The sequence below is a fragment of the Odocoileus virginianus genome, chromosome 29, assembly GCF_023699985.2.
Source record: "Odocoileus virginianus isolate 20LAN1187 ecotype Illinois chromosome 29, Ovbor_1.2, whole genome shotgun sequence".
NCBI classification, from domain to species: domain Eukaryota; kingdom Metazoa; phylum Chordata; class Mammalia; order Artiodactyla; family Cervidae; genus Odocoileus; species Odocoileus virginianus.
The window spans coordinates 41,857,072-42,133,319 of record NC_069702.1 but is presented as its reverse complement, the minus strand read 5'-3'; the positions used below and the strand labels follow the sequence as shown (position 1 = coordinate 42,133,319).

General features: G+C 41.5%; 4 protein-coding genes, 2 long non-coding RNA genes and 2 pseudogenes across 11 annotated transcripts; 4 read left to right on the top strand and 4 right to left on the bottom strand.

Moving 5' to 3' along the window:
- Window positions 1-16,498: 16,498 nt before the first annotated feature.
- Window positions 16,499-34,894, bottom strand: LOC110125042 (uncharacterized). Of its 5 annotated transcripts, none has more exons than XR_002309946.2 (4): window positions 34,573-34,894; window positions 34,078-34,121; window positions 17,791-17,893; window positions 16,499-16,799 (listed from the first exon to the last, which is right to left on the bottom strand). It is a non-coding gene; the product is annotated as an uncharacterized lncRNA (long non-coding RNA). The 5 variants fall into 5 exon arrangements; XR_002309950.2 differs by having other exon boundaries at window positions 34,781-34,861; XR_002309952.2 differs by lacking the exon at window positions 34,078-34,121 and having other exon boundaries at window positions 34,781-34,885.
- A 34,392-nt stretch (window positions 34,895-69,286) lies between these two features.
- Window positions 69,287-89,436, top strand: LOC110125035 (RE1-silencing transcription factor-like). 2 transcript variants are annotated; one of them, XM_070458384.1, is made up of 4 exons: window positions 69,287-69,382; window positions 77,909-78,812; window positions 82,925-83,008; window positions 86,708-89,436. In XM_070458384.1, exons 2-4 carry the CDS (start codon window positions 77,918-77,920, stop codon window positions 88,846-88,848), a joined length of 3,120 nt encoding a protein of 1,039 aa, XP_070314485.1. In that variant the 5' UTR covers window positions 69,287-69,382; window positions 77,909-77,917; the 3' UTR covers window positions 88,849-89,436. The 2 variants fall into 2 exon arrangements, with proteins under 2 accessions (XP_070314485.1, XP_070314484.1); XM_070458383.1 differs by lacking the exon at window positions 69,287-69,382 and adding an exon at window positions 70,165-70,396.
- Window positions 89,437-106,428: 16,992 nt separating this feature from the next.
- On the bottom strand, window positions 106,429-116,687 carry LOC110125036 (nitric oxide-associated protein 1). Its single transcript, XM_020873873.2, has 7 exons — window positions 115,462-116,687; window positions 114,276-114,440; window positions 113,457-113,662; window positions 110,954-111,085; window positions 109,842-109,958; window positions 107,019-107,139; window positions 106,429-106,745 (listed from the first exon to the last, which is right to left on the bottom strand). The coding sequence occupies exons 1-7, from the start codon at window positions 116,606-116,608 to the stop codon at window positions 106,549-106,551; spliced, it is 2,085 nt and encodes a 694-aa protein (XP_020729532.2). The 5' UTR covers window positions 116,609-116,687; the 3' UTR covers window positions 106,429-106,548.
- LOC139032060 (uncharacterized) lies at window positions 107,137-114,512 on the top strand. Its single transcript, XR_011484608.1, has 2 exons — window positions 107,137-107,731; window positions 108,768-114,512. It is a non-coding gene; the product is annotated as an uncharacterized lncRNA (long non-coding RNA).
- An 809-nt stretch (window positions 116,688-117,496) lies between the features above and the next one.
- POLR2B (RNA polymerase II subunit B) lies at window positions 117,497-161,296 on the top strand. Its single transcript, XM_020873869.2, has 25 exons — window positions 117,497-117,587; window positions 121,323-121,395; window positions 124,988-125,138; window positions 129,388-129,500; window positions 129,627-129,846; window positions 130,183-130,341; window positions 133,702-133,866; window positions 135,603-135,799; window positions 135,950-136,069; window positions 136,835-137,021; window positions 139,730-139,873; window positions 140,121-140,260; window positions 140,358-140,469; window positions 143,778-143,932; window positions 145,475-145,673; window positions 145,972-146,140; window positions 152,676-152,772; window positions 153,892-153,986; window positions 154,976-155,226; window positions 155,307-155,396; window positions 155,863-155,970; window positions 156,857-156,970; window positions 157,374-157,534; window positions 160,332-160,527; window positions 161,045-161,296. Exons 1-25 carry the CDS (start codon window positions 117,569-117,571, stop codon window positions 161,132-161,134), a joined length of 3,525 nt encoding a protein of 1,174 aa, XP_020729528.1. The 5' UTR covers window positions 117,497-117,568; the 3' UTR covers window positions 161,135-161,296.
- Window positions 117,500-120,115, top strand: LOC139032059 (vesicle transport protein SFT2A pseudogene; annotated as a pseudogene).
- On the bottom strand, window positions 128,417-128,912 carry LOC110125049 (coatomer subunit zeta-1 pseudogene; annotated as a pseudogene).
- Window positions 161,212-237,115, bottom strand: IGFBP7 (insulin like growth factor binding protein 7). Its single transcript, XM_070458385.1, has 5 exons — window positions 236,546-237,115; window positions 172,902-173,011; window positions 163,552-163,668; window positions 162,794-162,920; window positions 161,212-161,477 (listed from the first exon to the last, which is right to left on the bottom strand). Exons 1-5 carry the CDS (start codon window positions 237,018-237,020, stop codon window positions 161,458-161,460), a joined length of 849 nt encoding a protein of 282 aa, XP_070314486.1. The 5' UTR covers window positions 237,021-237,115; the 3' UTR covers window positions 161,212-161,457.
- Window positions 237,116-276,248: the final 39,133 nt, after the last annotated feature.

Sequence of the window (276,248 nt, the reverse complement as noted above, 5' to 3'; positions counted from 1 at the left end):
CCTCTCTTGCCTCCCCTCCCACACCTGGGACAGCAAAGCCAATCCCTCCTCCTCCTCCTCTCAGCCTAGTCAATATGAATCAAAGACACCTAGGATAAAGACCTTTGTGATGATCCTCTTCCACTTGATGAATAGTAGATAATCATCATGTCCTACAGTTAGTCAACCTATCTGTTATGTATGTGTGTGAGTTCTTGTATTAAAGTCTAGTAACTACTATAAGAACTGTGTGAGATATGTCATCATCATCACCACCTAAGGATTCACCATGTAGAATGTCATGTGCAAGACTTGTGTTGAAGTGGAAAGCCTACCTTATATAGAAATAAGATAAGTGGCATTTAATATTAATAATGTGTTAGTTTTCCTACTGCTTTATAAATTTGCTTTCAAAGAATTACATTATCATACAGTATGCATTTCTCTCCCTTCCAATTGGAGAACCTGTGTATCAGCCTGTTGTCATAGGTAGGTGGATTTTTTTAAATGTAACAGTGTTTCCAACACCGTATTATGAATATGACTGTAATACTGTATACCATAAAAGTTTCATAAGGATTCATTCACTGTGTCTAAGCTAGGCCACTGTGAAACAATTATATCAATTACACTAAGCTTACCATAAAGTAATCATATTGCTGCTGCTTCATTATCAGTGCATGAGTCTTTAGATCTGTGAATATATAATATATAAATGTGAATTTGTTTTCATGTTATCTTTTCATTTGTTATGTCTAGAATTAGTAATTCATATTGCATCTACAATGTTTTATCTCATATGTATAGTATGGATATAGGTGCTGATAGATAATTAATCTTGTAAACATGATATTAACTTGTGGTATCAGTATCGATAGTCTCTAGTTTATTAAAAGAGTACAATCAGTCAGTTCAGTCGCTCAGTCATGTCCGACCCTGCGACCCCATGGACTGCAGCATGCCAGGCTTCCCTGTCCATCACCAACTTCCAGAGTTTGCTCAAACTCATGTCCATTGAGTCGGTGATGCCATCCAACCATCTCATCTTCTGTTGTCCCCTTCTCCTCCTGCCTTAAATCTTTCCCAGCATCAGTGTCTTTTCCAATGAGTCATTTCTTTGCATCACATGGCCAAAGTATTGGAGCTTCAGCTTCAGCATTAGTCCTTCCAATGAATATTCAGTACTGATTTCTTTTAGGATTGACTAGTTAGATCTTCTTGCAGTCCACAGGACTCTCAAGAGTCTTCTCCAGCACCACAGTTCAAAAGCATCAGTTCTGTTGGTGGGAATGCAAATTAGTACAGCCACTATGGAAAACAGTGTGGAGATTCCTTAAAAAGCTGGAAATAGATCTGCCATATGACCCAGCAATACCACTTCTAGGCATACACACTGAGGAAACCAGATCCGAAAGAGACACGTGCACCCCAATGTTCATCGCAGCACTGTTTATAATAGCCAGGACATGGAAGCAACCTAGATGCCCATCAGCAGATGAATGGATGAGGAAGCTGTGGTACATATACACCATGGAATATTACTCAGCCATTAAAAAGAATTCATTTGAATCAGTTCTAATGAGATGGGTGAAACTGGAGCCCATTATACAGAGCGAAGTAAGCCAGAAAGATAAAGACCATTACAGTATACTAACACATATATATGGAATTTAGAAAGATGGTAACGATAACCCTATATGCAAAAAAAGAAAAAGAGACTCAGATGTATAGAACAGACTTGTGGACTCTGTGGGAGAAGGCGAGGGTGGGATGTTTCAAGAGAACAGCATCGAAACATGTATATCTAGGGTGAAACAGATCACCAACCCAGGTTGGATGCATGAGACAAGTGCTCAGGCCTGGTGCACTGGGAAGACCCAAAGGGATGGGGTGGAGAGGGAGGTGGGAGGGGGGACCGGGATGGGGAATACATGTAAATCCATGGCTAATTCATTTCAATGTATGACAAAAACCACTGCAATGTTGTAAAGTAGTTAGCCTCCAACTAATAAAAATAAATGGAAAAAAAAAAAAGCATCAGTTCTTCAGCACTCAGTTTTCTTTATGGTCCAACTCTCACATTCATACATGACCACTGGAGAAACCATAGCTTTGACTATATGGACCTTTCTGTAAAATAATGTCTCTGCTTTTTAATATGCTGTCTAGGTTGGTCATAGCTTTTCTTCCAAGGAGCAAGCATCTTTTAATTTCATGGCTGCAGTCACCATCTGCAGTGATTTTGAGTCCAAGAAAATAAAGTCTGTCAGTGTTTTCCATTGTTTCCCCATCTATTTGCCATGAAGTAATGGGATTGTATACCATGATCTCAATTTTTTGCATGTTGAGTTTTAAGCCAGCTTTTTCACTCTCCTCTTTCAATTTCATCTCGAGGCTCTTTAGTTCCTCTTCCTTTTCTGCCATAAGGGTGGTGTCATCTGCATATCTGAGGTTATTGATATTTCTCCCGCAATCTTGATTCCAGCTATTCTTCATCTAGTCCAGTATTTTGCATGATGTACTTTGCATGTAAGTTAAATAAGCAGGGTGACAATATACAGCCTTGATGTACTCCTTTCCCAATTTGGAACCACTCAATTGTTCCATGTCTGGTTCTTGACCTGCATACAGATTTCTCAGGAGGTAGAAAAGATGGTCTGGTATTCTTATCTCTTGAAGAATTTTCTAGTTTGTTGTGAGCCACACAGTCAAAGGCTTTAGAGTAGTCAATGAAACAGAAGTAGATGTTTTTCTGGAATTCTCTTGCTTTTTCTAGGATCCAATGCATAATGGCAATTATATTGCTGATCCCTCTGCCTTTTCTAAATCCAGTTTGAACATCTGAAAGTTCTTGGTTCACGTACTGTTGAAGCCTAGCTTAGAGAATTTTGAGCGTTACTTTGCTAGAGTGTGAGATGAGTGCAATTGTGTGGTAATTTGAACATTCTTTGGCATTGCCTTTCTTTGGGATTGGAATGAAAACTGACCTTTTCCAATCCTTTAGCCACTGCTGAGTTTTCCAAATTTGCTGGCATGTTGAGTGCAGCAGTTTCACAGCATCATCTTTTGAGATTTGAAATAGCTCAACTGGACTTCCATAACCTCCACTAGCTTCGTTTGTAATGATTCTTCCTAAGGCCCACCTGACTTCGCACTCTTAAGATGCCTGGCTCTAGGTGAGTGATCACACCACTGTGTTTATCTGGATCATTAAGATCTTTTTGTATAGTTTTTCTGTGTATTCTTGCCACCTCCTAATATCTTCTGCTTCTGTTAGGTTCATACCATTTCTGTCCTTTATTGTGCCCATCTTTGCATGAAATGTTCCCTTGGTATCTCTGATTTTCTTGAAGAGATCTCTAGTCTTTCCCATTCTATTGTTTTTCTCTATTTCTTTGCATCGATCACTTAGGAAATCTTTCTTGTCTCTCCTTGCTTTTCTTTGGAACTCTGTATTCAGATGGATATATCTTTCCTTTTTTCCTTTGCCTTTCACTTCTCTTGTTTTCTCAAATATTTGTAAGACCTCCTCAGACAAACATTTTGCCTTTTTGCATTTCTTCTTCTTGGGGATGGTTTTGATCATTGCCTCCTATACAATGTTACAAACCTCCGTCCATAGTTCTTTAGGTACTCTACCAGATCTAATCCCTTGAATCTATTTGTCTCTTCCACTGTATAATCATAAGGGATTTGATTTAGATCATACCTGAATGGTCTAGTGGTTTTCCCTACCTTCTTCAATTTAAGTCTAAATTTTGCAATAAGGAATTCATGGTCTGACCAGAAACTATACAATTTCTAGAGAAAAATATAGGCCAAACACTCTGACATAAATCACAGCGGGATCCTCAATCGCCCACCTCCCAGAGTAATGGAAATAAAAGCAAAAATAAACAAATGGGACCTAATTAAACTTAAAAGCTTTTGCACAACAAAGGAAACTATAAGCAAGGTGAAAAGACAGCCTTCAGAATGGGAGAAAATAATAGCAAATGAAGCAACTGACAAAGAATCTCAAAAATATACAAGCAGCTCCTGCAGCTCAATTCAAGAAAAATATACAACCCAATCAAAAAATGAGTCTAAGAACTAAACAGACATTTCTCCAAAGAAGACATACAGATGGCTAACAAACACATGAAAAAATGCTCAACATCACTCATTATCAGAGAAATGCAAATCAAAACTACAATGAGGTACCATCTCAGGCCAGTCAGAATGACTGCTATCAAAAAGTCTACAAACAATAAATGCTGGAGAGGGTGTGGAGAAAAGGGAACTCTCTCACACTGTTGGTGGGAATGCAAACTTGTACAGCCACTATGGAGAACAGTATGGAGATTCCTTAAAAAACTGGAAATAGAACTGCCATATGACCCAACAATCCCACTGCTGGGCATACACACTGAGGAAACCAGATCTGAAAGAGACACGTGCACCCCAATGTTCATCGCAGCACTGTTTACAATAGCCAGGACATGGAAGCAACCTAGATGCCCATCAGCAGACGAATGGATAAGAAAGCTGTGGTACATATACACTATGGAATATTACTCAGCCATTAAAAAGAATGCATTTGAATCAGTTCTAATGAGGTGGATGAAACTGGAGCCTATTATACAGAGTGAAGTAAGTTAGAAAGAAAAACACTAGTACAATGTACTAACGCATATATATGGAATTTAGAAAGATGGTAACGATAACCCTGTATGCGAGACAGCAAGAGAGACACAGATGTAAACAACAGTCTTTTGGACTCTGTGGGAGAAGGCGAGGGTGGGATGATTTAAGAGGGTAGCATTAAAATGTGTATATTATCATATGTGAAGCGGATTGCCGGTCCAGTTTCAATGCATGAGACAGGGTGCTCAGGGCTGGTGACTGGGATGACCCTGGGGGATGGGATGGGGAGGGAGGCGGGAGGGGGGTTCAGGTTGGGGACACATGTGCACCTGTGACTCATTCATGTTGATGTTTGGCAAAAACCACTTCAATACTGTAAAGTAACTAGCCTCCAATTAAAATAAATAAATACGTTTAAAAAAAAAAAAGAATTCATGGTCTGAGCCACAGTCAGCTCCTGGTCTTGTTTTTACTGATGGTATAGAGCTTCTCCATCTTTGGCTGCAAAGAATATATCAATCTAATTTCAAGAGTACAATAATATAGTGTATATATAGTTTACATGTATTTTGTGTAATAGTACTATTATTATCATATAATAGTATTATACTATTGTATAATATTAATAGTATATATGTAGCATATAACACACATAAAATTATCTCTTAGTTGACTGTATATATTATCTTTATGGCTTCTGGTCTGCAGTAACCTGTTGGTTGTTAAGTATTGGAGGAGTCAAAAATTACATGTGAATTTTTGACTCCATTGGTGTTGGCGCCCCTAAACCCCGTGTTTTCAAGGGCTCCCTATACAAGCATCTTTGAATAGATAGTCTGGATCAAAGCCAGTCACTGCGTTTGTTTACAATATATGCAAAACCATGAGATTCATGGGGAATTGTCTCCCAACATTCAATTGTTATTTGTAACAAGTGATATGCATACATTGAAAGGTAAGTATTTTTACTTTAACAATGGCAATCACTTGGTGATAGAATATGTATACCTACAGGGCACTCCACAACTCCTCTAACCTTCAAATCAGATTGGACAGCACTACCTCATTCCCTGTTGCATACTGATTTTCTCAGAGTTCCAGCTTTTTATCATGGCAGCCACTGAAAACCTAGATTCAGAGATATCTCATGTTATCAAGAGGAGGCAGTGCTCTCTGATGTTGAGACTGTGAATCTCAAGCCAGTGGTCTGTGTGGTGTACGTTATATGGGGAAGGTCACCATGTTTTCCTCAAAATGTTGACGCATCCTCTGAGCTCACTGAGGCTCTTTGGGACAACTTGGGAACCACAGTCCTAAGCAGTGGTGGAAGAAGGATTGATTCTGAATGATCTCTCAGACTAGTGCTGTCTTGGTAGTGTAGACTAAATGGTTGTTTTACCAGAGAGAAATAAACTTCTATCCTCTTTCAGCCAGGTTTGTGGAAGTCCTGTTGCAGTGGCAGAGTCTTTATCCTAACTAGTACAGTCTCCTAATAAATGTGACTGTGTCTCAGTGTGGTATTTGATGACATCTTCTTACGTGGTGAGAGACAGTATTCACTGTGTGTTTCTTTTGTCTTTCCAGCCTCAGTCATCACCTCAATCCACAAGTATTGAGCCCCTACTATGCCCTGGCACTGGGCCAAGCATCCTCTCAAGTCCAAGTCCACTCCTATGTTCCTCAGTCCCCTCAGCTGCAGACCAGCTGCTCTTGACCATTTAGCCACATCTAAGTGAGTCCCTCCCCATTTAGCAAGTAGGGTCTGCAAGGTTCACTGACGCTTTACTCCCAGGAGTGGTTGGTATGCCTCCATTGCTGGCTGAGCTTGGGCCGGGAACTCAGTGAGAGCGGGAGTGATCTGAACTGGAACCTGGATCAGCCCTTTTTGGCCTGTCTGGGTAGGACTAAGAAACATCAGACCAAAAGCCAATCTGACACATTCAACAAGACAGAATGTGTCCAGGAAGAAGCCCGCAGGGAGCAAGATAGAAGGTACTTGTTTTCACTGCCTAGTGCTGAGCTGGATTGCTGCTGGGGTAGTGGACACTGTGTGTATCTATAAAAAGGAAGCAGGAAGGAGGACAGACTCTGGCCCAACAGTGATTGAAAGGAGAGAAGAGATAAGGGATGACTCTGATAGCCCTGAGTGTTGGGAGAAGCAGACCCTTTGCCTACTCACTTAGGCTTAGACTTGTTGTTGTTTATCAAAAGACATAGTTTAGGAGACAAATTTTCCTAATAAATCAACCCTATGGCAAACAAAGGATTTCTTCACTCCTGCAAAGACTAACACACCACATTCCAAGTTAGGGTCATCTGTCTCACAAATATTCATTGACAGTTTCATATGCATGGGTGCCCCTGACAGTCTTTGAGTGGCAAATGCTTCTGCAGAGCTGCCCTACCCTTCCCTTTCTCTTCATAAAGAAATTTGTCCCTGAATGCCATAATCCAGATTCTGACACTTCCATTCTGCCCACGTCACACCCTTTATCCTGCAGCTTGGTCTGTGTTGCCAAACCAATGCAATGTCCTTGGCATTGGGTCCCCAACCTCTCATTGGTTCTTCTTATTATTATTAATTTATTTATTTGACTGTGATGGATCTTAGTTGCAGCCAAGGAATCTTAAATCTTGGTTGCAGCATATGGATTTCAGTTCCCCGACCAGCCTGGGCCCCCTGCATTGAGAACAGTCTTAGCCACTGGGCTACCAGGAAAGTCCTTCACTGATTTTTTATATTAGCTTTGATCAGTATGATGGAATCTATTTCCAGTAAAAAAAAAAAGAGTCAAAAGTGAAAGTGTTTCAAATGGCAAGTGAAAACATACGTGAAAGTGCTATACAGAGATTTCCCTGGTGGTCTAGTAGTTAAGACTTTGCCTTCCAGTGAAGGGGACACAGGTTGAATCCCCTGTGAATCCTCAGTCGGAAAACTGAGATCCTATCTGCCTTGCAACCAAAAGATAAAAATAAATATTTTAAGAAAGCATAAAGTATGAAAGAGTTTGGAACTGTAAATGGCCAGGTTAATATTTGATAATATGGATTTTCTGAATTAATAAATATGTTCACCCGGGCAGAATTTTAGTTATGATGAAAATCATTGAACCAGAGGGGGACAGGGAGGTAGAAAACCTAGAAAGGAAAAGTTGGTGGCTTTTTTATAACCCTGCCCACCACAGAAAAGCAGATGCCTCTTAGGCCTGTCAGGTCAGAGCTTTCTGCTCAACTCAGACAAGCTTGTGTGTAGCCTTCTCCTCTGGCAGTTTTGCAAATTCCAGCTTTTCCAGCCGCGATCTGGAAGCCTGTGCTTAACTCCTTCTCCAGATGGTAAAATTGTTTTTATTTGTCATTGTTTTTAATTCACCTAGATCCTTGACCCCAATTAGCTCCAACTGGACCATTCATTCAGTGTTAGTCACAGAAATAGTATCTTCAAAGAATCAAAGCATTATTGTAAAGCAATTATCCTCCAATTAAAAATAAATAAATGAAATCTTGAGTCTTTAAGAGCAGTTTGCAAGTCAAGTGTGACTCTCCCAGGCCAGTGGCAATGCTCTAGAGAGACATCACTCGGCTGGCTTCAGGCTGAGCGGCAGGATTTGCTGGAATTGGCGGTTCCCAGGGAGCCACTGCCCCCTTGTGTCTCAGCGCTGGCCAGGAATTGTTCCATGACAGGGAGAACATTTGGCAAAAGTCTGTAAAAGATTATTGGTGGGCTATTTCTGGCTCTTAATTCATTGCTTCAATTAAGATTTCCTGTCATTTTACGGCTTTTTAAATTGTAATCGTCCTTCTTTTAAAACAGCAAAAATTTAAAAGGCATGTTTATTATAATCAAGGACTGCCCAGGTGGTGGTAGTGGTAAAGAACCTGCCTGCCAAATGCAGGAAACGCAAGAGATGCAGGTTCAATCCTTGGGTCAGAAAGATCCCTTGGAGAAGGAAATAGCAACCTACTCTAGTATTCTTGCCTGGAAAATCCCATGGACAGAGGAGTTTGGTGTGCTAGTCCATGGGGTCACAAAGAGTTGGACACAACTGAAGTGACTTAGCATAGCACATTATAATTATAAATATTCTCAAAAATTTGTGTAAAAATTTTTTTGCTAAATTTTGATGTATTTCCTCTTTATTTTTTTTCCTTCATGTAAAAAAGCCTAATTTTACTTGGAGGCAGAAAAAAAAAAAAAGCCACAGAATCACTGAATCTAATTTTATCCTAAGTGTTATATAAATATGATCTCTTATCCACAATAAGAAAATCAACTTTTGAATATGCCAAAGTATTAAGAGTTGCCTTTTTTTTTCTTACAAAATTTAAAACGTAAAGGATAGCATTTTTTTTTCAAGTTTTTTTTTTTGGTCACACTCGGCATGCGAGATCTTAGTTCCCTGACCAGGAATCAAACCTGTGCCTCTGGCAGTGGAAGCACAGAGTCTTAACCACTGGGACCACCAGGAAGTCCCAGGGATATGTATTTTATATTTGGGCTTCACAGACAAAGTGTTTGGTCTAGTCAAGAAGAAGAAGAAGAAGAAAAGCGTATCAAAATAACTGTATACCTTAAAAAAAATGATGAATAAAACAAAGTACTTCCTTAGTATTGTTGGGATTTCCATGGTGGTCCAGTGGTTAAGAATCTGCCTTGCAATGCAGGGTACGCGAGTTGGTCCCTGGTCTGGGAACTAAGATCCCACATGCTGTGGAGCTACTAAGCATGCTTGCTGCAATTACTGAAGCCTCTGCTCCAGAGCCCTCACCCCATAGCTAGAGAACCTGCATGCCCCAACTAGAGAGAATCTGTGCATTGTATGCCACATCTAAGATCACTAGAAGCCAATTAATCAAAAGTAAATACTGTTGACCAACTATCTGGTAAATTAGGATGCCTACATCAAGGCTCATGGCCAGGTGAGTTACCTCCAGCACCTGGTGAGGAAGTGGCCATCCCTGAAGGCTGAATGGGAGTGATTTGTATCTGACCTGCTTTACTGCCTGAATTTCAGATTCTCCTGCTGTTCAAGATACTCTTACCTTCCTAAATCTGGCCATAGAATAGAGAAGGCAACAGAATGGAACTGAGGTAAAGTAGCCAGCCCACAAGTATGTACCCAACACTTACTGTGTGCCAAGTTAGGAATACAGTAAAGAACATGACAAGTAAGGGTACTAGCCTCAAGGAATTTACAGTCTATAGCAGATACCAGGTTTTCAGTTTCCAAAAGTGAGAGTTGTTTACTTTTCAGAGAAACTTAAGAGTATGATCCTGTAGGCTCTGCATCAACAGGGCAGTGCTTCATTCATCACTGTATCCTCAGTGCTCAACACATGTAATAGATATCTGCAAATATGAACGGCATAATTGAGAGAATGATCAAATGTAAACTGGATACTTAACAAAAAGCCTAAATCAGGTTTGAGGTATGCTCTAAGAATTGTTCAAGATCATCTGGACATTCAGTCTCATTCCCCTTTTCAGAGTAATGAAGGAAAAAATGGAAATTCATTGTTGGCCAAGAGTCAAAACTTTGTTTCCTTTGTAGTGTGTGGGTTGTGTATTTTGCCTGTTTGGGTAGAAGGAAGGAATTCAGGGAGGTTAGTGATTCTGTTGTCATTATTTTTTGAGGCCTTCTGGGCTGTTCTTTTTTCTTCCTTTAATCAATAAATATGCACTGTGGGCTTGCCTTGTAGCTCAGCTGGTAAAGAATCTGCCTGCCAATGCAGGAGACGCAGATTCAATCCCTTGTCTAGGAAGATCCCACACAAAATGAAGCAGCTGGGACCATGAGCCACACCTATTGAGCCTGTGCTCAAGAGCCCGGGAGCTGCAGCTACTGAGTCCACGTGCCACAACTGCTGAAGCCGCACACGCTGGAGCCTGTGTCCACAACGAGAGAAGCCACTGCAGTGAGAAGCCCGAGCCCCGCAACTAGATACTAGCCCCCGCTCGCCACAGCCAGAGAAAGGCCTGCACAGCAGGGAAGACCCCGCACAGCCAAAACTATGGACATAAATAAATACACACCGTGCCAGGCACTGCCCAAGCGCAGAAGATAACACGATTAGTAAGACTGGCAAGATCGCTGTACCCCAGCAGCTTCTATTCCAGAACTTTCCATGGATTGGTGGGTTGTTTTTTCCTACACTTACTTTGGGTGATTATAATCACTACATATCACTTTTATAATGAGAACATTTTTAAGAAGGTATAAAAAGAGTCTTCTTTAACAGGATGGATACAAATCTGAGTTTTCAGTACAACTGAGCGTATTTTGGCAGCACTGCTTCCATTGCACAAAATGAAAAGAAGACCAGGCACTAATTTACCACAGAGAATATGTAAGTAAGCACACCTTTTCAGTCCCTTTCAACATTTTGAATCTGTTTATTTTCTAACCAAGTGATTCCAGTTTTTTAAATTTATCCTACAGAGTGCTTGCATAAATAAAAAAGGACATATATGCGTGCACCATTATCTGTGATGGTAGAAAATGAAAAGTAATTGAAATGTTCATCACTTGAGAATTGCATAAATAGGTCATTGTATGTCCATGTAATAGAATATAATACTGTTCTTTTTAATAAAATGAAGTAGATCTAAATGTACTGACTTGGGAAAACATCCATGATATATTGTTACAGGATCAGGTATAGGGCCAAAAATCAAGTTACTGGTTTTACTCTTTCCCGACTCTGTGTGATCCCATAGACGGCAGCCCACCAGGCTCCCCCATCCCTGGGATTCTCCAGGCAAGAACACTGGAGTGGGTTGCCATTTCCTTCTCCAATGTGTGAAAGTGAAGTCGCTCAGTTGTGTCTGATTCTTAGTGACCCCATGGACTGCAGCCTACCAGGCTCCTCCATCCATGGGATTTTCCAGGCAAGAGTACTGGAGTGGGGTGCCATTGCCTTCTCCCCTTAAAGGTATAGTTTTGTATAATAGCCAACGTTTTCAAGTGTTCTGAGCACCTTATGTGTGTGATCTTATTTACTCTTCACAGCAGCCCTGTGAAGTAAGTACCATTACTATTCTCACTCTACAGATGAGGAAACTGACTTAAATTTGTAACTTGCCTAATGAACACAGATACCTGACTTTGCACTCATGTGCTAAGTCCCTCTGCTATATTCAGGAACCAATTACATAATTCTGTCTTTAGCTTAGACTAGTTTCAGTTGGAATTTTCAACTTTGAATCAAGAGAATTCTCAGAAACAATCCAAATGGAGATCAACATAGATTGGATAAATTATGAGACAACAATATAATGGAATACTATGCAGCTCTTAAAAAGAAGGAACTGCATATATTGACATGAAAACAAACATAAAGGAGAAAAGCAACTTCATAGAATACGTCTGTTTTATAGCAATAGAAGTTTGTACAGAAAAGCACGGAAGTAGTGATAGTTCAGTGTCATAAAAACCATACTTTCACAAAAACCCTTATAGTACCTGTTTATACATTTGAGTTTCTTTTTGAAATACCATTATTATCAGTTTTTTTCCTGAATATAAAAGTCTTCCATGATCGTTGTTGTGGGAAATAATTGTTTAGTTTACTCAGGAGAGGAGAATGGGACTAAAACAGGGAAACTCTTCCACTTCACACACTTCTGAATTGTTTGAATTTATTAGCCGAGTTTATATGATGACAACCCAACTCAAACTGCTATAAGCAAAAAAAAAAAAAGTCTTGGAGGCAATATTGAATGGACAGCAGGCCAGCTCACAGAATCAAAGGAAAAGCTGACCAACTAATATAAGCCATGGCAAAGTAGACAACCGAGGTGCCCCAGGGACCCTAAGGCCTCAAACCAGAATGCTGAGCCCCACTGAGACTGTGGGCCTTTGGTCTCTGCTCCCCATGGCATGTTGGCCTCATGCTCTCCTACCACAGTCTTTCTTTGTAGTGAGGGACCACTGCTTCCAGCAGCTTCCAGTGACACAGACTGTTGAACCCACCACCTAAAAGGAAAAAGCTGTTTTCTGAGGAAGGACTCTGAATGGTCAAAAACAGGCTGCAGACCAACCTCTGTGACCAGGGTAGTGGGAATTACAACTGGTCATGATTGGTTTGATTTGAACTATGTGCTCACACTTCAACCTATCACCAGGAGCAGGATATGGGATCGACTAAGAAGGCAGTGGTTCCATTCAACCAGAAGTTGGGAGTGGATTGAAGAAGGGCAGTTGAAGCTAGAAAAAAATGACTTTTTGGAGCAGAAGAAGGGAGAAATGCTGGGCAAGCCAAATGATTACTGTATGCTACATGAGCATAAATGGCCACTAACCATTTTTTAAAGCTATTTTCATTGTGTGTATGTGTATTTAAGTGCCAAGAATGTGTTAAGAAGGATATTTTCTGAAACATTATCATTAAAAATTGTAATAGTACAGATAAGCAATTATAGTTAACATCTACTGATTTGTTTCTTCTTGAATTTTCCCCTATTTTTCCTCTGGGAACATTGCACCCAATCTCTCATCTCAGCTGAACCAATCATATATCACCTTATTTCCTGTGACCACAATTGGGCCTAAATGGTGGGTGTGTGATCAACATGAACCAATCAAGGTCTTGGCCCAGAAAAGCCTTTTTTTTTTTTTTAAGTAATAAGGCTGTGGGGCTGTGACTCCAGCAGCCTTTGTCACCTGGAGTTGTTACAAAAGACTCATTTCCTGTCAGGTTAGGAAGTTGCTGGGATAGGATCTAGAGCTGCCAATTTTGCCTCCAACTCAGGGGGCTAAAGCTAGTCCATGAATGAAGTTGTTTATGCTGAAATAAGCAAACATGAACATGAAGAGACAAGCAGTCTTAATGCATTAGAGTCCCTGGTACTAGGCACCCTCTGAGGCTGATGCCACCTCTACCCTCCAGCTCTTCTGCAAATATGACTAAATGGGACAATTTCTTCTTTACCTAAGGCTAGCTTGAGTTGGGATTCCTCCAGTTTCAGCCACAAGACTCCTAATAATATAAATACAAATCAATAGAGAAGGCTAACTTATGGCACAATAATAAAATTCTATGCAGCTTTTAAAAGAACTACATATATTGATGTTAAAAACCCAAATATAAGGAGAAAAGTAAGTTTACAGACAGGGTGAATTTCTGTATGTGTGTGATTTTATATGTACCAACATATGTAGGGAGACTATGTTCCAAAAGGTTATTGGTCACCTCTGGAGGCTGCTATGGGCAAGACTTTCATCTTTATATATACTTCTGTGTATTTTTAGTTTTCCTAAAATTTTATACTTTTTTTTTCTATTATACTTTTATAAAACTTTTAAGCCAAAAATAACTACAGACATAATGTAGTTGTGGCACATTTATGTTATACAACTTCCTACTTTATTGCCTCTATTCTGTTAAAAACAGAGGTCTGGGTATTTGGAGACCAGGCTTCTAGGCCACAAAAAATACGTGTTTGGCATGTATTCTATAACCTTTGGCAAGTTGGCTTGCCTCTGTGGGCCTCAGTTTCGTCCTTCCTAAGAGGGGTACGTGAAGTAACAGTAGCTACTATTTCAGTAGTGTCCATGGACCAAGTGCTGTGCTAAGCAGTTTCCTCACAGCTGCTCCATGAGTTGAGCATGATCCTTCTTTTCCAGATAAGAAACAGAAGCCCAAGTAAATATTGGAATCAGAATTCAATTCATGTTAAGCCCACTCCCCAAAGCCATGTTCTTTTTACTGTATACTCTCCCAGCCACCTCCTGCCTCATGTCTCAATTTTCTGGCCCCAGAATTCAGTTAAACCCAAGACTCAACTCAAAATCCTCTACCTGGACAACACTATCTTTCTCAATTAACTTTTGGTCACTTTTATTATTGCTACATCTGTATGTATGTTGCATCGTACTTGAAGACAGGATGTCTCAGCACTATTGTACAGGAGCTAGTGACCAGAACCGTCCCAAACAAAAAGAAATGCAAGAGGGCAAAGTGACTGTCTGAGGAGGCCTTACTAATAGCCGAAAAAAGAAGAGGAGGGAAAGACAAAGAAGAAAGGGAAAGATATACCCAACTCAATGCAGAGTTCCAGAGAGCAGCAAGGGAGAGAAGAAAGCCTTCTTAAGTGAAAAACGCAAAGAAACAGAGGAAAACAATAGGATGGGAAAGACTAGAGATTTCTTCAAGAAAATTGGAGATACCAAGGGGACATGTTATGCAAAGATGGGCTCAATAAAGGACAGAAATGGCAAGGACCTAACAGAAGCAGAAGAGATTAAGAAGAGGTAGCAAGAATATACAGAAGAACTGTACAAAAAAAGGTGTTAATGACATGGATAACCATGATAGTGTGATCACTCACCTACAGCCAGACATCCTGGAGTGTTGAAATCAAGTGGGCCTTAGGAAGCATCATTACGAACAAAGCTAGTGGAGGTGATGGAATTCCAGTTGAGCTATTTCAAATCCTAAAAGATGATGCTGTGAAACTGCTGCACTCAATATGCCAGCAAATTTGGAAAATTCAGCAGTCACCACAGGACTGGAAAAGGTCAATCCAAAAAAAGGGCAATGCCAAAGAAAGTTCAAACTACCTCACAATTGGGCTCATTTCACAGGCTAGCAAGTTCATGCTCAAAATCCTTCAAGCTAGGTTTCAACAGTATATGGGCAGAAAGCAGAGAGGAACTAAGAGCATCTTGATGAAGGTGAAAGAGGAGAGCAAAAAAACTGGCTTAAATCTCAGAATTCAAAAAACTAAGATGATGGCATCTGGTCCCATCACTTCATGGCAAATAGATGGGGAAACAATGGAAACAGACAGACTTTATCTTCTTGGGCTCCAAAATCACTGCAGATGGTGACTGCAGCCATGAAATTAAAAGACAGTTGCTCCTTGGAAGAAAAGCTATGACAAACCTAGACAACATATTGAAAAGCAGAGATGATATTTTACTGATAAAGGTCCCTCTAGTCAAAGCTATGGTTTTTCCAGTAGTCATGTATGGATGTGATTATTGGACCATAAAGAAAGCTGAGTGCCAAAGAATTGATGCTTTCGAATTGTGGTACTGGAGAAGACTCTTGAGAGTCCTTTGGACAACAAGGAGATCAAACCAGTCAATCCTAAAAGAAATCAACCATGAATACTCATTGGAAGGACTAATGCTGAAGCTGAAGCTCCAATACTAGGGTCACCTGACACGAAGAGGTGACTCATTGGAAAGGCCCTGATGCTGGGAAAGATCAAAGGCCAGAGAAGGTGACGACAAAGGATGAGATGATTGGATGGCCTCACCGACTCAATGGGCATGAGTTTGAGCAAACTCTGGGAGCTAAGGACAGGGAAGCCTGGTATGCTGCAGTCCATGGGGTTGCAAAGAGTCGGCCATAAGTTAGCAACTGAACAACTGATATTTTGGACTGAAAATTTCTTTGTTGTGGGAGCTGGATGTGTGTGGCAGCATCCCTGGCTTCTGCCCACTAGATGTCAGGATCATCTACCATTCAAGTTGTGACACCCAAAATGCCTGTATAGTTCCAAAGGTCCTCTGGGGAAAATTCACCCAGGGTTCAGAATCACTGCTCTCAAAGAAGGGAAAAAGCAATTTCCTGCATTAACCCTGAAGGAAAATTGTACTGAAAGGAGATTGTGTATTTTGTATCTTGAATTTTTACCTTTGTGATTCTTTTTGACTTTACCAACTCTGGCTAAAGTCAGCTCCAGTATACATATTATTTGCTCTGTGCAGAATGCTGTACCAGCTACACCTACATTGTACTTTCAAGATTTAGAAGAATATGGAAGAATAAACCTTGCCTTCTCAAAAATGACCACTTCTCCCTTAGTGAAATTCACCCTTGCTTGAGAGGAAAAGGTCCACATGAGGCTGCTGAGTGAGAATGGACAGTCGATAGTGAACAGTGGTGATTAAATACAGTGCTGATTTTATTCCAACTAAATTAAGCAATGCATAGGTCACCTGGGCAATAAGCTTAACTAAAAGGATAAAAGCCAAAAATGAGGATTTTGTAGTTGTTTTATCAATCACTGTCCTCTTACACAACTCATCTCAGAAAATCTCATGCAAAGAAATACAGGAAAAAAGAAAAGCGGGAAATGAAGTTCATTAGTGTGCAGTGGAAGGTGCTTTCTCCAATTCCTCTTCTGTGAACTTCTCCATCAGCATGGTCCACTTCGGATTATTTTAATATCATGACCATCATCCCTGCAAATTGAACAACCATAAAAACACATTTATTATTAAGTCGCCCCCCCCCCCCCGCCCCCCGCAACTGTCCCGAGTTCTTGTGGCTGGACTAAAAATAAAATGAACCTAAGACAGATTCCCAGGAAGAAAAACAATTTTAATTCTTGTGCATGGAGGTCTCATAGAAATGAGACTTAATAAGTGACCAAAGCAGAGAGCTTTTATACTTTTTAGACAAATAATACATTTGTGAGGAATTAAAGAGGACAAAGAAACTTAGGCTTTGGCTGCTTAAAACTAGTAAAGAATCTATAAACAGTTTCTGCTTACGGTAGTAAATAACAAAAACCTCAAAGACCATGAACAGGGCTAAAATCTGTTTTATAGAGTATATTATAGTTTCCTGCTGAAAGATAATTTTCTTTCTACAATTATTACCAAAGATGGCCAAAGCAGACTAATTTTTTCATAAAATAAGTCTAGATTCAATAAACTTGGCCTGGTTGTTTACGTAAGTACAGCAAGAATAGTGATTGACCACATAGACTCTCTTAAATCTGCTTTGCAGGAACTTTTTATGAGGAACTTCAGATTGAATCTTTAATAGCCTCTCAAGGATAAGAAGCCAAGCCAAGCGTTCACCAACCGATTTTGTCTGCAATAGATATAGATTTGGGTGAATTCCTCTCTTCACACAAGTCTCCAAAGTACACTGTTTCCTAAAGGTCCCAGGAAATGACCTTCCTTACTTACCTGGTAAAGCTGCTGGGAAACCTGAAAGTAAGATTCTAGGCTGTTTTTCCAAAGAGCTTTATTGGCTCCATAAAGTCAACCTTGGTTCCTCAAAGCTCTCTGGTCATATCTGAGTCTATGCATGTCTCTCTCCAATATAACATTCCAGTCAAAGCTTTGATACTACAATCAATGTTTCCAATTGTGTTCTGAGAAAAGCAGATTCTTACTGAAGTTATGCAAATAACTACATTTCCAAGAAAATAAGAATACTCACTGAGAGTTTCTGACTGCTGAAGGGATCCAGTAGAGAGAAAAAGAAATGTTTCAGTGCTGCTTACAAATGTATAGTGGACCAAATTGCTCTAAGTCCTAGTTAGCTTAAGAGAAAAGACAAAAAACTTTCCTTAAATCTGGAGAAAACATTTTTAAAACTCAGCAATGTTTCAGATTTTAATAAATAATAAAAAATTATAATTATCTTCCTCAGTTTATTTAATCTTGTAGTGAATTCTTGTTCCACTTGATCTTCTGTTAAAAAATTTTTGAAGCCATCAATTTCTCCATTAGGGTTCTGTAAATTCTTATCCAGGTATGATTTTAAAGTCATCAGACACCTATATTCTAGAATATTTGTTAGATTTCTTTCCATGAATTTCCCTGAAAATAAAACACATTTGCCGAAAGCCTTTGTAGAAGCATCTGAGTAAAACAGTTCAGTTCAGTTCAGTCGCTCAGTCGTGTCCAACTCTTAGCAGCCCCATGAATTGCAGCACGCCAGGCCTCCCTGTCCAACTCCCAGAGTTTATTCAAACTCATGTCCGTCGAGTCAGTGATGCCATCTAGCCATCTCATCCTCTGTCGTCCCCTTCTTTTCCTGCCCCCAAGTAAAACAGTAACTGTATGTAAATGATAAATGAGTTTAAAATGTCCACTATTGAAGATATGATTCATTATAATGGAATTGATAAGAAAATTTGGTTATCTCTAAGACATATCATTTTAAGATAGTAACTAGAATTATGGCTAACATATAATGACATATCCAAAGTTTAGGGATTTCATTTATTTTCTAGAACATTTATGTTAATAACATTTATCCATATGATACAACCTAAGAAGGTTTATCATTTACTTGATAACTGTTTCCTATGTAATTTAACATAAAAAAGAAGCCTAGTTAGTTTAATAGCTCTTTTATAAGGACAGAAAATAAATTTTTGAGGTATCCAGGGGCCCTGTGGAAAACCCCAAAGTCATTTTCAGTTCAATAAGAGTTGATTTGGAATTTGCAGAATTTGTCAAAAATATCAAACATTTTCGAAACACTTGGTCAAATAGGACCGTTGGTCACTGTGAAACAATATTTAGCTATCCATATAATCAGTGACAAACAGGTCCCTGGCAAATACAGAAAGCTAAATAGTTGTAAAAAAACTTTAGTTCTTTTAATATTGAAAGACTTAGGAGTTTTTTTGTGGGTGTCTTCTAAGTGATCGGAAACCTGATAAAGACAAAATATAGAATCTGGATTTCTAGACAGATATATTAAAGGTAAAGAAAACTTTTTTCTTTTACAATTTCTTATTAAGACTAGACCAACAATCTAAGAGAACTTTGTACTTTTGAACAAGAAAACTTTTTAACAGAGATAAACACCAAATTTTAATTTTGTACCAGTTTACTTTTGATATTCCTTTACTTAATTAAACTCATTCCAGGCTTAGTCCTGATCACACATAAAATTCCTTAAGATTATTTTTTCATAAACCTTTTGCAATTTTCTGTGTTCATTTTATTTGTCCCTTCTTTTCTTTCCCATTTAGAAATAGCCAGCTTTAGGACAAAATCTCTTTCCTTTTCCTTAACAAAGGCACCTGTTTACCTTTTCTTAGCCCAAAACACAATACTTTTTTTTCATTTCTGGGACCTTTAACTGCGTATATTAACTAGAATTATTAATCCTTTGAAATCTAAATTTTTGGAGAGAATAAAGAAGTAAACAACTGTGAACCGTATTTTGTGACTTAGCAAACTTATAAATACATTTCATAATTTCTAGAAATAAATGAAATTGTCAATAAAGCACAAGAGGGACCTCCCTGGTGGTCCAGTGATTAAGAATCCTCCTTGCAATGCAGGGAACACGGGTTCAATCCCTGGTTGGGGAACTAAGATCCCACAGGCCACAGAGTAACTAAGCCCACAGCTGCTGAGCCTGCATGCTCTGGAGTCCAAACACCACAACTAGGGAGCCCGTGTGCCGCAACTGGAGAGTCTGTGCACTGCAACGAAAGATCGCATGGTGCAACGAAGATCCCACACGCTGCAACATTTCTTTTTTGGAAATGATACAGATATCCAGTGATCTCCCATCATTTAACTTAACAAACTCTAAGGGTGTAAATTAAATCACCGAAGAATTTAGAAAATTAAGTTCACTCACTGAGATGGCTAACATCTTTTATTATTTGTGGGAAAGACTTAAGCTCTGTATTTGCCTTTGACAAGCAGCTGTAGAGGGGTGTGATTAACTCGAATTTGGGCACGAGATCCTTTCAGCAGTTTGTGTTTTAAAAGGCATCTTTCCTTCTTTTTCGGTTTCGGGTTCTGCCAATTTAGCCAATCGAAGCTTAGTCTGAGGCAAGGTGGGCTGTGTTTACATATCAAAGACATGACCATATTTATAACCTTTAAGGGCAAAGAAAGGCCTTTTAAGGTCAGTTTTCTCGTAGGAGTTTTGGATTACATTTATCTATTATTATAAGTCTTAGGGTAATTATTATTTTAAAATAATTTTTAAAGTACAGGACAGTTTTGCTCCAATATTGTGATCTTCTTTAATATCTAGAATGCATTTTAAGAGGAACAGGTAAGCTTTTGGGAATGGTAAAAACAAGTGGGTCTTGATTTGTTTCTACAGTTGCATTTCTGATTTTGTAGTTTTGCAAGACAAAAAAAATTTGTTCCTATTAGCCCTTGATACTTGTTTGTATTAAGTTTCCAGCTAATCTACTTCCTGGTTATTCCTAGGAGGGCCTGAGGAATTGTAGAGGAGGTGGGCAATTTTTTTTTAAAGGGGAATTTATGTTGGATCTTACTTTTAAGTCTAATTTCTGTTTTTTCATCTTAATAAGGGACTCTCTAAGGCTCACCATTATAGTCTATTTGTCCTTGCAATTTGTTCCCCCCATAAGTACCAATGTAACAGTTATTTACGATGAGAGCTTTCAAATTTTTTTCCTTTTAAATACAACCTGCTTAAAGGATCTTTTGACCTATGGCTGATTAATGTATGGCAGAGACCAACACAATACTGTAAAGCAATTATCCTCCAATTTAAAGTTTTTTTTTTTTTTAAAAAGGATCCTTTGTCCATTGATGAGTAGGACTTTATATTAATTTCAAATACAGACTCAAACCAGTAAGCCTTTTTTATGGCTTAACAAAAGATAAAAAGGTGTTTCCAAGGATAGAGCTCTCACATGATTAAAAAGTTCACTCCCATGGATAGTCTAAGAAAATAAGGCAATGAAAGCTGAGACAACAGCCCATTATGGATAGGGACCCCATGACCAACTCCCCTAAGAGCTGGTATGGCCGGACAAAGAGAGTGCTGCTTTTGTGTCTCAGAACTCAAGTCTAGTCAGCTGGCCACCAGACACACCTTTCAAATGGCAGAGCTCTCAGAACATAAAACAAGACGGAATAACACACCTCATGTGGTTTTATGTGGAAGACCCACAGGAAGGTCTGTTTAAGTAGATGCAGGTCTGGTCTGTTTAAGTAGATGTAGGTCTGGTGAGAACCAGTCTGTGAGACCGACTCAAACAACAGGCTCACAGGGCCTGTGCCTGCCGGCTGCCCTGTGATTCTTCTTTCTTATGGCAGACAACACAACAGACAGAGACAAAAAGCAGTGACCATCTCTGAGAAGAAAGGAATTACCAAGAGTTACTAAATACAAGGAGCTAACTCGACAAATATTTTCTCCTGCTAATCTAAATTTAGAGAGGAAATAAGGAACTCTGGCCAACTTCCCCTTCCACCAGGCTTTGCAGGGAGAGATCCAGGAAGCTGAGGCGGTAAGAAATCTTACCTTCTGCTGGTCTTTATCAGAGGGCCCAGGATCTCTCAGCTGTAGGAGCCTCAGGGCGGGAAGCGGCTTCCAGCCAGGCTCCTCCTGGCTCACCAACTGTCAGGGTGAAAGAAATTTCCCCCTCTACCCTCTTGAGTTCTTGTGGCTGGACTAATAATAAAATAGACACAAGACAGATTAACAGGAGAAAAAGAAAAATTTTTATTCAGGGTGCACAGAGGTCTGATGGAAATGGGACCTAACAAGTGACCGAAACAGGCAACTTCTATTCTTTTTAGACAAAAAAAGCAATACATTTGTGAGGAATTGATAAGACAAAGAAACTTAGGCTTTGGGTACTTAATAAGTGAAGAATCTGTACAGAGTTTTGGCTTGGGGTAGTAAATTTAAAAAGTAACAAAGTTTGTTTATACAGGCTTTTTAGCTTTAAATTCCCAATCTCTGATATAAGAGTGTACCTTCAGAGGCAGGAAGTGCATCTTTCACATGACATTAATTTCCTGCTTTCAGGGAGAGAGGCAGAAGGGTCAAAGCATCCCTCATGCATTGGCTTTTTCTTAAGCAACTTTAATACACAATATTTAATATGCTACTGTGGCACATTTTGGGGTAGCCTGCCCTGGGCCACCATATTGAAACATCATCTGTCATATTGAAACTGCCCCACTATTTGTATTAAAAAGACCCATGTCATTATACATTATATTCTCTCCAGGGTGACAATCATTTTTAAAGCTAAATCTAGGAAACAGTAAGGGCGAAAGCCCAACTCTGCTATTTTTCTCCTAACCCTAGGGCACAGGGAACTGTTAACGTTTCCAAGGAATCACTCTTGAGATGACCTAGGTAACTCACTTAAGACTGAGGTCAGAGAATGGACCCCTGAAATACAAACCAGCATACCTTGAGGAGAAGGCATGGTCACATGAGCTGGTCGGGTGTTTTACAATAAGGGAATCGATGTAATATATTTATTACTAAGCATTCTACCAGATAGAGTTATTAAGACCTATTTTCCAGCTAATAGTGCAGGGTGTGTAGGTTGCCTGTACATACCTTCTGACTTTAAAAACACACAATATTCTGCCACGGAGTTTAACTATTAAATATATTCTTGTTTCATTTAATTTTTATTTTATATTGGAGTATAACTGATTTACAGTGTTGCTTTAGTCTCAAGTATACAGCAAAGTGATTCTTTTTCCTTTTAGGTTATTACAAAATAATACATATACATATATCCATTTTTTTCAAGATTATTTCTCCCATTTAGGTTATTACAGAATATTGAGTGAAGTTCCCTGTGCTGTGCAGTAGGTCTTGTTAATTATCTATTTTATATATAGTGGTGTGCATGTTAATCCCCAACTCCTTATTTATCCCTCCCCCAACCTTTCCCTTTTGGTAACCATAAGTTTGTTTTTGAAGCCTGTGAGTCAGTTTCTGTTTTGTAGCTAAGTTCATTTGTATCATTTTTAAGATTATACACATAAGTGATATCATGGTATTTGTTTTTCTGTGTCTCTCCGTCCATCCACTTGCTGCAAATGGCATTATTTCATTCTTTTTTATGGCTGAGTAGTATTGAATATATACCACATCTTCTTTATCCATTCCTCTGTCAATGGGCTATTTAGGCTGCTTCCATGTCTTGACTATTGCTGCTGTGAACATAGGGCTAAATGTATCTTTTCAAATTATGGTTTTCTCCAAGTATATGCCCAGGAATGGGATTACTGGATCATATGGTAGTTCTATTTCTAGTTTTTTGAGGACACTCCATAGTGGCTGTACCAATTTACATTTCCACCAACAATGTAGGTGGAACTTTTCTCCAACTCCCTTTTCTCCTTTTCTGGCTGTAAGCATTTGCTGTATATATTGAGGTGCTCCTATGTTGGAGACATATATATTTACAGTTGTAATTTCTTCTTGGATTGATCCCTTGATCATTATGTAGTGTCCTTTTTTGTCTCTTTTAACAGTCTTTATTTTACAGTCTATTTTGTCTTACCTAAGTGCTGCTACTCTAGCTTTCCTTTGCTTTCCATTTGTATGAAATACCTTTTTCCAGATCCTCCCTTACAGTCTGCACGTGTTCTTCTATCTCAAGTGAGTCTCTAGTAGACAGCATGTAGATGACACTTTTTTTTTAATCCATTCAACTAGTCTATGTCTTATGGTTGGAGCATTTAATCCATTTACATTTAAGCTAATTATCTATCAGTTCAGTTCAGTCACTCAGTCATGTCCGACTCTTTGCAACCCCATGGACTGCAGCACGCTAGGCCTCCCTGTCCATCATCAACTCCCAGAGCTTACTCAAACTCATGTCCATCAAGTCGGTGATGCCATCCAACCATCTCATCCTCTGTTGTTCCCTTCTCCTCCCATTTTCAATCTTTCCGAGCATCAGTGTCTTTTCCAATGAGTCAGTTCTTTGCATCAGGTGGCCAGTTATCTATATGTATGGTTTTACTGCCATTTTGTTAATTGTTTTTGGGTTTTGTTTTGGTTTTTTTTTTTTTTTTTTTGGTTTTTTTTCTTCCCTCCCTCTTTTGTTCTCTTAGGAGTTGTATTTGGATTTTTTTTTTTCTGTGTGTGTATCCATTGTAGATTTTTGGTTTGTGCTTATATGAGGTTTTATATATCAGTCTATATACATAGATAAATAGAGATATATACAAGATTGTTTTAAGGTGCTGGTCTCTTAATTTCAAATGCATTTCCAGTATCCTGCCTTTGTACTCTCCTCCTCTTACAGATGCTGTTTGACTTCACGTTCGTGTGTAGATGATTTCCTGTCTTTACTGTGTCTTTGCCTTTACCGGTGAGCATTGCATTGGTAATTTTCTTATTTCTAGTCATGGCCTTTTCTTTCTCATCTAGAGAAGTTCCTTTAGTATTTGTTGTAAAACTGGTTTGGTGGCACTGAATTATCTTAGCTTTTGCTTATCTATAAAGCTTTTGGTGTCTCTGCTGGGTAGAACATTCTTGGTCCTAGGTTTTCCCCTTTCATCACTTTAAATACACACTCCCTTCTGGCCTGCATAGTTTTTGCTGAAAAAAAATCAACTGATAATCTTATGGGGATACCCTTGTATGTCACTTGTTGCTTTTCTCCTTTCGTTTATTCTCTTTATTCCTTTATTTCCTCTGTCTTTAATTTTTATTAGTTTGATTTATATGTGTCTTGGCATATTCCCCCTTGTGTTTATCACTGGGGCTCTCTGCACTTCCTGGACTTAAATGAGTGTTTCCTTACCCATGTTAGGGAAATTTCTGGTTATTATCTCTTCAAGTATTTTCTTAGGCCCTTTCTCTCTCTCTTCTCCTTCTAGGACCCCTATAATGCAAAATATTGGTGCATTTAATATTGTCACAGAGGTCTCTTAGACGGTCTCATTTCTTTTCATTCTTCTTTATTCTGTTCTGCAGCAGTGTTTTCTACCAGTATGTCTTCCAGCTCATTTATTTGTTCTTCTGCCTCATTTATTCTGCTATTGATTCCTTCTAGTGTATTTTTCATTTCACATATTGTATCGTTCATCTCTGTTTGTTTGTTCTTTAAATCTTCCAGCTCTCCATTAAGCATTTCTTATGTCTTCTGAGCTGTGCTTCCATTCTTTTTCTGAGACCTTGGGTCACCTTTACTGTCGTTATTCTGACCCTTTTTCAGGCAGATCACCTCTTTCCACCTCTCACTTAGCTGTTTGTGGGGTTTCATCTGGTTTCTGCATCTGAAACCTACTCCTCTCCTATTTTACTTTGTCTAACTACCCATGTTGTGGTCTCTGTTGCAGAACTGGAGTTCTTGCTTCTGATGTCTGTCCCCTGGTAGATGAAGTTGATCCGGGGGCTTGTGCAGGATTTCTAGTGGGAGGAACTGGTACCTGCCCACTGGTGGGTGGAGTTGGGTCTTGTCCCTCTGGTAGACAGGCTGTGTCAAGGGGTGTATTTAGAGGCAGATGTTGGTGCAGGACAACTTTAAGCACCTTGTCTGCTGATGGGTGGGGCTGCCAGCTGTTGGGTAGGGCTGCCAGCTGTTGGGTGGGGCTGCCAGCTGTTGGGTTGGGCCAGGAATCTTTGCCAAAATGGAGACTTCTAGGAGAGCTCATGCCAATGAATGTTTCACAAAGTCTCTGCCACCAATGTCCTTGTCCCCCAGTGAGCCACAGCTGATCCCTGCCTCCCCAGGAGACCATCCCAGACCCACAAGTATGTCGGGTTCAGGCTCCTATGGAGTCACTGCTTTGCCCTAAGACTCAATATATGTGAAATCTTGTGTGTTCCCTCCAAGAGCGGAGTTTCTGTTCCTCCAGGCCTGTGGAGCTCCTCCACACAAGCCTTGCTGACCTGCAAAGCCAAATGCTCTTGAATCTCCTCGTCTCGATGCTGGACTCCCCAGGCTGCAGAGCCTGACATGAGGCTCATACTCTTACTCCTGCGGGAGAACCTCTGCAATATAACTATTTTCCAGTTTGTGGGTCACCCATTTGGAGGGTATGAGATTTGATTATATCATGAAAGCACGCCTACTACTATCCTGTTGTGGCTTCTTCTTTATCTTTGAAGGTAGAATATCTTTTTTGGTAGGCTCCAGCTTTTTTTCTGTCAGTGGTTGTTCAGCAGTTAGTTGTGATTTTGGTGTTTTCATGAGAGGACATGTGCTTAAGTCCCACCACTTTGCCCTCCTGTCTCCTAAGGGACAAAGCATTCTTGATGGCCTGGGACATCCCTGCTCCCCTTCCTGCTATGCCACGATGGGTGGGGTTGATAATGGGCTAGGGTTTTTTACATAGCAGCGCCTCAGTTCCATGATCTGCCTCAAAACCCAGAAATAGCTATCATGCTTTCCCTTGCCTTCTTTCATTCCTCTGAAAACACACTGAATCATAACCCTGGAACTGTCCATAGACACTGCATGACAGACCCAGGTCTTCTTTCTTGGTGCTCAGCACAGACTTGAGTGATGGGGCTGCAAACAGCACCACTGCTACAAGCCTAAATAAATTTTGGGAAACTACCCATCCCTGGATAGTACATTACTTAGTTATCTCATCTATAATTGATTAATCACACACTTCTTTTTCTAACCATGACCTAGAAAATACACTGAAAGATTCTGGGTCTTTTTAAATGTCAGTCTTAAAACAGAGCTACTTATGTCACATTTGATTCTTATGTCCAAGAAGAGTCACAACCTGCTAAGTAATCAAAATGCAAGAGAAGAACTAAAGAAAATGGGCCTAGTTTATATTATAAAATTGTTACCTGATTTTCATGCACAGAACACACTCAGTGGGATAAGTGGACATGTCACTTCCACACACAGGGCTAAAGTCCCTGGGACATCCTGGTAATTTATACTGATCACAGTTTGGCTAGAAAAGAGAAAGGAAGACAGAAATTGGAGAATAACTTGAGATATTCTCATCATACAGCAGTTTAGAGGAGGACAAAGCCCTAAGTTTTTCTAGATTTCCTGGAACTATCCTACAAAAAGATTTCTTTTTCCATACAAAAATATGTTTTTTCTAATACAAAAATCAGATGCAGTGTTGAAGCAGTGGATCAATATCTGCTATGTAAGAAAAAGGACCTCAAAGGAAAGTTCAATATGGCTGATTTTTAAAATGAAAGTCCAAGGCATGCCACCAAACGTACTTAACTATCTATCCTCCAGCTTCATAATTTGCTCTTCACTACCACCTACATGAGAATGGCCTGTTCCATTCCCCTAATCCCTTGGCATAACACCAAGACATGCTCAGGAATCTAATCTTTTTCTCTGGACTTTTAACATACTGGCATTTGAACAACATCATTAAAGAAAGTAAGTAGTAGGTTCAGGATTAGACCTTCAGGGTTGTTATGGGTTTAACTCTGTCCACCCAGAGAGATGTGTTAAAGTCCTAACACCCAGCACCTCAGAATGTGACCTTATGTGGAATTAGGGTCTTTATATAGGAAATTATGTTAAAATAAGTTTAGGAGAGTGGGTGCTAATCTAATCTGACTGGTGTTCTTATAAAAGGGAAAGTTTGGAAACAGTCACACACACAGGGAAAACCATGTGAAGACACCAAGAGAATGCCATTTACAAGCCAAGGAATGCCTGAGACTACCAGATACTGGGAGAGAGGAGTGGAACAGATTCTCCTTCACAGCCCTTAGAAGGAACCAACCCTGCCGACACCTTGAGTTTGGACATCCAGCCTTGAGAACTGTGAGACCACCCATCTCTGGTGTTCAAGCACTCAGTTTGTGGCTCTATTACAGCAGCCCTAACAAACTGACGTTGGATCGTGGATCTCAACCCTCAGATTCAATGGAACTGAGGCCAGAGAGGTAACAGGTCTCGCTCACAACCTCTAGCCTCCAGCAGGACTGGGACTAGAACCGGTCACAGCGGTCACACCACAGCGTGCAGAGCCTCACTCTAATAACAGGTTGAATATATGACCTGCTGTATTTGTTTTGTTTTAGTAATAGTGATCGTCTTTCCTCACTTCAGAATAAGTGTTTAGTACTCTGAATAAATGAAATATACCTTTTCCTTCATATTATGTGGATTCATAGAGACCTAAGTAGGACAGGGCATTGGCCAAACTCTGAACTAAAGAGAAACTTTTGACCCTTTCCACCCTCTGTTCAGCCTTCTATCTCCTTCTAGGAGCCTGATGTGTTCTTCCTGCTCTAGGCTCACTAAGATGACGGCTTCCAGGACAGCTTCCACAGGAGACTAGATAGTCTCTTTCCAATGAGATTGGGACAACTGGTAATTGGTCATTTTATTGAAAAAGTCAATTAAAGCAGGGAAACAATAACAAAAAATACATACCCTAAGCATTTTCTCTTAAAACATAAAAGAAAATAGGATCGCCAATCTTTTTGATGTAAGACAATGACAAGGCTCATGGCTAGGGGTAATGCTGCTTACACTAAAAGAACTTCCCCTGCAGCTAGGTATGCCCACATGATCAAGATTAGGCTGACCGGATACAAATGGGAGCATTGTGTAATAGCTACTGAGGGCCTCCTTTAAAGGAAAATTGAGCCTGTCCTCTGGTTCCCCTAATTTTTAGTCTCCTTTGTCCATTCCTCTCTCCTGTTCCTGGGTGCATGAAACCCTCCCCTTTACAGACCGCGACGACAAAGGCCACATCCTGATGGCAGCTCCGTGAGCTATTGTTTTGAATTCATGTTACTTGCAGCTGAATCTAATCCTACCTGACACCAGACATAAGACTTTTCCTATTAATGTTTCAACAAATTGAGTTCTATGTGCTATCACTGCAAAAATCATACCCATAATAAATCACCTACGATTTCTTGTTTTGTTTTTTTTAGATGGGATTTCTCAACTGCACTCATATTTGGGGCCAGATAATTCTCTGCTGAGTGAGGTTGTCATGTGCGTTGTGGGATGTTTAGTATTGTCTTTGTTCTTTATCTACTGGATGCCAGCAACAACTCCCTGGTGAGGACAATCAAAGTGACAGTCTACATGTCTCCCAGGGATAAGACTACCCACTTTTAAATATGGCAAGAATGTAGAGACATGGTTACAACAAGGCAGTGTACAATTAAAAAACAATTCCCCGATTACTTACTATTGTTTTACCTACACCTAATTCAAGAGCAATTATTTTGTCTTACAATTTGTCTTTTAGCAAGTCTCAAAAGTATTTGACACAGTTCTCATATAAATGGCTTTATTTCTTTATAATCATGTTTATACTGTCTTTACACTTTAATTAAAATAAGACTGGAAACTCTCATAATAGGCTTGAGAACACAGCCACTTGAGTCTTGGTGAAAATATAACTACACTGATGGGAAATAGTCCGCTTTGTTAAGAGAGGAGTCATACGAGATAGTAATCTACAACCAGTCAGTGATTGGTCTCCTGTGGAAATTATTCAGAGAGAAAGGAGAGGGGCATTTGTAAGTGGCTTAAATGGAGGATGGGAGAGTGAATTTTCATTGTTACTATCCCCATTTTCTGAAAGAAATTCAAACCCAAGAAAAACTGAGTCACCTGAGCAAAAATATTATTGGGTATCCATTAAGTGCTGAAAATTAGGCACCAAACAATAAGACATCACAAAATATACAGTTTACTGGGGGGAGACAGACAATTACAATTCATTGCTATGATGGGGTAATTAAAAGCACTGGATCTGGAGTCAGATGCCGAGGTTGGAACTACAGTTGCACCATTTCCATGTGACCTTGGCCAGAGAGATAATAATGGTACCCACTGCTAGTGCTGTAAAAGATTAAGTGAGTGATTCTATATAAAGAATTTAGGACACTGATTGGTATCCTTTACTGTTAAAGCAACCCGGGCTATGTCACCCCAAAATATGGCTCCTTGACATAAACATCACTTGGAGCTAAAGGCAGTCAACATGCAGTTTTGACTTCCCCTTTCCTGCCTAAAGGCAGAATATAAATTCTCATTTACTGGAAATGATTCTGGTTTCTTATCAGCCCAGAAATGGCACCTAAGGAACCTGCAAACAAATTTTATTCCATTAGTTTCCTCCCATTATTTATCTTCCTACTGTTTGCCACCCTTGAAAGCCTAAAACTATTTTCCTTTGTCCTGTCATTTATCTACAAACATTGTTGTTATTCAGTCCCTAAGTTATGTCCAACTCTTTGCAACCTCATGGACTATATAGTATGCCAGTCTCCTCTGTCCTTCACTGTCTCCCAGAGCTTGCTTAAATTCATGTCCACTGAGTCGAAGATGCTATCTAACCATCTCATCCTCTGCTGCTTCCTTCTCCTTTTGCCTTCAATCTTTCCCAACATCAAGGTCTTTTGCAATAAGTCAGCTGTTTGTATCAGGTGGCCAAAATATTGGAACTTCAGGTTTAGCAACAGTCCTTCCAATGAATATTCAGAGTTGATTTCCTTTAGGATTTACTGGTTTGATCTCCTTGCTGTCTAAGGGTCTCTCAAGAGTCTTCTCCAGCACCACAATTTGAAAGCATCAATTCTTTGGCACTCAGCTTTCTTTATGATCTGACTCTCACATCTGTCCATGACTACTGGAAAAACCATAGGTTTGACTATATGGACCTTTGTCGGCAAAGTGATGCCTCCGCTTTTAACACGCTAGCTAGGTTTGTCATAGCCTTCCTTCCGAGGAACAAGCATCTTTTGATTTCATGGCTGCAGTCCCCGGCCACAGTGATTTTGGAGCCCAAGAAAATAAAATCTGTCACTGCTTCTACTTTCCCCCCCTTCTATTTGTCATGAAGAGCTGGGGCCAGATGCCATGATCTTAGTTTTTTGAATGTTGAGTTTTAAGCTAGCTTTTTTACTTTCCTCTTTCACCCTCATCAAAAGGCTCTTTAGTTCCTCTTCACATTGGAGTGGTATCATCTCATATCTGAGGTTGCTGATATTTTCCCAGCAATCTTGATTACAGTTTGTGAGTCATCCAGCCCACCATTCCACATGATATACACTGCATATAAGTTAAAATAGCAGGGTAACAATATATAGCCTTTACGTACTCCTTTCCCAATTTGGAACCAGTCAGTTGTTCCATTTCCAGTTCTAACTGTTGCTTCTTGACCCATATACAGGTTTCTCAGGAGACAGGTAAGGTGGTCTGGAACTCCCATCTCTTTAAGAATTTTCCTTGGTTTGTTGTGATCCACACAGTCAAAGGCTTTAGTGTAGTCAGTGAGGCAGAAGTTTTCTGGAACCCCCTTGCTTCCTCCATGAGCCAACGAATGTTGGCAATTTGAACTCCAGTTCCTCTACCTTTTCTAAGCCCAACTTGTACATCTGGAAGTTCTTGGTTCATGTATTGCTGAAGCCAATCTTGAAGGATTTTGAGCATTACCTTGTTAGTTAGTATCTGAAATGAGGACAATTGTACAGTAGTTGGAATATTCTTTGGTATTGCCCTTCTTTGGGATTGGAATTAAAACTGACCTTTACCAGTCCTGTGGAAACACTGTGGCCAAGACTGGGTATTCCAAATTTGCTGACCTATTGAGTGCAGCACTTTAACAGCATCATAGTTTAGGACAGCTGGAATTCCATCACCTCCACTAGCTTTGTTCATAGTAGTGCTTCCAAAGGCCCACTTGACCTCACTCACACTCCAGTCTGGCTCTAGGTGGGTGACCACACCATTGTGGTTATCTGGGTCATTAAGATTTTTTTTGGTATAGTTCTTCTGTGTATTCTTGCTACCTTTTCTTAATCTCCTATGCTTGTTAGGTCCTTACCATTTCTGTCCTTTATCATCCCCATCCTTGCATGAAATATTTCCTTGATAGCTCCAGTTTTCTTGAAGAAATCTCTAGTCTTACCTATTCTTTTTTTTCCCTTTATTTCTTTGGATTGCTCATTTTAAGAAGGCCTTCTTATCTCTTCTGGCTATTCTCTAGAACTCTGCATTCAGTTGGGTGTATCTTTCACAAATTTATTGCTTTCTGTTAAGTATGCAAGATAAGGCAGATTTCTAAGCCACCTCTTTGAGTTACTCATTTCTGAGTACTCCCATGTGTATGCACAATACACTTGTTAATAAACATTTGTTTATTTTTCTCTGGTTAATCTCTCCTTTGTTGTATAGACCCCAGCTGAGAACTTAGAAGGGTAGAGGGAAGATTTTTTTCCTCCCCTACACTAGTATGGTAATGATGATGATGCAGTATAGTGTGAATGGGAACAAAGAGAAAGTGCATTTATGTCTACTTTGGAGGAAGAAAACAGGGTGGGAAGTTTCCTGGAAAAGGTCTGCACTGACATGAATACTCAAAGTTACCTTACCCACTGAGGTCAATATCCACGTATGTAGAATAATCATCTCTTTATTTTACAAGGTCATTGTGAGAACAGAAATTGCATGGAAAAATGGACAGTGTCAGACCAGATATTAAAACAGAACTATGGCTCCAAACCTCAGCAAGCTAGCCAGGAAACCAGCCCATTATTGAGAATAACCAGTCTAGGAAGCTGACCTGCTGTGAAACAGACTTGTAAGAAATCAGACAGCTATCTCTGGTGACACCCAGGTAGTCAAACAGTGCACTATGTAACAGTTGGCCCCAAACGGCCAAGACTTGATTAACAGCTGATATTTTCCCCAAATTTTACCCCTGCTTCCAACTTAGGCCCAATTAGAGAAAGCCAAATATGCCCTCTGAACCATTCACATACTATGACTGCCTTTAGTTTCCCACTTCCAGCCTCCCCATGCCAACAGCCTCATTCGGGGCACACCTAATACCTTCCCTCTTTCCCATTATAAAGCTTTCCCACTCCTCTGCCTTTGAGACTCAGCTAAAACACAAGTGACATGACTGACTCACTTGCTACATCAAGCTCTGAATAACTAGCTCTTTTTTTGATTAACTTCTTAAGATAACTGACGTATAGTTATTTACAATATTATGTTTCAGTGTACAGCAAAGTGATTCTCTTCTAGATTCTTTTCCATTATAGGTCACTAGTAGACACTGAATACAGCTCCCCATGCTATACAGCAGGTCCTTCTGTTTATCTGTTACATATATAGTAGTGTGTATATGTTAACCCCAAGCTCCTAATTTATCCTTCCTTCCCCCACCCACTTAGCAACCACAAATCTCTTCTCCGTATCTGAGTCTGTTTCTGTTTCACAGATAGGTTAATTTGTGTCATAGTTTGGATTCACATTTAAATGATATCACATGATATTTGTCTTTCTCTGACTTACTTCACTTAATATGATAATCTCTATGTCTATCCATATTGCTGCAAATGGCATTATTTTATTCTTTTTTATGGCTGAGCAATATGCCTCTGTGTGTGTGTGTGATCTTATTTTTTCATTCATCTGTCAATGGACATTTAGATTGCTTCCATGTCTTAGCTATTGTAAATAGTGCTGCAATGAACACTGGGGTGCATGTTGAATAACTCCTTTTTCTTGGTTCTTATTCGGTTGGTCTTCCTTTACTTTCACACAATCTAATTTGTTAATATACATAAAATGTCTAATACAACGTATAATTATTAGGCCCAGAACCTTCTGAATCATCAAAGGAAACAAAGCCCTGAGGCTCCCAAGGTCTGAGCTGTTTCCTTTCTTTTTAAAAATTATTTATTTATTTGGTTGTGCCAGGTTGCAGCTTGTGGGATCTTTAGTTTGTGGCATGCAACCTCTTAGTTACGGCATGCGTTTCCCTGATGAGGAATCAAACCCTGGCCCCCTGCATTGGGAGCTCTAAGTCTTAGATACTGGACCACCAGGGAGGTCCCAAGGACTGAGCCTTTTTCAACCAAAATTTACAGTTATCAAAAAGCCTGCCTGATAATCTGGTTTCTAAAGATTCAGCCAACTGTTTCCAAAGTGGCAGGTCAGACCTGAAAACCAGTCTCCAACCCCAACCTTTGTGGGCTTCATTGTATTAGTCGAAACAGTAGAAGTGGTTTCTTACTTACTGTTCTATGTTCTGAATATTGACTAAATTGAGCATTCAAAGAGGCTGCAAGAAGAAAACGGACATTTAAAAGGATATGATTAAGGTCAACTCTTCATCATAAGGGGTTTTTTATTTTTTATTTTTTTATAAGGGGTTTTTTAAATCCAGCTTGTAATTTATACAAGCTGCACCTTCTCCCTTTCTCTCCCATGTCCAGCTTTTGAAGAACTTCTAGAAGGTATATTCAGCTGTATTCTGGCACCTCTCTTAGCAGGCTCACAGAAAACGTTTGGTACAGTTCTATAACTGACCACTCTAACAGGTCTGCTTGAGAGACGGCTTTGGAGCTACATAACAAAAGTCAGAGAAGAGGCCCTCACGCCTTCCTCAGATACATACATGCACAGGGTTGGTGATCCTCTCCCCTCACCCTCACCAGCTGCTTCCTGAGGAGCCAGTGGAAGCTTAGAGATCAGAGAGAACCTCCCTTGAGCCTCAGTGAGAGAATGCTTACCCAACCCTTGGAGCAACAGCAGAAGAGGCCATGTCTCGCGGCCCACCTACTGTTCCTTGAGGGGGGGCTTCCGAGAGGAACAGGATGGAGCTTCAGCTGCGACAGAACTCAGTGCAGCTTCAGTCCCCGCAGAATGGGTCCCTGTATCCGGCAGGACATTCAGAGCCAGCGGAAGATGAACCCACAGCCCGTACTGACTGACACCTACCTCAGAGGTATTGCCAGCCCAGAGATGTGAGCACCGGCTAATCCACAAAAGTGACTGCAGGAAGGACCCTGACTACTGCCCCCCGCCCCGGGCTTACCCCCCGCGTGCCATCCATCCCCCCGCGCGCCGTCCCCCCGCCTGGCTGGCGGTCGGGTCCGGTGCGCCCAGCGCCTGCGCGCCGCAAGGCTGCGGCCTCAGGCTGGACACGTGACAGAGGGCTGTGAAGGAAGGGCAGGCAGGAGGAGGAAGGAGGGAGGAGGGCGGAGGGCCGGGGAAGGACGGACGCGGGGAGCGGGGATGGAGGAAGTGGGAAAGTAAGGTAGAGGAGGGCGGTTAGTAGCTTCCCACTTCCCTACCGCCCACCCGCTTCTGCAGAAGAAAGCGACCAAGGCGGCCTGTCCCTGCAGCAAACAAGAATGGTGTCAGAGCCCTGGATAACCTTGTGAGTGACAGTCACCCCCAGGTTCTTCAGCATCTCTGTGTCCCAGAAACTGTTTGGGGACTGAACTTTACAAAGGAGGTCAGGGCTCTCTAGAAGCTTTCTAGAGTAGGTGTTGGGGACGGGGTCACACAGGGAACCCCGCAAGTGCATACAGTAACTTCTGAAATGAAGCTGGAGACTGGAACCAGCTGCCACTGCCAGTGAAGGGCCGAAGCTGGGCCACCACCGGAAGAAACAGTGAATCCCTCCTCTGTCACCCTGACTTGCGGTGTCCCCGTACACATCCTATTGGCACAAGCAGCCAGCTAGCAAAGCAGATGCGAGGTCTGCAGAATTCTGTCATCACGGAGTCTGAAAGGCTGGGTGCAGAGCTTGTGGTTGCTTCTCAGTTTCTCAGTCGTGTCTGACTCTGCGACCCCATGGACTGCAGCACGCCAGGCTTTTCTGTCCTTCACCATCTCCTGGAGCTTGCTCAAACTCATCCACTGAGTCAGTGATGCCATCCTCTGTCGTCCCCTTCCCCTCCTTCAATCCTTCCCAGCATCTGGGTCTTTCTAATGAGTGAGTTCTTTGAATCAGGTGGCCAAAGTACTGGAGCTTCAGCTTCAGCATCAGTCCTTCTAGGGATGACATACCACAGCCTAATGATTGGTGCCATCATGTGCCCACCTCGTGATGTCAGCAACCTCAGATACAGGGACAAGAAGACAGTGTGCGCCAGGCACGGTGCTCGGCTAAAGTTCTGGCTAGTGTCCTGTTGAGGCCAGAGCGTAAATTTGAAATGTGTTTATATTTTCTGAGATATATAATGTAAATTCTTTGGACAAGGGTCTTAAAATGACTTATTTTGATCATAAATATGTTTTTTTTTTTGCTTTCATACCAAAATATTTTCTCAACTTTGTGGGATTTCTATTACCAGATATTAATAACATAGACACTTGCTTATAAACATCTTCATCTTTGACGTTCAGGAACACAAACTGATATCTGAGCACAGACTCAGGGACAATGCTTAGAGTTGTGTTAGGAGGAATTTCAGCTTCAAACAGAAAACCGTTTACCCCCTCAAGGTAGATTCCTTATAAATCCATGCTGCTGCCTCTTTGTTATTTTGTTCCAAACAGTTGATATCACACCTTAGAAATATTTCACACCAGGGTGCTTTTCACATAACTATCAGCATTTGTCAGATGAGAATAAGAATAACAAAAATTTTTCTGTAAAGGGCCTGAGAATTAAGTACTTTAGACTGCGGGTCATGCAGTCTGTCACAGCTGATCACCTCTACCATTGTGGTGCAAAAGCAGGCAGGTTATGAGTGAGTCAGCAAAGGGACAGGGCTGTGTTTCGGGAAAACTTTGTAAAAACAGGCAGCAAGCCATGCTTAGACTGTGGGCTGTAGTTTACTGACCCCTGGACAAACGTGCCAAATAAAAATGGGCAATGCAGCCATTGGCGTGTTAGTAACACCAAGAGCAAGATAGGAGATGTGTTCTGAGGTTAATCCTTGTGGCTTTGTTTTTCGTCCTCCTCTAGTTACTCACTACTACTTAGATCTCCACAGCTCCAAATGAGTGGACATTTGATAAAGTGTCTAGGCAATTTTGGCAAAATAAAAATTTTTTCTAGTCCTATTGTATGGTCACTTCATTTAAATACATTTTTCTTTTATCCTGAATCACCTGGTTGACTATGCCTCTAGGAAGTCGGGCTTTTAACTTTAGTGTTCTGTTGATTACAAGTACTGGTGAATCTTCTGAAATTATGCAATATGAAGGTACTTTTACTGTTTCTCATGCTACAACCAAACAAGAGATCTTATATACAAACCCTATCATAGGAAATTATCCAGTCCATATTTAATTATTGATACGAGGCTTTTAAAAGGCATCCATAAGCTTAGAAAAAGGAAGTCTTGTTACACTAAAATTAACTCAAAGTGGAATGTGAATTTAAATGTAAAAGTGAAACTTTAAAATTTTAGAGATACGTAGAAAATTTTCAGAACTTAAGCAAGGAGTTCATAGACTTGACACAAAGGTATAGTTCATGAAAAGACAAACATAAATTGGACCTCATCAAAGGTAAAAAATTTTGCTCTGCAAAAAACCTTGTAAAGAGAATGAAAAAACAAACTACAGATTGGCCAAAAATATTTGCAAACCACATATCCAACAAAGGACTTGTATCTAGAATATGTAAAGAGATCTCAAAAATCACAGATGCTTCTAGTTAGCTGGAAAACAGAGAGATAGGGGTCAAAACTGGGAATTTATTGAAGACATTTTTGCTAGCTTATTACATGCATGGTTCTCAGAATTTTTAAAAACTATCAGTAAATGTAAACTGTACATCTTTGAAAAGAATTCTCAAGCACTTATGACTCTTACCACAAAGGTGTATTTAGAGTCCCTCCCCCAAACTTTTTAAAAGTAGATACTCTGCATAATCACATTTGGAAATTACAAAAAAGAAAAATTTAAGATAAATAATTTTGAATGAAACCATCCGTACTATCCAGAAGGAAGTACAGTCCTAGAAATATCACATTCATTTTGTTCACTCATTCGTTCCACAAATATTTACAAAATATTTACATGTGTACTGTCCTGGGAACGAGATTTAGCAGTGACTAAAACACACATCAGAATCAAAAGCCCTGCCCTCAAGGAGCTTACATTATAGTGATTTTACTGTGATAAAAAGCCCAGTTAAAACAGCAAGAAACTGTTTAAATAATGTTCACAATCAATGTATACTACTCTTAATTGATTACACAAGACCTGTGGATCAGAGAACGCTTTCTTTTTTTTTTTTTAACTTTTTGGACATTTCCTGTGGCATGTGGGATCCTAGTTCCCTAACCAGGGATTGAACCTGCACCCTCTGAATTAGAAGGTGGAGCCTTAATCACAGGACTACAGGGGAAGTCCCCAAGAGAATTAAAAAAATTTTTTTTAATTTAATGAGGGACTTCTCTGGTGGTCTAGTGCCTAAGATTCTGCACTACCAATTCAGGGGGCCCAGGTTAAAGCCCTTGTTAGATAACTAGATCCCACTTGCTACAACTGAAGATCATGTAAGCTACTGATAAGAGCCGGCACAACCAAATAAATTTTTTTTTTAATAAAGTAAAAATAAAAATTTAATCAGTGTAGTAAATCAGGCTATATAAATATCAAAATGTATATGATCACTCCTAGGCCCATCTTGGACCACCATGTTATCAAATCTCATCTAATCAGAAGTTGCAGAAGCACCAAAGTCTCTGTGGAAAACTTTAACTGGCTCCCCCTGAATCAAATCCAAACCTTTGTGGGGTTTTGGAATATGTAGTTCCTTTTCACAAAAATTTTGTTGTTTATATTAAGTAGTGAATATTATTATTTTAAATGAGTTAATAAATATTTTCTAAATTTCTTAGTTTAATTCTAATAATATTAAATACTGATAGACAAAACAGGAAACACTCTTTAGGATCTTCAATAATTTTTTAAAACGTTGAAAATATATTTGGACTCCAAGACCATATTTTGAAGATCAATTGCCAAATGAAATAAATGGTATTCCCAATTTATATTTAGTGTAAGTAGGGCCAAAATGGTCAGGAAGATGTAAAGGACAAGGCTAATTTGATCTTGTTTTCCTTTCTATTCAGCTCTAGAATGTAATAGATATTCAGTTCATACTCTGAAACTAACATAAGTAGAATTCTACTATATTAAGTGAACTTTGGCAACCTGGCATGTGTATTCCTATTGCCTCTGTTGTTTTTAAGTCACTAAGTCATGTCTGACTCTTTGGGACCCCGTGGACTGCAGCACACCAGGCTTCCCTGTCGTTCACTATTTCCTAGAGTTTGCTCAAACTCATGTCCATTGAGTTGGTGATGCCATTCAACCATTTCATCCTCAGTCACCCTCTTCTCCTGCCCTCAATCTTTCCCAGCATCAGGGTCTTTTTTAATAAGTTGGCTCTTCACATCAAGTGGCCAAAGTATTGGAACTTCAGCTTCAGCATCAGTCCTTCCAATGAATATTCACTGTTGATTTCCTTTAGGATTGACTAGTTTGATCTCTTTGCATCCAAGGAACTTAAGAGTTTTCTCCAGCACCATCAAATTTAAACTTTTAAGAAAAATTATCCCAAATTTGGAAATAAAGCAAAATTTGTAAAGTCTTTGTATGCCTTTGTAAAGTCATACTAGAGCATACTAGGGCTGTCATCTTATATGGCTTATTATTTACCCAGTAGAGCCTAGAGTGACAATATATAGACTTGACATACTCCTTTTACTTTTTGGAACCAGTCTCTTCTTCCATGTCCAGTTCTAACTGTTGCTTCCTGACCTGCATACAGATTTCTCAAGAGGCAGGTCAGCTGGTCTGGTATTCCCATCTCTTTAAGAATTTTCCACAGTTTATTGTGATCCACACAGTCAAATGCTTTGGCATAGTCAATAAAGCAGAAATAGATGTTTTTCTGGAACTCTCTTGCTTTTTCGATGATCCAGTGGATGTTGGCAATTTGATCTCTGGTTCTCTGCTTTTCTAAAATCAGCTTGAACATCTGCAAGTTCACAGTTCATGAATTGCTGAAGCCTGGCTTGGAGAATTTTAAGCATTACTTTACTAGTGTGTGAGATGGGTGCAATTGTGTGGTAGTTTGAGCGTTCTTTGGCATTGCCTTTCTTTGGGATTGGAATGAAAACTGACCTTTTCCAGTCCTGTGGCCACTGATGAGTTTTCCAAATTTGCTGGCATATTGAGTGCAGCACTTTCACAGCATCATCTTTCAAGATTTGAAATAGCTCAACTGGAATTCCATCACCTCCACTAGCTTTGTTCATAGTGATGCTTTCTAAGGCCCACTTGACTTCACGTTCCAGGATGTCTGGCTCTAGGTGAGTGATCACACCATTGTGATTATCTGGGTCATGAAGATCTTTTTTGTACAGTTCTTCTGTGTATTCTTGCCACCTCTTCTTAATATCTTCTGCTTCCGTTAGGTCCCTACCATGTCTGTCCTTTATTGAGCCCATCTTTGCATAAAATGTTCCCTTGGTATCTCTAATTTTCTTGAAGAGAACTCTAGTTTTTCCCATTCTATTGTTTTCCTCTATTTCTTTGCATTGATTGCTAGGAAAGGGAGTATGTCTAGGCTGTATATTTTCACCCTACTTATTTAACTTATATGCAGAGTACATCATGAGAAACGCTGGGCTGGAGGAAGCACAAGCTGGAATCAAGATTGCCAAAAGAAATATCAATAACCTCAGATATGCAGATGACACCACCCTTATGGCAGAAAGTGAAGAAGAACTAAAGAGCCTCTTGATGAAAGTGAAAGAGGAGAGTGAAAAAGTTGGCTTAAAGCTCAACATTCAGAAAACTAAGATCATGGCATCCGGTCCCATCACTTCATGGCAAATAGATGGGGAAATAGTGGCTGACTATTTTTCTGGGCTCCAAAATCACTGCAGATGGTGATTGCAGCCATAAAATTAAAAGATGCTTACTCCTTGGAAGGAAAGTTATGACCAACCTAGACAGCATATTAAAAAGCAGAGACATTACTTTGCCAACAAAGGTCTGTCTAGTCAAGGCTATGGTTTTTCCAGTGGTCATGTATGGATGTGAGAGCTGGACTATAAAGAAAGCTGAGCACCACAGAATTGATGCTTTTGAACTGTGGTGTTGGGGAAGACTTGAGAGACCCTTGGACTGCAAGGAGATCCAACCAGTCCATCTTAAAGGAGATCAGTCCTGGGTGTTCATTGGAAGGACTGATGTTGAAGCTGAAACTCCAATGTTTTGGCCACCTGAGAAAAGCTGACTCATTGAAAAAGACCCTGATGCTGGGAAAGATTGAGGGCAGGAGGAGAAGGGGATGACAGAGGATGAGATGGTTGGATGGCATCACCGACTCGATAGACTTGGGTTTGGGTGGACTCCGGGAGTTGGTGATGGACAGGGAGGTCTGGCGTGCTGCGGTTCATGCGGTCGCAAAGAGTCGGACACGACTGAGCAACTGCACTGACTGACTGACTGAGAGCCTAGAGTCTGTAAAATTAGATCTTAACTTGTAGAAGATCTGTTATAAATGACTTTGTCAGGTAGAAAAGATTATGCTAAATGTTACTGTTTTCCTAATGTGCCAATAGTAGTAGTAATAGTAGTGTCAAGGGCTTCCCTGGTAGCTCAGCTGGTATAGAATCTGCCTGCAGTGCAGGAGACCCTGGTTCGACTCCTGGGTCAGGAAGATCCCCTGGAGAAGGGATAGGCTACCCACTCCAGTATTCTTGGGCTTCCCTGGCAGCTCAGCTGGTAAAGAATCTGTCTGCAATGCAGAAGACCTGTGTTTGAACCCCGGAGGAGCCTGGTGCGCTTCAGTCCATGAGGTCACAAAGAGCTGGACATGACTAAGTGACTAAGCACGATGTGTCAATAAAAAGCAGTGTTGTATTTAATTTTCAGTCTTATTCCAGCGATCTTTTTTTCCATAGACTATGTGTTTACCAGTCTCCTCTATCCTCCTTGAACTGAACTTACCATCTTGCTCATTCCCTTACTAACTAATTAAATAAGAAGACTAAATAAGGAGCCAATTTTCCTAGCACATGGGGAAGAGGATCTTTCCCATTTGAGAAGACCAGCATGTGCAAAGGCTTCATGACTCCTTTAGAGAATTTTAAGAAGTTCAGTGTGGCTAGAACTGTGCTTCTCAGACTTTGATATGCATGCAAATCACTTAGATACAATAAGTCCAAGCTAAGACCTAAGAGTCTGCATTTCTATAGGCTTCCAGCTAAAACTCTTGCTGCTGATATACTAACCACACTTTTAGTAACAAGGGACTAGGCCAGAGCATAGGAGTATGTGAGAATCTCCAGAGCTGAAGACGGGAACTGAAGATGAATGTGGGTCTAGAATAGGCAATCTAATAAAAAATAATCTTTTTTTTTTTTTTAATAATCTACATCAAACAGAAGATTCCTAGGGCCAAGTAGGAAGTCCACTCTTCTAAAATAATATATGTGCTCCAGCCCCATTTCAGTATAATTACAGAAGCGGGACAAGGCCTACTGAGTAACTGCATGAAAACTGTCCTGTTTTTTTGTTTTTTGCTTTTTGTTTTAGCCGCTCAACTTGTGGGCTCTTATCCTACCCTGGGTCAAGAGTTGAGCCCAGCCTGTGGCAGTGACGTGAAGTGAGAATCACTCAGTCACTCAGTTGTGTCCGACTCTTTGCGCCCCCATGGACTAGGATGGAACCCTGGTCTTCCGCATTGCAGGTGGATTCTTTACCAGCTGAGCCACAAGGAAGCCCAACTACTCTACCACAAGGAATTCACAGCTCCCTCAGTTCTTTGTTTAGTTGAGCTCAGCTGTATTTGATGATGTCTACTGCCATCTAGGGATTCCCTGGTAGCTCAGCTGGTAAAGAATCCGCCTGCAATGCAGGAAACCCTGGTTTGATTCCTGGGTTGGGAAGATCCCCTGGAGACTGGAAGGGCTACCCACTCCAGTATTCTGGCCTCCGGGTTGCAAAGAGTCAGACAAGACTGAGTGTCTTTTAATAAGCAACTGCCATCTAGTGGAAATGAGTGGACATTTTAACTATGCTGTGCTGTGCTCAGGCATGTCCCACTCTTTGCCACCCCATGGACTGCAGCCCGCCCGGCTCCTCTGTCCATGGGGATTCTCCAGGCAAGAATACTGGAGTGGATAGCTGTCCCCTTCTCTAGGGGATCTTCCCAAACCAGGGATTGAACCCAGGTCTCCCACATTGCAGATGGATTCTTTACTGACTGAACCACCAGGGAAGCCAGACATTTTTTTTTTGGCTGTGTACACGGGGTGCTTTATTCTTCTCAGAATGATACATGCTAAGGTGGGTTGGGTTTGGGCCGATGTTCCCTTATGTACAGAACGGAATAAAGTGAGTCTCTGGAAAGTCTGGTTTGCCGTGATGTGGAGGGGAGCCAGAGAGGATGAAGATGGATGTGACCACCAGGGTGTGTTCAGTCCTGCGCTGTTCCGTCCCTGCCTGGAATGCAGGGAGGTAAGCTAGCCCTCAGGATGGTCACTTCTAGACGGGGGCAGCCTGCCGGGCGTGGAGGGCCTTCTGCACCACATCTTCCCACTGGGCATCTGATATCTCTCGAGCCCAGGCCGGAACCGCCGGTGCAGGCAGGCATAAGCCAGCCATCGTCCTTTTCACCAGCTCTGCGTGTTCTGGGCCCGTGGGAATAGAGCTGTGTTTGTTCAGTGCTGTAGCTCCGTCCTCATCTTCATCCTCACTTTCTAATGGTGGGTCTGGCAAATGAAGCCCCGGGGCCTGGGTTTGATCCCAGGTGAGGAAACCAGATCCCACGTGCCGCAGCTAAAGACCCAGCACAGCCAAATGAATAAATATTTTTTAAAAAAGAGAAGAATTCAAACCCAGGAGAGGCAGTCATCATTGACACAAACTTTCTACTCCTTCTCACCCTCCTCTTCCTCCTCCCTCACCATCATCCTCATTACACAAACTATTATGATTATGTGCCAGGCATTTTCCTAAGCCCTTTGCAGGTATTATATAATTTAATTCTCACAACTGCTGTGAATTAAGTATAATTATTATTCCTGTTTCATAGATGAAGAAATAAAGGCCCAGAGCAGTTAAGCAAGTTATCCAAGGTCATTAACTACGGAAAGCATAGCCAGAATTGGGACTTGGGAGAATTTTGGGTTTTGTTTTAATATTTTAAAAAATTTAAATAAAATTTATGTCTTTAAAGTCTATGGAAAAAAAAAGTCTATGAAGTGAATTTTTTCTCATTTCTTATTTTGTTCTCCAGATTTATTGAGGCTGACATATAACATTGTTAAAGTTTAAATATACTATATGATGATTTGATACATAAAATGTATGTAAAATGATTACCACAATAAGGCTAGTTAACATATTCATCACCTCACGTAATCATAAATTGTGTATGTGTATGATGAAAACATTTAAGATCTACTCTCAGCAATTAAAAAATACATAATACAGCATTATTGTCACCATGCTGTTCCCCAGAACTTGCTGGTGCAGCTTAAAAAAAACAAGGTTTGGTACATGTATATAATGGAATACTACTCAGCCCTAAAAAGAATGAAATAATGCCATTTGCAGCAACAGGGATAGATTTAGAGATTATCAATACTAAGTGAAGTAAGTCAGAGATACAAGTACCATATGATATCACTTATATGTGAAATCTAAAATATGACACAAATGAACTTATTTATGAAACAGAAAAAGACTCAGAGATGTAGAAAACAAACTTTGGTTACCAAAAGGAAAAGGGGATGGGAGAGGGATAAATTAGAATTTGGGATTAGCAGATGCAAACTGCTATATATAAAATAGATAAGCAACAGGGTCCTACTGCATAGCACAGGGAACTATATTCGATGTCCTGTAATAATCAATGATGGGAAAATATTAAAAAGAATATATATATATATATATATATATAAAACTGAATCACTGCTGTACACCAGAAACTACACAACGTTGTGAATCAACTGTAACTTTAATGTTTTTAAAGGTGTACAATTCTTTTCATGTATTGTTGAATTTGGTTAGCTAATATTTTGTTGAGGATTTTTACACTTACATTCATCAGTGATATTAGCCCGTTATTTTCTTTTTTTGTGTTGTCTTTGTCTGGCTTTGGTATCAAGGTCATGTTGGCCTTGTAGGATGATTTCAAGAGGTTTTTTGGGTTTCTTTTACCCCCTTCAGTTTTTGGAATAGTTTGAGAAGGATAGATGTTAACTATTCTTTAGATGTTTGATAGAATACACCTATGAAGCTGTCTGGCACTGGACTTTTGCTTGTTGGGAGTTTTTAAAACTACTGATTCAAAAAAAAAATTACTGATTCAGTTTCACTACAGGCAATGAGTCTGTTCACATTTTGAATTTCTGTCTGAATCTTAGACAATTGTTCATTTCTAGGAATTTATTCATTTCTTCTAAGTTATCCATTTGATTGATTCTAATTGTTCATAGTAACCATTTATGTGTCTCCAAAATCACTGCAGATGGTGATTGCAGCCATGAAATTAAAAGATGCTTACTCCTTGGAGTGTCTTACTCCTCTTACTTACTCATCTTACTTCCAAGGAGCTTACTCCTTGGAAGGAAAGTTATGACCAGCCTAGGCAGCATATTAAAAAGCAGAGACATTACTTTGCCAACAAAGGTCCATCTAGTCAAGGCTATGGTTTTTCCAGTGGTCATGTATGGATGTGAGAGTTGGACTGTGAAGAAAGCTGAGTGCCGAAGAATTGATGCTTTTGAACTGTGGTGTTAGAGAAGACTCTTGAGAGTCCCTTGGACTGCAAGGAGATCCAGCCAGTCCATCCTAAAGGAGATCAGTCCTGGGTGTTCATTGGAGGGACTGATGCTGAAGCTGAAACTCCAATACTTTGGCCACCTCATGCGAAGAGTTGACTCATTGGAAAAGACCCTGATGCTGGGAGGGATTGGGGGCAGGAGGAGAAGGGGACGACAGAGGATGAGATGGCTGGATGATGTCACCACTCAATGGACGTGAGTTTGAGTAAACTCCGGAAGTTGGTGATGGACAGGGAGGCCTGGCGTGCTGCGATTCATGGAGTCGCAAAGAGTCGGACACGACTGAGTGACTGAACTGAACTGAATGTTGATTATAACTTCTTTCATTTATGATTTTATTTATTTGGGCCCACTCTTTTGCTTAATGAACATTGCTAAAAGCTTTATCAATTTTGTCTGGTTTTCAAAGAACCCACATCTCCTGCACTGGCAGGCAGATTCTTTACCACTGAGCCATCAGGGAAGCCCTATAAGGTATAGGGACCTCAATTTTAGGCATGTGTAGGAGTACTACCAAAAAAAAGGAAGTTGAGAGTATATACATGAAAATATAAGCATATAAAATACTAAAAAAATTTGGAATCTACTCCTCAATATTAAGGTAAGGAAAATAAGGGGAGCTGAATTTTCTGGGGGTCTTCAAAACATTAGATCTATCAGATTTTATAGACACCTGGAGAGGAAGTTTTCCTGGTGGCCTGGAGCCATTATTGGCAAAAATAATTGACAGGGTGATAATTTGTGTGAGATCTCTGGTTTGAATTAATGTGCCCGTCTGCCCACCTCTGTGGTCAAATTGTCTTTTACCTGAGGCAGTGCCTTGCACGTACTTGGTATCTGCTGCAAGCAAGAGAGGAGTATAAGGACTCACTGTGGAATGGAAAACAGATGTCACTACCTTGGAAATCTAATCAAACAGCTTTTGAGGTATAGGGAGGCATGCATTTGCAAATCAGGAAATATTCAACCCCAGGAAGCAGATGTGGTCAAAACTCCAGGGTCATATTTTTACTCTGGTGACTATCAAAACATTTAATCTGCCCAGGGAATTTATTTCCAAATGACATTCTGAGTGACTGCTTCCATTCACTACAAGCTGGGTTTTGCGATAATTGCCTTTGATGTCTGTTTTGTAGTCTTCCTTCCTCTCCTAACCCCTGCCACTGTCAATTACTCCGGGAGGCTGCCCACACAATGGAGACTTCGGCCTCAGTAAAGGTAGTGTCCACAGTGCCAGAGGTCACAGGCTCTGCTGAAAGCTATACTGAGAGCAAAGGGAACTTCTAAAGGTTCATTTTTACTGATATATATTATTTTCCTTTCTAAAATGTATGCCCATCATCACATGGGCGAAACATGCCATTTGCGGCAGCAGTATCATCTCAGATTTTCGGTGGATTTACTGCCTCTGCTGTGGGCAAAGTGATTCTTGACATTGCAAGACTGTAGCTGGGGAATTCCGAGGGCAGGTAGAGAAAAGAGGGGATGCTTTCGAGGCCAATAACAGTACCTTAGTGCCCTAAGGGCTTCCATAAACTATTTCTACTTTCTATACCCAGCAATCTTTCTTGAAAGATTAAGACATTTTAGGCAGTGCCAGAGAAAGGAACTAACATTTATTGGTTCATGATTATAGGTCAAAGGTTGTACAGATCCTTCTTAGTCCTAGAACATTATCAGACCCAATTTACAGATGAGGAAAAATTAAGCTACCTTGGGATCTAAGCTCAGATCCCTAGACCCTAAAATCATGTTCTTTCTCATACAGGGAGAGAGGGGAATGAGAGTGGGAGTCAATATTACTGGCTTGTTTGGGACAGCATCTCAGTAAATACACCAGGACAGTGGCATTCACAGGAATGAGCATAAAATAGTCTCCTCCAATATATTACTTTAGATATAATGGAACAAAATGCTCACCTTTAATTCATCCTGATTTGGGGGAAATAACTGAAAATTTAAGACTAAAGTACCTGATTATAAATTTTTTAAAGTTTAATAAGTCCTGATCATATGGCATCAAGCCCATCGTATCGCAACAACTAATCAAGGACCAGAAGCTCCTTTTTCTGATCCTAACTCCCCAGGTTTCTGCTGTTGGCTATTTCCCAGTAAGATAAACACTAGATGCCTGACATACTGGATAAAGTTGTACTTTGGGTTCCCCCTGCCTTCCATAATCATTACGTTTCAAATATGCCCAAGTGATATAAGCTACACTCATCATAAAATTCTTAATGTCTTTTTGAGCTCACTCCTAGCATTATTTAAAACTGATAATCTATACTTGCAAACATGGTGACTAAAGTTGCAAGTAGATGTTGTTTGCAAAAAATCTTTGAAACTAAGAAGTTCACAGAAAAGACATTTTAAAATTATCAAATCCTTATGTGGAATAGTACAAGAAACAAATTGTCATAGAGAACGCTGGGTTGTCTACAAGCAGTAAAAGTTGAGTCGTTTAGAAATAGGAAAAGAAGATTTTTTAAAGTGGCTACCATTGACTCTGGAAGGGGAAAATAAAAAAGAAGCTACGGCAAGGAAAGCCATTTGACTTCTCCTATTTGACTTATGTTCTTAGAGATGACTTTGTCCCAGGGCCAAGTCTAAAATAATGTGTCCTTTCCGTTGTCATTAAAGTCCTACTTATCAGTAAGAAAGGCCAACTCTCAAAAAAAGTTGAAAACTTAAAAAGGAGTTTAAGCATTCAGCTGTGGCAAGTCACTGGAATGAGTAGACAGAATGTCACAAGTTTTATTTTGAACTTGTACACCTGATTTTGGAAGACATTTACATGGTATGTTTAGTTTTAATTTGTCCTACTTCAGTACAAAAATTCTTGGATCCTGGAAGTCTTCCTAAGTTCCTTTTACCTCCTTTGTAACAGTGCCTCTTAAACTTTAATGTACACAGACAGCTTGTCAAAATGCAATTCTGATTCACTAGATCTGGGTTGGGCTTCAGACTCTGCATTTTTACTAAGCTCTCAGGTGATGACAGTGTTTCTGATTGATGGACTACACTCTGTGAACCAAGACTTTAGATCAGAGAATTCTTAAAACTCAGTGGAATGATATCTCTAAGGCAGGAACTAAATGGATTTATTGTTGTTTAGTCACTAAGCCATGTCTTACTCTTTTGCGACCGCATGGACTGTAGCCCACCAGGCTCCTCTGTCCATGGGATTTCCCAGGCAAGGATACTGGAGTGGGTTGCTGCTTCAGATCTTCTGGACCCAGGGATCAAACCCAAGTCTCCTGCGTTGGCTGGTGGGTTCTTTACCACAGTTAGGGTTAGGGTTCTTTCCCTAACCAGGGAAGCCCAAATGGATTAACAGAGGAAGACTTTCTCATGGGACATTTAAGAGTGAAAAGAATATGAACAGGACTGCCCTTGTGGCCCAGTGGTTAAGAATCCACTTGCCAGTGTAGGGGACACGGGTTCAATCCCCGGTTCAGGAAGATTCCACACGCCACAGGGCTACTAAGCCCATGTGCCGCAACTACTAAGCCTGCCTGCCTAGAGCCTGTACTCCTCAACAAGAGAAGACATCACAGTGAGAGGAGCCCTGAGTTCACTGCAACTGGAGAAAGCCCACAAGCAGCAATGAAGACCCAGCATCGCCAAAAGTTAAATTAAATTAAATTTGAAAAAAGGATATGAATAGAAACTATCTTAAACCAGACACGCTTTACTATGGAGAGATACTGGTAGATTTAAAACAAGAAGGAACTTGATCAGATTGACTTTATTATTAAATATCACTCCTTTCTTCCTAAGTAGTGATCTATTAGCAAGAGATAGACAACATACAAGCCACTACTGAGGAAAATAGCTAGATAATTGCAACAAAGCCCTAGTCAAGTCTTCATCTTATCTCGACCTCCCTCTGTTCCTTGTGGTAGTTATGTGCAAGTTGAGAGATTTCAAGCATAGGATGACAGACACGGTCTTTATTCAAGATATTATCTCTACAATGGAGTCATGAACCAGAGTCTACTAACTACCCTGTTTTAAAGATGAGGAAACTAAGACTCAGAGTTGTGGTAATTGCGGAATGTCATTGAGCTAGTTAGTGAAATAGCTGGAATTGGAGCCCAGGTGGTCAGGGTCTAGAACCCACATTTGAAACTTCCTCAAGTATTGCTCTCAGTATTTCAACATTGTAGCGCCGTAGTGTGTGTACTAGGCATCCAAACTTGTAGGTGAAATCATCAGGATTCCTCTAGGAATGTAATTAATGTTTGTCGAGTCTAAATCTCTTCCAGAAGTCTCAGGTACATCTGCATTATAAGTTTTCTACTTTTAACATCTCCACATCTTTAACTTTCATTTACCCTTCAACCCATCAGATTCAACCAGGCATCTGACTTCATCACTCACATGATTTTTTTTTTTTTTTTTTTTTTTGGCTGCAACATGCAGCATGCAGAATCTTAGTTCCTGGACCAGGGATCCAACCCATGTTCCCTGCAGTGGAAGCGCCGATTCCTAACCTTTGGATCACCAAGGAAGTCCTCTAAGTGACCTTTGTAAAGCCCTGGCTGTCTCCCATGTTGCCAAATCTAGTATATGCATTCTACTCCTAGTCTGACACAGCCTCTCAACAGCATTTGGTCCAGCCCTCTGGTGTCTCTGACACTGCACCATTTTTTTCTCAGATATCTCTGTTCCCTCTCCAGTCTCCTTTTGCTACCTCTTCATTCTCCATTCCAGCTTGATATTGTATCACAACAAACTATGGAAAATTCTTAAAGAGCTAGGAATACCAGACTACCTTACCTGTCTCCCAAGAAACCTGTATGCAGGTCAAAAAGCAACAGAACTGGACCTGAAACAATGAACTGGTTCAAAATTGTGAAAGGAGTACATCAAGGTTGTATATTGTCACCCTGCTTATTTAACTTCTGTGCAGAGTACATCATATGAAATGCCAGGCTGAATGAATCACAAACTGGAATCAAGATTGCTGGGAGAAATATCAATAACCTCAGATATGCAAATGATACCACTCTAATAGCAGAAAGTGAAGAGGAACTAAAGAGCCTCTTGATGAGGATGAAAGAGGAGAGTGAAAAAGCTGGCTTAAAACTCAGCATTCAAGAAACTAAGATCATGGCACCTAGTCCCATCACTTCATGGCAAATAGATGGGGAAAAAGCTGAAACAGTGACAGACTTTATTTTCCTGGGCTCCGAAATCACTGTGGACAGGGACTGCAGCCATGAAGTTAAAAGACGCTTGCTCCTTGAAAGAAAAGTTATGACAAACCCAGACAAAGTAATAAAAAAGCAGAGACATTGCTTTTCAGACAAAGGTCCATAAGTCAAAGTGATGGTTTTGCCTGTAGTCATGTCTGGATGTGGAGAAGGCAATGGCAACCCACTCCAGTCCTCTTGCCTGGAAAATCCCATGGATGGAGGAGCCTGATAGGCTGCAGTCCATGGAGTCGCTAAGAATCAGACATGACTGAGCGACTTCAACTTTCACTTTCATGCATTGGAGAAGGAAATGACAACCCACTCCAGTGTTCTTGCTTGGAGAATCCCAGGGACGGAGGAGTCTGGTAGGCTGCTGTCTATGGGGTCGCACAGAGTCGGACACGACTGAAGCAACTTAGCAGCAGCGTGTCCAGATGTGAGAGTTGGACCGTAAAGAAGGCTGAAGGCTGAAGAATTGTTATTTTCACACTGAGGTACTAGAGAAGACTCTTGAGAGTCCCTTGGACTGCAAGGAGATCAAACCAGTCAATCCTAAAGGAAATCAACCGTAAATATTCATTGGAAGGACTGATGCTGAAGCTCCAATACTTTGGCCACCTGATTCGAAGAGCCAAGTCATTGAAAAAGACCCTGATGCTAGGGAAGATTGAGAGCAAGAGAAGGAGGTGACAGAAGATGAGATGGTTGGATGGTGTCACTGATTCAATGGACATGAGTTTGAGCAAACTCCGGGTACAGTGAAGGACAGGGAAGCCTGGAGTGCTGCAGTCCAACGGGGTCACAAAGAGTTGGACATGACTTAGGCAATGAACAACAACAGGTCAGTTAATCTCTCTTGGTCTATTTCTTCTCTCATCTTTTCCCTTCCTTCATCCCTTCTTGTTTATCCTCATGACTTTAAATATCTTCTTAATGAGGCAAATGACTCCCAAATTTACATTGTCAGCCCAGGCCCCTTCCCTGAATTCTAAACATAGAACTTTTACTTTGACTTCTCCACTGGCTTGTTTTATGGGCGTTTTAACTTGCATTCAAAACTAAGTGTTTAGCAGAACTTCACATAGGCATGATGATCATACTGGTCATTGAGTACATGGTTCTTTGGTTTCAGGATAAATTTAAAAATTCTTAACCTGGTATCCAAGGCCAATTTGGGGCAATCTTTGCCCAGGGATCTTTCTGTGATCATACTAGGATTTCCCTGATGGTTTAGTGGTTAAGACTCCATGATTCCAATGCAGGGGGTACAGGTTTGATTCCTTGTCAAGGAACTAAGATTCCACATGCTGCATGATTCAGTCAAAACAAACAAAAAAAGGCTTACCTAGTTCCTACTCATTTGTTAACTCAGCCTAACCTGGTGCTGACCAATAGTCACTCTGCTTACCACTCATTCTATGAGTGAGAAAAATGGGTGGTACCTGACCACAGGGTAAGTTAGTCTGGCAGGCTATCAATGTCAGGATCTGAATATTCCTGAAAGGTCATTGAGACAGTTCCCCTCCCTCAGTGAACCCCTTCCCATATATAAAACTGTGTGAGGCTTGTTGGATGGATTTCCTCCACAAAGTTGTTACCCAAAAACTGGGTTTGCCTTTTGGTGGGTGTCAAGCCAAAAGATGTAACCAAGCCAAAGATTGGAAGAAGTAAGGATTTGTGAAATAAAAGTCATATTTTTGTGGTAAAACAGGAGAAGTTTAAACAAGAAATCTTCTCAGCCCTTTGGAGCCCTCTCTCCCTGCACCATGCATTGTGTATCTGCATTATATATTACCAAACCTCCTCTCCTCCCTGCCCCTGTAAAGGGGGAGGGGAGGGGTACCTGCTCAACCTTAAAGAGCAACTTCTAGCATCAAAAAGAGGACTCCTTAAAAGATAACATTCTTTCCTGATGTTGTAAGGAGTCATATGACCTACCACAGTGACTCATTCGAGGTCCAGCCCTCTGTCTCAAAAAAGCTTATATAACTGTGCCTTTACTTGTAAAGGATGTAATAGTTCTTGGAGCTGAGATGCTCTTCCCAGGTTGTAATCCTCCAATTTGGCTCAGATAACATTTTCCATTTCTTTCTTAGATCAACTGATTAATTTTCCATCAACAGATTTATTACTTGTAGCAAGTAAGGAGAACTCCAGAGAGCTTTCCCAAAGCAGTGTCTCCCCAAACAGCAAAATGTGGACATTTTAAGCAAAGGGTACATGCATACTCATGAAAGGGCTTGGGCAGTATGTGTATATTCATGAAGGGAGAATTGAGTAAGAGAGATTTCAGTCTAGAATTGGTGCAAAATTGACAGAGTCCAAACTTTAGTGGAATGAAGTTGGAAAATGTTGACATCATCAATTGATGCTCCACCTGGGTGGGGTCCTTAGTTCCCACAGAACTCAAAGGTATGTATCAGATTGCTTTGTCTACTCCCTGAGGAGGAACTAGAGTTCTGTTTTCTTGCAGAACTGTTGTTTCCTGACTGCGTTTCCTTTGTTCCTTCATTCACTCACTTCCCTTAAGACCATTAATTACTGAGACCCGTTCAAGGGCAGTTATTGTGGCCAGGCTTAGGTCACAAAATGGCTTATACCAAAAATGACTTCTCTTATGTCAAGAAAACCATGCCTGGTTCTCTTTGGGGATCCCCTCCCTTATCTGTTTACAGAGTCACTGTCTCCTTCAGTTAACCTGTCCTGGTCCAGACTAGGTTAGGCATATCATTAATGGATGTCGTTGGCTGCCATGCATAATTAAATAATGGTGCTTACGACCACGACATCCAAGTACCAGGTGCTAACAGAGCTCATAGAGGCATAATAGGACTTGATGTAGTTCAGGTGCAGTTTTTCTGGAAGGCATGACATCTAAGCAAATTCCTGAAATGAAAACAAGTCACCCAAGTCAAGTGGGTCCATGTTGGAGTGGGGATAGGTGCCCAGAAGTACCATGCAGGTAGTTGGAACAGCATGTGGAGATGGTTTAAGACTGGACATGGCCAGTGTGAAGGAGCTGGTGGCAGGAGAGGTAGCAGTCTAGGCCAGGCAGCTCCTTACTGAACTTGTTAAGCAGCTCAAACATTGCCCTAAAAGAAATGAGAAGGCTGGGAGGGGATTTTAGCCCAGGAATGATGTGATCAGATGAACTGATTTGCATTCTTTAAAGTTGACCTTCTAGTCTTCTAGGTGAAGAATGGAATGCAGAGGAGCAGGAATGGGCAAGGGATGTTAAGGCAAAGAGATAACAGTGGCTTGGCTTCCCTGGTGGCTCAGATGGAAAAAGAATCGGCCTGCAATGCAGGAGACCTGGGTTCGACCCCTAGGTTAGGGAGATCCCCTAGAGAAGAAAAAGGCAACCCACTCCAGTATTCATGCCTAGAGAATTCCATGGACAGAGGGAGCCTAGTGGGCTAGAGTCCATGGAGTTGCAAAGAGTTGGACACAACTGAGCAATTAACACCACACCAATGCTTGTATATAGAGTGAATTATAGAACTTTCTAATCAAAGTATAGGTTACAAGGTCTGGAAAGTCCCCACACATACCTTTCAGGTTCCAGGTTTTATGTCTCAGTGAACAAGTCACCATGATTTTTTCAATACTAACTTATTCATCCTAGCTTCCTCATTCAATACTAGCTTGCTCAAAATCCTCCAAGCCAGACTTCAACAGTATGTGAACCGTGAACTTTCAGATGTTCAAACTGGATTTAGAAAAGGCAGAGGAACCAGAGATCAAATTGCCAACATCCATTGGATCATCGAAAAAGCAAGAGAGTTCCAGAAAAACATCTACTTCTGCTTTATTGACTGTGCCAAAGCCTTTGACTGTGTGGATCACAATAAACTGTGGAAAATTTTTAAAGAGATGGGAATACCAGCCCACATTACCTGCCTCCTGAGAAATCTGTATGCAGGTCAAGAAGCAACGGTTAGAACTGGACATGGAACAACAGACTGGTTCCAAATTGGGAAAGGAGTATGTCAAGGCTGTATATTGTCACCCTGCTGATTTAACTTATATGCAGAGTACATCATGAGAAATGCCAGGCTGGATGAAGCACATCTAGAATCAAGAGTGCAGGGAGAAATATCAATAACCTCAGATATGCAGATGACACCACCCTTATGGCAGAAAGTGAAGAAGAACTAAAGAGCCTCTTGATGAAAGTGAAAGACGAGAGTGAAAAAGTTGGCTTAAAGCTCAACATTCAGAAAACTAAGGTCATGGCATCTGGTCCCATCACTTCATGGCAAATAGAAGGGGAAACAATGGAAACAGTGAGAGACTTTATTTTTGGGGGCTCCAAAATCACTGCAGATGGTGACTGTGGCCATGAAATTAAAAGATGCTGATCCTTGGAAGAAAAGCTATGACCAACCCAGACAGCATATTAAAAAGCAGAGACATTACTTTGCCAACAAAGGTCCGTCTAGTCAAAGCTGTAGTTTTTCCAGTAGTCATGTATGGATGTGAGAGTTGGACTATAAAGAAAGTTGAGTGCTGAAGAATTGATGCTTTTGAACTGTGGTGTTGGAGAAGACTCTTGAGAGTCCCTTGGACTGCAAGGAGATCCAACCTGTCCATCCTAAAGGAGATCAGTCCTGAATATTCATTGGAAGGACTGACACTGAAGCTGAAGCTCCAATCCTTTGGCCACCTGATGTGAAGAACTGACTCACTGGAGAAGACCCTGAGGCTGGGAAAGATTGAAGGTGGGAGGCGACGGGGACAACAGAGGATAAGATGGTTAGATGGCATCACCGACTCAATGGAGATGAGTTTGAGTAAGCTCCGGGAGTTGGTGATGGACAGGGAGGCCTGGTGTGCTGCAGTCCATGGGGTCAGAAAGAGTCGGACATGACTGAGTGACTGAATTGAACTGAGCTTATTTATAGCAGAGCTAGGACTACACACCAATTGTGTATTTTTCTCTTGCTACCTTTCGTCATGAACCTCCTCATATGACTCAGCGAGTTTTCAAATTTTAAAAAAGCTGTGCCATACTAAATTACAGATATGGTCTCTCTACTTTGAGGTGTTTGAGAATTTTATAATAAACAGTTCTATATAAACAGTGCTTTAAAACTGTTGGCATACAGATACGAATTCCAGGCCTTTGAAATGAGGTTAGCGATGGAAACCTGTCCAGGGCTTCCTGGGACTCTCATACTCACACCACACTCTCTGGGCCCCGACCTGGTAGACTCAGAGGGATGGCATCTGGGCTGATTGCCGTGGTCATAGATAATGTCAGATTTCTGAACTCCATGGCACTCACCAGGCACAAGAACCGGAACCTCCCTTTGAATCTGTTGTAAATTGGGAGTCCATACTGTCAAATGACAAAAAGAATACAATTTAGTCATGAGCTTGATGTCCCTTATCCCTGGGAAAACCATCCACGGATTGAGGACTGCCTCATAGACAATAGAGCACTCTTCCTGTGGGAGTCTGGGCAAGAACGAGTTTATAGAGCTTCAAAGAGGAAACAGAAAAGAGGGCAAGATGACCTAGGAAGTCGGCCATTTCCTTATAAGCTTGTTTTTGTTGTTCAGTTATTAAGTCGTGTATGACTGTTTTGTGACCCTGTGGACTGCAGCAAGCCAGGTTTCCCTGTCCTTCGCCATCTCCTAGAGTTTGCTCAAGCTCATGTCCATTGAGTCAGGGATGCCATCCAACCATCTTGGCCTCTGCCGTTCCCTACTCCTCCTGCCCTCAGTCTTTCTCAGCATCAGGGTCTTTTCCAACGAGTCGGCTCTTAGCATCAGGTGGCCACAGTATTGCAGCTTCAGCTTATAAGCTTAGCAGGTCCTATTTTCCAGGGTGAGGTGAGCTAGCCAAAGCTGAGCTAGGGGATTGTGATGGGCGTAGGTTAGGTTTCCTCGACAGTGGGGCATTTTCTGGAAGTGCAGCCTGGCTTAGGTTTAGATTTGTGACCTCGGGCTGGCTGCTGCAGTGGCCTCCATTTTCTGGGTCCCCATATATGAATTATATTTATCATTGCTTTTTATACAGGAGATGCTGTGAGAACAAAGTGAGTCTGTATTGGTCCCACACTCCTGATCACTGATAGTTTCTTTTTTTTCTTAACTCTTACTTGACATTGAGTCATCAATGTCACCACAGCTGTCTACATAAACTACCGAGTGGCCATGTAGTGACCTATTTATGATTTATGTTACATGTGAAAATAAGCTTGAAGAAGTACTGTGTTGGTTTATTTAAGCTGGGGACTATTACTCATCTAATAGCTTCTAAATATAGAAAGCAAAGATGACAGTTTATATTCACTGAAACAATTAAATGGAAGGTAGGCTGTGATCCTATACTGGTTAGGACTCTGCATTGTGGAAGGTGGGTGAGTGGTGAGGTAATTCTAATGATTTTCAGTCTGAGGTCTCTTGATCTTGGAGGGTGATGGTTGACAGTTAAAGGCAATAGCTCTAGCTATTAGTTTCTTTTCTGAAGCGACTGCTGTGGCAGGCATTTCTTATGATTGTGATCAACGAACTCTGCAAATAGCATCCTCTATTTTATCTTCTGGGCTTCCCTGGTGGCGCAGTGGTAAAAAATCTACCTGCCAGTTCAGGAGATGCAGGTTTCATCCCTGGGTCAGGAAGATCCCCTGGAGAAGGAAATGGCAGTATTCTCGCCTGGGAAATCTCATGGACAGAGGAGCCAGGTGGGCTGCAGTCTGTGGGATCAGAAAAGAGTCAGACATGATATAGTGACTAAACATTTAATCTTCTACCTAGACTTTCTGCATCATGTAGATTCCCTGGTACAAGAAAGTATTCAGTTAGTCATCTCCTTATTTGCAATGGTGAGGGAAGATTCAAAAGACACATCATGAGTAACAAATAATTGTCAAATGGATGAAATAATTCATAAGCAAATTTGAGTCCTCTAATTTAAATATAACATTATAAGCTGCATAATAAAGGCATGTATATTGTAGAAAGTGAAAGTACCCTGCCATAAGCCTATTCCACAAAATAATCTTGCTTAACAGTTTGACTACTAGTTTTACTAAAAAAACTGGATTGAATCTTCTTGTATATCAATGTACACTGTAGGAGGTTTTGTTGGGTCAGAAGCCTTGTGAGCTTATGTGTATGTGTGTGTTTATTTTGGCAGTGCCAACGTATTCTCCAAAAGAGTTGTGGAAATTTTCACTCCCTCAAACATTCTGTTGTAAGAAATTCCAAGATTGTCTTATTTTACTTTTAAAATGCTTCTTTTCCCAACTTCCCTGGTGGTGCAGTGGTTAAGAAGCTGACTGCCAGTGAAGAGGACATGGATTTGATCCCTGGTGCGGGAAGACTCCACATGCTGCGGAGCAGCTAAGCCCATGCGCCACAACTAGCCTAGAGCCCACGAGCCACGACTGCTGGGCTGGCATGCTGCAGCTCCTGAAGCTTGTGTGCGGAGCCTGTGCTCCACAAGGGAAGCCACAGCAAGAAGCCCGGGCACTGAAGCGAAGAGCAGCCCCTGCTCGCTGCACCGGGAGAAAGCCTGCGCACAGCAGCGAAGACCCAGAGCAGCCAAAAAACAAAGAGAGAGAGGCCAAAGAAATTATCTATCTGTTAAAAAAAGTATTTTTTTCCATAGTATAAAAGTACACCTCCTTTTGAGACAAATTAGAACAACTTGGGAGCATACAAAGTAAAAAATTCTCGTATTTCCCACCCTCCATCCAATTTTTAGGGTTATTTTAGAATGAGATGATAATATGGTTTCAATATAGAAACCTTTCAAAATCAATTTTAGTTTGTTTCTTCTTTTTCCCCTAGCATATGTAAACAACCTGTGTCACTACTAAGAAATTCTGGGAGAACTGCCTAGGCTTCTGGGGCCTCAGGCACTTTTGTTTTTCAAGGCTCTTTCTTATATCCTACCAATCAACCTCAAATGCCCCCACATCAAATACTATATATATATATATATATATATATAGTATATGTATATGTATATATATATACACACAATGGAAATAATTTAATATTTTTCTCTTAAAAATATTTGGATTTTAAGTAACCTATTTAACCTATCAGCCATGATTTCCCAATAATCATTCTGCATACTCAACAGGATTTCTTGAGAAGTGAGAAAATGTAATCTATAAATTTTTAAAAATACATAATATTTGGGACTTCCCTGGTGGTCCAGTGGGAGGAATCTGCACTCTCAATGCCAGGGGACCAGACTCGATCCCTGGTCAGGAAGCTAGATCCCACATGCTGCAAGTAGGAATTCCCATGCTGCAACTAAATAGCCTTCATGTCAAACGAAGACCTGATGCAGCCAAAAAGAAAAAAGAAAGAAAGTATGGTATAAAAAGTGTGTTATTAGCTACTAAGTCACTTTGTGAGCATGGGGTTAATGTCAGAAGAAATAATTTTTATACCTAGGGACTTCCCTAATGACCCAGGGGTTCAGACTCCATGCTTCCAACACAGAGGGCCCAGGTGCAGTCTGGTTGGGGAACTAAGGTCCCACATGCCGAGAAGCGTATGTGTGGATAATCTTCGCACCCAGTCTGAGTCCAAAAAATCCAAGTCAACTGTGCTTGTCCTAAGCCTAGATTACGCACCTCTGTCAGATTGTATCTCAACACTGTGCACAGTGTTAGGTAAACAGAGCCAATTTTTCCCCCTTCGTTTTTCTCTTTTCTAGATTACTTGCAAACTAGCTTCTTCTGGAAACAATCTGTCTTCTGAGCACAATATGGGAATTTAGATTTCGCTTTTGTCCAGATCAATACACTTGATTCAGTTAAGATTTCATGGTGTTGATGTTGAAGACTTGGTCTCTATGCACCCAGTGCTGAATTGAATCCCAGAGGCAGAGTTTTGGATGAAGTAGGAAAGAATAGTTTTCTTGAATTGCCAGGCAAAGGGGAACATAGCAGGCTTCTGCTTCTGAAAACTCTTGTGTTCCAAGAGTTTTGGATTTAATGGGAGGATTTAATGAGGAGTTTTATAGCAGTAGTTCAAGGGTGGAGCTGTTGCCAAGATCAAGGTGTGTGCAGGCCCTACACTCCTCTAATCTGGTCTCAGGTAATCTTGATGAGCCTTTCTGGTTTCTTTAATCTGGCCTCAGGTGATCTTCTCTGACGTAATCCATTTGTTGGGTTTTATTCTATAAAGAGCTTAAAGGTACTGTTGCGTGTATTCCTGGAAGTGGAACCTGGAGCCTGCCCCAAGGCTGCACTACTGTTTCTAGACTTCTCCTTCTTTGTCTCTGCATCCACTCCCTTTCCTGATTAGCGAGTGTTTGAACCTGCCCTTTGGAATTCAGGGAAGTTCACGGAAACTGAAGCCTATTCCCTATAAACAAGAAACAGGGGACACTGAAAGGCTTCCAGTACCAGGAGTACCACTAGGTCCTGCCTGGTTCCTGGTTTCATTATTGAAAGGGTCAGTAATACCCACTCACTGTGACATAAAAAATTATTTTTATCAAAAGACATTTGAGTTTGTTAAATCTCTTATAGTCCTAAAAGCAGAACTAAGAACCAATTGTCATAAATTCCCTCCACTAGAGGCCATCCCTGGAATCCACCAGGGATGACTGACTCATCACGAGCAAAGACAAGTCTTCACAACACAAGTAAACAGACATTGTCACAAATCGATCCTATCTCCCATCTACTCTCCTGAAGCACATGTATCTTTCCAAAATGTCATTCGTTTTTGGATAAGCTCCCTTCTTCCTCCCCTTCCCTAATTGAGAACTCATTTATTTTCCCATTAATGTCTTTCTCTTCCTCTTCTTCCCCTATCAAGATGTTGTGTAAGCCCTCCATACAGAAATTCTAACTCCCCCTCGTGTCAAATTTTTCTGTGCACTCTCTATATACCTGAATGAAAATATGATGATTAAATGTTATCTTTTGTTAATCTGTCTTTTGTCAGTTGAATTCAAAAGACCTCAATCAAGAAAGTACAGGAAAAGTTTTTGTTGTGGTGGTTTTTAAAATTGAAGGGTAGTTGATTTACAATGTTGTGTTAATTTTTGCTATACAGCCAAGTGATTCAGTTATGCACGTAGATATATATATATTTAACTATTTTTCCCATTATGGTTTATCATAGGATATTAAATAAAGTTCCCTGTGCTGTAGAGTAGGAAGGACCTTGCTGTTTATCAATTCTATACATAATAGCTTACATCTGCTAAACCCAGTCTCCCACTCCATCCCTTCCCCAGTCTCCTCCCCCTTAGCAGCTGCAGGTCTGTTTTCTATGTCTGTGAGTCTGTTTCTGGTTTGCAGATAGGTTCATTCATGTCACATACGAAGGATATCATTTGGCACTTTTAAATTTCTCTTTCTGACTTCATTTAGTATGATAATCTCTAGATCCATTCATGTTGCTGTAAATGGCATTATTTTATTCTTTTTTATGGCTGAGTGGTATTCCATTGTATGTATGTACCACATCTTCTTTATCCATCCCTCTGTCGATGGACCATTTAGATTGCTTCCATGTCTTGGCTATTGTGAATAGTGCTGCTATGAACATACGGGTACCTGCATCTTTTTGAACTCGAGTTTTGTCTGGATGTACGGGCAAGAGTGGGATTGCTGGATCATACAGTAATTCCATTCTTAGTTTTCTGAGGAGTTTCCATACTGTTTTCCATAGTGGCTGCATCAACAAACATTCCCATCAACAGTGTAGGGCGGTTATACAGGAAACGTTTTAACTCCTGGACACTTTACTATATGAATGTATTAAAATTTGTTTATCCCTTCATCAGTTGGGTTTTAGGGTTGTTTCATTTTTTGGACACTAATCTCTAGGGTTTTTTTGCATGGCATAAGTTTTCACTTCTCCTCAGTATCTAGAATTGGATACCTATATTATATTCTATGTGTCTCTATAAGAAACTTCAAGACTGTTTTCCAAAATGGTTGTTTTGGGAGATGTTGCACCAAAAGACACAAACCAAAGCTTGGGAGAAGTAAGGATTTATTACTTGCAGTAAGTAAGGAGAATACCTGGGGTCTTTTCCAAAGCAGTGTCTCCACAAACAGCAAAATGGGAAACTTTTAAGCTAAGTGTACATGCATATTCTTGAAGGAGTTAGAGCAGGAAATTTCATATAGAATTGGGGCAAAGGCAGACAGAGCCCAAGCTTTAGCTGATAGAATTCGGAAAAGGTCAAAACCATCATTTCATCCTCCACCTGCGTAGGGGGATTGGTTCCTGCAGAACTCAAAGATACATAACAGAATGTTATGTATATTCCTCATTGTTTAGTTTCTAAGTCATGTCCGACTCTTTGTGACCCCATGGACTGTAGCCCACCAGGCTCCTCTGTCCACAGGATTTTCCAGGCAAGAAGACTGGAGTGGGTTGCCATTTCCTTCTCCAGGGGAATCTTCGTGACCCCGGGATTGAACGCACAGCTCGTACATTGATAGGTGGATTCTTTACCACTCAACCAACAAGGAACCCCAAGGGGCAGGAGCTAAAACTCTGTTTTATCTCTGAACTATTGTTTCTTGACTGCTTTTCCTTTGTTCCTGCTTCCCCTAACTTCCCTTAAGATCACTGATTATTGAGGCAAGCATGGGGCCAACTTAGATGCAAAAAACTTAGGCCAAATTGGTTTCTCTTATGTCAAGAAAACCATGCCTGGTTCTCTTTCTCTGAGGATCCCCTATCCTATCAGTTGTACCAACTTTCATTTTCATTATCAGTAGATGAGAGTTCTAGTTGCTCAGTGTCCTCATTAGCACCTTATATGGTTAGCTGTTTTACTTTCAGTCATTTTGGTGGATAAAGTGATTATTTGAAGACAAATAAGGAAATGTCCATTGAAGAAATATTTATTTATGAAACCAGCACTGTGTGTTAGCTTTGACTGGGTTGATATACTTTGTTGCAAGTTTAATTTTACTGACTGTGTCAGAAATAAGAACACAATTCCCTGTCTCTTCAGGTCCTCCTAGTCAGGTCAGAAACAGGAATGAAACTGTGTTCAACAGTATACCTCTCATGGTACTCCGGAGGCTTTTGCCTCTTTCTGGAAGGAAGGAGAAGACTGCCACAAGTTGTATTTTGAATCAAGTCCCATTTCCCCTAAGTTGACAGTTAGCTCTATAGGTTAAAATATCAATGCTGCAGCTGGAGTATTTTAAAAGCAATGGAGGAAAAGAAGGGTTTCCCTTGCCAGGAGATAACTAATCTTAACCTTAAAATAGGGTCAAGAGTTAAGGAAATGTGGATCTGAAGAGTATTTTAACCTCAGATCTATGTTGTTTGTATATCCATTGAACATAGTAGCTCACCAGGTCCAAAAGCTGTAAAAGATGTTTTAGGTAAGGGTGAGCTGCTGCCAGTGATTAGAGTTTAAGGCACATTGGAAAAGCACTGGGCCAGTTGGAAATCTGTGTCCCTGGGTCCAAGTTCTGGCTGTGACCTAACTAGGTGAGCAAACATGGACAAGTCAAATGCTTGCAGGCCAGTGTTTTCTTCTATAAAACAGAGCTTGGATTCCTAAGATCTCTTTCAGTTGTGACATTTTGTGGCCTGCATATGACATGGAGAATTCTGGGAAGAAGGACAGTAGGGAAAGCCAGAGCAAAGAGATAGAATGCAGGGGAGGGGCAGGGCTGTGCAGGGAGAGAGGTGTGGCTTACGTGTCAAAAGGGGCAGGGAATTCCCTGGCGGTCCAGTGGCTAGGACTCCATGCTTTCACCGCTGAGAGCCTGGGTTCAGTCCCTGGTCCGGAAACTATGATCCTGCAAGCTGCATGGTGACAAAGCTAACAAAAACAAAACAAAACAACAACAACAAAACACAAACAAACAAACAACAACAAAAACATGGGCAAATAGAGGGACCCTTGAGGCCCAAACAGACTCTTAGGAAAATCCAAGGAAAGACGTGTGTGGAACTAGGAGTGCGCTAGGAGTACCATATGCAGAAGAGCAGGAATGGAGATTTTCAACAGGAAGGCAGTGCAGAGGAACCAGTGACCTAAGAGCATTTTTTTGCCCGTTCAACAAATAGCTATTGAAAGGAAATATTTTAAGGGACAAAGAGCTGGGTCAGTATTCAGCATGAGGGAAGTCTGTGATGGGTGCTGAACTGGGGGTATGAGGGGTCCCACTGTGAGAGATTGTGACGCTAAGCTGGGATCCTGTAAATTTAAGAAACACATGTTGAGCAACTACCACATTATAGGCATTGGAGATAAAGACTAATTTCTTTGTCATTTTGGACGTTCAGTCCTGTTCCCAAAATCTTGGCCCCCTGTACACGAGTGTTGAATAAAGAATATGGAGACAGAATTCAGAGGGAATAGGAAAATGACTCTATCTTGGCACAGAGGAATACACAGCAGGCTAGCACCTCAAGAACTGAGCCCCTCTCCCCTGGGGAATACAGAGAGGTTTTATATCCTCATGAAGGTCTTGTGTGTGTGTATATATATATATATATATATATATACATTTTTTTTTTTTTTTCCTGCAAGTTTACAGTTAAAAGCTGGAGTCAAGCGGCTCAGCAACCTGATCTGGTATCCCTGAAGTTATAGGCCAAGAACTTCTTCCTTTTGAGATGCAGAATCCTAAATCCATGGCTGATTCATGTCAATGTATGGCAAAAACCACTACAATATTGTAAAGTAATTGGCTTCCAACTAATAAAAATAAATGGAAAAACAAACAAACAAAGAGATGCAGAATCCTACTAGAAAGCGTAAGGGGAGAAAAATGCCAGCTGTAGAGTATAATTTATGTGGAGTTAGATAGTAATTAGCTTTGTGAAGGACAAATCCAGCTACAAGTGTTTGTCAGTAGTAACGCCTAAAGAATACCCAAGATTATTTAACTCTTGCAGACATGTTTGGCTGGTGTGTGCCAAAGGCTGTCTACTCTTTTTTGTTTTTGCTGCAACAGTTTTAGTAAGGAAAGATAAACAATAAATGGCAAATAAGTAAAATACATGGCATGTATGCTAGCAATAAATGCTAATAGCAGGGAAGGACAGTAGGACTGGGTACAAAGGGGAGGAGCTGTAATTCTGAAGAATGTGGCTGCTGAGAAAAAGATGCCATCTGGCCCAGGAGGGGAGGGAATGAGCTTGCATGGACAGAGAGGTACTGGGTAGTCTTTAGATAAAGAACAGCGAGTTCTAGTAGCCAGGGTTCAAGGAGGCCAGGGAGCTGAGGGGAAAAAGAAGAAGGGGAGAGCGGTACAAAATGTGATCTGGGCTCCCTGAGAAGCAGGAGGAGCCCAGCTTCTTCCAGAGCTCCCAGCTCACCTCCTTCCCTTCTCTCAGCATTTTTAGATACTGTCATGCATAAGACTCTATTCTGATTACCAGAACCAGAACGAAAGTTTGGGGCTCAACTGGCAGCAAGGGTAGATGAAGTTGCTGTCAACAGTGCTAGACCTGGCCTTAAATCTGTCTTCAGACACCACTAGTCTTTTCTTTGTTTTTTTGGTCCTGGCTATGCCACATGGCAAGTAACGTCTTAGTTCCCTGACCAGGTGTTGAACCTGCATCGCCTCTGGAGTCTTAACCACTGAACTGCCAGGGAAGTCCCCAGATACCAACAGTCTTAAAGCCAGTGTGGCTCAAGGCCTACACTGGTGGGTTTCCCCACAGAGCGCAAAAGAAGCTGCAGGGAAGAAACAAGGGCTGCCAGGTATATTGAACTGAAAAAATAAAATACATATATGATTGTTTTAGGAGATACATGCACTAGATTCAAAATTTAACAGAATAAAAAGCATTTTAGGGATTTGCCTGCTGGTCCAGTGGTTAGAACTCTGTGCTGGTTCAATTCCTGATCAGGGGGTTAAGATCCTACATACTGTGAGTCGCAGCCAAACAAAAACAAAAACAAACAGAACTCTGTCACAGTTCAAAGTCTTTTTTTTTTTCTCAAAAGATCTTAAATTTTGGATACAGCAAAGTAAAATACAGCCTCTTGAAAAGCAATTAATAATTTGTTTATAGAACCAGCTTCCCCCAAGGAGAGTTCCTATTGATTTATAAATTTGGCCTTAAATTTGACCTGTGGCCTTCACGTCATGATGATTTGGGTCACTCTGAATATGACATCTCTGAAACAAGGACCTATGCTAATTTTAAATGAATGCAGCTGCCTATTTGTCATTTATTTATTTGCATCACAATATGTTGGAATAAATTCCCAATTAATAAAACATTTCCAGTAAGCAGTCAGACTGAGGAAATGAAGGACATTTATCTAGTAAGTTTAAAAAGAAATGTTTCATTTTTGTCTTTTTTGGACATGAAAAAGGGGAAAACATTTATATTTTTGCGGGCTGTGACAGGCCAGATTTGTTCCCAGGGCTATAGCACCTAAAAAAAATCCATATAGAAAGAGACATGTGCACCTCAATGTTCATCGCAGAACTGTTTATAATAGCCAGGACATAGAAGCAACCTAGATGCCCATCAGCAGACGAATGGATGAGGAAGCTGTGTTAACATACACACCATGGAATATTACTCAGCCATTAAAAAGAATTCATTTGAATCAGTTCTAATGAGATGGATGAAACTGGAGCCCATTATACAGAGTGAAGTAAGCCAGAAAGATAAAGACCATTACAGTATACTAACGCATATATATGGAATTTAGAAAGATGGTAACGATAACCCTATATGCAAAACAGAAAAAGAGACACAGATGTACAGAATAGAATTTTGGACTCTGTGGGAGAAGGTGAGGGTGGGATGTTTTGAGAGAACAGCATCGAAGCATGTATATTATCAAGGGTGAAACAGATCACCAGCCCAGGTTGGATGCATGAGACAAGTGCTCAGGGCTGGTGCACTGGGAAGACCCAGAGGGATCGGGTAGAGAGAGAGGTGGGAGGGGGGATCGGGATGGGGAATACATGTAAATCCATGGCTGATTCATGTCAATGTATGGCAAAAACCACAACAATATTGTGAAGTAATTAGCCTCCAACTAATAAAAATAAATGGAAAAAAATAAAATAAAAAATAAAAATAGAAAATAAAAAATCCATATAACCTCAAATTAGATTTTAGTGAAAAAAAATTTTTTTTAAGTGAATAAAGGTAGAAAAGTTTAGGGAATTCCCTGACCGTCCAGTGGTTCGAACCTGGCACTTTCACAGCCAGGGGCCGGGTTCGATCCCTGGGTCTACAGGCCGAATGAACGTGAAAGTGGTAGTGCTTCACTTGTGTCCGACTCTCTGCGACCCCATAGACTGGTGTTCGCCAGGCTCCTCTGTCCATGGGATTCTCCAGGCAAGAATACTGGAGTGGGTTGCCATGCCCTCCTCTATGGGATCTTCCCGACCCAGGGATCAAATCCAGGTCTCCCAAATCACAGCTTCTTTACCGTTAGAGCTACCCGGGGAAGCCGCATAGAGCGGCCAAAGAAAAAAGGAAAGAAAGAAAAAGTTTGCCCCAGGCCTACAAAGGTTTTTTTTCCCTTCCTTTCCTTCCTTTAATTTTTTTCTCCCTACCCCAACTCTCTCTTCTTTTTCACCCTTCCCTCCTGCATTTCTTTCTCTTTTGGGATCAATGAAAATGAATGTGTCTTAAGTTTGATTCATGGGGGGATTTTGCATTTGAACAGCAAGGAGATCAAACCAGTCAATCTGAAAGGAAATCAACCCTGCATATTCATGGGAAGGACTGATGTTGTAGCTGAAGTGCCAATACTGTGTCCATCTGATTCGAAGAGTCGACTCATTAGAAAAGACCCTCCTGCTGGGAAAGATTGAAGGCAAGAGGAGGGGATGACAGAGGATGAGATAGTTGGAGCATCATGGATTCAATGGACTTGAGTATGAGCAAACTCGGAGACAATGGCGGACAGGGAGGGGAGCCTGGCATTCTGTAGTCCATGGGGTCGCAAAGATTTGGACACCACTGAGCGACTGAACAACAACAAATCAGAACCTTTGGTAGTTAGGCATGGAGGACGTTTATTCCATTTTCCATTTGACCCGGTACGTTATTTAATAATGTACTGTCAACAATTAGAGAGAGACAGGGCTCCTAAGGAATAGGCCAGGAACATAGAGTGTGGCAGCTCTCTCGTAAAAGAAAAACCTAAAGGAAGGGAAGGAACTGGCTAAACTGAGTAGGAGGTAGGGAAGCCTCAGGTGTTTTTTGAGCTTGCTGTTTTTACTGTGTATAATGTTCCTTCCCCTATTTTCCACCTGTTGAAATCTTCCCAATTCTCAAGACCAGATTGGATAATCATCTACTGTGACTGTTTCTAGATCCTATTAGAAACTAGCTTCCTCCTCTAAACCCCCGAAGCACTTTCTGCTACCTTTTTTGTAATATTAGTGATAGTCCAATTTATCTTGATCTGGGTAGTCAGGGCCTTGAATGCCATACTAAGAGGTTAAGAGAGTCATTAAATTTCTGAGGATAGCTGTGAATTACAATACTTAGGCATTTCTGGGGCAAAAAGAAACTTTTTTTTCCCTCTCTCTCCCTCCCTCCCTCTTTCTAGCCTATTACTGTGAAAAAGTAGCAGGCTTGGTTACTCCACTTTATAAACATGGACGCAGGTTACTCTCCAAAACTTGCTCAGGAAGCAGCCTCGAAGTCCTCACCACCCTCTTTACCCTCTGTAATCTGAGGGTAACTGCTACACTGAAACGGTGCTTTGAAGGCTCCTCAATGAGTTGATACCTTCCACATCTAGAAACTTGTCCCCTCTGTCCTCATTCTCACAATTTTGAATCCACTTCCTTCCTGAAATACTTTGTTTTCACAACTTACTGCGTTTTTTTTTTTTAATGTACACTCAAAACGAAGGTTAATTAGTTAAGGGTGGCTATGGGTGGAGTCTTCAAGAAATTCTGAAAGGTATTTTTCAAGCATTTTAGACTTGAAAGGGAGGTGACAAAGCCTATAAGAGCGCTGCTTTTAAGAGCGCTAGTCTCTGGCATACATTCCAGGGCTGGGGGATAACTTTTCTGTTGTTCGTTTATGAAGGAAATCAACAAAGGAACCGGGGTTGGCTTCTTTTCTGACCTCAGAGCCCGAGTTCGAGACACTGGGGGAATTAGGGGCTGCTACGTCTGGGCGTTCCCCCACCCGAAGCCCGAGCCCCCAACAGACTCCTTCGCCCAGGGGCGGGGCGCGCCAGGCGGCTCCGCTTCAGGCCGGCGGAGGGGGCGTGCCCGGCGGGCGCGCGCGGGCGGTGAGGGGGCGTGTCCCGGGAGTGGCGGCGGCGGCGCGGGTCGGGTGCGCGGCGCAGCCTCCTGTGCTGGAATGTGCGGCTCCCGCGAGCTCAGGGCGCAGGAGCAGAACAAGCGCCGCCGAGGCCTGGGGCCCCAGAGCCCGCTGTGGCTGGCGGCGGCGGCCCGGGCCGCAGGGCGCGAGCCAGCGGCCTGAACACTCTCTGCAGCCCCACTGGGTCTTTGCGGGCCTCGACGGGCCCAGCGGCCAACTTTTCCAGCGCCTCCCTCCCCTCCGCCGAAACTCCTGCAACAAAGAAAAGTAGTCCGTGAAGGAGCGGCGACGCGGGTCGTCGCCCCTCCTCGCCCAGGAAGGCCGGTAAGCGCGGCGCGGTCTGAGACACGGTCGGGTGGGGGCGGCGGGCCGGCCGGGCGGCCGTGGCCGCGGGAAGGGGAGGGCGCGGAAGGACGCGGAGCGAGGCGCTGTCCAGGGCTGATTTGCAGATACTGTGGCTCGGGCGGCGGCGAGCGCCGCGTCGGGCGGGGGCGGGCGGCCGGGCGGGATCGGGTTACATCGTCGCCGCCGGGGGGCTGGGCCGGGGGCGTCGGTGGGGAGCGGCGCGGCGCCGGGACCCCCTCCCCAGTCGAGGCCGGGCCGCCGCGTCCGCGCGGGCGCAGGCGGCGGGGATGTCTTGTCCTGAGGCCAGGAGTGGAGCTGCTTGGGGCCCTAGTCCTGAAACTTCCTCTCGTGCTCCTCCTGCTCCGGGTCCCGCCGCAGCCCCTCGCCTGCCGGCGGCCCTCGCGTCGTCCTCCCTCCCCGGCCTCTCCCTTTGGCCGGAAGGCGCCGTTGAGTGCGGCCGGGCGGGTTGAGTCAGCCCGGGACCCGGGCGGTTCCGCCAATGGGGCTGGACAGCGATTTCTGCGCTCGGGCCGCCGAGCCGCCGAGGCCCTGCGTGCGGGGTCGTCTGGCCGCCGCAGTCGGCGGGGCCGGGGCGCGCGTCCCGCGGGGCGCCGTGGGGGCGTGAGCCTCAGACTTCCGGGGCGCAGGGGGCCCCCTCTGGCGCTCGGGGCCCGGCGCCTCGGGAGGGCGCCCGCGGAGGCTCCCGGCCCCCTGCGGAGGGCGAGCCCTGGGCGGGCGAGGAGCTGGACGACGACGACGCGGCAACTTCGCTCGCTCTTCCCGGACTGGGGCGCGCGGGCCGGGAGGGGGCAGCCTGGACTGGGAAGACTCGGCCTGGCCCAACGGCGCCCCGAGTTTGCCCGCCTGGCGTCTTCCGTGGTGGGGAGCCCAGGAGACGCTTCAGGACGACTTGGTGCGTCGGTGGTGCAGCGAGCGGGCCGAGGCGAGGGCGAGCGAGGGCGCCGGAGTTTGCGAAGAGCTGCTTTGTGTTTGGTACGTATTTTGAGAAAATGGCCGAATGCCTATTTCAGTCAGGAATGCCGCGGCCGAGGCCGGCGCTGAAGGCAGCACGTAGGATCCGAGCGGCACGTTGGGCTTTCGGGCTGTGCGCGGACGGCCTTCCTGGGTAATGTGGGGACGGTAGTTAGGGTTGGGGGAGAATTAGGAATTCCGAGTCGCCTGGGCTGTTTCGTTAAGGCCTTGGACAGCCTTTGCTTTGTGTGATGGCATCTGATTCCGACTTTCGTTGGTACCTGTGACTCAACGAGTTTGTGTTTATGCACTTGGGTGAAACTGATTATCCTTCGTATTTTGGGTGTAAAAGTTTTTTAGCCCTTGCCACTTTGCTTTTTCTAATTCGCAAGAGAACGTCTAATTTGAGAATTAACACCTTTTAGGTTGGAAAGTAATGAGGTTAAGACACTTTGTTAAAAAGCCCAACGGTTTTTCAAAGTGATTTTGTTATGGCTCCTCTAGGCAGTTGAGTCAGATTAAACACGAGGAAAGAAAGTTGCTGATTTGAAGATGAGTTATTCAGTTATGGGTGTTTGAAAGCTCTTGTGTTTTCATTTATGTGTATTTTGAATACACTAAACTTCCCTTTTCACAGGAAAAAAGATCTTTAATTTTTGTTTACTTTTAAACAGATTATGAAGAAAAGAAACTTTAGTACTTCAGTGCTATTATGTACTTTTTCAAAGTACATTGGACTCTTGAACAACAGGAATTTGAACTGCGTGGGTTCACTTATATGTGGATTTTTTTCGAGAAATATATTGGAAAATTTCTCATAGATCTGCAACATTTTGCAGAAGTCTACAGATGACACACATAGCCTAGAAATACGGAAAAGTTAGAGAAAGGTACATCATGAATGCATAACGTATACATAGATAATAGTGTATTTTATCATTTACTACTGTAAAATGTATACAAATCTAATAAAAGTTATCAAAAATTACAGACCACCGTGGCACCATTCCTGTCCAGAGAGATGTAAACAAATGTAAAGATCAGTCATTCACCCATAACTGCTTATTAACTGTGGTCCATACTGTAGGTCTGTAATCATTTCATAGCTACCTCTTGTTGCTATTTTGGTGAGCCTCAAGTGTTGGAGGTATCCACTTAAAACATCTTGTAAGTCTAATCATATCCGGGTGAGCATTTCTCTCCAGTAAATTGTGCTTGCAGAAACAAAGCCACCTCTCCCATTTCCTGAGTGTTTTTCATTGTGTTTAGTGGGATACCAGAAACCTTGAATGACTGCATGGGACCCATATAAAGTGCCACTGGTGATGCTGTAAATGCTCCCAAGAAAGTCATGACATTAGAAGAAAGGGTTAAATTGCTTGATATTGACCATATCAAGTTCTGCAGTTTCCATTACCCACCACTTCAAGATCAGTGAATCTAGTGTAAGGGTTATTGCAAAAAAAAGAAAAGGAAATTTGGACACTATCTCTGCATTTTTTTCCAGCAGACACGAAAGCCTTACACTTTTTGTAAAATGCCTTCTGTCTGATATTAAAAATGCCTTTTTGGGAATTCCCTGGTTGTCCAGTGGTTGGGACACCATGCTTTCACTGCTTGAGGGTTCAGGTTTAATCCCTGGTTGGGGAACTAAGATACAACAAGCCACTAAGCCGCGTGATGTAACCTTAAAAAAAAAGAAAATGAAGTGAAGTCATTGTATGACAATTTAAAGCAAAAGGAAAATGAAGTTTCTAAATCTGGAGAATTTAATGCTGGCAGAGAATGGTTTGGTAATTTTAGAAAGAGTTTTGGCTGAAAAAGTATCAAGATAGCAGAACCAGCTTTGAGTTCCCAGATGCTGTTAACAAAATTATTGAAGAGAAAGGCTGTCTGCCTAAACAGGTTTTTAATACAGAGTAATGTGCCTTAGTCTGGAAAAGTTTCCAAAAAAGTCATTCATTACTAAAGAAGAGAAGTGAGCATTAATTTGAATTTGAGGCTGGTTGAAGACTAACTTGTTTTGTGCAAATTGAGTTTTTGATCAGGACTGTTCTTATCTATAAAGCTGCCAAGCCCACTTTTTTTTTTTTTTTTAATGGAATTGTTTTTCTTTCATTCTTTGTCTTCCTTTTTTTGGCTTGCACAATCTCAGTTCCCCCACCAGGGACTGAATCTGGGCCACTGAAGTGAAAGCCCAGAACTCTCACCATTAGGCCACCAGGGAACTTCATAAGCCCACTATCCTTAAAGATAAACACCAGTTACTATTCTTTTGGTTGTATAACAAGAAGGCCAGGGCAATGAGAATACTTATCTAAATTGGTTCCATTGATGCTTTATCCCTGATTATGAAGTACTTTGCAGTAAGGGGACTGCATTTTAAGGTTCTTTGGTATTGGACAGTGACCCTGGCCACCTTAACCCCGTGAGTTCAACATTGAAGGTGTCAAAGTGGTATTCATGCGTGTGGGCTAAGTTGCTTCAGTTGTGTCCCACTCTTTGCAACCCTATGGACTGCAGTCGGTCAGGCTCTTCTGTCCATGGGATTCTCCAAGTAGAATACTGGACTGGGTTGTTATTTCCTCCTCCAGGGGATCTTTCCGACCCAGGGATTGAACCCAGGTCTCTTACATCCACATTGGCAGTCAGGTTCTTTACCACTAGCACCACCTGGGAAGCCTGTCAAAGTGGTTCCCAAACACAGTGTCTTTGAATAAAGTCTATATTAAGGTATCATAAGGACCTTGAAGTCTCATTACACATGGTACTCTGTAGAAAGGATTGTCAGTGCTGTGGGAGACACCCCCGATAGAACATAATGAAAATCTAGAAGGATCATGCTGTTGAAGATGTTGTCATTGTGATAGAAAAAACTATGAAGGCCATCAAGCCTAATACAAATTTCCGCTAGAAGAGACTGTGTCCACGTGTCGTGCATGAGCTCACAGGATTTATGGCAGCCAATCAAGGAAGTCATGAAAGAGATAGTGGCTATTGGAAAAAGGTTGGGGGTGGGGACGATGAAAGGCTTCAAAATACATATTTTGGGAATATTCAAGAGTTAATAGATAGCATAACAGAGAAATTAATGGAAGTTAATTTGGAGATGAGTCCTTTTGAACCAGTGCAAGACTATAAGGAAAAAGACGTGGAAGAAGCAGTGCCAGAAAACAAATTGCCATTAGACATTCTGGCAGCAAGGTTCTTTTTATTGAAGACTACTTTTGACTTCTTTTACAACTTGGCCTCTTGTATGACACTTGAGTAGACACTAAAACTAAAGCCTGTGGTTGAAGGATTAGTACCGAATAGAAACATTATTAGAGAAGTAGAAAAGGAAAATTTGGACAGAAATTAAGATATATTTCTGTCAAGTTACACCTCTTTCCACTTCCTCCACCACTTCTGTCTTTGCACCTCCTTCTGCCTTCCCTTCCACTTCTCTGCCTCTTCTCACTGCTGCTCCTGACTCAGCAAGAGCAACCCACCCCGCCCCCCCCACTCAACAGAAGACAGGAGGATGAAGACCTTGATGATGATCCACTTCTCTGCTTAATGAATGTTAAACAATCATGCTGTTCAGTTAATAAACTTCTCTGTCATGTATGCGTATGAGTGTCTTGTGAAAATTTAGTAATTGTACACCAAGAGCTGGAAGACATTGTGTCATCACCATTGTTACCCAAGTATTCATTGTGTGCAAGACTTGAGAAAGGTTTAAAGTGATACTTAATATGAAATTTATAATGTATTAGTTTTTCTACTGTTGTATAATTTTGCTTTTAAATAATTACATTACCTGGAACTTCCTTGGTGGCCCAGTTGTTAAGAATCAATTGCCATAGCAGGGGATATACTTTCAGTCCCTGGTCTGGGAGGATCCTGCCCACATGCTGAGCAGCAGTTAAGCCTCTGGGCTGCAACTACTAAAGCCTGGACTCTAGAGCCCCAGCACTGCAACAAGAGAAGTCATTGCAACTACAGAGCAGCCTCTGCTCATCGAAACTAGAGAAAGCCAACACGCTGCAACGAAGATTCAGTACAGCCAAAATAAATTTTCAGTCCAGTTCAGCCGCTCAGTTGTGTCCACCTCTTTGTGACCCCATGGACTGTAGCATGCCAGGCTTCCCAGTCCCATCACCAACTCCCGGAGTTTACGCAAACCCATGTCCATAGAATCGGTGATTTCATCCAACCATCTCATCCCCTGTCGTCCCCTTCTACTGCTTCCAGTCTTTCCCACCATCAGGGTCTTTTCCAATGAGTCATTTCTTCACATCAGGTGGCCAAAGGTTGGAGTTTCAGCTTCATCATCAGTCTTTCCAATGAATATGCAGGACTGATTTCCTTTAGGATTGACTGGTTTGATCTCCTTGCAGTCCAGGGGACTCTCAAGAGTCTTCTCCAACACCACAGTTCAAAAGCATCAATTCTTCAGTGCTTAGCTGTCTTATTTTATAATAAGTCCAACTCTCACATCCATACATGATTACTGGAAAAACCATAGCCTTGGCTAGAGGGACCTTTGTTGGCAAAGTAATGTCTCTACTTTTTAATGTGCTGTCTGGGTTGGTCATAGCTTTTCTTCCAAGTATCAGCGTCTTTTAATTTCATGGCTGCAATCAACCATCTGCAGTGATTTGGGATCCAAAAAATAAGAAATAAAGCCCCCCAAAATAGTCTGCCAGTGTTGCCACTGTTTCCCCATCTATTTGCCATGAAGTGATGGGACCGGATGCCATGATCTTAGTTTTCTGAATGTTGAGCTTTAAGCCAACTTTTTCACTCTCCTCTTTCACTTTCATCAAGAAGCTCTTCAGTTCTTCACTTGCTGCCATAAGGGTGGTGTCATCTGCATAGCTGAGGTTAGTGATATTTTTCCCGGCAGTCTTGATTCCAGCTTGTGCTTCATCCAGCCTGGCGTTTCTCATGATGTACTCTGCATATAAGTTAAATCGGCAGGGTGACAATATACAGCCTTGATGTGCTTCTTTCCTGATCTGGAACCAGTCTGTTGTTCCATGTCCAGTTCTAACTGTTGCTTCCTGACCTGCATACATAATTTCTCAGGAGGCAGGTCAGGTGGTCTGGTATTCCCATCTCTTTCAGAATTTTCCACAGTTTGTTGTTAACCACACAGTCAAAGGCTTTGGCATAGTCATAAAGCAGAAGTAGATGTTTTTCTGGAACTCTCTTGCTTTTTCCATCGGATCCAGCTGATGTTGGCAATTTGATCTCTGGTTCCTCTGCCTTTTCTAAATCCAGCTTGAACATCTGGAAGTTTGTGGTTCATGTACTGTCGAAGCCTGGCTTGGAGAATTTTGAGCATTACTTTGCTAGTGGTATAAGATGAGTGCAATTGTGCAGTAGTTTGAGCATTCTTTGGTATTTCCTTTCTTTTGGATTGGAATGAAAACTGACCTCTTCCAGTCCTGTGGCCACTGCTGAGTTTTCCAAATTTGCTGACATACTGAGTGCAGCACTTTCACAGCATCATCTTTTGGGATTTGAAATAGTTCAACTGGAATTCCATCACCTCCACTAGCTTTGTTGGTAGTGATGCTTCTTAAGGCCCACTTGACTTTGCACTCCAGGATTCACTCTAGGTAAGTGATCACATCATCGTTATTATCTGGGTCATGAAGATCTTTTTTGTACAGTTCTTCTGTGTATTCTTGCCAGCTCTTCTTAATATCTTCTGCTTCTGTTAGGTCCACACCATTTCTGTCCTTTATTGTGCCTATCTTTGCTTGAAATATTCCCTTGGTATCTAATTTACTTGAAGAGCTCTCTAGAGCCTCCTATTCTATTGTTTTCCTCTATTTCTTTGCATTGATAACCGAAGAAGGCTTTTTTCTCTCTCCTTGCTATTCTTTGGAACATTGCATTCAAGTGGATATGTTTCTTTTTCTCCTTATCTTTGGCATCTTTTCTTTCATCAACTATTTGTAAGGCCTCCTCAGAGGCCTTTTTGCATTTCCTTTTCTTGGGGATGGTCTTGATCACTGCTTCTGGTACAATGTTAGGAACCTCTGTCCATAGTTCTTCAGGCACTCTGTGTTTCAGCTCTAATCTTTTGAATCTATTTGTCACTTCCACTGTATAATCATAAGGGATTTGATTTAGGTCATACCTGAATGATCTAATGGTTTTCTGTACTTTCTTCGATTTAAGTCTGAATTTGGCAATAAGGAGTTCATGATCTAAGCCACAGTCAGCTCCCGGTCTTGTTTTTGCCGACTGTATAGAGCTTCTCCATCTTTGGCTGCAAAGAGTATAATCAGTCTGATTTTGGTGTTGGCCATGTGGTGATGTCCATGTGTAGAGTCTACTCTTTTGTTGTTGGAAGAGGGTGTTTGCTATAACCAGTGCGTTCTCTTGGCAAAACTCTGTTAGCCTTTGCCCTGCTTCGTTCTGTACTCCAAGGCCAAATTTGCCTGTTACTCCAGATATCTCTTGACTTCTAACTTTTGTATTCCAGTCCCCTGTAATGAAAAGGACATCTTTTTTGGGTGTTAGTACTAGAAGGTCTTGTGGTCTTCGTAGAAAAATAAATTGGAAAAAAAAAAAATTACATTACCATATGCTGTTTGAGAAACAGTATATCAGCCCATCATACATATATGCAGTTTAAAAAAAAACTATTTCTAATACTATATTATGAAAATGACTTACACTATATGTCATAAAAATTTTATGACTCATTTATTTGCATATAGGCTTGGTTACTGGGAAGCTGTCCTATCGATTGCGTGCTTTGTTATAACTGTAAATGAGTATGAATTTATTTTTCACAATATCTTTTGCCTTTTGTTGACTAGTGTTAGTAATGTGTATAATATCTGCAGTATTTTGTATCATACAGTATTGGTAAATGTATGACAGGTGTAATTCATCTGGTACACAGGGGATGTAAACTTACTGTATTTATAAACACAGTACTGGAAATGTAATCCTTATGATTTTCTTAACAACTTTTTCATGTATCTATTATATAAATGCATGTAACATGCCAAATATATGTTTACTGACTTACCCTTAAGGCTTCTGGTCAACAGTAGACTATTGGTACTCTTAGTTTTTGTGGAGCCAAAAAGATGCGATTTTTAACTGCACTGGGGGTTGGTGCCTCTAACCTGTTTGTACAAAGGTCAATTTAATGTTAATTAGCACTAAAAAAAATAGCACGAAGAATGAAGGTTACTTACATTTTTCCAACAGAAAAGGTAAAAGTGCTTGAGGGAAGGCACGCTGTTGGTAGACTTAGTTGATAGATGACTTGTGTCAAACACTTGATCGAATTTCTTATAGGGGTTACAGAAAATTTTTTGATGACTGCAGTAAAGAGAGTTTGGACTTACAAAATGATTTTAAAGGCTTACTTTGAGTAGTTAATGAAGCTGATTGAGTTTAAAGATTATGTGGGAAAATGTGTTAAGTTGCAAAGAACTACAGTGACGTTTTGTTTTAGACCGGTAAACGTTGTGCTTAAACTGGTGCTCTTGTGTGTTTTGTTTTGTTTGAATGCAGAGCACAGACATGGCCACGCAGGTGATGGGGCAGTCTTCCGGAGGAGGAGGGCTGTTCACCGGCAGTGGCCCCATGGGCATGGCCTTGCCAAATGACATGTACGACTTGCCCGACCTCTCTCGAGCTGAACTGGCTGCGCCTCAGCTCATCATGTTGGCAAACGTGGCCTTAACTGGGGAAGTAAATGGCGGCTGCTGTGATTATGTGGTTGGCGAAGAAAGACAGATGGCAGAGTTGATGCCTGTTGGGGACAGCAACTTCTCAGATAGTGACGGAGAAGGACTCGAGGAGTCTCCTGAGGCGAAAGGCGAACCCAGGGCGCTGGAGAAGATGGAACTGGAAAGTTTGGAACTCAACGTGGTCCAGCCACGGCCTGTGTTCGAGGCGTCAGCTGCCTCAGAAACGCACAGCTCCAGCAAAGACCTTCCTCAGGAGACCCCCGCGGCAGAGGAGAAGTGCAGGAACGTGAAGACCAAACCCTTCCGCTGTAAACCGTGCCAGTACGAAGCGGAATCTGAGGAGCAGTTTGTGCATCACATCCGAGTTCATAGCGCCAAGAAATTCTTTGTGGAGGAGAGCGCAGAGAAGCAAGCGAAAGCCCGGGAATCCGGCTCTTCTCCCGGGGAGGAGGGCGATTTCTCCAAGGGCCCCATCCGCTGTGACCGCTGTGGCTACAACACCAATCGCTATGATCACTACACTGCTCACCTGAAGCATCACAGCCGAGCCGGGGACAGTGAGCGCGTCTACAAGTGCATCATATGCACGTACACCACAGTGAGCGAGTATCACTGGAGGAAGCACCTGAGAAACCACTTTCCAAGGAAGGTTTACACGTGCGGGAAATGCAACTACTTTTCAGACAGGAAAAACAATTATGTTCAGCATGTTCGAACTCATACAGGTAAGAGGACCTTTCTCGTTTATTAAGTGTACTGTACCCGCCAAAATGGAGCAGTCTTAAAAATGTGAACAGTTTCAAGCACCTCAGAAGTAAAGAGAATTAAAGATGTGTAAATCTCATTTCAGAAGTAAATTACATCTCTAAAGAGTAAAGATGGGTACCCACAGGTACCCATCACCTATCCCCAACAGTTATTAGTTATTAACATTTTATCACATTGGACAAGTCATGTTTTAAAATAACAGCTTTATGAGATGTACTCCTCTTCCACACAGTTCATCCATTTAATGTTAGAATGCCTTGGCTTTAGTGTGTTTGCAGAATTGTGCAGCCAGTACCACAGTCAATTTTAGGACATCTTCACCCCAAAAGGAAGCACCTCTCAGTGGTTGCTCCTCATTTTCCCCAGTACCCCTTGTTTATTCATTTTTAAATTGACTTTCAGATCTTTGTGCTTAAGGGGTCTTATTTCTTGAAAGCAATGTTTATAATACTGATAGTTGCATTACAGTTTCCTGGTAAGAGTTGGTACCTTTGAGGACCGATTACTGGTCTGAATAAGATGGGTAGGGTAACCTAGCACTCTGCTTCTCGCATCAGCAGTGAGAAGGGCTGTGGCATGCTGTTTGCACAGATCCCATTTGCAGTAGTTGTCACTCTGCAGCACTGAACCCTATGGTGAGTCCTAGTGAGGAGAGGAATTGATGTTGAAGTGGTAGACATAAACAAGAAGACGTGCAGATGAAATTCCATTACAAGAAAGACATGTGTAGCAAGATTTCTAAACTCCAACAGATGGCTTCTGTGTAATTTATTTATTTATTTTTAAAGGCAAAATAATAATTTTAATGGCTTCTGTGTAATTTAAAGCTTAAAATCTAGTTATATAAAAGAATTTGAAATCTCTTTGGAATTTGTTATAATCTGTGATTGTCTCTAGGCTTTGCAACCATTTTATCTCAAAAGTAAAAAAGTTTAAAAATTACATGGCATAGGAAATGAGAGTTACCAGACAGAATCCTATACCATTAATCACTTAAAGAGTTTTAATTAAACAAACTGTTAGACTAAGGTTAGACTAAACTAACCTCACCTGCAGTATCATAAAACAAACCCCAGATACCATATACACTTCAGCCATAAGTACTTCATGTTCCTTTAACAGTCTTGTGAGAACTTCGGGGCCTGATTTATGATAGAATTGGCCATAATCTGTAGAGCTTTTAGGTAATAAGTGTGATATACAGCGTAGTACATGACTTTTTCGTGTACACATTTATGAATTTTTAAAAATTGAGGTATTATTGACTGTGATGAATTTTTACAAATATATATACTTAATAACCACCATGCAAGTCACCATAAAAAATAATACCAGTGTCCTTATCTTACTAAATTTTTTTTGGGTGTCAGTTATATTTTTGATACTTTCAAAATTGTTTAGTCATTGAACAATTTAAAAGATTTTCCCCAAAATCTAAAAATGTTTGGACAACAAATTTAAATTAGTTGATTTAAGATATTTTCAGAGTTAAGGAGAATGGAGAGAACTGGAAAAATTTCAGTTTGGTATATATTTCCAATTTCTTATGTATACTTAGAAAAAAATAAAACATAGGATCTCTACTTTTTGCCATTTCTTCTTTTTTTCTTATGGTGGTTTATTTTCATTTTATTACAATATAGGCAACTAATTTTAATGGCTGGTTTTATATATTTCATCATTACTTAATTTTTTTCTACATTAACTTAAAGTTGATATTTCCACAATTAAGGTTATGACTTACACAGCTAACTCTGGTTGTACGTATCTCATTTCACATTTAGTGTTAAACTTATTTGATCTGAATACTTTTTTGTTTCTTTGACCTTAATACTTTTTAAAAGCTCCCTCACTGTTGTATTACCTTATTTGTGGTTTTTTAAAAAAAAAATTTCTAGGCAATTTGGTGGTACATAAATAGGTGGTTATTATTTTAATTATTTAAAATCTGAGAGTGTCAGTGGTATTAAATGCATGGTTCTAAAAATTGTATTTATGGAAAAATTAATTCATCTAGTGCTGAAAGCAGAGATAAATGATCATCAGCAGGAATTCATTATTTCTTATCTCTCACTTAGGTAGCCAGCTTTTCAGGTTCACTTACCAAGTCTGATATGTTTCTTTATTGAGTGCTCAGGGTTAGGTGCTTTCTTCTACTCTCTGCTAATCATCAGAAAAATATGCTAAGAAAAACAGTTAAGTGTTTATTGAAAGCCTAAAGTATTGTACCCAGGGTCACATACAGCTAAGATTCAAAGTTCTGTATCTTTTTTTATAGGTAATTATCATGGTAGGGGGCTGAGGATTTTCATTTGAGTCTTCAGTAGAAAGATTTTTCATTTTGTGGTTTTGCTATCTAACCAGTTCACAAATTCTATTTTGAAAGATGACATTTTTGCCTATATGTGTGAGTGAAAAATTACTAGTGTTTTTAGAGTATTTATGCCTATTTTGGTGAGTTGCACAGATAGATGCAATCTGTTTTGTTATGAAGAACTTAAAGTATCTGTAGTTGATCCTTCATGTTGATCTTTAGGGTATTAAATTTTTCTTAGCTTTTTTGGTAACAATTTGACTGATGCACAGTTGGCATACCATACAGCTCACCGTGAACTGAGCTGTTCTGAGCGCTTCACACCAGTGGATCAGATGACATGTGGCCCTCAGTGGCTTCCTTCTTTCACGTACGCTTTCAGGGTTCACCCACATCAAAAGTACAGTACTCGTTTTCCTTTTGTTGCCAAATACTACTCTCAAATGGGTAAGCAACATTTTGCTTTTCTATTAGTTAAAGGATTTTTGGATTATTTCCACTTTTTGGCTATTGTGAGTAATGCTGCTATTGCCATTCTCATGCAAGGTTTTGTGTAGACATATGTTTTTATTTTTCTTAGGTAAATATACACCTAGGAGTGGAATTGCTTAGCCATATGGTAATTATGTTTAATCATTTGAGGGACTGACAAGGTGTTTTCCAAAGTGGCTGCACTATTTTACAGTCCCACCAGCACTGTATTAGGGTTCTAAATTGTCCACAACCTAACAAATAAATGTTAATATCTGTTATTTTGATTATAGCCATCCTGGTGGGTGTGAAATCATCTCACTGTGGTTTTGATTTACATTTCTGTTGTGGCTAATGATATTGTGCGTCTTTTCATGTGCTTATTGGCAGTTATGTATCTTTTTACAGAGATACATTTCAACATTTTTTTAAGTTAACAGAATTCTTCAAGGCTAAAGTAGGCATCCTGTTGCTATGAACTATTTATGTCTAATCTATAGGTACCAGCTAATAATAGCTGGATAGCTACTAGGAACACATTTCACAGTTATCACCACATTCTTTCTTTCTTTTTTTCACTTTGTCTTTTCCTTTCCTTGTTCAATGGGTTTTTTGTTTGTGTTTTGTTTTTGGCCAAGCCACATGACATGTGGGATCTTTAGTTCCCCTACCAGGGATTGAACCTGTGTGCCCTGCAGTGGAAGTATGGAGTCTTAACCAGTTGACTGCCAGGAAAATCCCTCCTTGTCCCTTGTTATTAGATACGTCTGTTGCTGTAATGCATGATGTAGACAGAATAATAACGTATTTATTGAGGGCTCTATTTGTCAGGCACAGGGCTGAAGGCTATCCATGTATTATCTTAATTTAAATTCTCACAATTCTAGAAAGTTGAAGTACTGTTACTTTTATAGATGAGGAAGCTTGCCTGAGGTCCTGATTCTTATCTTGTGGCCAAAAAATAGACAAATGTCAAGGTGTTTTTTTAGTATATTTTGTGGTTGACAACCCATGTCCAAAAAACACAATTTCTGCCTTTGAGACTTAAGATTCTTTAGTTCTCTTATCTCCAGTTGCTGTCAGTCCCCGTGGCTTTATGAGTATAACTGGGACTTCCCTGGTGGGCATGAGTTTGATCCTTGGTCTGGGAACTAAGGTCTCACATGCTGAGTGAGCAGCCAAAAAAACCCCCCAAAACTCAGTATTAAATAATGTATGTATTGTTAGTGAGAATTGTAATTGCCTTATTTTATCATTTGAATATTAATCACTGTATTTTTGTAGGTGAACGTCCATATAAATGTGAACTTTGTCCTTACTCAAGTTCTCAGAAGACCCATTTAACCAGGCATATGCGTACTCATTCAGGTTGGTAAGAAATGGGAACTTTTCTATCATTTTTAGTAAACTACCATTATAAAGAAGTTGTTCTGTACCTGGAACTGGGTCATTACTTATGATTTATTTTTGATGTAATTTGGATATTTATATATTTTTTAAATATAATTTCAGTGTGTGGTTGCTGGGTTCCAGGGATTCCTTGTTAGTTGCTTAGTTCCTGACATTTGGTTTTGTTCTCTTGAGAATTGTTAAGGCTTCTGAAGGTTGATTTACAAAAGCCAAACTTTAAAGAGTGATTGATAATCCATGTTCCTAATTTATTCACTTATAATAAATAAAATATAGGACTATAACACCTGGGAGAATTGTCCACTCTAGAACTGAAATGATCATGATCACCATCCAGAATTGGCCCCTATTATGAATGTATGAAGATTGCAAAGTTAAAAAGTCAGTATTTGTGTAGGTGGTCTTGAATGGATAGTTATTTCAGTTTTGCCACACTGACCCTTGGGAGGTCCTGATATGATCAATAACTCTTCCTCTTCTAATTCTCAGTAGTTATGTTACCATTTCATCTTGAATGAAATATTTAGAACTGGAGGGAATGCGTCTGTCCCTTTGTAATATTTTTGTAGGTATCATACTGGATAGTTCTTCCATCCTGCTAGCATAGGAATTAATTTTGAATATTTTCCAATTATGAGCACAGTGAATGTTTGTTAAAGGGAATTAACATCTTACTGAATTCTGTTATGGACTACTTATTTTTAAGATGGAAAAGTAATTTTTTCAGCAAAAACTATTTTCCCTCCATCGAGTACTTGGTGATTATTATGGAGGCACTGTTTTTTTTTTTTTTTTCTCTTGGCCAAGTGGCTTTCAGGAGCTTAGTTCTCCAGCCAGGGATCAAACCTGTGCCCACTGCAGTGGAAGCATGTAGTCCTAACCACTGGGCCACCAGTGGATTCCCTGAAGGCATCATGTTTAATAGGTGGGTCATTGGAAACATACTGTGGTTTGAGAGTCTTTTTGTGGATTTTAGAATAATTTTTTTAAAGATTTATTGATTCATTTTATTTATTTATGTTTTTTGGCTGTGGTGGGTCTTTGTTGCTGCACTTGTGCTTTCTCTAGTTGCAGCGAGCAGGGGCTACTTTTTGTTGCGGCGCATGAGATGAGTAGCTCTGTGGCATGTGGGATCCTGCCAGACTAGGGATCAGATTGGTGTCCCTTGTGTGTTGCAAGACAGATTCTTAACCCCTGGACCATCAGGGAAGCCCTAGAATAACTTTTTAAACATATTTTATTAAGGTTTAATTTACCCACACGAAAATGCACATGTATTAGGCATATAGGTCAGTGATTTTATGTATGCTTTCTCTTGTTTGACTGCCATTTTGGTGTAGATATGAAATATTTCTACTACCCTTAGAAAAGTTCCCTCCTTACTCTTCCTAGTCAGTACTCCCATATTCTTCCATCAAGTGATACTCTGATTTCTATTAAAGATTTAACATCCTTCTGTAAAATGTTCTCGAGAGTAATTCCGTGCTGCGTTATCAGAATGTTGTCTTTATTGCTGAGTAGTACACCCCTATTACTCTTGAATTAAAAGTTCCTTTGTTATTCTATGTGGGCTCTACTTAATAAGAATGTGTATAAGCTTATAAAACTCCCTTTTTGAATTTGCCTTACATTTATAAATTAATTTAGGAAGAATAAAACAGACACCTGGCACATTTACAAAGATGAAAAACAGGTAAAAATTTTTGCTAGAACTGGAAAAGGAAATTAAGTTGAAACTGTTGGTACAGGGCAAAAGAATCTTCATTCAGCTAGGTATTAATAAACTAATCAACTTGATGAATTGGTCTTCCAGTGTAACATTTAATGGCAATAAAGCAAAAATAGGGTGGGGTGAATGAAGCAAGTAAATGACACCATTGGAGTTTTAAACCAGAGTACTAGGAACTCCATTCCTTGATCATTTCATAGGTGAATGCTTGCATCTTGCTTGATGCTGGCTATGAAAATGCTCTCATTCATTAGGGCTTATAAAGTGGTGACATTTTCTTTATAATTCTTTTAAGAGCACAAATATTTCCCTAACGAGATTGACTCCATTCATCAGCTCTTTGTTTACTCAAAGGTAAGGTTTATATAGTAAGGCAGGATAAGCACCTGAAATCTTCCTTTGTGTTTACCCATTCTATAGTATACCAGTTCATTCCAGAAGTCATAAATTACAGGTAATATGTATTGACTGGCCATCTGTTCTACACTGCAGCTTACAGCACATGAGAATAGTTTACAGATGAGGAAACTGAGCCTTAGAGAGTTTTCAGTATCTTGCTCAAGACCTCAGAGTAAGTTGCAGAGCCCATACTTGATCCCTGTAGGTATTCTTACTGTGGAACAAGTTCTTAACCGTTATGTCACATATCTTGTTTCCCCCATTCTGTTTCTATGTATATTAAGTAGATGTTTGTCTCCATTGAAGTCGTTCAGTGGGAAGGACAAGATAGGACCAAGTGGAGAGTAATTTAGCATGTTGTTAGAAACCTCTCTTCATGAATCTGTTAGTGGACTAATATGGAAAAGAGCTTATAGTTTGACACACTTGGATAAGTTTTTGTTTTTGTGGTCAACTATTCTGTAATCAGATATCTTCTAATCATGTAAAGCTTACTATCTATGGTTTTACTTAATGTCTGAGTAGTTTTGCTTTATGAAAAAATTTAATAAGATTTTATGTGAATTTGAGAATTTTGAGAGATGAATTTTCATAAATGTCAATTTCCATTTTTCTGCTATGCATTCCATTGGACCAGTGGGGTATTGGATACCAGTGGTAATATTTGCTAGAGTGTGATCTAGATGGGTATGTATTCAGGTAGAATGAGTTAAATCTCATGCCTTTAATTTGGGGGTGGGAGGGCTTCTGGTCTTGTATGTGCCTGTGATTATAACTTGTGCTTATTTTATATGCCATATCTATTTGTATGCCCCTGGTTTCTTTGCTCATTCATTAGAAGAAAGTGGGAGAAAATCTAGAAAGGATTTTTGACTTGTTATACTTTGCTGCAGAATAGCAGCTCTGGCAGTGGAAAAATTTGCTGAGTGAAATCTGATTCAACTCTGCTACGATGGACAAAGGGTCAAAGCATTGTTTTAAAGCTTTCACATAAAGGTTTGGGAGTATGGCCTAGAGTATGAAGTATTTTATTTGAAGTCTCAAGGTTTATCTTAAATGTACGGGAATTTTATGTTCTGCTCCTTTATACATTTGTTTTTTAACTACATAAAAACGTTATAATTATGTTACCTTTTTGAGTGCCTTTGCCCAAGAATTAGCATCAAGAGCCCAAGTCACTTTTTCAGTAATTGTATATTTCTTGATGAATCTGTGTTCTTTAAGAGTGTTTGAGAGCACTAACTTGATGAACTTTTTAGAAGATGATTAAAATAATTATTCCTTTGTTTAGAATGAGAATCAGAAGTCAAGGGATAGAGGAGAGATATCAAATAAATACGAAAGATATACAAATAAATATGGTAAATATAAGTTGCATGATAAAGTCTTCATGAAATAGTTTCGGTGGTTTTGTTTTATTTATATATATATATCTGTATCTATCTCCACTTCTTGATGAGCATATTTGAATAAATCTTGAATTCATTTCTTAACGTGCACCTTCTGTAACATCTCTTGTCTGCCTTCAGGTGAGAAGCCATTTAAGTGTGACCAGTGCAGTTATGTGGCCTCTAATCAGCATGAAGTAACCCGCCACGCAAGACAGGTTCACAACGGGCCCAAACCTCTAAACTGCCCCCACTGTGACTACAAAACAGCAGACAGAAGTAACTTCAAAAAACACGTGGAGCTGCATGTGAATCCACGGCAGTTCAACTGCCCTGTGTGTGACTATGCAGCTTCCAAGAAGTGTAATCTGCAGTATCATTTCAAATCTAAGCATCCTACTTGTCCTAATAAAACCATGGATGTCTCAAAGGTGAAACTAAAGAAAACCAAGAAGCGAGAGGCTGACTTGCCTGATAACAAAATCACCAGTGAGAAACCAGAAACAGAGCAGGCAAAAGTAAAGGGGGATGTGACTGGGAAGAAAAACGAGAGGTCTGTAAAAGTGGAGAAGAAAGAGAACGTTTCAAAAGAGAAGCGGCCTTGTAGTAATGCCTCAAGCCAGGTGACCACCAGAACTCGCAAATCGGCCATGGAAGCTAAAGAAGTGGATGTGTCCCCAGGAAACAATTCAGAAAAGAGCTGCAAAAGCAAGAAAAGCAAAAGGAAGGTGGAAGCTGAAGCCCAGTCCTTACAAGAGCCTGTTAATGATGAGGAACCTGTGACTAAAAAGAAAAAGAAGGCAGAAAGCAAATCCAAAAATAGTCAGGAAGTGCCAAAGGGTGACAGCAAAGTAGAGGAGAATAAAAAGCAAAACATTTGCTTGAAAAACAAGAGGAAAACCGTGAGAAGTAAACCATGTAAGAAAAGCAGCCAGCCTGCTCAGAGGAGGCCCGCTCAGATGGAGTCTGCTCAGGTGGGGTGTGTTCAGACGGAGCCGCCCCCTCCTCCTCCCCCTTCCCCTCCCCCTCCCCCTCCTGTTGGGGGTGTTGAGGTCGAGGTTGTGCAGAAGGGGCCTGTTCAGATGGAGCCATCTCCTCCCCTGGGGCCTGCTCAGGTGACCCCTGTTCAGATGGAGCCATCTCCTCCCCTGGAGGCTGTTCAGGTGACCCCTGTTCAGATGGAGCCGCCTCCTCCCCTGGAGGCTGTTCAGGTGACCCCTGTTCAGATGGAGCCTCCTCCTCCCCTTCCCCCTCCTCCCCTTCCCCCTCCTCCCCCAGAGCCTGCTCAGGTGGGGTCTGTTCAGACAGAGCCTCCTCCCCCCCCTCCCCCTCCCCCTCCCCCTGTGGGGGATGCTGAGATGGAGGTGGTTCAGACGGGGTCTGTTCAGACAGAGCCTCCTCCTCCCATGGAGCCGATCCCCAGAAGGTCTCCTCGCAAAGATCATAGAAAGGAGAAGTCCAGCATGCTGAGCGAAAGGGCGCGGAAGGAGCAGGTCCTTATTGAGGTCGGCTTAGTGCCTGTTAAAGACACGCAGCGTCTGAAAGAAAGTGCCTGTGCCCAGGGTCTCTCCCCACCATCACCACCCCTGCCAAAGGAACACTTAAACGGGGAGGAATCGAAAGACCAAAATTTGTTCCCTGCAGGCGAAGTAACTAAAGAAGCCCCTCTTCAAAAAGCGGGAGCAGAAGAGGCAGATAAGAGTCTAGCTGGTCTTGCTGCTGTTATCAAGGCATCTGCCAACACTTCATCCTCTGAACAAAACTTGAATGTGCCAGAGGGTGAAACTTCGGAGGATAAACGTCAGGCCGAAGCTATGCTCTGTGAAATGGAGGTGGACGCTGACGAGAAGAAAGCAGAGAATTTCCCCAGCAGAGACTCGGCCGTTGAAGAACCAGCTTCACCACCACTTCCTGCTCTGCCGCTAGAAAGACATGAAGCCGTGTCCACAGCGGCTGTGGCATCCCTGCCTGGCACCGTGGCAGCACACGAGTCTCAGGAAATGGATGAAGACGAAGGCATCCACAGTCACGATGGGAGCGACCTGAGTGACAACACGTCAGAGGATAGTGACGATTCTGGGTTGAACGGGGCTCGGCCAGTCCCACAGGACACCAGTGGGAAAGATGGAAAGGAGGCCTTGGCTGTCAGAGTGGCCGAGGGAGATTTCGTTTGTATCTTCTGTGATCGTTCTTTTCGAAAGGAAAAAGATTACAGCAAACACCTCAATCGCCATCTGGTTAACGTGTACTTCCTTGAAAAGGCAGCTCAAGGGCAGGAGTGATGACACTGGTCAAGGCTTCAGTTCTTAGTGGATAAGGTCTCTGGCATTTTATATTCATTTGCAGTAGTAGACAGCCTTTTGTTTTTAAAATTAATTACTGTTCAGTCTTGATTTTTAAGTGGCACTCTTTTTCTTGGACTCCGTGTACCAACTTATGTACACATTTTAGTAAATCCAAGGGAGTTACTGTAGCAGACATCTAAATCTCTAAGCTTTTTTTTTTAATCTGTTTTTGCATTTAATTGAACTAAGGAGGCCAAGGTGGTATTAGAGCATTCTATCAACTTGTTCAGCTATAACTTACCAGTTTTTTCCTCATGTCTGTCTTCCTATTTCACTTTAGTTTATTCTTTGTTTATAGCCCTATAAAAATTGGCTTACTTAAATAGCAAATTACTTGAAGAATTTGCCTGCTTTATATAAAGTTAGCACTTTAAATTGTTCTAGTGATAAGAAGAGAGACATTGAATTTGAAGAGAAATTCTCCCAACAATGGATGTTCTATCAATCCAGGTATTTACCTTCCTGATTTTTGATCAGTATGTATGTTTATTTGTGTATGTATTGTCATAAAAACAATGATTTTGGTGGGTTTTTTGTTTTTTGGTTTTTTTTTGGTGCTTTAATGCCTTAAGATGTTGCACATTGTTTTTTTTTAACCTATGCAGTTAAATTTTTTCTAGAAATAGCATTTGCGTTGTAATACTTTATATATGCATGTTTATTTTGATCTCTCTGGAGGGATGCTTTTTAGTCTTGTTTGCAAAAGGGGCAGTTTTCTTTTCTTTGCCGCAGTTGTCTTTTTTGCAGAATAGTAGTGTGTGCAAATTTGTGAGCAAATGAAAGATGCAGGTTTAGTCCATTGATTTTAACATCTATGCCAGAATCTGTATTTCATATAAGTTATTTATTTTACAGCTTTCAGTTTGAACTTTGCAGTAAATAAACCACTAGATCTATGTTGAATGGATTTTTATATCAAATACCAACCATGAGTAAACTTTGACCCATCTTAGTACATCTGCTTCCTCAATGTGTGGTGTTAAGTTGTATCTTAAAGGAAACCTCTTTTCCTAGATGGTTGGTGTTTATTTATATGTCTGCTCCGCTGAATAAAGAACTATAATTTTTATTTGGAAACTGCAAATCTGGAACTAGGAGGCATAATTACTCCTTCGAGTTACACAGAGTGTCAGTTTGTGAGATTCCAAAGCCATAGCAATTACACAGAAAACCTAGGATGAGAAAGGTAGTATGAGTGCTGGTAGACCAGCTGCTCCTTCCTCTGACTATAGTGAAAAGGGCTGGCAAAAACTGAAGTTCAGTCCATATTAAAAAACCACACTTTCTCAGGGATCTCCTCTAACTAGTGGGTGTCCTGGCTGTTAGCGGGACAGCCTTTTGCTACAGGTGAGGCCTCAAATGAGTAACTATTTTGGTGTTCCTGCGGGACCACTTTGTATGGAAAAGAGTATGCGCTCCAAACTTGGTAGGTTCTTTGGCCAGTCACCAAAGAATATGAAAGAATCTAACATAGGTTTTTGTTTTTCCTTGTAAAATAAAGTATGATTCCAGTAAGGAACCTTGATTCTTATCCTCCCAGGTTTTATTCTGAAGTAATCACTTTATATATTGTTTGTTTTCTTCTGTCTGATTGATCTCTGAGGCAGGTTTCAGGGTTTGGCAATGCAACATGAAAAATTAGGAAGAAGTATTAAACTGTGTGTGGAAAACTAGTTATTCTGAGAGTGGACGTTTAAGGTAAAGGACATTTGAACTTGGAATTGACTGGGAGGCCAAAGATTTAAAGAAGCAGAAAATTTTCTCAAGACGTGAGTAAGTTGTGTATTACTGGTGTGTGTTTTCTGTACATAATAGGGATTTGTAAATGATGTTGAATTCTAGGTGAATTCTCGGCTCCGACAATCATTGTCAAACAGATCAAGCTGCAGATATTTATGTTTTAAAACTTAAATTATAAAGCTAGTTAAACCTTTCTAACAACAGATTTAATGTTCATGAGTACATTTTATATTAAAACGTTATCTTTTCCAGTACATACAAAAATATTCATATTAAGTACAAATTGGAGATTGGGAATCAGTTTGGATTCTTTGATACCTCAAAAGAAAAAAAAATGACTTCTGGGGAATTGGACTTATTTTCTTATCTAGATTTTAATATTAGAATGCCAAAATGAAAAATATGAAAGAAATTAAAACCCCTCATTAAAGTGATCTGTGAAAACATTGTTACTGGAAATTGAATGGACTTGAGGCCTTTCCTCCAGAAAACAAGGACTTGTCTGTCAGGCCTATATTAGGTTCTGAACCTTAGTGCCATGTATTTGTTCTTATTAAAAATCATTTGATTAAAACAGTTTGTTTCATTGAAAAATATATTAGTAATATGAACTTCTGGTCTAGTTCTTCCATTTGAAAAATGTGCTGTTTGCATGGGACTAGTTGAATCTTTTTTTTTCTTGGTTTCCCTTCCACTGGATAGGATTGAAGCTAGACTTTTCCCTTTTCATAAAGGAATAAAAAGTAAAAATGTTTGTAAACTGATGTTTAGTATTAAAGGTTGAAATACTTAGAATACCTTCATAAGCCTAATCTTAGGTAGCTTTGTAAAATATATCTCTTAACTGTCTTCTGAACCTATGTTCACGTTGCTTTTCAGGAAATTTTAAGTTATGTTTTTTTTCCTCTTTTCAGAGCTGCTTCATTGAGGCTTTTTTTTTTTAATTGATGTGTAATTCATAAAGAGCTACTCTTTTTTTTTTTTTAATTAGGCTTCTTTTAGCTATTGCCAGATGTTTTGCTCTAGTCTTCCAAGAAAGGCCATTTTATTTTTTAGAGTCACTTCTAAAGTCATGTGGTCTTTAACTTTGGGGACTCTTGCATCTGAGTGCTAATTCAGATTTAAGCCTGAGTAACCTCATTGCCTCTCACCCCAAGAATGTTGAAATGGAAGAAATACTTTGCTGTAGTTCTGGACTAAAAAGCTGGGGAAGAAACTTCATTTTCTTTTTTGCACAAATCAGAAAAACAGCTACTGTGCAGAGTTTCCTTTTTGACTTCAGCTGATGAACTGGACTGATAGTGTTAATTCAGATTTAAGAAATTATCTGAATCTTGGTTTGAATAGATTTGGGATCTGCATGTAATATTAACTAGATCAGATAGCTTTTTTATACTTTCACATGTATACATAGGCTCTCCCTACCCTTGTCAACATCATTAGTTATTGAACTTTGTGAACTGGCATTGAAACATTACAACAATATTTTGTTGTACCAGTGTATAAACTTTTACAGTGCAATACATGGTGTTTTTCAGAGACAAACCAAAGGTTTATTTCTCAAGGTTCCTGCTGTTTGCTTTAACAGCATTTGATGGAGAATCTTTTATATACATTTTTAATAGATGAAAAACCAGATTGCAAATCCTTTTTATTGTTTTTGTTTTTTGAAGCAAACCATGTACCAGGTTTTTGGTCCCAATTGTGTAGGATAAGTTAAATTGCATTCTATTAACCCATATATGAGTGTATTTCTGTAAGCATAGTAATGTTGAAATAAAGTTTTAAAAAGCATTTTATGCCTTTGTTTATTTGTGGTACATCAAATGTTAAGGAACACAAATTTATTTGGCTGGTACTAGAAGTATTTTAATAATTCTCAAAACATTTTCACTCTGATAACCCCGGGGTAAATAGGAAGGTGGTGAAAATGTTTGTTTGGGGATAACCAGTCTGTGGGTAGAAGTCCAAAGCCTCTCTTCCTATAATCTGCTTTCTGGGAAGTTGATGTGTAGTAGATAGGGGAGAAACAACCTGAAGACAATTTATAAGAAATTGAATACTTCCCAATCACAGGTCCCTTAACAGTCGTAATCTACATGTCTGTTCTCAGTAGCAAGCCTGCTCTCGGTAAATATTCACTTATTGGAAAAAGGTGCATTGAACAGAAAATAAGAGGAGTTACACTGACTTCATTGAGTGCTGGGGTGCTGTTGTGACTAGTTTTACTCTAATGGAAGCCTGAGAAGGAAATGAAGTCCAAGGGAAAGCAATAAGCCAGATTATACGGTTCTGCTTCCTTTGTTGCTGCTGCTAAGTCACGTCAGTCGTGTCCGACTCTGTGCGACCCCATAGACAGCAGCCCACCAGGCTACCTTCCCCGGGATTCTCCAGGCAAGAACACTGGAGTGGGTTGCCATTTCCTTCTCCAGTGCATGAAAGTGAAAAGTGAAAGTTAAGTCGCTCAGTCGTGTCCTCAACTCTTTGCGACCCCATGGACTGCAGCCTACCAGGCTCCTCCGTCCATAGGATTTCTCAGGCAAGAGTACTGGAGTGGGTTGCCATTGCCTTCTCCAGCTTCCTTTGTTACTGGAGATGATTGTGCTGAATGTTGAAAAACAGTGTTGAAGACTTAGGTATTTCTGTGGACTTGAGAGAAAAGGGAGGACAAATTGGAGAAACATCAGAACAACTGGATTGCATTCTGTCCCGATAGAGTAAGTGGCCTAAAAATTCATGAGTCAGGAAAGGATATTTAAATGTTACTGATGTGTGACTTGTTTGTTACCTTTAAGTGTGTTACCACAAGTGTGTTTTTCTAATCCCTTGCTATTCTCTTCTCAGAGACTCACCCTGTTATGATTTTTACAGGTGTCTGTTTTTCACTTAATCTTTGGCCATCCTTGTATTCTACCCAGGGGCAGTTAACAGTCTAGTAGTGGGCCCCCTGCAAGGGTACTCATCCTGAGCTCCATGAAGGTAGGTTGGTGAAGAGACTAAGAACAATGTACTGATCTTTGGTAATCACGGGAAGTTTCAGTGTAAACAAAATTGCTTATTTAAAGGATTATTATTGATGTTTGCTGTATCAAGTGCTCTGTGGCCCTTGCAGTTAGAGTTGGGTTCACTGTGGGCCTCTCTTCCTTACAACTATAATTTTGCAAATTATTTTTAACTTTGTTAAATCTGTTTCTTCATCCTGAAAATGAGGTCATATGGTACTAGTATCCATAGGGTGACTCTTGAGTGTTAAATGCTTTTGTTGGGTTTTTAAAATATTTTTTTTTGACTGTGCTACACCAACCTTGGGGGAATCTTAGTTCCCCAATCAGGGACTGAACCTGGGCCACAGCATTGGAAGGGCTGAGTCCTAATCACTGGACCGTCAGGGAATTCCTGAGTGTTAAATAATTCTAGCTGAGCTATTTCAAATCCTGAAAGATGAGGCTGTGAAAGTGCTGCACTCAGTATGCCTGCAAATTTGGAAAACTCAGCAGTGGCCACAGGACTGGAAAAGGTCAGTTTTCATTCCAATCCCAAAGAAGGGCAATGCCAAAGAATGTTCAAACTATCACAAAATTGCACTCATTTCACAGGCAAGCAAAATAATTCTCAGAATTCTCCAAGCTAGGCTTCAACAGTATGTGAACTGAGAAATCCCAGATGTTCAAGCTGGATTTAGAAAAGTCAGAGGAACCAGAGATGAAATTGCCAACATCCATTGGATCATAGAAAAACATATGCTTCATTGATTATGCTAAAGCCTTTGACTCTGGATCACCACAAACAATGGAAAATTCTTCAAGAGATGGAAATACCAGATCACCTTACCTGCGTCCTGTGAAACCTGTATGTAGGTCAAGAAGCAACAGTTAGAACTGGACATGGAACAATAGATGGGCTCCAAATTGGGAAAGGAGTATGTCAAGGCTGTATATTGTCACCCTGCTTATTTAACTTAATATGCAAAATGCTGGGCTGGATGAGGCACAAGCTGGAATCAAGATTGCCTGGAGAAATATCAACAACCTCAGATATGCAGATGACACCACCCTAATGGCCGCAAGTGAGGAGGAACTAAAGAGCCTCTTGATGAAGGTGAAAGAGGAGAGAGAAAAAGCTGGCTTCAAACTCAGCATTCAGAAAACTAAGATGATGGCATCTGGTCCCATCACTTCATGGCAAATAGATGGGGAAACAATGGAAACATGACAGACTTTATTTTATTGGGGTCCAAAATCACTGCAGATGGTGACTGCAGCCATGAAATTAAATGACGCTTGCTCCTTGGAAGAAAAGCTATGACAAACCTAGACAGCATATTAAAAAAGCAGAAACATTACTTTGCTGACAAAGGTCCATATAGTCAAAGCTGGTTTTTCCAGTAGTCATATATGGATGTGAGAGTTGGACCATAAAGAAGGCTGAGTGCTGAAGAATTGATGCTTTTGAACTGTGGTGTTGGAGAAGACTCTTGAGAGTCACTTGGACTGCAAGGAGATCAAACCAGTCATTTCTAAAGGAAATCAATCCTGAATATTCATTGGAAGAACTGATGCTGAAGCTGAAACTCCAATCCTTTGGCCACCTGATGTGAAGAACTGACTCATTAGAAAAGACCTTGATGCTTTGAAAGATTGAAGGCATGAGGAGAAGGGGATGACAGAGGATGAGATGGTTGGATGGTATCACCGACTCAATGAACATGAGTTTGAGTAAGCTCCGGGAGTTGGTGATGGACAGGGAAGCCTGGCATGCTACAATGGGGTTGCAGAATCAGACATTACTGAGTGACTGGATAACAACAATAAATGTTTATTTGTTTATTGAGCACTTAGCGTAGTGCTTGACATGTAATCTTAGTGTTAAGACCTTTTCCACTAATAAAAAAGCAAGTAAGTATCCTTAAATATATAAAATTGCTTCCTCTATTTGGCATAATTAAGGTGTATAATCCACCTGCCTCTCTTGCATGTCTTTTATAGTAGCTTTTAATGGTAAAATAGTATGAAGGCTTTTGTGTCAAATGATACAATTGCTACTAGAGTCAGAATGATTTTGTTCTCACTGCTTAACCCAAGTACCTAAAACAATACCTGGCCCTTGGAAGGGCAAATAGTTGTTGATTACCCAGGGCTACAGGTGTGTGTGTGTGATATTTTTCTGTGGGTATGTTTCTCCTTGATTGCAACCAATTCATATACAGTGGTCATTTTACTGTAATTTTAAAATTCTGGTGATACATAAATACTGTTTCATAGACTGAGTATTGTCTGAATGCATTCACGAGGCAAGGAGAGTTCACTCAGGTAGCAGGAAATAGCACGTCCTGAGAAAGTGACTTTGTTAAGAAACTGAGAAATGCTTAAGCTTACAGAGAAATTGTGGGAATGGTACCCTGAAATCTTATGTACCCCTTATTTGGGATCTACCACTCAGCATTTGTTTTCTTCATATTATGTATATTATGTGGTGGAAGCCCAGAAATTAAGTTGAAAGCATACCTCTTCATCTCTGAATGTTTGTATTTCCTAAGGATAAGAGCACTCTCTTATACAATCATCCTGTAATAATTAAATTCAGGACTTTAAAGATTGGTATAGTCTGTATAGTCTTAAGTTCAGATTGTGCCAGATAACCTTAATAACTTTACATATCTCCCTGCTCCTAATTCCTCGTTGTGTCCGGCTGTCACCTATCTTCATTTCTTTTAGTTTGGAACAACTCCTTAGCATTTGTGCTTCACAACATGAAGAGTTTGAAACTGTTTAAAGAATGTTTCTTAATTTGAATTATAGTATCATAATTATTTTCTCATGCTTCAGTTCAGGTTATGTGTCTTGGCAGGAATAGTCAGTACTGGTACATTACATCAGTACATCACATCAGAAGGCACATGATCCTGTTATTGGTTGTCTTAACTTTTATTGTTTGGTTAACGTGTTGTCTACCAGATTTCTCCACTGACGTTATTATTTATTTCCCTTTGTAATTAATATTCCATGGGATGGTATAGTGAAACTATCTTAATCCTTCAACAAACCCACTGATTTTCTCATCTATTGGTTCTTGCTTGAGTCAATTTTATCTTTTATGGTAACTGATATTCTTTATCAAGAAGAGCTTCCTTTCCCTTTTACCTATAGACCCAGGGTCTTGCTTCCTGTGGTAACTGGCACTTTACCCCCATTCATACAGTGGAAGGGGGAGGGGGATACCCTTTCAGGCTCTCCAAATGAGATTCTTAAGAGTGAGACTATTACACCGAACAATTAAAACTCATATATCACATTTCTCCTTGCTTATAACAGTACTATAAAATTTATGAAAGCCTGAAAGAGTGTCTTAAGGAGTAAATTGTGGAAACCTACCAGTGCAGGATTCTGTCAGCAGAAGGGGCAGTTTTAGAGACCAGGGTCCTAATTCTTGATGTTGATGTTGAAATTCTGCACCTTTGACTTCTTTCCCTTTGTGCTCTAATTGCTGTTTAAAGATCACATGATGCAGGTACAACAGCAAACTCGTAACAAGTTAAAATCTGTCTTGACTTGCTGTCTTCCTACTAATCCTCTTAGTCTCATTTGTTTCTTCTGCAGAATTAATTACTGTTAATGGCAATTATTAACTCTGAGAGTGGACGGGCACGTGAAGTGAGTGGTTCAAGGAACCCATAATATCTTGTAACCTTACAAGTTATGGTTATGTTTGTGTCCTTAAAATAGGACTTTCAAAAGAAAAAATAGAACTTTCAGACTTGCTAATAGTGATCAAGTCTGTCCTCATTTTTTTTTAACTGAAGATGTATATATTTGGGATGTTTAATTTACTGTGGCTTAAAATAACAGAACGATGGGTAACATGTTCTTTTTTTTTTTTTCCATTTATTTTTGTTAGTTGGAGGCTAGTTACTTTACAATATTGTAGTGGTTTTTGTTATACATTGACATGAATCAGCTATGGAGTTACATGTGTTCCCCATCCCGATCCCCTCTCCCACCTCCCTCTCGACCCGATCCCTCTGGGTCTTCCCAGTGCACCAGGTCTGAGCACTTGTCTCATGCATCCCACCTGGGCTGGTGATCTGTTTCACCCTAGATAATATACATGTTTCGATGCTGTTCTCTTGAAACATCCCACCCTCGCCTTCTCCCACAGAGTCCAAAAGTCTGTTCTATACATCTGTGTCTCTTTTTCTGTTTTGCATATAGGGTTATCGGGGTAACATGTTCTTGTAGCATTCAGCCTTAATACAGTAAGGGAGAGGAGATAACCTACATTTGCATCTGAATGGATTTTTTGCATTTTAAATTTACAGAAGTAATAGTGCACACTTTTCTTTTAAAACTTCGTAAAAGATTTATGATGAAATCAAAATTGCACAACCTGTGTTCCCTCCTGTTCTCAGTCACACGGCTGTTCTACGTATCTGACTCCTGAGGTAAATTTAAGTCAGCATCAGTTTTCTTTCACATTCATTCATTTATCTGGCTGCATCTGGTCAGAGTTGCGGCACACAGGATCTTCACTGTGGTGCATAGGTTCAGTTGCCCTGTGGCATGTGAGATCTTAGTTCCCCACCAGGGATCGAACTGATTTCCCCTGCATTGCAAGGTGGATTCCCTGGACCCTGAACCACCAGGGAAGTCCCAGCATCAAATTTCTTGTTTGGTAAATTTACAGTGGGTTCTCTTCATATAGGTCAGAACATACAGCATGTTGTACTGCGTTTGCCTCAGGGTGATGAACATGCTGAAACTGTGTAGTGGGTGAAAGCAGATTCTTGGCAGCCCTTCCCGTCAGCCTGAGTCCCTGCCGCCACTGCAGCTTGCTCTGACCAGTGGAACACAGCAGAGTGACGCTGTGCGATTGGAGCTTCAGCCTCCAGAGGCCTTGTAACTTCTGCTCCTGCTCTTTCTGAACACCGTCACCTGTGAACGAGCCAGAACTGGCCTCCTGAGGGTGAGAGCCTAGGTGGAGAGAGTGACCCCTGGGAAAAGACCCAGGTTTCTCAGCTGTTACAGCCATCCCAGCTGAAGTTCCTGACGTGGAGTGAGGTCTGCAAATGCATGTCCCCAAGGGGCGGGAGAACCACTGAGCTGAGCCCAGATCAAACTGCGGACTAAAGAATCAGAGCAAAGCTTTCAGTTCACTAAGTTTTGAGGTGGTTACTTACTCAGCCATTAGATGTGGATACAAACCTAATTATGCCCTCAATTTAGTTGAAAAAGAAGCATTTCCAATTGACAAGTGAGCAATTGCACCTAGAAGTGACTGAAGCCACTGTGAATGGAGGAGTCAAGGGGTAACTGGGACTGTTAAGCATCGTTTTGTTGAACAATCTTAGCCAAGTTCCTGTGTTGCAAATCTTCAACACATTCCTCAGAACTAATTTTACAGAATAGCCTTAGTTGTCCAGTTAAAAAAGCCATTTTCTTAAGCTAATACTTCCATACATCCTTTATCTGATATTTTAGGGACAGTAGTCCCCATTTTTCTAATTTTCCTTCCTGTTTAACCATAGTTTAAACTCAAAGACAGGAAAAATAAATCTTTTTAGGCCCAGTGTTAAATGCTGAGGAAAACTGGGCAACCAGGATCCCCTTTTAGTTAAAGTAAATGTAAAAAGGAACAGGAAACAGGATGAGCGCTACACAAGTAGAAAAGACAAGGCCATTTGAACAAGTTCAGGGCCAAGTCTGATTTTTGGAGCTATTTGATTTGTGAATACATAGGGACCACCGGTTCTCCTATGTCACTAAAGGATCAGGTTTTAGATTGGTTTTTCTTTTAGGATAGTTTCTTTCCTATGGTATAATTCTTTGGATGCTTGCATTCCAAATTTCCTGTGTATGTTATTTTCTATTAATCAAAATTGTGGGTTAGGATCTCCTTTTATGCTGTGATCTGTCTGTGGTACTTGGCAAAGATCACTAACAATGTGTAAAGATTTTTAGCCAGCCATGAAAGTACTTTGAATTTTTTTGTTTTTTAAAAATTTATTGAAGTATAGTTGATTTCCAGCATGGTAACGTCTACTGTACAAGTGACGCAGTCATACCTGTACCTGTGTGCGGGTGTAGACACGGCCCGATGTGAGGCGCTCCCTGCTCCCTTCTGCAGACGCTCCTCGCTGATGCTCCCACTGCGACCTGAAAACCCCGGACTGCCCTGCTCGTCCCGCACGCCTGTGCCCTTTCCTCCCTTCGTTCCGGTTATTAAGAGGTTTTCTCCATTTTTCTTGAAAACTTGATTATGCCCTCCTCCCAGGCTTGGGCTATTTCCAAATACACACATATAATGTGTATGTTGTACATACACACACATTTTTCATATTCTTCCTTAATATGGTTTATCTTAGTTCCCTGAAAGCACCTTTCATTTAAAACTACCTGGTATGGGAAGACAGCACAGAAATTACAGAAGAATACTTGTATAGATTTGGGTAAGGGTATAGCCCATCACACACACACACCCTGCCTATGAAGAATATTATTCTTTTTTTTTTTTAATTGTGTGTGTGTATGTATGTATTTTGGAGGAATATTCTCAGACTGGAATTTTATATGGGAGGATTAAAATGAAGCTAGGAAGTGTCTATAACACAGGGTTTCCAAGGAAATTGTGTCATTACCTTTGAGGTCTTCAAGTGGGTTGATTTGTTTTAGATGGTGCTAGTGGTAAGGAACCTGCCTGCCAGTGCTGGAGATGTAAGAGACTCTGATTTGATCCCTGGTTGGGAAGATCCCTTGGTGAAGGGCATGGCAAACCACTCCAGTCTTCTTGCCTGGAGAATCCCATGGACAGAGGATCCTGGAGGGCTGCAGTCCATAGGGTCACAGAGATTCAGACACAACTGAAGTGACAGCGCACATGCATGTATATATTAAAATCTATAGAACTGTACATCGAAAGGAAAAAAGTCAGTTTCACCATATCAAGGTGCTAGAAGCTTGTGTGTGTTTGAATTGTGAATCCCATCTCTGTCATTCATTAATTATGTGGCCCTGGCTAGTTCCTTTTGCCCCAGTTCCATCTCTAAATACAGATAGTAGTATATACCTCCTGCCTGGGATTGTCGACTCTGAGACCTAATGGACCATAGCCCTCCAGGCTCCTCTGTCCATGGGATTCTCCAGGCAAGAATACCGGAGTGGGTTGCCATGCCCTCCAGGAGATCTTCCCAACAGAGGGATTGAATATGCGTCTCCTGTGTCTCCTCTTTACCACTAGCACCACCTGGGAAGTCATCATATGATCATAGCAGCAATGAATACTCTCAAAGAGAACTGTTTTGAGGTATTGCCTTTAGGCAGGATGGGAAGAAATCCTAGAAAAGTGTCAATGCTAAGTCAGCTGTCCATTTTTCAGAGAAGGCAAAAATCAAGCCCTCAGAAAAGTCCCTTTGTTCTCCTAATTCATTGATACATTGAATCCATACAGCTATATTCTGGGGACTTAGTGAAAAGTTAGAAAGGAACTTTGGCTGTCTCACATGTCCAAAACCATCTGATAATGTGGTCTCTATCCCACATTAAGAAACATAATGTGTCTTTCTGTGTGTATGTGGCCTCAGTTTTCTCAGATCTACCAGTGCTCCTGGCCAGAGGTACTCACGGTGTCTGTGATTAAGCATCATACCTATTGTACCTACCAGTGAGAATATTAAGACCAAAGTAATCTTTCCACTAGGTTTATGACTCGGAAGGCAAATTCTGGGAATTATATGAGAAACAAAAGGAAGCTTCTGAAAAACAGGAACCTGAAGCTCCAAGCCACAGGTATTTGCTCTATAACTCTAGACTTAGGAATTGTCAGATCATGAAACTCTTGTACTAAATGAGAGAATATCTGTGGTCTTTGACGTGATGGGGAAAAGTGATGCATTGTTCGTACATGATGTTAAATTATTAATCAATCCATTCCCACCCACTACAGGGCATCAGTGAGACAGACAACAGGACAAAGATATTAAGAGCAGGCAGAGGTGCTATCTGTTGGGTTCACATGAGCCTGAAGTCTTGTTTTTATTGTTTAACCATTACGCTGACATCTGAGAGAAAACAATCCCTCGGGGAGGAGGAGAGCAGCCAAGAGAAAATGGAGCAGTCTGAGAAAGAATGGAAATGATCGTTGCTCCACAAGACACAGCCAGGTAGGAGGGAAGCCAGGGTAAATGAGCAGAGGGCGTCTACAAAACAGCTCGCCTCAGCTGGAGCACGGGGTGCCTGCTCTGAAGCAGTGAGAGGTCTGCCACGTCTGGCCCCACTGGAGCTCCAAGTTAGTCACCTGCAGGAAAGCAGCGTGATTTCCAGCCTGCAGAGAGTGAGTGATCAAGCACAAGCACCCAGGATTGCGTCTGTGCTGCGCTTCTCGGCTGTCAGGGGAAGTGTTGCAAGTTACAGAGACAAGTTAGACACTGGGGAGCTACACAGTAAAGCAACCCACTGATTGGTAGGGCTTGCTGTTGATGGTGATGAGAAATACAAAATACATTGAACTTCACTGAAACTTTTTGAAGAAAATGCTCTTATTTTAAAAGGGGAGAAAAAGAGAAGATGGAACTTCAACCCCTATTCTGTGGACATGAGGGGCTGTCCTGACACCTTGCCGTTAACTTCTACTCTTTGCTGATTCCTGCATGCTGCCATGGTATAAATGAGTAATGCTGGAAGGGTACTCTTCATATTGTGACGAGTGGATTTAGAAGTATCAGTAAGCTGACTTACACTCAGAAACTAGCACAGTAAGAGAACTTTCTTATAGCAAATCCACTGTGGATCAGTTGGATAGACCAGCAGTGATCTGGGCTGCATTAGGTTGGCAGAATGTGGTATAAATTAATAGCAAAACCTAGCACCAGTCTCTACTGTCTATGCTCAGAGGGCTTTTTTCATCTGAGGTCTTTTAACCACCCTTTCTTGGCTTCCCTGCCTGTTTTTGCTGAGAATCCTATAAAATTAGGACTGAGAAATATATAGTGTAATTCCCTCATTTTATAGATGAGAAAATGAAGACCCAAAGAGATTAAGAGAAACAAAAACTTAGTAAATTGCACTGTTTAAAACTGCTAGCAAAGTAACTTGGAACTAACTTGGAACATTTTTAGATGTGCCTCAGTGAAAACATAACCATTGAATTTTAGAGGTAAGAGAAACCTGAGAATATAAACTCTAAACATTTAAAAATGGAATCTCTGCTCATTGAGACGTCTGAAAGCCTAAAGAAAAGATAAGGGAGAAATGTTTGGCTTTCTTTTTTTTTTTTTCTTTTCATTTATTTTTATTAGTTGGAGGCTAATTACTTCACATTTCAGTGGGTTTTGTCATACATTGACATGAATCAGCCATGGAGTTGCATGTATTCCCCATCCTGATCCCCCCTCCCACCTCCCTCTCCACCCGATCCCTCTGGGTCTTCCCAGTGCACCAGGCCCGAGCACTTGTCTCATGCATCCCACCTGGGCTGGTGATCGGTTTCACTATAGATAATATACATGCTGTTCTTTCAAAACATCCCACCCTCGCCTTCTTCCACAGAGTCCAAAAGTCTGTTCTGTACATCTGAGTCTCTTTTTCTGTTTTGCATATAGGGTTATCATTACCATCTTTCTAAATTCCATATATATGTGTTAGTATGCTGTAATGTTCTTTATCTTTCTGGCTTACTTCACTCTGTATAATGGGCTCCAGTTTCATCCATCTCATTAGAACTGATTCAAATGAATTATTTTTAACAGCTGAGTAATATTCCATGGTGTATATGTACCACAGGTTCCTCATCCATTCATCTGCTGATGGGCATCTAGGTTGCTTCCATGTCCTGGCTATTATAAACAGTGCTGTGATGAACATTGGGGTGCACGTGTCTCTTTCAGATCTGGTTTCCTCAGTGTGTATGCCCAGAAGTGGTATTGCTGGGTTATATGGCAGTTCTGTTTCCAGTTTTTTAAGAAATCTCCACACTGTTTTCCATAGTGGCTGTACTAGTTTGCATTCCCACCAACAGTGTAAGAGGGTTCCCTTTTCTCCACACCCTCTCCAGCATTTATTGCTTGTAGACTTTTGGATAGCAGCCATCCTGACTGGCGTATAATGGTACCTCATTGTGGTTTTGATTTGCATTTCTCTGATAATGAGTGATGTTGAGCATCTTTTCATGTGTTTGTTAGCCATCTGTATGTCTTCTTTGGAGAAATGTCTGTTTACTTTGGCCCATTTTTTGATTGGGTCATTTATTTTTCTGGAATTGAGCTGCAGGAGTTGCTTGTATATTTTTGAGATTAATCCTTTGTTGCTTCATTTGCTATTATTTTCTCCCAATCTGAGGGCTGTCTTTTCACCTTGCTTATAGTTTCCTTTGTTGTGCAAAAGCTTTTAAGTTTCATTAGGTCCCATTTGGTTATTTTTGCTTTTATTTCCAATATTCTGGGAGGTGGGTCATAGAGGATCCTGCTGTGATTCATGTCGGAGAGTGTTTTGCCTATGTTCTCCTCTAGGAGTTTTATAGTTTCTGGTCTTACATTTAGATCTTTAATCCATTTTGAGTTTATTTTTGTGTATGGTGTTAGAAAGTGTTCTAGTTTCATTCTTTTACAAGTGGTTGACCAGTTTTCCCAGCACCACTTGTTAAAGAGGTTGTCTTTTTTCCATTGTATATCCTTGCCTCCTTTGTCGAAGATCAGGTGTCCATAGGTAGGTGGATGTATCTCTGGGCTTTCTGTTCTGTTCCATTGATCTATATTTCTGTCTTTGTGCCAGTACCATACTGTCTTAATGACTGTGGCTTTGTAGTATAGTCTGAAGTCAGGCAGGTTGATTCCTCCAGTTCCATTCTTCTTTCTCAAGATTACTTTAGCTATTCGAGGTTTTTTGTATTTCCATACAAATTGTGAAATTATTTGTTCTAGTTCTGTGAAAAATACGGTTGGTAGCTTGATAGGGATTGCATTGAATCTATAGATTGCTTTGGGTAGAATAGCCATTTTGACAATATTGATTCTTCCAATCCATGATGTTCGGCTTTCTAAAATACATACGTTTTCAGGGTAAACACAGCATCAGGATTTGGGCTCTATATTTTTCCATAAATGCACGTTTACCATATTTTCTTCTTTTTAATCTAAAGATTCAGGCCTAAGCTCCAAACTGCAAACAGTACACAAATACAATGGTCATAGTTTTAAGTTACAAAATTTACAGTATTTCATTTTCTCCAAAATAAACTAGAAATCAGCTACCATTTTCTTCACTTGGGAAGCTGCCACCCTCTAGAGGGTGGGTCTGGAAACGCCAGGGTTCTCCATTGTTGAGGAATGGGGCCCGGCTGCTGCTAGTGGCATGTTGCATTTCGGGATGAAGGATGCACACAGAGAACCACTTTCCCCAAGATGCCAATCGTATTCACTTTGAAACATAATGAAAGGGAGACCTACGGTTTTTACAAGTAGTAGGTTTTTTTTTTTTAGTTTTTATTTATTTTTGGCTGTGCTGGGTCTTTGTTGGTGAAGCTGACTTTTTTCTAGTTGTGGGTAGCAGGGCCTACTCTAGGTGCAGTGCATGGGTGTCTCACTGTGGTGGCATCTCTTGTCATGGAACATGGGCTCTAAGGTGCGTGGGCTTCAGTAGTTGCTGCCTCGTCTCTAGAGCACAGGCTCAGTAGTTGTGACTCACAGACTTAGTTGCTCCACAGCACGTGGGATCATCCCGGACTAGGGATTGAACCCATGTCTCCTGCATTGGCAGGCAGATTCTTTTCCGCTGAGCTACCAAAAAGCCCTACAAGTTGCATCTTAAAATACTGACCATTTATCCTATAATGACCTACTTAGTGAGGGGGGAGAGGGGCCTCAAGTGTATATGTTGTCAGAGAATGCAGGACTATTAGAAAGTTAATGCTAACCCTAAGTCTACAGGAAGTTCAGGGATCTGTTTCAGGCCAGTTAACGTCACAGCATTCATCTCATCATGGGACCTGGGACTTGACTTGCCAATTTATTGTCCACAGCTGTAGGGCCACTTACTCTACTAGGAATGCTTGAAGGTAAAGACTTCTGACTGGTATAATGTTTTATGTACAGTGTTTACAGACAAATGTTATAAAATAGTTGAAGTGCTCTGATCCTTGCAGAATAGACCTGAGATTCCAAAAAGATATAACATAAATCCTTTTCTAAGATTTTCAGGTACTTTTAGATTACGTAAGGGAAATTTCTACTTGTTTTCCAGATTTCTTTCACTGCTGCTTCCTCTAAGTAATACAAATCTGACTCCGCATTTCCGTTTACATCCTCCAGCTTCCTCATGGCAGGGTGTGGCCGTGGAAATATTGACCACTAGACATTGTGATGTGGGCAACTTCCAGCTCTTCCCTTCTTTTCCATGTGGTAGCTGCGTGCTTTTCACTCTCTAATTTTCTCTTCCCATTGCTGTGAAAGGATGACAACCTGAGCAACCACCTCAGACCCAGAGACAGAAGCCATGGAGTGTGCCCCAGCTGGGTGCTTGGCTGACCACATGAAGTGCAGCCGCTTGCTCACTTCTCTCTCATTTAAGCCAGCATAGTTTGGAGAAATGAACTTTCTGCCATTTTCTCTTAAGCCAACTGCTAAGCTCCTCTTTCAACTAGATTCTAAATGAGAAGTGCCATCTGGTCTCAATAACAAATACTAGTGGGAGAAAACAATGTAGCAGAACTCTAGGTATGTTTGAATCACAGATACACACATGTATGTACCCTCCTAAAAAAATAAGGTGTTTAAAAACTCAAGAGGCATGGTCCTTAGCAGTTTAAAAAGGGTGAGGGGGCTTTATTATAGCAGTATTTCATCAAATGCGGTGTGATGCACACAGAATGTTCTGTACAGTTCATCTTCAGTGTGAACAGGTCAGCTTCACTTGTCTATCTTTTCTTCTGCAGATTGTACACAAGGGCAGGAGGCCTTCTGGTTTGATATGCCACACTTCCTCTGATGCGCTTTCCTTTGATGTTAACTATATGTGGCAAGAGAGGACACCGGACGGTCAGAACTGTCCCTTGAGGTGTATAGCCTCGGAGGTGCAGTGTGTCCTTAAACTGTGGTGTTACTGCTACCCAACCTGTGCAGGCACACGAGAAAAAACAGACGGTGTTAGCAGCCATCCTATTAAAAACACCAGACACAGCTCCAGATGGAGACCCAAGGGAGGCTACTGCTGCTTCACTCTATTTTTTTAAAAAGCATCAATGCATTTGAAAATGTACAGATTCATTTTCAGAGCAGGTTGCATCTTACGAGTAATCTAGCATGTATTTCTTAAAATTTGGCTGATGTCAGTTAAGGCAAATCTGTATAAAGATATGCTAAACTCTTGTGCTTGGTGTAAAATTACCTGCAGAGGAGAACTTGATGTCAGCCACTGCTTCAGATTGCCCAAGTCCTCCATCTAATGTGATGTCTTCAGCAACAAGAGGAGGAAATCCTGCCATTCTTTCTTCTCCACCCATTGGAACCTTCCATTGGGAGGAGATAAAGTTATTTGGAAATTCAAATGAAACCCCTGATAACTAATATTAAGTAAGGCACTGCTAATACTGTACAAGTATCAAAAATAAAATGCTTTTAACCATTAAACTATTGAAAAAAATCCTCAATCACTTCTAGATCAAATGAAAAGCCCAGGAGCTCTGTGACGGGATGAAGCCTATGGATCCCAGTGACAAGGGCCCCATGGCATCCATCTGGTGGTCACCTCCAGACAGCAGAATCTTACTAGCTTACACTGTTTTGAGAGCCCTTCATAATGGTTTAAACACAGTAACTCTGGGCAATTAAGGCACCATCCCTCCAACTACCTTAGGTCTTACAGGCCTGTCTGGACACAGGTTAATCCCTGTCTCATTAGAAATCAAGGGTACATGGATAATGGTTAACATCAGCTCTGTGTTTACAGGTGTTTCCATGTATTGGAAATAAGTGAATAATAATTTACTTATTTATTAATGGATTTCTCTGTGTTTATAACTAAGAATACAAACATAGATGTTACAGTATGGTCCCTGCTCCCGAGGAGATCAGAAGGTGGAAACAGCAAGTAAATAAAAGGTAAGAAATATGATGAGAGGCAATCTACTAAGTACTATGGTTATGAAGGGAATAATGAATGTGGCTTGGTCAAGGTAAAACATTAATGAGCAGAATTTTGAAAAATAGATTAAAGTTACTCAGTGTTAAAAGGTATTCTGAGTAATGTACAGACACAAAAACTGGAAAAAGGATGATGAGTTCAGAGAATTGTAGTTTTAACTGTGCAGAGTGTGGTGTGTGTGTATTAGTGATGAGGCTTTCAGTTTCGACTTCTCAGTAATGTGGAACTAACAAGGAATTATAAGCAGGAAAGAAAAAAGAATGAAAATACTGTGACCTGCTTTGTATTTTGGAAAAACCTGTACAGTGCAGGACTTGTCAACCTCAGCACTGCTGACCTTTTGAGTCAAATAATTTTTTGTTGGGGGAGGCTGTCTTGGGCATTGCACAATTTTTAGCAGCCTCTACCCAGTGTCCATTAAGTTGTGAAAACCAAAACTGTCTGCAGGCTTTGCCAAATGTTGCCTTGCGGGAAGAGTCAAGCTTGGTTGAGAACTACAGCTGTAGTGGGGTGGGGGTGGGAGGAAGACAATAAAATTGGAATCTAGGAAATAGCTCATAATCTCAGAAAGCAGGCTACAGTTTGGACTGAGGCTGGTCTCAGTGATAATTAGGAGGCAGGATTGACTTTGACTTGGGAGATGAATGAAAACCAGAAGGCAAGGCGGAGGCACAGAGCGGCCCAAGAAACTGTATGAGGGGAGAGAAACCTGAGTGTCGCTTTGAGAAGTATCAGTGAGTCCACCCTGACGACTACACAGATGCATGAAGGTGGAGCCCTCCCCTCAAATCCTACATGTGTCTGAAGCGTCAACGTTAGGCCAGTTATTTCAATGGAGTCTTAATTTCACTCTGGCTTTTTTCGTTAGTCCAGAGAGAAAGAAGCATTTGCTTCTGCAGTCAGGTTGGTTTTATCCTGGTTGAAAGGCAGGTGTGACTCATTTATAGCTGTATGAGCATTCACTAATGTAACTCACATCTGCACTGGATGCAGCTGGTGTTTTTGCAGGAGCTCTGTCCCGGCCCCCTCCTCATCACCACAAACACACGGCAGGGACAACGGTGCCCGGGCACTGGATCTTCTCCACAACCGCATGGTGTGGTCACAACAGACAGAGGTAGAGGACTTGCCCAAAGTCACAGAGCTTCACTGAGTGGTGGGGCAGAGTGGGACGTGAACCTAGCCTAGCTCCAGTGAGCTGAACCATCATGCACTACAGGCTAGCCGATGGTGTGTGCGCAGGTCTGCGGAAAGAGCCGCAAACTAGCCCAGCCTCTGGTGAACGTGGACCGATTTCAGCGGCACAGAAAGGCCACGGCAGGGACTGCAGAGGATGGGAGGTGAGGAGCAGGAGTCGGCGTGACTGCAAAGAAGAGGAAGGAGCGGGACAGAGTTTTGTTTTGTTTCTGAAAGATCAGAGAGATTTTCACACACTGCTTCACAGGTCAAAGGAAGGATCAAGTAAGCAGGAGAGAGATAGTCTCTAAGTGTCTGTGATTAAGAACCTGGGAGGAGAGCTTTTCCACCTAGACAAGGGCTGCTAAGCTCAGCACTCACGTGTGGACCAGATAATTCCCTGTTGGGAGGGGCTGTCCTGTGCATGCATTATGCTTAGAATCATCTCTGGCCTCTACCCATTACCTGCCGGTAGCATCACCCTGTTGTGAGAAAATCCAGCGTCTCCTCACTCACATTATCCAGCGCAACTTTTTGAAATGATGGGACCACTGGACAGTTGAAAAGTGGCTACTGCAAGAACTAAATTTTAAAGTTTATTTAATTTTAATTAACTTACTGAAATAGCCACATGTGGCTACCATACTGGACAGTGTCATCCAGAGAAAACCCACCTCTGTCAGTATCCTGGGATCAGTCCAATCCAACATCCCTTTTCTTATTAGAGCCTGTCTCACTTTATAGCCAAATCTTCAGGGTGAACAAGGTCAGGGAGAGCTAGCTGATGGTGTAACAAAGATGGTTTTGTCCAACAAAGGCTTTTTATCAGGGCTGTGGGACTACCAGGGTGTATTAACCTAACTATTCAACCATCAAATCATATTGGCTCACCTTCAGTAGCATATGACCTGCGTGCTTCTGATACATAGTATCCGCCTTGTCCAAGGAAGTAATGTGAACAGGAAGGAAGTTGGAAGCCACAACTGTAAACCAAGCTGACTGATTTCCCTTAAGAAAGGAAGAAAGAACTTATCTGTACAATGGAAACTTGGAAAACCAGCACATTACAAGGTACAATTAAAAAAATCTGGGGAGTTCCCTGGCAGTCTGGTCCTTATTGCTCTGTGCTTCCATTGCAGTGGCCTGGGTTCAGTCCCTGTTCCGGGAACCAAGGCCCTGCATACTATGTGGTGTGGCCAAAAAAAAAGAGGAAGGTAGGAGAAAGATGGCAGAAGCAGTGCACTTAACCCATGTAAATAAACTTACGATACCTTAGATACACTTTGTGGATACTAAAACAAATGTCTCTATGAAAGACATGAAAATACCATCTGCTTTAATTGTCCCTGTATAAAGTTTGGTTTAAAATGTTAACATTGTATGGTCTCTAAAAATGTATGTAAGGTTTGAAGTGTGTAAGGCCAAATTTTCAACAAATTATGAACAAACAGAAAGCAAGACGTGTGCTAAAGCAGCGCCTGCAGATCGCACCGAGTGTGGTTGGACACATCCATCTTTCACTTTCCATTTTTCTGCTCACTTTGGCAAAAATGGGGAGCGGTTCTATAGATGCTCTACAATCTGAATGATGCTATGTAAGTGAATACCAAACCAAAAAAATACACGTATAAAGGTATACATGTCATCGGATATAGAGTGTGGAATTAATTTAATGCATATTAACCCTGCCCCTAAACGTATGACCTCTGATTTCCACAGAAAAGAATACCATAGGAGAGGGAAACTGTCTTTTTAATGTCAAGCTGTATGGGACATTCAACTGTTTTTTGAAGACAGTTTTTTTTAAGACCTATTACTTTTCCCCACCATTTCATTATCCCAGGTTTCTATTACAGACATTTTAAAAAACACACATAAAAGGATATCAACCCCCACACAGTCATGACCTAGTTATCAACATTTTGCTAGTCTTGATAGTATCAGCTTGCTTAAAGTAAATCCCAAAAATAAAGTCATTTTTCAATGGTATAGACTTTCCTTACCTTCAGAAAATCTATGCGGCCTAAGGCACCCAAAAACAGAACCATTCCTGGTTTTAGCATAAAAGTTCTTGGAATAATGGAATGTGTCGGCAATACAACATTTACTTCTTTTTCTGTTAGAAGACTTAAAATCTGTAAAGCAAAGCGCAGATTTTTTGAGAATTACTTTCAATGAACATATGCTGTATCGTGCTTTACCTGTAAGATAAAAAGTTATGATTATATATTCCAGGCTTCACAATACATCAAAGTATGTATTCCAGAATTTGCTGCACATAAAATTCATAGCTTCTTTCTGTCTAATGGAATCAATTTTTAGTTGGCTCTACTCTTGTTTCACAACTTAATCTTAAATAATGGCAATATACTGAGTATTGAAACAACAGCATCCTCCGAATTCTGTCAAATTTGGTGTGATCTGAACACTCATGATTCAATCCCAGGATAGAAAAATATGTTCTCTTGTCAAGGCTTCTAGGGAGCAGCAATTCTCAACTAATGGTAAAGTCATGTGCTGTGTTTTGTCCTCGTGGCAGCTATGTATGCATTAAATGAGAGTGATCACCCCATTCTAGGCTCAAGTAAAAAGCTTGAAGAATCTTTTCTAAACTCTAGTATTCACTTTCCTTATTTTGTACAAATACTCAGCAAAAAAAAAAAAAAAAAAAAAAAAACAAACATAAAGATTGGATCCTGTGACTTCTGGGAATAAAGATTCCTAAGTAGACTAGAGAAAGTAGAAAAGAAAAGCCAGGAAGTACAAAGATTCTGGTGAGACTAAAATAAAAATCTGACTCAAAAAATGTGAGAAAGTAAAAAAATGGCTTTTTGTGAACTTGTTTCTTAAAGAAAAGTAATGAGAAAATTAAAATGTAATATCTGGGGAGGCTTGAAAGAAAATATGTAAGGGGTGGCAAGTAGTTTTCTTCGATGCTTGAGTTTGAAAAGCACATTTAAAGCCCCTGGCAGGAGAGAAATACTTTAACCCTTTTAGCAAAGACCCTCATACTTCCACTTGACAACAGAGTTCCTTGCTTTAGTTTGGGAAACACTGGTTCAGGCATTAAATAAATAAATCAATAAACTGACAGAATCAAACTGCCTGAGAGAACTTTTCTATCTAAAAACTTGAGGGTCTCACTGCTGGCTTTAGTAGTTAGCAGATTCTTGCCTTTCTGACCAACTGACAAGAGGGTGTACCTGACTAAAGGAACTGCATCCCTGACCTGCTGCTGCTGCTAAATCGCTTCAGTCATGTCATTGCCCTAACTGAGTCTAAAAGTTAAAAGATGAGTGGGTAAAGTTAAAGCGATAGAACATTACTAGGAAGCAGTAGGAATGTTCAGTAGTAATGGGAACCAGTTTCCTAAGCTGAAGCAAGGAACTCTGTTGTGAAATGGAAGTATTAGGGTCTCTGCTAAAAGGGTTAAAATATTTCTTTTCTGCATGTGCTTTTCAAACACAAATACTGAAGAAAACTACTTGACACCCCCTTAGATTATTTTCTTCCGAATCTCCCTAGATACTACATTTTAAAAAATTTCCTTGTTACTTTTCTTTAAGAAACAAGTTTGCAAAAGTTTTTTAGCCTTTTTTTTTTTTTTTACTTTCTCAAATTTTTAAAGTCAGATTTTAATTTAACTCTTATCAATTTCTTATACTCCTTGGCTTTTTCTTTACTCTGTGAAGTTCTGAATTGCTAAGGGAGTCAAGATTGGACATAAACAATGAGTTGATCCTATTCTAAATGAGGTTCATCTGAGGGGGCACCTACTTAAGAAATTTAGTACTTTGTGTCACTTTTTCAAGAACAAAAACAAATTAGAACTCATGCTGGAAAGTGTCCTGTGTTCATAGCTATTCTCAGAATAGCTCCAGGAAATGAAGACAAATCATCTGGATTATGTCAACACAGTCCCCATGTTTGTAGGATGAATTAATGACAGAGAAAAAAAGCATAGAGTAAGAGTGGACATCATAAAACATTTCAATGTCTGGCAAAGGGACCGAGGCGTTACATTTATTCCATACACCTTTGGGGAACAATAAGTACAAAGTATGTACAGGGAGACTGCCCAGTTCAATATAAAGAGCAGGTCAGAGATCAAATGGGTGACCTTGGGATGTGAGGTGACACTGCTTTAGCTGAGGGTGAGTCCCTCCTTCCTTCAGTTCAAGGTGGGTGCACCTCTTGGTGAATATGTTATAGAGGGAATTCAAGTATGGAACAGGTGGCTGGACCGCAGTGACATTTATGATTTCTTCCAACCTTAAAATCTAGGATTCTGTAAATATTTCTCTAACTAAGGTAAAACCCACAAAGATAGAAGTAGGTTGTCAGCAGCGACGCCTACCAAATGGCATATAGATTCACCAAGGAAACAATTCGGTGAATGAATCAGAACTAAGTCTAAAATGAAAGGATGCTTTTTTTTCTTCTGCTGATTAAAATAATACTCCTGCACTTGAAAGTTAATGTTTCTAAAAGACATGAAATACATACACAATTTTCTTTTGTAATTCCAGGGGTGTCATAAAACCAGTGGGCATCTTTCACATCTTCTGGGGTCAGTTTTACTCGTTTGGTGGATTTATCTGCAGCCATAACAGGTTCATTTCCCATGTCAAAGGCAAATGAATCGGCATCAAATTCAAAGCCAGCTTCATCCTTCTGTGCTTCTGAATATGTGAATGTTCTTCCAACCCTTCCTAGAACAAGTTATATTGAAGTTAGCAGTCACTCGTTTAAAGCTTTTGACTTGTAATTTTTGTTTGCTTCAAACAAGTTACTAACTATGGTGTTTGGAAGGAAGTGAGACTACAGTGATACTTCTGCTCTGTTTCTGAATGCAGCCGGAGTCAGACTCTTGCAATGATGAAATGCGTGTGGCTGGCTGTACACATTTGGTGGAGGAGAAGAGTGTTGGAAATCAGTTTTTCATAAATAGAGGTTGGAAAGAGATACCAAGGAAAGGGGGACAATCCAATTTAAAGCTGTTACAGTTCAACAACGCGTAGGGTCTGCAAGGAGGGGGCTGGTATCTTAGTACAGATACTTCTACTTCCAGCAACAACCAGATAGGCACTTATTCACATTTCCTTTCCTGGATTTCTTCAAGTAGCTACCGTTGCAGTTTTCCCAGTGCGATGAATTCTGGACTTCCAAACAACAGCCTTGCCTTTAAAAGTTCTCTACGTTCTAAAAAGAGGAAGTGTCTCTTCCCATAAAAAACTAGCTAGACCTAGAGAGCTGTATTTCAAAGATGCTCAACAAAAAATTTTAGCATAGAGTTACACTAGTTTTCCTATAGAAGACACTTACCTACTAAATAACCATGCTTTTTTAAGAGATTCAGTTTATTTTGTTCTTGTTGACTAAGATTTTCTTCTGCTTCAGTTGCATCTCTTTTAAGCCTTTTTTGCCTTTGAAACATTCTGTAAGGAGTTGGGTTACAAATAGGAAACTTCAGAAGGTTTAATGTAGTACCTGAAATACCAAATACATACACTGTTACAAACACTGTACAGGAAAATGGAATAAAACATTTAAGAGGATCTATACTGTCTTGAATACTGTGATTATTTCTCTTAACTTTCATGACAAAGGTGAAAGTGAAGTGGCTCAGTCGTGTCCGAATCTTGGCAACCCCATGGACTGTACCCATGAGGCTCCTCCATCCATGGAGTTTTCTAGGCAAGAGCACTGGAGTGGGTTGCCATTGCCTTCTCCAGGGGATAGTCCCTCTACAAAATTATTCTTACTCTACAGGTAAGGCAACAGGCTCAAAGACTGGCTCACAGGCTCAACTAGGGTATGAATGCCAAATCTATAGGCCTGATCTCTTTCCATCTTCTGCATACTACTAACTGATATAAAAAGCACTTCTGTGTATAAGTCTCCTAAAGTCCAGGACAGAGAATACAGTTTACCAAGCAAAGTTAAACACTGCTTTCAAAGGAATAAATGAAGTAGTTAATTTTGCCAACTGTTACATAAAAACAGGTCACAGAAGGATTCATTCTGCAATTACTACAGATGTTTCTTGGAGCCACAAAGTTGACTTTTATTATCAACAAAGCCACACATCATATTGCATCAGTGAATTATTCATATGTTAAATCTGTACAGAATTCTCATGAGTAAACTCGAGATATGAAGGGTAAGACAGGGATGGAAGGAGGCTTTTCTCCACAAAGTAAAAGGACTTTCTGGAGAAACTTACAAAGGCCTAAAACTACACTGGTTTGTCCTCTAGTTCACCTTAGAACAGTGGCTTGAACATAGGAATACTCTATTGAGTATTTCTATTTCTATTGAAAAGTTAAAACATATACTGACTTTGCAAGCACTAAGCTGCCACGGAAGAGAAATGTGAACAAAGTAGGTAGAGAATTTTTAAAGGGAAGCCTCCCACCAGCTCCTGATGGACATTAAGGAAGAATACATGACTAGGAGAGTGAATCACGATCAGACTATCAGCTTCTCAGAAACCGAAGGGGACGCTCACCAGGCCAAGGGGAGATGGTGGCCCTGTCGATAGCTTCAGCGCCCTTGGCGATGCAATAATCGGACTCCAGAAGCGTATTGAAAAGAGTGGACTTGCCAGCGTTGGTGGCGCCAACCAGGTAGACGTCGCCGCGGTAGCGCCAGGAGCGCTGGAGCGCGGAGATCAACTCCTCAACTCCATAACCCGTCTTGGCGCTGATAAGCCGCACGTCTCTGAGCACCGTGCTGGACTTCGACAGAAGGTTCGCGTTGTCCTCCCCGTCCCGTGGCCAGTCCCCGCTGGGATGTTGAGGTCTTCGGTAGCCGCGGGGCGGCAGGAGCCCGGCGCCGATACATTCGTCCCACAGTCGCTCCCGGAGCCGCTGCCGGTAGTTGGGAGTGTCCTGGGGCAGCAGGTCCACCTTGTTTCCCAACACGATCAGTTGCTTGGGGCCCACCAGGGCGGGCAGGTGGGGCAGCAGGGCGTCGGGCAGATCCAGTAGGTCCACCATGTACAGCACCAGGGCGGGCTCGGGCCGCCGCAGCGCGGCGCTCACCAGCTCCAGGAACTGTTCCTGGCTCACCTGAAGGCGCAGGGCGCGCCGGTGATGCACCAGCAGCCAGCACCGCTGGCATACGGTCCGCTCCAGCCCCTCTTCCTCCGCTACCGCGCTGTTAAACTTCTCGCTGGGCAGGTAGCCGGGCACGCCGGGGTCCTGGCAGTGCAGCTCCGCACCGCAGCCAGAACAGTTCTGGCCGCTGGGCGGCACCGTCGGGTCCGGGTGCCCCACGGCTTGGTGCACCCGCCGGCCGGCGCCTAACTTACGCTGCCGCCTCTCCTCCCGCCGCTGCTCTATCCGTCTCTCCTCCTCCTCCTGCCGCTGCTGGAGCTCCCGCAGCTGGTCTTGGAGGGTCGCTTCCGATTCCGAATCCGGGACGTACTCAGGGAACAGAAAAGTCTCCTCCAGGTCAGCCTCTCCTGGGTTACCCCCAGTCGCCGTCGCGCCACGAGGAAGGCCGCGTCCCAGGCCCGCTGGGTGTCGGGGGGAGGAATCGGTAGCGCATCTCCTCTGGAGGAGCGTCTCCCGGACGCCGTGGCGCGTTACAGTGGGAGTGGGTCCCCGCAAGAAGCCGCAAAGAAGCCTGTGAGCTAGGCGCGCGGGCAGCATGAGAAATGCAGCAGTGGGCAAAGGGGCGGAGCCACCTTTTCGCACATGCACTGTGGCCCCAGATGAGCGTAAAACAGCAGAGACAGGCCGGGAGTACCTGAGAGCTGTCATTGGTCAGCGTCGCACTGAAGCGCCTCCTTCCACGTCTAATCTCGTGAGTTCCCGCGATGAAGGCTCTGTGGCCCAGAAACCTACTTAAAACGATACCGGGGACTTAGATTAGCGTAGGTCGGTCGAATAGGCTAGTTAGTGAGGGTTTATCCACTTTCAGACTTGTTTAACGCGCTGTCCCTGGTACCCCCTGCTGTTAAGAAATCACATTGTTAGAAGCTACGTGTTTGTCTTTCGAACTGGAAAATTAAAAATCGAATGTCGCAGACTTACTGCCACAATTAAAACATTTTATTAATATATCCGCTTGGCTTTTTTCGGGTATCATTCATTATTCGTGCAACAGCATTAAAATCACATTTCTTAAACATTTTTTTAAAAAATATGACGCATAGTTGGTGTACACAAATCCTTAAAATCTTCGTGTTTTTAAATCTTTGGAACTGAAAAAAAATAGAGCACGGGGACAATTAAACCTTTTATTATTAACTCTTCTTTTTCTTTCTTTTGGTGCTATTATTTGTGCAACACTAGAAAACAAAGCTTCATTTGCAGGAGCCAGCCCGGAGACAGTAAGCAGCGGTTCTCCCACTCAAGAAAAGGAAACCTCAACCCATAAACCGCGCATGTGCAATACTATCCCTTAACCACCTTTTTTTTCCCTTGCCCTTCGCGCAGGCGCAGACCTTAACTGGAGCCTTTTTGGGCGGGGCTTCGTGTGGGACGCAGAGTATTCTGGGAACGCCGGAGACGGAAATTACTTCGCCTCACTCTGCTGTGGTCGGTGGCAGCTACGCGCCTTTCTGAGTGTGATTTCGAGATTGAGGGGCTCGGGAGCCGTTTGCCAAGATGTATGACGCGGACGAGGGTAGGTGACCAGTCAGGGCACTCCTCAGCGACACATTTAAAGGGGGGAAGCGTTGGGAGTTGGACGAATGAAGGATTTGCGGCCCCCTCCCCAGCCTCCCCCACCACGTCCCCAGTCGTTTCCCCACATCCCAGGCCGGATCCGAGATTTTGAGAGGTGGAGGGTGCGGGGAACGTAGCCTTTATGATCTCGGTCAGGAGGACTCTTGTTCTCTTGGTTGAACCTGATACTCCCTTCCCGTATTGAAAGTAGCCTGCAGAACCATACGACAGGTACAGTTTTGATTTCGTCTGAAGCAGAGCTCCTTTTTTTTTTCATTTATTTTTATTAGTTGGAGGCTAATTACTGCACAATATTGTAGTGGTTTTTGCCATACATTGACATGAATCAGCCATGGATTTACATGTATTCCCCATCCCGATCCCCCCCTCCCACCTCCCTCTCCACCCGAATCCTCTGGGTCGTTAAGGCCAGCGCTAGTGGATTTGTTGAATAGTTTTTGAGCGTCGGCCTGTGCCAAACATTGCGCTAAGTTCTGGAAATACACCGGGGACAAAGAATGTAGCTTCTGTATATGTGTGTGTGTGGAGGGGGGGCAGAGTTTGATCTAGTTTGGCATTCCTGGTATCTCAGTCAGTAAAGCGTCTGCCTACAATGCGCGAGACGGGTTCGATCCCTGGGTCGGGAATATCCCCTGGAGAAGGAGACGGCAACCCACTCCAGTATTCATGCCTGGAAAATCCCATGGACAGAGGAGCCTGGTCGGCTACAGTCCATGGGGTCGCGAAGAGTCGGACACGACTGAGCGACTTCACTTCATGTTGTTATATGCCTAAGTAAATTATCTTGAAAGGTGATATTTACATTTTCTCTTACCACGAGATGACACAGTTCTCGATGGTATGTAATTTACTGAGCAGGGACTCTGTCTTTTTTTCTTTTTACATGTAGAAGTCTTAGTCATGAGTAGTGTATTTTCATTGTATGTTTTTAATGCTCCCTCTTCCGTTCTCCACAACTCCTTTTTCAGAGTTCATTTTCTTCTAGCTCTCAACCTCCTGGTTGCCCCTCACTCTTCTGTTCCTTCACTTACTTCATGGAGAAACTAGAAGTAGAAACTTAAGGTCTACTGTTTAAACTTCTGTTTCATTTTTATCTTGCATCTAGAAATTTATTAGTATCATTGTATTCTTTTTCTTAACTTCTGTCTGCGTAAAAAATTTAAAAAAATCTTAATTTTTTAGTAGGTGATATATTCTCATTTCTCATAAGCTAAAAGACATAAGAAATGTTAAAAGGGATAAATGATCGATAAATATAAAACTAAGTTCATTATTACGGCTCCTTTTCCAGCCTTATTAACTTCTGTGTGCCTGTGATAATAACATCTAGAGTGTCATCAAAGCTAGAAATCGTGAAGCCATTTTAGATACCTTAGTTTTTTTTTTTTTACCTCTTTTCCCACATGTAGGAGTCAGCAGTTTCAGACGATTCAAGAAGCATTCATTAATATAATTTATTTTGGATTATACATCAAATTTTGAATCAGAGTTATTAAGTTTTACACACTGTCTATATAGGTCAGAATAGAAAAAAAAAATACAGCACACATACTCTTACATAAGAAGATGAGACTGTTTGTCATGGAGAAGCTTCTGCAGGTCCTGAGCGGCCAGGACAAAGAGGAACAGGGCCTGACCCTGCCGGTCCTTGATGCCTTGTCCCTTAGTTTTAACACCAGGCTGAAGTGGTTTCCCATATGCTTCATCAGTGGCATCTTCTGCATCCTTGGAACTGGATTGCTGTGTCTCCCTGGAGGCATAAAGCTTTTTGCAGTGTTTTAAACCTTTGGAAATACTGCTGCCTTAGCCAGTACATGCTTTTTAATGGGACCCATGAGACAACTGAAGAAAATGTTTGGAACGATGAGATTTTTTGCAACAATTATGCTTTTGTGTTTCGTCCTCATCCTGTGTGCTGCTCTCGGGTGGCACAAGAAGGGACTGGCCATGTTATTCTACAGATTGCAGTTCCTGTCGATGACCTAGTATAGTCTGTCATACATCCCGTGCGCAAGGGATGCAGTAATTAAATGTTGTTCTTCTCTCCTGAGCTGAGAACTCTTTGAAGAGAAGGAGACTGTAAGGACCTTTTGAAAGTCCATGTTCTGTTTTTGGTGACGTGGCCTTTTCCTGATACAGTGATCACTCCAGAACAACTGCAGCGACCATCTAAGACTATTTTGTATACTGATAAAACTACATACCCGTTAAACTGTTAAGTGCTTGTGACAGTGAATTCATTTTGTGCCATTAATACGCTCTTTCAGAGAGAAGGATATTTTAATCATTGCCAATTGTAAATGATTTTTAGCAAGTTTTAAAATCTTTTCCAAACAGCATTTGAGATGTACATATTTAAGGATAAACCTACACTGCAAGATATAGTTAACTTTTTGGGTGGCTTTTATGTGTTTACATTTTAAAAATATCTTTTTAAAATAAAAACTTTAAATGTGAAAATTTTTACTTTAAGCGTTGCTTTATTGTATATAATAAAAAATAATGTAGAAATCTTCATAATTTTGAAATAAACCCACACTTGGAAAAAAAAATTAAAAAGATGAGTCTAATATTAGGACCAGTACACACTAATTTTTCAACCGCTCCATTGTACACATGACTACCCCAGAGTGTGGCTGCTTAGAAATGCTTTAATATGTTCATGAGTTAAATGGGCTTGGAATTTGGGCAGAGCATGGTGGGAATGGCTTGACTGTTGCCCGATGCTGGTGGTTGGCAGACGCAAAGGCTGGATATTGACAGCTGGGGAGAGTGATCTGGAGTGTTCACTCACACTCTGCTCTCGGTGCATCTGGCACCTAGCCTCGGAAAATTCAAGGCCTGGGATTGCTGACCGGAACATCTCTAAGTGGCGCCTCTGCTCAGGCTTTCTCACCTAAGTATACCAGCCTGAGAGTAGTAGAGCTTCTTAGTCACAGCTCCGAAAGTAAGTATTTCAGCAAACAAGGTGGAATTGCATTGTTTTTCCTGATCTATAGCTTCTAAAATTGTGTAACATTGGTTCAACTGTATTCTCTTAGTTATGGGGGATTTAAAAACCCATCCAGAATCAAGGGGAAGAAGCATAGACCAACCTCCCCTGCCCTTATATCTTGACGATAAGAGTGTTAAAACCGCTTTATAAAAGAACATTTAAAATGGAAGATACAGTGTGGCCATCTTTGGAAAATACAGGCTGTCATCCCTGTCCGTATATGAAATGTTGCTGTAATAGACACTGTGCCTTAACGTATTGCCCAGCTACTGGAATCCTTTGCTGACTCCTCCCTCTTAGCCTAACCTCTGACTTTGGATCAGAGGACTGTGAGCTTGCTGTTAGTCATTATATATTTAGCTGTTAATAAGAGTAACATGAGCTTTCTGGAGAGGACGGAACAGTTATAAATTCCTATGACTTGTACTGAACATTTCTCATGAGATCTCTTTGTGAATTGGGAGAATACCTATGTGACGTAGACTCATGTATATGTACATACATATATACAATATTTCATTACAATTCAAGTAATGATTGAGATTTTACAGAAATGGGGTAAAGCAGTTGTTTTTTATTTAGTGTAGATAAATGTGTTTCTGCTACCTCACATGATAGGAGTGAGATGTAAACTAGTACTACTTATTGCAAGTGAGAATAATTTTTTTTTTTTTGCAGATATGCAATATGATGAAGATGATGATGAAATCACCCCAGATTTATGGCAGGAGGCTTGCTGGATTGTAATTAGGTAATGTTTTAGACCAAATTGAGTAAGTTTTAAAAGGCACTGTAAACCATCCAGCGATTTCCTACTTATTCTTTGCTTGAAAATTAGATGTTTTATGTGAATACACTTCATGAGTGCTGGCTTGTTATTTATTTAAGTATCTAACTTTAACTTGCAAGGTATTTTGATTTATAGAAAAATTATGCAAGAATTCATGTGTATACTTCACCTAGATTCACTAAAGGTTAACGTTATGCTATGTTTTCTTTGCCTTATTCTTTATCTATCTGCATTTTTTCCTGAAATATTCGAGACTTAGTAACTTACCTAGGAATATTCTTTCACATAATCATAATCTAAGTTATTAAAATAAGGAAATTAATTAATACAGTAATCTCATTTAACCTAGAGACCTTACCCAGGTTTTGCTGGTGTCCCACTAAAGTTGTTTGGAACAAAACAAAAATTTTCTGATCCTGGATCCAACATTAGATCATATATTACATTTAGTTTTCATGACTTATTCTTTTGTCTCTTATAATCTAGGACAGTTCCTTAGTCTTCCTCTTTTTTGTTTGGTTTTTGGTTCTGAAACCCACTATCTTTCTTCCAAAGCGTCCCATGGCCTCACTTTTTTTTTTTGACCTTGATGTTTTTGAAGAATACAGGCTAATTATTTTTTAGACTGCCCCTCAGTTTGGGTTTGTCTGATGCTCATAATTAGATGATTACTTTTGGTAACAATGATGTTCTGCTCTCAGTGCATTATATCAGGAGGCATATGATGCCTGCTTGTTACATTACTGGTGCTGTTTATTTGATTCCTTGGTTTTCTCACTGTTTTAACTGGATAAAGTCATAACAGGTTGTATTTCAACCCACATTCCCATCCAAGTCTAAGTGTAATTAAACTGTTAATAAAACTGAGCAGGAAGCCTTACATATAGGTAAGAAAAATAACTTTTAAGTAATAAAGTCACCTCTTGCTATGTTAGGATGTAAAATGCTACAATTCTCTCTTACCCAAGAGACAGTTGCTTTGTATATAGTAATATGATGACACCCCAGCCTCTTCCCTTTCGAAGAATACACGCTTCTGGATTCTGCTAGTTGTATTTGGAGTAAAACTGAAGCTTTGCTGAAGATTGTTTTGTTAGAAATATATTGAGTTTATGGGATGTAAGTATGTATTTATTTTTCCTATTATACGTGGACTGTAAAGTTCATACTGAGACATTTACATCTATGATTTTCAGTATTAAACACCAAGAGACACTTTACTAGGAAACGATAACCAGCTAGATGTTTGGAGGATGCCTGTATTTGGTGATCGCCAGGGAGAAAGAATGTTTTGATCTTAGCCAAAAAAATAATTGTTTTCAACTTACGTGGCAAATTGCTGAAGGATTAAATACACTGTTTGACAAGTCCTTGCATTTAATGTTTCTTAGAGAATAAAATATTGTTTGATTTTTGCATTTTAATTGATTATAGGAGCTTTATTGTGAGATGATGTTTTGTTTTTCCACTGTTTGATATCAAGTGATCTTTCCCAGGCATTGTTAATGTGATAATACTTAATATCATAGCGACTTTAGTAAGATGACCTCTTGTACATCAGTCATGGTAGTTGTTATTTAGTCACTGTGTCCGACTCTTTTGTGACCCCATGGGCTATAGCCTTCCAGGTTCCTTCTGTACATGAGATTTCCCAGGCAAGAATACTGGAGTGGGTTGCCATTTCTCCAGAGGATCTTCTTGACCCAGGGAATGAACTGATGTCTCCTGCATTGGCAGGCGGATTCTTTACAACTGAATCTGGGAATAAAGGGATACCATTGTAGTAGATAGCATAAATAAGAACTATTCAAAATAATAACTATTCATAAATAAGAAGTATAGGTGTTTAAAGGGTGGCATTCTAATGAGGTACTGTTCTGATGATTTGGGGAAAAGTAGAAATGGTTCAGCTTCTTGGGAGGATGAAACTTGTCCTTAGTTTTTTAAAAGATTTTTCATTGTAAATTGTCCATAAAAACCACTGTTGTTTATTTTGCAGCTAGTGACTTCCATGTGTCTCTTATATACCAATGGCTGACCCAAATGGTTGTGAGAAATTTCTTTCCTGTTAGCTCACAGTCTCTACTGAAGAAAATTACCTTCACCATTCTATAAATATTTACTTACTTTTATTTATTTATTTGCTGTACCAGGTCTTAGTTGTGGCATGTGGGAATTTTTAATTTTGGCCCACGAACTCTTAGTTGTGGCATTTGGGACCTAGTTCCCTGACGGAGGATCACAACTAGCCCCCTGCATTGGGAGCACAGGGTCTTAGCCACTGGACCACCAAGGAAGTCTCTGCCTCCATCTTTCTTGAAGCTGTACCTTATATACGGGTGATTGTTACTGTGTTCTCTGTCGTAGAGAACTTCTGATATTGGTAGCCATGGGTGACTGAATCAGGATGGGACCCAAAGCCAGCCAATCTGCAGGCTGGCTAGCAACCTTTCAGATGATCTCCTGATGCCGAAATGGGAAGCTGATGGTTTGTTGGGCTATGCATGTCGCTCAGAAAATTGGTGTGAGATGAGGGAGCTGGTTAATAAGCAAAAGGGGCTAGAAGCTAGGTCCAGCTATGCAGCTCTTCCTGTGTGGTGGTGAGGGGAAAGAGTCTTCTTGCAAATAATAAGTTGTTTCTTTTTGAGCCTCTGTCCTTCATTAGGGCTTTCACAGTTTGATTTCTCTGTCTATACCACTAGCTCTGATCTCTCAACCTTGCTCCATTTTTAATGATCAGTCGTTTGCTGAGTATTTTCACTTAAATGACTTTGCCTCATCTTACCTTTAACATATGCAGAGGATAACCTTGAATCTAACATTGAAATTCTTAACATGCTATATTTTAGTCACTGACATCATCATCTTTTTCCTTATTAAAATTAAAGTTCTTATAGTTGATCATCTGAATATACCACAGAGGGATCACCGCCAGTCTAGTTATTATCCATCACCATACATTTTACCCCCTTCACCAATTTCACGTATAACACTAACTGCCTTCTCTCTCTGGCAGCCTCTTATCTGTTCTCTATGTCTGTGAGTTTTTTTTCTTTTGTCTGTCTGTTGTTTTGGGTTTGGGTTTTCTTTCTTTTTTTTTAAAGTTTCCTTGTATGAGTGAAATCATGTGCTGTTTTTCTCTTATTTATTTCCTCTTAGTGTAATATTCTCATGGCCCATCCATATTAACGTTTTTCTCTTTGACTATACATTTTCTTTAGTTTCAAGAAATGTTTCAGAGAGATTGGATAAAGTTTATAAGGGATAGTTATAAGTTAGGGCTTCCTTCCTTACAGTTCTTACTTTGTGTTTTAGTAATTTTACCCACAAGTATAAGTCTCATTTCCCCATACTTAACAATAAGTTCTACAAAGAAAGTGTTCCTAGTCTCATCCCCTTTTTGGATACATGATAGTATTTTATATAGTGATGGGTACAAAGTGATTTCTATATTATGATTAATATTTGTTGAATTTAATGATGACGAAAATGGGGAAATATGCTAAAAAAACATCAATGAGTTGTAACTGATTGTAAACTCATATTTTCCCAGTTCCTATTTTGATGAGAAAGGTTTGGTGAGACAACAACTGGATTCTTTTGATGAGTTTATTCAGATGTCTGTTCAAAGAATTGTGGAAGATGCTCCACCTATAGACCTACAAGCTGAAGCTCAGCATGCTAGTGGCGAAGTTGAGGAACCGGTAAGATGGTTATTTTAATAAAGTAACATAAATAAGGGTATTGATTTGAAATTTCAGTCCTTTCTCACCTGGCTTAAAGGTTAAAAAAGAAAGTTGGTGTTTTTTGTAGTGTACTTAAAACAGTTTCGGTCAGCTCTTGATTTAATCTTAAGAGATGCATTTTTGCAAGTAATGCACGATTGTTAATTCTTATTCAGATAGTAGGTATTTAATAGTCAGGAAGAGGAAACTCAGAGATGTGATGAGCTACTAAGAGAAGCAAGCCAGAAATAGTCATATTACTTCAGAAAATCCTCCTTTTTTCTTTCCAAGCGTAAGGAATCAAAAGAAAACGTAGATGAAGGACTTTCCCCTTGATTATTTGTTGCATGAAATACATTATTATATCAATATGAGATAATAAGGGAAAATCACCCAAATATATCAGCTCTTTTAATTTTTCTAAATTCATTTGTAGTTTTTTGTTTTTTTTTTTAACACATGCATGTTTTCAGCATTGTTAAAATCATAGCAGGACTGTCATTTTAGAATCTAGTTTTAAGTGAGTGATTGTAAAGAAGTGCGTATGTAGTCGAAAATAATGACTGTCCCTAGTTTTTTTTTCCTTATTTATTTTTAATTGGAGGATAATCGCTTTACAGTGTTGTTGGTTTTGCTTTACAGTGTTGTTGGTTTCTGCCATACGTCAACATGAATCAGCCGTAGGTATACATATTTCCCCTCCCTCAGGAACCTTTTTCCCACCCCAGTTTTTGTTTTTGTTTTTTTAAAGCACTATTTATTTATTGGCTACATGGGTTGGGGGATCTCAGTTTCCCCAACCAGGGATCAAATCCACGCCATGGCAGCGAAAGCCCAGAATCCTAGCCACTAACCCACCTGGGAATTCCATGTTCCCAGTTTTTGAGTAGAGAGGCAGCTTGATTGCTCTTGAGGAACAGGGAAAACTAAAAACCAAAATGAGGTAAAAAAGAAGTAGAATTAGAGGGAGAGATTATTATTTCCTGCCAGATGAGTCCCTCTTTTCCGTAGCTTATCTCATAAGGACTGGTGTATTATTCTCATTTTGGGTGGAGATACTGCATAGACTTTGCTCTTGAGAACAAAAATAATTGACTCTTCTGGCACTGTGTTGGAAAAATGAGTGTAAAATGTCTTTTTTTTTTAATATATGGCATTTTTTTCTGTATGGTCTTTTCAAAATGAGAGAGAACAATATAGCATATTCAGAGTTACAAAATAAGTACTATAGAAGGAAGAGATCTCTCAAGCTTTGGTATCAGAGCTTAGTGAAAAAGATGGGAGGGACTTAAGCTGACCGTGAAGGGCATTTGTCTTAGTAGAGAAAAGATATTTAATCATTTCAGCAAAAGATACTTTATGTATTTGGCTTGTGGTTGGAATGGAGGGACCACTGTAGTCAGTATATTGTTTTTGACTTGATCTCTTTTTGATAGTAGAAGATAAGATGGAACTAGGTTGTTACATGCTTGGATGTCATTGGCTGTCATGGGAAATTGTGTAAAGACTGTCAAAGAATGTATATAAAGCATTATTTTAAAAAGGTTGCTTTGGAAATGATGTTTACTGGGAATGGGAAGAAATTTTGAAATAGCTTAAGTTTCAGATAATAATGGCTGCATTCCTTTTGTTTCATTATCACCAGTAGTTCTTTTTGCTCTTTACCTACTCCAGCTTGGGAAACTTGGGTATTAATAATTTTCCTTTAGTGACCTGTTTAGTTCCATCTTTTCCTTTTCTGAGGTTTGATTTAGAGAGAAATTCTGTATCCATTTAACTCTGGAAAGTTCTCTTGGATCTTGTTTTATTGGGTAGCAGATAGATATTTAATTGAAAATTTTTTTCTTTTTTCTTTCTTTTCTTTTTTTAACTGTGAAATAAGCTATAGTCAGCCATGGTTGGAAGTTCTCATTCCTTTATGTAGAATAGTAATTAGGATTTTCTGTTGTTGGTTTTTTTTTTTTTTTAATTCCTCTTTGCACTCAGTATTATAAGAAGGTGGCTATCATACTGATTCCATACGTCTCTTACACAGAAATGCCCCCTCAAGGATTCCCAGTTATCTGCCCGTGGGAATTGGCAGTTAGTGAATGGGACAGAATGCTAAGTCTCAGGAAGGTTTCTTGAGACATTTTTGTGGGAAGTTTTGGGTCAAAGGGAGAGATGAAACCCAACAATGAGCATTCCATCCTTCATCTTCCTGGGAAAGTTCCCATCCCAAAGGTTTTCTGAAGAAAGGCACCTCTCTCAGCAACCTAGAGATGGGAGGTGTCCAGACCTACTGCCTGGATTGGGTTGAGGCAGAAGAGGATGGTGTTAAGCAGCAGAGTTCACAGACCCAGGGCAGAGAAGTGAAATGCCCGTGGGGGAGAGAAGGGGACTAAAAGAGCCCAGAGGTCCAAGTCATAAATTCCACCCTGTCTCCAGTTCTGAGCAGAAACTCTTCTTCCCAAGACTCAAGTGGAGTTTTAATTCAGGGACTGGCTTTTCTCCAGGGCACAGAGAGGACAAGTCAGGCGGAGATCTGATGGTAGTGAAGGTGGAGAGTTAAAGTATCAGACACAGAGGCGGACACTCCCACAGCAAACACAGACCACAGCAGTTTGGAAGCTATAAGCCAGGATCAGGGTAAAAAAAAATTTCAGCTGTGTTTGAAATACAGAATTTTGTAGACCCTCTTCAATAAAATTTAAATCACTGCTTCCATGCTGCCCCTTCCTATGTTCCCAGTATTCTTTCCAAGACTGGAGGTCTGGGCAGTAAGAAGAAATAGGAGAAGATAGCGACACTGGAAATGCCACTGCCCACCCCCACTATTCTATAGAAAAGAGTGCTCTCTCCCTCCCCTTGCTGTTGGGGTGAAGGCTGGGTGAAGGCAAAAGGAGGAGGATCCTCAGCACGGTCCTTCTCGCGCTTTGAAGCGTAGCTGCATCCCAGGGCGTAGAAGTGGTGGAGGAAATATATAGGCTCTAGGGGATCTGGGAGCGTAATCCCGTCAGAGGAGGACGAGGGCGCTTTCCTCAGATACTGCCTGTGTCAGAGGTGCTCAGAGCCTGCCTTCCAGTGCTGGCAAAGAGGACTGAGAAGGAAGGGGAGGCGGGCTCAGGTTGGGGTGAGGGTGGGGCACCTACAGACAAGATGGAGTCTTAGTCCCTGTGACCCCAGATGATCCTGCAAGCATCACTTGGGGGGCTGGATGAGAAGTCTCAGGAGCTCTTGGATTTTTTGAGGGAGTGAAGAGCCAGGAATGGTGGTCTTCACCGGAGTGACTGCTGGATCTTTTCTTTGGCTGATTGCAGCACCTGATGCTTGATCTGCTCCTTAATGCCACCAGGTGTACCACTTTATGGGAATTACTGTCTCGGATCACCCCTGCATCCATGATTTCTTCCACAGCTGAGAAGAATGTTCACCAGCAGAGCTTGCTTTTCTACATTTTCCCTCAGCATCTGGCTTGATTAGTTGAAGAAGCAGTTCAAAACAGCCGTGAACTTCAGCTCATTTTCATAGGAGCTGCCAATCATACAGAAATAGAGATTGATACTGCTTTTGTATACCGCTTTCAGGCCTTCTAAAAGGGCAGCTTCACTGTCAGTCCTATGGGTCTTGTTGAAAATATTCTTCTCAAAGGCCTTTTGCTTCTTGATACTGGTATAGGTGTCGTACTTGGCAAAAGGTTGATCTCCATCATTGTCCCGAATAAAGACGGCTTTGATCAGTATACAGGAAGGGTTCCAAGATCAGCGCCTCCATTCTGCCCTGTGACTGGTGCTGACGTCTTAGGTTTAATTGAAGAGTTAGGTCTGCTTTTTCCCATGTTCTGTTGATTAGTTTAGAACACGTTTCTAGTTGTATGAATTTATTTTTTCTTTGTTTTCCGGTAACTTTGTTAACCTCAGCTAAGGAGAGGGCACATGAAACAGCTATACCGATCATTAATGCAAATCCATTTTAGTTGCTTGACATGAATTCAGAGCCTATGATATGTGCTTAGTCTTTGCAGTCTCTTTTTGTCTTTCACCTTAAGAGAGTGATGAAGTATAAAACTTGATGTCTATGGAATATGGACAGTGACTGTGGAGAGTCACCATTTTAGTAAAGTGGATGAACTTTGGCATTTTCTAGAGCTGTTTCTACTCAAAATGTTAATGTTGATTAAAACGGAATCATTAAATCTTTTATGGAAAAAATTGTTTACTTTTTCCCATGGTTTTTGGTTTCATTTTAGCCAAGATATTTGCTGAAGTTTGAACAGATTTACCTGTCCAAGCCCACCCATTGGGAAAGAGATGGTGCTCCATCACCAATGATGCCAAATGAGGCCAGATTAAGAAATCTCACGTAAGAAACCATGTTTCTTTTCCAGCAGCTGATTTTGAAATAAAAATCAGAAAATAAAATTTTGGCCAGTTGAGAGTTTTAGCAAATACCTTACTGTTAACTTGTGATCTACTTTTATTTTCAAAGGTACTCGGCTCCACTTTATGTTGATATAACAAAAACAGTCATTAAAGAAGGTGAAGAACAACTTCAGACACAGCATCAGAAAACTTTTATAGGAAAAATTCCAATTATGTTGCGTTCAACTTACTGCCTATTGAATGGCTTAACCGATCGTGATCTTTGTGAGTTAAATGAATGTCCCTTGGATCCTGGTGGCTACTTCATTATTAATGGGTCAGAAAAGGTATAGTAGCATTATTTATAAAAAACACCAAATGATCATTAAGCTCATGAAAGTGGAAATTAAAAGTAAATTTTTGTGTAATAATCTGGAAGTAGCACTTGAATTATTAGGGAGATGACAGCTGAATTTATATTAAATCGAAACTTTGTTTAGCTATATATAATATGCACTAGAAATTTGGTCAGTTTGAGCTTAATGTGTTTCAGTGAAGTGTTTATGCAAAGTGGAATATTATTTCAGTGAGCTTGTACAGTCAGATTAAGATGCAGCTTTCACTGTTCTTTTAGTTCAAAGACCTTTTGTGTTTTATGGCTATAACTTTTATTGTCCATGTAGGTTCTGATTGCTCAAGAGAAAATGGCAACAAATACAGTCTATGTGTTTGCCAAAAAGGATTCTAAATATGCCTACACAGGAGAGTGTAGATCATGTCTGGAGAATTCTTCTCGACCCACCAGCACTATCTGGGTTAGCATGCTGGCGAGAGGAGGACAGGTATGGAATATTACCTGATGTTGTTTGGGTTTATTCCTTCTGATTTAGTTCTGTAAGTTATCAGGCTGCATGCTTTGTCAAAAAGTTTTTCTGGAACATACTAACAGTGTTGTATGAAAGGCATTTTATTATTTATTAATACTTATTGCTGTATAACAAATTACTCCAGTAACAACATTTATCTTGTGTCAGTTTCTGCATGTGGATTAGCTGGGTCCTCTGGTCGCAAGGCTGCAATCAAGGTTTTTGGGCCACAGTCATTGTAAGGCTCCTTTTTGTGGTTGTTGGCAAGGTTCAGTTCCTTGCCATGTGGTGCCCCTCCATATCATCCCTGACAACATGGCAGCTTGCTTGTCAGAGTAATTGAGCAGAGCTATAGAGCATATGAACAAGATGGAAATGGCCATCTTTTATGCCTTAATCTTGAAAGCAACATCCAGTCGTTTGTGCCATGTTCTTTTTGTTAGTTGCAATTCAGCACATCCAGTCTGTTCTCCAGGGGCCACACAAGGCAGTAATAGAGGCAGGGATCATTGAGCACCATCTTAGAAGCCACCCAGCATAGGCATGTTACTTACGATAATGTAATCTTAACAAAGGCATTTCTTGACTATAGCTGTGTGCCAACTATGTTACTTAGGTCACTTGATTTAATTTTTGCGTTTCCCCTGGAAATTTGTTGTAATTAATTTCATGTATGTTTTTATTTGTTAAAATTTTTAATGTAAGTCATATATGCACATTAAAGTGGTTCAGAAAAGTACAAAAAAAAGTATTCTATAGAAAGTAGTCTTCCTTTGACCTCCAGATCTCTTCCCTTAGAAGCAGTTACTTTTGATAATTTCTTATGAGTCCATTCAGAAATAGTCTTCATTCAAAAACAATGTTTGCACCTTGCTGGTATCTTTTAAGATACCAAGTTTAGATCAGCAGTTTTTCATTATTTCTGAGATGTGATATTCCATGTATGGATGTAGTATAATTTATTGAGCCATTCCCTTGTGATGAATGTTTAGGTTTCCAGTCTTGTGCTCTTATAAACACTTCTGCAGAGTGTCATGTCACTTTGATGTTTTATAAAGAAGAACTTGAACATAGAGGTTTAAGAGCCTTAAGTTAAAAATCTCATGTAGAATAAGTGTTTTAAAGAATTAAAATGTTTTTTTCTTGTGACTGGGGGTAGAATGGAGCCCAGCTACAAGTGTTTGGGAAAGATCCCCCGGTGATTATGATGTGGATTCTTAATTGATAAGTATTGGCCTGGATTATGGAGGGCAGAAGTATAAGGAACATAGTATATTAGGGAGATTATCATGGAAGCTATGGGCTAAATCAATTAATCAGAGGCAGAGAAAAGAAAATCATCTAGTTTTAGTGATAAAGTTTGATATAATACGAGGATGACTCAGGATCCTATGGTTCTTTCCAGAATTTTCATTTAATCAGTTGAGGAATGGGGCTTGGGGACTCATGTTGTATTTAATTCCCTGGAATATTCTCATGCGAAGCCAGAGTTGAAAATCACTAAGCAAAAACATAAGGTCTTTGTCTTATAATCATGAAATAAAATTAAAAGGATAACATTTTAAAGGGAACGAAATGAACAGTTGAGGTGTATGGTCTTTATTTTGGTGACATTTCAATATACATGTACATTTCTATGTAGTTATTTTTAGGGGATTTTGCTTTTGCTTTTTCTGACTCTGCCATGTGGTTTGCAAGATCTTAGTTCCCTAACCAGGGATTGAACCCAGGCCCCAGCAGTGAAAGGGCTAAGTCCTAACCACTGGACCAGCAGGCAGCTCCCTCTCTGTAGTGTTTTTAACTTTTTTAAATTCACAGATAATTGTCCATAGTGATTCTGTCAACTTGGAAGTTGTGGCTAAAAGGCGTCGCCACCTGCCCGTTCCCTCCTCTGTATGCTTTTGCTGTGCTCTAGTTAAATCTGTCCGAGTGTGGGACACTTGGTATCACAGCTCTTTGCATCAACCGGGCTTTGTATAATCATTGCCCAGGGCCTCACTGTTTTTTGCCTGTTTGTGCCCACAGTAGCTATTTTATAACAATCTGAAACCTTCCGTCACCTCTCGAACTTTACAAATTAGGATATGGAGTTTAATTACTTGCGTTGGGCCTTGAGGCTTGCTGACAAACAGACTGAAATTAGTATTCTCAGCCATTGAATTTCCTGTACCTTATTAAGCTCCTCAAGTGCGTGTGCCCCAAACGATGACTAGTCAGTCTGCCTGAAGTGCAGACACTGTGGTTGTGAGTGTCAGGAGCCTGTAGGCAGCCACGGGGAAAACAAAAGATCGTATTGTTATATCCTGAGGTTTAAGATAAAGCAGGGAACTTCCAAGAGTTGATTTGTAGAGAGAATGTAGTGATGCGAGCAGTACATGATGTAGGCATTCTTTTTAAATGTTCTGCGTATTCTGAAAAAGGTCTGTGATGAAACAGGTGGAATAATTGTTGAAACAACCTAATGGAGGTTGAAGTTGTGAGGATTGTGGGTACAGGAAAAAGACCAAGGTGAAGATTTAGGTATCATTTGTGAAAAGTTGTTACTGAGCACTCGTGAGGTGAAATAAGGTTGCTAAGGAAGGAGGCCTGAAGTAGGAGGAAGACAACAGAAACAGTTATTAAATGGACCATGATAATGTACGATTATGAGGCTAAGAGAAGACAGAGTTTGATACTAAAGGAAAGAAATTTGATTAAAATTGAGATACCACGTGTTTGTATGCCAGTGAACGCTGGTGACTTATTTCATTTCTGTGTGCAATTGAAGAGAGAAATTGTAGAAGAGAAGCTTATATGAAAGAGACTGTTTTTTAATATTGAATAATCATTCATATTTGGAAATACCTCACCGACCAACTCTCCGTTTATTTTTCATTCTGTTCTTAGCTTTTTCCCACATTTGCCTACCTATTGTCTCTCTTATCTTTCCTTCATCAGTTTCTTCCAAACTTCCTAATTTTTTTGGTTGGGGGAAAGGACGAAGGGTAGTCTGTGTTTATGTTCTTTTGCAGTCAGAGTTTCTGGATACAGTCTTGAGGTGTTCTAGAGAATCTTGGCAAACAGAAAGTAGAGAATGGAAATTCTCTCAGGTCTGAATGACCAGCCTGTCTGTCAAATAAGTAAACCTGTTGCAGTGGTTTTTGAAAAGCAGCCGTAGGAATGTGAGTATTTCCTTAGAGTATGAGAAATTCCTTAGAGTATGAGAGGCATGAAAGGCATGAGAGGCATGCTTTTTTTGAAATACATACAATGGACATTTATATGAAATCGTTCTTATGATGTTTATATATGGCTGTAATCTCTGTATTCCCATATTCTAATGATTTTTTTTCCTAGGGTGCAAAAAAGAGTGCTATTGGTCAACGTATTGTGGCAACCCTACCGTATATCAAGCAAGAAGTTCCCATCATTATTGTGTTTAGAGCGTTAGGTTTTGTGTCTGACAGAGATATTTTAGAGCATATTATTTATGATTTTGAAGATCCAGAGATGATGGAAATGGTAATGTACAAGCAAAATGTATTCATAGTGTTTTTTAAGAGATTTAAAGTTACTGACTGTTGTTAATCGTAAAACACAAAAGAAAGCTGCTCTGAAGATCAGTTTAACTGTTGTAAACCCCATTCTATTCACTGTATAGCAAAAGCCTTCAGCCCTGCCTTGACTTCTTTTTCTGACAATGGTATGTAAAATTGACCTGAAAACTAGAGGCAGCCAGAGTTCATTGACAGCAGTGAAGCAGAAATAGTAATAAGGAAAATTGTACAGGCACACTAGTCTGATGCAGTTTGGTAAGGGGAACAGAAGAGTTGGTATCTTTAAAAAAACAAAGCACTTTTACTTTTAAAACATTCCAAACTTACAGAAAAGTTACAGATAACTCTTATGTAGTCTATGCCTGTCTTTAGCAGCTGTTACCTTTGCCACATTTGTTTTAGGATTCTTTTTATCTATGTATATACATTGTTTTTTTCTGGATCGTTTGAAAGTGAGTTTTAGGCATCACGCCCCTTTATTCCTGAATACTTCAGTGTGTATTTCATAAGAATCAGGATATTTACTCACATAATCATAGTGCAGTTTTGAAAATTGGTATTTTGGTGTAGTACGTACTGTTAACCTGGAGATATTCAAGTTTTTGCCAGAGACATTGACCGTGTCCTTAAGGGCATTTTTTTCCCCTGGTTCAAAATCCAGTCAGTCATCTATTACATGTTGTTTTTAATGTTTGCTTAATCTCTTTTAATCTTCCTGTCTCTTTCTGTTGTTTCATAACACTGAAGTTTTTCAGGCGGGTAGGCCATTATATTTTGAATATCCTTCAACTTGGATTTTTTTCTGATATTTCCTTATGATTAGATTCAGTTTACGCCATTTGTTGGCAGGACAAATCTAGAGGTCATATTGTGTGCTTCCCAGGGCATCACATCAGGAGTCACATGATGTCCTTTTGTCCCATCATTGGTAATGTTAACTTCACAGCGGCAGCTGTTAGGTTCCTCCACTGTAAAGTTACTACTTTTATGGGAAGGTTTGTTGAGTCTAGATAAATACGCATTTTCTCATCAATCATCCTTGTCTAAGGAGTACTTGGTATTCTTAAAGTTGTCCTGAATTATCCAAAGTCTTTAAGACTACAGAGAAATAAAGTAAAATATAGGCTAAACATTGGTCACAAAGTTAGAAAGTGAAGTATATTTTAGAGTATTTATATGATTACATGACAAAATGGATTCTGTTTAGATTTTACTTTAAGCTTTTGGCAATAGTTATGCTTTTTTTCTCCTTAATACTTAAAGATAAGTATTTAGATAGTTAAAAGAAAGGATAAACCTCTTAAAACAAGGCTGACAACATTATGACACATTTATTCATTTGAGCTTAGTTTGGGTGTTAAACTTCTCTAAATTGATTTTAGATATTTGAAAGGAACTTTTTTTAAGCTATTGTTTATTAAAGTGTAAAAAAAAAAAACCTCAAACCCACTGTGCTCTGTTAAAATGGAATTATTTGTATTTTTCTGGAAAGTATGATTGTCCATGCTGATCATTTTTTTCAGAGTTCCCTAGATCAATAAGGTGTTTTTAAGTTCTAGGATTTGTGGTTCCTTGAATTTTTAAAAATATTTGCATATTTAGTTAGGTGTTCATAGGGATATTTAACATATTAGAAATTGACAGTTGCCTTATCTTAAAGATAGTGAATTCAAAAATAATTTTATTTTAATTAACGGATAGGTTAAACCATCACTTGATGAAGCTTTTGTCATCCAAGAACAGAATGTTGCACTAAATTTCATTGGTTCAAGAGGGGCAAAGCCTGGTGTTACCAAAGAGAAAAGGATTAAATATGCCAAGGAAGTTTTACAGAAAGAAATGCTCCCTCATGTTGGTGTCAGTGACTTTTGTGAGACAAAGAAAGCTTATTTCTTGGGGTAGGTCATATTTCATTGTTTTAAGTTCTTTGCTAAGATGTGGTTGAGATGAAGTTTTTCTTAGAGCTGAAAATGTCAAAATTGATGTTTTTAATATATGTTAAAAAAGAAAGCCAAAACCATGTGCTTTCTCTTTTTCTTTTTTTAAAGGTACATGGTTCATAGGTTGCTGCTAGCAGCTTTGGGTAGAAGAGAATTAGATGACAGAGATCACTATGGAAACAAAAGATTGGACCTTGCTGGACCACTACTTGCATTCTTATTTAGAGGGTAAGAAATTATAGAATAATACTCTTAAAAGTAGATAAATTTCACTTTAGATTGGTTACGGCACATGGGGGTGCTAAAAAACTATCTTGGTGTGCATAATGGGTACATGTGAAGTTGGCTATGTTCTTTGCCAGTTGTGCAGTTTAGTTCTGCTTCATATCTGAGAATTTCAAGATCGTGGGGACGTTTATCACTTGTGTACATTTTCTTTATTCCTCTCCACCATTGCAAAGCATTTGAGAAAGCTCAATTATTGATTGACTTTCTGAGTGCTGATATTGGAATTTTTATTAACTTTGCAGTTTATAAAAAACAAAAACTAGAGAGGAAGCAGTGGTTGTGTCAGAATTAAGGTTATATGTGATTTTTATTTTATTCTTAATATGTTTTTATATTTTCTATAATGAACAGATATTGCTTCTATAATTGGAAAAACTTATTTGTAAAAATGAGGTAGACAGTTCAGCACAAAAATGATATTAGCAATGTTTTGTGCATGTTCTATTATTTATTGTGTTGTATATTAGTGTTTGTCAACCTTGTTTTGTTACCACCCACTAAGGAACCCTCTTTCGACTATTTTTTCCCTTACTGCTTTGCTTGTGTATGTTTTTGTACTTCATGTACATCTGTGCTTTTTATATAAAAAAGAATACCCACCCCCCTCCCCATCTCAACCACTTTTCACCTCCTGTGGGTAACAGTGTCCTTGTTAAAGAATTCATATTACAGACCTTGACATGTTTAAAACATTTTATTGGGCAGAATGTTTAAGAATTTGCTTAAAGAAGTACGGATCTATGCCCAGAAGTTCATTGATCGTGGAAAAGATTTTAACTTGGAATTGGCAATTAAAACAAGGATTATATCTGATGGCCTAAAATATTCTTTGGCTACTGGAAACTGGGGTGATCAAAAGAAAGCTCATCAAGCCAGAGCTGGAGTATCTCAGGTAAGGATGTCAACTGTGACTACAGGTTTGGTAAGAAAGCATTATGAAACTAATAGAATCTTCATTTATTGAATGTAAATTGTTTTCCCTTTTTTTTTCTTGGTCAGATATAAAAGCACCTGGAGGCTTTTGAATTATGAAGGTGAAAATTTTCTTAAGTTAGCTGTTAGCATTACTAAGAGATTTTAAAGTTTTGACTCTCATCAAGATATCTAATAAATTCACATAGGTTCTTAGGAGGTAAAACAGTCATGTTCATGAAATTTTTGTCTTAAAAGTTCCATATTAGAAACTCATACCCAGGGAATGAATGAATTTGTGTAATGTAATACTTGTAACACTGATTTCTGTATGTTGTCCTGTTTTATGTACAGTGACTGCAGTAGGTACTCTCAGAATGATTAATGGGGGAAACATTTTACAAAGATGTCTTACCAGGTGTTTTTATTTATTTTTCGTAATTACTTTTCATATGAGATTTAAAACTTACCATGTACATGTTTAGCTTTATGGAGGGGATCTCCCCCTCATTTGCTTTAAAAAAAAAAAAAAAGCCTGCACCAGCATCACCTGAGTAATTTGGCATTCAGACACCAACTTTAACCTCCTGATTCCTGGAAGCTTAAATATCTTAAGAATTATGGAAGCATGCTCATAGCCCAGTTAAATTCCTAGTTTCTTTTAGTTTAGTAAGGATTTGTTGACTCTAGTTGGTGTTTGTGATGCTGGGTTCATAGGTTGATTCCAGCCCTCAAGGAACTCACCATCTATTAAAAGAAACATTTGTCCTTGTATGTCTCACCATGCCGTGAGCCGAATTACGATAAATGCCATCCTGCGAGTTGAGTTCAGTTCCTGGGTTTCAAGATGTGCCAAGAGCACTGTCACACATTGGATCTGCAAAAAATGAGTAAAACATGATCCCTGGTCTTCAGTAGCTTATAGTCTATACTCACAGATGTAAACAGATATTACGGCACGGTACAGTGAGTATTAAATGAGAGCCATGCACGCTTGCTCTGTGGGCGTGCTGGAGAAAGGCATATAGCACTGCCCGAGAGTGTGAACAGAAATGTTTTCTTTAGGAGGTGGCATGCGGGCTGGATTTTGAAGGTTAGTTGAGAAATAGCCCAAGCCTTGGAGGAGGGTAGAACCAATAGTTCATAGGAAAACTGGAGAAAATTTCTTTATATCCTGAAAAGAGGGACAGAGGGAGAAAAGGGCACATGTATGTGGGAGGAGCTAGATCATTCTAGTGTTTTCAAATCAAAGTGGGAGAGTTAGAAAGGTGGGATTGGAGAAGGGAGCTTGGGAACACCTCGTAGAGGGGCATTCATTTTTGCTTTTAAGGTAGCTTCACAGTAAATATCATTGTGGAGAAAAGATTTGAGAAGGGCATAGTTGGTGGCAGAAAGATTGTTGCAACAGGCTGGGTGAGAAATGGTTAGAGCCTGCAGTAGAACAGTTCGATGGAGGTAGAGAGTGGTGTCAGATTTGAGAAATACAGGAAGTTTGGAAAGCTTTGTGATTGGCTGAATGATGGAAAACTCCATAGAACAGAGAGAAGAGAACAGTTCTTCCTGGAGGTGGTCAGATGTCTTCCGTAGAAGTGGTAGAGTTTCCCCAAGCAGAGCAGAATGGGGAGTGCATCCCATGCCATGGCAGTTGCGTGTCAGAGTTGTGGAGCTGAGGAGGGTTTGGCAGTGTGGGTGGAGCACAGGAGTTCTGAAGACTGGGAGGGGAAGGCTGTCTGGGACTTCCTTGAAAAGAGCTTCAGTGTCATGCTCCTCTAGCTGGTGGGGAACTGTCTAATATTTTTTAATTCGGTGAGTGATGTGAACTTAACCTGTATCTGTGCTTTAATAATTCTGGTAACTGAGCAGAGTAGATTGGAGAGGACATTGCAGGGACTTAGGAGCTGATGATTAAGAGGTGAGGAGCTGGTTTTTTGCTGTGACTTTGGGAATGGACGGTTTCACTTTTTGGGGAAGTTGGGAAATAGAGTTGACAGGATATGTTTATTAATGTATGAAAGGAGGAAGTCAGAGACAAAGATGTCATGAGATTTCTAGGTTGGGAGATAAATGAACTATGATAGGAGATTTAGGAAGAGGAAAGAGGATGGATTGTTGTAGGTGTGGGGAAAGAGGTGATGTGTTACTAGGTACACTGAGATAGTGTTGATTGCTTTATATCTCTCTAAATATTACCATACTTACACAAGTCTTACCTTGCTTAGTGTTCTGTAAATATTGAATCTCTGTGTTGGGTTCAGAGGCTTCGGCCTGGAAAAAGTTCTGGGATGGGTTAGTGAGGTTTGCTATGGTCAAAGGAATGAGAGCATGTAACACTTAGTGCCTGATGTTTGCTAAGGACTGTTCTAGGTACTGGGATACAACAGAGAACAAAACAAGTTAAAAACCTCCACTAACATCCAGATGTTTGGAGATAGGCCATAAAACATTTATGTGGCATGTTAGAACTGTACGTCATATATTTGCTGTCCTTGCTGTTAAGGATCAGTTAAATTACAAGAGTGAACAGAATTATCCAGGGCAGATTGGAGAAAGGAAGGGTGGAAACAGTTGGACACTGAGTGGATTATATGTGAAAATATGACTTTGCCTCATTTTAGCATTTGCCACAAATATGATAGTGTGAGTAACAGAAATGCCCAAGCTCTATAAAGATTTGTTATTGTTTTCTAGGTATTAAATCGCCTGACTTTTGCATCTACTCTTTCTCACCTGCGTCGTTTAAATTCTCCCATCGGTAGAGATGGCAAGCTAGCAAAACCCAGACAATTGCATAATACATTATGGGGAATGGTGTGTCCTGCTGAGACCCCAGAGGTAATACATTAGAATTTATGTTCAAGACAAAAAGTACAAGAATTATCATGTAGAGTATAATTACTTTTATAAATACCTTTTAATTTTATTTAATTATCTAAGTGTAGTATATGGAACTAAGATATTATAATTTTGTTTTTAGGAAGTAAGAATATATTCTGAAATCAAATTGGAGGGGAAGTGTGGAAAAGAATTTTGAAAGGCATGTTAAATCAGTATGAGTAATATGTGCTTTATTTATTCCAAGGGTCATGCTGTAGGACTTGTGAAGAATTTAGCCCTGATGGCTTATATTTCAGTTGGATCTCAACCTTCTCCAATTCTGGAATTTTTAGAAGAATGGAGTATGGAAAATTTAGAAGAAATTTCTCCTGCAGCTATTGCTGAGTTTGTATAGATACAGTTAAAAGAAAACTTGTTAATTTTTGGTTATAGCTTGTTACAGAGTTACTAAGTACAAAATACTTTTGGTTTTCTATTTTAGTGCAACCAAGATCTTTGTTAATGGCTGTTGGGTTGGAATACATAAAGATCCTGAACAACTTATGAACACACTACGGAAGTTGCGGCGTCAGATGGACATCATTGTGTCTGAAGTAAGAATCTTTAATTATTTAAGAGGATGTGATCTCTGGGATTTCTGAACAAGGCATAAGGCTAAGTGAAAGTTATCTTTGCATTGATATCTTTCTTGAACTGGTGTCCTTTGAATTTTAAAGTACGCTGTCAAAAGTCTAGATAATGTTTTGAGCTAGATTTAATAATAAGGTATTGCTTACTTTAATGCCTTAGATATATACATCTAAAGTTTTGACATGTAATTTATTATTGTATTTTGGAATTCAGATTACGTTTTAAAGTATATTCTTTTGAGACTCTTTTTGTGAAGCTGACAGTGCTTTTAAAAAGGGAATGATCATCTCTGATAACCGTCTTTGTTGGAATCCAGAGATTGATTCTTGAAATGTGGTACACCTCTGTTAGATTCTTTTATGTTTAGGTGGATGTTGACATGCTCTGGGTATAGGGTTTTTTTTTTTTTTAATCATCAAAATAACAAATGAACTTTATCCTCCCCAAAATATGGCTTTTGCTTTCAGTGCAATACGTTGAGGGCTGGACTCAGGCTTTTTTGATTTCCCCAAATCTGCACCTTTGGGTCTTTCTGGGTGAAAGTGGATTTGAAGAGAAGCTGACACACTTAAGCTGGCCACCTGTCTACCTAGCATAGCAGAGAATCAGGTTTGGCTGCTCCAAGTCTTCCTCTAGCAGGCAGACTCCGGGTGTTGAGCCTTGGGGTATTCAGAGCTTGAAGTCAGGAGTAGCTTGCTTCACTTGAGGGCAGTGGGCAGAGATAAGAGAAAGCCCAAGAACTGGCATTGTCTTTTTTATGATTGAGAATTTTGTTAATGCCGTTTGTTTCTGCTGAGGTTTGTGCTGTGTTCTCTAGGATAGAATTAAGTTCTTCCTGCTGTTCAGGCCTCTTTACCGTGTTCCATGGGCCCTTTCCCTCAACCTGGAATGCTGTGCTCCCTGTCACCCGTGCCTCCTCAGAAACGGGTAATAGGGAGAAGGGGGTTTTTACTTTTTTTTTAGATAAATCTCACTAATTCTGCCAAACTCACTAGTATTAACTCTTGTCTTCTTCAGGATACTTTACCTGAGCCCCCAGTTTGATTTAGATCAGAGGTTAGCAAACATTTTCTTCAAAGAACCAGGTATTAAATATTTCAGTCTTCGTTCGCCTTAAGTGTCTGTTGTGTATTCAGCTCTGCTGTTGTAGTGAAAAGCAGCATAGACAGTACACAAATCAGTATGACTTTATTTTTTTAAAAATAGATGGCAGGTAAGGTCAGGTTTGGTCTGTTGGGCTCTTCACTGAGCCCCTGATTTAGACCTATCTCTGTGACTGTATATAGCATATTTTCCTTGCATGAGTTCTGACAGAATGTGTATACCAGATAGTAACTATTGATTTATGTGCCTGCTTCTCTCACTATACTGTTAACTTCTCAGAGGCAAGGAATGTTTCTTAATAGGACTTTGTATTTTCAGCTCTGAGTGTGGTGCCTGATATGTGGTGTCTGACAGTGAGTGTTTGTTGAAACTATAAATGGGCCCTGTGTCCTTGAACTGGGCTGTTTAATCTCCTGTTGGAGAATGTTGTTGGGAGCCTTAGTAGGAGAATTGTATATATTTTTTAGGAGTCTAGTATTTTTTCTTTTCCTTTTCCTTTATGTTTTCTGATAACCAGAGGTTCTCCTCTTACCCATTTCTGACTTACCTTTGTGTTGGACCTGTTGGGCTTTCCTGTCTGTAGTCTCTCGAGAACACTTGTTTCCTTTGGAATGCAAGATTCTGTTTGGCCTTTGAGGAGACACAGCTCCGTTTATGTCTTTCTGTTAAGACAATAGAGCTATTTTCTGTTATTGTAATATAATATTTTATATTCTATTAGGAGTTCTCTAAGGATTCAAGGAAAGCATTTAGAATGCTTCATGGTGTTTTTGCTCACACACACAGTTTCATCTCAGATTTTTTCTAAGGATAGGAAGTGGGCTTAAGAATGTGGGACATTTTCTTTTTCTTGGCTTTTGACTCTTTACACTTTGGGAGAACTTAGTGTTTTTTGATTAAGCTTTAATGATTTACTGTTGTTTTAAAACTGAATAATCCAAACTTTTTCTTTAAATAAACCCAAATTTTTTTTTTCCTATGGCTATGTCACATGGCTTGTGGGGTCTTAGTTCCCCCACCAGGTTTTGAACCTGGGCGCCAGCAGTGAAAGCACAGACCAACAGGGAATTCCCTACCCAATCTTTTCTTTAAGAAAAGTATCCAGTTGTGATATCACTGTTTGAAAGTACTTTTATGTAGAAATACCTATTTTTCCATTTCCCAGCTCATTAGCAATTCATTTTTTAGTTGACTTTTAAGATTATATATTAGATCTAGAATATTCAATGGAAATTTTTATTTGTTTACTTCTTGATATTGGCACTTCAAATTCTGTAGTGCTTTTAATATTATGTTCTTTATTGTAAATTTTTCCAAAATATTTTTGATATTATCCAGGAATATATTTTCTAGCACTCTCCAGTAGAAATACAATGTAAGTTACATAGACAATTAAATTTTTCTAGTAGTCATGTTAAAAAAAAAGGGAAAAAAAAAGGCTATTTCCTGGTGGTCCAACTACGTGCTTTCACCGCAGAGGGTATGAGTTCATCCCCTGGTCGGGGAGCTAAGATCCCACGAGCCACATGTGTGGCAGAAAAAAAGAAAAGAAAAAAAGAAATAGATGAAAATAAATGTGTTTTGTTTAGCTTAATACATCGAAAATAGTACAATTTCAACATATAATCCATGGAAAATTATCAGTGATAAATTTTATCATTGAAATTCAGTAAGTAGTTTATACTCACAGCATATCTCCTTTTAGAATGGCCACATTTCAAGTGCTTAATAGTGACCTGTGGCTAGTGACTGCTGTATTAGACATCTAGATTGTAAACCATTTGCTGATAGACTATCATGAGCAGTCAGGCTTACAACTGGGAAAGCTTGATTGAAGCAGTGACACAGGGCTGGATATTGAAAGGTTACACAGTGAAGTATATGTAATTATCAGAGACAGAAATAAGAAATTGTCGCATATTAGTGTTTTGATATCCAAAATACATTTTCTTCATATTTTATTTGGCACGACATTACTACTAGATGTTGTTCAGCTCTATAATTATCAAGGCTAATTTTAAATTATACCTAGGTTTTTAGCATACTGAACAAGATCAACTAAGATCTGTTAGTTTTATCTGATAATTTATTAATGTTATTTTATCTCATCCTTAATGATACAGAGAAAATATAAGTTCATGAGACTATTTTGTCTTCTTATGTATAGGTTTCTATGATCAGAGATATTCGAGAGAGGGAGATTCGGATCTATACAGATGCAGGCCGTATTTGTAGACCACTTCTAATTGTGGAAAAACAAAAGCTGCTTTTGAAGAAGAGACACATTGATCAATTGAAAGAGAGAGAATATAACAATTACAGGTAAGAACATGCAGTTAGGGAAAAAAATGAGATGTAATTAACATAACATAAAACATTTTAAAGTGTGTCATTGAGTGGTTTTTAGTATAGTCACAAGATTGTACAACCATTGCCACTATCTAATTCCAGAATATTTTCTTTGACCCAAAAAGCAAAAAAAGAAACTCTACTCATAAGCTATTACATTTGTTGTTCTTAATTTTTCTTAAGTAAGAGACTTGGGGTTTCCTTGGTGGCTCAGATGGTAAAGAATCTGCCTGTAATTCAGGAGACCAGGTTCAGTCCTGGGTTGGGAAGATAACCCTGGAGAAGGGAATGGCTACCCACTCTGCAGTGGAGAATTCCATGGACAGAGGAGTCTGGCGGGCTATAGTCAAGGGGTCATTATCAGTTGCATACAACTGAGTGACTTAACACTTTCTTTCAAGAGACTTGTATGGTCTTATTTAAGAATAAAAGTCTTTGTGACATGGTAAAGACTATCTCTACTAATAAAAAATGACCTACATAGGACTCTGAGCTTCCATTGCTCAGAAGGGACTCGGGTTTGATCCCTGGTCAGGGACCTGGAATCCCACATGCCATGTGATGTGGCCAAAGAAAAAGAAGTAACCTATGTGATGAAGTAATATATAACATATGAACAAAATAATAAATTTAATAAGAAGAATCTTTTACAATTTATTATTAGTGATATATGAATGTATATAGTTTTGTTGTAAAAATTTTTTTTCAAAAATTAGGTGTAATAAAATGTATAAAAGCCTCCAGTTCACACCTTCCTTTTCGAAAGTAAGTTCTGTTACCAGTTCGGATATATATTCTTCCAGACCTTATTCTTTGTTTTTATATACTCACCCTCTAGCCGCACAAGTAGGTTCTTTAGATCAGAGCAGATAAAAACAAGCTAATAGTAGTTACAGAGCCATACTTTATGTGTATTTTTCAGTAACTTTTTTTCCCCCACTGTTAACAATAATATACATATTTTAGGACTCTTCCTATATGAGTACATACAGATACAGGAATACTCTTTTTTTTTTTTTTAATTTTATTTATTTATTTATTTTTTTATTAGTTGGAGCCTAATTACTTTACAGTATTGTAGTGGTTTTTGTCATACGTTGACATGAATCAGCCATGGATTTACATGTATTCCCCATCCTGATCCCCCCCTCACCTCCCTCTCCACCCGATCCCTCTGGGTCTTCCCAGTGCACCAGGTCCGAGCACTTGTCTCATGCATCCAACCTGGGCTGGTGATCTGTTTCACCATAGATAATATACATGTTTCGATGCTGTTCTCTTGAAACATCCCACCCTCGCCTTCTCCCACAGAGTCCACAAGTCTGTTCTATACATCTGTGTCTCTTTTTCTGTTTTGCATATAGGGTTATCGTTACCATCTTTCTAAATTCCATATATATGTATTAGTATACTGTAATGGTCTACAGATACAGGAATACTCTTTATTAAGTAGGGAGCCTGGTTAACTAAGATAGTTGAGGAGGTAAGGAAATTAAATGAATTCTTCTTTTTTAGTTGGCAGGATCTTGTGGCCAGTGGGGTGGTAGAATATATTGATACTCTTGAAGAAGAAACAGTGATGCTTGCAATGACCCCAGATGATTTACAGGAGAAAGAAGTAGCTTATTGTTCCACATATACACACTGTGAAATTCATCCATCAATGATTCTTGGTGTCTGTGCCTCTATTATTCCTTTTCCTGATCATAACCAGGTTGGTACCAGTTTTTAACTATGCTTTGTGAGGAATTGGGGGGGAAGTAGAATAAAAATTAGAAATCAGTGTATAGTTTTTTCTGAAAGAAAAGCCTTGTAGTGTAAAGGTTATGGATTACAGCATTTAATATGCTTATTCTTATGTTTGACTCTTAAGAGCCATAATTGCCTTATTCCAGAAAAAGTAGAAACTTTACCAACCATATTTCTGATTTATGAAGTACCCTGTAGAGTCTATTTATTTATTTAGAAGTAAATAAATTTTCATTGATTCTGCTCTTCATTTCTACTTTTAGTCCCCTAGAAACACATACCAGTCTGCTATGGGTAAGCAGGCTATGGGGGTTTATATCACCAACTTTCATGTTCGTATGGATACGTTGGCCCATGTTCTGTATTATCCTCAAAAACCACTTGTGACTACACGGTCTATGGAATATCTGCGATTTAGAGAGCTGCCAGCAGGTATGTTCAGTTTTGTTCTACATTTTGTAAGATCCTGCCCTGGTTAAGACATTTTTGTGGGTGCTTTGAAGGATTAATAAAATGCATATGACACAGTCTCTGTTCTCATAGAATTTACAATGTGGCAGAATATGAGCACAATTAAATAAAAAGGTAAATGTGTGGAAAGTGTTACAATGATATAGATTCCTTTGGAAGCACAGAGTGAAAGAAATGATTGATTCCTATGGGAGTCTAGTGCCAATTTCATGGGGGAGGTAGCATTTTCACCTAGAGTAAAGTTGATGAAAGGGTAATTGAATTTGAGAGATGGTTTGAACTAGGGCCTGGATGCATGAAGGCAGCTGTCGGTACTTATGTCAGTTTAGTATGGCTGGAATGTAAATGCATGGGAATGACACTTGATCTCATGAGATGGAGACAGCGGGTTGAATTTTATTTTGAGAATGAAAATGTCTAGCCTTTTTGAACAAGGAAGTAATACAGTTGGAAGTTTATTTTGAATGTCATTCTGGCTACCACCTAAAAAATAGAGTCAGATATGGTATTAAGTAGGGAGATAACTTAGAGGTTCTTGCAGTGGTCTAAGTGAGAATTGGTACAGTTCTTACTAAGAAGTGAAAAAGTATAAGGGGTTGAAACACCTGTTGGAATACATTTGATAGGACTTGATTACTGATTGGATGTGAAATTATGAAGAGAGGGAAGAAAGGAATTGGAAATATTGTTGGTGTTCTTGGCTTGGGTGATCTGGCAGAGAGAGAGACTCTTAATAATATTGGGAGCAAGTTAGGAGAAAGAAGAGGCTTTGTTTTTAAAGTTAATTTTTATTGGAGTATAGTTGGTGTACAGTGTTGTGGTAAATTCTGCTCTGCAGCAGAGTAAGGCAGTCACACATACATCCACTCTCTTTAGATTGAAAGATGGGGTTTTAGAGGTAAGATAACAAGTTCAGTTTTTGACTTGTTGGTTTTGAGTTGCCGCCACAACATCTCAGGAATGATCTTCCAACAGCAAATATAGTTAGAAGAAATGTCAAGTCAAGAGCTGTGAAGTTTTTGATATGTTAATGATAATTATAGATGATTGTGAAATTGCTCAGGGAAAATTCAGAGTGAGAATAAAGTCAGAGACAGCCAGAACTTTGGGAAAAGAAATCAGGAGAAGAGATTTGAGATGGATCTGATGAGGAGAAAACCCTGGAATTTCCAGGAAGAGATTTCAGAACAACAGTCTCTTGAAATAGTGCAGAGAAATCTGAAGGGTATAAGAGAGTTGAATATAAAGGAGACAGCATGGTTCTTCTGCACAGTTGTCGTCTTACCATATTATTAGCAGAATTTTGGCTTTGACTGTGGATAACATTATTTAGTAAAGTGTACCTTGTAAATAATGGCTTTAAATCACTTACTGTAATATGGGATCTAGCATTTTGATAGCAGATTCTCACAGTTTAGAATGATTTATTTTCAGAGTCCTCCACAAGGGGTTACTCTTGTCTAGAAAAAGAAACTAGAAAAACAAAATCTGTTACTTTGTCTGCAGTGTGCCCTTATCTTTGGTTGTGTTGCCGGTGTTTTCTTCCACATTTAGATGATACTTTCTTTATGGCTAGAGAAGAAAAGAAATATTGGCGAAGGATTGAATTTGAAATAGAATGTTCCTTTGGCACTGATATGAAATGGTGAGGGCATGGCTGGTAGGGACCACGGGCCTTTCAGTTTTGTTACTGCGTCATGCCTTAATCTTGTTAGCTATTTAAAAACTTTATTTTGAGATAATTTAAAGCTTGCAGAAAAGTTTCAAGACTGTTAAAAAGAACTCATGTATACTGTCCATCCAGATCTCCACGTTCACATTTTACCACACTTGCAGTGTTCTTTCCCTTTCTTTTTCTTCCTAAACCATTTGAAAGTAAGTTGCAGGCATGGAAGCCTCATCACTCTAGTTTCTCAGTGTATATTTTCTAAAAACAAAGACATGCTTCACAGTACAACTGTCACCATCAGGGGGTCAACACTGATCCCCATCTAATCAGCAGTCCCCTAGTTCAGATTTTGCCAGTTGTCTTCATAGTGTCCTTTATGGGCTTGGGGTCTTATCCAGGATTCTGCCTCTCTTTAGTCTGAAGCAGTTCTTTGGTCTTTACTTGTCTCTTACGACCTTCACATTTGTGAAGAGTCCAGTCAAGTTACTTTATACATTGTCTATCAATTTCAGTTTGACTGTTGTTCCCCGTGGTTTATATTCAGATATGAATTCTTGGCAGGGCTAACAGCAGTGGTGCTTCAGTCTCAGGGCACCGTGTCAGGAGGCATATGCTGTGTCTATGTCCCATTGTTAGTGATTCCAATTTTATCATGTAATTAAGATAGTGACTGTCAGGCTTCTCCACATTTTATTAATTATGAGTATTGTGTACTTGCCCACTTCGATTTAGTCACTCAGTCATGTCCGACTCTGCGACCCCATGGACTGCAGCATGCCAGGCTTCCCTGTCCATCATGAACTCCTGGAGCTTGCTCAAACCCATGTCCATCGAGTTGGTGATGCTATCCAACCATCTCATCCTCTGTTGTCCCCTTCTCCTCCTGCCTTCCATTTTTCCCAGCATCAGGGTCTTTTCCAGTGAGTCAGTTCTTCGCATCAGGTGGCCAAAGTATTGGAGTTTCAGCTTCAGCATCAGTCCTTCCAATGAATATTCAGGACTGATCTCCTTTAGGATGAGCTGGTTGGATCTCCTTGCAGTCCAAGGGATTCTCAAGAGTCTTCTCCAGCACCACAGTTCAGAAGCATCAGTTCTTTAGTGCTCAACTTTCTTTATGGTCCAACTCTCAGATCCATACATGACTATTGGAAAAACCATAGCTTTGACTAGACGGACGTCTGTTGGCAAAGTAATGTCTTTGCTTTTTAATATGCTGTCTAGGTTGGTCATAGCTTTTCTTCCAAGGAGCAAGTGCCTTTTAATTTCATGACTGCAGTCACCATCTGCAGTGATTTTGGAGTCCAAAAAAAAAAAAAAAAACAAAGTCTGTCACTGTTTCCATTGTTTCCCCATCTATTTGCCATGAAGTGGTGGGACCGGATGCCATGATCTTAGTTTTCTGAATGTTGAGTTTTAAGCCAAATTTTTCTCTCTCTCTTTCACTTTCATCAAGAGGCTCTTTAGTTCCTTCTTCGCTTTCTGCCATAAGGGTGGTGTCATCTGCATATCTGAGGCTATTGATATTTCTTCCAGCAATCTTATTAAGTAAGTAGTAAGTCTCTGTTAGAAGATACTTTGAAAGGATGTAAATATCCCATTTCTTATCTCACTTTCGGCCTTAGTTTACTGTGTAAGTGTTGCCAAATGGTGATCTTCTAATTTTATCATTCTTTCCTTTTTGATGCTGAAATTGTCCCATATTTTCCAGTGCGAGCATCTTCAAGATGACTCCGTTAGGTCCTCATCATTCTTTAAGCACTTCCTCACCTTTGGTCTCATCTTGTGCTTTTCTTCCCCTAAACTTGGACCTGGCCGTTTCGTCTTTCAGTGAAGGGTAGTGTGTGGGAACCAAAATCTGGGTGCTGGGCTTAGTCCATGGTGTTAGAATGTCATCATTTCTAGGTCCTCTCAGCTGCCGGAGCTAGGAAAGTATGTGTATGCATATACTTCTCTCACTTCTATTTTTATATCTATATATACTAAAGAACTGTGCGTTTATACCGTATCTCCCGGTACAGCACTGTAGTGTTTATTTTAGAACTCCATTCTCTGACAGAAACCTGGCTCCCATTGTCCCCACTGTGTTGAGTTATTTGCTACGTCTGTTGATGTAACCAATCTCCTGACCCTCCTGGCTAAACAGTTAGCTCTGTCCCTGCCTAATATGCCAGCCGCATTGAGCAAATTCTGATCTCTAAGGGGAAGGGGCAGATTGGGTTATCTTAAGTGATCTTTTGATTAGTATCATTCCTATTTCTATATGGTACTGTTACCTTGGATGGTATCTTCTAGGAGCAAAGATCCTTGTGACAGAAGTTCACCTTGATTTAAAGTGGGTCAGGGTACTTAGAGCTTCCTTAGTGCTGAGCTGAGGTTTGAAGTGGGTGGGGACAGAGTGACTGAAAGGGTTTGAGCCTGACCGACAGATAAATTGTAATCCTAGGTTTCACATGTTGGTAGTCTTTGAGATAACAGATAATGTTTTAAAAATTAGTGGTATTTTTTGAGCAGTTTGTGAAATACCGTCCAAGGTACTTTACACATATTATTTCTAAGCATCATAAAAGCTTTGTGATGTTTTTTCACCTACAAACTGCCTCAAAGCTTTGTGATGATTAAATAGTTACATCCACTTAAAACTCATGGCTTTGTGCCTAGCACTTAATAAGGGAGAAATAAATGTTAGCTGGTTAGCAATAGTGGTGGTTGTATCCTCTTTGTTTTATAAATGTGGAGACAGGATCAGAAAGGTTATTTGCCCGAAGTTGTACAACTTATTTTGTAAACCCAGAATGCAGACTCTGGCTTTTTTTTTTTTTTTTTAAGACCAGAAATAGGTCTTTCCCCCATTTTCCTTTTTTGTTCTCTTTTCTCTTCACTACATTGTTTTTTGATTTGGGGCTTTTAAGCTAAGAAGAAAGTATTAGAAGTAAAATTCAGAAGTTTACTGTTTTTAGCTAAATTTAGCTGATCTTTCAGACTTGCCTGTGTACCTTGGGTGAAGGTTGTAGGATGGAGGGATTTGCTTCCTGGGGTGTAGTGGATATAGTGTGTGTGGGCTGTCGGGTTGTCACAGCAGAGGAGGAGGGCCCTGCGAGGGCCAAGACCGTTTAGCACCTACAGGCTGTGTCACCTGGACAGGAGCGAGGGCCGTAGGAGCACTATGTCGTGAGGATGTGCCAGGGACGTCCTGCCCAATCCATGGATCATAAACATCACGTCAGTCCTGCTGCTGGCTTCCATAGCAGTAGGAGCACATCACATCTCCCAGGACCCTGGGATTTCTGCAAATTGTCATCTATCTTCAGATCCCCCCACCTTGAGGATCCTGCATCTTTATGTGCTTTCTCTGCATTATACAGCTTGACCATGTTGAGGGACACTTAAGTTGCTTCCATACCTTAGCTATTATAAATAGTGCAGTCGTGAACATTGGGTGCATGTATCTTTTTGAAGTCGCATTTTCATCTTTTCTGGATGTATGCCCAGGAGTGGAATTGCTGGATTATGTGGTAACTCTTGTTTTTGTTTTTTCTTTAGTTTGCTAATATCTTGTTGAGGATTTTTGTGTCTGCATTCATACTGTGTTTTGTGTCTGTGTTCATACAGGCATACTGGTCTGTAATTTTCTTTTTGTGGTATCTTTCTCTGGTTTTGATATCAGGGTCATGATGGTCTCATAGAATGAGTTTAGCAGTGTTCTGTCCTCTGCAACTGTTTGGAATAGTTTCAGGAGGATAGGTCTTAATTCTTCTCTAAATGTTTGATAGAATGTACCTCTGTAGCCATATGGTCCTACTCTTTTGTCTGTTGGAAATTTTTAAATCACAGTTTCAATTTTAGTACTTGTGATTCGTCTGTTCATATTTTCTAGCTCTCCCTGGTTCAGTCTTTTTCTAAGAATTTGTCCATTTCCTCTAGGTTGTTCATTTTATTGGTGTATAGTCACTTGCAGTAATCTCTTCTGACTCCTTGTATTTGTGTGGTGTCAGTTGTAGCTCGTCTGTTTTCATATATAATTTTTGATTTGTGCCCTCACCCTTTTTTTCTTGATGAGTGTGGCTAAAGGTTTATCAGTTTTGTTTGTCAGTACTTGATATTTTAAGTCTTTTTTTTTTCATTTATTTTTATTAGTTGGAGGCTAATTACTTTACAGTATTATAATGGGTTTTGTCATACATTGACATGGATCAGCCATGAATTTACATGTATTCCCCATCCCGATCCCCTCTCCCACCTCCCTCTCCAAGTCTTAATGTCTCATCAGAAGTAGTTTTGGCAGTAGCAGCTAAGTAAAATGGAGGTAGAAAGATGCTACCCCTTTTCTTTGTAGTGTAGGGAGAGGCTCTAGGTGCAGAGCAGGGCTGCAGAGGGAGGAGCAGGGTGGCGCCGGGTCAGACTTGTCAGGAGACAAGAGCTGGGACTCGACTCTGTTGCTTATTAACTTTGACATCATGGATAAGTTTTATTTTGTTAGATCTTTCTAATAATGCAAATAATAATACTTGCCTTGTTTATGGCACAGGGTTGTGGTGAGAATCATGAAACCTGGTTGGGGGAGGGACTTTATAAATATGCAGTTACATGTATATAATCGCTGACTAGAAAGTCATTGGGAGTGACTACTGTTAGGATTTGCTCATATTAAACATTTAACCATCAGAGTAGTTTTCTCACAGATTGCTTTTCCAGGAGGAGTAGACTTTGACAGTTACCATGGTGAAAATATTTGCAGTAAATATAGTTAAATAAGATAGATTTAAAAGAAAGGTGATTTTCTTTGTTTCTCATGTGATGCTTTAATGTTTGCTCTTGAATATACTACAGGTATCAACTCAATTGTAGCCATTGCATCGTACACTGGATATAATCAGGAAGACTCTGTTATCATGAATCGTTCAGCTGTAGACCGAGGCTTTTTCAGGTCAGCTATTTATAACAGGTTCCAAAATACAGATATAGTGGAAATACTAATATTTTAATTTTTTAAAAAAGTTTTTTAAAAACAGGTGTGGGAACGTTCCTGGTGGTCCAGGGTGCCTCTGTGCAGGGGGCATGGTTCCCCTGGTTGGGGAACTAAGGTCCCACATGTCACGTGGTACAGCCAGAAAGAAAAAAAAGGTGTGACTTGTGCACGTCCAAAGTTTTTGGTGGTTTTGAATGTCAGGCGGCAAGAAATTTTGATCTGACAGCAGAGAAATTTTTCTGTTAAGATAGGTAATCTGTCTCCATTCATAAAACTTGTGGATACCTGTCGGACATAGGTTGTTTTATGGTTGCCTGTATAGGGGTTAAAACGGTGAAATCAGTGTCCTGCTCCAGAGAGTGGAAGGCTCAACTGATGGTCCTGAGCAGCTAAAGACGTTGCTTCTTGTATCTGAGTATTTTCAGGCACTAATATTTTAGTGGCCCCCCCCCACCTTTTTTTGTAAGCCAATAAGTATTTGCATTTAGATAATACAGAGGTATCTAAAGAAGAAGTAAAGATAAACTTAAGAGTTTTAGGGCCCTTAAATTAACTACTGTTAGAATTATAGTATGTTTTCTTTTTCAGCCTTATTTTGTTATTCAGTTTGATTATTGTCAAACATTAATCACAAATCCATGGCATGTGAAAATTGGTTAAAAAACTGAGACTTCAGAAGAGAGAATAGATTTTTTCTGTATAATTGTCAGAGGATAGTAGGCCAGAGGTGGACATTATAGCTCAATATCATAAATTTCTCACTAGAAATACTGGGGCAGATCCTGGGTGACCATCTCTGAGGGTTGGGAGGGATTCCTATTTTAGGTCAAGGGTTGGACTTAATCTTCCTGTTCTCACAGTTCAAGCTGTGTTAAGGATCAAATGTTACATGGGTGACCTGTGTAATAGCTCTTAGGACTTAAATTTGACACTTCATACAGCAACTCCTGTCTTAGATTCATAGTTTAATTGCTCTGGTTAAAATTACCAGATATCAACTAAGTAAAAATTATTGGTATGTTCTCAGTTGTATTATTAAAGGAAAATAAAGTTCACTTTAGAACCCTGTATTTTTAGGTCTGTTTTCTATCGATCATACAAAGAACAGGAATCTAAAAAAGGCTTTGATCAAGAAGAAGTTTTTGAGAAACCTACACGTGAAACTTGCCAGGGTAAGTGATACTGACAGTAACATTATGGAATTCAAAGTTAACTCCTGATTAGTTTTTCAGGGTTTTGTCTTCCCACCCTCCTTTTTGCAGTGTGGGAGTATGTTTGCTTGTCATTCTTTATCTATTTAAGGAAATAGATAAATTTGCCAGAAGTCTTTACACCTGGAGTGGGCTTGCTATAGTTCTTCTATTCTGCTAGGTCCTGCATTGAGGAAGGGATTTAGGAAAGTAGAGAGGCCATGTAATTGCATGGGAAACACCCAGCCTCATTCTCACTTGTACCGTGTCCTGTCCCTTAGTTTATGTATTTGCACGGGAACTTCCTCCCCTCTTCACATTCTGATGTGACCATAGTGTTTGTCTGGCCACAGTATATGTATATATTTAGCAGATAAATAATGCGAGAATGTCTACAGCTTTGTTTCTTCTGAAAAACTCACATTTATTTTCTAGTTACTGTTTTTACAGACATTTATAAGCTATATACAGCTTTTGGGATGGATGCGATGTCCCTGGGGAATATCTGCTACTGTTTTGGCTTCTAATAGTATTGCAAGAAATAAAATGTTGTATTCCCCTTTCCTGTGGGTGCTTCTATGTAGTAGTGAACTGATTTTCCATGGAGTTAAGGTTACAGTTTAGATTCAAGTTTTCTGTGGGAGATTTTGTATAGAGGACATAGAAACTCTTTCTCATGTAATATAGGGAGCAAAAGATGGCAACACGTTTATCCAAAGTCACTTAGCAAATGGAGAATCTTGATTTTACAGTACTCAGTCCAGTGCTTTTTTTTAAAATTCAGAATCGTTTGTAATGTTTGGAATAAGGGCATGTTACAGTAACATATGTTAGACATTCCTATGAACTTCTCTCTGGTTAAAACTGATGTATATATTTGCTTTTTAATCTTTTTGAGAGAGGGATTATGTGACATTTTAAATACTTTTCTTTATGGTATTACCATTTCAGAAAATTCTCTTTCTTCTCAGGTATGAGACATGCTATTTATGACAAGCTGGATGATGATGGTTTGATAGCTCCTGGAGTCCGTGTCTCAGGTGATGACGTTATTATAGGCAAAACAGTCACCTTGCCTGAAAATGAAGATGAATTGGAGGGCACTAACAGACGCTATACAAAGAGAGACTGCAGCACTTTCCTCAGGACCAGTGAGACGGGCATCGTGGATCAGGTCATGGTAACGCTCAACCAAGAAGGATATAAGTTTTGTAAAATAAGGGTAAGTGTAGCTTTGTCATATTGTTGTTTATAGAAAGTAAACCAGAAGGACCTAACTAACTTATTTTTATGTGAATTCAGGTACGCTCTGTTAGAATTCCACAGATTGGAGACAAATTTGCTAGTCGACATGGTCAAAAGGGTACTTGTGGTATTCAGTATAGACAGGAGGTAGGTATCTTTCATCACCTCTGACTCACAGTTTTATTGATCATTTTATTAAAATGTGCTTTAACCTAAGAGCCCAGAGGCAGTAAAGGCTTTACTTTTAATTGTAGTGCTGAACAAGTAGGTGAACATCTATGTTGAGGGCTTCCCAGGCGCTAGTGGTAAATGACCCGCCTGCCAGTGCAGGAGACATAAAGAGCTGCAGGTTCGATCCCGGATTGGGAAGATCCCGGAGGAGGGCATGGCAACCTGCTTTAGTATTCTTGCTGGAGAGTCCCATGGACAGAGCCCTGGCAGGCTATAGTCCATAGAGTTGCAAAGAGTCAGACACGACTGAAGCAGTTTAGCATGCATACTATGTTGAACAGAGTTTAGGACATAGAAAAGTTCAGATGAAGGGGAGTCAGTTCTCGTTCTGTAGCTAAGAGATTTAAGTTTTTAAAGTGTCTTTTAAAAAATTCCTTTATAGGATATGCCTTTCACCTGTGAAGGTATCACCCCCGATATCATCATAAATCCCCATGCCATCCCCTCTCGTATGACCATTGGTCACTTGATTGAATGTCTTCAAGGGAAGGTAAGAGATTTTCTTTACAGATATAGGTCTCAAATTGATGTTTCTTCCAAAGTGTTAGGTGATTTCTCTCTTTCTGAGCCAGGGTACTGTGGAAAAAGCCAGTGTGACACTTATTTTCCTGCTTTTAAATTGGTTTGATTATGTCTGTCTTTCTTTTTGCAAAAATTTGCAAAGTTATGACTAAAAATTCTTGCAAAATTTACTATATACAGTCTTTGAATGTATGGTTATTCTTTTGATTGGTTCTTCCTTATAAGTGGTGGTTAGTTCATTGTGACCCTAATGGTTTTATAGCTGTGATATTAGCTATGCATGTGTCTTTCAGTGGAGGTTTTCTGTTTTTAAGGATCTTATTAAGGTGGAGTAGCTACAGCTTAACACATGGATGGCTTGGTTTTAAGGATTAAAATGTCATCTTCCTTGAGTCATAGTATTGAGAGTCACATTCTTTTTGTATGTGGTCTCACAGAGAGCTTCCTATTTGAAGGCTTAATAGGTAATTTGTTCCATTTTATGTAAGATGCTAATAAAATGCACCTTATGATGTAACAGCTTTCTATAACATAGATATTTAAGTTAATTTGTAATCTTACGTTCAAAATCTTCCCCTTTTTTTTTGCATTCTTGCATAATTTTAATTCAATTCTTGCAATACCAAAGTAGGTGAGTCAGTGACAGTGTTAATAGGGACATATTCAAAGATATCTAGAAGCCAGGAGTAGAAGTGAGCTGGAATGCTCCTTATCATGGTGACCTCAATTCCATGACCCCAATCTTCCCTTTCTTAGAAAGGGTTTTTTTTTTTTAAACTGACTATATTTGTATTAACATAGACTTCTAAAGAGAGACAGAAGGAAGCAACCAAACATTACTTTTCTTTTTAAAGGTATCAGCTAACAAGGGTGAAATTGGTGATGCCACTCCATTCAATGATGCTGTTAATGTGCAGAAGATTTCTAATCTTTTATCTGATTATGGCTACCATCTCAGAGGAAATGAGGTATGTTTGCTTTTACTTTGGTAATTTGTTAAGTATACTCTTTGCACATGTGTTATTTCATTCTTAAAAAAATAAATCTTTCATTGAAGTATACCACATAATTCAAATATATACATAAACCATAAATGTTCAGGTTGATAAATTTTCACAAAGTGAAAGGTGTGACTGGCACCCAGATCTTGAAAAGAAAATGATCAGACTCCTTTTCTGCCTGATGCTCTCTTGTGTCCCCTTCTAGTCACTATCTTCATACCCCAACCCCAAGGTAATTACTCCTTTTATAGCATAGATTATTTTAGTCTGTTTTAATTTGTATAGAAATGGAATGTATAGTATATGTACATATATTCTTTGAACTTGTTTAATAATTTTAAGTCTGTACTTCAAAATCTGCTTGTTTCAGGTCTTATACAATGGATTCACTGGTCGAAAAATCACATCACAGATTTTTATTGGCCCCACTTATTACCAGCGTTTGAAGCATATGGTGGATGATAAGATTCATTCTCGTGCTCGGGGACCTATTCAGATTCTTAATAGACAACCGATGGAGGGTAGATCTCGGTAAGAGAGCTGTATCATCGATCTTATATAAAAGAATAGTTCTCTTATTTCTTGATTACAGGATCCCAAAAGACTTTTGTGTGGGAGCTGGTATCTTTTGATATTTATCATGTGAGAAAGAAAACTGAGAAAGGTTTAAAATATTTATTGCTTGGTTTAAAAAATAATAGTAACAAATCCATTATACATTAACATAAATAACATTTTAAGTGAAAAATATTTTCCAGATAAATTTAGTAATAAGTGACATTGGTTTATCTTTTTGAAAATCTTCTTAATGAACTGGTTTGTGAGAAGATAGCTAGATTCTTGATTCTTGTGTTTGCTTCTGCATTTAATCCATTGCAGGATTTTATTTTTTATAATTATGTGACCTCACACAGACTTATGGTTGGAAGGGAAGAATATTTTAGTAATTTTCAGGTGACTATGGATTTTTTTTTTGATGCTGCACTAGAGTGACAAGTTGTCCTTTCTGAAAGGTTAGTTGTGATGTAGAATCTGGAACCACTTAAGTGAATCTTTTATATTGAAATCCATTGTCCTGTCTTATACTTTGATTGCATCTTTTATACTTACATAGTTTCGTAGTCTCAGTTGGTTATTTGGAAAATATTTTCATTGAGTTGTGTAGATTTTTACATGTTGACACATTTCATTATACCAAAAACAATTTCACATTTGTGAGCATCACCATCATGTCATCAGAAAGTTTTTAAGTATTGGGAAGTTATCAAGCTCAGAGTGTTGGATAGAGGTTTTCTTTTTCTAAAATTCTCCTTTTTGATTGAAAACTCAATTTTTAATCATTTACAAGAAATATTTAAAATTTTTTTCCTTGAGTGAAAAAAATGCCAAATATCTTAAGACTGAATTAACATAGTTGGTGCTAATGTTGGCAGATTAACATAATTGGTGTCAGCTCTTTTTTCAAATATAAAAGATATTCCATGATAAAAGTGACTAGTTCATAATTGTGCAAGCACTTTACTTCAAGACCCCCATCTTTAGTATACAACTAAAGTGCCTTAAAGTGCCTTATGAGAACTCATTTTATCAGACTGTTAAAAACTAGGTACTCAGGGGTCAAAGTTGAATAAAATAATCATTTTTTTTTTACTGCTTCATTAATGGCATTCTTTATAGAAAACTGGTTTTCTCACCTTCAGATACACTGGAGAATACGATTGCTAGTAATGTATGGTTCTGCCCCCCTGATGTGTTCAGGTGCCAGCAGTTTGTGCCGTTACTTTTGCAACTGTCAGTGCAAATGTCAACACAGTGAAAGAAGCAAATGTGTCATTAGTGTTATTGTAAAAGCAGATTTCACCCTCCAGAGTCCATAGACCACACTCTCAGAACTCCTGCTTTAAAAGATAGGAAAGTTATAAAAGCAATCACAGTACCTCCTTAATATTATTAAATATCTAGTGTTCAGATTTCCTTGACAGTTGCGTAGTTTTTAAAAAACGTTTGTTGGTTTCAATTAGGATACAAATAAGGCCCATGCTATGCAGTTGATTGATACATGTCAAGTTTTTTTCCTTAATCTATGGGTTACCCTTCAGCTTTTTTTCCTTGCACTTTATTTGTTGGATTGTTTGTCATGGAGGGTTTCTCACAGACTGGATTTTTTGAATTGTGGGATCTTAGTTATTTAACCAGAGATTGAACTTGGGTGCCAGCAATGAAAGCGCCAAGTCTCTCACAGTTTGGATTTTTGTTGATTGTACTCCTGGGCTCTGTGTGCCTATTTCTTGTAAATAGCTAATTGGATCTAGAGCCTCGATGAGGTGAAGGGTTTGTGTTCTTTAATAGTAACACTTAAAAGGCAGTATTCAAAATTGTATACTTTCCATATCTGGTTGTTTCTCTTTTGTGACTTTAGTAGCTGTTAATGATTATTAATGTTCATTACCTAAAACCTTTAATTAAATAGGGATTGCAGACTGATGAGATTCTAACTTTATCATTCCTTCATTTATTAGCTGGGACAGTTTCATAGAGAGAAATTTTGTTTCATCATCCGGTTACCTGCTGACATAGTTCATATAGTAAAAGACATGATAAATGCTTGATTCTTTCCTTTTATTTACCAGTTTTCAAAATGATGAGTAGGTTACTTAGTATCCTCTAAAGCTGACCAAGTGTTTTGTTTTTGGTAATATCATTAGAAGTTCTTTAGTCATATGTGTTTTATGTATATATATATTTGTGTGTGTGTATATATATATTCCCATGAAACCATTCTTTATCTTTTATATAGAAGAATAGTAAGGAAGCCATCACCATCTACTTGCCTGGCCAGCAGAACAATGCATTTCATTTCACTTACTAAACTGGGGAAACCTGTAACTGATTTACCTGTTCTTTCCATTACTTGTGCCAATGTGCATTTATTGTTTCAGGTTTGATTGCTTGGGAGTCTCATTCATGGAGAAGCTACTTTATTTAGATTAACTTTTATTATTAAATTTTTAGCATACAGATGAATTTGAATAAGTTAAATAATAATCTTACAAGATTTTATTCTGTATGTCATTGTATTTTATTTAAAAAAGTATATGCTATACTTAAGAAACTAATGTGTTTACTCTGTTTGGGGACCTTCTAGTGTACATCAAATAGTTGGTAGACTTCTTAGCCTCCTAACCATGTTGACAGAATACAAGAGTAGAAAAATTGGAGTCTAGTTCTCATTCTTTACTAATGTTACTTTTTATACTTGCCATTAGTCAAAGTGGTATTGGTAACAGAAAATCAGTACAAAATAGCCTGTTGTTTTTTCCCATAATAGTGATGGTGGCTTGCGTTTTGGAGAAATGGAACGAGACTGTCAGATTGCCCATGGAGCAGCCCAGTTTTTAAGGGAAAGATTGTTTGAGGCATCAGATCCGTATCAGGTTCATGTTTGCAATCTTTGTGGGATAATGGCAATTGCTAACACCAGAACCCATACATATGAATGCAGGGGCTGCCGAAATAAAACCCAGGTATGTATAAATAAAACCAGGTATTCCTGGCAGTTATTATCTATTCAGGACATGACCATGTTTGCCTAATCATCCAGGCAGATTTAGTGTGGTGAACAGATTGGTGTTTTCACAATTGTGGTAGCATTTTTCTATAAGATTCCTGGTTTTAAATGAAGAAAAAGATATCAGTTCTGTTTTTCTAAAAACTAGTTTAAGTTTTAGCGTGGCAATTTCTCTAAGCTGTTCATCTTTTGGAAATAATAAGGTCTTGTACAAGGAATTTTAAACAATGAGAAAGGTGAATTTCACCTTTCATTGAGAAAGGTGAATATAAATTAAGTCTGACAGAAAGGGTAGAATACCAAAGCCTGTTAGGAGAAAGAGCCACCATAGGCCAAGGTGCCAGGATGAGTGTTAGCAGCCCACTCATTGGTTCATCGCCTCTAGTACCAAGTCTGTGGCTTTTCCGGGCGGTAGGGAAGTGGGGTTATTTCAGTACAGCTTTGCTAATTGCCTCTTTTTTCTCCTTCCCCAGATCTCTTTGGTTCGAATGCCTTATGCGTGCAAACTGCTGTTTCAGGAGCTCATGTCGATGAGCATTGCACCTCGAATGATGAGTGTTTAGCTCTTTTAAAACATCTTTGTGTCTTGTTTCTATGATACAGCTTAAAAAAATTTTTTTAAAACAAAAATGTACTGCGCTGTGAGAAAACACACTTTATTTGTTTTGTTTAATGATATGCATGCTTTTCTTCTGTAAATAGACAATAAATTTTTGTAGATAGTCTTGGTGTGTTATCTTAATTTTGTATTTCACTGTGTAAAATCAGTGAATATAGCTAAAGTGTTAGTGGACTGGATGAAAAGAAACTGGTTACTAGGCAAGAACAGGGGGCTGTAGTTACCCGCGACTACTTTTAGCTATGCAGACTAATGCATTCTGCAGGTTTACAGCTCAGCACCTTCACCTGTTTAAAAAAAAAAAGGATAAGTTAGTTACACATATGGATATGGTTTGATTTTCTAATTTTGAGGTAGTGTAGTGTTTCCAAATAAATCAAGATGTTAAAATGTGGGGATAAAGAATGTGTGAGGATAAATTGATAACAGTGGACAGTGGGAGTGCTCTTTGCATTTGAACTATCTGTATATGATTTTTAGATGTGGAAGGTGATTTTGTTGTACTGGTCCATCTGTAGGAGAGGGACCTTATTATAGAACTGGGAGAAGCACATTTCATAGATGAGCAAGATAGCTAGAGAGAGACTAAGGAACTTTGCTTTGTCTTCCAGTTCTTATTCAGAATTGAAAGTGGAATAATCAATGGTAGAGCTGAGGCTCAAACATGCCTCTGAGCTGCTGCTGTTTGTTCCATCACTTGGCTTTACACATCTTGGCTGAAAAGAGTCTGATCAAACACATCTTTACTTCATATTTCTTCCTTTCATACCACAGCTGAGTGGTCCACACAGTGGAATGGTTTTTACAAATGCTAACAATAAATTTTGTTTTTTTTTTTTGGCTTAAGAAAAAACCAGTTCAGACATCAGTCTAACAGAACTATATAAATGGAAAGTAGCATGACTCTCATTGACAGTGAAGTGGATAGAGGCAGAACAGAATTGAATACCTGCCAATATACTCCTTCAGGTTTTTTCTTATAAAAGCTCAAAGTGAAGGACCAGAATTGTCTACAAATCATTTCCTTTTAAACGGGAATCTAATATAATAGTCACAACATCAAGGAAAATGCGGTGAAGATAGATAGAAAGTTATGGGAAATATAAACCATTCTAATCAGGTTTGAGTTTTGACTCTTACATGTAAGATAAAGTGAAAGCATCTAAGTCATAATAATAGCATTCCATCAACCACTGAATGTTCTTTTGGAGCCATGCACTCTAAGTTTTGATTACATACTTAATGCCATTCCCTTGTGGATTCCTAACATCAACAGAATTTCATTAAGAGCTGTCTGATACTTTTATACTTGGTTTTGTGCTTTATTAATCAGAAGCACTAAGGAAACAAATGTTAATCACTCAGTCATATCTGACTCTTGTGCGACCCCTGGACTGTAGCCCACCAGGCTCCTCTGCCCATGAGATCCTCCAGGCAAGAGTACTGGAGTGGGTTGCCATTCCCTTCTCCAGGGGATCTTCCCAACCCAGGGATCAAACCCAGGTCTCCCACATTGCAGGCAGATTTTTTACTGCCTGAGCCAGAGGGAAGCCCAAACAAAAGCACTAGTCATTTTTAAATGCTTATGAGATTTATTACCTACCTTTTTTCACTGGTATTTCATGTAAGGCATCAACCACTGTAATTTTTGCTGATGCTGAAGCCTGTCCTTGGGAGTTGGATGCATGGCACTCATATTCTCCGGCGTCTTCCTTACTAAGAGGAGATACCTGTGAAAGAAAAAAAGATCTTCAGTTTCTCTGTGGTCATCTTTTTCCAGTGGCCTCAATTAAGTCATTTCATAAGTTTCCTAACATGACCAAGGGGATTCATGGCAAAGATGCTGCTAGAAGTAGTACTAGTCCTGTGCTAGGAGTAATTATGTAGCTATCAAATGCTCTGCCAGGAGGATTCCTACTATGAGAAAAAGCCATGGACAACTTTAGATCACACTGCATAGGTTAAAAACAGGATAAGTGCACATATCCTTGTTTGAGGGAGACCCTCGTGTAGGGTATGTGATCTAAGAAGTAGGGACACTAGCCTTGTATGTCCATGGCTATCAAAGATCAAGTAAAGTAATAACTGATTAATGTGTGGGTCATTTAGTTCCCTTTTGCTTTGAACTAGGGGGCAAAAATTGGTTCTCATTTATTTGCTAATTTCCAAAACATCCTAATAAACTCCAGCTATTTGTTTTTTGTCTGTTTCCTCTGAAAGAGAAAGCCGCTCTGTGGTAAGACTGTTCTAAAGAGATGTGGAGGCGCGGGCGAGTGCTTCGAGCCTGGCAGGACTGGCACCTCCAGCAGGTTTGCTGTGTCTTAATTCTAAGGGTGAAGCACTTGTCAGCTTGGTACTCACCAGCACCCAGCCAGTGACTTCATGCTTCTCTGGACCGCCCCGGGTCTGGATGGCCAGATTGTCTCGGTCGCCAGGCAAGAGTTCTGTTCTTTGAACTCCATAGTGACCCCTTTTTACCTGCAAAAAAAGCAGGGAGGCGGGGGAACAGTCTTGAGTTCTCTGCACTGAATCATCAACTTGGAAGTGGCCAGTATTTCTAGAATTGCACAGGGTATACATCAGAATTTCTAACTGGATTAAACCTAGCAGTTTCCATATTACTCTCTCCTACATACTTAACGTAGAATATACATTCTCTTTTATTCCTTCCTCTAAGCTTGTATATTTAAAATTAACGTATGTTTTTGCATGCTTGGGGAATATGAACTCGTACTTTCCTGCCACTGGCTGCCGTCATTCACTCAAACCCTTGTAAATTCTGCTTGTCAGCGTTGGGCCTTGTTTGCCATATGCCATTTTGACAAACCATCGCCGTCTTAGGTCTGACACTTGGGACCTTGTGTAAGAGCGCACCTCCTGCAGCTCTTCCCTAACAGCCTCATCAATAGAAAATAACGAGTCCAAAGCCGACACTGTTCCTCTGTTCGGAGGGCTAAGGGTTTGTTTATCAAATGATTTACTAAAAGGCCTGAGAGCAAAAATGCCTAAGTACAAGCTGTCATTGTTCTCTTACAGCAAAACTTGCTGCATATACCTGTGCAGGTCATGATGAGATTCAGAAAGAGGAAGAAAAAACTCAGTTTCCTTGGCTTGAGGCCACTAGTGAATACTTCTACTTTCCTCCCCTCATTTTTTAAAAAGGCAAACAGTATCTGTTCATCATATAAACTTTGGAAAATATATAAAGATTCACAAAACAATAAAATTTGCCCATAACCTCTCCATACATATACATTTAGCATAAATTTCTAGAAGCAGAATTGTTGAGACACAGAATATAAATATGTTAAGGCTTGTGATAATGATAGGTTTAAAAATATATATCAAAGAATACATGAGGCAATGTTTATTTCCATCCCAGGCCATCTTTAAGAATTGGGTTGATGTTTATTGTTATTAACCTTTGTAATTAGAAAGATGGATTTACATTCTCAAATAGGTAGTTTTCCTTTCCTCTTATAATTAAGCAAATCTTGAGTTAGACCACAGTATCTACTTTTTTTTGACACTACATCAGAGTTGCTTCTCTTACTTGTGAGCCCACTGCCAACACACAGTTTCTGAGCTATTGTCTCAGCATCAAAACCACCCTTTTATTTTCTGCTTCATGACAGCGGGATTGGCACTCTGCAAACTGTGTGGAATCTACGCTAACTCCTACTCTATTAAAAAACAAAACAAAACCCTAGGCGTTACTGATGTGGAGTGGCTGGTTTTCACCTGTTTGCTTTTTTTCCCCCTGAAAGTCCCCATTTTGCCACTATTAGAGAAAACTAGGTATCTAAGTATTTTTCTCAAATGCATCTTTTTTTTTTGTATTTTTCTGATTTATTTCACTAAGTGTAATATTCTCCAAATGAATTTTATAAAGGCAGATACATTTAGTAGGCCTCTTCTTCCCTTCCCTTCCCCAGGTAGCTGGCAGAAATGGTTTACACTAGTGCAGATTCTGAAGCAGTTACTTAAAAATGGTTTTAAATAATGGTTTTAAGTATTAATTTGATTCAGTGGTTAAAGTAATATGTCTGGTCTTGATATTCAGAATTCTTTAAGGATTTTGTATGTGACCAAAAACAGAAAAACACTACTGCATCAGATAGTGAATCTTGGCAACTGAGCTGTTTGTCCTCAGCTCATGTAGCTCTCAGGAAACAGCATTCTCTGCCAATTAATGACTCACTCTGTACCAAGAAACTTTTAAGTACTTGATTGTAAAATGAATACCTATATTCAACAAAACTCATATTTAATTAGCAGATTGTAAAAGTTTTATACCATGTAGAAAACACAGAAGAAGTACAAAGAATTTTTATACGGAAATTTTTTTTTATAGCAAACTCCTTTACCGCATTACTTATGTAAGGGGAACTTGATAAATACATTTTCAGTTTGAGAAAAAGATGCAGGCTGGGCTGACAGAAGTTCTACATATGTGCCATGGACTGGAGGTTTGTACAGCAGAAAAAACCACCTAGAAGTCACTGCTCACCACAGACTCAACTAGCGGGGAGAACCAGAAGGGGGAGACCCAGGAAGTCACCTCAACCCTCTCCAGTTGTATTTTAGCTGCAGCAAGCAATAACTAAGAAAAAGGTGCCAATGACTGCAGAATGATGCATTAGTCTGATTCCTACAGGTTGATAAACTTCAAGCATTCACTGAATTTCAGGGATCTTTTATGCAGCTTAGAACATATTTGCTGTGCCTTTCTGGTGAAGTTTCAGAACTTTAAGATGAAATAGAATCTATAACTATTACAATTTTCAGCCCCACAGCTACTGTAAACAAAAGACAAAATGGTTGTCTAGGAAAAAAATCTGTAATACATGACAAAGGGTCATTATCCTGAATGTGCAAAAAACCACAAAATGATAATAAGAATTGACCCTGTGGACAAATGAGTAAAGGCTAGAAACAGGTAGTTCATATAAAAAGAAAATCTAAATATGAAAGTATTTTCAATGTAGTCAAGGAAATAAAAGCAATAATGATACTTCTCATCATTAACAAAACTTAAAAAGAGGTAATATTCAGTGCTGGTGAGTATGCAGGGAAATGACACCCATACATTGCTGGGGGGGAGGGTGAACTGTTACAATGAATACAGAGCACCACAGCAATCACACAAGAGAAAGAAAAGATAATCCAAGTGGAAGGGAAGAGGTAAAATTGTCATTATATTCAGATGGCATGATTCTGTATATAGAAACCCCTAACAATTGCATAAAACTACTAGCACTGATAAATGAATTCAGCAGGATACAAGAATAACATACAGAAGCCAGTTACATTTCTTGACATTAACAATGAAATACTGAAAGGGAATGCAAAAAAAAGAAAATATTGCATCCCCCAAAGTAAAACACTTATTAATGAACCTGGGCAAGGATGTGAAAGACATATTCTGAGAACTGTAAAACATTAATAAAGAAAACTGAAGATGATTCAAGGACATGGAAAGATCCCCTGGAGAAGGGAATGGTAACCCACTCCAGTATTCTTGCCTGGAGAACTCCATGGACAGAGGAGCCTGGCGGGCTACATAGTCCATGAAGTGGAAAAGAGTCGGACATGACTGAACAACTTTTACTCACTCACTCATGTTCTTGGACTGGAGGAATTAATATTGTTAAAATGGCCATACTACCCAAAGCAATCTACAGATTGAATGCAATCCCTATCAAATTACCCATGATATAGAAAAATTACCTATTTTTCACAGAACTAGAACAAGTAATCCTCAACTTATATGGAACCATAAAAGACCCAGAATTGTCAAAGCAGTCTTGAAGAAAATACAAAGCAGGAGGCATAAGCCTCCAAGGCTTCAGACAACACTGCAAAGCTACAGATATTGACACAGACAGACATGGGTCAATGGAACAGATAGAGAACATGGAAATAAACCCACACACCTGTGGTTGGTTAGTATTTGACACAGGAGGCAAAAATACACAATGTGAAAAACAGTCTCCTCAACAAGTGGTATTGGGAAAGCTGGATAGCCACACGTAAATCAATGAATTTAGAATATACCCTCTCACCATACACAAAATATATACAAACAGCTCATACAACTTAATAACAACAACAAAAAAAAAACCCCAATTCAATCGAAACATGGTAAGACCTAAATAGACATTTCTCCAAAGAAATACAAATGGTAATAGGCACATGAAAAGATACTCAATGTCAGTAATTAGTAGAGAAACGCAAATCAAAACTACAATGGTAGGTATCACTCACACCAGTCAGAGTGGCCATCATTAAAAACTACAAATAACCAATGCTGGAGAGGATGTGCACAAGGGAACCCTCCTACATCGTTGGTGAGAACGTGAGTTGGTGCAGCCACTATGGAAAACAGTGTGCAGTTTCCTCAGAGAACTAGAATTTTAACTTCTGATTCGGCAATCCCACTCCTGGGTATATATCCAAACAAGACTATAATCCAAAAAGATACATGCACCCCTATGTTCACAGCATTATTCACAATATCCAAGACGTGGAAACAAGTAAATATCCATTGACAGAAGAATGGATAAAGAAGATATAGACTTATATACAGTGGGATATACTCAGCCACAAAAAGAGCAAACTAACGCCATCTGCAGTAACACGGATCTAGAGATTATCATACCAAGTGAGGTGAATCAGGAGAAAGGCAACACCATATGGTGTCATTTATATGTGGAATCCAATATGGCACAAATGAACCTATTAACACAAAACAGACATAGACTCACAGACATAGAGAGCAGACTTGCGGTTGTAGTCTACGGCCATACCACCCTGAACACGCCCGATCTCGTCTGATCTCGGAAGCTACGCAGGGTCGGCCCGGTTAGTACCTGGGTGGGAGAACAGACTTGCGGTTGTAAAGAGGGGAGGGGGTTTGCGGAGGGATGGAGTGGGAAGCTGGGATCAGCAGATGAAAGCTATTAATGCATACAGAATGGATAAGCAACAAGGTCCTACTATATAGCTCAGATCATAATATTCAGCACCCTATGATAAACCATAATGGAAAAGAATGTAAAAAGAGAGAAGGTATATATCTATAACTGAATCACTTTCCTGTACAGCAGAAATTAACACAATATTGTAAATCAACTACATTTCAATGAGAAAGAAAAGAAACCAGACAGAACTCCTTGAAGACAGGAACCAATGAGACTAACAGAATGCATGAGACTTTGCAGATAAGAAATAATGTTTATTGTATTCAGGGTACTAAGGAGTTCTCTCAAAAGGTACAGTGCCTCCAACATGTTTAACATTTTCATAATTATTAAAATCAGGTGGTAAAGTGTTTTTTTAAATGAAAATATTCTGACGATGTCTATTAAGACTAAAATAAATCTTTTGACTTAGTCATGTATCTTTGGGGGAATCTATCCTATAGGGAAAAAAGTCAGTTGCATGTAGGATATGTATACTCAAATATTTAAGGCGATATTTATTTAAGGTGATGAAAAGTTAGAAACACAGAAATTGTGTTTAATAATTATGGAACACCCACAGTTGGAATATTATGTAGTCCTTGAGAAGCAGGCTGGGAGGGATGCCCATGAAATATTTCTTGAAAAAAACAATTTCAAAAAAAATAAACAAACAATTTCAGAGAAATTGCAAAACTTCATTCCCATTTCAACCCATACTCTGGGAATATGTGTTTGTATACATATGGGCATGAATGGGGTATAGAAAGACACAAAGTTCATATTGGTTATTTCAAGGAGGGGAAGGAGGCGGGAGGACATTATGAACATCTTTGGATAGTTTCTCCTTCTTTAACAATCACTCTTTTTTTAACTGAAAAAAAAAAAAAATCTTAGAGGTCCTGAGCCCTAATCTGAAAAAATGTTCAGGCAGGAAAAGAATGGAATAGAAAGCCTCTTAATCTTGGAAACACCTAAATGTTTGGAAGGAATTCTGGTCTCTCGCCTTCCCTGTAAGCATCCCTCTGACTTACCAGGGTTAAGGTAAATACAGCTTTTTCAGTTCATTTCCCCATTTCAAAATATGGCTCTTGTAATCTTTGTAGGCTGGGTGTTTTTTTTTTAATAAAAAAGTTTTTATTGGGGTATAGCTGCTCCCTCTAGAGCAAACTCCAGGAGATAGTGGAGGGCAGGGAAGGCTGGCATGCTGTGGTCCATGGGGTCACAGAGTCAAACACAACTTAGCAAGTGAACAACAACAGTTGCTTCACAACGTTGTGTTATCTTTCACTGCACAGCAAAGTGAGTTAGCTATCTGTGTGCATATACCCCCTCTCCTTAATCTCTCCTTCCCACTGAGCTCACCCCAGGGCACTGGGGAGAATGCCCTGTGCTGACCAGCGCATCAGTTACCCATTTCACACACACTGCTCTGCCGTGCTGAGTCGCTCAGCCGTGTCCAACTCTTGGCAAGCCCGTGGGCTGTGGCCCGCCAGGCTCCTCTGTCCACAGGGACTCTCCAGGAAAGAAGTACTGGAGCGGGTTGCCATGCCCTCCTCTAGGGGGTCTTCCCAACCCAGGGATCGATCTCCTGCATTGCAGGTGGATTCTTCACTGAGCCCCCAGGGAAGCCCATTTTACACATAGTAGTATATATGCCAATCCCAGGAGTTTTGTTTAAAAAAAAAACCCTATATATATATGTATGAGACTTGTTAAGGTCACACGATAAGTACTGGTCAGAATAGCACAGGCCACTCAGCACGCTGGGCCTGCCATAGAACTGTCATCATAGCCAGAAGGGCCTCACAGAGAAGAGTCATCCTGTTAGTTCTGCTGCTGCTAAGAATCTTTGAGCAAGAAAGACACGCTACCTTCTTGGAACCTCAGTTTAACAAAGGAGGATTCTAAGATTCATTTATGTCCAAAAAGCAGTTCCATGCTTAAATTGGATTTGACAGGTGATCTTAAGTATAAATCTGTATTTCTTAACAGTCTGGTTACAAGGGGAGTGGAGGAGAAAATAAATGGCCTGTTTAATTCTTTAGGTCAGTGACTTTCAAAGTGCTCTGACATGGCTCATAGTAAGAAACACATTTTGCATTGCTATCTGGAATATACAGAAGAAAAGCTTTATGAAATACCTTTACTAAAGGACTTCCCTGGTGGTACAGTGGATAAGAATCCACCTACCAATGCAGGGGACAGGGGTTGGATCCCTGGTCCAGGAAGATCCCATATGCCTCAGAGCAACGACAATCCGGGCGCCACAAGCACTGAGGCTGAGTGCTGCAGCTACTGAAGCCTGTGTGCCTAGAACCTGTGCTCCCCAACAAGAGAAGCTACCCAAAGAAGCCTGTGCCTCTCAACAAAGAGTGACCCCCGACTCACTGCAGCTAGGGAAAGCCTGCGTGCAGCAACAAACACTGTAACCAAACATAAATAAAAAAGAAATAGCTTTACTAACTGTGCCTTTACTTAAGGTATTTTCTGTTCTACTTTTTAATCTTTAAGAAAATACTGGTTGTGATCTCTACACTAAATTCAAGACTCACTGATGGGTCACGGTCTATAGTTTGAACAACACTGCTTTATTTTAGGTCATGCATGTAGCAAATTACATTATGAAGACAGAAGAAAATCAGCAGAACCTGGAAGTAGGGTTTTTGTTTGTTTCAGATGGTCTATAGAAAAAAAATTTTTTCTGTTTCTTTCTCCTCGCTCCCACTCCATCCATTCCCACCCTCCCCCAGAACTCCTCCAGTTGACAAGCCCTCAAGGGATCCAAGGGATCAATCCCAGAGGATCTCCAAGTTTAAAGGAAAAGATTCCTGAGGCTAATTTACTCCCTGTGTGTGGGTACATTAGCTGCAAGGATGGCCAGAGAAAGGACCGAATTACTCTCTGCCAAGATTTGTCATGATGTTGGGTCTTGTCAAGATCTTTCATGATCTTTCATGGCCTGGGTCACCCTGGCTTCTCACTGTGTGACCCTTAGAGAGCTGCACAGAGCTTTTCATGGGAATCCTGTGAAAAAGTTGTTCCTTACCTCTTCACCCCCTGGAACAAACCAGAAACCTCCGACTAAGCAATGAGGAGCACCAGCAGCTTTCACTGAAGGCCAAGAGGAATACATCCATCAGTTGAGTTTATGCTCCTCACTGCTCCTGCCTTCCCTTTAAAAAAGTAGTTTACTGAGGTAAAGTTTCATCCCTCCGTTTAAAGAAATCTCAGCTGTAAAGGGCGGCTTCCGTCACCCCAGGCAGGTTCTGGAGTCACCCTTGTTCTGCTCCTACGACAAGGCTCCATGAGGGCGCCACACCCCTCTGGCCACACGGGGGAGCCAGAGGTTAGCAGGTGACCCAACCTGGGTCAGAGTTCTTCTGTGGGAATTTTACAAAGTAGCGCAGGGATACCCTCTTTCCTCTGAGGTCTTTGGAGTGGCTGGCGACAATATCGCCCATAGCAGGAGGAATCTTTCTGCAGCACAAGGAGAAAACGAGATCCCCTACACCAAGAACAAACAGCCAAGAGCTGGAGTTGTGACCCCACTGGGCGCCGGGACGCAGGTGCCCTTGAGGCTAGAATCATCCCTCTCCCCCACCCCCATTTTGTTGGTGTTCCCTAAACTAGTGTGAAGTGAGTCTCTGCAACTTGCAGCAGAAAGAGTTCTGACTATGGGAGCCACGATCACTCCTGGAGTTCCAGGAGTTGCTCCTCTGTTCAGACACCAAATCAAGTAATCAGGGCAGACGTCATCCATCTCAGAGCCTGCTGGAGAAGCAAGCCAGCTGAAGAGGGACTTCCGGCTATGCCTCTCAACTGAAATAAGGTTTCCCTTTTGTTAGCATGAGCTTGATGATATATACTCCACAGACTTGGGAGGTGTAAACAAGTCAAAAAGTGTAAGGGCACTAAGGTAATGTACATTATGACTGCGAAGTGTTACAGTATCAACTGACTTGGCCAATCTTTTCTCGTCCTTCTGCAGGCGTGCAAGGAATTTGTTGTCCATTATATGTGAAGATAACACTCATATACGAGATAACGCTCTTCAAAGGGAAACATTTTCAGGAAGAGTAGCTAACTGCCTGAGCGCCAGTGATTGAGCCGGGCGACTTCCTATGTGATCTTTATAAGAATTCCAAGCTGCGTTCATCACACAGCAGAAAAACTGAGGTCTAGGGCGACCTTCTCCCCAGGGAACATTTGATAATGTCTGGAGGCATTTTTAACTGTCACAGTGGAGTGTGTGTGTGTGTGTGTGTGCACGCACATGTGAGAATGCACACGCGCTCCTGGCATCTAGGGGGTAGAGGCCAGGGACGCTGCAAACTACATACAGTGCATAGGGCAGCCCCCGCAGCAAAGAAGCATCTGGCTCAAGATGTCAACAGTGCTGCCGCGGAGAAACCCTTACCTAGAGAGAACCCGGCCAGCCCGCCTAAGGAGCTCACAGTCTTAGGCACCATGTTATACTGAGGTACACACGTGCACTCAGGGGGTGGGATGTGTGCTCAGCATCACAGCTCCTCCAGTCCCCCAGGCTCGGTGCTGGGGAACTGCTAACAAGAGCAAAGAGGGACTATTCCGGAGGGCAGGGAGGTCGTTTGAGGAGACACAGGGCCGGTGTCCGGAAGACTGTGGGAAAGCCTTGACTGGCTGAGGATTCTAGGCCATTCCTCTCCCATGCAGTGTAACTACTCATTGGTCAGTCTAGGGTGTCTTCCTGAAGTCTCCGCCACTGACCTTGTTCCAGATGAGGACAGGGGTGGGGATTCCGATGACCTCGCAGCTCAAATACACCTGGGCACCAGTGACATTCCAGATGTCCTTGGGGGGCGTCACGATCGAAGGACCTAGGGGAAGGTGCACAAAGCCAAATCGTGTTTTTAAACAGTGTTTAACATCTGTCAGCACGCTAGAAATCTGCGTTACTAGAAGTAAATACTTGATTATGTTAGGGAGACTGTCCCCTCCATTGGTTATCTGAAGTTACTTTCAAAGACCAGACCAGCTTCTCCCAGCCACCAGCAGGATTTTAAGCTATAATTCGGTGATGCATACATTTTGACAGTCAGAAAACAATTAGAAAGAAAAATTTATTGCTTACAAAATTTTCTTCTCCTGTGATTCATGCTTAAATGAGTTTTAATTTACCAGCTGTTGTGCTTATCTGCAACTTTCCAATTAATATAGTGAACTCCCAAAATATTTAATGTTTTTCTTTTTTATATACTAGTATTTCTGTTTAGAGAGGGGGGCAACAACCAATCTTTACTCTTTGGGTAATAGAGGGAAAAAAAAGTCTCAGAAGATTTTTGCAAATGCGCTCCACTGTTAATTCACCAGGCACAGCCCCAGGCGCCTGAGAGAGTCCACGTTAGAGGGAAGGAGCCTGGAATCCCGGGAGACAGTACAGTACTTCCAGAACCAAACCTGGCCCAAAGTCAAAGCTTGAGGCCATTTCTTCAAAGAATGAGTTAATTATTCCCTCTGAATTTCAGCTCTCCACTGCTTTGGGTCTTGGAGCTGAATAAAGTATCTAACTGCAAGGACATCTTGCATCAGAGTCCTGGGAAACGGACAACCTTCCCTTGGGGCCTGGAAAGTTTTCTGGCATAATCAGCATTCAAAGGGCACGAAGTCTCCCCTCTTGCAACAGGCTATTTCCAGCCCACAATTAATTTCTTGAAACAGAAAGGAAATGACAACAGCATGTAAGAGTTTTCCCACTCATCTCAAGTACTGAAAGCTGATTTTTAAAAAATCCCTCAGGGTAGTTTTATTTTTTCCCTTTGTAAGAGCAGGCAAAACATAGTTTTGAAAGCTCTAAATATATTTCTTGCTTCCTTCCCTCTAAAGCCTAGATTTGAAAGGAAGCATGTCTCTCGGCCAGGGGTCTCAGGCATTTCTGTGGCAAACGTGGGCGCAGTGAGCACCTCGGTGTGGACTGCTGGCTCTGTTTCCGACGTCGCCTCGTCTGTCCTCACCAACACCAGGCCCCCGCAAAGGGCAGGGCTGGGCCTCACCGCATCTTGGGCTCCCTCTAGGGCCCTGGGACCCAAAGAACTTGGACACCACACAGCGGATCTGGCTCAAGCCTGAGGGCCCCGTGAAGCTGTCCTCCTTCCCACACAGACTTGGCGGGACAGCCTCAAAGCTCAGGGGATCTCAAGGGAGCGTTCTGAGAAGAATGCACCAGGGTTTGGAGACTGCGAGGGCCCGGGAACAAAGCTGCCTCTCACGTAGCAAAAGCACACGGAGAGTGCGAGATTCCTGTGAGATTCGAGTGCCTCAGCCTTGCAACAAGCCACTTATTTCAACTCGCAGCCATTTTTCTATAGACTGAGCAAGGAGCAGGGTCACTGGTCTTAGCCAAGGCAGTTTCTGGAGCCCACATGGAAGAACTCTAGCCTGATTTTCTGTCACATGTCTTGAAGACATGTTACGGATTCTCTGACAGCCTAATTTTAAAACTAAGATGTCCTTAGTTTTAATATAGTCCAATGTATCAAATTTTTCTTTTATAATTGATGCTTTTCATGTTCTGTTAGGTTTTTTTTTGGGGGGGGGCCCAGACCAAGCCCATAAAGATCTCCTGTTTTCTTCTACAAGCTCCATGGGTTCACCTTTCATATTCAGGTTTTGGTCCATCTTGAATTAACTGTTGTGTATGCTAGGAAGCAGAGGTCAAAGTTCATCACCCATCCCCAAAAGACAACCGACTGCTTTGGCATCATTTGTTGAATAGATCATCCTTTTCCTCCTGTAAGTGGTGCCTTTGAAGTAAATCCATTGCTTATATATATGTGAGTCTATTTCTGGACTCTCTACTCAGTTCCATTACATTTAACCTTGTACCAACAACCATGGTACGATTTAGAAATAACTATTAAAACTAAAGCACCAAATGGAGGCTAGATCCATTATATCCATCGCCCTTCAATTCTCTCCTTATTCCAAGAGGCAGAACATTTCAGGAGGAGCAAAAATTCTTGAAAAACATCTTAAGTGAAAGTTGCTCAGTCATGTCCAACTCTTTGTGACCCCATGGACTAAATAGTCCATGGAATTCTCTAGGCCAGAATCCTGGAGAGGGTAGCTTTTCCTTCTCCAGGGTATCTTCCCAACCGAGGGATTGAACCCAGGTCTCCCACATTGCTGGCAGATTCTTTACCAGTTGAGCCACAAGGGAAGCCCTACTCAGAAATACTTTGAATAAGCACCAGCCCCAGAGCATTCAGATGAGGACAAATCATGCCGTGAGTTCCCACCCCCTCTCTCCCCACGCTTTGAATATATATTCAACCTCAGGTGAATGCGCGGAGTCAATATTCAGACCAGAATTTGTCAACTCTGCTACCAGGCCATGCCTAGAATTCTACAAGAATTCTATACCATGAAAATCTGTTTTACTCACTGACTCCTGTTGAGTTGACGGGGTGGAGAGGCAAAGGAGGAACAATTCGGACCAGTTCCCTGCACAACATTTATGAAAACCCTTGCTATTTCAAACATCCCTGAACAAATGCTGACCCACAGAGACACCAGGTGGACATGATTTGTATGGAAGTGAAGGATGGTGAAAACATTTGGGGCTGATGTGGTGGCAGATCCAGCACAGCACCCCTCCCCACTCTAAAGAACCACCATCCCACATATTCCATTGACAAGCAGTTTCACTGCCTGAATTACCTCGAACTGCATGTGTACCACACAATTCATTTCCTGAAGGTTCTGTCCTACCTCACGAGAGCAGCTGACAAAATGACTCTTTACCAAATAACTTCTAACTCTTTCCACGTTGCCTTTTTTTCCCCAAGAAGGCCAAAGCAGATCCAGAATTATTTCTGTTTTTAAGGATAAAGGAACTTCTAGTTCATTCTGAGCTTATTTTCGGGCAGAAAGCTCAAAATCAGTCCTCAAGGCCAAGCCAAGGGTAATAAAATTGCCATCTAAATCATGCTCTGTGTTTGGATTCCATTTAAAACAAGTCACAGACTATTTAAACATATAGGGACAAACACCCGGATAGGTTCAGGTTCAATTATTTATTTATCCTTGTCTTTGTTCCAGTAAAGACTTCAAGCCACTCAAACATATGTCTAGCAGACATCCTGCACAGAGTAACTGCCCACTGCCTCTCTCCTCCCCTTCCCACCGTGGACAACTCCAGGCAGCGACCAAGCTGTAGCAGTGATGTCCGGTGGCTGGAGTGAGAAAAAATCCATCCCAAGACCTTCCTCACTTCCAACTCTCCCTCCTTTTCTGTTTCAGATGAGTGCCTGCGACCAGGGTACTCCATGTTTCCTTCTTACCTTTCTCAACTCACTTAGTTCTTATTCCATTTCATTTGATCTTTCTCAGCTCTCTAAATGTATTATATTGCTCCCTTATTTTTCATAATTCTTGCCTGGTAAGCTTAGGTGGTCTCTTCCTTTTAATCATTCCTTGAAGGGAAAGAGGAAGAAAAAGAAGGGAGGAAGGGAGGAGGCAGAGGAGAAGGAGAGGAAAGAGAAAATGAAATACAGAAAGAGCCAGATCTTAAAGTCGTAAGGAAGAAGGAAGTTCTAAATTTGGAAGAAAAGTAAAATTCAATTTAGTGAGTCAATGTCACCTTAAAAGCACCTGGAAAGAGTCAGATCATCCTAGGGAATGTCCACCTAAGTCTACGTTCTCTCCCTCAGACAATTTTTTTTTTGGCTGTGCCATGTGACATGTGTGATTTTCGTTCCCTGACTAGGGATTGAATCCACACCCTGTGCATTGGAAGCTTGGAGTCTTAACCACTGGACTGCCAGGAAAATACCAACTTAGAGACTTTTAATTAAGTTCTAGACAAATGACCTACAGACTACAGATTACTTGCTGCTATAAATAGCAATGTTTTGAGAAATCACTAAAGATACGGAAAAGGAAGAATCGTTGACAGATTTAAATTTGGAATATTTCAATTAGATTCTGAAGAGTTAAAGAAGGGCAATTCCCACAAAACACACAAATGTCATGAGGAAAAGATCCTAAAATAGGATTAACTTTGAACTTGACAAGCAATTCATTTAAGCCAATCTTATACAAAGCTGTAGTAGAGAGGAGAGAGTTAAAATCTGTTGTCCTATAAAAAGCATGGGAATACTAAAAAAGAAATATGTGAACAATTTCCTAGTCTCTTACAGAACACAAAACACTCCCTAGACATGACCTGAGATGCCTTCACCATGTTATCATTAAAATAACAAACAAAACCCCCAGAGCTCTTTTGGGGAGAGAACACTTGGCCCTGGAGGCTTGTCTACCGCTTATAGCTAGGAGACCTTAGACAAGCCACTTAACCCATTTGTACAGAAGAAACTGGGGCAGGTCTGAGAATTTTCTTTTGGGTCGGAAGTGAAAGTACCCATCAGAATGTGCCGTAGAGCACATTCATATGGCATCTTTAACATCCATGAAGTTTTGAGCTTCCACTGCCTGGTTCTGGGAGCTCTCATACCTCACAAATCAGTCTAGTGCACCACTTCATCTACCTAAATGCAATGTACATGACTCATAACAAAGTTCATTCTCCCAGTGATCAAGAAAAATAGAGCTTGTACCCGTGGTTACCAAGATAACTAATTTATTAATCTGAAAAAGCTGCACAGAAGATGTTGGGAGAGGTCATGTGTTGGAGCTAAATATATGTACTCCATGGAACCTGGGAAGTGGTCAAAAGTCAAATTCTTCCTAATAGTTAATTTTTGTCCAGTTTTGTTGATATACTATTCAACCACATTTTCCTCTTCACTGCCTTCTTCATTTCTTCCATCATCTCTCCCATGTTTATCCTACAAATTCATCCTTCTTATTCTCACCAAAACTCATTCTCTGCTCCTAGCATTCATGCCCACTCCCTCATTACATGCTTATTGCTAATTCTAGAACCTTTGCTTATGCTGATGCACTTGCCTACGTGGGATATCCTCCTTCCTTTCATCTGTTATCTATATCTTATTCTTCATTTGGAGCTCTAAGGCTGAAATTTCATCTCCTGCTTGAAATTTTTCTCACAGCTCCAGTTCCCTCTTAATTTTCTGCAATCTTGTTGGACTCAGAATTAGTGCCATGCGGCTTAGTGCATCATTGTTCTCTAATGCTTTCCCCAGCAGGGCTAATTGAAAAATGCCAGTCTCCTGACAGAATCATAACTGAGCCAGAAACTCTGGAATCAGACATACTTCCTGTTCCTTGGTAGGAGGGACAGATAAGATTGTACACAGTGGAAAAAGGGCAGCAGAAAACTCACAACATAACATGACTAGTTATATGGAACTAAGAAGATAGCCACTATCTTGAAAATACACCAGTGTACACATTGCCTAGGTACCTAACCAAAGTGGTGCTATAGTCACTTCTTATTTATCAGCTAGATGATTATTCATTGTGATTTTCTTTAATCTTCCACTTGACTTCTTCTTCCTTCTTGGCTATTGTCCATTCACCAATGAATTTGCACATGATGAGGGACGCAAAATAATTTAAATCTATGTTAGCCAAGCAAGTCCCAATGAGAAGGGTAGATCTGCTGTGGGGAAAGATCATCAGTCATCCTCACATCAAAAACAGGACTTCTATAATATGCAGGGTTATACCACTGACATTATAACTGAGTATTGATTAATGTGGCTAAGAGAGTCAAGCATAAAGATGTCTCCAAGTTATGGTAGATTTGCAGACCACACTAATCTTGTCTCTTAATGATGCTGGGTCCTAAAATAGCTCATAGGGAGTATGTGCATTCATACCAAAAAAGGAGGGTTTAAAAACGAAGTGAGATACCACATATGGAGATAAAATGTTCAGACAACTTGGCAAAAATCCCCAGATTGGATTCCGATAACACACTGAAGGGAAAAGTACCAAACAAAAGTACAAAAGGGGAAAAGAATAGTAGGAAGGCACTATGTCCAAGAGGGGGAAGGGGATGAAATACATGGACACTTCCTGATATTAAATAAGGGGAAGCAGGAACTGAACAGCTAATTAAAGGGCAGAGCCATCTGCCAAGGCAAGTCATTTCGGGAACTTCTGGAGGTGGGGTGACGCAGCAGCTGACCCCAGGTAGGGGAATCAGGCACACAGTCTCATGGGTGCAGGGCAGCAAGGGCAGGAGAAGAAGCACTATATCGTAAGCAGCGCCGCCCAGATGTAATTTCAGGGCTTTGGTTTAAGGCAACGTCATCTGGTTATGGATGCTCCAGCTGGTCGTTTACCTTTTAGTGTGAGTGAAGACGCTGACGCTTGTGTTCAGTTGCTCAGTTGTGTCCAACTCTTTGCAGCCCCAGGGACTGCAGCCCGCCAGGCTCCGCTGTCCACGGGATTTCCCAGCAAGAATATGGGAGTAAATAGCCATTTCCTTCTCCAGGGGGCTACCCGACCCAGGGATGGAACCCATGTCTCCTGTGTCTCCTGCATTGCAGGTGGATTCTTTACTGCTGAGCACTGGGGAAGCCCTTATCATGACGGGGATCTCTCAAACACTGCTGGGGTAACAGTATATAAGAAATGATTCCTCTTCTTCAGATAACAATGTATTGAGGTGAGATGGGGATGTTTAACACATACAGACAGATCAAAATGCTACGGAGGCAATAGACTGTGATGAGCTTGCAGCACGGACTTTGGAATTAGGAATTCTGCTCTACCTACCACTTCTGAGTTAAGTGACACTGAAGAAGTTATTTGACATTTCTCAGTTTATTCATCTGTGAAATGGGATAATGCCTAAGCCATTAGATTATCAGAAAGATCAAACAAGATACAGCAATTAGCACAGGACCTGGCATGTGCGAGGTCAGTACTTATTGCTGTGCTGTGTTTAGTCGCTCAGTAGCATCCGACTCCTTGTGACCTCGTGGATGGTAGCCTGTCAAGCTCCTCTGTCCCTGGGGATTCTCCAGGCAGGAATACTAGGGTGGGTTGCCATGCCCTCCTCCAGGGGATCTTCCCAACCCAGGGATTGAACCCAGGTCTCCTGCATTGCAGGTGGGTTCTTTACCAGCTGAGCCACCAGGGAAGCCCCAGTAATAGTTACTGCTTTAATTTCAAAGCAAATTCTTATGACTGAAGCTGATATAAACTGCTTCTTCAGAAGCACATGAGGACACATGACTTGGGCAGGGGGTGGCTGGGAAAGGAGCTGGCATTTGAGCAGGCCCTGAAGTTCAGAAGTCAGCCTCCTCTCAAGGACAGGTTTTCACTTTCAGAGACCTGCCTGAGCAGAGGTGTGCAGGCAGGAAAACACAGACTGGCTGTTGGAACAGTGAGCACCCCAGTCCGGCTGGGGAAGAGGGAGGCAGAAGAGCTGAGACTCGGGTGCTGGGCACAGCGGAAGGTGGACGGGGTGGGGTTTGGGGCCCAGTGTGTCTTTCAATGTCAGAGAGATGAGATTCAAGTGGCATTTTGGGAGTTGACTTTAGAGGCCTTGACAGCAGGACTGGGACTGGTTAGGGATTAGGAGCTTAAATCAAGGTGGTAGTAATGTGAACAGGGTAATAGAATTCTGCCAAGAGAATGCACTGGTCATAGCAAACACTCTCTTCTAACAACACAAGAGAAGACTCTACACATGGAGATCATCAGATGGTCAACACTGAAACCAGGTTGATTATATTCTTTGCAGCCAAAGATGGAGAAGCTCTATACAGTCAGCAAAAACAAGACCAGGAGCTGACTACGGCCCAGGTCATGAACTCCTTATTGCCAAATTCAGATCTAAACTGAGGAAAGCAGGGAAAATCACTAGACCATTCAGGTATGACCTAAATCAAATCCCTAACAATTATACAGTGGAAGTGAGAAATAGATTTAAGGGACTAGATCTGATAGACAGAGTGCCTGATGAACTATGGATGGACGTTTGTGACACTGTACAGGAGTCAGGGATCAAGACCACCCCCATGGAAAAGAAATGCAAAAAAGCAAAATGACTGTCTGAGGAGGCCTTACAAATAGCTGTGAAAAGAAGAGAAGCCAAAAGCAAAGGAGGAAAGGAAAGACATAAGCATATGAATGCAGAGTTCCAAAGAATAGCAAGGAGAGATAAGAAAGCCTTCCTCAGTGATCAGTGCAAAGAAATAGAGGAAAACAATAGAATGGGAAAGACTAGAGATCTCTTCAAGAAAATTAGAGATACCAAGGAACATTTCATGCAAAAATGGGCTCAATAAAGGACATTAATGGTATGGACCTAACAGAAGCAGAAGATATTAAGAAGAGGTAGCAAGAATACACAGAACTGTATAAAAAAGATCTTCATGACCCAGATAATCATGACGGTGTGATCACTCACCTAGAGCCAGATATCCTGGAATGTGAAGTCAAGTGGGCCTTAGGAAGCATCACGCCGAACAAAGCTAGTGGAGGTGATGGAATTCCAGTTGAGCTATTTCAAATCCTGAAAGATGATGCTGAGAAAGTGTTGCACTCAATATGCCAGCAAATTTGGAAAACTCAGCAGTGGCCAGGGAACTGAAAAAGATCAGTTTTCATTCCAATCCCAAAGAAAGGCAATGACAAAGAATGTTCACACACAATTGCACTCATCTTACATGCTAGCAAAGTAACGCTCAAAATTCTCCAAGCCAGGCTTCAACAATACGTGAACTGTGAACTTCCAGATGTTCAAGCTGGATTTAGAAAAGGCAGAGGAACCAGAGATCAAATTGCCAACATCTGCTGGATCATCGAAAAAGCAAGAGAGTTCCAGATCTAGTTCTGCTTTATTGACTATGCCAAAGTCTTTGTGTGGATCAAAATAAACTGTGGAAAATTCTGAAAGAGATGGGAATACCAGACAACCTGACCTGTCTCCTGAGAAATCTGTATGCAGGTCAGGAAGCAACAGTTAGAACTGAACATGGAACAACAGACTGGTTCCAAAAAGGAAAAGGAGTACGTCAAGGCTGTATACTGTCACTGTGCTTATTTAACTTATATGCAGAGTACATCATGAGAAATGCTGGGTTGGATGAAGCACAAGCTGGAATCAAGATTGCCGGGAGAAATATCAATAACCTCAGATACGCAGATGATACCACCCTTATGGCAGAAAGTGAAGAAGAACTAAAGAGCCTCTTGATGAAAGTGAAAGAGGAGAATGAAAAAGTTGGCTTAAAGTTCAACACTCAGAAAACTAAGATCATGGCATCCAGGCCCATCACTTTATGGCAAATAGATGGAGAAACAGTGGACACAGTGTCAGACTTTATTTTTTTGGGGTCCAAAATCACTGCAGATGGTGACTGCAGCCATGAAATTAAGATGCTTACTCCTTGAAAGAAAAGTTATGACCAACCTAGACAGCATATTGAAAAGCAGACACATTACTTTGCCAACAAAGGTCCGTCTAGTCAAGGCTATGATTTTTCCAGTAGTCAAGTATGGATGTGAGAGTTGGACTATAAAGAAAGCTGAGCGCCGAAGAATTGATGCTTTTGAACTGTGGTGTTGGAGAAGACTCTTGAGAGTCCCTTGGATTGCAAGGAGCTCCAATCAGTCCATCCTAAAGGAAATCAGTCCTGAATGGTCATTGGAAGGACTGATGTTGAAGCTGAAACTCCAATACTTTGGCCACCTGATGTGAAGAGCTGACTCATTTGAAAAGACCCTGATGCTGGGAAAGATTGAGGGCAGGAGGAGAAGGGGCGAACAGAGGATGAGATGGTTAGATGGCATCACTGACTCAATGGACATGAGTTTGAGTAAATTCCAGGAGTTGGTGATGGACAGGGAGGCCTGGCGTGCTGAAGTCCATGGGGTCACAAAGAGTCGGACACGACTGAGCAACTGAACTGAACTAATGCGAACAGAGAGGAAAGAGGAAGACTTGAGAGATTATTCAGGAAGAACCAACACTGGCCGGGAACTGACTGGATACGGGGAAGAGGGAATGAGTTAAAAGTTGTAAGAGGGGGCTGTGACACCATGAATAGGAGCTGAATCTGAGGCATCACCCTGGGCAATGAGGAGGTATGAATCCCACAGAGAGAAAGGAAGCAGATGGGGACCAGTGATACCAAGGTAAACATGGTCTACTTCACGCTTTAGCCCTGGAAGGTTGGGTGGGCTCCCTGGTACAGAAGGAAAACTGCTTTCCTGGCTCTTCCCTGGACAGCTTCTCTGGGGGCATCCCATCTGCTCACTGCTGACACCTGGCCCATTCTCACCACACACCATCCCAGGTAAAGCAGGGGTGTAGACAGCTAAGCTTAGCAACCTGCCACTTACTGGCAAGGGCAGTTCATCTGAGTGCAGACTGTCCAGTATGATACAACCCTAGTGATGGCAAACACAGATCCTGAGAATTGCATTTCCTGTCTGACAGCTAGTTACCTCTGGGTTAATGAGACACCCCACTGTGGTTCCAATCTTTGATGCCGAGAATCTTCCTAGTCTACGTTTTCTGTCGTAGACATCATAGTATTCAGATATCTCTCTATCACTGAATCTTGCAAGGTCTCAAAATTATCACAGGTTTGAACTGACCATGGAACATAAACAGAAAGTTGCTTCTTACAATCTGTTGCTTGCAAACCAATCTCTTATTTGATGATGTCTTCTTATTCTTCTCCCTTAACATGGAAGAGCTCAACACACGATGAACAGAATAATGACCAAGGGTCTGACTCCAGGCTGAGATTCCCATGCACGGGTGCTTCTGGTACATGCAGTCTGAGATTATCCTTGGACGAGTCCTGCATTAGGTGAAATAAATCCATGAAAGATTCAAAGGCAAGTTCAGACATGTAAGGTGAAGAGATCACTCGGGCGACCATGTGGGGGCTGAGCTAACCTGGGGCTGTGTCAGCAACATTGCCCATGGGTGAGCTCATGTATTCGGCAGAGCTCCCACAGAAGCTGAAATAGCTAGACTGCCTGTATGACACTGGACTGACTGACGTCTGCACAAGTTAAATGAGCGGGCTACATTTTTATTTGGTTTGAGCACAAGGAAGAACTGACTTCATACAGAGTACCTTTATGAATGGAAACTCCCAGGTTATGTAAGTGTACCTTGTTCATGCTAATGGAGCCTTGGAAATACTTTTTTCCCCCTGCATTTCATGGGCCTGTCCTATTTGGGCTATGACTCACCTTAAACCCAACATATTACAATTTTGGGTCAGTTTTTCCTATTCTGCAAGCACAGAACTGGGTGGGGAATTTTCCACAGGAGGGCACTTATTGCCACCTGAATCTTGGCTTTCTAGAAACCCAGAGAGCGAGTTCCCCCAGGATACTTCATCTTTGCCTCCCTGCCTCCCAGTGCCTGGCACTGTCAAACATCAGAAGTGTTTCTTGAACCGAGCTGTGAGCTGCAAGAGGAACTCTTCCAGAAACTGGACGCTACCTGCCCCCAGAACTTAGCCTCTGTCCACAGGCCCTAAGCTGACTGACAAGCACTGCAGTTTGGGCAGATCCAAAGAATGATGTTTCTGAACCTCTGCCCCTGGAGGGAGGGACATGAGGGACTGTCCGGTGGCCTTCGACTGAAAAGAGGGTTGGATTGGCTAAGCCTACTGCCTAGAACACTTTAGAAAGCTGAAGGAGGCTAAGGCCCGAGCTCCCAGGAGGCCCTGGAAGGATCCCACCAGGGGGCCTCTCCTGCTGTTTCTTGTCCACTGGATAGCCTGGCTTCCAGGGAGCTTCCCGCTGGGGTATTTCGTAGAAGACTAAAGTCATCAGCTCCTGGAGAACTAGGTAAGCTCTCTACTCCAGTTTGTTCAAGGAGGAGACTTCTGTGGTTGGGAATCCCAATCCAGGGTCCCCCTTTAGATGAGGAGTTATCAAAAAGAGGAGCTGTGTTCAGACTCTGGGAGGTCATGCAGGTTGGAAGAGATCTCACAGAGGGGCGTCTGCAGGAATAGCAGGTGCCAGACACAGCCAAAGGCGCAAGCCCTGGCCGCCCGGGAACCTGCCTGTAAGAGGGATCCTATCCTGCCATGGCTGCCAAGCCTGGCCCTCACTGGGCTCCTCCGGGAATGTTCAGCTGGACAAGCCTGGGCCTGGGCTGCAGTCCCAGAGTTTCTCGTCTGGGCGTGGGGCCTGGCCCTGGACTTATTTTTTTTCCCACTCCCCAGGTAAAACCATTCAACTAAAACAGCTGCAGAGGAGATTCTCAGATGCTGAACACAAAGGTGGAGGGTAAGAGAGGAGGAGAGATTTGGAGAAACAGTGCTCCCAAGTCTTCTTAGGGAGAGGCCGAGGGCAGTGGAAGATGCCAAGATTCAAGGAGAAGAGAGGACAGTCCCTGGAACGGGGGTGGGGGGTGAAGCGTGTAGAGACCCCATAACAACACTCCTTAGTGTTACTATTACCGCGTTAGCTCTCTGGGGGATGGGGGGCCATGTCTGACTTCCCCTCCTTTGTCAGGCGCTTGGAGTTGCCTGCTCTCAGAGTCTTAGCAGTCCTCCTTCGGTGCTGTTTTCCATCTTCCTAAAAAGAAAGCATTTGGCTCAGAGCCCCGGCCCCGCCCCCGCCCGCCCTTAACGGCAGCACCAGAGATGGGGCTCTGCGTGCGTTTGTGAGTCTCCCTAAAGAGCTCACTGCATCTGGACCCTTTGCCCATTTAGAGTCAGGTCACCTCTCTGCTAAGACACGTTCAGCTCGCCTTTGCCAGGGCCCAGAGCTGGAAAAAACACAAGGGAGGCACCCCCCACCCCCGCCCCAGCCACAGGACACGGTGCGGGGTGTGCCCAGCCCGCCGAGCCTGGCTGGTTTTACCGTGGGGATGTCTGCGCCCGTCAGGCCCCGGGCTCTAGAGCGCTTGTGGTTACAGTTGTCTCCTTGGCTGACAACCCCAGACACTCATTAGCCGTGCCTAACAGCTCCTCCCTTCCCTTTCTCAGGGGTTTTCCTCTCCTTCTCTGGGGCCCTCCGGTTATTGTCCGTGCTCCTCTGAAGCTCGCAGTCATTTACCCCAAGTCTCACTCTGTTTATCTGCGCCTTGCTGAGCGTTCTCAGATTTCCTCCCAGCTTGCTCGGGGGACTCAGCGTTACTCCTCCCACGTTCTGCATGTTCCCAGCACTGCCCTCCAGGCTCGGAATGGAGCAGCACTTGTCTCACTTGGTGGGCGAGTTCTCAGGTGTGTCTCCGAGCCCTTGGACGACATTCGCTGCAGTGCACTCGCTTTGTGGACATGCTGTGTGCTCCCAGTATAACAAGACCTTCCTTCTGAGTGCTGAGGGGAAACTTATATTACAGAAGGCGCTAGATGTGGGTGCCGTAGACTACCTGAGCTGGGAAGGGCTGGATTGCTCAAGGAGCCTCAGAAGTGTCAGGAATCACAGCTCTGGAAACCAGCAAAATGGGCATGTCCCTCCGATCACGGGGGATGAGGACCTCTCCCCTAGGAACTGGGGGATTTGAATAAAGGTTTTGTATTTTCATTAGCGAGGCAAGTCTTGCTTGCTCTTATCTGGTGGAGGCTGACCTGGAGCCCACCCTGCTGGGTGTGAGCTATGAAAAATGGGAACCAGGTAAAGGAAAGCTATGTCACCGCATGGGTGAGTAGTTACCCTAGAAGGAGGGCCCCTGGGGGTATGAGAAGGCTCTTTGCTGCTCTTGTGCTTCAGTGGTATCCGATTCCTTGTAGCCTGCCAGGCTCCTCTGTCCATGGGATTCTCCAGGCAAGACTGCTGGAGTGGGTTGCCATGCCCTCCTTGAAGGGATCTTCCTGACCCAGGGATTGAACTTGTGATTCTATGTCTTCTGCCTTGGCAGTTGGGTTCTTTACCACTAGCACCACCTGGAAGCCCTCTTACTTTATAGGACCAGACAGCTTTATTTTGGCATTTCAATTTATTTTCAGACTGATTATTTTTCTATAATTAGTGGTACCTTCTCTCTCTCTCTCTTTTTGAGTTTTGTTTTCCTTGAGTTATAAATTCCTTTTATAATGCAGGGGGGAAAAAAGAAGCTTTCATGGATTCGGTAGTAAACTGGGTTTTAAAGGTGAAGACATTGCATCTTTACGAGGACTGGGAGCAACTGCATGTGAGGAAACCCATGGGGCCTGTGGTTGAAACATCCTTTCCCTCCGCAGGTGTTCCTTCTAGAGCAGCCATCAGCTCCAGCCTTGGAAATTTAATTCTTTTGTTTAAGTCAAGAAAAAGAATTTCCTCAGAGCAGCAGCTGGGATTTCAGACTTGGCACCTCTTCAGAGCAGCTATACATAAAAATAGGAAACTCATTCCTGACAAACTTGGGGGAGAAAATGTTCTTGAGGTTCCTGAAACTGATGTAGAAGCTGTGCTTTTTGCCTCCTTAGTCCGTGCCTTTGGGTATATTCTCAGGAAATCTTTAGCAAATGTGTGGCCCCTTTAGGAAGGTGGCGGCTTCAGAGATGAGGCTGGTTCATAAAGGGGCTGATGCCTGCTCTGCTTGTGAACAAGCGGAAGAGCTGGAAAACAGTCCAGACTTGTCTAGTCCATGGGAAATGAGGATGGTCCCTGAGCTTGGAAATCAGTTAAACTGACACTTGAAGAGAAGGAAAGTCAAAGTAGACTCAAATAGATAACATACGACGAGACCCCCGGGACGAACATGATGTTGATAAGTATGGCAGCTTGATAAGTTGACAAGTGTGATGTCATGTAACCTGTCTCCACTCACTCACCCACGGGAACTTGGCCTCTGTGGAAACTGAGGGTCGTGATCTCTGGAGCTGAGAGCTTAATCCCACTCACAGACAGTTCTGAATAATTTTTTGAAAAATAAGTAAGCAGCATTTTAACATACACAGCAATAATGAGGAATAACAAATCCACAAATACGCCACAGTGTCAGCACTGGACAGGTTTCTCAAGGTCATAACATGCTCAGATGATTAAAGAATGGATCTTTCTGTAATGTATCGGTCATCAGCTATAAAACTGGACTGCCCAGAAATTTATCCCTAATAAGAAAGAGAAATGTCATCTATTCATCATTAATATTCATTTCCTGGAATGAGAACACTAATTTCTACTATTGCCTAGATGAATTTACTCACTGAAGGAAAATCTCTGTGGAAAAAGGTATAAAAGTTGAGAAAGATTCACAATGATACTAACTAAATCGAATTTCAGCATTGCATGGCGCTGAGCAGGTGAAAGCATCGAGTGGATCCACGAACTACGCTGGTGACAGGAGGGATGGAAAGATGATGGGGTTGTCAAAAAAAAGAAAAAAAAAAAAGATGATGGGGTTGGACTCCTACCTGATGCGGATTTACAAAACACGAAGTATAGACAAGTATACAAGTACAGAAGCAATTATAATATGGGAGGAGTGTGACTAGTCCTATGATATAAAAATAAAAAGCATCTGGGGACTTCCCTGGTAGTCCAGAGGTTAAGAATCCACCTTGCAAAGAAGGGGATGCAGGTTCAATCCCTAGTTGGGGAACCAAGATCCCATGTGCCTCGGAGCAACTAAGCCCGCGAGCTGCAACTACTGAGCCCGCGCGCCGCTAGAGAATCCTTGCGCTGCAACCAAAGATCTCGCATGATGCACCTAAGACCCGACACAGCCAAATAAACTTTCTTTTTTTTTTTTTTTTTAACACGCATTCTGACCAAGTAGGTCAGAACTGAATTCATGGAAGAGGAAAAGGGCTTTCAAAGTTAAAGCTAGTGGGTGGAGCTGGTGAGGAAATTCCAAGGAAAGGATCAGCCTGCTCAAAGAGGTGGAATGTGGCTTTATACTAGTATTAGGGTTTACAGCCCACGGAGTTTTTATATTCATTACTTTATTTTGATTTTCCCCACAGTCTTGCGAGTTAAGGTAGTCATTTTACAAATAAAGACACTGAGGTTCAGTAAGGTTAACTATTTTGTGCTAAGTCCCAGCCTGGAAGTGGTATGTCTGGAACATGAAGCTGTGTTTTCTAAGTCCAAACCCAGAGCTTTCCTAGGCTCCTGCGGAGCTTCTCTACGTAACCCAGGATGAGTGAAATGTTCTATCTTGCTTTGTGTTGCTAGAGATGAGGGACCTGGGGGCTTTCCAGGTGGTGCAGTGGTAAAGAATCCACCTGCCCATGAAGAAGACTCAGGAGTCACAGGTTTGATCCCTGGGATAGGAAGATCCCCTGGAGGAAGGAAATGGCAACCCACTCCAGTATTCTCGCTGGGAAATCTCATGGACAGAGGAGCCTGGTGGATTACAGTCCAGGGGTTCACAAAGAGTTGGACATGATTGAGCATGCAGCGTGAGGGGTTTGGGGAGAAGGAAAAGAAATCCTGAGAACTGGAGACCAGACATGATTGCAGAGGTTTTCAGTATCAAGCCAAGGAAATCATGAAGAAAAATAAGAGAATAAAAACATTCATGTATTTTGGAGAAAAGATTACACAATTATGAGAATCACAAACAGAGGGCACCATTCACATTCTGGCCTAAACTATTTCGCAGGTATTTTCTGAGTTGTTCTGGGTAAGCAGTTTGGATTGGCAACCCCAGATAGGTGAGAATGATCCTCCTTATACTGAATGCTGGGGCACCCCAGGTGGTACTAGTGGTAAAGAACCTGCCAGTCAATGCAAGAGATGCAGGAGACTTGGGTTCCATCCCTGACCCCTGGGTCAGGGATGATCCCCTGGAGCAGGGCATGGCAACCCACTCCAGTCTTCTTGCCTGGAGATCCTACAGACAGAGGAGCCTGGTGGACTACAGTTTAAAGAGTCAGACTTGGCTGAAGTGACTTAGCACCACACATACTGAATCCTGAGTAGATGTTAACCCTACTGTGATCACATGCTTAGAGTCCCACCCACGTCTTATTAGAACAAAGCAATCTGGGAACTCCAGAACTTTTCATTAGATTTTAATGGTTTCAATGAATGTTGTGAAAATCAGTATTTGAAAATATACCTCACGTTTTGTTTCTCAAATCATTAAGAAGATGCCATCTTCTTTGAAAGCACCTTACATAGACAGCAATCCTATGAAAAATTTAAAAGTCAATGTTAACAGTCAGTAAACATTCCTGGGCAGAACCAAGAAATTCCCATATTAGTGAAAATATTTCCTCTTTGGGATTGGATATGTTTACCTCCTTAAAGATTTACATCCTTATCTTGAGAAAAAATTTAACGGCCAGAAAGGGGATATATTTATCTAAAGTATAAAATCCAGAATAAATAAGAACTGGCCCTGAGTACATTCTCAGCCTAATTTCTTGCTTCATTCCTCCTGAACTCTGAGCTCCACCTCTAATGAACTTCTGTCTTCCTCAAATGTGTCCTGCTCTCCCTGGGCCCAAGCCTTTGTGCATTTCATTCCTTTTCCTGGGAAATTCTCCCCCTTTCCCATCTTCCCCACCTTTGCCTTTAGATCTCAGCATAGTTATCTTTTTGCATAACAAACCTCCCGTAACCCTTCTTTTCCTATCCTCCTCCCCAGACCCACTTAGAACAGGGCCTCCTTCCTGGTTCTCCTATTTACTCTCATCCTAACACCTTCTGTAAAGGACTTCCCTGTAGCTCAAATGGTAAAGAATCTGCCTGCAATGCAGGAGATACGGGTTCGATCCCTGAGTTAGGAAGATTCCCTCTGGAGGAGGGAATGGCAATCCACTTGAGTATTCTTGCCTGAAGAATTCCACGGACAGAGAAGCCTGGTGGGCTACAGTCCACGGGGTTGCAGAGTCAGATACGACTGAGCATTATGTGCCAGGCGTGCATCATCTTCTGGTTCTCTTATTTACCTTCATCACAGCATCTTCTCAGGGCTGTAACTGTCTTTGCGAACCCCAGTATACTGTAGGATCAATGCTGGTAATGACAGGCCAACTTCTCTCTAGTTCTTTTTGGTATCCCAGTGCCTGGAACTAAGTAGATGATTAACAAACTTGAGTAGCTGAGTAAACTGATGCCAATACCTAAATATACACCAGATTTTGTACTTCCAATTGAAGGTTTTAGGAAGATTTCAGGAAGCACTCCAAGAGATTGGCTTCCTTTGTTGTGGATTTTGTGGGGCTAGCTAGCTATAACTACTTTTATTCAAGAATTTGTACAAAGGCGTGTCATTGGGCAGAGATTTTGATTACTATGGCTATTCAAATATTGGTCCTCAAAACCAGATCTGAAAGAGACACATGCACCCCAATATTCATCGCAGCACTGTTTATCATAGCCAGGACATGGAAGCAACCTAGATGCCCATCAGCAGACGAATGGATGAGGAAGCTGTGGTACATATACACCATGGAATATTACTCAGCCATTAAAAAGAATTCATTTGAATCAGTTCTAATGAGATGGATGAAACTGGAGCCCATTATACAGAGCGAAGTAAGCCAGAAAGATAAAGACCATTACAGTATACTAACACATATATATGGAATTTAGAAAGATGGTAACGATAACCCTATATGCAAAACAGAAAAAGAGATTCAGATGTATAGAACAGACTTGTGGACTCTGTGGGAGAAGGCGAGGGTGGGATGTTTCAAGAGAACAGCATCGAAATATGTATATTATCTAGGGTGAAACAGATCACCAGCCCAGGTTGGGTGCGTGAGACAAGTGCTCGGGCCTGGCGCACTGGGAAGACCCAGAGGGATCGGGTGGAGAGGGAGGTGGGAGGGGGGACTGGCATGGGGAATACATGTAAATCCATGGCTAATTCATTTCAATGTATGACAAAAACCACTGCAATGTTGTAAAGTAATTAGCCTCCAACTAATAAAAATAAATGGAAAAAAATAAATTAAAAAAAAAACATTGGCCCTCAGCTGTTCAAAGGAACAAACAGGCCAATGTTTAGGGAGGCCCTGCTTATGTTCCTGACCCAGCTACTCAACTAGAGCAATAAGATGGCCAGAGTTGCTGATGCCATATTTTCACACTTACATTACATGGATCATATGTTAAAAATATCTACAAAAGCAGTAATCTCATTTAAAATTTAGATAAAACTTGGGAGACCAAAGATAAAGGCTGACCCTCTAGGAAAATGCTGCCTTATTAGTCAATTTATAAGATTTAAAAATTGAGGGTCATCGGTCAGACTTTTAGTAGGAGAAACCAGAGTGAAGTTGGGGGCAACTATTTAAAAGTACAAAAGTGCAAGTCTGTGTTGACAAGCAATAATATTATATTGGAAAAGACGGATTTAAAAGAAACAACCAGCAAAGCATAAACCCCAGTCCCCTAAAGAGGTTAAAAACATTTATATGAGGTTTTAAGTACAAAAAGTCAACTTAAAAGTCTGTTTCCAAATGTGAAAGAAGCACTGTTGATTCCACATGCAGAGGAAAAGCTCCAGCTGACAGACAGGCCCCTTCCAGGAGAATAGTTGCAGGAGAAAGTACTGAGATCCTCCTCTTGTGATAAATAACTGCTACCTCATTCTTAAATTATCATATAGCCAGCTACCTGTAGCCATGTAGAAGGACCCCAAGAACCATCTTGTCCAAATTCTCATTTTATAGATGAGGCTTGGGGATGGGGAGGGGATGGTTAAACATCTGCCTATTCACTCATCATTGCCAGGATGCTGGCAGAAATGGAACTAGAACTGTTTGAATTCATCTCCTTGTACTTTATTAATAATCAGAAAAAAACATTATCTGCTTTCAATCAGCTAGCCACCATTTAAACAGTGTGAAGCTGAGAGATTAGAAAGGCGCTGAGCAAAAGCATTAAGCATGAACAGCTGCATTTCACAAGCAGAAGGGCAGCACATAGTTTAGTTGTGGGAGGATGTCCAATTTGCATGAATGGAACAGGGACAAGATAAAACCGGCTCCAGAAAAGTAATTCCCCCAACTCCCATGAGCCTTGGATTTGGCAAACTGCAGTCTTCTCAGGGATTTGGGGACATGACAAATGGTCCTGTGTAGACCTCCCCAGATGACCTCAGCCCACGCATGCATGGAGGCTTGTCAAGGTCCCAGGTGCTGGCTCACCCGCAGTTTGTGGCTGAGACAGAAAAACGAAGAAAAAAAGTCTTCCCCACACATGCACATAAGCAAAAACTATCTTCCCGTGTTCTCTGCCAAGAGAGCTGGAGCCAAAGAGAGGAGTTCAAGACTCTGATTTATCCATCAAGACAAATCGACTCAGTCTAAGGAGGTTAGGAAGGCAATTTAGGAAGTAAACAAAAGTTGGGTTTCAGAAAGAAGCTTTGGAGAAAACAAAGAGGCTATCCCTGGAATCCAACTCCATAATGAAAACAGAAAAGTACTGCTAAGGCAGGGGATTCTGAAAATGCCAACAGATGGACGCATTCAAAGGGGCAACTCCAGAGGCAAACGGCATCAAGATGTCAGCCCTCCCCCCATGAGGAGTCTGGTTTCTGAGCCAGTGCCTTGCTGAGCTGAAGAAGCATCTCTAGTGAAGAAGGCCTAACAGTACTGCTCAAGTTCAGCAACAGCAAAGCGAGATTGGCAAAAAGTGCTCCCCTTCCAGGAGTGCTGAGCTGCTGGGCTGGCCTGGAGCATCCACCCTTGTGCTTTTCCTTCTATCACTTTTCTGGTTGCCTGGCCAGCTGTTCCCTGTCTCCCCTCCCTCCCTCCTGGCGCCCATGCCAGCCACAGATGAGAGTTATGTCCACATGCTCTTTCTCTTTGCCTCCCAGGCATCACTAGAGTATCAGGTCTGGGTCCTGTTCATCCTTCTGCAACGTGAGTTTCCCATCTCCTTATCAAATCCTCCCTTTTTAGGTGGAGCCAAATCCTGCTCCCCTTGAATGTGAGCTAGACTTAGTGACTCCCTTCTAAGGAACAGAATGTGGTGGAAGAGACAATGTGTGAATCCTGAGACCAGGTCATTAAAGGCACAGCAGCTTCCTTCCTGCTGCTTCTTAGATCACTTGCTCTGGGGGAAGTCAGCCTCCATGTTGTCAGGATGCTCAAGCAGTGCAATGGAGATGTCCGTGTGATGAGGAGCTAAGTCCTCATGACAACAGTCATGTGAGTGAGCCGAGCTGGAAATAGATCCTCCAACCTCAAACCTTCAGATGACTGGTCCCCACTGACATCTTGACTGCAACTGCATGAGAGACCCCCCAAGCCAAAGACCACCTAGATAAGCCAGTCCCAAATTTCTGACCCACACAAACTGTATGAGATAACAGATATTCATGGTTGCTTTATTCAGGCTGCAAGGTTTGGACTAATTTACTGAGTAGCAGTAATTAACTGGAATAAATTCAACATCTTTGAACTTTTCAGTTGAATTGTCAACGAGAATTGTCCCTTGTTCATCATCTCTTTTTAGAGAAGGAGATTTTCTTGTTTGTTTGTTTTGTTTTTGTCACAAAGTCCTTTTCTCAAGGGTTAGGGCAAAACCACTCACATTTATACAGTCCTCATGGAGGGAATTTTACTGCTTTGGGGTCATGACGGCTCAAACCTAAGGAGATGACTGCAATAATGATAGTAACTATTTTCAAGAACTGTTCTTTGTACATGCTATCCTAGAATCTTTTATGTTACTTTATCATTATATTAAAAATATGGCACCTTACATCTCCCTAGGATCCTCCAAACATAAGCCTTAACTGTGAGCACTTGTAACCTTAAACAGCCCATAGGAAATATAAGGGACTTTTTTTCCTTAAGAGTCTTGTATTTCCATTTTAGGAAATAGTGAGAGAGATTAAACTGCCATATACTACAACATGGATGAACCTTGAGGACACTACGCTAAGTAAAATAAGCCAGTCACAGAAGGACAAATGCTGCATGATTTCACTGACATGAGGGATCTAAAGTAGTTAAGTTCACAGAAGCAGAAAGCAGAAAGGTGGTTGCCATGGACTAGGGGGAGAGGAAGTGAGGAGCTGCTGTTCAATGTTCCTGCAAGACGAAAAAGTTGTAGAAATCTGAACACCAGTGTGCATATATGTAACAATACTGTACATACACTTAATTTGTTAAGATAGTAGATTTTATGTGATTTTGCCCTTAATTTTTTAAAAAAGGAAACACTGAGATTAAAATGATCTATTTGTTTCAAGATCCACAGTAGTGATTCCTTTTTTGCAATACTCCATGCCTCTTTCAACACACCATTAAGTGTCATATGCTCCCCCAAACTCCTCAAGCGTAAGAAAGTTTTACTTGTTTTTATATTAAAAACAGAAATGTTTCTCTCTTCTTCCTGCAGGATTCACAGGGTGGGTAAGGAGGGGTATCTCATACAAACCAGACATAAGGATAGGATCCTGCAACTCCCAGAAGTTTGGAAATCATGGATCTGAAGATATGTTGAGGTTTCAGAAGAAGTGGTCTTTAAAAACATCTGAGTGTTTGAAATGCTAAATTCTAAAGGATTGCTGTCACCAGTTCACTATCTAATTCTCCACAAGAGCCAAGACCTGTAGACACAATGCCCAAGAGATCAAGGCAAAACAGAAGCCAGTGAAGACTCAGATAAGCAATGATGAGATGCTAATGCCCAGATGAGAAGAGCCTATTAATACAGAAGTGATGCAAAAGAAAAATAAGAAGGCTGAAATACTTTCTATTCATTAATACATGATTGAGAGGTCAAAAATGAGGAACATACAGATAGTGAGATTCTGTTCTATCATTTTCCATAAAAAGGAATGAAAATATCAAAAGAGAGGAAATAGTACACCAAGGGTTGATTATTGTTGCCAGGTAAACCAGGAGTGAGGTTAATGGAAGGTAGGGAGGAAGTGAAAGGAAACTTTGGGTGTTAAACAAACAAGGAGAAAGGGACACATCATGTTTAATTTTCAAACATATACTAATGCTCTCAAAGTTGACTGATTACTGGAGTATGCTTTCTCTTTAGTCATTTCTTAGCTTGCTACTTTTTTTTTAAAAAAACATTAAAAGCTGATTCTGTGAAGCTTTTCAACTGCCACTCTGGAGTGCAAGATCCATCTGAAGGACATGAGAAAAAAGCCAAGCTCTAAGGAGGCCTTTCTGGCCAAGACTAGAGACATGTTCTGAGCCTCTTGCTCAAACATACCAGAGGGTCCAGGGTGGGTGGCTTCTGTGAGGGGTGCCCCCAGGAGTCAGGGTGAAGGAGACTGTTGTATCCTCTTCTTGTCCAGTAAGTCCCCTACATAAGAACCGTCAAGTCATGAGCTTTCAAACATGCCAACAAGTCCCTGTATGCCAGCTGTCATACTGTACTATTCAATGTATTGTACCTTAAGATTAAAAATGTTTTATTTTTTGTGTTTTTTAATGTACAATTTTGTGAAAAGTATTATAAACCTATTACAGTACAGCACTATATAGCCCACTGTGTTAGTTGGGTACCTAGGCTAACTTTGTTGGACTTATGAACAAACTGGATTTACAAACGCACTCTGGAACTGTGAAATGTGTTCATATGTAGATGACTTAATGTATTATTTCAGGACAGAATGTTACCATGAGACACACTGACTTGTTCAGGAAGAAAACTCACATTAGTGTACAAGCATTAAGGCTTCTCTGAGTCTCTTGGGCCATCTGCGAGGCTGGATGGAGCAGAAGAGAATTGTTCAGTGGCTCAGTTGCATCTGACTCTTTGTGACCCCATGGACTGCCGCACACCAGGCTTCCCTGTCTTCTACTATCTCCTGGAGTTTTCTCAAATTCATGTCCATTGGGTGATACCAGCTAACCATCTCCTCCTTCGCCATCCCCTTATCCTTTTGTCTTCAATCTTTCCCAGCATCAGGGTCTTTTCCAATGAGTCAGCTCTTTGCATCAGATGTCCAAAGTATTGGAGCTTCAGCTTCAGCCCTTCCAATGAATATTCAGTTCTTTCATGAATATTCATTGGAAGAGAAGAAAAAGATGGTAAATGAGCAGAAGCTGGGGAAGAACCAGAGGCTGGGCCACAGGGGAGCCTCCAATTACTGGGCTGTCTCTCTTCAGGTTGCTTATGGTTCCTCACAACAAAACCCAGATGAGAGGCCGGCCATCAGAAGCCTTCAGCACCGGGAGTTCTCTTTAGATCTCCTGCGGGAATCTTAGGTGAATTTTCTTTCTTCTAGAAGTCCTCCCAGAGCAAGACATTGTCTCTTCAAAATGCTCAGAACACTGTATAATGTCTTATTAAGAAATTAGTTTTATAAAGAGGAGGCTGGTGTAAATAAAAATGAAAAGCGAGGAGACACTCATTTCATGTTTGACAGAGATTTTTCTGTCTTTGTTTCCTCTATTCTGTCCCCTCCTCCCAAGTCTGATGAGCTTATTATATTCACACAGATTCTGTTTATCTATGCATTTCCATTATGGCTAACAAATTGAAAAAAGCGCGTTTCCCACTGAAAATCACATTTAACGGATCCCTTTGGGGACAGAAAGACGTGCACACCATTTAAAATGATTAGTTTATGGGAGGAAGAAGTCAGCCCCCAATCAGTCCTCTGCATTAAGCTCTAGTTAAAATGAGGTGGGCGCCCCAGGCCACATTTATAATGATGGAAGCCACTCAATCTCTGACTGCAGTACTGAACCTCTATGAGACTGCAATCCTCAACACTATGCAAAATGAACCACCAAAAGCTTACATAAGAATGCTTCTCTTCTGAATGCCTAAGAACACTTGGGCCAGCTCACAAACTGCAGGGAGGAGTAATAAGCAATGAACATGGGATGGGGAGAGGGGCTCAGTGCACTTTTCTATTAGATTATTTCCTCCTGAAAAACAAATGCAATTGATCTTGAAGATCAGTGTTAAATGGTACAACACAATGTATTAAATAATTTATTGAGGGAACTTCCTTGGCAGTCCAGTGGTTAGGACTCTGGGCTTTCACTGCCAAGGGCGTGGATTCAAACCCTAGTTGGGGTATAATCCCTCAAACCAGGCTGTGTGGCCAGAAAAAAAAATTTATTGAAATAAAACTGCTAACTGAAAAGGCCAATTTTGCTGCATATGGGCTCTCCCTACATGTGTTCATTTTACACTACGTTCTATTTCTTCTGCTCTGAACACACCAGGCTGACCTGGTTAATGAAGCCCCTCAGTCTATTGCATATGGCAGCAGTGAAACTTCACTGGAGGAAGTGTGTGAATGGGTACAAGATGCAGCACAAGTATATTTGAGTCAAAAGTGATGCTGATCAGTACACAACTCTAGGTCCTGCTGACGGTCCCATTCATATATCCGGGGTCTGAAATGCTAGACTGGAATTTACAAAGAATGTTCCTCCTGCTACAGACTTTGGAAAGCCTCTTCAGTCAAACACTACACCCCAAGCTGCCGCTGAGTACACACAGGTCTCGTTAAATCAGGCAAGTTCTACAGAAGGCCTGCTGGGGCTATCTCCCTCCTCCATCTGTGCTGACCAGTGGATATTCGCTTTCCGTCCGGCACTGTCCCTGGTTCTTGATCATTTAGGCTTAGATTAAGCACCCCCAGATTCTTTTTTTGTGTGTGTGTGTTTCTAAACTCTTTAATGGGACAGGGGGGTGGGAATTAGCATGTCACAGGCAACTGATGTTTTATTTAATTTTTTTTTGTGTGTGTGTGTGTGGTTTTTTTTTTTCCATTTATTTTTATTAGTTGGAGGCTAATTACTTTACAACATTGCAGTGGTTTTTGTCATACATTGAAATGAATTAGCCATGGATTTACATGTATTCCCCATCCCGGTCCCCCCTCCCACCTCCCTCTCCATCCGATCCCTCTGGGTCTTCCCAGTGCACCAGGCCCGAGCACTTGTCTCACGCACCCAACCTGGGCTGGTGATCTGTTTCACCCTAGATAATATACATGTTTCAATGCTGTTCTCTTGAAACATCCCACCCTCGCATTCTCCCAGAGTCCACAAGTCTGTTCTATACATCTGAGTCTCTTTTTCTGTTTTGCATATAGGGTTATCGTTACCATCTTTCTAAATTCCATATATATGTGTTAGTATACTGTAATGGTCTTTATCTTTCTGGCTTAGTTCGCTCTGTATAATGGGCTCCAGTTTCATCCATCTCATTAGAACTGATTCAAATGAATTCTTTTTAATGGCTGAGTAATATTCCATGGTGTATATGTACCATAGCTTCCTCATCCATTCGTCTGCTGATGGGCATGTAGGTTGCTTCCATGTCCTGGCTATTATAAACAGTGCTGCGATGAACATTGCACCCCCAGATTCTAACACACACAGGGTAAGACAGCCTCCCTTGGTTTTTCGTGGGTGGTCACTCAGTGGGCAGGCTCCCCCAATAGCAGGCACTGGGGCATCCTCCCTGCCCATAGTCCTGGTGCCCAGCCCAGTAGAAAGGGCTGGCCTCAGTCAATACTGCAGGTCTAAGGGAGCCACGCTGCTGTAATGCACATGGTCCTCCCTTGGTATCTGTTGGGGGTTGGTACCAGGAGTCCTGTGGATATCAAAATCCACAGATGCTCAAGTCCCTTACATGGAATGATACAATACAACAAATACAGGCAGCTCTCGGAATCTGAGAATGCAAAAATCTGTGGATATGGAGGGCTGACTGTGCTTGGCATGGAAGGTATCTGGGTACTCAGGAAGGCAGGTCCACACTGGGTTTCAAAACTTTGAGTCTGCTTAGGAGGACTTGTCTTTTTTTTTTTTTTAATTGCAATATTTGCTTTATTGTGATGGTCTGGAACCAAACTTGCAGTGTCTGAGGTGTGCCTATATATTCTTTGTTAACAGCTTTATTGAGATGTAATTTACACACCATTCAATTCACCTGTTTTAAGTGTATAATTCAGTGATTTTCAGTGTATTTAGAGTAATGCAACCATCATCACAATAGAATTTTAGAATATTTTCATCATCCCCCAAAGAAACCCCACACCAAGTTTATTCCCTATCCCCACCATTTCTTGGCAACCACAAATCTACTTTCAGTCTCTGTAGACTTACCTATTCTGGATATCCCATACAAATGGAATCATATGTTTATATATTGCCATATATAAAATAGATAATCAATAAGAACCTGCTGAATAGCACAGGGAACTACATATTTTATAAAAAACCTATATAAGGGAATCACTGCGATGCACACCTAAAGCTAACACAACACTCTAAATCAACTATACTTTGGTTAAAAAAATGGAATTATACAACATGTGGGGCTTCCCTGTTGACTCAATGGTCAAGAATCTACCTGTAATGCAGGAGGAGACTCAAGAGATGCAGGTTTGATCCCTGGGCTGGGATGATCCCCTGGAGAAGGAAATGGCAACCCACTCTAGTATTCTTGCCTGAGAAATCACACAGACAGAGGAGCCTGGTGGGCTACGTACATGGGGTGGCAAAGAGTTGGACTCAACTGAGGAGACCTTGTCTTGAAGAGTTTTTCTCTGAGGATTGTGAACCCTTCCTTCAGGAAGAGAGGTGGCTATAAAGACAGTCTCAGACTGTCTGGGATTACCAGGTCTCTGGTCTGCAGGGGCAGTGGGATGGGCCTCCTGGGCAGCCCTATAAGCTTGCACAGCTGCAAGGGGATTGGCAAGGCTTTGCATCAGGCTGGATACACCGCCACAGTCATAACCATCGCCTCCAATGCCCCCCAGGTCACTGCCCACTTGTGGAGAACTTTCTAAAGTGTGTTCTTACCTGCCCCACAGCACAGCGCTTTGAAGTTGGTTGGGAGCCTCTGTGACCCTAAGGCATGGAGGTGAGGAAACCCAGGGGAGCAGGGGTGGGCACAGGGGGTGGGACTCGGGGTGATCGGGACTCAGTAACCTGCCCAGGCCAGCGGCTGACGCAGCAGGTCCTGGTCTGAGCATGCAGGTGTCCAAATGGCCTGCCCTGCTCTCCTCCTTGGAAAGCACACCTCAGAACCAAAACTAAACCATTTTTATTGTCTCTGCCCTTCCATTCCTCTCTTCTACCTGCTTTGGAAGGTATTAAAAGGTGGAAGTGAGCCATGACTGGCGTCTGGGTTCTGCCTGTCAATCAGACACGTCTAAAAGCACCACTGGCTTCTCTTGTTTATGTCTGTCAGTGTTCAGGAGGCTCCAGTCTCCTCTCCAGCCTGACTTCAGGGGCTTAACATCACTCTTGCCAAAACACTCCATTCCTTTCCTTTTATCTCTTGAAATTGAAGGAGGCCCTCCTTTCATACGATCACTTGCTTTCTGCCCTCTATATACCACTCTAATAACTGGGCCCTCTTTTTTTTTTTTTAAACACTTTTTCAGACTGCTTGCATCAACATCTTTCAATTAAAAGAAAAAAGATACAGCTCCTAAAAAAAAAAGTCACCAGCACCTAAGTATTGCCATGTGTTAGGAACTTGTACTTCATTTGGTATAATCTCTGTTAAAACAATATAGCATTATCTACCGTGAATGCACTAGAAGCCCTCGGGGTAGCGTTTTTGTATGAGAGGTATTAAATCTGGTTGGAACTTGACAAGAAACAGTGTCATGTGGGGGAAATCCGTGCCCGTTGAACCCTTGACTGATCACATTTCAAAGCTAGTGCTTTGCTAAAGGGCATCTTTCTTTAAAAAATAAAGCAATCCTATTACTCAGAGCCTTCTCTGCACACCATAGCTTTGAAGGAATTTGATAGTTTGCAAATTCGAAGTTGAAAATTAAAAACCCACGAATAAGACTTGAATCCATTTATTCATGGTAAAATGAATATCGCTTTGAAAAGTCTATCCTCATTAGGATCATTTAGATGTAATCTGTGATCTGGTGTGAGTCTGTTTAACTAGGCTCTTGCCACAGAAAGAGACCCATTTTCTAAAAAAATGAAGCACTGTCTTCAAAGGGCTCAGGAGGTACCATAGAATAATATTAACTGAAGTGCAATTCGTTTTCAAGGATGTTTCATTGTTTTCTTAATCAGTGTTATTTTTATTTTGCCAGATTTAGCCTACCTCTTCCCCTTCCCCCTCAAAGGCATTAAAATAAATCCTGGCCCCTGCAGGAGAGATCAGAGCCTCCCAGTTCACAGAGGAATGTCCGTCCCTCCAAGCTTGGGGAGGTTTCCTAACTAATGAACTAGAACACTGTCAGACGTCTCGTTGCCAAGTAATATATTAAAGTGCTTTTCTAATGAGATTTCTGCAAGGTAACTATAAAACCATAAAAAGTACACTAAGCTTCAGTGAAGCAGAAACATTAAAAAAATAATCAAATGCCTTTAAGGAAAAGAATTCAACACAGCAGTTAAAAAGCTGAAGAGAATTTGACAAGTGGAAAAAATAAAGCTCAACAATTTCACATCTGAGAGAAAGGTGGACAGAAAGCAGAGCAGTGCAGGGGTGAGATCTGCCTGGTGATCTCCGTACCCGCCTTTCAACATCTCCTTTCCACGCATCCCTGTCTATTCGTAACACGGACCTGTGATAAACATGTCAACAGATGTCCCCTTGTATGGAAAGAAGGAATAGCTCTTCATTTTTAGAACATGTGCCTGAGAATTTAGGAACAAATCTTGAATACCAAGGCTCTCTTTGTTAGACCAGCATAGTAGGAACTCTCACTTGAAATGTACAAACAATAGCAATGACACTCAGCCTCTGCCATGGACCACTCAGAAAGTGTTTTGGGGGAAATCCTTCTGTTGGCTCCTGCTTATCACTCGCATTTGTGCTCAGTCATGTCTGACTCTTTGCAACCCTATGGACTGTAGCCCGCTGGGCTCCTCTGTCCATGGGATTCTCCAGGCGAGAAGACTGGAGTGGGTTGCCATTTCCTTCTCCAGGGGATCTTCCTGACCCAGGAATAGAACAGTATCTCCTGCATTGGCAGGTGGATTCTTTGCCACTGAGCTATCTGGGAAGCCCGCATATCACCCTGCCTTTATAATTGAACCATGGAGCCCAGAATGACATCAGTGAGTCTGAGAGGCTGGAGGTCAGTGTCTGGGTATGCAATCGTGTGACCCTATGGCTCCAGTCTGTTCGGTGCTGTTCTGTTCTGGCCAGTCCTGCAGCCCTGGGTCTTGTTCAAGAGGTTAAGAGTGGAAGCCACCCATCAAAGACTGGTGTGGGGTCTGAAAACCAACACAGAAGATGATGTCGGTGTTTAGCTTAAAGAAGAGAAGCCTGGGGTGGGGGACTACCTGTCAATATCTTCTAACATCTGAAGGGATGACATGAGAAATCTTGATTTTAGTTACTCCTGAAGGAAGCACTAGGATCAAAGACACATCACATATTTAAGGTCAAGGTAACAAAGCATTCATCAGCAGTTAAAGATCTCTAAGAATAAACAGACTTGCTTAAAGTGCATTCATGCGTGGATGAACAATGGCTGAGTTGCCAGAGATGAATTCTTTATTTTATTCACAATTGCAATCAAATCCAGTCAAATGATGAACTGATTCCAGAGGAAAGTTTTTTATTATCTGATATTATCATTTCTTTGAAACAGTTAACATAGCACTGGGAAATAATTTACTCAAGTTTAATACAATGAAAGTATTTTTCAAAATATGGTACCCTGATTTATACGGAGCAAAACCAAAGAAGGCATGTATTCATGGATATTAAACATCTGCTTCAAAGAGAACTTTAGAACACAATAATCAGTCCTGCCTTTGCAGAGATTCTCCAAGGAAAGACTACTTTAAAAAGTCAAATAATTGACAGAACAATGACCCTGACCCTCCAAGTCCAATGCTAATGCCGGGATGAAACACTTCAGTTGAATTCTGTCCCAAAGCATTTGTCTTGGGAAAGTGATAGAAAATAGAAAGCAAAGGGAATGGAACTGTTGTGTTATGAACATAATCTCTGGATTCAGACAGATCTAGGTGATGTTGGGTAAGTTATCTAACATTTTGAGCCTCAGTTTTCTCACCTACAAAACAGGGTAATAATAAGTACCCAGGTCTCATGGGATTGCTGTGTTACATGCACAGGGCTTCCCTGCTTTCTGGCACACAATGAGCACTCAATAAATGGTCACTGTTATTTATGATTTCAAAATAGTTATTTTAAAGTGGGATAGGATTTGTTTTCCTGGTTAAGGAGGAAGCTGGACCAAATGGCTTTCACAGTATCTAACCACCATATTCTATTGTCATCCCATTTCATGTTAACTGTTTCCCCTCTCAACTCAGTCATGCCCCTCATCTCCCCATCAGTGGCATTAAAAACAATATATAGGCCTATTCATTGACTGCTCACCATGGGCATTCAGATGTGCGACTAATTTAACCTCAACCACTCCATGAGGTTGGGGCTGTCTCCCGTCTTACAGAGGAGACAACCAAGGCACAGGAAAGTTGAGTGATTTGCCTAAAGTCATGAGGAAGAGCCAGGATTCAGAACCAGGCAATTTGGTTCTAGAACGCAGGCTCGTAGCCAGCATCCCATATTACCTTATAAGTAACCTCAAACTCTGCCTCAACATATGGATCAAGCAAATACAGTCAACTGTGTGCTGTAGCTGATGAAACAGTGGTACAAGATCCAGTGCGTACTTTCAGTTTCCATCATAGATCTTCTAGCTTTACACCCCAGAGCTTCAATCCTAATCATCAATTTCTCTCCCTTCCTTCCCACAGAACACTCTTACCCTTGATGGACCAGGGATATAAATATACATTCCCATTCACTTCTGGGTTTAGGGTTAAAAAAACTTGATTCTGCCAAGTTCCTCTGCTAGTGATACAGACCAGATCCCTGGAGGGCTGGCTAACTCTGAGCTTAACAGAGCCCTGAGCACAGTCAGGCATCTCAGAAATGCACTTAGATGATGACGAGGGGGTTACTCTAACAATGAAAAGTTCCCAGTAAAGCTGTCAGGACTTGAGAGGACCAGCTCCACCACCCCACCCCTGCTGGCCTGGGAGCTGCCGCTGGGGCACTGCTGGCTCCCCACTCACAGGGAACCCAATCCTCCTGGATCAACTAACTCCATGCCTCTGGCTGCAGCTGTTCGTTTCCTCTTGTTCCACGTGTTTCCTCCAGCACTGATGGCTAATGGCCGCTCTTTTAGAAAAATGACCTTGCTCTCCATGCAAGTACGGGCCACCCATTCCATCTTAAACAGAAGTACACAGCTACTAGATTCAGCACAAGAGTATCCTCTCTGGGGTCTTCCTGTCATTTTTCAATCAAGGTATTACATTGTCTTGTCATTTCCTTTTTATCGCTTAAAATGAACACAAATTGCAGGTGATCCCTTGCATTTTGTGTTGCTAAAATTCACATTCTGCTGTACTTCATTAGTAAAAGCTCTTTCTCCCCCACCTTTCAACAGGGCTCTATGAGATGCAAATAGAACCATTTCAGTTTTCCAGTTGAACTGCCAGGGAAAGAAGTAGAAAAGAAGGAGCAGCACCCTGCTTATCTCCATGTTACACATTAACATGGTTCTCCTTTGCAGAGGTTCTTCAAGGTAAGCACACTTTAAAAGTCAAATAATTGACAGAATAATTACCTTAGCACTCTAAGGTCAATGCAAATGCTGGGATGCAGTCTTCAGTTGAATTCTGCATCAAAGTGTCAGTCTTCAGGAATGTAATAGAAAATGGAATGCAAAGGGAATGGAATTTCCCAATTTGTCCACTAAGATGTGATTGAAAAATATAACAGAGCTTAAGGGAAAGAAAGCCCCAAAGTCAAGTTTTCTATGAAATTTTCCCAAGGTCTTCTGTCTGACAATCTCTCCCCTGCTGAAACCTATCACTTCTGCTTTGCTCTCTCACTCCTGTGCTAGAGGTCTCATTAATAATGATAATAATAGCTAACAATGAAAACTATTACTATTCTTACCATCGCCACTAATACTGCCTCTACCACCATTTATTGAGCTTAATATATGCCAGGCATGGCACAGGCTTTCCCATATCATCTCAGGAAACTCTCACAAGAATCCAATGAGGTGTTTATGTTCATAGCCCCATTTTCAGGTGAGAAATCAGAGGCTCTGAGAGGTTAAATAACTCGCACAGAGCCTGTCAGTCAGTAGCAGGGTCAGGGGTCTATGGTAGGTTTAACTCCAGAACTTTCATCCTGATCAAGATTCCCAGTTTTCTGAGTAATGGCCCTTTGACATGACCCTCCCACCACAGGGTTTGGAGGGCACTTGAATGAATGAATGACCACATGAAGGAACAAGCCAATAAACAGGTGAATTTGCTTTAAAGTAAAGTTCTCTCTCTGCCAGAACACCAACAAATGTCTAAAATTGAGTATGGGAATTTTCATGACTTCAAATGAGATCTTTCCTCCACATCTTTAGAATTCAGCAGAGAGGAACTGACACGATTGCATTCTACTTCCGTTGGTTCTCCGTGCTCCTGGCCACAGGCGTAATGGCTGAAATAACTGAAGCTGACATATTCAAAAGAACCTTGATTTCAGAGACATGAAGGTTTCCACCGAAGTTAACATCAATGTCTTTTCTTCCAATACTGAACTCCCTTCCTCCCACGTTAGAGGGAGCTTGCTGAGTGACATTTATTCTTCTTGCTTTTTATTTAGTATTAGGGATAGAGAATATCCATCTTTGCCCACATCTCCTCCTGCCAACACACACCCAAACGACCCATGTTCATGAAAGTGCTCAACCCATTAGCTCAGCACTACCAGTGAAAGTGCTCTGGGTCACAGAGGCCGTGCTGCTTTCTTTTCCCCCATGAAGGGGACATCTATGCTGGCTCCACGCTCTTCAATCTCTCCTCCCTCTCCTGGGCCAGCATTCCCAGAATTCCTTGGGTGGGCTGAGGATGCTGAGAAGTGCCATCTGGTCCACTTTACCTTTCCTCCTATGAGAGGCAAGGCCAGTTTCCTCTACAGAGCTTCCCCCTTTTGTCAGCATAGGAAGTGAGTATCCCAACTGGGGTACTTAACATTGTGCAGTAAGAGGATGTCTTTTGGAGCGCTCCTGGCCTCTGGGTGGGGACCAGGGAAACCTGACCTAATTGCCTTGCTTAGCTCTAAACTTTCCTGGTAATCACTTTGGAGTTGTCTGATCTTCACAGATCCCATTCCTTTCCCTTTTTTTGGCATGCACCCAGCTATGGGTTCTAAGTATAAAAGCCTGGTAGGCTATTAAAAATGGTTGCTGTTAAAATGCTTAAGAATTATGGAAGGAGGAAGCTGATGTTTGGATTTATTCCCCTCTACTCCCTCCCACTCACACCATAGACCACATAGTTTCCCCTTAGAAAGGAAAACATTCTTGACCTCTGTTTAAATGTTTATCAGAAGTTGTCTCGACTTGCAGAGTCTCTGAAGTCACATTCAGTATTAGTCACATCCTTTTTGGTGTGTGGTGTAAACCTCCTATCAGGCCAGGAGAAATACTTGGACTTTCTGCAGAAACTATTTGGTGTTGAAAGCATCCATTCCCAACCAGGGCTTTTCATTTAGCCCAAACACAAGCAGAATCTGAGCAAAGAACCTGAGCTTCCTGATGGCGTCAGGGCTTTGATTAGGTATGAAAAAAAATCCTGGGGGACCTTGATCTTAAAACAAAGCTCTATCTAGGGTGAAACAGATCACCAGCCCAGGCTGGATGCATGAGACAAGTGCTCAGGCCTGGTGCACTGGGAAGACCCAGAGGAATCGGGTGGAGAGGGAGGTGGGAGGGGGGATCGGGATGGGGAATACTTGTAAATCCATGGCTGATTCATGTCAATGTATGACAAAAACCACTACAATATCATAAAGTAATTAGCCTCCAACTAATAAAAATAAATGAAAAATAAAATAAAACAAAGCTCTAGCATTTGGAACCAGTAGAGGTTGGAACCAGTAGAGGTTCTAGGTCCTCAGCACAAACTGAAAAACTCAGAGTTTTATTCTTGCTCCAAAACACTTCTACTCTGGAGTAGGAAGGCAAATCGCTTTGCCTTTTTGGTTTTTCAATACTGATAAATTAGCTTCAGAAGTTTTGTAAGTAGTATGTATCTATCAGACCCTGTATCCATGGCTGAAAGGCACTGTATGTAGAATAAACTAGGTGATGCTGGTGTGTGTGTGAGAGAAAGTTATGACTAGGGCAACAGAAAGTGCACTGGTCTGGCAGGCAGGATGAGTGAGTTTGGGTTCCAGTTCTCACCAGAGGCAGGTTACATATTCCACTTGTCCCCAGTGTTTTCATCTTTAAAATGAGAGGTTTGAAGCAATTATCTTGGAGGTCCTTTGAGGGCCCAGAATAATTTCTGATTTTTCCCTCTAACATCTAAAGTTGAGAAAATAGGAATAAGCTTCAGTCCAAAGGACATCAGTCACAATAAGAAAGACTTTCCTGAGAACAATATGGGTTTGCAAAGGACACTCTGGAATTTCACCCTCTAGACCAGTATGGATCTTAAACTGTTGTCCAAGAGGACTCTTCCAGGACAGATGGTTTAGAGCTGTCATATTTGAAATCTCATAGACTGGGACGATACAGAGAAGTGCGTAGTGGATAGTTAATGATGAACTAAAATATCACATGAGAACCATTCTAGATCTATGAGTCTACACTTTAATTAGGTTTTTCAGTAATTAAAAGAAGGGAAAGAAAATACCTTCACAACTTTAGCAGCTTTTATCATGTTACAAAGGGAACACCAATGCTATAATGGTATAGTATTTTTAAAAATTTTGTTGGTATTTAGAAAAACACAAAAGTACATGCTCATCAACATTATTTATGATAAAGACTCTCAACAAAGTGGCTATACATGGAACATACCTTAACACAATGAAGGCCACATATGATCAGCCCATAGCTAACATACTCAAAGGTGAAAAGAAAAAAGCTTTTCCTCAAAGATTATGAACCAGACAAAGATACCCTCTCTTGCCATTTGTATTCAACATAGCATTGGTAGTCCTAGCCAGAGCAATTAGGCAAGAAAAATAAAAGCATCCAAATTAAAAAGGAAGTAGTAACACTGCCATTTTTGCAGATGACATAATGTTACATAGAGAAAACCTAAAAACCCTACCAAAAAACTGTTTGAACTAATAAACGTATTCAGTAAAATTACAGAATGGAAAGTAAATATAAAAAAAATCAGTTGCATTTCTACATGTCAACAATAAACTATCAGAAAGAGAAATTAAGGAAAGCAGTACCCCCTCCCAAAAAAGAGGAAAAGAAAAGCAGTCCCATTTACAGCAGCATTGAAAAGAATAAAATTCTTAGGAATATATTTAGCCAAGAAGGGGAAAGATCCATATACTGAAACCTATAAGACACTGATGAAACGAACTGAAGAAAATACAAATAAAAGAAAGGTATCTGTTGCTCATGGGTTGGAAGCATTAATATTGTTAAAATGTCTATACTATCCAAAGCAATCTACAGATTCAATGTAATCCTTATCAAAATGGTATTTTTCATAGAAATAGAAAAAAATCCTAAAACTTGTATAGAAGCACAAAAGATCCTGAATAGCCAAAGCAATCTTGAGAAAGAAGAAGAAAGTTGGAGGCATCATGTGTCCTGACTTCAAACTATATGACAAAGCTGTAGTAATCAAGAGTATGGTATTGGCATAAAAACAGACATACAGATCAATGGAACAGAATAGAGAGCCCAGAAATAGCCCAAACACTTATGGTTAATTAACTTATGACAAAGGAGCCAAGAATTTACAATGGGAAAAGAACAGTCTCTTTAACAGCTGTGTTGGGGAAACTGGAGAGCCACATCAAAAGAATGAATCTGGACCACCATATTATACCACACACACAGTTTATCTCAAAATGAATAAAAGACTTGAAAGTAAGACCTGGTACCATAAAGCTCCTAGAAAAAACATAGTGGGTAAGCTCCTTGACACTGATTTTGGCAGTGATTTTTCAAACCTGACAACAAAAACAAGTGAGACCACCTCAAATTAAAAAGGTTTTGTACAGCAAAGGAAACAATCAACAAAACGAAAAGGTAACCTACCAAATGAGAGAAAATATTCACAAATCATATTATCTCATAAGGGGTTAATATCCAAAATATATAAAGTATTCACATTCAACAGCAAAAAAAAAAAAAAAATCTGATTGAAAAATAGGCAGATGATCTGAACAGGCATTTTTTTTCCAAAGAAGACCTACAGATGGCCAACAGATACATGAATAGGTGCTCAGTATCACTAATCATCAGGGAAATGCAAACCAAAACCACAGTGAGATAACACCTCACACCTGTCAGAATGGCTACTATCAAAAAAGAAGAAATAACAAGTGTTGGTGAGGACGTGGAGAAAAGTGAACCCTTGTGCACTGCTGGCGGCAATGTAAATTGGTGCAGTCACAGTGGAAAAAGGTAGGAAGTTTCCTCAAAAAATTAAAACTAGAACTACCATATAATTCAGCAATTCCACATCTGGGTATTTGTCTGAAGGAACCAAAAACACTAACTTGAAAATACACACACTCCTATGTTCACTGCAGCATTATTTACACTAGCCAAGACATGGAAGTAACCTACAGTCCCCTGATGGATGAATGGATAAAGAAGATGTGATGTACATATACAATGGAATAATCTTGTACGTGTGCATGCTCAGTCATGTCCAACTCTCTGTGAATCCATGGATTCTAGCTGCCAGGGTCCTCTGTCCATGGAATTTTCCAGGCAAGAATACTAGAGGGCATTGCCATTTCCTATTCCTGACCCAGGGGATCTTCCTGGCCCAGGGATCGAATCCATGTTTCTTGTGTCTCCTGCACTGGCAGGCAGATTGTTTACCACTGTGTCACCTGAGAAGTCCACAAAGGAATAATACTCAGCCATATAAAAAGGAAGTCTTGCCTTGCAACAACAGGGATGAATTTTGAAGGCATTATGCTAGGTGAAATAAGTCGGACAGAGAAAGACAAATAGCATCATGATCTCACTTGCATGCAGAATTTAAGACAAACAAAAACAGAACTCATAGATACAGAGAACAGAGTATGGTTACTAGAGGTAGGGGTGGGGTGAAGGGGACAAAAGGTACAAAAATTTCCAGCTACAAAATAAATAAGTCACAAGGATGTAATAATGTGCAGCATGGTAACTACATTGATAATACTATATTTGAAAGTTGCTAAAAGAATAGATCTTAAAAGTTCTCATCACAAGAAAAAATATGGCTATGTGTGATGATGGATGTTAACTAGACTTATTGTGGTAGCCATTTCACAATATATACAAATGCTGAAGCATTATGTTGGACACCTGAAACTAATATAATGTTGTATGTCAATTATATCTCAATAAAGAGACCTTTAACAAAAATGATTATAAATCTCACTGTATAATACTAAGCTATTATAAAACTTTTGAGGTTGGGGGAACGTCTCTGGTGGTCCAATGGTGGGGACTCTGAGCTTCCACTCCTGGGGGTATGGGTCCAATCCCTTCTTTTTTTGGGGGGGGGTCCAATCACTTCTTGAGGAACTAATATCCCATATGTTGTGCTGCACGGACCAAAAATAAATAAATAAATAAACAACTGTTGGGGTTGGAAGCAATCTTGAGTCATTTAATCCAACCCTAAAACTGGATACAAAAGCTTGCTCTCTACCAGTTTATGCTTCTCTGCAGGAACACTTCCAGAGACCCTCCCCCAAGGTTCCCAAATCCATTGCTGCATCACCATTGTTGTTAGAAAGTTTTCCCCTAGGTGAACTAAAATCAGCCTTCCTGCAATCTCCACCACTGATTACAGTTCCATTCTCCAAAACATCATGGAATAAATTAAATTGTTTTTCAAGATGATAAAAAAAGAAGTCCATGCTCATTGTAACAATTAAAACAATACACAGTACATAGAGAGGCAGTAAGTTGTCTACTTTAATATCATGATAATCCTAACACCACAGTAACCTGTTGGAGGAGGAAATGGCAATCCATTCCAGTATTCTTGCCTGGGAAATCCCTTGGACAGAGGAGCCCGGTGGGTTACAGTCCATGGGGTCACAAAGAGTCTGACACGACTGAGCAACTAACACAGTAACCTATGTTACAGTTCATACATCCATATACTTTTTCAGTTTATTTTTTTAATTAAAATTTTCACATTTAGCCGACACATTGCCTGTTGTCCGTGAACAATCAGTGTATCATATGATGATTTATTAGGTCAATATCCATAAAACAACTTCATTCTTCTCAATAACTACAAAATGTTCTATAACATGGGTGTAGTTCTTTAAGAACATTCAGGATGTTTCCCTTTTTTTTCTGGATACAAACTGTGATACAATAAATATTCTTACACATATGTCCTTATGTATTAGAGCTTCTGTCTCTGTGGGATAGGCTCCAAGAAAAGTGCTTTCTGGGTCAAAGGGTGTGAGAATGCTTAGTTTTCATAGACATTCTTAGATTGCGTTCAAAAAAGTTGTTAGGGATTCTTGTCTTTGGTGATAATATACCAGAGTGCTCATTTCCTCACACATTTCCCAGCAGTGGGAGGTAGGGATTTTAAAAAATTAGGCCCAGTCGAAGGGCAAAATGTTGTCTGTCACTGTTCTAATTGCATTTTTCAGGACTACTTGTGAAGTAGAGCAACTTATCAGGGCAACTCTTTACAAGTTTATTGGCCACTGGCAGCTGTTTTCATTTTAATTCACTATAACTTTTGCTTATTCATCTTTGGGTTTTTAAAAAAATCATTATATATGAACTCTTGTTTATTACAGATATTTACTCTTTGTCATATATTTTGCAAATAATTCCTCCATGCTACAAATGTCTTTCAGGTTTGTTTTTGTTTTTTCACCATTTATTTGTGGTGGTGGTGTAGCGGCTAACCTGTGTTTGCCTCTTGTGACTCCAAGGATAGCAGCCTGCCAGCCTCCTCTGTCCGTGGCATTTCCCAGGCAAGAATACTGGAGTGTGTTGCCATTTCCTTCTTCAGGCGACCTTTCTGACCCAGGGATCAAACCCACATCTCAGGCATTGAAGACAAATTCTTTACTGCTGAGCCAGCAGAGAAGCCCCATTTATTTGTGGTACTGGTTGTCATGTAGCCTGTAAGCTCATTGAGAGCAGCGAGCTGGTTTTTTAGCATACCACTATACCTTCAGCATTTAAAATAGTGCCCAACACATAGTCGGTTCTCAGTAAAAATGACTGAATGAAGAATACATAAGCTTAAACTTTTATGTAGCCAAATCTGCCAATCCTTTCCTTTATGATTTCTGGGTTATCAGAATAGTCTAATCACTTTTACTTTTTTGCAATTAATCCTTTAAGCCAGCTTGAATTTTTTGTTCAAAAAGTTTTTGCTTTTTTTCCTATTTGGAGTTCAGGGTCAAGCACTTTACCCTACTTCCTACCACATACAAATTCTACATTAATATAGGCAGATACCCTATCACTTTATGTGCTATTAAAATATTTTTGGTTAAGAGCAGTGGCTCTTGAATGGCTCACTCACCTATTATGTGATCTCACAGTTAGAAATGTTTGGCCAAAGACTAGGGAAAAGAGATGAGATACTACATGCAGAAGCATTTATACTACTGCATCCGGAGAAAAAGGCGTCAGAGGACTACCACCGAACGGTGTGGAGGTCTGAGAGGAAACCCAACAGGTTATCTAGACAGAAGACCTTAAACAAAATTCAAAGGATAAAACAGAAACCAAGTGAAGAGCCATCAGAGTTTCTAGAAAGGCTTCATCAAGCTTATGCACGCCACACAGACAGAGACCCTGAGACCCGTGAGAGTGGAAGGATGATAAATAAGACCTTCATCAGGCAAAGCACCCCACAGATTACAAAATTATGGAAATTAGATTATTTGAAATGAACCCTTCTCAATTAGTAGATGTTGTTTTTAGAAGTATTCAACCACAGGCAACAATGTCAGAAGCAAGGAGATGCTCGTTTTTCAGGTAGCAGCATCGAAAGCAAGTAACCTAAAGGAGGGCTTCCCAGCTGGTTCAGTGGTTAAGAATCTGCCTGTCAATGCAGGAGATGCAGGAGACATGGGTTCAATCCCTTGGTTGGAAAGATCCCCTGGAGAAGGGCGTAGCAACCCACTCCAGTATTCTTGCCTGGAGAATTCCATGGACAGAGGAGCCTGGTTGGCTAGTCAATGGGATCGCAAAGAATTGGACACAACTGAATGACTGAGCATGCATGCAATTCATTGTTAATTAATTTGGTTAATTCTATCTTTAATAGCACATAGAAATAACCAAATGAATTTAATTAACAATCAATTAACCAAAAAATAAAGATAATTTGCTTTTTGTGATTCTCTCTCCAGCTCATTTTTACCTCTCCACTGGAAATTTTTTAAAATTTTTATGTAATTGGTGCTGAGTTGAGCCCTAGGAGAATAACTTGACAAAAGACCCAGGTGCTTCTTGAGAATAATTCTACTTAGACAATAAAATTATGTCACAGGATTGAATGTGGTTGACTATATTATAGTCCAGGAACCTTAAAGATATAAATCATACCTTATTCCTTCTATATCCTGCCATAATTCAAAGATCATTTTGATATATTGGTCAAGAAAACATATCTAAACCTCTTCCTTTTCTCTGGTTGTGGTTGAGTTGTCTTGCAATCACAAGGACCTAAGTCATTCCCCAACTGGCTCTGTCTTTCCTTCATCTCTACTGCCTCTTTCCTGCTCAGTTTTGATTCTACTTCCAGAAATTTCTCCTGGGTGAAGGACCCTGTCCTGGAAGGGAGCCCTAAGCCGGTCAGCTGTGAGAATTCATGGGGCTCAGAGTGCTCCAGCTCCACAGGGCCCCCCACGGCTCCCCTGTGCTCACCAACTAATGGACTGGGTGCATCACACTTTCCAGGAGCGAGTACCTGTTGGCTATGCTGGAATTTTCTTGCTATCAGGTCTGTCATCACCTCGTTATTTTCCTCTGCTTCCTTCTGCAAAGCTGCGGACATCATGCAGGTCTTCCAGCAGAGCTGGCTTGCTTTAACCCACTTACTTCACAGGGCTAGCTTGCTACCTTTTGTGTGGTTAAGTGTTGTCCAGGGGGTTTTGATTTTGGTTATCTAGTGGCTTTATTTTTACTTTTAAAAAACAGTAGTAAAATACACATCATGAAACTTACCATTTTAGCAGTGTTTGAGCATATAGTTCATAGGGTTAGCCATATTCACATTGTTGTGCAACAGATCCTCAGAACTCTTTTCATCTTGTAAAACTGAAACTGTATCTATAGCCACTCAACAACTCCCTACTCCTCCTTTCCCCCAGCTCCTGGCAACCATCCTTCTCCTGGCTGTTTTTCTGAGGGGATTGAATTCAGCGAGATCAACAAACTCTGCTGTTGCCGCAGCCGCTATTAAATCATAACTCTTGGAGGCTGGAGCCTGTGTTCCATGCCCACTGCATCCGGGTAGCACCTGAAACAAAGACACCACTCCCATACTTAACGGAAGAGGGAGTCGTTCTTAATTCCTGTTTCTTTTGGCAGGGTGATAGGATGCTTTCTTGTACTCATTAAAGTGATTGATGGTTAACATAAAAGTTGCCATCTTTATCTGGACTGATGCCTTTCCAGGTCAACATGCAACACAAGCTCTCACATGGGAACGCACTGCCAATTCTTGATTACCCAACTAAGCAAGGGCTGGGGAAGGAGAGACTAGCTCAAATGGATGCTGATTGTGAAAGCACCTTATCTTTTGCTGTGTATGAGTTTATTGTGGCAGATTTCCTTACCAGTTACCTTTGGTTCAGGCTAACATTATAAAATAAGCCGTTCCCCAGCACTATTTGCTGGTAGTGATTTGAAGGGAAGGTATACATGGGGTGGCCTATTAAAAAGTAGACATTTGACACAGATGTACACAAGGTAGTTAATTGGGCATATTTGAGAGTTGTTGTTATAGTAACTGGTGAGATCAAAGGGAATACAATCTTGCATTCATATAGGGCTTTACAAAAAGCCTTCAAATCCATTACCTCATTTCTTTCCCTTGACTCTAACCCTTGAATACAGGCCTTGACAGTGCCACTTCACAGTGAGGAAATGGACAGGCCTGGGAGGTTGAGTAATATAATCACACATTTAGTCAACGTATAATCAGGACTGTTTTCTTCTCAGATTAGCTTCTGATTTTAAAATTTTAAAATAATTTTATAAAGATTTATCATAAGCTTTGCCCTCTCCTTTTTATTCTTTTTTTTTTCCTTTTTATTCTTAATACCATATATTCATATCCTCTCTTTTTAAATTTTATTATTTTAAATTAAAGTTTAATTGACCTACTAACATTCTGTTAGTTCCACATATTAAAGCAAATAAGGCACAAGCTCACAAATCTGTTAGCCATCATTTCTGTTAAAGAGACTTGAGTGAAATATCGTTTCTTTCAAAACGGTCTCTACCAAGATCTCTGGCACCTTTCATATACGACTTCCCTCTTCCCACTGAATTTTGGGAATGACATTTTTCTAGAAAGCTTTTTTTTTTTTTTTTTTCCAGTCATGATCTATTTTATCACCTGCTCCTCAAAAGTGATTGGTAATTGATTACTGTTCAGTGACCTCTGACGGGGTCTGTGGACTCTCAAACACTGAAGTCATCCCTTAAGTGAACTGTTTCTAAGACTAAAACCTGCTGCCCAACTCTGGCAGACACTTCAGGTAGACCCTAATCGCCTCCTTCTCAGTCTTTCCTGCTGCTAGAGGTAGTCAAGTGACCTGTTTTCAGCCAATGAAACAGACGTTTGCTGAGAGGAGAGTGTGCGGGAACCCCTTGCTCATTTGGTAGAGTGGGACATATGACAGGCACTGCCTTGGATGAGAACTTAGTGATGAGAGGTACTGTAGTCTCCTTGTGACCATCAAGCATGAGGTAAAAATCCACACCCAAAGGATGGCACAGCACAAAGCATGAACCTGGGTCCTCCACGCTGTTGTCGCTGAGCTGGTGAACCCTCACCAGCAGCTGTCTACGCCTGACTGTGCCGCAGGCCACTAAGCGCCTCTGAGGGAGCCGCTGAAGCCAGCTTCTCTGTTACCCCGGCTGAACACGCTCCTTACTGAGAGACCAACTGTTGCCCTTTCAGGTTATCATGCTTCTTCCCTCTTCCCCAACTCCAAGCATCTCCTTAACCATTGTAGGAACTGGCACAGAATGGCACTTTCACATCAGGTACACATAACCTAAAAGTATTTACAAACTGAATTACATGACGGATTCAGAAAACCGCTGACAAGCGTTCACCTCTGCCTAAGAATTTCTTCAGCCTGAGATAAATGTCGCGCTTCCATGAGGCACCTACTATTTCCCACTTTTTTTTTTTTGGCAGTGTGTGTCAGAGGTCAAGATCATCTAGTTCTTATGATGCACTCTGTTGGTTTTAGGGATCTAAAACCAACACATTCCACAGAGATATGAAGCAAATGCACATGAATGTATGTGACAAGAAAAAAATATGAAATCTCTCTCTGAATTTTGTTCAACTGATGAGAAATTTAATTTGTTCTCATGCACTTCAGTGATATTGGTTTTATTTTTTTAGAAAACATGTGAAAGCAGAGATTTACCTGGCTACCTTTTCTAACTTATTTTGCATTTTCTTCAGAACACTGAAGGGCACAATGGTTGGTTACTTCACTGAGCAAAGCTTATGGATCCAGGCAGTGTGCTTGCTTTGGGAATTGGATCACTTGTAATTAACCAAGTTAATCACCAGCACTTGGGGAGTAATTATATCATGCTATATTAGACAGATGCTACTGCCAAACCTTGAATTTCAGTTATTTACTAAAGCAACAGCTTTAGGATCTCTAGAGAGTGTTCTTAAAAAACACATATATGGTTCAACCAAACAAGCACAAGTATATGCATTTCCATAGGTTAGTAATAATCAGAGTAACTGAAAATTGTGGAACTGTAGCATATTAGCAATACAGACAATTTAAAGGAGACACAAGTTTAGGAATGGAAACTGAAATTCACAGATTAAGAACTGGAATGAAATATTTCTTATGTTTAGCTGTCTCTGAAACTCAATGTTAGCTTCCTGTGGCTTTAAACGTGGGTACATGTGTGTGTCCATCGACACAACAGCTCAACTGAAACCCTAGCTTCACTGGATTCCCACTTAATTAGGCTCTGCTTGGGCACTCAAACTGAATCATGGTTGCCTAATATATAATGTGAGGACAACACACCACAGGGTTCTGGTGGGGATTAAAAAGGTGTTATATGTGTGCATCTATGTGAAAATTCTTATAAACTGTACTGTGCTATGTTGAATTAAGGTCTTGTTAGTATTCCTCTCTCCCAATCAAATATGGGAAAAATTCCATCAGAACAATCACACACAGCCTCTCCATTTTATAAATATATTTTCTACACTGTTAAGTTACTCTCTTAGCTGGAATAACTGCCTTACAGAGGACTATTGTTGCTGAATGTGCTGGAGATTAAAGGATTTAAGGAAAAAAGAAACAAGGCTTTGCCAGTCTCTAAGAACCCAAGGAGAGCTCCAAGGACATGTGTAGTAAAATGTTGTAAGTAGGTCCTTTTCCAGTTTTATGAAGTGAAGCAGGCCACAGGCTCTCCCGGAGAGGTGGAGAGTAACAGTGCATCTCACCCTGAGACGAAACAGGGGTCAAACCATGGTCTCAGTATTATGCACAGAGCTTGTATTTAAAGAGATGCTAAGAATCAACTATATGTGTATTTGACTGTATATAGTCAGAGTTGTGAAGGGTATTTTTTCTCTTCTGTGAAAAAATACTAAAGACAAACCTTCCAAATTTCACAGTTTTTTACTGTTTATGTCTCACATAGATGCCTGCCACTGCAACATTTTCAAGCTAGACTGGCAGGGTTGCACGGACTTTTTATAAATCCCAGTTCAGTGATGGAAGCAGAGTTCTAACTGATCTGGTCTACTCTCGATGCCTGGAAGTCTCAGATGCAAACTAGGGCCCTTGGGTTTTTGGCCAGTCATTACGAATATCCCAAATAGGGCTTAAGGAACAACTCCCAATGGTCTCCAGGCCATCAGAGAGGGTCTGTCACAAGTATGATCCAAATCTGAAGAGAATTAAAAAGTAATTTCAATGGCATAGTGAAATGTTTTGCTTTTGGCTTTTTGTTTTTAGAAAATGTGTTTAAATTATTTTGGAGAGACTAATTTTTAAACTGAAGTGCATCAATATCAATATATATCAACATTTTAAAAGAATCTTCACACCTTTGAATAAGTAAGTCTAATTTGGGATCTAGTCTAAAGAAACAATGCAGAAGAAATAAGAACTATAAATCCAAAGATGTGAATTTAAATTTTATTTTGGATAGAGGAAAACTGGAATATATTATGGCTCATTCAAATGCTTATGCACATTATAAATATTTATAAAACATTTTAAACATATGGAAAATAATTATAAATAAAAACAAGATGCAAAAAATACTGTCAAAATGGTTGTATAACATATGCCTAGAAAAACACTAGAATAAAATATAATAAAATACGAACTTGGTAGAATAAAAACATTAATGATTTCAATGAATTCTACAATTTTATTTAATATTTTTCTTAAATAACAAAAAAGGTCTTTATTGAAAATGAAATTTAATTCTGGGAATTAACATTCCTAGAACACACAGCTGAAATTAATTTAATTAACAAGGCTATGTAAGTCTAGAATTTATAACCCACTGTGGCTCGTCCAAAAAGCTAAACAACTGCAAAATATATCCTCCTGGTCTCAATAGGTCATTGCACCTGTTTAAAACTGTGCTTTTACATATTGCCAGGGCAAGGTGAATTTATTGCATATTTTTTCTTAGTGTTACCGAAATATTTAAACACCATCTTAAAGAGTCTTTTGAATCAATATTCTATTCTTCAATTCTGAGCCGATGAAAACAAAATTCACTCATCTCTCCAGAATGTCACTTTGGGCAAAGTAATAACTAACTTTATATTATATCTTTAGGCCTAGCATATTATTTACAAGCCCTTAAGTCTGTAGTTATGATGCATTCTTAGGCCACAAACATGAATGTAACTTTGCTCATCTTTTCCCTTCCAGTATGAATTGCACAGAAAATATATATTTCCAATGATGAAGAGTTGAGGTGAGTACATATATCTGTGTGTATCCTTTGCTCCTATGCATTCTCACTGACCAGATTTACAAGGAGCTCTTTTGTTTTAGCCTAACTGCCACTTCTGCCTTCCCACACTTCACAAACCACCAGCTGGACCACAGGTTTGTGGGCTTCTTAGAGAAAGGGCATTATCTTTTTCCTCACTGCAAATTTCCTTGTGATGGCTCTTTGCCCAGCATTGACAAAAAGCAGGCACGTGACATGACTGACAGGGAAATTATTATAATTTTCCACTTCTGATGACAGTGAAGATCAGGCAAACTTTGTTTCCTGAGCTAAGTGATGGGTGAGCTCAGTTAGGCCAGGGCAGAGTTTAACTGCTCTGCATAAACCTGGAGAGGGAGGAGAGGCCTGGCTGTAGGCGAGGTGAGGGATGATACCCTGAGCCCGGCTCTGCGTGAGGGAAGGAAACCCATGAGGGGGTCAGCTGGTGGGAAGGCGGGGGGGGGGGGGGAGTCCTGCTTGCAGGTGGGTTCAGGGCAAAGCTAGAGACTGGCCACGGGGACAGTCAACACAGGGGTAGCACGTGTGTTTGTTAAACCTGGGTCAGGAGTCCAAGAATAATCTTCTAAGCGCCTGTTTAACAAACCAGAACCAAGCAAAGGATGCATAACCCCTGCGTGTGCTGCTTTCAAAAATCCTGGCAGTTCCCTATGGCTTATCACGATCTGACCCTTCCCAACAGTGTGCTGATCATCATTATTCGTGAGTTCCGTATGTGCAAATCCACCTACTTGCTAAAATGTATTTATCGGTTCAGTTCAGTTCAGTTCAGTCGCTCAGTCGTGTCCGACTCTTTGCGACCCCATGAACCGCAGCATGCCAGGCCTCCCTCTCCCTCACCAACTCCCGGAGTTTACTCAAACTCATCTCCATCGAGTCGGTGATGCCATCCAGCCATCTCATCCTCTGTCGTCCCCTTCTCCTCCTGCCCCCAATCCCTCTCAGCATCAGAGTCTTTTCTAATGAGTCAACTCTTCGCATGAGGTGGCCAAAGTATTGGAATTTCAACTTCAGCATCAGTCCTTCCAATGAACAGCCAGGACTGATCTCCTTTAGGATGGACTGCTTGGATCTCCTTGCAGTCCAAGGGCCTCTCAAGAGTCTTCTCCAACACCACAGTTCAAAAGCATCAATTCTTCAGTGCTCAGCTTTCTTCACAGTCCAGCTCTCACATCCATACATGACCACTGGAAAAACCATAGCCTTGACTAGACAGACCTTTGTTGGCAAAGTAATGTCTCTGCTTTTTAATATGCTGTCTAGGTTAGTCATAACTTTCCTTCCAAGGAGTAAGCGTCTTTTAATTTCATGGCTGCAATCACCATCTGCAGTGATTTTGGAGCCCAAAAAAATAAAGTCTGACACTGTTTCCACTGTTTCCCCATCTATTTCCCACGAAGTGATGGGACCAGATGCCATGATCTCAGTTTTCTGAATGTTGAGCTTTAAGCCAACTTTTTCACTCTCCTCTTTCACTTTCATCAAGAGGCTCTTTAGTTCCTCTTCACTTTCTGCCATAAGGGTGGTGTCATCTGCCTCTCTGAGGTTATTGATATCTCTCCTGGCAATCTTGATTCCAGCTTATGCTTCCTCCAGCCCAGCATTTCTCATGATGTACTCTGCATGTAAGTTAAATATAACCGCCCCCCCCCCCCGCCCCCCGCAAATAAGCTCATCCTTGGATGAGCACAGAATGGCAAAAACCGTGAGGCCCCAGCTGAGGTCAAACAAGACGACATTCCACCTTCTTGTTCCTGGTCTCCCACTGGGACTTTGCAGTCTAATACCACTGAGAATTCAACAAAACAGATTAAAAAAAGCCCTGAGCTCATGGAACTTAGGTTCCAGCGACATGACTGAGAGACTGGATTGTGTAGATTTAGGTGAATACCTAAACCACAGTGGTACTCAAACTTTCATCACTACCAACAATACTGATGGATGCAGGAATATTTTCATTCTGTAGATTCAGATTACCACGCTGAAACAGTCGAGGAGATAAAAAGCCGCCAAAGTGTCAGCCTGCTTGTGCTGTATCCAGTGACCATGTTTTCTAGGGCTTTCGCTTCCTACCATGTATCAGGGAGCCTGAAAAGTCATCCTGCTGTAAAACACTAGACGCTGGATAAATTGAGCATAATTGGCCTCTTGTTTTTATGATTATCCCAAGGAAATGATGCTCCCTCAAAGACACAGTAAGTCTTTTTAGGACACTGGTTCTGAACCTAGCCTGGACCTTAAAATCATCTGGGAAGCTTTTATAAGGCTCTCTGGCCAGGTAACAAAACCACTGAAACCAGAATCTTGGCATTGGAACTCAGGAGTCAGCATTTTATAAAATTCCCTAGGTGATCTGGTGTCCAGCTGAGGTCCAGAACTACCATCGTAGAAGGTGCCTGGAGAGGCGTTAGTCCCGATGTTCTGTCAGCTTGTTATTCAAAATTCCTAATGCCTGGGGAATCTGAAAAGTTATCCAGCTTCTTAAATATTTTCTCCATAGCTCATTTCTGTGCTCTCCCCTCTATCCTGGGAGGTGGATGTTATCACTTTTCAGATGGATACAGAGAACCAACCTAAGTGGGTACCTTCCTGAGGCTAAATATGCCCATTGATAGTTAAACATTTCAGTTTTTAAAATGAGCTCCTGCCACGGCTACATGTGAAAGCCAAAGCAGAGATACATGAATCACAAGCAAAAGGTTTTATTATTTCTACCAATGAGTCTCTAAACGTCAAGGATAACACCCAGTATGTACATAATGGATACCGATCATACTATTCCTCTGCCAATCTCTGTGATTCTGGTTCACCCTCCTCTTTGGAGACAGTACCTCCGTTTCTAAAAAACGAACCAACAAACAAAACCGTGCAACACTTGCTATATGTTCAGGGAAGAAACAGACCAGTAATGACTGAATTTGAGTGTCTCCTGAATCCAAAACGTCCTCTATGTGTAAAAGATGTTATTAGGAAATACTGTGTGTGACCTGAGCTGGAACATGGAAATATTCCATGCTGTGAAAACAAAGTGAACCCTCTGGCCAGCATCCTGGGGGGTCCCATGTGACTGTCTGCATTTGGACTCCCTGCCCTGGAATCCTTGAAGAACAAGAACAAAAGCTCAATGGAAGTTTCCACAGATTTGTTTATGAGAACATCATCCTGCTTTTTTGTTTGCAGAGATCTAAACACTGGTTTTAGATCTCACTTGAAGATAGTCTGGATTGGTTAAAGTGAGACATCACATGTTACAGTCAAGGCACTTATAACCTAACTCATACCAGGGTTTATGATGCTAATACCAATAACAATTAAAATGAAACTGTACTTAATGAGACTTTACTATACGTCAGGTACCAGGCCTTTTGATGAATCTCACTTAAGCTCCCAATAACCCCAAGTGGCAGATGTTATTATTATATTTGTTTTGAAAATAAGAAAACTAAATCAAGGCAGTTAGAGTCACACAGTTAAGTGGCAGAGGACTCTGACTCGGGTGGTCTGAGCCCCAAGTCCACACTCTTGACCGCTCTGCTCTATTTCCTTACAAAAAACCAGCCATGTTTCGGCTTCTGTGCGGCCAGCACAGTCGCAAGAGGTGAAGACAAGGGTCAGACCTGGGGTCAGCCTTGGGGGTCTGTTAAACCCACAGTCACCAGGGGGAATGCCTGCTCTCCCACACCCTGGACTGGGCCTGAGATGGGTCACAGGGTGTGGGGCTGATGCATGGAATGGATTAGGCTCCTAAAACATTGAGAAAGCTTCCTCCCAAAGGAGTGCCAATACAAGAAGCGACAGCCATCTGCCGCATGATGTGGGCTGAGCTGGCTGCCTCTGGGGGTGGATGTCAAGTGTGTGCTTGTTCACCGTCTTCTGCGAGAAGCCAGGCGATGGCTCATGAGTCTGGGGATGGAGTCGAGGGAGAAGCCAGCAGACCTCACCATTTATAAAGTTGCTGGCCAGGCTCTGTAGCTAAGAGAGGGCTGAGAGGTGGAGAAAGAAAACCCTCTTTCTTTGCACTCCATCAGACAGGATAAAAGGGCGGCCTGTAATGACAGGCCAGGCAGAGCAGGTGAAAAGAAAGAAGCCTCAGATGAGGCAGGGCTGCAGGAGGGGGCTGCCAACTCGCCCACATCACGACTGGGTCCCGAACAGGCCCGCCCCGGCCCTGACAGTTATCTTCTCATGAACCACGGGCTCAGTGGTGCAGCAAGAGGCAAGCCGGCTCAACTTCTGCCTCCTGCTCTGCAGCTCTGATCTGAGACACACCTGAGCACAGAGGGGCCTCCGGCTCCGCAGTCCTGACCCGTCAAAGCTCAGGCAGCATCTTGATCTCTGCTCCGGCCCAGCCTCTCCAGCTGGGCTGAGCATCTCTAATAAGCGGCCTCACTGCAAGGATCCCTCGCCCCGACTCCTCTCACTCAGGGCTGCGCTGCCACCCAAGCCCTTCATTCAGGATCACAGGCTCCACGGTTTCCTGAGTGGTCCTTTGGAAGCCAGGGCTGCAGTGGAATTGCTACAGCTGCTATTGAAATTCACTCTTGGATTTCTGTTCCCTGAGCAGAAAGCTCTGAAAGCTCCCACGGAGAAGAAGCGGGCTTTGCATCCTTCAGGCTTGGGCTGTTCCGACAGATTCCTAAAGCCTCATTTCTGTGTGGTCTCTTTCAAAACCTTCTGAAGGTGCCAGGAGATCTACTTCTTGATAAAAATTTTTCTCCCATGCTGGGGGTCAGGCCAGAAAATTGCTGAACAGATGTTAGATCTGAAGCTTTCTCAATTCAGCCACTTGACCGCCGGCCTGCTAATCCGCCCGGATGTAAATGAGATGTCTTTGAGCTTCTCTCACTCAGGGAAAAAGACAAGATTCCAAAAAAGCTGGAGTCATCCCCTCCTCAAGAAAAACAATATGAAAGAACAGGGTGATTGGAGTCAGCTGCATTTCTGCCTGTTAAGACTATTAAAGTGCTCTTTTTTTTCTTTCTCAGGAAGTCACAATGGATTATACTTAACTGAGTCCTCAAACTCCTACATGGATTTTTCTTCTTCGGCAAGTTGTCACTTGACTGACAAAAAATACGCTCCAGTCCCTAAAAATGCAAATTCCCTAAAGAAAGTATACAGACCTATGTATGATGAACTACTGCTCAGATATGGAGTAAATATTACTATCCCAGCCAGGAATGTTGATGGTTCTGTGCTGGAGGGGCAGGCCTCAGTCAGCATGTGCAGCTGAAACCTCAGATGAAAGACCACACTTGAATGTGTTGGCGGTTTTCTTAGGGATCTTCTCCTATATCCTACTCAGAGTTACCAGAAAGGCCTGGCCAATGACCAAACACCACACACAAATGGTATCTCCCAAGAGGTCCTGCTTGGGAGAATCTTCACGCCAGCTGCCCCGAGCATACTGGATCTTTAAAAGCCTCCTGGTTGCGGAACCTCTCTGGTAGTGCAGTGGTTAGGAAAGAGTCTCCTGGCTGCAACTGAAGAGGCTTGCTCTTAGGTTTCCAATCTGACCCTGAAAGGGCCAACTCTAGACTAGGCACTCAGGGACCTGTACAAAGTCCCCTTGGAGACATGCATTCATAGAGGCATACCATCTTTCACTGAATGTAACATATTTATTACAAGCTGCACCACACTACCACAAAAAGCCAGTTGAACCATGACATCAACTCTCTTATCATATAGATATTCTCTTTTATGCTAGTGAAAAAGCTCTTTCAGAGAAGTTTAGACAGGAATGTATCTTATATCCCTTTTGTTAACTCATCAAAAGGAAAAGAGAAGTAAGATAAATTCATTAAGGTATTCCTAACACTTTTTCACACCCAGGAGTTTGACTTTTGTGAATCACTTTTAAGTTGTTAACTTTGAAATAATTTCAGGTTTACAGAAGAGAAGGACAATATATACAGAGAGCCGATGCCATTGGTCTGCAAACCACGCTGTGAACGGCAAGGCTGCAGAATACCTAGATTTATGTCCTAGAACTGCTAGTTACTGGCTGTGTGACCGCTGACCTTCAGTTCCCTTGTCTGGAAGCTGGGACAACAGCTCCCCTTACCTTCCAAGGCCATTCTGTGGTTTCCAAGGCAGCATCCCTGGGAGGGCGCGGTTGTCATTATCACACCCTACAAGGCGCTCTGCAGAGTTCTGGCCCAGAGGAGTTCACAGACTAGTCAGTAATGGCTCTGTACATTTCTTGGTGCTGCTCAGTATTACAGAATGATTTCATATCCATTCTGTAATCTGACCTTTGTGATAATTCTGTGAAGTAGGGAGAATACACTGTGCCTTCACTTATGCAATTGACATGTAATATCTTAATCTATATATACTAATTTAAGTATATATAATTAATATATATCTTAATTTACATATATATATATATATAATGTTATTCTGAGGTTTTTGGGGGGGTTGCTTTTTCATAGTGGTAAACTCTAGTCTGAACATGTCGACTCTCCCTGCCTTGCCAACACTCCTCTGTAAGTAACTTCATAGCATCTGAATGGGGCTTTGTCAACCCTGGGTTACTAGGTCTGTTTTACCTGGTCTGAACCTTTCTTACTTTTCAGACAAACTTTGCAACCTGGCCCTGCTTTCGGACCCATGCAGTTTCATGCACGACTCCTCTCTGGTGACCCGTGACCTGGTGGAGGCACTGAGGAGGCAGGGTTCTTGGCAGGCGTCAGCTATTTCTGATTAACCCCACCCAGCTTTCCTTTGCAGGATGGTTAGGTCAAACTCAACAAGTTAAATATTTAAAAAGCACTATTTAGAATAAGAAGAAATCTCTCGGGCCTTGGGAATCCATGTCCGTTTACTCTGAACTCCTTTATTTAATAAGTTATTTTTGGCTGTACTGGCTCTCTGCTGCTGTATGCAAGCTTTCTCGAGTTGCGGCGCAACTCCCTGCGGTGACTTCCCTTGTTGCAGGGCGCAGGCTCTGGGTGTGCGGGCTTCAGCAGTTGTGGCACACAGGCTCAGATGTCCATGGCGTGTGGGATCTTGGCATCCGGACCAGGGATTGAAACTGTCCCCTGCACCGGCAGGCGGATTCCCAACCACTAGACCCCCAGGGGAGCCCAAGTTAGTGTTTTCAAAGGCATCGGATCATTCGCCATTAATCCAACTTGGGATAAAACAAAATTCAACTATTTAACACATTACTTTTAAGTCATAAATAAACACTCCCCCCACTAATATCAACCTTTTTTCTTTTTCCTGACCACCTCACCTTCTCTCAGAGGCTTCCTGGAGGTGATGGGATACTGGTCTTAAATCAGCCTGAAAGAGCTACACAGATCAGGCTTGGCAAAGTTTCCCTTGGGTATTTCTATAGTCTTTCCCATTCTCCTATGCCCCTCATAAAGTGTAAAGGACTCACTGGAAAAACTTTAAAATTTCCTGACATAACCAGGCTCATTCATTAACGTGTTCCTAAATCTTCTTCCAAAGTCTTCTTCCATCTCAAAGCTTTTTAACAGTGCCACTCCTGGATCTAAATTTCAAAAGAAGGTTACACTCATATGCTCCCTGGCGTAAAAGTTCTTTTGACAATATTTCAAGGTTCTCTTTCTTCCCCCAAACAGTTGGCTAAAAACAAGATGTTATTTGTTTTACAGTTAAAAACTCAGACGAGGTGAGATCATTTGTGGGGTAGCTTAAAGTAAAGGAAGCACCATAATCTTATCCACTGGGGGAGGAATTTAGAATGAGGGAAGGCTGGCTGGCCTTGGACTCTATTCAAGGGAGTTCTGTCACTAAACTACACAAAAGAGAGCCTTATAAGGCAGTTTCTTCTAGAAGGCAAGTCTATGATAAATCCAGAGGGTAAGCTCTAGAGAAAGATGGGAAAGCATATTTAAGGGCATTAAATAAATGCCTTCTCAGCTCAATCACTCCATCTCATATGTCTAGAACGTAAAACGTCTTAAAAGACCTTTTATAACCTTATAACATCATCTCCCAGACACTTCCCCTCCTCCCTTAGGTTATCTTTCAGTTTCATAAGAAAGAATCTTTGAAACAAAATTCTCCTGACTCCCACAAGAGCATGTTACAGTATTCAACAGCTTTTACTGCAAGTTCTTACTTGTGTGTAATCTAAAAGTGCCTCTTGGCTATTTAATTCCAAGCCTGTTAATTTGTCTCCTGAAGAATGGTAGAACAGTAGGTCAGGCACCTTCCATTTAATAACTAATTCCTAACCCATGAAGAAATATTAACTTGTTCTTTGGATTACTTTCCTCTAAAAGAATCTTAAAGCAACATATGGAATGGGAGAAAATATTTGCAAGTGATGCAACTAACAAGAGTTCAATTTCCAAAATATACACACAGCTCATACAACTTAACAACAACAAAATGACTCAATTGAAAAATGAACAGAAGACCTAAACAGACATTTCTCCAAAGAATACATACAGATGGCCAGTAGGCACATGATGCTCAACAATACTATTAGAGAAATGTAAATCAAAATGACAGTTAGGTACTACCTCACACCAGTCAGAATGGCCATCATCAAAGGTCTACAGACAATAAATGATGGAGAGTATGTGAAGAAAAGGGAATCCTCTTACACTGTTAGTGGGATATAAACTGCTAGAGCCACCATGGAGAACAGTAGGGAAATTTCTTAAAAAATGAAAAACAGAGCTACCATATGACCTAGGAATCCCACTCTTGGGCAAACATCTAGAGAAAATCATAATTCAATAGATATATGCACCTCAATATTCATTGCTGCACTATTTACCAAGCCATGAAGAAACCTAAGAGTCCACTGACATACGGAAGGATAAAGGAGATATGGTCCACGCTCACTCAGTCATGTCTGACTCTTTGTGACCCCATGGACTGCAGCCCGCTGGGCTCCTCAGCTAGTGGGATTTCCCAGGCAAGAATACTAGAGTGGGTTGCCATTTCCTCCTCCAGGGGATCTTCCCAATCCAGGGATCGAACCAGTTTCTCCTGCATTGGCAGGTGGATTCTTTACCACCGAACTACCTAGGAAGCCTCAAAAGAAGATGTGGTATGTGTATACAATTGAATACTACTTAGCCATAAAAAAGAACAAAATAATGCCATTTGCAGCAACATGGATGCAACTCGAGATGATCATATACATTAAATGAGAAAGAGAAAAGACATATATGATATGACTTATATGTGGAATCTATAATATGGCGCACACTTATCTATGAAACAGAAATAGACTCAGTGACATAGAGAACCAACTTGTGCTTGTTGGGGAGGGGGAGTTGTCAAGATGCAGCCCCTCTTTCAGGATGCTCCCAGTCTAGTGGGGAAGACAGACATTCCAAGAGCCCTTTCCAGGCAGTGGAAGGCGCTACAGTAACGGGAAGGGCTCCTTCTTCTCCCAGGAGCTCTGCTCCATCGCTGGAATCCTCACAAGGGCCCTCAGCACAGCTTGGCCCACCCCCACTTAAAGCTGCTCATCCACCCTTCGTTTCTATCCTATTTCCCTTGTGTATGTTCTTCACAGCACATACTATGTGAAACTACCTGTTTATTTGTTTGTATTTAAAGTTTATGGTAGATGCCATGAGAGAGGGATCTTGTCTATCTTATTCAAGGCTGCTTACCCTGAGACTAGAAAGAGCACCTAAAAATTCATATATTCATTCATTCAACATATATTCAAAGCATTTACTAATGCCAGGCACTGATCTAGGCCCTTGAGGAGAGAACAGGGAGTGAAAATCCCCTTCCCTCATAGAGCTTGTTTTTAAGTTGAAAAATGACAACAATGGATATTCACTAAGTGCTTCCTATGGATCATCTTACTGAATCTTCACAACAGTTCTAAGAGATAGGTATGACTATAATTCTTATATTACAGGTGAGGAACCAAGGCCCAAAGAGGTCAAGGATCATGCTCAAAGCTAAGTAAGTGGCAGAGTTAAGATTTACACCCGGGAGTCTGGTTCTGGAGCTCAGCATCTTAACTATTCTGCTAGAAGAATGCCTTGTGCTCACATACACATAGTACATGTGCAATAAATATCAGCTAGAAGGCAGAGGAGCTGAATAGGTGTTTTCCCCAAGAAAACATACAGAGGGCCAATAGGCACATGGGAAGATGTTCAGCATCACTAATTGTTAGGGAAATGCACATCAAAATCACCATGAAGTATCACCTCCTGCCTGTCAGAATGGCTATTATCAAAAAGGCAAGAAATAACAGGTGTTGGTGAGGATGTGCAGAAAAGGGAACCTTTGTACACTGTTGGTGGGGATGTAAATTGGTGCAGAAACTATGGAAAACCATATGGATACTCCTCAAAACATTAATAATAGAACCACCATGTGATATAGTTATCCCACTTCTGGCTACTTACCCCAAGAATACAAAAACACTAAGTTGAAAAGATAAATGAGGTGGTTAGATAGCATCACCAACTCATTGGACATGAATTTGAGCAAACTCTGGGGGACAACAGAGAACAGAGGAGCCTGGAATCCTGCAGTCTGTGGAATTGCAAAGAGTCAGTTACAACTTAGCAACTGAACAACAACAAAGTTTGAAAAGATATATGCACCTTATGTTTATCACAGAATTATTTACAATGGTACAATAGCGAAGACAGGGAAACAATGTTAAGTGCCCAAAGACACATGAATGGATAAAGATATGGTACACACACACACACACACACACACACACACATATATACAATAGAATATTACTCAACCATAAAGAAGATTAAATCTTATAATTGGTGACAACATGGAATGGATCTTGAGGGTACAGTGCTAAGTGAAATAAGTCAGAAGGAAAAAGACAAATACTGTATGATATCACTTATATGTGTAATTTAAAAAAACCCGCAAGACCCCAAATAAATGAACAAACCAAACCAAACATAAACAAACATGTAGCTATAGAGAACAGCGCAGCGAAGACCAGAGGGGGTGGGGTGGGGTAGACAGCAAAATGAGCAAATGGGGTCAACTGTATGGAGACAGAGGGAAACAAAAGTTTTGGTGATGAGCACCCTGTTGGGTATACAGAAGTAGAAATATAATGTTGTATACTTGAAATGTATCTAATGTTACAAACCAATGTTACCCCAATAAAAAATAAAGTAACACCCTCCACCCCCCACAGGGTGTATAAACAGACTCAGAACATTAGAAAAAAAAAAAGATGCCTGGAAGCCTACACAAAGTTGAAGAAGGACAAGAACATAATTATGAGGGGTGGGGAGGGGAGAGACAGGGGGTTTCATAAAGACAGTGATACTAGCTGATTCTTGAAGGCTAAGAGTTCCAAGAGTGGAAAGATAAGTGAGGGTGTGACTGCAAACAATAGCCAAGAGCAAACAATTACTGTGGCTGGACCATAAAGGTGGTTGGAGAGAAGAGGCCAAAATAAGAGAGTTATTGTGAAGTGCTAGGTAGTTTTAACTTGGTCCTAGAGGTGCTAGCTGAGCTAGGCAAAATCCTTTAAGATGATGCTGTTAAAGTGCTGCACTCAGTATGTCAGCAAATTTAGAAAACTCAGCAATAGCCACAGGACTAAAAAGGTCAGTTTTCATTCCAATCGCAAAGAAGGGCAGTGCCAAAGAATGTTCAAGTGAAAGTGTTAGTCACTCAGTACAGCCTGACTCTGTGACCACATGGACTGTAGTCTGCCAGGGATCCTCTGTCCATGGAATTCTCTAGGCAAGAATATTGGAGTGGGAAGCCATTCCTTTCTCCAGGGGATCTTTTTGACCCAGGGATCAAACCCCAATCTCTTGCATTGCGGGCAGATTCTTTACTGTCTGAGCCATTTGCTTATTTCACACGCTAGCAATGTTGTGCTCAAAATCCTTCAAGCTAGGCTTCAGCAGAACGTGAACTGAGAAATTCCAGATGTACAAGCTGGGTTTAGAAAAAGCAGAGGAACCAGAGATCAAATTGCCAACACTCATTGGATCATGGAGAAAGCAAGGGAAGAACATCTATTTCTGCTTCATTGACTATGCTAAAGCCTTTGACTGTGTGGATCACAACAAACTGGAAAATTCTTGGAGATGGGTGTACCAGACCACCTTACCTGTCTCCTAAGAAACCTGTTTGCAGGTCAAAAAGTAACAGTTAGAACCAGACATGGAACAATGGGACAACTTCAAAATTGGGAAAGGAGTATGACAAGACTGTATATTGTCACCCTGCTTATTTAACTTATATGCAAATTATTATTTATTTATTCATAGTCACTCGGTTGTGTCTGACTCTTAGCAATCCTGTGATCTGCAGCCCACCAGATTTCTCTGTCCATGGAATTTTTCAGCCAAGAATACTGGAGTGGGTTGCCATTCCCTTCTCGAGGGGATCTTCCTGACCCAGGAATCAAACCTGGTTCTCCTGCATTGCAAGCAGATTCTTTACCAACTGAGCCACCAGTGAAACCTATTTGCAAAATATATCATGTGAAGTGCTGGGCTGGATGAATCACAAACTGCAATCAGGATTGCTGGGAGAAATATCAACGACCTCAGTTATGTAGATGATACTACCCTAATGGCATAAAGTGAAGAGGAACCAAAGAGCCTCTTAATGAGGTTGAGAGGAGAGTAAAAACGTGGCTTGAAACTCAACATTCATAAAATTCATGGCATAAGATCACGGCATTCGATCCCATCACTTCATGGCAAATAGATGGGGAAAAAGTGGAAGCAGTGACAGATTTTATTTTCTAGGGCTCCAAAATCACTGCAGATGGTGACTGCAGCCATGAAACTAAAAGACACGTACTCCTTGGAAGGAAAGCTATGACAAACATAAGAGTGTATATAAAAGCAGAGACAACACTTTGTCAACAAAGGTCCGTATAGTCAAAACTATGGGTTTTCCAGTAGTCATGTACAGATGTGAGTTGGACCATAAAGAAGGATGAGCGCCAAAGAATTGATGCTTTCAAACTGTAGTGCTGGAGAAGACTCTTGAAACTCTCTTAGACAGCAAAGAGATCCAATCAGTCAATCCTAAAGGAAATCAACCCTGAATATTCACTGGAAGGACAGATGGTGAAGCTGAAGTTCCAGTACTTTGGTCATCTGATGTGAAGAACTGACTCATGGGAAAAAGACTCTGATGCTGGAAAAGATTGAAGGCAAAAGGAGAAGGAGGCAGCAGAGAATGAGATGGTTGGTTGCATGGCCTCACTGACTCAAGGGACATGAATTTGAGCAAACTCCAGGAGACGCTGGAGGAGAGTGGAGTCTAGTGTGCTGAAATCCATGGGGTCACAAAGAGTCGGACATGACTTACGACGGAATAATAGCAAACAACAAAGGTACTAGAAAGAAAGACTCATAAGAATGAATTCTGATTCTACAAGTAAAAACTTAATTCTGAGGGAGAAGAGGGAATAAGACACAAGGACCAAGGAATTGCCAAGTAACTCAGACATAAAGGATTATGCACAAAAAAGAGTAACCAAGACACAGAATAAAGACGCATGGTGTTCTTCCTTGTGAGACTTTATTACACATCTTGGCAACTCTATTAACTTTTTAAAAAAAATTATTTGTTTGGCTGTGCCAAGTCTTGGTTGTGGCATGCGGACTCTTATTTGCAGCAACCAGTCCATCCTAAAGGAGATCAGTCCTGGGTGTTCATTGGAAGGACTGATGCTGAAGCTGAAACTCCAATACTTTGGCCACCTGATGCAAAGAGCTGACTCACTGGAAAAGACCTTGATGCTGGGAAAGATTGAGGGCAGGAGGAGAAGGGGACGACAGAGGATGAGATGGCTGGATGGCATCACCGACTCAATGGACATGGGTTTGGGTGGACCCCGGGAGTTGGTGATGGACAGGGAGGCCTGGAGTGCTGCAGTTCATGGGGTTGCAAAGAGTCGGACACAACTGAGTGACTGAACTGAACTGGGATCTAGTTCCCTGACCAGGGATCGAACCCAGGCCCTCTGCATTGGGAGCATAGAGTCTTAGCCACTGGGCCACTAGGGAAGTCCCTTTATTAACTTTTTATTAAACTGAATTTTCAAATCTCTTAAAGTTACTCATGGCTTCAGGGGCCTCAATAAGATCTACTGGCACTAAATTCATGATGACAGTCTTAGGTGAGATTACTAGGTCACTACCTTTCAGATCAGGGTTCTCCAGGGCTCTAGGGAAAGTGCTCTGGGTGACAGGTTTGTAACTTATATGGATGCTTTGTTAATCAGCAAGACCAGCCTTCTTTTGTGCATCCTCAACGGCACAGCATCTAGCAAGAGTGCCGACACCTGCCACATGCTCTCAGTAAACGCAGGTTAAGCGAGACAAATAGCGATGCCCTCTCCATCTCAGTACTTGAGGAGGCATAACTCGAGTCTCTTCTGAGGGTAGAAGAAGAACCCTTTCTAGACTGAAGAACCTGGAGAATGCATTTCTATTCTTTGCAAAGGCCCAGTACTAAACGGCATGGAGGTTAAAGGCACTCTGATGGGCTTGCTTCTATGATGGGTCAGAATACCTTCAGGAATCAGGAGAAACAGATTAGATCTGGCTTTAGCCCCATTTATCTCTGCTGTGGAATCGTACTCTGGTGGACCTCACATTCTTTTCTGCTCTCCCCGACTTTTTTCTATAAAATGGTCTCAGGCATTAGACTCCTTATCTCTAACTTAGATTGGGGGGGGGGCTAATTTATGACAAGGTTTCCAGTTTCAGAAGTTATTTCCCTTAACATTTTCCCAAACATAAAGGAAAACTAGGTCTGTATCCTCATGATGTTTAAAGTTTGGAGAAACGCTGAGAATCAAGGATTACATGATAATGAGGCTACATGATTACTTCTACATGACTATCAGTCTAAATATTTTATAAGTGCACTGTGTGAGTGTTTAGAGATGTAAATAGCAATGAGAGAAGATGAATAAAACTAGCTACAGGCTAGAAGTGACCGTAATACTTAAATAATCTTCTAGCTAACCTTCTGCTCTGATAAGGCAAATTCCATTGATTCGGAGGCTGTGGGGAAAAATTCCCCTTGGAATGTGTAAGAAAAATGTCAATATTTGGAATGAGTTCTTCAACTACGCGCATTTCTTTTTTCATGGTATGACTGATAAGTTAGATCCAAAGGAACAAATGCCTGTTTCTGTTGGAAGAGCATGTGGATTACTTTGCATGGCAGTTTTTCTAAGTTTAAGGTGATGATAATATAAATAGTTAACGTTGGTTACACTATTTAAGGCTTTCAATCAGCAACAGATGACCTACTTGTCATTTGGACTTCTGGGAAAAACTCTAACAAAATAACTGCTTGGGGAGCTTGGAGAAAGTCTGAGCTGAGTTAAAGGAGCAACTGCTTCTGTCATTTCAGGAGAACTGCCTCCTCTCTCCCTTTCTCTGCCTTGGCTGGGACCAGGAATGGGGCTGCCAAGGTTGGATTTCTAACTTTCCCCTGAAACTGCTTTCTATGGAAAATGTTATTTCAGCCATGAGAATTAAAAGCCCCCTCCTTTTATTTTGCAAGTCCAGACTCTCTTTATTTTCCCCTTTCATTTATGGCAAGCTTGGACTTGTCTGGAATAAAATAAATGACCAAATATAACCTCAAAGGCATTCCTGCTGAAAAGTGCATCCTGGGGACAAATTATTCAAAAAAAAAAAAAAAAAAAGAGAGAGAGAGAGAAAGAAGGAAGAAGAAAGAAAAATAAAATGGTCATAAGGTTCACAATATATATGACATCTTTAAAGAGGTTTTTTTTTAAACCCACAAACAACTAGATAGTTTAAATTACTGTTTGAGAGTCTGTAACGTCCAGTAAGTGAATTATTTCCCTTAACACTGAGAAACCATGAAATCTAATTTTTAAAATTCTTACAATCTAGTTCATCATACACGAGACAACTTCTCTCTCAAAGGCCTTATTCTGTATTTCGTCGTCAAACTCCTTTCCCCTATCTCTTGCCTTCATCGCTATCAAGACACTCAAGCCAAGAAAGAATGAAGCGAAAATGTATTTCTGGGCTCCCCAAAGAGTGGGGGCAGCTTTTGTGAATCGATTTGACAGTTGTTAGTATGTGCCGGGTGGGCTTTGTGGACGGGAGAGTCTATGGTATCGGGACATCTTTTCTATATATACGCTCGCTCCACGAGTCCTCACTTTCTTGACGCATGCACCGAACTCTCAAAATAAAACTACCAAAAAAAAAAAAAAAGAGAGAAAAGGAGGCGTCGCCCACCCCTCCCTCGCGGCATCCCACGACGGCCGACTCCCCCAGCTCCTGTCTTCTGGGATGCCCACGGGAGCAGCCGCGGGAGTCAGAGGGGCGCGCCGGCCGCAGACGCCCTGCCGGCTCTGCGCCGCCCGCAGACGCCCTGCCGGCTCTGCGCCGCCAGGGGGCGCCCGGCTCTCTCAGCGGGGCGGGGCGGGACCCACGGGGAAGGCGCCGGTGCCCACCTTGCTCGCAGGTGCCCTTGCTGACCTGGGTGATGGCCTTCTCCCCGCGGCTCTCGGCCCTGAGGCTGGCGGCGCGCAGCTGGCAGCCGCTGGAGTACGTGACGCCGTCGCTGCCGCACACGGGGTAGCGGCTCTTGCACACACACACGCCGCTCACCACCGGGCCGCCCGCTGCTGCCCCGGCTTTACCCTTCCGCCTCTTGCGGCTCTTCACGCACTCCATGCCCGGCGCGCAGTGCCCCCTGCCGGCGCCGCCGCCCCCGCACGGCTCGCCCTCGCCGCGGGCGCACACCGGGCAGCAGCCGCACGCGTCGCGGGTCTCGCCCAGCTGGCAGCCCCGCGGGGGCAGGGGCGGGCAGGCGGCCGGCTCGCAGGGGCCGCAGGCGTCCGAAGAGGAGGAAGAGGAGAGGGGCAGGAGCAGGAGCAGCAGCCCGGCGGCGCCGAGGAGCAGGGCGGGCAGCGGGGGCCGCTCCATGGCGGGGCGCGGCGGCGGCGGCGGCAGGAGCGCGAGTGAGCCGGGCCCCGCGGGCCAGCGTTTTAAACCCGGCCGCGGGAACCACACCCCGGGGCGGCGAGAGCGGGGCCGCCGGGCCCGCGCCGCCCCGCCCGGGAAAGCGGGGCTCGAGCGCGCCCCTGCTGGCGGGGCCGGGCGGGGCGGCGCGGGCCGGGGGATGCTCGTCCCCCTGCTCCCCAGGGCGGCGTGCACCCCATCCTTGGGGAATCGCCTTGGCCCTCGGCTCTCGCAGTCCGAATGTTCATACTTCTTCACAACAACTTTGAGATGGCCTCCTGTGTAATCCATTGTATTCTCGTGGGTCTGGGAGACCTGAGTATTGATCGTTCTGCGCTTTGCAGAACGTTCTCTTTCTAAGAACAATTCGTCTTCCACACCCCACGTGGAGATTTTTGTGTCCCGGTTGGCCACAGGCCCGGTGCCAAGCTTAAAGGACAAATTGTTGCCGACCGCTCCTCTTTCTGGAGCCGCAAAACCGCCTGCTCTCCCTGTGGTTTCTTATGTCAGGTTTTATCTGTGAGTGTTGGAACCCATGCGAGAGCTGGTTGTGTCTTCAGCTTGTAATATGTGGTGCTGGACTGCCATCAAACCCGTCTGCAGGCCTGAGCACGACTTGGGGGCTGCGGCCACCGAGGCCCCTAGAGTGCCCCAGCTTTCACCAGTCGTTTTGTTGAGTTTTTTTTTTTTTTTTTAAATATATAAACGACTGACAATTCCCCCTCAGTCTTCCTGAAAAGTACTCTGGGAACTCAACTTTAAAGCTTTTCTCCAAGAGAAAGGGCTCCATAAATCCCTCTTATTAAGCAGACTTTTAAGATGTTTTCATGTTTATGAAACTTACAGCACTACCGTGTGTCATTCTACGCATTGCATTTGAATTCTTTGAATTCTTTTTTCTTAGCGTAAGTCCAAGGCTTTATAGGATTGCTAACTCAAAAGTGTGCGGTTCACCATACCACCAGCAGTCTCTAGATGTCACTCTCACCAGAGTCTTCCTGGGATAATTATTGTATAATTTTTTGAAAATTAGTCACAAAATTCAGAGAATAAAATATCAAGCACCCTCCTATCGAGAAAACTTAGCTCTTATTCTCTGGCCTCTCCTTAGCATATTCTAGAAAAGTGGCACTTTTTTCTTTTAAAGGTCTATGTTGACAAGAAAATTGTTTATAAAACAATGAAAAGTCTTTAGAGCAGATTTTTCGTACGTGTTCTTACCTTTGTCTCCCAGTTATAGAGTTTACATGACCCAGTCTACTGTCCCAAATTGAGCCAGATGCAGACAGGGCACTCTGATACTGCCTGTTCCATTTCAATTTTATGAATTCCCTGGTCAAGGTCCACTAAGTTGATTTCATGACCCGCTGTGACTATTGCAGTTTTCAGATCTCCAGAACCTGAGACAAGGGTTGCTGTGCAAGTGGTTTACCTGGGGCCAGGATGCATCAGCTGAGGGGAGGGGACAGAGGCAGGAGGAGGTGAGCAGGGGGGAGGACAGCCAGGAACGGTGATTGATTATCCAGCCGGCTCTGGGCAGGGTGAGCTCTGGGACCAGAGGAAGCCCTCAGGCTGAATGAGGTTTTGTGTAGGGAGGGTTTGGGGAGTCGGGGACAGCAGCTGCACCACTGAGGGCTGTAGCTCACAGGGTTTTTCACACCCTGAGTGGAGTCAGCAGTGAGAACACAAACACGTGGCACAGGAGTGTCTCTTTGATGGGGGCACCTCATTGCCCAGCATGTGGAAGAGCAAGCCCGGTGTTTATCACTGAAGGGGGTGCCTTGGCTCTGTGTGATGACACCAATCTGGAGGACCTGAAAAATAGAGCGCTGTGGTTATTCAGAAGGAGAAAAGGCAGGAAAGGGGAGTCTTTGCAAAGAAACTTGATACTGTTTCCCATTCAGCTTCAGCTCTGGTGAGACGAAAAGCCTAGATATGTAGGTGAGATATGTTCTCTGCAAACAGAAGAATTTTCCTTCTTCCTGTTTTATCTGGATGCTTTTTCCTGCCTAATTGCCCTGGTTAGAACCTCTAGCATTACATTATATATATAATATACATATATATATTATATATAATGTTATATAATAGAAGTGGTGAGAGTAAGCATCCTTGCCTAGTTCCTGATCTCAGAGGGAACGCTTTCAGTCTTTTGCCATTAATTAAGATGTTAGCTGTGGGTTTTTCATAGATGTTCTTGTTACATTGAGGAAATTGCCTTCTATTTCCAATATGTGGAGTGCTTTTATCATGAAGAGGTATTGCATTTTGTCAAATGCCTTTTTTGCATCTATCGAAATGATCAATAAAGATGTATTTTATTCTACACTATAATGTTTTACATTAATTGATTTTTGGATGTTAAACCAAAATTGCCTTCCTGGAATAAATTTCACTTGGCCATGATATATAGCTCCCCCCTTTTTAAAAATATGTTTCTAGATGGGATTTGCTAATATTTTCCTGAGGATTTTTGCATCTGAATGATATTGGATTGTAATTTTCTTTGTGTGTGATGTCTTTGGTTTTGATATCACGGTAATAGTGGTTTTGTAGGATGAATCAGAAAGTATTTCTTTATCTTCTGCTTGTTTTGGAGGTTTCTGGAGAATTGGCACAAATCTTCTTTAAATGGTTAGTATAATTCAGTGAAAAACTTCCCAAAGAAAGACAATGCCAAAGAATGCTCCAACTATAGCACAATTCCACTCACCTCACACGCTAGTAAAGGAATGCTCAAAATTCTCCAAGACAGGCTTCAATGATACGTGAACTGTGAACTTCCAAATGTTCGGCTTTTAGAAAAGGCAGAGGAACCAGAGATCAAATTGCCAACATCCGCTGGATCATTGAAAAAGCAAGAGAGTTTCAGAAAAATATCTATTTCTGCTTTATTGACAATGCCAAAGGCTTTGACTGTGTGGATCATAATAAACTGTGGAAAATTCTGAAAGAGATGGGAATACCAGACAACCTGACCTGTCTCTTGAGAAATCTGTATGCAGGTCAGGAAGCAACAGTTAGAACTGGACATGGAACAACAGACTGGTTCCAAATAGGAAAAGGAGTATGTCAAGGCTGTATATTGTCACCCTGCTTATGTAACTTATATGCAGAGTACATCAGGAGAAATGCTGGGCTGGAGGAAGCACAAGCCGGAATCAAGATTGCTGGGAGAAATATCAATCACCTCAGATATGCAGATGATATCACCCTTATGGCAGAAAGTGAAGAAGAACTAAAGAGCCTCTTGATGAAAGTGAAAGAGGAGAGTGAAAAAGTTGGCTTAAAGCTCAACATTCAGAAAACTATGATCATGGCATCTGGTCCCATCACCTTATGGCAAATAGATGGGGAAACAGTGGAAACAGTGTCAGGCTTCATATTTTTCTGGGCTCCAAAATCACTGCAGATGGTGATTGCAGCCATGAAATTAAAAGACGCTTACTCCTTGGAAGAAAAGTTATGACCAACCTAGACAGCATATTAAAAAAGCAGAGACATTACTTTGCCAACAAAGGTCCATCTAGTCAAGGCAATGGTTTTTCCAATAGTCATGTATGGATGTAAGAGTTGGACTATAAAGAAAGCTGAGTGCTGAAGAATTGATGCTTTTGAACTGTGGTGTTGGAGAAGACCCTTGAGAGTCCTTTGGACTGCAAGGAGATCCAACCATTCTGTCCTAAAGGAAATCAGTCCTGAATGGTCACTGGAAGGACTGATACTGAAGCTGAAACTCCAATACTTTGGCCATCTCATGCGAAGAGCTGGCTCATTTGAAAAGACCCTGATGCTGGGAAAGATTGAAGGTGGGTGAGAAGGGGATGACAGAGGATGAGATGGTTGGATGGCATCACTGACTCAATGGACATGAGTTTGAGTAAACGCTGGGAGTTGGTGATGGACAGGGAGGCCTGGTGTGCTGTGGTCCATGGCGTCACAAAGAGTCGGACACGGCTGAGCTACTGAACTGAAAATTCAGTGAAGCCGTCTGGGCCTGGGCTTTTTCTGCATTGGAAGTGTTTGGTTATTATTTCTGTCTCTTTACTTGTTATAGGCCTGTGTTAGCTTGCTGTGGCTACCATAACACAAGACCACAGACTGGGTGGTTTGTAGCACAGAGGCTGATTTTCTCACAGTTCTGGAAGCTGGAAGTCCAAAATCAAGGTGCCAGCGGGGTTGGTTTCCTCTGAGAGTCACAAGGGTAAGATCTTCCCCACTTCAGATGAGTTGCCACCCACAAAATACTAAGAACCTTCATCTCTTCACTGAGCAAGACTGCTACTTTACCAATTATAACTTTATATTGCTTGTCTTCCTTCCTTATAGATATGATGTATTGAGATGCTCAGTCACTGAATTCTTTCTATCTAGGCCAAGCTCTGGCTTGGTTGAACCTTTCCCAACCAACCCCAAATCCCATAATAGTTCTTTCTAACTCCCTCTTACTGGGACTCCCAGCAGTTCTGTATGGAGTCCATTCTCTCTTGCTACAATGAGTAATAAACCCACCTTACTTGACTACAGGTATTTTCCTGGTGGTCTTTGGATGAAAGGCAATGACACATGAGCTTTTAGCTCCTTCTCTTCTATCCAACTTCAGCAAAACTTTCTCCATCCCAATCCATGTATGCTTAGTCGCTCATTCGTGTCCGACTCTTTGTGACCCCATGAGCTGTAGCCCACCAGGCTCCTCTGTCAATGGGAATTCTCCAGGCAAGGATACTGGAGTGGGTTGCCATGCTGTCCCTCAAGGGATCTTCCCCACCCAGGGATCGAACCCAGGTCTTCCACACTGCAGGCAGATTCTTTACCATCTGAGTCACCAGAAAAGCCCAAGAATACTGAAGTGGGGGGCCTACACCTTCTCCAGGGGAACTTCCTGACCCAGGAACTGAACCAGGGTTTCCTGCGTTGCAGGCAGATTCTTTACCAGCTGATCTTTAGCCCCAATCCACAGTACACTCTAACACCCTTCACTGACGGGTTCTCATACCTGGCAAGCATCCCTCTTGGTGGGACATCTTTGAGACTTCTCTGGCCAGCAAACTTCAGTGGCATTTGTAGAAAACCCATGGGGCCATGCAGCCTACCCTGCTGTGTTTCTCTGTGCCCATTCTTCTCACCAAATGTCTAATTGGAAAATGGAATGTTTGTCTCCCTGCATGACAATCATCACAAATACACTGGCTTCCCACTCCCCTTACTTGGCTTCTTTGGGTGGGGGAGGGGGGAGGGGGAGAGGCATGGGAGAGGAGGAGAAGCCCCTTGCATCCTCCAGTAGGCTTTTACTCCCCAACCAACCTCCTTATATAGAGTGGGGGCTAGTGTGCTGCTGGGGTTGATTGGGGTAGGGCTATTTAGGAAAAATTTGAGGAAGAGTCTGCTCCAGTTCTTGGTGGCCCGTTTTCAGAATGTGGGGACACATTGTTTTGGGTTATGGATCCCAGTGTCATTTTCAGGCAAGAGAAAAGTTGTTCCATTCAACAGTCTGTTATAGTAATTATCTATCATCTTTATCATCTCACTTTTCCCCCTCTCCTTCCTCCTTCTTCATCATCATCAGTAAGATTTTCAGGTGATGGGGTGGGATATGGGTGACCATCCTAGCCCAGATAAACAGCACATGAAAAGGAATGAAGGCGGTGGAATCCATTTTGGTACATTCCAGCAACCAGAACATGTCCAGCACAGCCAAAGGAAGGTGTGTGTTGGGAGAAATGGGGGGAAATGAGTCTGGAAAGAGGGGAGATGTCAGATGACCTAGGACTTTGTAGATCATGCCCAGGACTTTGAATTGCAACTTCTAGGTAACAGTGAGCTGCTGAAGAATGCAGGGAAGAGGCAAGATCAGGTTTGCAATGTAGGAAGGTCAATACAGAGGAGGGAAATGGATTGAGATGGAGATGGACTTGAAGAAGGAATGTAATGGCCACAGTGCAGAGGCCCCCTGAGGCCTATGCAGTGGCTTCCTGTGAATTAGAAAGCAGCACCCAGATGAGCAGATGCAGCACTGAGGGTACAAGATTGGTAAGCAGCTGGCACCAAGAACAAGGAACATCTTTCTCCTGAGAAGAGGACCTAGCCCCACCAAGGTGCATGGGCTGGCAGGTGGAGGGAAGGCTGAACTTTAGCCTCACTTGTTCCCTGGGCTGGGCACCCTTATGTAGTGTGCAAAGCCTTACAGGGAAGTTTGCTCTGGTGCCAACACTGTCTGGTTCAGAATTGGCACTCGATTAAAAAGCTTGGAAAGTAAATGGATGAAAGGGAGGATCAGTTGGATAGTCGCAACCACCCACTACTGCCAACTACTACTGCCATCCAGGCAGAAATCAATGAGAGCTTGGAGCAAGTCGTGGCCGTGGGACTGCAGGGCATGGACCATATCATTTCTTATCCTTCCTGGACACATTTGTGAGCACGAGGAGGGCACTGTTCATAATTACACTGGACAACAGGCATAAATCAAGATCGTCCTGGACACCAGGAACATATGGTCCTCCTAAGTAGAGAGGAAGGGATGGTTGAGGGGTCTTTAAGAGGTAGAATCTATCAGGCCTCAGGAAGCATCTGACTGGGAAGCAACTCAAGAGAAACTTCGACATTTCTTGCATGGAAGATGAGATGATAGCTGCTGCAGAAGCAGGTTTGTGTTGGGGGAAGGAGATAGCTATTTATAGGTGTTAATAGCCTATATGAAGCTGAAGCTCCAATACTCCGGCCATCTGATGCAAATAACTGACTTATTGGAAAAGAGCCTGATGCTGGGAAAGATTGAAGGCGGGAGGAGAAGGGGATGACAGAGGATGAGATGGTTGGATGGCACCACCAACTCAATGGACATGAATTTGAGTTAACTTCGGGAATTGGTGATGGACTGGAAAACCTGGCATGCTGCAGTCCATGGGGTCACAAAGAGTCAGACATGACTGACTGAACTGTACTGAACAGCCTATAAAATTCAGTATTAGATACAGAACTTGGAGGACTCTCTAGAGGCTGTTGATTTTGGACATGCTGATTCTTTTTAAAATTATTTAATTGATTTGGTCGTATGGAGGCTTAGTGGGTCTTTCTTTGAAGTGCACGGACTCTAGTCGTGGTGAGTGGGCTCAGCAGTCGTAGTCCACCGGCTTGGTTGCACTGAGGCTTGTGGGATCTTAGTTCCCCAACCAGGGATCGAATCTGCATCCCCTGCATCGCAAAGCAGATTCTCAGGGAAGTTTCTGGCCATGCTAATTCTTTACAAAACCAGGTCTGTCCTTTTTGTACAGTTCCAGAAAGGGAAGCAAGAGAAGTTCTCTAATAATTGTATCACATTGCTCTAGGGATGCTTCAGGGCCCTGACTAAGAGTCAGCCCTTGAAGTTTGTTCTCTCTGTATGTGAAGTCTCTCAATGATAAAATCTTGTTGTTTTATAAAGGACAGAAACTCATTTCTTATCAGCTTTCTATATCTGACCTCTTAAAAGACCTATTGCTATGCAGGGAAATAGCTAATGATATAATTGAAAAGGTGTTAATAGCCTATAAAATTCAATATTAGAGACAGAACTTGGAGGACTTCTCTGGAGGTCATTGAAAGCGAGCTGACGCGGGTGTGCTGTTAGCCCTGATCGTAGGTCATCAGGGGCACAGAGATAATGGAGACCTCTAAAAGATCATCGAGGAAGATGGTCTTGTTTGTATTCTGCTCTGTTATTGACAGTCTTTCGAGATTTAAGAAAGTCACTTAATAATAAGCTAACTTCCAAATATACAGAGTTGCAAAGAAAATGCAGGTTTAAGTTCTGGAGCTTCATTTACTGGCTTACTGTAGTAGATATTATCACGTGAGGATCTGAGACCTCTAGGAGTTTCATTTCCCAGCTTAAAATTCATTATTTTACACCTTAACTTTGACACAGACTCTTACATTTACATTTCTGTATAAAATAAATTAGACAGCATTGCTTTTTGTGACAACAAGTAGGAAGAAATCTCTTTGGGTTATTCCATAATTAGGCTCCATCCTTTTTTGTTGTGGGGGAAATGATATGATCATTTGGTGGTAAATGATGCAGTGCCCTCACATTAATCTTCCAGTTCCCTGATTCCATAATTCACCTTGGCAAAGTAGAAGAATAAAAAAGTAGACAAATAAAAAATGGCTCCTCAAGGTAAGTAGTGTGGGAGAACGTGAAACCAGGAGGGAAAAATCATTTTCAGGGGACAAGTGTTCAGTCACAAACTTCACTATGAGTACAACTGTGCTTATGAAGGGGTTACATGGGTGTCTTTGAAAATTTGTGAGGATGTTTATCCTGAGTGCCTGGATCCCTTCCCTTCTGAACAGATCATCAGCTACAATGTTAAGAAGTTGAGTAACACATTTTCTTTCACTGATGCTGGTTTTTTCCTAAGCTTGTTAAGGGATTAGAATAGCAACATTCCTTTCAGTGATGCTAAAGATTGACTTTTTGAAAAGCTGATTACCCAAAGGACATGATGTTGCTTTATTATATTCCTGTCATGGAGCTCCCTCACTGGGATGTCTGCCTCTTAGGGGAATAACAAGCTAATTCTAGTATCTTCAAACTCCATAACTATCAAATTTCAAATTCAAATCCCTTCATGCCTAGCCACTTCCCTCATTAGTACCTTCTCATAGTTTAATATAAATGCTTGCTTTTCAAGAGACATGGTGATGCACCAGAACAGAGGGAATCCTGGAAAAGTATAAGACCTTCTTCTTTTTGATTCTTGTTGAGTGGAATTATCTCAGGTCATTTGAGTATATTCCTGATGCCCTCTTGAGAAAAAAGTTTTCTCCAAGGTTCAAAGGTGAAAATTTTCTGCTCGAAACTATCCTGAAAGCCCATGAGGTACACTGGTGGGTTGGCTTAAAATTCAAAGCTTTCAGGGGTGGGGGAGGTTTCCCAGTGATCTTCTTACTGCAGAAAAAGTAATTTGGGGATGAGATAGGCAAGAGAGGGGAGAGAGGAAATGACTTGAAGAGAAAGGAACTCCTTGGCCCTCAGTGAGGTCGCTGGGTGTGGTCCTTGGTCTCAGGAGTCCACCTGGCAGGTTAGCACCGAGCGGGGAGCTCTAGAGGGGGGCTGACCCGCCTCGGGGGTGGGAAATAAGAGCCGCTGAGTTGTCCTGGGTGTGCAGTGAGAGGCAGGAGCGGCTTTGTGGGGGCGATGGCGCAGGTGTGGGAAAGCCTTCCGCCTCTTTAGCCGCGGCACTGAGGTGATGGACCCTCCGGAACCCAGGAAATTGACTGGCTGTGGGAAAGTGACACCTTCCCACTTCGTGTGCCTCTCAGAAACCATCTTGCTAAATCTTTTGGGGTCACATTCTTTTTTTTACACTATTTATGGTCTTGCTGGGTCTTCGTTGCTGTGTGGGCGTCTCGTTGTGACGGCTTCTCTTGTTGCAGAGCGCTGGGTCTGGGGCTCTTGGGCTTCATGGTTGCGGCTCGTGGGTTCAGTAGATGCAGCTGACAGTCTCTAGAGCACAGAACTTAGTAGTTGTGGCGAGGCGCACAGGCTTAGTCGCTCTTTGGCGTGTGGAATCTTCCTGGATCAGGGATGGAACCTGTTTCTCCTTCATTGGTAGGTGGATTCTTTACCAGTGAGCCACCAGGAAAGCCCCACTGGGTCACATTCTTAATATGATTCTCTTGCACTAGCATTTGCAAGAAGAGCTCTTTGGGGGCTGAATTAGAGCACTTCTCAGCCATAGCTGCACCAACCATTTAGAGCATATAAAATTCTTTACCTGGGTTCTCTTGAGGCAGCTCTGCTTTGTCGAGGTTTTATTCTCAAATAGATACTGTTGATTTACCACCCCCAGTTGATAGAAAAAATGCAATACTTCTTATAATTTTCTTTCTTTCTTTTCCCAGCAAGGATTGAGCCCTTACCCTCTGTAGTGTGGAAGTGTGGAGTCCTGACCACGGAACCACCAGGGAATTTCCTGAGAGTTTTATTTATAAGGTACTTAAAACCTGTCCTCCAGTTGCATCCCTCCACCCTCCTCCTTTGACCTCCCTGATTTGCCAAACCGAAACGCTTCCGGTTTCTTGGCCATACCATCTTCTCTAGACTTCTCATGTGCTATTTCTGCTTTCTGTTGTTCCCTGCAGAAACTGAGCATTCCTCTCCTTCCCACCACCATGCTTTCTCTGTCTGCCTTCTTTGCCTGCTCCCCTTCAGGGAGTGGTACTTCTGAGCCCCAGCCGTGTCTGAACCCCCACGGCGTGTGGGCAGGTCTGTCTGTGCTTCCCCCCACACGTGCAGTCCCTTCCTTCTGCGCGCTCACCGGAGCTGCTTGTCAGCTATGTGTATCAAATTCCCTATGCACATGTCTACACCTCAGGCTGTGTCCCCCCACATCCTCTGAGCTGGTTTGCCCCCAGGGGCTTCCTTCCTGTCAGTAAGCACATCACAGCCCAGCTTCCAGGCTTTCCCATTCCACCCATCCTGCCTTTACCAAGGATTTTCTCTTTCCATGGGGGCTTTTAGGGTAAGAGGAAAAATAAACTCTGACTGGAATTTGCCTGTCAGACTCTTCTTTTCTTTTGGAGTCTATTTTTAGGACATTCAGGGCTTGGGGTGGGTGGGTGGGTGTGTGAGAACCATTCTTAAAGGGTTAAGGCATTCTGCTCTGATCCCCCAGAGCTTCCTTGCTTCTCCCTTGGGTCTGAGCTCAGACATTGCTGTCCGTGGGAAGAACATCCTCTAACCCTCAGATCTGGTGGAGTGGCTTCTCCTGGGCATAGTCTACCCCTTAGCTTCATTGCCCTGTATCCAACCAACAGACTGTGCAATCTCAAGGATGATGAATGGCTTTAAAAACTGATTCACTGCTAATGCTCCAGCAGTCAGCCCATAGGAGCAGGCATGCATGTGTGAGTGAATGCAGGAATGAATGGGTTCTCTATATACCTTCCACTGGTGAGCTCTGTGTTGTCAAAGACATCTCAGTCACCATACATTCTTCAGACTGTGTGTGTATGTGTGTGTGTGTGTGTCTGAAGGGGTTCCTTTCTTCCCTTAGTCCAGTTTCCAGTCGTTTCTAACTGTATGATCTTGAGTAAGTAACTTAATCTCTCTGTGCTTCAGATTTTTCATCTATAACGTGAGGATAAGAGCAGCGCTTACTTCATGAGGTTGTAGCGACGTCAAGTGAACTAATACACATAGAACCCTTAGAATAGTACTTGGGATCTAATTAACCACCAATAAATGTTATTTTTCAATCACTTCCTGCACATTCCTTTCTGTTTTCAAAGGGTTACTAAATCAATGATTTTGTCAAAATTGATGGAATAAAATATTGTTGGACCTCTTCCTCTCACTAGGCTGGGGGGAGTTATGTGACTGCAGCTTTATTTTCCAGTTTCTTTGCTTCTGCATTTGACTCCTCCTGTGTTTTTTGGAGGGACTCGGGGTACTGAGGAGGGTGGGTGGGTAGCTCTGTTGGTAGCTCCTAGGGCTAAATGGCTTTGCAAGCCATATTTAGGATATTAGTGATACCTGAGGTTTGAGACTTAAGTTTGAAGATGTTTTAAGTTTTACAAGGACCTCCCCATTAAAAAACAAAACAAAACAACAAGCCAACAGAAAAACACACCCTTACATGAACGCTGATAAAATGGTGCCTGGGACAAGATGAAAACTTAATTGTGTAGGGCTGGTCTTCCTAGCCTGACTTGCAAGACTTACAGGCTGGATCTCTGAGCCACTGCTGATGGAAAGTCCTCTGGAGAATAGTCTGCATTTCTTGAAAAACACTACTTCTTCCAAGCCCAAGGAGTTCTTCAGTTTCAGGGTTGCTGCTTTGCGACCTACTGAAGTTTGTGGATCCTCCTTCCTCATGCTTTTAAAATAAACAAAAAGGGTGAGGTTACAAGGCATCAAAGGGCTTTCCTATTGCTCTTTAATTCTTTATCTCAAAGAGTAGGAAGTGATATTTGAATATTCCCCACACCGATTTCAGCCCCCTGCTGGTGAGATACCTTTTTTTTTCCCCACAAGGCTAAATAGCTCTAGTCTTTCACTTTTAAGGGCAGAGTGGACACAGAAGAGTTCTGCTCACAAACAGAGGCTGATTCAAAGGGGTAGGGGCGGGGCTGTTTATATCCCTTTTATTGTCTCCTGTGTGGCAGAAGTGATGATTAGGGTCAACATCCAATGTGAATTTAATTAGTTCATTGAAAGCCCCTTCATAGATAAGTCCACCTCCGCTCTGTAGCAGCATTGAACAGTAAACAGACACAGCTTTTGTGGACAGATGTCTCCCAGGAATCACAGAAGCATTACATGTTCCACCTGCTGCACTATTTGCCTTTCTGGAAAAGGTGATTGCATATCTGAGATCAACTTGCTTAATATTCGTAGATTCTAGTTCCATCTTCTCTTCCAGAGAGAGGAACATTGTTAATTCTATAGTGAGTGTTGTAGGGGTGGTGCCTTAGGAATGTGATGAAGCAGAACCTTGATAAGAAAAGCTAGGAGATACTTTGGAAATGTCCTGTTATTCTGTCCTGAATAATGGAGGGGGTGGTGGTTGTATTAGCTTTCTATTGCTGCTTAACAAAAAAACACGTTTAGCAGCTTGCATGATTGATTGGATTCTCTGCCTAGGCTGAAAAGAAAATGTGGGTTGATTTGGGTTCTTGTCTGGAGAATTTGGGGCAAGAATCCAAGATCATTCAGGTTGTTGGCAGAATCTGGTTCCTGCGGTTGCAGGACTAAAGTCCCCACTTTCTTGCTGGTTGTTGGGTGGTCAGCTGTCTGGTCCTTGCCTGTGGCTTTTTCCATCTTCAAAGCCAGTACTTGTCAAATCCCTCTAGTACTTCAAATCTCTGACTTTTTCTTCTGCCACCAATTACAGAATACTCTGTGCCTTTAAAGGGCTCATGTGTTTGCACTAGGCTCATCTGAATAGTCTCCTTTTGATGAACTCAAAGCCAATTGTTTGGAAATAATTAAATTATATCTGTAAAATCTCTTGCCAGATAATATAATCAAGGACATGATATCTTATTATATTTACAGTCCTGGAGATTTAGGTGGGAAATCTTGGATGGTCAGTTTAGAATTCTGCCTATAACAGTAATCAAGTATTGTTTTCTCAAATTAACTCTTCACTGAAGCCAAGCTTCTGTGGTTTCCCTTTATTACTTTTATGTACCTGTGAACTTTGCAGCTTGTTGCTTGTGCTCTGTCTTATCAATGGAATTTTTCCTGTGGTTCAAAGAGGGTGCCAGTCTCCCAGGGCACTGATTCCTGGGACTCATCTGTTGGTTCTGGACTTTCAGATTTGATGTTCCAAGCGCCTATCTTGGTTTGGACCACACAGGAAGAGCCATGAGAAGCAGATAGCAGTCAACAGAACCAGGGCTAACCTTCAAACCTGTGTGTTTTTAGTGTTAGAGGGAAAAAAGAAATTGCTGCTGTATTCACAGACTGATAATTATCTCATTAAATAACTTCTCAGACCTTGATTTAGCCATTATGAAAGATGTTTTGATCAAGAACATCTGGTGTTGTTTTCAATTAAATATTGTACCACTAAACTTTGATTAAAAACTGATTTAAAATTTTAATAGCCCCTTCTTTAGAAGATGGCTAAATGCAAAAAAGAAAAATGTTGCTCATTTAAATTGTTTTTCCCCTTTCTTTGTTGCTCTATTTTAGCCAGATTCCCATTAATGACTGTTTAAAACCCACACAGTTTTGGATGCAGTAAATCCAGATGCATAAATAAGATTACCATACCAATACTGCTGTTCTCACTCTTTTTCTATTGATACCTCATTTTATTTTTATGCTTTAATTAAATTGAGTGTATTTTATGTTTCAGCTTGCTTTAAAACAACTGCAGTGCATATAATTGACACTATTTCATCCCTGTTAGAAAGTGCTGAGTTGAATTAAACATACCAGTTCCATTTCCTTACATTTAATCTGTGGAAAAACTAAGACAGAAATAATATGAACTATATTTCTTTTCCAAGTTGCCTTGATAGGTGAAAATAATTAACCACTTAGTAATTACTAATAAAGACTGAAATGAAAACTTTACTGTTATCATAACTCCTACCTATATAAAAATACTTAGTGGTATAAGGTAGTTTTACTTAGTAATTTTTCTCAGCTAATATGTAAGAAATAAATACATTATTGCTATTTGATGTACTCCATATAAAGCATAAATCTTCAAACACATATTTTAATATATTTTTACTTAAGATATTTACTTAAGATACGTCTAACCTAAGTATTTTGTGTGGGGAAATGACATTATGCCATGCTTGTGAAGAGCAGGCTTGGTAAACTTTTTGGTTAAGGGCTGCATAGGAAATCAGGTTTCCCAGGTGGCACTAGTGGTAAAGAACCCACCAGCTAGAACAGGAGAGGTGAGAGATGCAGGTTTGATCCCGGAGGCAGGAAGATTCCCTGGAGGAGGGCATGGTAGCCCACTTCAGTATTCTTGCCTGGAGCATCTCTGTGGGCAGAGGAGCGTGGCAGGCTCCCATCCATAGGGTGGCAAAGAGTCAGACGCAACTGAAGCGCCTTAGCACGCATGCCCACGGGAAACGTTTTCAACTTTGTGGGCGGTATGATCTTGAAACTATACAGATCTGTTGTTGTGCCATGAATGCCGCCAGAGATGATAGGTAAACAAATGAATATGGCTGTGTTCCAATAAAACCTTATTTACAGAAACAGGTGGTGAGTCTGGGGTTTGACTCACGGGCTGCAGTTTGTTGAGTCTACTATCGATGATAATTACCAAGCACTGGCTAATGTCCACAGTTGAGAAAAATCAATTGGTCAATTGATGGGTTAGGGTCTGATTGGGGTCCTAATTTGTGTTATCATAGATTTTTTTTTTTTGCTTGCCTTTTGAAATAGTTTGTCTTAACTTAATCGATTGAGTCTCACATTGGAATTTCCTCCCACATCTTGCATTTTAAAATGGGTGTCGATGATACCTTTAGTCCATCACATTTTTGCACCTGGTCTTATATCCCTGGATACAAGTGTCTCCTAGTTTATAGTCTATGGGAACTTGAATAGAACTTGTATACTACTATTGTATGAAAACTGTATAAATCTTAATTATGTTGAATTGGTTCATAGTGCTTTTCAAATTTACTATATCCTTCTGTGTGTGTGCATGCTCAAGCTCTTCAGCCATGTCTGACTCTTTGCGACTCTATGGACTGTAGCCCTCCAGGCTCCTCTGTCCACGGAATTCTCCAGGCAAGAATACTGGAGTGGGTTGCCATGCCCTCCTCCAGGGGATCTTTCTGACCCAAAGACTGAAACTGCATCTTTATGTCTCCTGCATTGGCAGGTAGGTTCTTTATCACTAGTGCTGCCTGAGAAGCCCACATATCCTTCTACTTCTCTGTATATTCATTCTGCTAACTTTTGAGAGTTTGATAGTGAAACTCCAACTAAAAATCTTAATTTCTACTTAAAAATAATTGTCCTATATAATGGAACTATATGTAACCTTGTTCTCTATTTTCCAAGTCTCTTGTAAATGTATTATCATATTTTCATAATTAAAAAAAGAGAAAGTGGGAGTCTAGGGAATTTCCTTGTGGTCCAGTGGTTAGGACCCTGTGCTTCACTGCCAAAGTTCAACCCCTGGTTGGGGAACTAAGATTCTACAAACCACAAGCCTCACTGTATAAGCAATACATAGATAAGTGAAAAAAAAATAGATTGGGAGTTCAGGTTCATCATTTCCACAAGTCTAAATGAAGTCCACAAATAATTATCCTGATTAAAATATTCTCTTTGGTGGTTCAGACTATAATGACAACATATTTATTGTCCAAAGTCAGGCTGGAATTTGCAGGTCTCAGTTCACACAATTGTGTTTTAGGTTTAGCGCCAGTTTGAGGTGGGAAGAGGATCAAGCACAGTGAAGAAGCCAGGACGCATTTCTTGAATGGAACTTGGGAACTGAATATTGTTATTTTGTTGGTGAAAAAAGGAGGCTATTTCTCCTTACCTTTGATTCATGGCAATGGATTTCCCGTCATACACAAATGTGCCTGTAAAATGCAGTAGGCGCCTGGCCTAGGCTCACGGTATGTTCCCATAGCCTGTCGCTTTCTGTGGGCACAGCACTCTTATTCAAGAGCAGTCCCTGACAGCTGCATCAGTTGCTTTGTGGCAGAATAGCTGTGCCCTGGTCTGGAGTTGCTGACACAATTGTTATTTATTAAGGGCATATCACCTCAATGAAAAGGCAGATTCTGGACGATGTTAATTTTCAGAAAAGTATGCATTTAGCCTAACAAACAGTTTTCCTATATGCCTGGGCTGAGGTGGGCTACACAGAAACAAAACTGCCTTTAAGGCACTGGTATTTTGTCATGTAGGTAACATTGCCTGAGATGTTTAAACCATACAGTGTTAAATATCAATCTGCAACAGATTGGGGGAGGCATTAATAATACTTATACCCACCATTTCGTGAAGGGTCCTTCATGCCCTAGGAATTTTGAACGTGTTTTCTTTAATCCTTACAATAATCATACTAGACAGGACCTATTAGCACCATCTCACCAGTGTGGAGGCTTGGAGATTTTTTTTTTTTTCATTTATTTTTATTAGTTGGAGGCTAATTACTTTATAGTATTGTAGTGGGTTTTGTCATACATTGACATGAATCAGCCATGGGCTTGGAGATTCTAAGTGACTTGCCAAAGATGGCAAAGCTGGTAGATGGTGGAGTTGGAATTCATGCTTTGGAAGCAAAGCCCGTGTCTTTCTCTTATGATAGGTGTTTTGACACGGATTCAGGCCAGTGCTTCTCCATGACCATGCCCTACCTCAGAGCAGTTAAGTCACAATCTCTAGATTGCGGTCTGGACTTGGGTAGCTTTCAAAAGTACTCAAGGTGACATTCATCACTGGTCTCAGGGGAGTGGTCTAATGACACCTGCATTTGGGTAAAGGCTGGGCTTATCCTGGTTGTTAAATGCACAATTTATCCGTCACCCTCGAAGATCCTTTGGAGCAGGGCACGGCAACCCACTCCAGTATTCTTGCCTGGGAAATCCCATGGACAGAGGAGCCTGGTGGGCTGCAGCTTGGGTTTGTAAAGAGCTGGCCACAGCTTAGTGACTAAACAGCAGCAGCAGTCACTGCCTCTGTCCATGCCCTGTGAGCTGCTGCAGCGATCTCCAGCAGCCTCTTAGGAACCTGTGCCCTCTCCAAGATCACACGCAGGGTGCATCCTCTTGTACCTGGCATGGATGTCACATTTCAAGTCTAGCTTACTGTGAGTCTTTGGGTCTTTGTGTGGCATTTTATTACCTGATTCTTGTCTTTCTCTTAGAAAGAAGCCTGCAGTAAGTCCCAAATATAAGTTAAAACAAGGTGGTCCTTTGCAGGGGGCGGGGGGGGGGGGAGGCGGGGAAGAAGTGACTTAGAATTGCAGAATCCAGAAAAGAAGTGAAATCTCAGTGAATTCTGAAGTGAGGCTATAGCATCTACAGACTGATAGTGGGGCTGGGCTAGTTGGGGCAGGCCTTTCTGGTAGAGAGGGAACAGCTTGAGGCAAGATCTGGAAGTAGGGGATATAGAGTGACCAAACAAAAATTGCTTTTTAACAAAAATTTTTGAGTGTGTAGTTTGAGCCAGGTGTCTGCATGGTGCAAGGCCCATGTGAATGGGATGGAGAATGGGTTGCACACACACTTGTGTACATGTGTGTGTAGTAGGAGGTAACTGCAAAGTGTCCAGCCCCCTCTGAGACAGGTTTCAGCATCTTCTCCATCCAGAGATCCCTCTAGAGACCCAGCGCCTCCCATTCTCTTGGGAAGGACTGTCTCTGACCCCTCCTCCATGACCTGGCTGATTGGACCAAGGGCAGACGTCAGAATTAAAGGCACAAGTCCATTGGTTGGCTAGAGCACCAAGCGGATGATCTCTCTTGGGAATTTGAACCAATGGCCACAGAGATTTCACAGCAGAGGGCAGGGTATGAAAGACCATGTGTTTACAGAGGGCCACCCCCGCATGCTGTTTTAGGGCCTAAGGCTACAGCAGTGCACACGAGAAAGTCCTGTCCTCATCACGCTTACTTTAAAGTGGGGAAACAGCCAAATAAGAAAATGTCAGTGGTCGTTGTCCTACTCATTGTGGGTGGCTATAACCAAGTACCATAGACTGAGTGGCTTATAAACAACAGGACCTTGTTTTTCTGAGTTCCAGAGGCTGGGAGTCTGAGATTAGAGTGCCAGAGTGGTAGGTTCTGGTGAGGACCTGCTTCTTGGTTTGCAGGCAGCTGTCTTTTAGCTATACCCTCACATGGTGAAAAGAGGGCTATGGATCTCTTGGCCTTGTCTTCTAAGGGCACTCATCCCATTCATGAGGGCTCCACCCTCATGGTCCAATTACCAAAGGCCCCGCCCTAAGTAACATCACAGTGGGAATTCAGTTTCAACACATGAGTTGTGTGTGGGGGAGGGGACACAACATTTGATACATTGCAGTGATAAAGGAAATGGAATGATAAAACAGGGTCATCTGATGGGGTATAATTGGGTGAGATAGAGATAACTATATGCGGGGGAGTCAAGGAAGGCCTTTCCAAGAAGGTGACAGAAGCAAGTGGGCAGAGAGCCCATGGCCACAAGCAGGAAAGTAGTTAACACATACACACACACACACACTCACACACACACACACACACACTCACACACCCTCTCTTGAGCTAGCTGGAATGGGCCTCCCATTCTGCAAGCCAAAATGCTTTGACTAGGAGTTGGGATGAATGGAGGAAGATTCTGGATGGCAGTCTGCAGTTTTGGACTTCGCTCTGTCTCTGAAAGGGCTTTTGAGCAGGGCAGAGCGTGTCTTCATGCTCTAGTGTCAGGGAGAACATTCCTTTTTGAGAGTGGAAAGCTACTGATTGTATTGAAGCACGCCTTCCTCTGCCAACTGCTGGAACAAGAGAAACAACCACCGCCATCCTGACTGCCAGCAATCTGGCCAGCCACCACCTGTTCTCAAAGCCTGTGCGCTGTGTTTAGCTTAGCTGGGCAGCTCCAGCAGCACCTGGGATGCAAAAACATCCTGAATTTCTCCAAACACTGCAGTGGGGCTGTTTAAACAGCACGATATTCAGGAAATAGTCATTATCTCCATACCTCCTGCATCCAGGGGAGTGGATTATTGGATGAGTTTCAGAGGGCAGCTCCAGTGAGTGCCAAGTCCTACCCACCTAGATCTTCTATCCACGGGGCTATGCTGCCAGTGGGGAGGCGGGGGCGATGGAGCCAGGCTGCTCCTCAAGATGTTGGAGAGGAATTTGGGCTTGATACTTACTTCTGGGTGGGATCGTCTTTGCACATCAGATGATCTGTCTGCATCAGCACAAACAAAGGTGCAGATTTTTGAGGGAAGGGAAGAAACTGCTGCTTCTGCATATATTTTCCACAGGGGCTACTTTGGCCGCAACAAGGCAGGGAAGGTGGAGGTAGGCAGAAGAGTCTCATTTCTCTTCACTTCCCTGGGAAAGAGAGAGGATATGCTGTCAGCCATCGCCTGGTGTCTTCCCTTATTTCCTCTTTCCCTTCTACACCTGGCAGTAATCAAAGCTGACCTCAGAGGGAAAGCAATTGCTATCAGCTTGGGCTGGATGAGGTTCTCATCAGAGACACAGAGGTTGGTAGTCAATAACTCTGTGAGACTTAAAAAATACTTTTCATTTTACAACCACGTACTGTCATCCTCTGGTGTACTCTGATGTGCACGCCTATGCTTTTGTGGTTGTTAGACTTTACTTAAAAGTCAAACCCTTTATTCATGTGAATTTTATAGAGCTGGATTAGGGAGCAGGTCAGCTGAGCTACTTCCTAGGGAGGCAACTATAATGGATTCTGGAATAAATCAGAAATAGGGTACTTTTAAACTCAGATTTCCACTTGCTGTTATCTTCAGAAGCTTCAAAATGTTCATTGTTCCTAATCCTAGTGAAGTAGAGGCCTTCATGTGGAAACAAAAACAAAAGCACAAACACTCTTGGATGGTGATGGCCAATTTTGTTTTTGTGACTTCAGCACACATGAAATTCACCCGGCCCCCACCAAGCCTGGCTAGCCAGCCAGCAACCGGCCAGAATTCTGAAACTCAACAACACGTCTCTGAGTCCTGTTTACTGAGGACAAATGCTTTATTTTATCACATGAATTTTAAGCCCTTGAATGTCTCCTAAAATATGACTGACTTGGCTACATCCAGATTTGCATCCTAAATAAGAAACAAACATTTCAGAAAAAGAGAACGTTTTGTTAACAGAATGACAAAACAAAACAGGATAAAAGCTCTCTGAAAAAGCCACATAAGCTGCTTTTATCCCAGTGAGTCTGAGGGGCTGGGTCTGAGGGCACAATACTTAGCAATTAGGAATAATGGAAAATCAGTGAAAGGAAAGACAACTGCAAATAAGTTGAAGTATTATGTTAATGATAAGTATCTGTTGTTCAGAACATAAAAACATAAATAACTTTTATCAACAGAAGTCAGTTCATTTCTTTTTACTCTGACAATATACTTCTACTCAATATTTAAAGAATTGGCATGAACCATTCACCATACCAGAGAACCCATCTGTCCTCGACTAGCCTGACTAGGTGGAATCCTCACATGTGTAGAATGAGAGTAAGGTCTCTCTGGGTTGAAGTGGGTGCTGGAAGACCCACAGCCAGCTTTCTCCTCCTACCCTGAAGTTGCTCTGTTTGGTCATTATCTGGTGGTTCCTAATCTTCATCTCTTTCTCTATATTCTCTGGTCTGCACCAACTCCATTCTTGTAGTTTCCACCACTTCTCAGCAGGTGGTCCCCAAATCCCAGTGCTCAGAGCAGCCCTGGACCCCAACAAAGTCCATACTACATGGCAAGCAGTGAGAGAAAACATAAATCACCCTGCGGTGAGTTTTTGCAAAGCCAAATTAATTAATAATACAAATCGTTTTTTTTTTTTCATCATGGGATGTCTACCATACTTATATGGTCGTTAAAAAAATTCTTCCTTTTATGAAATAATGAGGGTAGCAGATTAAATAAATCTTTTGGGAGGCTAAATATAAAATTATTAACCCTGTGTTAGTTCTCAGGATTTTCATTAAAATTGTACTTGTCTGTAAAATTCTAAAATCTTGGCACCACTGTACATTTTAAAGATGCTGTATGCTTTATTGGAAAAAAGAAATATGTTTATTGAAAAATTTACTCATTATCAGAGAAATGCAAATCAAAACCGCAATGAGGTACCATTATACGCCAGTCAGGATGGCTGCTATCCAAAAGTCTACAAGCAATAAATGCTGGAGAGGGTGTGGAGAAAAGGGAACCCTCTTACACTGTTGGTGGGAATGCAAATTAGTACAGCCACTATGGAAAACAGTGTGGAGATTTCTTAAAAAGCTGGAAATAGAACTGCCATATGACCCAGCAATCCCACTTCTGGGCATACACACCGAGGAAACCAGATCTGAAAGAGCCACGTGCACCCCAATGTTCATCGCAGCACTGTTTATAATAGCCTGGACATATAAGCAACCTAGATGCCCGTCAGCAGATGAATGGATAAGGAAGCTGTGGTACATATACACCATGGAATATTACTCAGCCATTAAAAAGAATTCATTTGAATCAGTTCTAATGAGGTGGATGAAACTGGAGCCCATTATACAGAGCGAAGTAAGCCAGAAAGATAAAGACCATTACAGTATACTAACACATATATATGGGATTTAGAAAGATGGTAACAATAACCCTATATGCAAAACAGAAAAAGAGACTCAGATGTATAGAACAGACTTGTGGACTCTGTGGGAGAAGGCGAGGGTGGGATGTTTCAAGAGAACAGCATCGAAACATGTATATTATCTAGGGTGAAACAGATCACCAGTCCAGGTTGGGTGCATGAGACAAGTGCTCAGGCCTGGTGCACTGGGAAGACCCAGAGGGATCGGGTGGAGAGGGAGGTGGGAGGTGGGACCGGGATGGGGAATACATGTAAATCCATGGCTAATTCATTTCAATGTATGACAAAAACCACTGCAATGATGTAAAGTAATTAGCCTCCAACTAATAAAAATTTAAAAAAAAAAGAAAAATTTAGAAAAAAACAGATATGATAGAATTGTTGACACCGAAAGTATAAATGTGTCAGTAACCACAGGTTTCCCCTCTCCCTCCCTCCTTTTCTGAGAAGGCTGGGCTCTAGAGTTATGTTGCGCTGACTGAGAAAATGTGAGGCTGCAGAACTGATTAGTAATAGAAGCTGAAGAAGTAAAATATATGAAGTAGGTGGGATGGAAGTGCCTACAAATTTGGCACCAAAAGAAAAGAAACAGTGAATTTTGAAGCTTGGGGCAATTATTGGATCCATTTAGTGTAGAGTAGTTTCTGTCATAGAGACCCTGCTGAAAAGAGATGATAAAGAGGCCTCGAATACTGCCTCCATCTAAGTCTCAGTTGAGTTGGGGAACCGACTCTGCTCTTGGGGGAAAGAGAAAGATGATTAAGTCATGAGTTAGACAGCTGACAATGATGATAAAGCACTGGTATATCTAAAGGGACTTATTTTTGTGTGTGTGCACGCTGCTCTAACAATAGTATTTTACACTTTAAAAAAAGAAAGTGACGTCAACTGATTTGTCTTGCTAACTATATAAAGCATTAAACATGCTTTCACCGACACTGGAAGTTGTTGACTGGTATGGTATGTTTCTCCTCTTCCTATCCTCCATACTTCAAGTTTGTCTGCTCCTGGTCCTGTCTCCTTCATTAGGTACCTGGAAGCACCCAATGAAATGAGCTGCAAGACTGCGAAGGCATGAAAAACCTCTTCGCAGACTTAGTGAGGCTCCAGCAGTGTCCTGTGGCATTTTACTTCTGTCCACAGAACCTCTTACTGGGACTGATTTTCTTTATGAACTGGATTGGTGTTTTACTTGCACTGAGCCTGGGAAGTAGGTATCTGCAGTGTCTTTCTGCATTTCTTTTTCTGAGAGTCTTCCTGTTCTCGTGTCTGTCCCCGGTCGGGATGTTTCATATTCTCATTAAGCCCTGTTCTCAATGCCTATTTAGAGGACATCTCTGCTAAGGTGATATTCAGCCCTCCCAGTGGTACTAGAATTTCACAGTGACCATTGAGGAAACCCAGTTTGACTGAAGTATAATGAAACACATTATTAATGGTAAAATTTTAGGTCCAATAGGCTGCTGGGGAAGGGTTTTAAGGGTAAACATTAGGAGCCCTTGAACTCTATCCTGTGAGAAACTTCATTCTTAAAATCCCTTAGCTCACTGGACTCCGATGTCCTGGGATTGTGAACAGAATGGGGCTGATGCTCAGACAGACAGACCATTCTCATCTGCTGTGGGCCTAACTACCTTCTGCAGCATTTACAATTATTCTGGTAGCCAAATTAGTCAGTAATTCTTAATTCATCAGAAACTGATAAAAACGATGGGTGCATTTGAGCAGCAAGGATGAAGTTTGGTCTGGCCTGGGGAAGGGGGAGGTGATGACACGTGGTATATATTGTCTTCCATTTGGTCCCATTCTCAGTCAAGCAGAAACTGTGCACAACCTGCAGTGGGTCAGGACATCAGAGATTTAAGTTGTTAAATGGTGGCTGGGCCTGGAATATGGGGTGACTTCCGAGGAACTCCGTTCTACACAAGATTAAAGAGCAAGAGGACACCTTTATCTTGGTCAGATGCAGACAATCAATCTGCCCTTTGCCTGTGATAAATCGGGACCTTCAAAGGGAAGGTCAAACAATCCAGGATGGAAAATTGACTGCAGAGCGTCCAGCCTGACCTGGACGTAGAAATTTCTCCTGCCTTGTCTCGTCTCTTGCTGCAAATCATCCTGCGAGGAATAGGCAACAGCATCGTCCACTCACACACATTTGAAGGATGGTGACTTGCGCATTATCCATGGTGAAAATCACAGCCAACAATCAATATGTATTTTCAGGCAAAGAACCATCATTCATTTCTGTTATCGGACAATCTCAGGCAGAAATCATATCTTTTGTGACTCGAATGCTCAACATTCTCAACCCCTTTTACTACTGTGACTGAGAATAGGGCTTTGCTTGGATTGACATTGAGTTGCCACAGTTTTCTGAACTGCCATTTCTACTGGGGTATCCAGGATCAGCATGAGTTTTGGGAAAAGTGAAGGGGAAGAGAAGGAAAGAAAAGTTGCCTTTAGGGAACAAGCTATTTTTCCTAGCTTGAAGCAGCTTAATCTGTTATCACTGATACTGAGTGTAATGTTGATTTAACTTTTGCATCTGGGGGTATTGATTTTACAGTGAAAAGCCAGACACCAGCCATTGTCTAGCAATGACCAGCATGGTTAGCATTTCAGACCCAGTGTGACACGGACGATGAATGGCTGCCAGAAGATAAAGGGTCCTGTCCTGGCTCTTTGAAGAATTAGCTCAAGTGACACTTTGTTGTTCAGTCACTCAGTTGTGTCTGATTCTTTGTGACCCCATGGACTGCAGCACGCCAGGCCTCCCTGTCCTTCACTATCTCCTGGAGTTTGCTCAGACTCACGTCCACTGAGTCAGTGATGCCATCTAGCATCTCATCCTCTGTTTCCCCTTCTCCTCCTGCCTTCAGTTTTTCCCAGCCTCAGGGTCTTTTCCAATGAATCGGCTCTTTGCATCAGTGGCCAAAATATTGGCACTTCAGCTTCAGTCCTTCCAATGAATATTCAGGGTTGATTTCCTTTATGATTGACTGGTTTGGTCTCCTTGCTGTCCAAGGGACTCTCAAGAGTCTTCTCCAGTACCACAGTTTGAAAACATCAATTCTTCGGTGCTCAATGAAGCGTCAATACTTCAGCTTGAGTGACACTAGCCAAGTCACTTTACCTCTGTGGGCTTCAGAATTTGCGTCTCTCAGGAGATGGATGTGGAATACACGATTTAAGATGCTTTCTAACTCCAAGAGTCCTTGATCCTATCATCAGGGTTGTTTTAGTCTTCATTAACATCATAAATGCCTAAAATAAGGTGGGTTTCTATTGAATGACAGCAGGCTGTTTCCAACTCTTTGCTGTGACAATGCTTCAGCGGACTTCAGGATTATACATATACACATTTTCATACTTGTGAGAGCATTTCTGATATTTCTGGAATTAGACTTGCTAGAATAAGTTATTGCACAGAAAAAAATTTTTTAATAGATATTGACAAGTTACCTAACAAAAGCTGTAATGATATATGCTGTTACCCATTAAGATAGTTTTGGTGTCATGTGATAGAAAAGTCAATCCAAAGTGGAGAAAGAAAATTTAATGGACCTTGTACCAAAGGTCGAGAGGAAATCTGGTTTCGGGCATGGTTCGATATGGGCTCAGAAATGATGTCATCTGGCACTAGTTTTTCTCTCCTGGCCTCTCAGCTCTACTTCCTCAGGCAAGTTTCCCTTCATGGAATTAACAGCATCATCATTTCAGCTTCTGGTCTAGTGAAGAATATCACACATTTCTATCCCTGAAGTTTCAGTCAACGTCTCTTTGGCTTTCATGGGTCACGTGCCCATCTCTGAATCACTGAGAGTGCCCAGGGTAATGAACACTTTTACTGGCCAAACCTGGAGCTGGATGTGTACTCAGCTCACCAGAACATCGTGATCTGAGGGTGGGACAAGATGGCTCACCAATTAGAGTTGGCAGCTATTTCTGCAAGTAGGGCCAATAGGTGGAGTGTGAAATCAATAAAGGTGTATGGAGTCCTACTTACGGAGACAGACTCTCTCATCTGGATTTAGAAGTTTATAGAGTGTGTTCCATCCTGGGAGCTGGCTTTCAGAAGAGCTGGCATAGAGGATCAATGCAGTGGTAGGATTTAAATGACTTTCTTTGCACTGCTGGCTGGGACTGTAATTATGTACTACTGAAATGTTTTTAAGAGTTATCCTTAGATAAGATTGGCTTTATAACTGGAAAAGGAACACAAGTTTCTGTAAAAGAAAGGAGCAGATGTATTAAAGAACAAAAGCATCATAATGTTTTTGTTAAGGTTGCTATGGAAACGACTGAATGCAAATTTTATTTTAAGTCCCTTGAAGTTAGTCATCTGCATAGAGGAGAGAAGTTTGGAGCAGGTGTTCATTTTTTCATTTTTTTTTTTTGTTTTTTGTTTTTTTTTGAGAGAAAGAGATACCCTAAGGTTGGGGCAAAAGAATTTGAGGTATTTATCCTCCCCCAGATTATTTAAACACTTAAAAATTTTTTTAATTTTTTATACAATTTTTAAAGTTTGCTTTCCATTTACAATTATTACAAAATATTGGTTATATTCCCCATGTTGTACAATACATCTTCCAGGATATATTTCCCCTTTCCTCCTTACACTGGTGTCCCTAGTTTGTTCCTTATTTCTGTGAGTATGCTTTCTTTTTTGTTATATTCTTTCACTTGTCATATTTTCTAGATTTCACATGTAAGTGATATATAATATTTGTCTTTCTCTGTCTGACTCGAGTTTGAGGTTTTTAATCTGGAAGAGAACAGATTATTTAGGCCAGTGGTTCTCATATTTGCAAGAGAATCATCTGGAAATTCTGTTAGAATAGATTTCTGGGCTGCATCCTAGAGACTCTGATTTAGTAGTTTTGGCCATTTAGTAGTTCTGACACACGGCCCATGTGTCTGCCTTCCTAATAAATTCCCAGTCATGTTGGACTGGAGGACCACACTTTGGGAAGCACTGATCTAGGCACCTTCCCTTTCTCTTAGTCTAAAACTTGGAGAGGTGAGGGGCTGGCTCAAGGTGACTCTGAGCGTAAGCAGAAGAATTGGGGTTAGAATCAACTCCATCTTCTCCCTTTCCTGCATCCCCTCTGTAAGGAAATTGAGCCCCAGGTTGGTTATTGCCAAGGTCATAGAGCAGAGTTAGCAAAAATCCCAAATCTTTTGACTTCTAGGCTTGTCCTTTCTTCATGTGTCTCCAAGGTTTCCACTCCTAGAGAAGTGTAGTCCCAGGGGATTGCAAATTTGCCCTTTCAGTAGCCAGGTTATCCAGAAAATGTTTCCCTTCAGAGCAGAGAACAAGGAGTTTGTACTGTTCAGTAAAATGAATCTTGAGCCTCATGATAGGGAAACTCAATAGTAATCAAAAGCCTCTCTGGCTTGGAATACAAGGTTGTAGCTGGTGTTGGGGAGGAAAGACTTTCCCCTACCCTCTTAAGTTCAGTATCTGGAGTATGCAAATTAAACTAACAAAAGACCAAATGGCAGGTGAGAATAGTACAATCTTATGAATATTTTATTTGTACATAAGTTCAAGAAAAGAAGTGAAACTCAAAGACACAGTGAGACTAGGGAGCTTATATGCCATTTTAACAAAGGAAAGTGGGTTTGGGCTTCAAGGGACACGGCTCATGGGGAAGCGACTGGGAAACATAGCGGGGGAACTAATGGAAGACCCAGGTTACTTAGTAGGGTCCATTTCTGCAAACTCTTCTCAGTGTGATAAGAATGCTCTTCCCTTCCTGGTTTGCGATGGAAAGGGGAATATCTTCACAGAGGGAAATATGTGCTCTGCTTGTAAGTGGTTAAGAGGAAGGCAGAAAACTCTTCCTGCATCTAATAACTCTCAATTGCCTTTAGCTCAAAACAATCTTTATGTTGGCATATTTGGGGGGTGGCATATTCTGGATGCCTTCACTGGATTCAGAGACTTGCCATCATCAAGGGTGATGAAACTCAGATGTCTGTTTGAGCATTGTCACAGGGTTTAGGGTGACAGAGTTGGGGTGACAGTCATCCAGCCCAAGGGAAGTTATGCTTAGATTAAGAATTACCAAAAGGGCTAATAAAATTAATTTCAAATGATTTTATTTATTTTTATGACAAAAATCTCCCATTAATTGTGTGTTATGTTTTAGAGACTAGTACTTGATGATGTAGCTTAATGAATTATTCTATTTTGGCTTTTAGAAAATATCTATGTTAACCAGGCCCGGGTAAAGAAGAGTGATTTTTACCACCAGACAATTACTAAAGGACCATTATCTACCTTATCTCAATTATGGGCAACATAAGAAGGAAGAAATAAACAGCTGTAGAAGTGTTGGACTTGCAAACGCAAACCTATTAAGTGAAAGCAAATCTCACGATCCTCTTGCTTTAAAATATCTTCCCAAGCTGGAGTCCCTGCGCTTGGATTAGGCCCTCACCGCTCCCTGAGTTATCCTGCAAAATGTACCCACGTTGTTTGCATGTCATTCTGAAGGAGTTCATTTGTCAGCTCACTTCTCTTGAGGACAGGATAGGAATAGGAGGCAAAGCAGAAAATGACAGAAAGGCACACAGGAAGGGGTGCCTGGGGGCCTGCAGCCCTAGCCACACACATACATCATGCAAATTCAGTACTCTTCTCTTACGTATTCATTTTTCCTCTCCAATTTAGGGACTGTAGTTAGCAGTGGGCCAGGTGGGAGGAGTGCTTTGGGTGTAGGGGGACCGTCTAAGAAACCCTGTTGAGTCTGGAGTTTTCCCCCACCTCTGCTCTCCCTTTAGAGGGGCCTCACTCCTTCCCAGACCGTCTGGTGCACTGTGAGAGTGTGCGTGCTAAGTTGCTTCAGTCCTGACTCCTTGCGACCCTGTGGACTGTGGCCCACTAGGCTCCTCTGTCCATGGGATTCTCCAGGCAAGAATACTGGAGTGGGTTGTCATGCCCTCCTCCAGGAGATCTTCCCCACCCAGAGATCAAACCTTCGTCTCTTAAGTCCTCCTACATTGGCAGGCAGGGTCTTTAGCACTAGCGCCTGGGAAGCCCTAGTGGGCTTCATTGTGTGTTAAGCCACCTGGTTAACACACCTGTGGTTAACATACCTTCCCACCTGTGGGAAGCCCTCTGGTTCACTGTAGGTCATGAGCATTAATCTGGAGGGTCTTCTCATCTGCAAGCCTTTGGCGGTAGCATATACTGGTGCTGGATCGGATGAGTTCAACCCCAGTTCTGCCAGTATGTGACCCATGGGCAAGTTACCAAACCTCCTAGAGCCTTGCTGTCCTCACTTGTGACAGGGAAATTATCTATCTTCTCTATCATCTCTATCTATCTACTCTACCACCCTCTTTAACGCAATAGTGCAGATCAAGAGGAGGCATTATCAAATCTAGACAACTGCAGACTGGGTTTTTCAGAAGCAGATGCTGAGATGGAGTTTGGGTACATGACCTCTATAGGGGTCCTCTGCTGTGAGTGGCAAGGGGAGGAGGCAGACGTGGGCAGAGGGAGAGCTGGGCTGCAGGGCAGGCCCCCCAGAGCCCCGGAGTGGCTCCTGCCCATCAGAGTGGCCCCGGGAGGGGCTGAGATGGCTAGCTGTCTCCATCCCTGCCTCACTCAGCCACCCGACGACACTGCCTTGAGAAAGGTGCATCCTGGGACTAGGCTGCTCCGTCATCAGAGGTAAGCCCTCAGCTAACTTCTGGAGTTGTTTCCTGGCCACAGTCCTGGAGCAGAGCAGCCAGGCCCTCCCTTAAGGCTGGGTTGGGGGTGCTTATCTTCACATCTACCAGGCAGGCACCCAACAAAATGCCTCCTCTGGCCACTGGAACCATCCTCTTTTTTTTCACTTTCTTTCCATCTTCTTTCCATCCTCTGTTTGTTTGCTTCTCTTCCACCTGCTCCTTCTGGGACTCCCGTTGCCCCCCATGGTCCTGAGAGCCCAGAGCCCCTAAAGTGTGTGCTTCAGCTGTCTGTACAGTTCTCTGTAAGCAGGAAGTTTAACAGTTTTTTTTTTAATCCATTCAGATAATTTGCCAGTTACTCATGACTCCTCTTTTACTTTGGTAGAGAGGAAAACCAGCCAGCTCTATTCTGATGAATAGAACAACACAGATGCTGGTAAATGCGCTGTGGGCCCACGGCCCGCCAGCTGGTACTAACAATAGGGACGAGGCTTGCATGCCTCGCTAACAGATTTCCAAGAACACCGTGGGCCGCCCAAAAAGCCATTTGGGCTGGTTTCTTTTCCCTCTGCTACCTCTCCAAGAGATTAAGAGGCTGATGGATCATGAACGGGAACACGGTTGTGATAACATTTGGGAGGAGGTGAACGTCAAGGGTGTTGGGAAGCCAATGTACAATATAGAGACTAGGAGAAGACGGTAGATTTCTAATGCCTTTGGCATGCAGAAGCTGCTCTTGTTGGGAGTTTGAAAATGTGTGGGCAACAGGAAGCCCAGTTATGGGCAGAGAGTGGGAAGCAGCTGGGAGGGCCCCCAGCTGGATTGGTGATTGGCTTCCTCTGATTTGGGCATCACTCCCTGGGAACACCCATGGTTATGGGTGTTCTGGTCTGCTTCTGTCTGAGCCCCGGATCGTTCTAAAGATGGCAGAGAGGGAGAGTGTGTGCACCACTCGGCCGTGTGACAGAGACGGCCCCTGATACTGTCTTCCGGAGATTGATGTGCTCTATATGGAACCTCCTGCATCTGGGCTAGAAGCCCAGGTCAGGGGCTGGAAGAGACCACCAGCTCCCTCCATGGAGGGCAACCATGAAATCCACCCACTGGGGGCCTCTCGTGTACTAGCTTCCTTCAGGAGTCCCACGAAGGGGACTAGGGGAGTCCTAGGAAGTGGGAAGTCCCTTTCAAAAACCATTTCAAGTCTTGGCCATTCTTTTTTAAAACATTTCTGCTTTGGTAAAAACACTTAACATGAGACCCATCCCCTTAGCAAATCTGAAATGCATGCATTATTGTTGATTAGAGGTGCAATGTTGTATAGCAGGTCTCTAGAGCTTGCGTGCCTGCATGCTAAGTCGTTCAGTCGTGTCCAACTCTTTGCAACCTTATGGACCATAGCCTTCCAGGCTCCTCTGTCCATGGGATTCTCCAGGCAAGAATACTGGAGTGGGTTGGGATGCCCTCCTCCAGGGGATCATCCCAACTCAGGGATCGAACCCCGTCTCTTATGTCTCCTGCATTGGCAGGCAGGTTCTTTACCACTAGCGCCACCTGGGAAGCCCCTCTAGAGCTTACTCATCTTACTTAATTGAAACTTTATGCCAGTTGGTTAATAACTCTCCACCTGTCACTATCATTCCAGGCTTCGAGTTTATGAACCTGTTTTGGATATCTCATAAAAGTGGAAACATGCAGCGCTTGTCTTATCTGTGTCTGGGCTTATGTCACTTTGCATAATGTCCTCAAGGTGCATCCACATTACTGCTTATTACAATTTTCTTCTTTTTTAAGTCAGCCCTTAGACATCCCGTGGAAGAAGCCAACAGCAGGACCCCCATTTAGTTCCATGTTTGGGGAGGTTAGCCTGGCATCCTGCCATGCCTTGTGCAGGAAGAGGAGTATGAGGTTTGGGCTGTTGAAACTTGATTCTTGCAGCAATGCTCCACGTCATTCGTGAGGATGGGGGCACCTGGAGAGACTGAGTGACTCGCCCCAGGTCTCACTGATCATGAGCCATGGGGCAGGTCCCGCATTTTGGCCCCATCTGGCTCCACAGCCTTTAGGTCTGTGGTGACTCTGCTTCTGATTTTCCTCCGATCACAGAAGACGTGGGGTCACGGACATCTAACCCATGGAGACTCAAGTCAGGCTGACTGAATACCCAGGGCTTCAGAGGATGTGCTCATCCTCACGTGTAAATACTCACACAACTTCCGTGCTCTGCCCTGTGCTGGCCACCAGCCCGTGTGGACGCTGAGCCCTTGAAATGTGGCTTGTCCAGATTGAGATGTGCCTTGTGAATCTTAAAGGCTTAGTGTCAAAGAAGGAAAACTACCTCCTTCATGATTTCTGGATGGAGTATATGCCAAAATGATATTTTAGATAAACTGAGTGCAATAATTATATCTAAAAACTATACTTTGTATTTATAACAATATGAAATATTACAATTAACTTCACTTGGTTCTTCTTACTTTTTAAAATTGTGGCTACTTGCAAATTTAGAATACCCAAGTGGTTCACATTACATTTCTTTTTTAAATTTTTAAAACTTTTCCTTTTGTACCATGGTATAGCCAACTAACAAACAATGTTGTGACAGTTTCAGGTGAATGGTGAAGGGACCTAACCGTATATCCACATTACATTTTTATTGGATTCCTCAAGATTCACCCACAGCCCTGAATGCCTTTACTCTATCTTTAGCTCCTACTTCTTCATTTGATATCACTGCTACTGGTGGTTACTGAGTTCATCATCTGCTTTGGACCTTGAAATTTAAGAGGAAGTCCACAGCATGGGGTTACTTTATACTCAGGTACGCATGGCTGGGGCTTCCCAGGTGGCTCAGTAGTCAAGAATCTAGCTGCCAATGCAGGAGACACAGGAGACACGGGTTCAATCCCTGGGTTGGGAAGATCCCCTGGAGGAGGGCATGGCAACCCACTCCAGTGTTCTTGCCTGGAGAGTCCCATGGACAGAAGAGCCTGGCGGGCTACAGTCCATGGGATCGCAAAAAGTTGGACACAACTGAACATGCATACACACACACACACACACACACACACACATGCACACACACGATTATAACCAGGTTTTCATAGGGGTCTTGGCAGTTTAATGTCAATGAAGAAGTCTCCTGGGATTATTCACTCAACAGATATGTATGTAACATCTTCTTATTGATGAACTATTATGCCGGGTTCTGGAACTATGTTGAGAACAAGAAAAAATAGTCTCTGGGCTCAGGGAGCTTATAGTGGTGGGGCAATGGACATTATGATGGTTAATGTTATGTGTCAAAAGACCTGGTCCGTGGGCTGCCCAGATATTTAGTCTAACATTATTCTGGGTGTTTGGGAATGTGATTAACATTCGAATCTGTAGACTGAGTAAAGCAGATTGCCACCCCCCGTGTGGGTGGGCCTCATCCAATCATTGGAAGGTCTGAATAGAACAAAAGGGCTGAGGGAGAAGAAATTTCAGCAGCGACCCCTTGAGATGGATAGCAGTCTGTTTCTATCTTTGCACTTGTACTGGAGTTTACACCTTTTGCTCTCTTAGGTCTTCAGCTTGCTGGCTGCAAATCTTGAGATTTTTTTCAGCTTCCATAGTCATCTGTGCCAACTCTCTGTAATAAATCTCTTTATCTCTCTCTGGAGAATCCCGACGAATCCAGACACTAAACAATGTACATACTGGATAATTATATAACTGCTTAGGGATGTGGCATGTGGTGATCTGATATGGAAATATCTAGGGTCAGAATCTATTCCACCATCTTCAGGGTTACCCTAGGCTCTGGCCTTGCCCCAGAGCATCCTGGTCCTCTGGGTCATCTCCCCCAGTCTGGCCACCTCCTTGTGTCCACAGCACAGGACATGACCAGCCACGTCTCTACCTTGTCTGAGTGGATAGGCACTTCCTGTGTCTTTACCACTCTCTAACCCAGGCAGGGGAGGTCTGCTCTGTTTTTCTGTTCCCCTCATTTCCTTTTTATTATTTAAATTTCTTTTGATAAGATGAATGAGCAGAAATGAACACCTTGAACACTTTTGCCACTTGGCATCATGTTATGTTTTATGAAGTTTTGATAGTGAAACAAAAAACGTCATCCTTCTTTATATAACTCAATACCATGTTTGCAGTTTTAGAAATGTCTAGCATTCCTGGTGGAGAGCCTGGGAGTGGGTCAGGGGCGGGTACCACACTGTGGATGTAAGCGTGTGGGGTTTGGATGCGGTGTGGTCAGATTGGCGTGGGCGTCAGTCCTGGCTGTCCACTGTCTGTGTGACCCGGGGCAAGTCACGCAGAGCTGCCAGACCCCAGCTTTCTGGTCTGTACGATGGGGCTCATACTGTGTGCCAGGTGGGTTCCCAGGAGGATTCCTGATAAAGTACTAGCACCAGCCTAGCATACAACCGATGTCCAGTTAGTGGTTTCTGTTGCCATGGTGAACACTTTTCATGGGGAGGTTCTTAAGCTCTCTTGTTCCTTTGTCCCAGTGAATCAGGTTGACAGAGGGTCAGAGCCTGAGCACTGAGGTTAGGACTGTTCTGCACACTGCCCTGAAGAACGCTGTGCAGTTGTGCGCATGGACCCTGTGGGTTGGGGGTTTGGACAACATGTGCAGGAGTATCTTCTCTGCTCCACCATGTCTGAGTGGGAAGACCTGGATGGCTGGGATCCAGAATGGCTGGGGCCTGGAATCATCCACAGGCTTCTTCACACACATCTGGCTGGGGGTGAGGTGGGTTCTCTGATGGCTAACGACACTGATGACCTTTTCATATGATTATTGGCCATTTTTATATTTTCTTTGGAGAAATGTCTAGTCAAATTCGTTGCCCATTTTAACATTGGGTGATCTTCTAAATTATTGACGTATATGAGTTCTTTATATATTCTAGATACAATTTCCTTATCAGATATTTGATTTGCAAATACTTTATCCCATTTTATAAGGCATCTTTTCACTTTCCTGACAGTGTCCTTTGAAGTACCAGTTTCAAATTTTAAGTCCAATTTATCTATTTTTATCCTGGTCAAAAATCAGTTGACCATAATGTTAAGGTTTATTTCGGACTCCAGTTTTATTCCATTAATCTATATGTCAATCCTTTTGTCCATAATACACTTATGCCATGATTACTGTAGCTTGCAAATGAGTTTTGAAGTCAGGAAATGTGAGCCCTTCAACTCTGATCTTTTTCAGTATGTGATGTTTTGGCATCAAAAACATATCCTATCAACAAAGCCAAAACTCTAGGTAAAACAGTGAAATAGACAATTTTGGGCAACTTGCCTCCCTTTCTATACCCCTTTTCATTTTTATTCCCTGCGAGCATTTAGACTCTACAGGGTTTCCATCCAAGTCTTTATCAAAAGCTGCTCCCTGGGGATGAATATAATAAACTTTTTCTTACTTAGGTAAAATGACTAAAGAAGCTTAAAGTCATTACCATTCTCAGGAGAATTTGCTTTTTAAAAAAGGGAACAAAAATGTCTTAAACCTGAGGAATTACCATCTAATGGTAACATTTTCTCTGTAAGCAGGCATAGAAAGTGCTTTTTTAAGTCAGGGAAATCGTCATACTGCATTCAAAAAGATGTTATGGATGGGCCCTTATCCTGACTATACCCATGGCCAACTTTGTTCAAAGTTTATTGAGTCTTCTTCCCCCACTGTGAGCATTACACCCATCGCTTACTTGCTTCATGACCTTGGGCAAATTAACCTTTATGAAGCTCAGTTTTCTCTTATGCAGTATGGAGAAAACCATTCTCACTGCAAAAAATGCCAGGCATTTGTTCTGTTTAGCTATGAAAAATGACTGACACACATTTGGACTTAACAAGCACAACTCCAAAATCCAAATGACCTCATCGCGATCTCTCCAGGAACAAAGACAAGCTTTCTATTTAAGTGATTTAATTTTTCCTTTCGAAATCCCTAGGGATGGTATCTGAGAACCATTTAGGAAAGTCGGGTTTTATTGAAAACAATATCTGGGAAAATGGAATAGAGATACTCAATCTCTCTCCTCCTTCCTAGCAACTGCTGAATGTGGGACACCTTGCTCAGTCATCTTTGATTTGGAACAAGAATTTTTGTTTTTTGCACCTAGTGAGGACCTATTTTATACTTTCCACGCTCTTCCCAAGGATTAGTATATCTGATCCTCCAGGTATTCCTGCGAGGCCAACGTTACTGCCATGTTACAGATGAAGCAATTGAGCCCAGAGCACTAACAGACTTAATCCCCCAGCCCTCCTTCCGTGCACTTCACAGATTTGTAAGGCTGAGTGAGAATGATCTTGGCCCTTAAGACTGTCACCTACGCCTTTCCAGACCCAGAGACCCATCTGTCTTTTGTTTCATACACTTTTTGGAGATTTTCTCTCATTTGGCCAATAGGAGCGCTTCTGTTCCTAGAAGCCTCTTTGTTGATGTTTAAAGATGTGAAATCCAAAACCTATGACCCTCAAACACAAAACACCTGCATATCTTCCCGAGTTGCTTTGCGAGAGGGTGAATTTTAGTGTTGCTGAGCCTGAAAACCTCTCCCTAAGAACAGATCCCGGTGTGATTGTAGAGCTGGCCGCGGCTCCCTTGGCACTGAGTTGCGGGCACCTCGCCCCCGCCCCCCGCCCCGGCCCTTCCTGCCCTCCGGCGCCGGGCTGGCCGAGCGTTCCCAGACTTGCCCGGCAGATGGCAGCATGATGCAGCCGATGGCCCGTCTCCCTGCACCGTCCCCGCTTTCCCCGTCCCCGTCTTCCGAGTGCTTGGCCGCGAGGCGCAGGTAACAGCTCCTCCAGACTCCCGGATGCCCGCCGTGCCGCACCGTCTACAGATGGTCGGTTCCTGGCGGGCCACAACGGATCTGAATCTACAGCATGGGTTTTACTCAGGCGCGGCTGTTTTTGTGGCTTCGGGCACAACTGTTGCTTTGGCTGGCTAATTGGCCCAGATCGTTACCCCTCCCTCCGCGCCCTAACACACACAAAGAAGCGCAGGGAAGGCGGATGAACGTGCCCTATGGAAATGTTTTCCTCCCCCACTCCTTTTGTGCCGTGAACTTTATCCTCGCGACCCCGCTGTCCCCAGCCGCTCGGGTCCCGTTTCTCTCGGCGGCAGGGACTCCGCGTGCCCTACGATTCCGACTACCGCCGCTAGAGGGCACCGACGTCACGTGCTGCGCTGGAGCCTGGCCGGGACAGAAGCCGGCTGTCCCGCGCCGCCCGCGTCCTCGGCTTGACCTTGGGACCTGCAGCCGCCAGTGGCCGCTGCCATTTCCTCTTGCCGGCTCTGTGGGCTCCTTTAGGGGTGCTCTGGGTTCCTCATCCTCAGAAATCTCTTCCACGCACCCTCCCCCGCCCCGCCCAACTTGCTTCTCAATCGTGCTGAAGCCTATCACCTTTGAAACATCAAGTAAACCTCAGGCGGAAGGGAGGGAGGGAATCTTTGGACGCTAAGCTCCTCTCTACTGTCTACCTCTGTCTCTCATGACACCTTTCCCCCCACCACTAAGCTTTGAGTTGGCCAACTTTCTCAGTCCCCCTCACCACTCTTCCACCCACTCCCCTCCACTTCTCGGAAGCTCATCCTTAATTTTTGCATCTCTCTACAACTGGCACCTGCTCCCTGCCTCCAAGATCTACCTCACTTCCACCGCTTTGGCTGTTCCTTTCCCTATTCTCAGAAATTTGCTTTCCTTTGCCAACCCTTAAATGTCTTTGGTCCCGGAATTCTATCTTTGGCACCTTCTCAACTTCTCTGGTGGTTCAGCTAGTAAAGAATCTGCCTGCAATGTGGGAGACCTGGGTTTGATCCCTGAGTCGGGAAGATCCCCTGGAGAAGGGTAAGGCTACCCACTCCAGTATTTTAGCCTGGAGAATTCCATGGACCGTATAGTCCACGGGGTCGCAAAGAGTCAGACAAGACGGAGCAACTTTTACTTTCCCTCTCCGCACCTTCCCTGAGAACCTGATTATGTGCCTGGAGCAAACCCCACCACCACCTTCTCAACAACCACGAGCATTTGTTGTTCACTAATCCTGATGACAGTCATGTTTTTGTCTCTCGCTCACATTCCCCTTCTGAGCTATGGACCCATTTCTTCATTTTGCCAGGTCAACAGGGGCTGCTTGGAAAATAGCAAGTAGTCTTTGGGCTGTTACACTGAGGGTGGTGGGCAGCCTTTGTATCTTGTTTAGCAGTGTTTTGAGCTGACCACGCTTCACCCAAAGAGCTGGGTTTCTCTTTCAAGGCTTGTCCAAGATTGGAAAATGTCCTTACCCAGTGCTTAACTGGATGCAGTGACTGAATCTAATCACTCCTTCTTCCTCTGCCCCATGCTTCGCCCCTGTGATGTGGGAAGCACATCCGGCCACGTGATCCTAGTCTCCATCCCAGCCCTGGATGACTGGAGCTGGGCAGGATGCCTGACCCGAAGCTGCAGAACTGGGGTGGCAGTGGAATGATCCGAGTCTTCTCTTGTGATTTTGGGACTGGAATACTGAAAAGGTTGGTCTAGTCAGAAGATGGAGAGCTGAGCTGAAAAGTCACCTAAATTGGGGGGAGGGGTATGTGAAAGATGAGTAAACAGAGTCAGCCAGCTGAATCAAGGGAGGAAGAAAGAGGGGAATGTCCCAGAATGTCTTCATTTCCAGTTTCTCAAGAAACCCAGCAGTTCTCTCTGCCCTTAGATCCTGAAGGTTTTCCTGTATCCTTTCAGTGGCCTCTTCACTTTGAGCCAGTCCAGAATGACAGCTGTTTCATGAGGTGGAGGGTGGTAAAAGCCAAGAAAGAAAAGATAGGCTGCACAGAGGACCAGCAGCGCTGAGCGGGCGTCCCGGGGAATGACGGAAGCCGAGAGGTCAGTGGCTGCTTGTGGCGAACGAGGAGGAAGCAGAGACTCAAGCCCCGCCCCCCCACCGGAAGTTACCGCCTCTGTGACGGAGACTCTCTGCGTCTGACATGTCACCGGATCTTAGCTTGGTAAGCTATGGCTCCAAAAGTAATGTGTTCCAAAGTGTTACAAGACTTGCAGAATGGAATAATATCCAAAGACGAAGTGATATGAAGCGTTTATTAAATACTTGTTTTATGTCAGGAACTGAGGTAGTTTCTGGGGAAACAGAGGTGATTAAGACATGGTCCTTAACCTCAAGGCGCTCAGATTCCTTCAGAGATCACAAATACACCTAAATATAACAGAGTGAACAGTCTAAAGTAGAATTATGTACAAAATGCTACAGGAGTATAAGAAGGGCGTGGGGAACTAAGATCCTGCATGCCACATGGCGTGGCCCCTCTGAAAAAGTGATAGAATTCAAAAAATGTGAAGTACATTTAGGGTAACATTTTCAGTTGATTTCAAAAATTTATGTTCAGGGATGTTTATGGTCAAGGATATTTATGTCTCCATAATTGTAAAAATATTAAGTGAAAAAATAGGGAAAATGAAATATCCAACTATTGGAAAATGATCAAATATCCTGTGTATTCAAAACTGGGTGCAAATCCCCACTTCTCCATTTGCTAGCCTTTATTAACAAGTTTCATTGTTTCTGTGTGCCTCTGTCTAGAATGTGTGTGTGTGTGTGTGTGTGTGTGTGCATGTGAGTCGCTCAGTCATGTCTGACTCTTTGTGACCCCCTGGATTGTAGCTTGCCAGCCTCCTCTGTCCATAAAATTCTCCAGGCA

What these genes read in the sequence shown, in the direction of transcription:
- LOC110125035 (XM_070458384.1), top strand. Translation starts at nt 77,918, where the DNA reads ATGGCCACGCAGGTGATGGGGCAGTCTTCCGGAGGAGGAGGGCTGTTC. An exon ending in GCATGTTCGAACTCATACAG is followed by an intron (nt 78,813 to 82,924) that starts GTAAGAGGACCT and finishes GTATTTTTGTAG; the next exon opens with GTGAACGTCCATATAAATGT. An exon ending in GCATATGCGTACTCATTCAG is followed by an intron (nt 83,009 to 86,707) that starts GTTGGTAAGAAA and finishes GTCTGCCTTCAG; the next exon opens with GTGAGAAGCCATTTAAGTGT.
- LOC110125036 (XM_020873873.2), bottom strand. Translation starts at nt 116,608, where the DNA reads ATGCTGCCCGCGCGCCTAGCTCACAGGCTTCTTTGCGGCTTCTTGCGG. An exon ending in GAATTACAAAAGAAAATTGT is followed by an intron (nt 111,086 to 113,456) that starts GTATGTATTTCA and finishes TTTGCTTTACAG; the next exon opens with ATTTTAAGTCTTCTAACAGA. An exon ending in CATCAAGTTCTCCTCTGCAG is followed by an intron (nt 106,746 to 107,018) that starts GTAATTTTACAC and finishes GTGCCTGCACAG; the next exon opens with GTTGGGTAGCAGTAACACCA.
- POLR2B (XM_020873869.2), top strand. An exon ending in TCTCCTGCAGCTATTGCTGA is followed by an intron (nt 140,261 to 140,357) that starts GTTTGTATAGAT and finishes TTTCTATTTTAG; the next exon opens with TGCAACCAAGATCTTTGTTA. An exon ending in ACCATCTCAGAGGAAATGAG is followed by an intron (nt 156,971 to 157,373) that starts GTATGTTTGCTT and finishes TGCTTGTTTCAG; the next exon opens with GTCTTATACAATGGATTCAC.
- IGFBP7 (XM_070458385.1), bottom strand. Translation starts at nt 237,020, where the DNA reads ATGGAGCGGCCCCCGCTGCCCGCCCTGCTCCTCGGCGCCGCCGGGCTG. An exon ending in AAGTCACTGGCTGGGTGCTG is followed by an intron (nt 162,921 to 163,551) that starts GTGAGTACCAAG and finishes TTTCTTTCACAG; the next exon opens with GTATCTCCTCTTAGTAAGGA. An exon ending in TGAAATACCAGTGAAAAAAG is followed by an intron (nt 161,478 to 162,793) that starts GTAGGTAATAAA and finishes TTTTTTAAACAG; the next exon opens with GTGAAGGTGCTGAGCTGTAA.